This window comes from Stegodyphus dumicola, chromosome 3 (assembly GCF_044657685.1).
Source record: "Stegodyphus dumicola isolate Sdum_Otavi_A_Nest chromosome 3, ASM4465768v1".
Classification (NCBI taxonomy): Eukaryota; Metazoa; Arthropoda; class Arachnida; order Araneae; family Eresidae; genus Stegodyphus; species Stegodyphus dumicola.
In genome coordinates this window covers 225,350,350-225,596,974 of record NC_140770.1, presented here as the reverse complement: position 1 = coordinate 225,596,974, position 246,625 = coordinate 225,350,350, and the positions used below count along the sequence as shown (strand labels likewise).

General features: G+C 33.2%; 1 long non-coding RNA gene and 1 other non-coding gene across 2 annotated transcripts; both read left to right on the top strand.

The window, feature by feature from the left end:
- Nucleotides 1–29,505: 29,505 nt before the first annotated feature.
- Nucleotides 29,506–189,125, top strand: LOC146998279 (uncharacterized). Its single transcript, XR_015040413.1, has 3 exons — nucleotides 29,506–30,129; nucleotides 100,453–100,543; nucleotides 187,503–189,125. It is a non-coding gene; the product is annotated as an uncharacterized LOC146998279 (long non-coding RNA).
- On the top strand, nucleotides 132,585–132,657 carry TRNAM-CAU (transfer RNA methionine (anticodon CAU)). The gene has a single exon. It is a non-coding gene; the product is annotated as a tRNA-Met (tRNA).
- Nucleotides 189,126–246,625: the final 57,500 nt, after the last annotated feature.

The window sequence follows — 246,625 nt, the reverse complement described above, 5'->3', positions numbered from 1 at the left end:
TAAAACAGTTTTAAGGTAGGGTGACAATTAATTTCAAATTTTCGGGAGCAGCCTGGATTCCAGCTCTGTGTCCTGCATGCATACGTGTCTTGGAATTGATTTGTTTAAAAATTTTGTCAAAATTAATTTATTTTTCATAGTATTTCCTCGTATGCATCGTACTGTTTTTGGAATCTTGCATTGGCAGTATTGGGTATATAACCATATGCTACGTGAAGCATATTTTTATGTGTAGAGAGTGCCATTCACAATGGCATTGCCATCATGTCAATTTCCGTGGATGTGAGGACGGCATGGAACGTTTTCAACCACCAAACTGAGTAGGCGTGTGCTACCACCATGCATTAAGCAATAAACTATTGAGCTTGACCAACATCTTTTATTACACAGTTCCATATCTGGCAGCGTGATATTCAAGGTGATTCATAATGAATGTAGCGATTACAAACGGCTATAACTATTTAACTGAAAATAATTTGTGGATAAGAATTATGCAGAATGTGAAAGAAAGCTCAGAATTTTGTTTGCATTTTTTACAAATGTTCTATGTGACTTCTGTTGGTAATAAGGACAACATATACTTGGTATTCCATTTCACACCATACATTCTGAAGAATATCTGGATTCACCAGAACCAGAGCAATGTGCATTTTGAGTTCTAGAATTGTTTTTGGCAAAGGAAACAAACACAAAAACTAATCATCTGTTGAATAAGGTCCTTTAAATTTAATCCGCTGCATTTTCAGCCATGGGCACTTCGAGGAAAGATACTCCAATTAATTTTAACGTTTAATATATTAATTATATTTAATTTTGAAAGGAGACCAGAATCAAGATAAGCGAACTTTAACAAAATACATAGTACAATATGCAGAAAAATCGGTTTGTCTTAATAAATAAATGTAATAATTTTAGATAAATTATATAACACGGTATGTGGTAATGTAATCACATGCAATTAGGCAAAAATCAGCTAATTGTTTCCGTTTGGAAGGAAAGAAGGGGAACTGATTACCTCACTGTGAAATATTTTGTGTACCGATGCTTTATCCTTGACAGTATGCAATTTTTAACCCGCGAGCACACACGACGGGTATGTCATACCCATGTGGATTTTTCTTTTTGTATATTTTTCACCCATTCGTTCATAAAAGGACGAAACTTGGTGTAGCTGAGTTCAAGGTCACATACTTAAATGGGGGAAATTCCTGAGGTGTCGGGTGCAGCGTTTTTTTAGGAACAGCATTGTTCGGGCATGTCATACCCGTGCGCGTACTCGCGTTTCTCAGTGAGTCATTTCGCAGTTCTCGTTTTCAAGCTTTTAGTATAGGTTTTTTTTTTTTGAGTTGTAAGTATGGCGCTGTGTATTCCTTACGATGAAAAGATTGAGAAACCTTGAAACAGTTTCTTCTGATGGGGATTCATTTAGTGAAGATGTTGATGACGAAGAATATAATAGTAATCATGATTCATCCATAGAGATCATGATTCAGATACAGAAACAGAAAATGAAACTTTGGAATGTAGCACTGAGTTTTATGTTGAAAAAAATGGAACAAAAATGAATTCCGGATAATGTTAGAATTGGCGCCAAAAATATTATAACTAAACTCCCTAGAAATACGAAGTATTCTAAAGACGTCTCAACACCTTTAGATTCCTGGCCACTGCTTAGCGATGAAGATATGTTAAAACATGTAATCGACAATACAAATATTTATATTGATTCAGTATGTGGATATTTCACTTGTGAACGGGATGCGAAAGCAACAAATGAGTTGGAAATCAAAGCTTTAATTGGATTGCTGTATTTATGTGGAGTTTATAAATCATCCCATGTGAACGTAAGAGATTTGTGGGCAACAGGTGGAACGGGAATGGACATATTTCGGGAAACAATGTCAGTGAACCGATCCCTCTTTCTTTTACGATGCCTCCATTTTGATGACAGAGATCGTCTCAGTAGAAAAGACTAATAAATTAGCTGCGATAAGAGAATTTGTTGCAAATTTTGTCACAAATTGCCAAAAGGCTTATATTGTAGGAGAATATGTGACCATTGATGAGAAGTTGGAATCAGTCAGAGGTCGTTGTTCCTTCAAACAATAAATGCCCAACAAGCCCAGTATGGCATAAAAATATTTGCTCTTGTAGACGCAAGGGTATTTTATACCTGCAGTAAGGAAATTTATGCTGGTAAACAACCAGATGGGCCATTTCAAGTTGAAAATTGTGCAAGCGAAGTTGTCAAATGTTTAATAAGGCCCTTATACAACTCTGGTCGAAATTTAACAGTTGATCATTGGTATATGGGATATGAATTATCTCAAGATCTCCTGAAGAAGAAAATTACGATAGTAGGTACAATGCGTAAGAGAGAAATCCCACCTGAGTTTCTGGCAAAGAAAAGAGAAGTATATTCTTCAATTTTCGGTTTTCAGAAAAAAGCAACACTTGCATCTTATGTGCCGAAAAAAAATAAGAATGTGATCCTGTTATCCACAATGCATTCCGGCGATCAAATCGATGAATCTACTGGGGAATCTAAAAAGCCTGAAATCATTACATTCTATAACATGACAAAAGGAGCAGTCGATGTTGTAGATGAGATGGCAGCTGCGTATTCTACAGCAAGAGTAGCACGTCGATGGCCTATGGTGATTTTCTTTTCAGTGTTAAACGTGGCTGCCATTAATGCAAGAATAATTCTACTATCAAAGAAGGAACCACCAACGGAATACCGTACCAGGCGTACTTTTCTCAAAGCCTTAGGGATGCAGCTAATAGAAAGTGTTTAAAATGAACGACGACGAGCATCTGTAGTTCCTGATTCTAGGCAAACACTGACCACCGATGAACATGTTAACAATGAACCAATCCCCAAAAAACCTAAAATTACTTACAAGAGGTGTACAGAGTGCCCCAAGAAAAAAGATAGAAAGACTAGAATCCATTTGTGAAAATTGTAGCAAAAGTATATGTATGGAATATATGACCTCATTTTGTAAACAGTGTTCAAAAAATTGTAAGTAAATAATTTTACCTCTCCTTATTCTTTCATATTTTGTCTAAAATGAAGTATTAAGTTGGTTTTACATTTTAATTTCTTTTAAAAACCGATTAATTTTATTCGGCAAATTTTTAATTATAAACTTTTTATTCGGGTATGACATACCCGGCGCGTGCTCTCGTGTTCGTCGGATCGGTGCCTGTGCTCGCGGGTTAAGGGAAGGGAAAAAAAAAAAAAAATACCATAAATTTTCCTTCTGAAAGGAATTCATTGCGTCAAATCAGAATAAGCTCGAACCAGGTAACAGAATTCTGTTGCCTTTTCCCAGAATGTAGTAATCATAAAGTTGTTGTTTATTTATGGTTATGGTATTGCACGAGAGGTTTATTTGTAGTAAGAAAAAGGTTTGTGGAAGATGTTCCGAGGAAAATTGGCTTGTATTTTCGTTAGACATTGGGAAAACCACGAAAACGCTAGTGCAGTCAGTCCGCTTACCGAATTTTGAGCATGGATTGAACCATCAGCATTATCCACTCTGTCACCATCAGACTTCTGACTGAAAAGAATAAAGTAAATTTAAATATTTATTTCTTAATCTCCAGCTTTTGGCATGTCGTGGACTATTTCTATTCCGGAACCCTTGTTATGTAAATTGCGGGGCGGTGGGGAATAAATCATTTTGAATGAACCTAAATTTCGAAGTATCGAATAAGTTTAAAAAAAAAAGAGATATTAATAAATATATATCAAATTGAGGAGCTAAAATTTTGAGAGCTAATTTTTTTAAAATCTACTCGTGCGATTTTTGTAAAACTTTGCAGTTTGGCATAATTTGAGTCCTAGAATCGAAATATGGAAAAAAAAAAAACTGGCATGTCATTGAGAAGAAGTTCGATTTTTTTTTTGTCAAAATACCCTAACTAGAACAATTCTCTATATAAATCTAATACATAACCTAAGTCGCGCTTTCAAGACATTAAAAGCGCAATTTGAATTTTGTCAATCGGCCCAGTAGAACGAGAGATACAGAACTGTCCCATTTAAAAAAAAAAAAAAAAAAAAAAAAAAAAAAATTATTTTGCGTACCTTAAAGTATATTATCACGTTAAGGAACACTTTTGACAGCGTTGCTAAGTTTGAGGGAAAACACATTTTATATTAGGTTTCTACGAAAACATCCAGAAGCTCTCTGACCATGGTAAAAGATATGTAGAGTTAAAAGAAAGGTATATAGAAGATTAAAAATGTTGATAAAGTTGAAATCATGTATTTGTTTTATGAGTCCAGTCAGAAAATTTTGTAGAGGCACTGCTTGTATTGATGATTTTTGTTAACAAACATCGACTAAAGCTGTAAGAAGGGAACAAATTTAAAATCTTCGGCTGAAAAAAATGAGATTATATTAAATTCTTTTTTAAATCCATGAGTTAAGATGTTTGCAATAGATTGGTTTATTAAGATTATTATTAAGGCTAAACTAGCTTCAAATATCGCAGAAATTGCTATCTTAGAACATCAAGTCCCGTACTATATTAAAATTCGTACTCATCTTTCATTAATTTAAATGCTTTTCGCGTTACTTTTAACAATAACCAAAGTAATAAATGCGTAACGCTTTTTTTATGGCAAACTCTATTTTTCAGGCATGCGCAGTAACACTAAGAATCACATATTGTTTTCACGCAACTCTACTTCTTTAAGAAATTCGATATTTGTGGTTTCAAGGAATTTCGGATTCTTTTATGAAATAATCAAAAGAAGGCCGAAATTGCCTACCTTTTACAAATTTTGCAGAAGCTATCATTCATTACGTTATTTACTTATATATATTTCGCGAAAGGCAATGAAAGAGGTTCCAAATTTTTATAAATTTCAGTCAGCAGATTATTTTGATATAGATATATCTGTTTCTTTCATCTTTGCGCTTCCTATTTATCCTATTAAAATAAACATAAAAACTTATAACTTGAAATTAAGTTTCCTTTTTATAACCCCAAAATTTTTATTGAAATACCAGGAAGAATCCAGTGTTTGAATTCTTTTTAAAATTCCAATTCAAGAAAACGGAGGGAAAATATATTTTTCAAATAAGAAATTTATTTAAGCAGGTTTGTTAATATAAATAAATATGATTATTTTCAATCGTTGAATAGTTTAGTCAAGAGTTTTTAAGCCATTAAGACAACAAACTTAAAAGAATTTAGAGAACATCACATTTTTCTCCTAATTCTGAAAATGCTAACACATTTTTGTTGGTTTAATTTTTTTTTCCCTTGCCAACGAATGAAAAGTTGCTCAGCTTGCGAGCGTATAGCCGTATGTGTCTAGCCAACGGAAGGAGTTTGCATTAGTTCAAATTGAGTTCAGTCTACGAACAATCATTTAACGAAACTTTATTTTACTTTTGTGTTGCTGTCAGATGTTACATCAGATGCTAGTCTCAGTTTGCTTAGAGCTTTCATCTTTCTTAATAACTGTTCTGTGTAGTAAACAATAGGTAATGTTTTATTGTCGTAAAAAAAATCTTGGAATGTACGACCCGCGGTTTTCAGGACTTGTGATGACAACTCATGGTGACTCAGCAAGTAAATTGGTAAAGTGCAAGCTGGTCAATATTGCAGATTTATCTTACCTTTACTCTTTGCACCATCTTCTCAAGTTTTGGAATAATTTTATAGATGAATGTCGTGCACTCTAATTTTCTACCAAATTATATCAAAGGCCGCATGACTGTTTTCTAATACAATCGCTGTGGCTGTATAGTTGCTGGATGGACGTAGTACTCATTCAAGTTCTAAAAACTATAACCTTCTGGTGCTCTTGACTACTTCATTCGCTGTCTGCTCTTTTGAGTAACGAAACTTTTTCCAGGGATCTGCTTATTTTAAATAACTTAATATTTTCTTTACGCGTTTACTCTTTCTACAAAAAATACCAGTGGAATAAACGTGAGTAATACAAAGAGAAGAAATTGCAGTTTTAGTTTTTAGCAATACCTTGTTTGGATTTCTTAACATATACAAGCAGACTCATAAATGCAAGAAACCTCAGTTCACGAACTTAATTCTTTCATGAAAACCGTTCGTTAACCGAATTTTTTGTGGACCGAAGAACTTTCTAATAGGAATTCATGTAAAATTGGTTAATTCATTCCTGGACCACACGTTGATTGGTTATTTAAGCTTTACAGCAGCAGTTTGTGCCCAAGTTCCTGACCCCAAACCGTCGGAAATCATTAAATATGTAAAGTATTTTGTGTTAATTAATCAGCTGTTATAATTTAAGTCTTTACTATAACTTACTATAACTTCGTATTCCTCACCAGAATACAAATTAGATTTGTTTATATTTCAGCTTTTTGAATCTGAGGCTTTTAAATCTGGCTGAGGGTTCAGTAAACTTCTGGCAATCGAGTTTGTTGTCATAATATTTTCGTCAGCTGTGCTTAAAAGTGATATTCTAGTTTTAACATGCTCGCTAGTCGATGTTTTAACTTACGCGTCGGCAAAATATCCAAACCAGCTTATCCTACCTTATGCGTAGTCTTACACTACGTTATCAACGCTTGAATTTAATTATTTGTTATGTTAAGCTGAATAACCACAAGTGAAGGAGATTTCATCTGTAACACAAGCTATGTCTCCATGTTTAAGACTAAAATATAAAAGTTATTTAAATCTGCTACCGTATTTTGTGAGTTGTTTAAGAAGTAGCAATAAGTGGCTATCTGTTTAGTAAGAACTGCAGGACTTTTAACTCTAGTATGCAGTTACAATATCAACCCTGCAAATATATATAAATATAAACACAATATTAAACAGATAAAATACACGAAAACTTAATTTAATTTTGTGCTGTCACAAAAGAGGATATTCAGAGAAGACGGACGGCATAGTTGGAAAGTGATGAAGATGGTGTTAATCTTCGTATTCGAAATTTCCTTCTATAAAAACATCAGATAACTCTACTTAGTCATTTTCTTTTATCTTTTCCTTTGTCTCTAAGCACCATTCGACTCTGCTTGAGACTCACTGGGGCTCTGTCTCACTCAAAACTTTTCCAGTGTGATTTGTAGTTACCTAATTTTTAAAGTAAGACATTAGCATTATCATTAAAAATCCTCGATAATACACTTTGTTACTGATTTATCAGTAATATCGTTACGTGAAATTTTGTTTCTTAGCCCGTTTTGCACACATTTTGCGAATCGGAGAACTAGTAATTTTTTTTTTTTTTTGGTTCTTTTTCTGAAGACATTTCTTCCTTATGGAACACATGCCTTTTGTTGTGTCTGAAGTTGTAATTCTTTCTTATTGAAAAATTATTTCTTATTTTTATGGTCTTCTCCATGTCTTCATTGTTAATTTCCTAGTCCATGGTTTCGTCTCTATATCAGAGATAAAAAAGATAACATCAAAGATTAAAAAAATGTCCTAAGTAGCACAGTGTTCAACATCTTTGCCTACAATCCAATCTGGTCATAATTTCTTCCAGGCCGAAGTCATACCCTGTAAGTTTCTTGCTGTTAGACTTTGTTAATGATTTTTTTCCATGAATATTAATTCTGTTTCATAAGTTATCTCAAAGATAATTTTGAAAATCATACGCTGCCGACTTTTCGTAACTCGAGGCACTGTTCGTCATTCAAGATGTCTTTTAAACAGATTAATTTTTCGTGAACCCACTTGCTCATGATGTGAGGCGTTCGTGATCTAAGGCTCCACGGTATTATCACACGTTTCTGAGACAAGATGATTATTACTTAATGTCGATGAGAGATATTTTCTTTAATGAAGGCTGAAAAGAAAGTTTTAAACTAGGAATCTATTAATATTAGATTATAGCTGATTTCAGGTTGAAGACACTGTGTGTTTGATAAGAGAATCTGTGAAGGTATACCATCATCGAAAGCAGTGTTATGCCTTATGCGCTGCGTCTGCATCGCCATGAATAACAGTACGCAGTTATTATGTGTTGTGCAAATACACGGCTCAAGCGAGCCGTTACTTGCTCGGACAATAATGTCTTAAAGATAGGTAAATCTAGAAGCCAAGCAAGTGTATTCTTCTAATGAGGTAAAAACACGAGAACAATTGACATGTTTCACCAAACTTAGGAAACGAGGAAAACAACCAAAAATAAATTTGAGACGAGCTTTTAAATCACTTTTAAAAAGTCAGGATTAAAGTCTTAATTAAAGTTCACATGTTTTGGTCAAAGTGGAAAACTTGACAGAAACTCATGCACACACCTCCTCTATCCGTGCAGCCAGTTTCGACTTAACCGACCAAGCCAGTGGGGAATACTGCGTCATTGAGTGAACACGTGCAACTGTATTCTGCCGGAAAAATGCTTAATGTAAAAACCGAACAGCGAATCAACATCAAGTTTCTTGTGAAACTTAGGAAATCAGCCACGGAAGAAATATTTCAAATGTTAACCGAGGCTTATGGAGATGAAACTTTGTCTCATGCATGTGTGTTTGAATGACATAAGTGGTTATCAGGGAGAAAGGACAGTATGGAAGATGATGAACGTGCTGGGCGCCCTCTTGGGTGCCCAGCACGTTCATCATCGTTGAATGGGTGGTCAGAATGTTAATCAACACTACTACATTTAAGTATTAAAAAGACTTCGTGAAAAAATTAGGAAAAAAAAAATGCCGCAGTTGTGGAGCGATGGGTGGCTATTGCACCAGAACAATGCACCCGCTCACACCGCCCTATATGTCAAGCAATTTCTGACCAGGAAAAAAAAACATTCCTGTGATGGGGCATCCTCCGTATTCACCTGATTTGGCTCCACGCGATATTTTTTTTTTTTTTTTAATTTTCTAAAGTTAAATCTTGCTTAAAGGGAACACATTTTACCTCAGCTGAAGAGGTTCAGGCAGAAACGGAGAATCTCCTGAAGGGCCTTCCAAATACTTTGTTCCAGAACTGTTAACAGCAATGGCAGCATCGAATGCAGAAGTATGTGAATCCTGAAGGGAACTATTTTGAAGGTGATAGTGTCACGGAGAACTGATTCTGTAAGTACTATGATTTATTGGGCCAGTTTTTTTTTTGTCTCACAAATTGTTTATCAAATATTATTAATAATGAGGATCTAAAAATTTGAGAGCTAATTTTTAAAAAACTACTCATGCGATTTTTACAAAACTTGGCAGTTTGGCATAATTTGAGTCTTAGAATCGGAATATGGAAAAAAATTGCTATACCATTTCAGAAAAAGTCCGATTTTGTGTCAAAATACCTATATTAGAACAATGCTATATATAAATCTAATACACATCTTAAGTCCCTCTTTCGAGACATGAAATACGAATTTGAATTTCGTGAACCGGCCCAGTAGAATGGGGGATACAGCAATGTCCTTTTTTTCCCCTCAGTGTACAATAGAAACATAATTTTTTTAGAGTACGTATGTCTTTTTCAGTCAAAAACTTTGGCCTTAAGTAGGTTTCAGGTACCTAAATATAAATTCAAAGGTTCGATGAGATTTATCAACGTACCAACAGGAACTGCTTCCAACAGTTCTGATGTTGAAGTAGAGGCACCAGGAGAACTCGTTTTAAAGCATTAATGAAACACAGTAATTGTTAAATAATACATAGAATTCTATTGCAGAATAATAATTCAAATTTACAGAAATATGTGAAACACAGTAATTGGAAAAGATTAGAGGTGTTTTCCTTACAGGATCAGAATCATAATCAGGAAAATTGTTTAACAGGCAATTTTATAAGAAAAGGCCAAGAGGGCGGAAAAAAGTGTGTGTCGTGTGAACACACTCAGCTGATAAATGTTTATATTTACAGTGTCAAATGTTGTCATACTTTTTCGCTATAATATTTATATAGGGGATGTAAATTTATAAAGATATCCAGATGATGAAGATTGGATCAGATTGCTTCAGATATCTTCGCCTGTAGAACACGTTACTGCTTGCAGTTGTAAAAAAGGTTCAAAATGTCTGATTAATTTATTTGTTCTTCTGGCATGCTTATTTACAAAGTTTATATTAACTATTTACACAAAAAGTACCAATTAAGTATTTGAAAACACTTGAAAATACCAAAATGCGTAACTTAATTATTCTTTGTTTTGAAGCGGAGGACGGCAAGGACTTGTAAAGCAACTGAAAATGGAATCCTAAGTTTTAAGCCTTTAACTTGGAAAACAGGAAAGATGTTATTTTTAAACATTTAAAACTGAGAATTTTAAGATTCCAACAATACAATCAGTAGGATGTTATAAGCTTTGTTATTACGATACAAATTAGGATTTGCATCTGTTTGATCTGAAAAGACAGTTTGCAAACTGTTTTCATATATCAAATCTGTTGTCTATCAAAACAGTTTGCAAGCTAGGTTTAAGATATTACGAGATAAATGAGTTTTAATACCTGAGCTGCCTACTTCAGTTATTATTTACTGTTACTCTAGTTATTATTTCCTGCGTTAGCAAAAGCACAGTAAAAAAAAAAAAAAAAAAAAAAAAAAAAAAAAAAAAAAAAAAAATAAGTGACCGCTTCAAAAACATTAAGAAATTGCTGTAAGATTTATTATTAAAATGAAACAGTTATTTATAATATCAACCTTTATTATAACTTCTCCTTTCTGTTCCCTGATCAGAATGTTAATTGAGTTAGAGAGTATTTAAGCTGAAGTTTTGAATCTTAAGACAGAACGTATTTCTGGCTCTCGTAGACACATTGACACATCGTATAAATTTGTAATTATTCGGTTTTATGTTACTGCTGCCTACATTTGAGTTTGATACTCCAGTTATAGTTGAGTCAGCTTAGATTTAAATTTAATTGTGTAGTCTTTGAGATACTTAAGTTTTAAATCTGAATTTGACTGTTACTTTAGTTACGTCTCCACAAGTGGGGATTTATTCTGTTAGCATAAGATGTGCACTTATATCCAAAGTCCTGTTTTAATAAAATGGTTACTTAAATCTTTTCAAGTCTCTGTAGTTACTTCAGACACAGCGATAATTCTCTGTTAGGATTTGGACTATTTAGCTTTGCCAATTTAAAGAAAATCTTACATTGCAATAAAAACTTTTTAAATGTAAATTCCGTTGACAAAATTCCTCAGAAGACATAAATTTATTAAAAAAGTAAGCATCTTAATTTTTTATTAAAAACAGGGAAAAATTTAGGACGCTTATGAAAATTTATGGTGGTCAAGCAAAAAGGAGCCAAGTCAGAAATCGTTCGCAGTTAGTAAAGAAGTCAGTGGCAATGCTGTTAACGTATAAGCAATAATCTTAATATTAGGATTTTCAGATAGAAATAATGTTCAAAACAGCGGAATTAAGACAAAACATACAATGCAGTTGAAAATCTAAATAATGCCTCAGGGTATATATGGGAAAGAAACGTCTTAATTTTAAAAGCAGTTCATTGTATTAAAAATAAAAATAAGTCTTACCTTTTAGATGTTATCTTCTAAGTACAAGTATAGGGGTATTTCGGAAATTTAGTGTTAAAAGTTTGTAATGCATGTTGATCCAACGACTGTTAATAGGCGTAATTACATAAAAACCATAAATATGAATAACGTAATGACTCTTGAAAACATACTTGCAGATACACAAACAGTATATCCAAATGTAGATAAAAGGGTCGCATGTATTTTATTACAAATGAGCGAGCACAGTCTGATGTAACCACTATAATAACACTTCATTATCACAATATCAATATATATACAATATCTGTATGGGCTATAACAGAGAGAAGATAGCTAATAGAAAACACTATACTGCATAGAATAGCCGTAAAAACACAAAAGTTAGCCAAGTATTGATCTCACATTTAAGTAGTTGAATGTTACACAATAAAAGAACATTCGCTACAGTTAAACAACTTAATTAAAACAACCAAAAGTAGAGCATACTATGAAGACGTTTGATCTATTCGGAAACAGCATCTATCTCTAATAATTTTATTATTATTTTAATATTGTAAGATATTTTATGTTAATTAACCAATTTTTATGATTTGAACCTTTATTATAACATTTCCTTTCCTTTAGCCTTCACCAGGATGTAAATGAGTTTAAAGAATACTTAAGCCGAGGGTTTTGAATGTTTGACAAAATGGGCCAGCAGAAATGTTTTTGAAAGGGGCCAGATCATAAATATTTTAAGCTCAATGAGCCAACAACAACAAAATAGTTCCGAAACCTTTCTTAGGAAGTGATATTGTTACATAATGTTTATAGATTTGTACATATTTTGCTGATACTTGCAAAAAAGTAATAAAGTATTTCCATTGATTAAACAACATATTATAGAACAAGTTAAATTCTGTATTTATGTAATGAATGTAATTTTTTTTTCCGAGATAATATTTCATCATACTTAAATTTGTAGTTAGTACCTCTCACCATTAAAGTTGGTTGCAAATGTTCAACTGTTAATAATTATCGATATTGCGAATTCACATATTCGTTTTCGAAAATGTCCTTTCACACTGGTAAGTACTCCCAAATACAGATATACATCTTTATACATATGATTTTAATTGACCGTATTGTTATGAAATGTACAGGCGCGGTGAGATAGCTTCCACGCAAAGCAGTTTTAGGGTTGCCATAAAATAGCGAAGAAGACAGGGTTGCCACATTTGGCGGTAAATCGCCCGTTTGGCGACAAAATTGGCGATATGCCATGGACGGATGGAGAACTTTCTGGAACGAATTCTTACTGGTTTAGCCCAGAATGTTCTCGAACACAAGCCGAAAGCTATATAAACCCTGCTAGTCCGCAGTCAGTCAGTGTGTGTCTCTCATCGAGTGAGTGTGTCTCGTCTAGCGAGTCAATCTATGCGGAGTCGATCGAGTTGACAGCCGGGCAGCGAGGTGCACCGAAGGCGTCTGTTAGTGTAGCGCAGTTAATTCATCGTCGAGAGAGCGTGTTGAGCTCCGGGAACGACTGAACTGAAGAGTCGGGAGCTGTGCTCGTGTGTCGTCGAGTGTATCGCGAGTTGTAGCCTGTAGAGTCTCGAGAGTACGTGGAGTTCCGCGAAGGACCAAGCAGAGTCGGGAGCTGTACTCCGGAAAGCAGAGTCGGATGTTTTGCAGGAAGCTGTCTCTACCGTTATTGCTTGACAGTGTGAAGGCTGTGTCGCTGATTGTTCCAGCGTGTTTATAGTAGATGTTCGACGACTGCAAAAGTGGAGTTGTCCTGATTAATATTGATAAATAAAGTGTGTTTCGATATTTCATCCATTGTCGTCGTTATTCACTCCAAATCTACAAACCCCGTACGAACGTGAAAGAAGAAGATAACGTAACAACTGGTGTCAGAAGAAAGAAAAACGCAACAGTATGAATCTTCCGAAAGATATTTATGGAACAGCGTTAAATCAACTTCTTTAAACATTATTTTAAACTTATCATCACTTTTCAGATCAATCACTTCCACTTGAAGGACTGACTGACGGTTCTCAGCTGTGGAGTCAAATGGATTTTGAAATATGAACATATACTTTGCACTTGTTTCATGAATCGGAAAACACTATTGTAACTGTATTTTAAGCTCAGAAAATTTATCTGCCGCATATGTTTTGAGAAATCGGGAATTTACTAACATTTGAAGTTGTTCAACGCATGGGAAACGATTAACCTTTTTAATGCGATTTGAATTTCAACAATGCAAGTTTTTGACGATATGGCTTTGATATAGAATGGGTTTCACATAATAACACTGTTTTTCCCTGTAATTTTAAGTTAATTCGTTAAGGTACTTATTACAAGATATCTGCAGCAAATGATAATTTCCATAACCATTCACTTTTTCATAAAGTGGCTGTGAGAAAATTTTCTTATTTAGAAAAATTTCTATTACTTGTTTGAGTTCAATCAAATCTCAGCAAAACTTTAAATCGAACTGATAGCTGATAGGGAAATAAAAATACTTCGCTAAAATAAGATCACGAAACTGAAGATAGTTAAATCCACGAAAGCGAATAAATTTAATTAAAATTAGGCCGCTGGTCTAATAACACATTAGAGCTTCAGGTGTTTCGCTTACCACCTGATTGTGAATAATATAGTTAATTAAAAGAGGCTCTAAGTGTTTACCCAAGTAGCACGGCAACGTCGTAACGACGTTGCAAACTGATCGCGAGTTATGTTGCAAAAACGTTGTAATATGTCGTCCTTAAGACGCCCAGATGTCCGTGAAACTCCACTGTTTTGGAACCGTTGCAAAGACGTTTTTATTACGTCTTTGCAGATGAGATTTTTGTCGCATAGACATCGTTATTGCGTCTTTCGCAGGTGATATTTTGGTTGTGTAAGCACCGTATCACGACGTCTTAACGACGGCTAAATGTTCGCAAAATTCCACATTTTTGCAATAGTTGTGAAAATGTCGTTATTATGTCCTTGCGTTACATATTGATTTATGCAGAAAAATTAGCTTAACATATTTTTCTTCTTTTTTTAAAATTTTGTATTCCTTGTATTTTTCTAAAGTTTAAATATTTTATCATTTCTTGAAAAAACCAGAAGATAATACAATTTTTTATCCTTAGACTAAATATGCATAATTAATAATAGCCTTAATTATTTTCAGTACTTTAAACTATAGTTTTTAAATTTAACTATTCAACATTTGTAAATGGTTTCTCTTTCGTCTAATAAATGAGCTTTTCGTAAGCTGATTTTAATTACTGATTGATTAATATTTTTTACTTGTACGAAAAAAACTTGCACTGCGATGAAGCATTCAGGTTTAAGCTTTCCAGTTTTAGCGATCGTTCATTTTCTGGAAATTTTTAATACAGTATTGCGTGCTTGTGTTGGTTAGAATGACATGTTTTGTACTCTTATTGCATAGTTATTATGTCATTGCATTATAAATATGATACAGGTTGGCCTAAGATAAAACGAACCAGCATGAACAGTAAGGCCATATTATATAGACAGTCATTAGTATTTCTTTTAATCAGGAAATTGAAGAAATGTGCAATGCTCTCGCCGGGACTCGAACCTGGACCTCTCGAATACGCTCCGAGTTTGCTAACCATTACACCACGAAGGCATGCAGATAGGAGGAAGAAGACACATTATATACTCCCCCTTTTAAAGGGCGAATACAAATTAGACATCACAAATTAGTAGTTAAATTGTCATAAAGATATTATAAACTCGACAATCAAGTTCCAAGAAAGCATAGCCATGTTGATTCGGCGTGATCAAAGAGAGATAGGATTCAGCGACATACAAAAGAGAAAGATGAAAAATTTCGAAAAGGAAAAGTACTATTCTGGAAGACATTAGCACAATATATCAGGTATAAGATGAGGAATAAAATAGAAACCTTGAAACTGAGAAACTCATGAAAAGAACTGCAGGAAAATGAAAGGAATTTTGCAAGAGGACTTAAACAACATTCTAGTTGAAATAGAGCAAATAACAAAAGAGAATACGATAAAGAAATAATATATAGACTTTATAAAAATAAAGAGAAATTACAAGAGAAAGAAATTCATTAGAGAAAATTCTCCAACCAAAATTTGTGTAATAAGTGGTGTTAATAATGTGAATACAATTATTGTATAGACTTTATTCGTAAATCAACCACAATATGGCCACTTACAAATTCAAGAATGATTAAATAAATACTAGACAAAGGCGGACGTGGGCAGAACCGATTAACTGTAATGATAGAGGGACGGTGCCCGCGTCCTCCGTTACTACTACTACTACGGATTAGGGGACCCAATCGCCAAATCCTGCTGGTGACGAATTATTTTACACCACCTTTTAGTTCGGGCGCCACTGTAGAGTCATTTGGTTATTTTGGACCAAATGGAACCAGGTGACATTATAAATGTGCAATGCCCTCGCCGGGACTCGAATCTGGTTCTTTCAAATACGCGTCGAGTGTGCTACCGTTACACCAATTAGGCATGCAGAAAGGAGTGAGAAAATTCCTTATAATATAATAAACCAAATCAAACATTGGTTGACTTTATTTGTTTGGTCACGGTTTATTTTGGTCCACCCGGTACTTTGCCATGTCATTCTGAGACAAAGTGCTCATACTCCAATCTGTTCTAAAATTGCAACATTCGACATGAGAACGCTGAATAATAATAAATAAAATGAAAAGAACAGAGCGTCGATAGACTGTGAGAGTTGATAAACGTAACAGACAATAAATGCTACGAGCGCTGCTAAAGCAAAACAGGCAGAATTTGCAGTGTTTGTTCTGCGATAAGGGAAGACATCAAAATGCGAATATGGGACCCATTAGTACGACATGACGTCATTATACATAATTTTTCAATTCTGCTATTGGTAGTTGCTTAAGAGCCAGTAATCTGATTTACTCAAGATGGTTTTCATGTTAAAAAACAATATTAAGATTCTTGCCGGATTAAAATAGGCGGAGGGCCGAATTTGGCCCTGGGACTGTAGTTTACTGACATGTGTTTTAGAAAATAGAACTTTTGGCAGCGGCGCTTGCAGGTTTATTTTCTGATGCTCAGCGCTGCATGTTAATAGACTGGCATTAGCTATTTTGTTAGACGACATTAAAACTCGCCATTAAAGATTTAAGTCACATTATTTAGGCTGAATTTGTATGCGTCCTTTGATCTTTCTTAGACTGTAAATTTAATGCTATGTTGTTTCAAATACCTAGACGTTGTGGAGTTTTGAATGTATGTAAAAGTTGTGCTTTTTGTTCGAATGACGCTTAAACAGAAAAGTTGTTAACCTGCGTAAAGCATTTTGGTATTTACTTAGACGGAGCGATAACTTGCTTGTCAGTCTAATACTGTTTGAAGGTATTTGAATTAATATTACACAATTAGTACCCAACAATCGGTGCCCAGCTGCATAGAACTATTCCCGGAGACGGCACAATTATCCCGCCCCTTCCTTGCCCTACGTTCCAGGTTTCTGCAGCACCGGCAAGTCCTATGGAAGATACATTTTGGATGTCATGTGAGAGTCGATGAAACCATTCAGTAGTTTCGAGGCAGAAATTAGTTGTTACCCTCACTGAAAGTTTAGAAAGCTGGTTTCTGTTATAAACTGATTAGTGAAATCCAAAATATCGCTGAGCAACCACCACACTGAGAGATGTAGTATAAAATCGGTATAAAGTTATTGGAAAGTGACCCAGGAGGTGAGAATTACAAATTCGATGCATTAAAAGTTGTACAATTAAAAGCATTCCTGGAGGCGAAAGACATGGTGAAACTAGAATCAGAGCTGTATGGTAAATCAGACAAAATTGGGATGAGAAACGTCTGGGTTATAAAACTTCCGATGCTGAAATCATTGACATTATATTTGCCAGGTTTTGCCGTGTATGCAAAACTTCGCCGAGATGAGACACCCAGGTACGGTAGAACAATTGAAATTTAAATTTGAAAGTCGGCGTATTTAAGCAAATCTGCGTAGGTGAGTATTTTGTATTTGTATTTTGTATGGGCGCAGCCCGGCCCCCCCAGCCGATTTAAATCGGCCACATGGCCAAAATGGGACAGGCCCGGAAAATAATAAAATCCACAAAGTTAGTAATAACATGAAACCAAGACAAAACAACACAGAACCATTCATACAAAACATAAAAAGAACTTCTTGTAAAATCTTGATCAGCCTTCGAATGAGCACAAAATTATTGAATAGGTCAGAAGATCTTAACTCTCAATTCCGATCTTTTCATTATTGCCATTAATAATTTTCATTATTTCTTGAGCAAAATCTTTAAATCTGTTACTATTTACGATCATTTCTTCAATCTTCTTGTCTCCATACTTAAGCCTCACACCCCGGGTAAGAATACACGACTCGACGAAGTGATCTGCGTCACCGATCTTATCACAAATGAGGCATTTATCGTTGCCCTGGAGATGGAATCTATGTAAATAGAAGGGAAATCTTCCATGATTGGTTATAATCTGGTTGGCATCAATATTCATATAACATTTCATTCTGTTTGAAACTTCAATAGAATTCAAGAACCTATTTCTTTTAATAGAGGTAGACCAAACCTGCTTCCATTTATCATAGTAAAAATTCTTCATAATTGAGATCATCTTTCTTCTAGCCGGTCTTACATCAAAATAATCCATACCATCCCCCAGGGCAGCCTCCTTTGACAGTGCGTCCGCCCTCTCATTGCCAGGATGTCTAATATGTGCCTTAATCCAGTGAACATGGATAACATGATATCCTAATGCTCTTTTAAACAGATCTTTAATGTCTTCCAAAATTTCATTTTTAGGCTCTGGCCGGGAGAGAGCCGTTAGCACAGATAGGGCATCTGAGTATATATGTATACAGTGTCTCTTAGTAAGTTCTCTTAATATCCAGTTAAGAGTTTCCCTCAAAGCAGCCATCTCAGCCTGATAAACTAAATTATGTTCAGACATTTTAAATTTCTCTACATGTATCTCAAGTCCATAAAAATAGACAACAAAGGCTGAACCGACTCCCCCTCGAAGCCAGAGCCATCCGTATAAATTTCAATTTCCTGTAGGTCCAATTTATTGCAATCTAAACTAATGCTACAATAGTCCATAGGAGAAACACTCTCTGGATTAAAATATTTAATAAAATTGGCACAAACTTTAAAATCATTATAATTAAAAGAGTCTCTCAATCCATTACTTAGTAAAAATTTTTCAAAATAAAACTGGTAAAAAATCGAGAGAGGGGGCACACCGGCAAGTATGCACAGAACCTCCGTCGAGACCGTCCTAAAAGCTCTGGTAACAGCCAAGAGCCAGCCTCTCTGCAAAGAGTCTAATTTAGTTCTTAAACGGAGGAGCTCTCCTGCCCGGACACCCCATGCGCCAATGCCATATATGATCTTGGGAAGAATAACGCTGATATAAATTTCTCTCAGGGTGGCATCTTTCTGAGCCAGAGTACTTGGATTAAAATTATAAACATAAAAAGTTAAAACCTTCTCTATCTTTCGTTGTATATCTTTAAAATGGGAAATAAAATTCAATTTCTGGTCTAAAATAACACCCAAATATTTTATCTCATCCTTAAAGCGTAGATTTTTTCCGTTAAATTTCAACTTAGGCGGTCTAGTATGAAAGCCACCCTTTGGAAAGAAAATAGCATTTGTTTTATCCAAATTAAAGCGAATAAATTGTTTATGGCTCCATCTATTAAATAAATGATCTATCTGGGAAAACCTCTGTTCCAACTTTTCCAAAGAAAAATCATACACCAAGACCAGAATATCATCGGCAAAGCAGTTAAATTCAATATTTGGTAAATCGATAAGTATTTCATTAATTATAAGGCTCCAGAACAGGGGAGCGCTGCAAGAGCCCTGCGGGCATCCTTTCGTGATCTCATATTTCAGGTTAACACCATCACTATTACCTTGAAAGAACACTTGTCTATTTCTTAGATAATCTTCAATTAAGTAGTATAATCTTCCAATAACACCTAATTTCCTAAGGGCAGAAAGGAGTAAAGGCCAGGCAATAGAGTCAAAGGCACCATGTATGTCAAATGAGACAAGTGCAACATGAAAGTCCTTCTTCTTTTCCCTAATCAACTGTATAGTGTGATAAAGTGCAAGTTCAGTAGAACGCCCTCTTCTAAATCCATATTGTCTAGGGCTAATAAAATCTTTCTTGTATAGAATGAAATTAAGACGATTTGTGATAAGTTTATCTAAAACCTTACCAAAAACTTTCAGAAGACAGATTGGACGATAACGACCTTCACTTTTCGGAACAAGAACAATTTTTCCAATTTTCCAACAGTCAGGGAAAACAGATAAAATTAAACATCGATTATATAAAATTATAAAAAAGGAAGGATATTCACAAAACAATTTTTTAATAATAGTAGCACCTATCCCATCCAAACCAGGAGCAGATCTTGTTCTTAATCTTGAAATCACACAATAAATTTCTTCGTACGTAAAAGGGGAATCATAAACTTCTCTATAATCTTGACTATTTTCTTCATGTCCTATATCTTCTTCATAAGAGTCTCTCATCACAGAGTCCTCCACTCCACCGGAATGGCCCTCAATCAATTTCAAAGCACTGCGGATAATACAGTCATAGTACTGTTCGACTGAATCATTATTCTTATCTTCCCTATCCAAAATAATATGTTGTCTTCTTTTATTTGTAGCAATCCTGTAATACTTATCATAATAATATTTACTATTCAAAAATATTTCTTCTCTATATTGTCTTTTAGTAAACTTAATCTTTTTCTTATAAAATGCAAGGTTTCTTTTATAATCCACTTTCCTTTTAATACGCAACTCATCAGGAATGTTTTTAACTTGGTAGCTTTTCCTAGAGGCTCTTAATTTCCTTCTAAGACTGTCCAATTCATTAGTCCACCATACGGTATAGTTCTTATGTTGCAAGGTCTTTGTTGTAAAGAGAGAAGTAGAGGGCGCTGCTTGGCAGTAGCGTAATGCATGTAAGTAGAAACGAAATGTCGTTTGATTAGGCAACATGATTTCTGTGAAGGTAGTCCACCTAACAATAGGACAGTTGTAAATATGTAAATATAACGAATAATAAATAGCATTAGAAAACTGAACCATCGGATGTTTTGTGATTGCTCTACGGGCCGCCATGGATAAAATGCAGGTTCGTCACAGTCTTCTTAATCAATAGATATCTATTCATATTACTAATCAACAGTCTCTCCATTTCACTAATACAATTATTCAACTCTAAAGCGTTGGAGGAACAACTAACTTTGTCTTCAATATCAAAAATATCCCTGCGACTCTTCTTCACCATTATTTCAATTCTTTTAATGTTTCTAGAGTACTTCTTTCTAATGTCACTATTGACTTTAATATCATTCAAATTAATCAAAATATATCTGTGGTCGCTAAGGGTATCCAAATCTAGAACTTCATATTTAACATTACTGATATCCATACCAGATGAACAAAGTGCAAGGTCAGTCCAGCCACTCCCCACAGAGGAAAAAAAGGTTGGAGTAAAATCTTGAATATTTAAAAGCTTCAAATTATATTGTACAATAAAATCATAAGTTAAAACTCCTCTTTGATCCATTTCCCTAGCTCCCCAATTAAAATTCTTGGAATTAAAATCACCAACAACTATAAAATTATAATTATAGAGTTTAAAAACATTTTCAAGTTGAAATAAATGCATCTCCAAATCCTCTGCAGGTGAAAAATAAACTGAAATAAGAGCTAATTTAACTTGATCCAGGAAAACAGTGATTGCGACAATACTATCCTGAAGTACATCTACTGTAAACTCTAATTTGCTATCCGCAACAATAATACCAGTCCTGCCATTATCAATTCCTACAACTCTCCAATTTCCAAGTAGATGAGCAATCTTACCCTTAATAGTATAGGGCTCTTGCAGCGTAATCACATTCAAAGGCTCTTTAATGATATTATTAATTGCAGAGAGCTGGCAAGAAGCGGCCGCACAATGATTTAAATTAATATTTAAAATATTCATGTATAACAAAATAAAAACAATCCACATTAAAAGCAATATTTTAAAATCAATATGTACAAATAAAAACGGTATTAAAATCAATCAATTAAAATCCAGTAAAAGTCTTGGTAAAAGTTCAATTGACATAAATAAATAAAATCAACACCAGAAGGTTCAAAGTCTTTATTAAAACCAGAGCAGCTTACCAGGGGTGAGGGCAAAATCTTCTTCTTCTTCTTCTTCTTTACTGGCTTCCAAAATAAAATACTTACCCAAAGGCCAATCAATAATAACAGAAAAAAGTAAAACAAGATAAACAATATCACACTCCTTTTTAGTATTGAATTAAAAAATAAACAAACAAAAAGTCCCCGCCGACACCTAATCTCTCAATAAAATCTAGATGTCCAAATGATCCTTTATAAATTTCATTTCCTCTAAGTATACGGAACAATCCTTAGAAAAAGCATGATGGTGTACATCAAAATCTGTGTGAAACTTCTTATTGAATTCCACACAGTTAATGCAAATAAACTCTTCACTTTCACAATCTTCCTTTCCATGCTCCTTAGAGCAGGCGGCACATATTTTGACATTCTCACAAAATCTTTTTGAATGTCCAAAGGCCAAACAGTTAGTACAACGTTTAGGTCTTAAAAAGATCTTAGTACTATAGGCCTTCCAATCAATCCTTAATCGTTGATCTTCAATAGTGTCACCCTGGCATTCTCTAGTAATCTGATACACACGATGTGACACGAACTGCTCTGAGGCCCTCATTCTAAATAACGGCTTGACACAATTCCCCTCACAACAGCAATTTCTTTTCAGTGCTTGCGTAATCTTATCGTCTGATACTTCTTCTGAAAGGTTATAAATAACAATCTTTGGTCTAATAAATTTCCTTCTTCTTGGTCTTACTAAAGAACATATTTTATCATTATTCTTAATTACTTCCTCTAATCTCTTGCATTCATTCCGATTTTCAAGTTTTACCACCATATCACCATTCTTGCGGCAAAAGGAACTAACTATTCCAATTCCTATCTTTTGTGGGTCTACATTGGATTTAACTTCTTCATAAACATCAACTCCATCCTTCATCGGGCGTAAGATGACCTCATTTTCTCTTAAATTATCTTCTCTATTCATTTCTCTCTTCCTCCCATTTCTTTTTGATCTAATTTCAATCCATGGTTCTTCTCGAGTAGTTTCATTGGTCATCTTCTCCTTAATTTCATAGACCTCTTTTTCAATCGCATCCAATTTACTCACTATCAATCTTTCATTATCATTTACATTATTTGTCTCTCTTTTAGCAATCCAGTCTGTTATAAAATTTAGACCATTACTTAAATTCGCAATAAGAATCTTCGGGACTCTCTTTTCCCTCAACGTGTCAACGATCTTATTCATATTACACATAACCGTCAGAATATCATATTCATTACTTGCAAAATCTAAGATGGTATCAGTAACCGAAAGTACGTTTTGACTCATCTTTGGATCAGAAATTATATTATGTCGGCTTGGGGACAAACAAATCAAATTACCTCATAAAAATCAATGCATATAGATAAATCCTAATATAATAAAACTCCAAAAACCCTAAAAGTTAAAAGTTAATACATCTATAGTGTTAAAACTTCTTAAAAAAGATAGAAATCAATTTCCAATACAGCAAATTCTCTTCAAAAATTCATAAAAGTTCTAAAACTCAGTAAAGTATCCATGAAATGCTAAAATCAATATCTGCAATGCGTGAAATAATTTTTACAATAAAAACGAGAGTTCTAGCATAAAAAACTGAGCAAATCGACCAACGTGCTAAAAGATGTCGAACATGGTGCACCAAAATATGTCAGACCTGTTCTTCCATCGTGCAAAAAGACTTACTTATATGGTACACCAAATGATTATTCCTTCCAATAACATAAATCTTCTAATATAAACAAATGTCAGCCTCGTTAGGCCTAGCTCACTCACAGTTTCAAACAATTTCAAATTCAAATATATTTAAAACCATGAAAGATAGAACTGTGCTTTTAAATATACAACTAGATAGAACATGTAAGAGTCTAAAACAGCTGACAAATTAAAATTGCAGAAATAATTCGTCATATAATCAATGTAAAACCTACTCGTCCATGCAAGATGGGCGTTCCGGTGTAGACAGAATTTAAATTCCTCATATCTTGAAAGAAAACCAATTTCAGAACTTGCACAATACCTTTTTCGAAAGCGGAACACTTAATTAAAAATAATTATACACTTTCACAATCCACAATCAACTTTTACACAGGAAAATAGCAACTTTAAGCGGGAGCACATAAACAATCATCCAATATCCTGCGTAGGTGAGTATATGATAAAGTACTTAGTGGGAGCTTTAGAAAGCCTGTAGCAGAAACAGGTGAAATATTTCACGGGAGAGAAAGTTGTAGTGGCCGGTAATGTGTTTCGTCCGCTAATAATGACTGCCTAGAAAGATAAAATAAGATTCAATATGAGGTAAGCAGCTGTTGATAAGGAGAAATATTTAAATTAAAGGATGCTGAGGTCTATAGGAGACATTCACCCCAGAATAAAGGAAAAAAAAAATCTCAAATTCAAGTAAATGTGGTTTTGATTAAACAGTAAAGTTGTCGAATATGTACCAATGTGGGATCCAGTCAGCGACTTTGCTTGGTACAATCGCGCAGAGTAGCTTTTGCCGTATAATTTTTTAAAAAAAATCGAAATTACAGGTTGTTTAACGTTACAAGAACAAAGGTAGTAATTACGCAAAGAAAACAGTATGAAGAGACCGTTTAACGTGGAAAAACAGCATGAACAGTATGAATGAACAGGGCGTTGGAATGTGTAGATTAGAAATGAACAGAATAAGGTAGTAATTTCGAGGTTAGAAATTTGCAGGTATGCGCGATTTTTGGACTCGACGTTTTGAAAACAGCTGGCGTGAGAATTGATTTTCGTCAAGAGTTGGTGCAGTTGGACATGTTGAAGGTGACGGAGAAAGAGGTAGAGTCGCCAGCTTTGGAGCTGAAGAAATTGCCTTTGAAGGAGGAGGTAACAGTTGGTAAGAAAATTTTCAGATTTATTTGATGAGACCGCAGAATTAACGCATGTGGTGAGTCATGCGATCGAAACGGGAGACAAGCCCTGTGTAGAGAGAAACTTTAATGCTACGACAAAGTTAAAGAGGATACCAATGAAAAACATATTTCTCAAATGATAAACAATAAATAAATCTTCATGAGTAGTCCCTACGCTAGCCTTGCAGAGTTATGTAGAAAGAAAAATAAATTACATACCACCGGTTTTAAGGCTTTGCTATTCACTTTCGATTACAGAAAATTAAGTACTATAATACAAAAAATTTCTTCCTTACCAATAATTAAAGAAATAATTAGAAAAATTAAATCCACAAAGTATAAGACCACTCTGCATCTCCTGCACGGATATTTCCAGGTGTGTGTGATATTCGAGGATTTGTCAGAAGCGGTATTTATTACTAAACCAGGAATATATACGTTTCTCAAAATGCCGTTCGGCCTATGTATAATTTAATAGAGTGTGGAATAGAAATAGAAGGTTAAAAAATTTTAGCGATTAAAAAGTAATCGCCACCTAATAGAAAAAATTGACCATCATTTTTTGATTTGTGTTTCTATCATAAAAAATTCATTAAAAGTTTTGCTCACATGGAAGTATTTATTAAAAATTAAAATGAAAAAAATAGATTCATTTGATCGACGAAAAGCGGGAGGTAGTAATTTTCGTGGCGAGTGAATACGGCTTTTGTACAAAATTAAGGAGGCATTAATTGAAGCACCAATCTTGAAATTCACTGAAGCAAAGAGCACCGTAGATGCATTTGATTTTGAAGTAGGAGCTGCGCCTGTGCAAGACTGACAGCCAGTGGCATATTTTACGAAACACTTAAACTAGATCAGAGAAATTATACTGCTGCCGAGAGAAAAACATTTGCGGTTTTATTGGCTGCTCAGGAATTTTATGAGCAGCCAATAAGACCGCTATTAAGCCAATAAGTTCGTAAGCCTATTTTAGCAAGAAGCCTGTTATCGTATACACGGATTAAACAACAATATTACGTTTATATTCCTGGAAGAAATTTTCGCCAAAACTCATAAGTTGGACTCTTGAATTTTAAGGATTTAATTGAAAAATTAAACATACCCCGGGAAAAAGAAAATGCTGTGATAGATGTTCTGTGAAGAATTGAGCTAGATGATGAAGGGAAAGAAATAAAATGTGTTATGCTGAGTTTCACAAGAAGCAGTTATTTCAGAACTACAAGCTGGCACATAATTTAAAAATATTCATGCTTATTTGAAAGATTTCTATCACTCTGAATAACATGGCATAACGGGAATCAGCAATAGAGCCGTCAACCGTGAAATCATAGATAAACTTCGCTTTTATTTGAAAATAAAACAGATTAATAAAACTTGTTTTATTTAAAAATAAAAACAATGAACTATGACCCATTATCTCAGCGAGTTTCAGACCGAGTATTTTGCAAGAACTACATGATGCGCCACTGTCAACCATCTTGAAATTAGAAAAACAGTTCGGAGAGTAAGGAAAGCTATTTATTTTGCACAGTTACAAAGATTTGTAACTGAATATGTAAAGTCCTGTAGCATTTACCAATTAATTAACATCATTAATTATCCGACCAGATGCATAAATAGCATAAACGCCCATTCCCTAGCGAAATTGTAGGAATTGACTTTTTTTGTCCTTACCCTCATAGTGAAAATAATAAAAACATACATTTGCTTGTGATTGTTTATCATTTACCAAAGTGTGCAGAAATAATTCCTCTCAGAAGGACAATCTCGAAAATTGTTGCGGATTGTTGCTCTATATTTTAATATAAATAAGTTTATATCAAAATATAGAGCCACAATAAATGTACTTTCTGGCAATGGTCTGCATTTCGCAAGTCAAAATTTTGAGGAAGTATGCACTGATCTCGACATAAAACATTTCAGAAGAGTCCTTTTTCGACTATAGTAAACCATTGCAGAGAGGTAAATAAAAATAAATTTAAAACTATCCGAATTTATATAAGAAATTTCGGTCAAAGTTGGATAGCTGTGTTAATGAGCTCGATTAGTTTCCGCTAAACAGGGTACTACCGGTAAAACTCCCATTTAATTATTTCTGGAAAAAAAGTTGATTACGCTCCTCGATACACTATTTGTTTTTATTTGAAAAAACGCTCGGGAGAATTTAAGATGGCAGACGCTCAGAAACTGGTGGATGAGGCTACGTGTAATTTAGGTAAGGCCAGTGAAAAGCAAAAGTTTTAGTATGATAAGAAAAGGCTTGAGAAAGATTTTAAGGTGGGGGGAAAGGATTTGAATATTAAGCATTCGCTTTCTTGTGCAGCAGAAGTAAAAGTAGAAAAATTTTGTAATAAATTAGGAGATGAGTATATAATGGAGGGAATTAGACAAATGGTGTTGTATTTAATAGGGAAAAAAAAAAGGTAAATGGTTGAAAAAAATGCGGATAAAGTTAAAAGATATTATAAGAGGGCTGACGTGCCGCTTGTAAGGGTTGTGTCAGAGGAAAACCCTGACATGAGCAGTGTGCAATCCTGTTGGAAAGGTAGGTTGTTGCGGCTATCCGAATGAGAGACAAAAGCAGCTTGATAAACGGCTAAAGGATATAATTCCTTGCGGACAACTTCATAAAGAAGCACGCTACGACAGGGGAGCGACATCCCAATTACGACAAAATATCTACGCTTGAAAAGGCCAATGCCGTCTGAGGATGAACTGTCACTGCAGAAATTTAAAAGACGTGACAACAAGAAAACGAAGTAGGACGGCAATCGGAAGGGTACAAACTATCAACCCTATTACAACGTACTGACGAAGAGCTCCGAATAGCAAGAATACGATGATGGTCAAAGGAAATCAACCATGATCAAGGATTTAGTGGAAAAGCAGATAAGACTAACCACCAGCCTCGTAGAACAAGAGTTAGCAGAATTGGCTACTGTCATGAAGAGAAATTTGTGATAAAGAAGATGACTGACTATCACCACAACAACAAAAGATAAGTGGTATATTTGTTCAGGTTACTTGTGAAATCCTAGTATACTTTCGTTTTACCTCAAGTGAGGATATTTAAGCTGTTAAGTACAGCTAAGAAGTTTCTTTTTATAAATGAGCTGATCTATTTTGTAAGAATTTATATTCGTATGTTAACGTAGTCGGAAAGACTACAAATAGTGAGGAAGTTTGCGGTCAATTCAGGTCAATATAATATCAACTAGTGTACGCATTTGTGCATTTTCTATGTTAAAGTTTAAACTAAGTGGATGTCATGCTTTGAAGTTTAGTGTCTTGAAAGAATTGCACATGCATAATATATGTTAAGAATCAAATGAAATGAATGAATAGCTTTGAGTATTGTAAATGAAATTATTTAGAAGGTAAGCTCTCCATTCAATATTTTTAAAGTTTAAATTAGATTTAAGTGTAGAACTTTATAGATTTTGATAAAGAATGTGGCTGAAGTCTGATGTGTCAAAATATTTTAAAATTATTGTAACCATGTAAGAATTCGGTTAGGAGGTAGAAACTGCTGTAATACTACCATTTTTACACACTTGTTTATTCAACAGAAAGCTGCAGAGCAAGGTCTAAAAGAACTTAAGAGAATAAAAAGTGAACTGTAAAAGTTGATTTAAAACCTTAACAATAAAAGGTTATTCTTGAACTTACATATTATATGATTCAATGTGCATTCCTATTAAAATGGTTTTTCTTCCAGTAAAAAGAAAATGTGAGTCTTAAGTATCTTAAGAGAAATTTTGTTTCATGAATAACATTATTAAACTTCTTAAGATTGTTTCAAAATTAGCTGAAATAGTTAGGTTAAGTATTTAACTTTTTACAATGAAAATATTAGTAGTTTAAATTCTAGTAGGTGTAAGTGTAAGATATTTTATGTCAATTAACCAATTTTTATGACTTGAATTCTTATTATAATTTACATTTTCATTAGCCCTCACAAAGATACAAATGAGAATAATGAGTATTTAAGGCCAGAGTTTTGAATATTTTAAAACATAGAGCTTTTAGCAACGGCCCTTATAGTTATATTTTCGAACGACCAGCTCTACCTTTTCTGGCATTAGCGATTTTGCTTGCCTACAATAAAACGCACCATTTAAGTTTTGATCCAGTAGTTAGGTTCAGTTTGCTGTCTACGATCTTTTCAACTTGTAAATGTAAAATTGTCTTATTTTAAATATCCGCAAGTGGCAGAGTCGTACCGCACAAGTTGTGGTTTCCGTTCAATTTAAAGTTAAATAAAAAGGTTTAAAACATTTATAAGACTTTGGCGTATTCACTTGGACGGAGCGATAACCCATTTATCAATCAAAAAAAGCCTGAAGGACATTTGATTAATATTACCTAATTAGGACATTTTTTTCCTTAACTTCAACTTCAGTGTTTATATATTTACTATATTTTTTGCCTACATTTTATACGATATGCTGCCGTAAAATCTGTACAATTTAAATGTGGTGTGTGCAACAAAAGATCAAGGTTTATTCTACAGAATTCTAGTTATTAAGATCATTCAATGTTGATAGTCTGATCTGAATTCCAACCCAGGCAAATGGGCTGGACGCAAGGTAGGTTTTTGAGGATTTCTCCATGTGTAATGTTGTATATAAAGGATTTCTCTTAGAATATCTTCCACAAAATACCCCTTCTCTTTATTCAGATAACCCTTGCATGTTTTGCCAGATCATATAACCTAACCTAACAGCATATAAACCTGTGGTACAGAGACAAGTAAATTCTCATTTGTATTCACTGAGTGTAATGCAGTAGGATGGATGCTGCAAGAATTTTACATATGTGTGAGAACACAGAATTCTCACAGTGAACACTGGGGCAGCATCGATTCTAGTATCGTTATCGTACGCTGCCACGTGCGTCGAAGGGTATAAAAACTGGAAGGACTGGTTTGTCTTCCTCTTTTTCTTTCCCCTCTTGCTGCCTGACGTTGTGTTAACGAGTGTGTGGGCCTTCGAGCCACACACACTCAGCAGTCGCCATCGTTCCTGCATATTTTGCACGTGGAATGTCGTCGTATTTTTGTATAGAAAGAAGCTGAATGAAAAAATCCAATATCTGAAGTAAAGTGCTTGGTTTGAGACTCACTAAGTCCTACTGCCGTGAATAACATGAAAGAAACGCTCAAGCAGAATAACAATAGGTGTTCGGCTTCAAGATGTGCTTGACCAGCGATGGGTCACCACGTGATGATAAGTGTGTTAAAAAAATGTGAATGTAAAAAAAGAAGAGCTTGCACATGTTTAAGAAGACTGCGCGATAATACGAAAATGTATAGGAGAAAAATTAGACTGCATATAATTTTGATGAAACAGGATTGCAGTTTATCTACGAGTCGTCTCGTTTCGATATCCATCGAATATTCCATTTTTAGTTCTCGCATTGTGTGTATCTAAGTTATGATATTTTAATATTTTATAAGTGTGTGATAAATGTGCCTTACTTAATCCAGAAAATGTGTTTGATAAAATAAATGTGAGATTGGAAAAAGAGAGATTCGGCTCATGCATGCATTATTGAGTAAGTCATTTTATTCTATTTAGTAAAGATCATGCAATGTACTAACCACTAAATTTTAGTTTAACGTATTTTACGCGGAATTAATTTGTATTTGATATTCATAGTATCGTCACTTTTGGCGGTCACGCCAACAACACCATATTAATGGTGCAGTAACACAACATTAAATGGTGCCGTGACAAAAAAAATTGATTTAAGTTTTAACTTTTGGTCCTGTTTGATTTCAGATAGAGAACCATTTTATGCTATGCCTAAAAATATAGCTACACATGTGATTCCAGTATGAATACTATTGATAATTGCTGAAATATTTTGAATTTTGTGATTATGTCTGATATCAAATAGGTGAATATTATTGATGATTGGATAAAATTTTAAATTTTGTGATTATCTGATATGAATCATTAAGAAAGATTAAGTTGAAAATTGCATATGTATAAAAAAAAATAGAATTTCATAAGACTATGTTTTCTGCTAATGTGAAATAATTTAATGAAAAAAAATAGATGTGTGAAAATGGTAATATAAGTTCAAAATTGGTCAGTATTTAAGAAAGTATTCCTGAGCGTATATCATATTGTGTGATAATGAGTATGTAATAACTTGTATCCATGTGAAACATTTCGATAAAAAGTACAATAGTGTAGTTATGAATGTACTATGTATTAGGAGTAATAATAATAGTAATTTATAATGGAACTAAAGGATAAGAAATTAATTTAGAATGGCTAAGAAAAATAATGTAATGAACATGAGTCTGGCTACTGCTCTGCCTACTTTTTCAGGAGAGCATGACGAAAATATAACATTTTTTTCTAGATCAGTTATGCCAAATGGCAAGTTTAGAGAACTGGAATGAGAACAGAAAAAGTCTGGTGTTAAAAATTCAGTTGAGGGGTAAATCATTAAAATTTGTAATTGATAATGAATCGTGTAAAGATATGTCATTTGATGATTTAAAAGCATTACTAAGTAACAAATTTGCAAAATCTCAGTCATTTGACACGATTCAAAATAACTTTGCCTCAATTAGACAGACCCCAAATCAGTCAGTCGAGGACTTAGCGGATAAAGTGAATACTTATGCTACAAAATATTTTGGGTGCTATCCTAGTTCGAGTGAAGAGGTACATAACCTCACTCAAAAAGCAGTGCTTTCTAAATTCTTAGAAGTTCTTAGACCAGATTTAAGACTGGAAGTTAAAAAACGAGGACCTGTTGATTTTGCTACTGCTGTTAAACAGGCAAAGAACATAGAAAAAGCATTGGAGGATTCTGGTAATAGCTCAGAGACACATGGTTTTTCACCTGAATTAAATACATTAATTTTGCAACAAATGCAAAATAATAGAGCCATTGAGGATTTGTCAAAAAATTTAATGAAATTTTACCTAATGGTAATGTAAACAATGTAAGTAGACTAGACAATAATGCTACACAAAGTAGTAATAATAGAGAGTCTTGTCATATTTGCCAACAGAATCATTGGACTACAGAGTGTCCTTATTTTCCTTCAAACAATAATTTTCAATATTATACACAGGCTAGAAACAACCACAGAGGAAATTTCTATAGGAGTAACTTTATTAATAGAAGGAATAGATATAATAGTCAGTATGCTTACTCGAGGTAATAGACTACAGAACAGTAGTAGAAATAGGCCACAATACAGGAGATATACAATACCATAAGACTATGTTTTCTGCTAATGTGAAATAAGTTCTTGTAGAAATAATTTAAACTAATGAAGGCTACTTGCAGATCTCCCAGATACACAAAGTATTACTCAAGTGCCCATAAAAGAATTTGGGGGAAACAAGAGAAAATTAAGAAAATAAGGAACTCAAATAGGCCAAATACACATGAGATTCCGAAACAAAATTAAAGAAAGTAATGAACAAAAATTGGTAGCTTCTTTCCAGACTGATAAGATCACAGAATTACCATTAATAGAAATCAAATTTGGCAACTTTGTGGTAGAAGCATTACTCGATACAGGTGCAAATTTAAGCTTAATACAGCCAGACACCTTGCAGGTAATAAAAAATTATACAAAGATTCATTACTTAAGCAGATCTGTAAGAATACATACGCTAAATAATGCTACTATCCCATATTTATCTGCTGTAAACTTAAAATTTCGTTTAGGAAATAAATGGCTTACCAACCAATTTTTTGTTACACAACATAAATGGAACACAAATTATCAAATGATTTTAGGGTATGATTTCATTCAAAAAAATAAGATACTTATAGATGCAAATAAAAGTCAGTTAATCATTGATAACACATATTTTGATCTCCTAGACAAAAGAAAAAATTGTACTAACATTAATGCAAAAAAGGTAGACAAGAATAGTAGACCAGAGGAGTCGGGTATTGTAAGAGTAGTATTAAATACCAGCATTTCGCCAAATACAGCAGAAATAGTAAAGTTACGAATTCCAATTAATATGCAGAAAGAAAAGCAAATAATGTTCTCACCAGATAGGCGAAAGATAGGTATGACTGATTCAATTCATGAGATAAGTGACAGGCAATATATATTCACCATAATTGAAAACAATTCCAATTCCACAATTATTTTAAGAAAGGGTGAAAAGATGGGTCAGGTATATAAAAACGAAGAAAAACAATTTGAAAAACCTAGAGAGCAACAACATTTGCAGATTAACCATATAACTTTAAAAGAAATTAAAAATTAAGAAAGGAGGAATTAAGCCCAGATGATTTTGATTTAAGTCATTTAGAAACAGAACAAAAACGTAAGATGATTGAAATGCTGATGAAAAATTCAGCTGTGTTTTCAAAATCTTACACCACTCTGGGTGAGACTGATGCTGTCGTGCCACAATTTAATTTGTTACATAACTTTCCGATTCAAACTAGACCATACACTATTCCTCGCATTGCTAAAAAATATGCCCAAGAGGAGATAGCCAAATTGTTAGAAGCAGGTATTATAGAGCCATCGACATCGAGTTACAGTTTTCCAGTAATTTTTGTCAAAAAGAAAGCACCACCTAATACTGATCCTAGCAAATTAAAATTTAGAATGGCAGTAGATTATAGATTGCTAAATTGCATAACTGAATCTCATCAATTATGTCCACCTAAGATTTCAGATATTTTGCATAATATAGCAGGTAAAAGTTATTATTGTGTGCTAGATCTTAAGTCAGCATTTTTTCAAATAAAATTAGATCAGAAGGATAAAGAAAAACTAGCCTTTTGCACGGAACTTGGCAATTTTCAACCAACTCGGTTACCTTTTGGTGCAAAAAATTCATCTGCTTATTTCCATGCTCTAATATCAAAGTGTTTAGGTGAATTGTAGGGTCCAAATTTACAATATTTTCTAAATGACATAATTGTTGCAGCTAACAGTATAAATGAACTCGTAATTATGTTACAAAAGGTGTTTGACAAGTTAAAAAAATTTAATTTAACGTTAGACCCAACCAAATTGCAGTTATGTAAACAAGAGATTATGTATTTAGGTTTTTCGGTTAATAAGAATGGTTTTGCTCCTTCAGAGGAGAATATTCAGAAAGTAGCCAAATTTCCTAGGCCAAGAAATGTGAAAGAGGTTCAAACATTCATAGGCATGGTAAATTATTTTCGACATTTAATTTTTAATTATGCAGAAATTGTCAAGCCAATAGTAAATTTAACAAGAAAGAATATACTATTCGTGTGGAACGAGAGATGCCAAAATGCATTAAATAAAATACAAGAATTAATTTTAGAAAAACCCACAATAAAAAACAAAGAAAATGATAAACCTTTGTATTTAGTAACCGATGCTTCTAGATCAGCCATTTGTGGTATATTAATGCAAAAAAATGATAAGTTTTTCCCAGTCCAATTTTACTCAAAAATTTTAACACCTGCTGAGACTAGATATCCTTCAATTAGGAGAGAATTAATCTTCAGATCAGTAAAAAAATTTCACGAACATCTGTATAGAAAAAAATTTATAATATTAACGGATGCTAAACCTCTGACTTTCCATATTAGTCTTGACAAACAGCCAGATATTGTAGCACGCTGGTTGTTATATCTACAGGAATTTCAATACACGATGGAGCACATTCCTGGTTTAAAAAACCCAGCAGATTACTTGTCAAGAGTTTCAGAGGATGTAGTGGTAAACAATGTAAATATATTTAGGAGTAATGATAATTTGTCTATTCAAAACATAATTAGTAAACAGCAAAGTGATCCAGACATAAAATCAATTATAAAAAATTTACAGGATAATCACAAAGAAAGTGTAGAACAATATTTTATTGATAGTCATACAAATGTAGTAATGATAAAATTAAAACCGGTAAATGCTAGAAAAAAGACAGAAGTATCCAGAATAAAATTCTAATTCCTAAGGCATTAATTAAAGATGTATTACATACAGTTCATGCGCCTCACTTTGGTATTCAAAAGACATATGAGTTTGTAAAGGCAAAGTATTATTGGAAAGGTATGTACAGCGATACTAAAAGTTTTGTAGAAAATTGTTCAGATTGCTTACAAAATAAGTCTAGAGCTCACAACACTCTGCCACGTCTAATTCCTAAGAAAGATCTTGCTCCTGGAGAGATGATAGCTATAGACATAGTTGGTAAACTACCAAGATCCATAGATAATAAGTTTTATGTATTCACTATCATTGATCATTATTCCAGATATTTGGAAACAGTTCCGTTAAACAACTGCACTTCTCAATCCATCATAAAATCTTTAAATGATTATTTTGACAGATTTGGCATTCCAAAAAATTTTGTTATCAGACAACGGTTCCTATTTTCGTTCCACAGAATTTAATCAATTTTTAAAATCGCTTAAAATAGAACATAGAAAAAGTTCAATTTATTATCCACAGTCCAATGGGTTGATTGAAAGAGTTCACGGGGTAATGAAGGAATCAATTGCAGCAATATCAAACAAAATATTTGAATGGCCACAAAAAGTACTGATGTTTAAACTGTATTATAATAACGCTAAACATTCTGTAACTCAATTTTCACCAGCAGAACTATTTTTTGGTAGAACATTAAATACTCCCATAGATAGCAATGATCCTCTTAAATTAGCAGAAGATTTCCAGGAATATTCCAAAAGACTAAAGGAACAATTGAGTAGAGATAAGCAACAAGTAAAATTAAATGAGGATGAATACTTTAATTGTGCAAAAAATATTTGAAAGGGAGAAAAATTTTAGAATTGAAATCAGGGGATAAAGTTTTTATGCAGGAATTTACTGATAGAAGGGTGTTACATCCAAAATACAAGGGGCCATATGAGATCATTAAAAAGCTACGAAATGATAATTATATAATACAATTAGATAATAAAACCACTAAAGTTCACGTACCGATAGTTTGTTATGCTGCTCCTGCTTGGAACACGGTCACTCAAACTCAACTGAATCAATTACAAGTAGCGCAAAACAAATTTCTGTGCATTATTACTGATTCACACTATCTTATCCGCAATAAACTTTTACACAGAGACTTGAAACTTGAGACGTTTCCAGATTACATCAGAAGATCTAATGAAAAATTCTTCAACAAAGCTGTGCAATGTGACTTTGTTAATTACTCCCAAGTCTTTAATTATGAAATTCTCTTCGAAGATAGAAGCGTCAAAACACTTGCAGCTCACACCTTCATGGGAGGAGACGACAACTTTTTTACTTAGATTCTCAATTGGTAGCTGTTTATACTTCCAATGCATCTGATTTTGATTGAAGTTCTTCTGTAGCTTGAATATTATTCTTGGAGATTGATAATACTAATGCTGTGAGATTTTTCGCATTGTGATGATATAATGGTGTTGTAAATAGGTTGCTTAGGTTGTTGTTGAATTGCTGTAGTGTATTGCGTTGAATAGTAGTATTTAAATTGTGTTGTATAGTTGTTTTGTATTCTGTTGTATTTAGAACTACTGATTGAGGTTGTTTAATTGTATTTGAATTTGTCATTGGAACTATTGCTGTAGTGTATCTTCTCATATTGTTGTAATTGATTTACATTGTCTTGGGTCCTCCTTGAAAGTTACGATCGCTCGTCACGTTTTGCGAACTTGTCCGATTGAATTGTCTTGCTCCTTTTGGTACTTCTCTTCTTCCCCTTATATCCGTTTTCTCATCTGAGGTTTTCTCCAGGTCCTGATTTCTTTATGTCAAGTGCCCTTGGGCTTTAAATCTGGAACCGGCAACATTGCTCTTCGCAATAGCTCGGTCAATTATAAAGTCCTCTTTCCCCTCTTGCTGCCTGACGTTGTGTTAATGAGTGTGTGGGCCTTCGGGCCACACACACTCAGCAGTCGCCATCGTTCCTGCATATTTTGCACGTGGAATGTCGTATTTTTGCATAGAAAAAAGCTGAATGAAAAAATCCAATATCTGAAGTAAAGTGCTTGGTTTGAGACTCACTAAGTCCTGCTGCCGTGAATAACATGAAATAAACGCTCAAGCAGAATATCAATAGATATTCTGCTTGAGATGTTCGGCTTCAAGATGTGCTTGACCAGCGATGGGTCACCAGGTGATGATAAGTGTGTTAAAAAAATGTGAATGTAAAAAAAGAAGAGCTTGCACATGTTTAAGAAGACTGCGCGATAATACGAAAATTAGACTGCATATAATTTTGATGAAACAGTATTGCAGTTTATCTACGAGTCGTCTCGTTTCGATATCCATTGAATATTCCATTTTTATTTATCGCATTGTGTGTATCTAAGTTATATTTTAATATTTTATATGTGTGTGATAAATGTGCCTTACTCAATCCAGAAAATGTGTTTGATAAAATAAATTTGAGATTGGAAAAAGAGAGATTCGGCTCATGCATGCATTATTGGGTACGTCATTTTATTCTATTTAGTAAAGATCATGCAATGTACTAACTACTAAATTTTAGTTTAAGGTATTTACGCGGAATTCATTTGTATTTGATATTCATAGTATCGTCACTTTTGGCGGTCACGCCAACAACACCACATTAATGGTGCAGTAACACAACAATATGCTGCTATTGCACTAAAACAACAACAGCATAGAAGTAATAAAAACAACAACAGCATAAAAGTAATAAAAAAAGATTTGGAATGAAATCGAAACTTTCCATGTAATTATTAGAATATAATACGTGTTGTATGAATGGGCAATATTTTTTAATATATCCATATCTAATATGTCATAATTAAATGTTTATAAGAGCTTTAATTTAATACGCAGATAAATTTCTTTATTAATTAGAAACATAATAATAACGTAACACAATAAATTAAGTAAAGCACAGGAAGATTTTTCTAAACTGCAAGAGATGAAAAATATTTATAATTAGGAAAGAGAAAACTAGAATACTTTTCAACAGATTAAAATTATAATCTTATGAGAAAATGAAATGCGCTTTCAATTTAAGAACTATGTCCTCTAGTGTCATTATGCTATACTATTTCGCAACTAAAATTTTTAAAATATGAAATTCATGACACTTCTCCTAAAGCATCATTCAAGATGATGACTACACAGAATGTTTCAAAAATTTTTGCTAACTTCTGCGTAATTAATAAGTTTGTGTCAAACTCGGGGGAAGTTGAGAAGTTGAATGGTAAGAAGAAGAGCATCTTTCCAACATGTTAGTAGCGGCAGCAATTAGTATTAATAAATAGAAAAAATGAAATAAAGGCTGAATGCGAGAAACTCTGCTAATTAGTTCATTTGTAACGGCAGGGTGTCTAGCTTTTAGATTAGAATTTGGTATCTTGCTATTTGGTAATCAATCATCTATGAAGTAGGCATGGACGTGTTGAGTTTTCTCGTAACTTATTTTTGAAAACGAAAGTTTTTCATTAACTTAATCAGATTTCCCATCTTAACTGCATTTAAAATAAAAAGGACTTCAACGTATTTAAAATTTTGTTATTGTTAACTTAGAGCTATTATTCAGCAAGGACTGAAAATGCCTTTTGTAAAGCTCTACTGGATTATTTAAACATTTTTATAAATTTGACTATACAACTCATTCAGTTTCAGGCATTAGCTAATTTATACATATTTGTCTTAAACAGAGGCTTGAATTGAAGATTAACATTTTAAGTGATTAGAAATTAAAACTATGAAAACATAATTTAGTATGTAACATCGAAAAGAAACCGATTTAAAGTATTTAGGAATGATAATTCCTCCCTAATAAGAAATTTTAAAAAATATGATGTGCACATCACATGACTTCCTTGTATGGAATGTTAAATTATACGCATTTTTTGCTGCATTTCATTTTGACTTATTTCCTCGAATTTCATTAGATATATATTTCTCTTTCAATGAATTCAGTTCTGACTTGAGGCAAAGCAAAAATACATAACACTTCAAAATATCTTCATTAAAAATTTAAAAATATAAAACACCAAATAAAGTTAAAACAATTAAAAAACAATTTAAAAAAGTAAATTTAGAGTTTCTATACAAAAAACGCAATTCGGCCAGCGGGCTGGAAGGCAGATGTTTCGGTGCGCAAAACTAAAAGTTTACTTTTGGTCCAATTAAGCAAAAAGACGCTAAAGGGGCAGAAACTAACTCAATTCATTATTCTTCTGAGTTTCAAATGTAAACAAATATGGCTGCTATGGTAAAAAAATTAGGCTTAGCCGTACTTAAAGAAATTTTAAATTGTTCACAATTCTACAAATATTGCATGCAGATTAACTAAAGGAATAAAAACCTTAATCGGAAGATAAGAATAGCATAATTCAATCATTTTTAAAGAAAAAAATGCACAATTTACCAACATATAAGAATTAAAAAAAAGCTGAGTTCACGAAGCCGAGTATCAGAGTGGGTATATATATATATATATATATATATATATATGTATATTTTTGGTGTAACCAATTGCAACCAAAAAGGGACTTTCTGAAGCTACTCTCTTTTGGAGTTATGCGTACATACGTACGTATGTACACATTACACACACACACACACACACACACACACAAAAAAAAAAAAAAAAAAAAAAAAAAAAAGGACATTTCTATAATTTTCTGATCTATTGGACTGATTGCCGAAATTTAATTTGCGTTTTCCATGTCTCGAAAGCGCAATTTAGGATACATATTAGATTTATATATAACATTATTCTAACACAGCTATTTTGACGCAAAATCGAAACACAAATCGGACGTTTCTGAAATAACATAACAATTTTTTCCATATTTCGATTCTACGACTCATTATGTCAGAGTGCCAAATTTTGTCAGAATCGCACGAAATTATTTTTAGAACATCAGCTCTCAAAATTTTAGCTGCTGCATGCTAATTGAAGTTGGTATATATTTATTAATCTCTCTTTTTTATTAAACTTATTTGATTTTTCCTTTCACATTTCGAAATTTAGGTTAATTACAAATAAAATTCGCTCATTTTTTATGATTTATTTTTAAAATTTGTATTTTTATATAATTCTCATAAATTTTTCCAAAAATATTTTGAATTATAATCTATAAAATTTTTACCGTCATCTTAAAGTAGATGTATTTCTGATCATATCTGAAAGAGCATTAGAGTTTTCTATTCAAAATTTCCTAAGATATACATGAATTTACAATTTGAAATTTAACATATTTGTTATAAGCTATAATAACATCCAATGAGGTTTACTTATTTTGTTAAAATTATTTGAAAGTATAAATGATGACTTTTTTTTCCTTTCGTGTACAATGAAAAATAGGAAAGGAAAACAAGTTGCTATAAATTAAGAAGTTCGACAAATGAAGTAGCTAGAAGAAAGCTATAATGTAAATCTAATATATATGCTAAGTCGCGCTTTCGCGACATGGAAAACGCAAGTTAAGTTTCGACAATCGGTCCAGCAAGAACGGGTGAATCTAGGTCCCTTTTTGGTCAAGGTGTACGCACGTACATATGTAAAGAAAGTGCGACAAAAATCTCTACTGAATCCATTTTAAATCCTTTTTGAAACCCGTTTTGGGAAAAAGAGTCCTTTACTCTGTCCTTACGTACTAATTTGTCCTTACGTAACTAATTTGTCAAAGCGCAGTATGCAGAAAAAAAAAATTACATTACTTTTATGTAAAACTAATTAGATATGAAAGTAAATACAAGATGTGCCACTCTGGGTATCATTTAACTGAAATCGAAAACCAGGAAAACTGCGGTATTCTCACCATGCTTATTACATTTGGGAAATAACTTTTTATAATACTCCAGTTGCATTTCTTTTCGTTAAGGTAGGTTTATATGCACAGCCATGTTATGCTTTGATTTCAACAAAAAGGGGAAAATAGGATGACTTTTGCAACGGAAAAAATTAAGGCAAACATATTAGAAATCTTAAAAAGTAACATCCTTAAATTTTAGGTAAGATAGCAAGCTGAATCCTACTCTTACCAAGATTGCACATCAAATAACAGATAATATGTCAATTGCATTAAATATAACGAAATAATAGGCCTTTCTATTTCCTTGAATTAGGGCACGGATTAAAGAACACGTTCGCTTGCAAATCCTTTGTACACAACTACCTGATGAAATCCATCAGGTACTTAAGAGTGAATCACAACTGAACTCATGTGACGAATGAATCGCAGCTGAACATCTTACAAGCAAATATGCAATGAGCAACTAAGTAGAGACATGAACTGAAACTTGAGTAAATTTGAAAGACAATAGATAAGTTTAAATAGAAACTTTCATTTGATTTTCAGGACTGAAAATGAAGAAATAAAGAGCAAGATGACCTTAGATCTAATTTTTAAAGTTGCTAAAGTATTTTTTCAAAGCGGAATTATTCACAGAAATACCTAATGGAAAAATTATTCACAGAAATACCTAATGGAAAAGAACATAAATGCGATTTAAAATTATATGAGAATTCGATATCTGTATGAATATTATGATTTCTAAAAATAGCTGTACATGTTTTTTATTCACAAAAACTATATAAAAAATAAAAACTCAAGAATATTGCAATTTCTTTTACGTAAGGCGCGAAAAACATGTAAAACAACAACAACAACAACAACAACAACAAAAAAAAAAAAATGAAGAGTTTAAAATAGTAACAAAAATTTTTAAACCGTTTTTTTCCAGCAGTTTTATATTATTATTTAAAGATGGAATGCGTAGTTAAGACTTATTGTAGTGAAACAGTATATTAATTTTCCTTGGTAAAGAAGCGTGTTCCCATGTCAGCTTTAATGAAAAATTCACTCACAGATTTTTTTCCCTCCTTTTTCGAGAAAGAATATCTGTTAAATCTGCAGTTATCAAGTGCAGTTTATAAAGCAATAAAATATCAAAACCTTCGAATAATACAGCAGCAACATTTATGGCGGAGAGAATGTGTAAAACGTGGACACGTAATGCCTGGAATCACGCATCTAATGCTTTTGCACTTGGCTCTTTCTGGAGCGAAATGACAAAATGGCATAAGGAATTCACAGCAGGTGTTTCGGAGAATATAGATTTAAAGGTAAATAAAAATTCAATCACGACATCAAGGTCTTTCGTGTTTGGTAAATTCCGACAAATCCGGACGCCATCTGTAGTTCAAATAAAAAATAAAATTGCGGGAGTATTCAGGAGAGCGAAAACGAAATCTTGATGGAAAAAGAAAGAATAAAAGAACCTTTTTCTTTCATGGTCGTTCTTTGGCCAGAGTTCAGAATTGTATAACAATAAGAAATGTTTATATATATATCTATATGCATCTTTCTGAAAAAGTTTTTGGAGTCAGAATTGAGCGTTCCAGAATACGAAAGAGTATTTGATGCGTAAATATGGACATTTGAATGAAAATATCAATACAAAGTAGTATGTGTGCTCATGTGTAAATGTGAACTCTTGATTTAGAAGTTTTTTTGGTAAAACAGCCTAGAAAGTTTCACAAAAATACCGCTCTATTTGCCTTTCAAATAATCTTTGTTATTTTTAATACCCTTAAAGCATGCTGTCAAGAATCAAATTGATTTATGTCCGCAAAGCACATAGATCACAATTCTTTAACTATAATTTTTATTTTAAGAATGCTTTATGCATTGAATTATTGTGGTTGTAGTTTAAAGTTTGAGTTTATAAAGTGAAAAAAAACTTTCTAAGGTCTAATTCAGAACAATCCATAAATATACACAGCTGTGAACATTTCATACGATCCTACTGTAATTTAAGTAACACAAAAAAAGCTTTTGATGTGTGCATTGTGCATTTAGAACTAAAATGCTGCTTGGCCTAAGATAGGATAACCTATTGATAAACCTACCTTAAGCAAGAATATCATAAAGATCATTAATTTAGAATACATAGCCTTTCATAATGCTTTCAGAAGGTACTGTTGGCTGCGGTACATCGAGATATCATTTAACGCGAAGCTTATTTTTTAATAACTGGTAGGCAGCTTATGTATGCTTGCGCTATTGAATTAAACTTTAGAAAATGGAATTAACTAGAATGGGAATTATTTATAGAAATCAATGATTTATTATATGTAGCATCAAAAATTACTTCTTGGAAATACATAATAAAAATTAACTTAATAAAGCCTAATTTTACGAACGCTTAGCTGAATCAAAGAAAATATGTTTCAAGAAAATCATTAGAAGAGCTCTTTTTAAAGTAATTCCTAATATTATGTTAATTAGCCAGTTATTATGATTTTGGTCTTTAATTTTTCATTTTCGTATTTCTCACAAGAATGCAAATTAGTTGCTCGATTACTTAAGCTGAGGTGTTTTTTGATTTAAACAGAGAGAATTTTCTGGCCTTGCGCGCAGCGTTGTTATATTCTGCCAAACTTTAGTTCGATGTAATTATTCGGGTTTGAGTTTCTCTCGCCGCCGATATTTCAAAGCTGAAGCACTGGTAAATTCATTAAGATATCTTAGTATTTAAGTGTGTAGCATTAGATCACTGCTCAACGTCTGAGCTTATAGACTGTTCTCATTTTAATTTGCATTTCTATAAGCTGTGGCAATTTATAATACAGAGTTGTGCTTTTATTTTCAATGTTCTGTTTAAATAAATAAAAAAAAAATCTGAAATGTTTCAGATTTTAAATTACGTCCAAAGGGGCGTTTTTTAACATTTTGTGTGTTACCTTTCTTTATTAAATATCATGTTCCTCGCACTTAAACCATAAGATCCAGTGCAACAGCAATATCGCAAAATAGTTTTAAAACGAGCATATCTTTAGAATTTCCGATACAGAGACTCACGCGCTGGAGATAAAAATGTTTTTTCTGCACAACGTTGCCATTGCTCGCTTTGAAATCCTTGAGTTTGTTAATCAAAAATTCGTCAAAGTTTTAAAAAATAGGAAATCGATCATAAAACAAATTTCAAATTTTAAATTTGGTCTTCCACATGCTCATATTCGTTGGAGGATTACGTTATTCAAAATTCGATGACTCTATGTACCGTTATTTTATGACAATGTGAGAAATATACATACATTTACGCAGATTTTCATTATTTAATTTCTTCAAATATAATGCAGGACTCTAACATTTTGTGGCAACAGTTTGAAAAGTGAACCGACATTTATGGGTCCGACGCAAAATGCCAAAACGAAAGTAATAGTCCTTCGGGACTCAAGTCCTTTTGGACTAATTATGCTTAAATCTTTAGTAAAACTTTGTCGTTTAACTCAGACACAACGATAACTAGCTTTACCTCTGTTAGGGCTAAGGTAGCATTACCAGATCAAATGTAACCCTATAAGTGGCACCCGATAAATTACGGACTATGTCGCAAAAACAAAGTAACATTTAAACTGGCCGCTGTAGGACTGCAAGATGCACGGCACCAGGAAGTCCAGCGGAAAGTTTGGGTTCATCTTAGACATCATGAAACCAACCATTATTTTCTATAGTAGAACCTCCATAAAAACCTTTTCGGAATAATTATTATCTCATATTTTACTTTACCCAGTTGAATAAGAAGTACAGAATCATGTAAGATTAACCAGGATTAAGAATTACCAGAATTACAGAAGGTCGCCACAGGAAACTTTGAGCTTGGAAGACAGGTACCTTAGCTGGTACAAAAGCATCGGTAAATTTTTGTTGGGTGAACCAGGCAGTGTGAGTTATAAATCTGAAGTGTTTAAAACCGCCTTTATGAAAGTCTGTGATAAAACGGGAAAGCGAAACGGAACGTTTTGGTATTTAGCAAACTAAAACTGAAGAGTTGACTGAGTTTATTTTGAAAAAAATCAAGTCTTGAACTTATTATACGGGAAGAAATCCAGTTCGGATGTCCAAATGATATTGCCTAGATTATTGCCTCAAATTCAGGATTTTGTTGAGTTACGAAACCCGGAAAACCCGGGAGTGTCAATGAATACACGCACAAGCGGGTTATGAGCAGTGGTTGAACGGGTATTTTTTGAGATTTGAGAGAGGTAAATCTGCAGCGGAAAGAAGCCCTAAGTTTGACAACAGGAGACGATTTTGAAAGCCGAAAAAAATTTTCACCCGCAAATGGCGATCGCCAAAATAAATTTTAAAAGAGGAAACTTGACTTAAGGAAGATAGAAAGTTTTTAAACGAGGCAGGGATGCTGAAATTGATTGGAATGATAAAAAATAAACTATAATCCCCATAAGGGGTTGTACGTATCCAAATGATCAGAAGGTTATTGATGCGTGTTCCTTCATCTATTGCACCAAGATATTTTACTGTACATTTATTTACAATTTATTTACAAGTCGTATGCCACCTGGCATATTTACAAGCGTTATGCCTCCTGGCATGTACATGATAGACATATTCTGCCACCTGGCATGTGAATTGATACATCATACTAGTTTTCTGCCACCTGACAGATACGATGCAATTACCTCAATTAGCGGTAATACGCCCGACATTTTGGCGTGTCCGCTTCCCTTACGTTCTGTAACGCAACTAACTTTTTGTGCGGTGCGCCCTCTGGGCACAAATCACCGCAATCACCGAGGAGGCCAAAACATCCTCCCCCCCCCGATGAATTACATTCATCTTAATACAATCTTCAATATATGCAAACAAGTAAATGAAAAATATAGAAACTGAAAACATACAAAAATCTTCAAAAAGTATAAAATTACATGTTACACTTACCAATCTTCTAGCAAAACATCTTATATCTTACTATATTGAAACGTTAACTATGAGGGTTAAACTAGAACAAACAAATAAAATTATTAGTACAAGAAGAAATAAAAAAAATAATAAAACATATATTAACCAAACACTTAAGTTAATGTTCTTCAACTGGTAAAAGACACAGTTTGGTTATAGGACGTTTAATGTCCCCGTGCACAGTTTTTAGTCTAACCACTCGGACATTATTGTCTCTTCCAGGAAACACTTCTATTACTCGCCCGAGTTTCCAACGTAATGAAGGCATATTATCTTCTTTAATGAGAACCAAGTCATTTAGGCGAATATTTATGCTAGGCTGTCTCCATTTGCTACGCTGCTGTAGTTGGCACAGGTACTCTTTAGACCACCGCTTCCAAAACCCTTGGAACATCTGCTGTGTTAGTTGCCATCTTTGCAATGGAGACACTCGTACTTCGGTTAAATCTCCGTACAGTTCAAGATTTAGTAACGGTTCTGTAGATTCCACAAGTGTTTTCAAAGTAACACATTTTCGTTCTTCACTAACGTTTTGCAAGTCAGCTTCGGTATTCATTTCGTTTATGTGATGTCGAATATCTACTTTTGAAAGCCAGGGTGGCCCAGAAAACCAATCACTATCATTAATTAGAACTTCAGCATCCATGCCCCTAGTAAGTTTATCAGCAGGGTTTGTCTTCCTACTGCAAAAGTACCAGTTGTTTAAAATAGTTTTCTCTTTGATTTCTACCACACGATTTCTAACAAATTGTTTCCACTCGTTGGCAGATCCCTTGATCCAGTGAATGCAAATTTGGGAATCAGTCCAGTAAAATATATTTCCCTTATCCAACTGCGGAAATATCGATTGCAAATACGAACCTAATCTTGCAGAAATTAATGTTCCCAAAAGTTCAAGCCTAGGGAGTGTTACCCTTTTTAATGGAGCCAAACGGGATTTCGACACTATGAAACTTGTTTTACATTTATTTTTCTTCTTAAATCTAAAATATGCTACGGCAACATAACACTTGGGACTGGCATCAGAAAATATGTGAACTTCTATAAACTTCCAACACATATCACTGAAGTACTGTCTGGGAATTTCGAAAAACTTTATTTTTTCAACTTCTTTTAACCATTCCTGAAATATGAATTCTGTATCAACGGGAACACTTTCGTCCCATTGAATACCCTTTTCCCACATAGTTTGCATTAAGAGTTTAATTCGAACAGTAAATGGATTCATAATTCCTAAGGGATCAAAGAGCATACCACATGCTGCTAAAATGATGCGTTTAGTTACTTTGAGATTTTGTAACTTCTCAAACTGAGATACATCTATTTTCAAATTATCATTGACATTGTCCCAGATAAGACCTAAAACTTTCAACGGTACCAAAGAGTTTTCAGATGTTTCACGAGAGTCAATTCCATTAAGTTTCCATAGTTCATTCAGCTCAGGTGAGTTTGAAACCCATCTACGTAAATTCATACTGGCCTCGCTAAGAATGAAAATCATGTCCTTGCTTAAATGTAAGGCCTTTGCTACATTAACTGTCCCAGAAATTAAATCATCTACGTAAAGCTCTTTTAACATACTGCATGCCTCTTCGTAGGCATCTTCATACTTTTTTAAATGCAGTCTTACTGTAGCTGTTAATAAATAAGGTGAGCACTTGACCCCGAAAGGAACTCGATTGTGTTGAAGAACTTGTAAGTTGGAATTACTGTGATCGAGATTTGACCCTTCTTCATTTATCCACAAAAACTTTAAAAAATCCCTATCTTCTTTAGCTAAGCCTACCTCTAAAAATGCACGCTGAATGTCGGCACAAAACGCAATTGAATGTACCCTGAATTTAATGATAATCTTTAGCAAATCAGGATTTAAATTAGGTCCGCTTTCCAAACAATCATTAAGTGATAAATTTCCCTTACTTTTAGAAGAAGCGTCAAAAACTATTCGAACCTTTGTAGAATCCTTCTGCTCGCGCACTACCGCGTGATGAGGCATGTAATACCCCGTTTTCAAACTACTATTTAAATACGTATCTACCCGTTCCACTATACCATCTCTCAAGTGTTCATTAATTATCTCATTATATTTTAAATATAGCTCGCTATTTTTCTGAAACTTATTATTTAAAAATTGTAAACGCTGTTTCGCGATTTCATAATTCAACACCCTCTTTCCACAATAATCGAGTTTCATACCTTTTATTATTGTAAGTTGTATTTCGTTCAAATGACTCTAAAATTTCTTTATCTGATAGAGATATTTCTTTATCCGAACTTATCCCAATTGCTTCTAATTCTCATAATTTTTTAACTCTTTCATAATCTAAGTCCTCATTTACAACGGTTATATGATTAACTCTTGCGTCCTTACACTTTGATCCTTCGTCCTTGTCTTGAATCACAAAACCGAAAGTGCTTTCTGTTGCGACTAATTTTTTACAAATCTTCACGTTTCGTTCTCCTAAAATTTCCCAAATATAATCCGAACCTATTAATACTTGAATTTCGTCACTCGTACCAGCATCTGCTAATTCTATTCCCTTCTCAAACGCCATCTTTCGTATCCACCGAGAAGGAACTTTTACTTGCCCTAGTGTTATAGAATCAATGACTATTGCGTTAATTTTTATCTTTTTACTGGGATGGCTTACATTTTGCAATACGATTTCTATGATATCATACAAGCGCTCTTTTGCATCTTTGCATCCAAATGTGAAAATAATAAGCGCTTCTTTATTAATAATTTTCAACCCCAGTGAATCAACCACTTCTCGTAAGATGAATGACTTTGTTGACCCTGAATCTAGCATACAACGTAATACCTTTTCGTTCCCCCCTTTACACCTAACTGCTGCCGAAAACGTCTGTAAAAGAACGGAAGTCGGTGGTTTAATTTTGTTATTATTTTCATTACATAAGAGCGAAAGAGAAGCTTCAGGGATTGGCGTTTGTTTTGTCTGATTGGAAGTATCCGTCTCTAAACCTTTCGATGCGGCGTCACATATTAACGAATTATGTAAATCTTGGACATTGCACAGTCTGCATTTTTCATCTTTATGAGCACAGAAACGCCTTGGATGCCCTTTCGAAAAGCAAATAAAACATAAACCTCGATCCATTAATGCCTTTCGGCGAGCCTTTAAATCAAGTGCGCAATCATGATTCATATGACAAGCAGATGAATCAAAATTTCTGCATATTTTGTTTTCTTTCTTAGGCGGGGTAGAGAACTTTCGATTTGGATTAAAATGTGATTTTTGAAAGTATTTAGAGGGAGTTTCGCTTTGACTAGTTAATACCGAAGCACCTTGCTTATTCGTACTGTAATCATTTCTTTTAGAATGCATGATAGATTTATTTTGATAACCTTGATGGGAACTTTTGTTTCGTATTGATGTTTCATTTACATCAAAATTCTTAGAACGCGCTAACATCATTGATGTTTCCCTACATTCCACTTCCGTTTTCAAGAACGTTAGTAGTTCATTAACATCGAAATTTTGTTTATCACTTCTTTTCCTAGTGAATTCTAGAGTTAAATTCTCGGGTATTAACTTTAACAAAATAGGGGATAATAAATGTCCATAAGAACCACTAGTAACATTTAAAGAATTTAAATTCCTTATTTGTATTTCTATATCGTCATAAAGCTTCCTCAAAGAAGCCGTATTTCCGGAATATTTTACAGGTTCTAAACTCAACAATTTATTCATATGCGCATTAATTAGCAGGTCATCTCTGCCGAAACGGTTTTTTAGTATATCAACAGCCACCGTATAGTTTTCACTAGTTAATCCACTATTAGCATTTAAAGCTAAACCTCCCAAAAGCGATTTTAAATAACAAAACTTGTCAACCGAACTGAGACTTTTAATTAAATAACATAGAAAAATATCCAGTCTATCTCTTACCAATAATTGATTAAATTAGAAAGTCAAATCAGCAAAATAAGTGACGATGCTAGACCTCACATTTTTATATTTTCAGATACATGTAAAACCAGAAAATGCGTCAAAAACCGTATTTAATACAAATTAGGAACTTATGCCTTTCTTAAAATGCCATTTAGCCTATGCACATAACCTACAAGTTTCAAAGAGCCACAGGTATTATACCAAAACCTGTCTTCAGAAAATCTCCTTTTATTTACTTAGACGATATAACAGCCACTAGCTATACATTTAATGAATATATTCGGGATTTACGTGAATTTATGTTTCGCATTTAGAAGAAGCAAATTTAAATGTGAATGCAACTAAATGTAAATTCTTGGCGAAAGAACTTCAACAGATGAGATATAAGATGTCTCGAATGGAAATTGAAATGGAAAATTCTGAAATTGTAGAGAGAAAAAATTATCCACCATTTAAGTCGTCAAAAAGTTGGTCTCATTTTTGGGATTGTGCTTTTATTATAAGAATTTCATCAAATATATTCCGGAGAGGAATTTAGCGCCCGGAAATTCGACGACCTAAGGGATTCCACGCATGCTCAGTCGGATTCAAATTAGTTGAGTATGGTGGCCAATCCATTCGAGTGGTACCTTCTGTTTGTAAGTATCCTGATACCATATATCCTCGATGAGGCCGACATTGTCATCCATTAGCAAAAGCTCTGGTCCAACTGCACCGCTAAATAGTCTAACCTAGGGTTAAAATAACTCCTTCACATATCTCCGAGCAGTTACAGAACCTCCTTGAAAGATATGCAACTCGAAGCGGCCATTTGTCATGATTTCTTCCCAAACCATTAAAACAAAGTGTTGATTATGTCTTTTGGCACCGCTTGTCACTCTTCTAAAAGTTCCCTTTTCAGCTTATAGAGGGTCAGGAAAGGAATTTGGCGTGCTCAGATTGGACGCCATAAGGGATCTCATTCATGGTCAATCGGGTTCAAATCAGGTGAGTATAGTGGCCAATCCATTCGAGTGTTATCTTCTGTTTGCAAGTATTCTGACACCACATATGCTCGACGAGGCCGACATTGTCATTCATTAGCGAAAGCTCAGGTCCAACAACACCCCTTAACAGTCCAAGTTGGGGTTCCAATAACTCATCCACATAGCTCCGAGCAGTTACAGAACCTCTTTGAAAGATATTCAGCTCAGAGCGGCCATTGGTCATGATTCCTTCTCAAAGCTTTAAATCGCGGTCGCGAAAATGGGATATGTCACGGACAAGGAAAGGCAAGTTGACTATCTTTCCTCTTTCCAAATCAAAACAGATCTAGAATCACTGTTTAGAATTTGAACTTTTCAGTAAGAAATACTCAGGCCTAGGAGTCTTGGCTGAATTGAACATGAAGACGGCACCAGATTAAACAGGCCCGTCTGGAAGCTGGGGTGAGTGCGACAAAAACCATTGGTATTCTCGCATACAGTGCAAACCCGGTAAGCATTTGTGCAGCAGTCGAATGACTAATTGGAGGTCCTGTGGTAGCCTGAAGGCCTAAAACCAAATATCTTGCAATCGCTTCGCAATTTCTTCGAGCCGACAACGACAGAAATGATCTTCTGATGCATGTGTCGCTCTTGGTCGTCCTTGACCAGGTTGTCTATCAACTGACCTAGTGATTGAAAAACGGCTCCAAACTCTTGATATGACACATTGAGGGATAATCAAATCTTGGGCGACCGCCATTTGTGTTTCATTTCCTTCGATTCTACCAATTACTCTCCATTTTGACCTTCACTTAAATTATGCCTTTGAGCCATAACTACTGAATACTGGTGACTCTCAATAACTGCATTCACTTAAAACAACACTACAGACTCCAATATGCGTTCATTGCACACCACATTGTCAATCACCAAATTTGCATATTATGCGTGCGTTACCGCTAATCTACCAAATTTGCATATTATACGCGCGAGTGCAATTTTGTGTTCAATTGTACTTAATTAACATAAATATTTACAGCATTGGGCATTGGTTGCAACATTCACTTAGCATATTTCTTCTCATTATCCTTTTATTTTCATGACCAGTGTGTTCAAGTGAATGCATAATTTATAAACTGGTAATTTTACTGCATGCAGATAATCAAAAATGTTAGATTTCACATTTACAGAATTCTTTCACTCACGGAGTTGAAATTTCATATTACCTGCTTTATTTTGAGAAACTTAGCCATTGGAAGAGGTCTGGAGCATGTACGCGACCGCACTGGAAATATTTTATTTTGCGAAACTTTGCACTTGGATCAATATATAGGGAAATAAAGAATATAAACTGTTTTATTGAATAACCTGTATACAGTTCTAAATGTTAATACTCCTGTCTAAGAATTTTCATAAGTACCTTAATATATCTCTAATCCGTCTTGTTCCCTATTTTCTTTGAATTTTTAGCTGTTCAAAGAAAAATATTTTCAGATTTTTTTTGGCTTTATCAAGCAGCTCATAGTAATCCTGGTAAATTGTTAATTCTTTTTCTCGAAAGTCTACTAATCGATTCATGAAATATAGTTCCATCTTCCGTCTTATCGGTATCGTGGCTAGCTTTATTACTTGCCGTATCGTCGGGTCTGAGTTCGATTCCGAGAGAAAGTTTGGATTTTGTTAGTGATTTGGGTAATGCTTGCCATTTAAAACACACGACGAGTCGAAAGTTCTCTTAAATGGCTTGGTGGCAGGCAAAGAGGAATAGGAGACATTTGGACCCGATCCTTAGGAGATTCTCCTTCAAAACCGGAGCAAATAAGCCCATGTCATTGGCATGGAGTTTGGACACATCAGAAGTCACCTGCGATGTGCCCAAGCGTCATGCCAACGACAGGAGCAATCCTTCACTTCTTGCCATGATACAATTCATGAACTCCCTCTGATGTTACTGTCAGACAAGTGAGATAAATCACAACATGAACTTGCTGCGACGAAATATTTTATCTTTTCAGCTGCTAGTATCAATTTTATATAACATGTTATGGAGTTGCCACTTTTTAGTAAATGGTAATTTCAATATAATTTTACAGAAGAATTTCCTTGTACTTTATTTAAATGACCAAATATTCGGAGCAAATGCACATTTCAGGCATAAAAAATGATTTGCTAATATTGCTATGGGGTTTATTTAACGGAAAGACTTCTAGTAATTATATACGTAACTTTATAGTAATTAGAGATCAGGTTTCCTTGTCTTGGTCCACCCCATGGGGTAGTACACACTCACTTAGTTCCCCAGTATGGCAATAACATTCTGGGGAAAATAATTTTGAGCCTGGCAATTCCAGAATCTCGAAGGAAGACCGTTTTATACAGTTTTATCGAGGGAACTCGATGACTCGAACCTGTGAGGAGAGAGGTAATAACTCTGTACTCTGCCGGGCGGTTGGCCCACTAGAGGTTAGGTGGAGCCTCTGGTTAAGAGAGAAGTATAGTTGGTCCATAGAGGATGGGTCCTAAACCACTTAGTACTGGCGGGAGCATTTTGAAGACCAGTCAGATCTCCAGGTTACCATCGTTCCCACCACTGTGGTCTCTGAGCGCCGGGAGTGGTGACCTTAGTTGTCCAGTGTAACAGTAGACCAGAAAAGTATTTTTTTAAGTCTGCCATCCTGGGATTGGAACCCCCTGGATAGTAGCATGATTGGCCCACTTCATACCTCTCTTCAGGGACTTTGACTGACAGCCCAATTCTCGCCCAATACGGCGGTTATCAGCTGGGCTACTGTTCGTATTGAGATTGGAATACCCTTGGCCCAAAGTTAGGGAAGCTGTTGACGTTTTAACGAGTAATATGCTAGCATTTGAATAGTAAGCAATTATATTTTCCTTTAACTACTGAAGGTAAGGCGCACGAGCACGAATTAAGTAGTAAGAATTGTTAATTGTTTAAATAAATGTAGTTATTTCTATAAGATATTTTAATTTCCAACGTAAAAATCAATCAGTTTTACAAACTTTCAGCCCAAGTCTAGAAGCTTGAAACGAAGATATTACATACATAATAAAAGCAGCGTGTTACTAACTTCATTTTATGTCAGGACCTTTAATTAATACATTGATGCAATGTAATATGTAATTTTTAATTATGAAATAAAAAATAAGCCTGCTTTTCTTGGCCTATTCATAAAATTTAAAAACAAATACATATTTTATATTATGCTGCACAATTAGATGAAGATCTTTGGTATCATTTATATGTAAACAATATAGTGCATAAAAGTCCCCCCCCCCCGAAAAAAAAGAGGAGGAAAAGAAATCGTTTGCTTTATACTTTAAAAAGATCAATAAAATGATTACGAAATGCATGTACATTATCTCATTTTTATTCTTATTATAAGGATTATTTCGATACGCTAGCTTCTGAGACCAAAAAATCAATTTCAGTACTTAGATATGATACATATTAAGTAAGCTGTTTTTATTTACCGTTAGTAAATTGTAATTATACTTATGAATCTGCCGAAGAACATTTTCAAAGAATTCCTTGGATGTTGTAACTGACAAAAGACATTGTCTGGATGATAGCAATAGTCTAGCTCAAATATGGGCGATCAAGAGATCATATTGTTCATCTTTATGTACTATATGTTTCTACTGTCTAGACCAACGATGGCAGTTTAATAACATACGAGGACAAATAATTCGGGGTATCAGAAATTTCTCTTAAACTTTTATATTTGATTTTACTTATGAAATTTATTGTGGAACTATGATGAAATTTGTTCAATTGATAGCTTTATTCTTTAAAATTATGAAGGGAACTTTATATAAATTTTATGTTGTATATTTATTTCAATTTGTATTTAACTGCACTGACCAACAGTTATTTGTATTTGAAACACATGCAACTTATTTTATTTTTGATAAGCTAAACATGATTAGGGTAGTTAAAATTGTTCATTATTTCAAGTTTTGAAAATCTACAAAGTGTACTGAGTCAGAGAAGGATATTGGGACCTATGCCATGTCCATAAGAATTGACATAGGGCCCCCAAACTCTCTTATAGTTGCTCATAATCTATTTTTCTTTTATAAAGGAGAGAAAAGTGGGTTCTGAAAGCAGTAGAAAAAGAGCTGTTTATAGGGTCCGCCGCTGGTTTACTCAAGCACTGGTCGGCTTAATCAGGCACTTGTGGCCTCGCATTGCAAAGAGTTTGTTCTCCAGAAATTTGGGCGCAACCTATGACTGATCGGAAACAAAAACAACTGCAAGCCATACAACGTCAATTCCTTCTCCGGATCACAAAATATTATAAAACAACATCAAATGCTGCCTTATGCGTACTTTCAGGAATAGCACCTCTTCATACATTAGTGCAAACTGAACATACAAAAACCACAGTTCTCAGATTAAAAAAATCCTGCATATTACATGATGAAATATTTAATCCAAACAATTTTGAAACTTCAGTCAACCCCTACAGAAGACATCCTGCCTCTAATCCTAAAATATATAGCACAATAAAACCTCCAACCAGTCATATATCTCCACCAATAATATATACAGATGGATCGAAAATGGACTTAGGAGTTGGCTGTGCATGTATAATACAAATAGATCAAACCCAGAAAATAACTCTCCAAAATCGACTCGCCAAGGAAAATAGTATCTTATAATCAGAACTACACGCAATTCGAATGGCAATAGATTACTCGATCGATAACAATTTACAAATATTTTCTTAGATAGTCAATCAGCAATACTAGCTTTACAAAATCCCAAACATACATCTGAAATAATTCAAGATATTTTTAATAAAATTATCCAATATCCTCAAATATCACCAAACATTTATTGGATAAAGGCTCACGTCGGAGTTCTTGGTAACGAAGAAGCCGATTCAGCAGCCAAATCAGCTACTACCAACAATAACATCGCTTCAAGAAAAATCTCCTGCCCGAAATCATACCCTAAGAAATATCTACATAAAATCAGCCTCCAAATGTGGGAAGAAGATGGACAACAATAAATACAGGAAGACCATTACATAAAATAGCACCTCATGTAAATGATACATGTACAATGGTCAATCGTTACGTAAACTGCTTTTTAACTGGACATGGACCATTTCCCACATACTTCTTCTTCAAACTCTGAGCAATGTGTATATGGGAATAAAGGTGATCTAATCCATTATATTACTCAATGTCCATTAACAAAGTCAACTCATATTAACTCTGAGCAATGTGTATATGGGAATAAAGGTGATCAAAGTCAACTCATATTAAATTGCCTAATTCAAATACCAACAATGCCTTACTTCGTTATGCAATTAACAACAAACATTTAAAAAATAAAATAGAAAATACAATCAAATATCTATCTTCAATAGGCAAAAACTTATGTGAGCACTAACGTAATTAATGTCAAAATTCATTTTTGAAGCTGCAATTCATCTAAAATTAAATAATTATCTTAAAAACAAATCCATGCAATATTAATGCTATAGTAAAAATTGGAAAAGAGAAAGAAGGTACGAATTCATATAATAAACTTCATCTCAAGGAGCTATTATAAATTATGACTGTTGGCCTACTATTATTATATCTATTATAACTACTATAATTATATCTAATATATATATAAAATTAATCATAATGTCAATATACTATTATGTACTATTTTAAATACTAACTTACCGAATAAAATAAACCGAAGTGTAGTGGGACTATACCTACATTACTTATAGTAAACATTGGGTATCTCACTACACTTCCATCTGAACCTTTGTTCCTGTAATAAATATGAGTTTCTTTGTAATTCCTGTCGTAATTAATATAGATATATCATATATTATCACTGTCACTTATTTATTTCCAAATTTTACGAGAAAATGATTTTGCAGCGTGTTAATATATTTATTAGATAACAAGTTGGTTTGGTTTGTTTGATTATGGCAAAGCAATAGAGGACTGTCTGCCTAGGGAAAGGTATGCCTTCGTGGATGACTTTCTAAGGAAAAATGGCTGGTATACACATTACACATGGGGAAAAACACGGTAACGCCCATGCCCGTTCGAGGGATTCGAACCTCGGTGTTCACAACTAGTAATGTTCAGCGACTTTCCCTCTTGACTGCTGGTGAACATATTGAAAGATACACTGAAGTGACAAAAGTCATGGGATAGCAATATGCAAATATATATATGGCAGTAACATCGCGTAGAAAGTGTATAAATGCGAAGTGCTTTGGCAGGGCTTTCATTTGTGTTCAAGTTATTCATGAGAAGAGGCTTTGACGTGATTATGGCCGCACGACGAGAATCAGCAGACTTTGAACGCGGAATGGTAGTTGGAGCTAGATGCATGGGTCATTCCATTTCGGATATCGTTAGGGAATTCAACATTCCGAGATCCACAGTGTCAAGAGTGTGCCGAGAGTATCTAATTTCAGGCATAACATCCCACCATGGACAGCCCAGTGGCCGACCACATGCATTTAACGACCGAGACCAGCGACGTCTGCGTAGAGTTGTCAAAGTTCACAGACAAGCAACACTGCGTCAAATAACCGCAGAAATCAGTGTGGGACGTACGAGGGACGTGTCCGATAGGACTGTGCGGCGAAATTTGTCTTCCTTGGGCTATGCCAGCAGAAGACAGACTCGAGTGCCTTTACTGACAGCATGACATCGCTTGCAGCGACTCTCGTGGGGTCGTGAGCATATCGGTTGGTCCCTAAACGAATGGAAAACCGTGGCTTGGTCAGATGAGTCACGATTTCAGTTGGTAAGAGCTGATGGTAGGGTTCGAGTGTGGCGCAGACCCCACGAAGCCATGGACCCAAGTTGTCAACAAGGCACTGTTCAAGCTGGTGGTGGTTCCATAATGGCCTGCGCTGTTTTTGGACATGGACTAGGTCCTCTGGTGCAACTGAACTGATCATTGACTGGAAATGGATACCTTCAGCTACTTGGAGATCACTTACAGCCATTCATGGACTTCACGTACTCAAACAACAACGGGATATTTATGGATGACAATGCGCCATGTCACCGGGCCACAATTGTTCGCGATTGGTTAGAAGAACATTCTGGACAATTCCAGCGAATGATCTGGCCACCTAGATCGCCCGACATGAATCCCATCGAAGATTTATGGGACCTCATCGAGAGGTCAGTTCGTGCCCAAAACCCTGCAACGTCAACACTTTCACAATTATGGACGTCTATAGAGGCAGCATGGCTCAATATTCCTGCAGGGGACTTCCAACGACTTGCTGAGTCCCTGCCATGTCGAGTTGCTGCACTTCGCCGGGCAGAAGGAGGACCGACAAAATATTAGGAGGTATCCCATGACTTTTGTCACTTCAGTGTAGATATTCGCTGAGTCGGAAACTGCTTAAGAGTATTACTTACTTTGTCAACAACTTTGCGGCAGAATTTAAGGGAAAATGGGGTTAAGGTTGGGTTAAGGTTTTCAGGCTTACCACAGTAACAAAATTGTAATTTTTAATTAGCTTGAGAACTGTAGCAAACTTTAATTTCAATTTGGTTTCAGTCTGCAGGACAACTTAAATAAAGACTCACCCCCTCTTCCCCACCAAACCCTCGAGAGGACTTTCGGCTAGCTGCATATTTAGAGTGCCCCCGTACCACAAAGATATTACACATTTACAAACATCCATGCCTTCTCCGGGATTGGAACTCGGGCCCTTTGGTACCGCAGTAGGCTCCCCTAACCATTATACTTTCTGGGAGGCAGAAAAATAAAGTATTATGAGAAATAGAATTTTGTCACATATATAAACTACAATATTTTAAATGTATGATCATACTATGAGATACATCTTAAGAGCTAAAAGAAAAAGCTTAACTATTAAAGAAACTATAAAAATATGGTAATAAATAATTAAATTAGGTCTCAATATGAATTTTTGCATTTATGCCAAATGGTCTAAACTGAAATTGCATTTAAAGTCTCCATAAAAAGTTTTTCTCTGTACCAAGCACGTCTTAAATTGAAAACTAAGAAAATATTTTTTTTAGAACTCCAAAATAATTCAATAAGCCATGTGAATTTGGCCTTTTTATTTATTGGTTGGCGAATCAGAGTAAAGTCTGGCCAAGTCTCTTTGTTTATCTATGTTATTATTTTAAGAGGATTATTTACCCTCTTACTACTTTGAGAATTGTAGTGATTCCTGACTTTCGTTCTTTACACAATATTTCGTTATACACCAGTGAATATCTCCTCTTTCGTTCAGATTTATTCTTGCGTGTTTGTCTTCTGAATATTGGACACATGGCCATCATGCTTTCTATACCCAGGGCGAGCAGAACGTTCTTTAAACCGTTGTTCAGTCAAGCGCTGAGCTATTGAGTGAGTACTAAACCAGCTCTCACATGAATACAATCTTTTGAATATAAGAACTTATTCTTTTCCTCTCTGCGTTTAGGGGAAAGGGAACATGCTGAATAGACGATCTACTATTATGATCACAGGAATTCATATTTCATTGCAGTAGGGAAGAAGACACAGTATATAATAGCTGCATGAAATAAAAAATAGGTACAAGGTTTTTATTCTCAACATTTTGGAAATATAATAAAGGATATATTTTTAGTGAAAAATAGTACGAAAAGAAAAAAAGTATTATGAGAATAAACGAACACAACTGAAACTATGGGAAAAATTGAGCAAAAGGTTTTCAATCCTTTTTTATAAAATGAATCTCAAAACAACAGTGTCAAATACAATTAATGTTTGAAGTTTTGAACAAAGTTTGGGTACTTACATATTATCCCGTCGAACTCGAAATTTAGCTACGGTTGAATCAATAAAATTGGCGAAGATTCAGCTAAAGATCTGTCAGTCCTTTCCTGTGGATTTCTGAACAGCACTTCATCTGCATTTCTTATTATTTAACATTTGTCAATCTCTCTAGATAATTCACCAAATAACTTTTGCTGCAAAAGTTTTCGACCTGCTTTATTAAGGAGCTTTGTAAGAGGACGTTTTCTACTATATTTTAGGCTTTCGGATTTTACCGGGAGCTCTGTTTAGAACGCCGTGAAAGCAAACCTCTTGCAGGTGATTGTTCCAACCTGTTAATATTTTGTCGGTCATCTGTTTTTTCTCCCATTCAATATATGTTAATTTTCTAGATAAGCTGTAAATGAACCGGACGGCAGTTACAAATATGATTCTAAACCCTCGGATTCATGTTATTTAAAATGCAAGAAAAAACACAGTAATAGCAGTAAATTTATATCCTTATTCATAAAAACAAAAGCTTTCTTTTCCAGAATCAATCTGGTTTTATCGAACAAAAGCGCTAATGTTATGATTGCGTATATCACACTTATCCATAATTGGCGTTAAACCACGCTGCTTGGCAACAGTTTCATGGTACATGGGGCAATACGTAAGTATTAAAGACTGTGATACCTATAGCGGTTAAGTTATAGCTCTGTAACTTCTTTAACCGAAAAATTACATTAAATGTTTTCAGTTGGAGGCCTAATATCAATTAGCTAGATTTCTTGTTTTGCAAGTTATCACCTGCGAAATCCTTTAACCGAAATGCCAAAGCAGGCGCAAAAGTATAACGGAGTCGAATAAAATCATTTCAGCACTAAAAATTCCTACAAGAAGTTAGCAGATAGTTTTTGGTGAGTTAGCTTTTCATATTTTAGTATCAGTCCGCTAAAACATTTTTTTTTTGTTTTGGATATGTAATTTAGAATAAATTTTAAAATGAATTAGATTGAATTAAAAGTGTACGTTGTATTTATTGAATACATTATATTAACTTTACGAAACTGTGCATAGATAATAATTAGGACAGTATATCTCATACTTAGTATTGCCTTGTATTCACACAGGTCATTTCCCGTCCTCAACTAGACCCTTCTCGAGAGGAATTCGTGTACACTAAGTAAAAAAAAAAAAAGGGGAGGGGGACATTTTTATATCTCCGTTCAATTTGAGCCATTGCCGAAATTCAACCTGCTTTTTACATTTCCCGAAAGCGGGACTTACGATGTTTATTAGATCTATATACATCATTTTCTAATATACGTATCATGACATACAATCGGATTTTTCCTAAATGACATGCCTATCTTTTTCCATATATCGAATCTATCATTGAAATTATTACATAATTTTCTCTTTTAAGGCAATTTTATATTCTCAGAGAATATATTTCAGTTATGTATTCGTTGCAAAAATTCCAAAAAATTTAATTATTTGAAGTCGGAGTTAACATTATTTTCATTACGGTTAAAAATAAACGTGAATAACGCACCAGAATATCTATAAATTGAGCAAATTAACTCATTAATTAATTAGAAATGTTGTAGAAGTTTTAGTCAAAGATCTGAAGGTAGAGATTTGATTAAATTTTATTTGTATTGTCAAAAAAAAAAAAAAAAAAAAAAAAAAAAGTTCACTCAGTTGTGAATCTGTGCGCTAAGAATAATTGCTTTGTTTGGAGAAACATTTATATGTGAACAGCGTTTTTTCAGAATTGAAAATTTGTAAGAAAAGAATCCGTTTGACTGATGAGCATCTACAATATTTGATGAAGATAACTTCTACTAAATTTTCTTCAGGGCATGAACATTATACAAATTTTGCTATTGCATAAAATTTATGATTATTTACATACGAATAGATGAATTTTAATTTATCTGTTGAAGAAAAATTTAAAAAATGAAGGAAAAAGAACTAACTAGTTTATCATTATTTATTTTCAAGTTTTGTCCTACTTAAAACATTTTTTTCTGAATTTTCAATATTTGCTTATTTTTAATTTAAATTAAATTAACTTAATGATTAATTAAATATATTAGAGTTATTTGAAAAGAAAGTCAGTTTAAAATATTAATATTTAGCTGTCAATATGTTTAAATTACAAAGTATAGCAACAAAAACATTTTTGCAGGTACCAAACCTTAGATTTCAGATCGAAAATAAATGTAAGTTTGACGTTGTCTCTGTGTTATTATTATCAATGTTCATGTATTTTTTGATAAGTACTTAGTACGCAAAATTTGAAATTTAGTTAAAATATCTTTTTGTTTTGTTGATAAAATTTTTCATCTTGTAAAAGATATTCTGTCCCGTCAGCTGTTTTCCTTTCGTGCATTCGGCCTCATGTAATTTGAGTTTGAGATCACTGCCTTAAAGTACTATTAATACGTCTTTCAATGACTGTTCAGAAAAGTTATATAAATGAAAAAATTGTATAATGGACATTTTAATTGAAAATGATAAGCATATACTCAAAATTTTCCACTGCTTTACACAGTGTTATCATTGTGCTGTTGTTTTATACCATTTTTTGTCATCCTATTTTTAGGCTGCTAAGTTTTTATTCATATTTCAGATTAATTATAATTTTTTCATTTTTTAAATCGTAAAATTTAAATAGAATAATATTGTAGTGTTCTAGCTGAATTAAAATTATATGACTGCTAGTATCTGCTAGAACTGTAAAGCGACCATTCTCTAAGTTCTACTGGGTCATTTATAGCAATAAAAGAAGAGAAAAAGTACCCTTTCATTTTAACTCAGATATATTCACAGATGGCCCCCCTTGTGGGTACAAATAGTCAGCACTTATGGTTTTAAATTAAAAGTAGAAGAAATAAAACTAAACTAACTCTAAGTTGAATATTTGGCCGAAGCTGCACAGAGAGATTCAACGCGTAGTTGGCACTTTGGCTAATATCCCCGGCATAGATTAACATGTAGTTAATATGCACGGCTATAAAATATCAAGCTTTAACTAATATTCACAACGTGGCCAAAAAGCAGAACACACTGTGAAGTAGCTCATACCTCAGCTTAAAAATAGTTTCTACCCACTTTGCATAAAGCGTGAAACTAAAACTCATTCTGGCAAAAAGGCGTGGGTAGTAAAGTGGGCGCGTAAAAAAAAGGCTGTTTCCTAAAAATAAGATTAACTGTTATAAAAATAAAATAAAACTTCACAATACACAAAAAGTTAAATTTTATGAGAAAATATTTTTTCTCCTAAGTATTATCTTTCGTTTTATCAACATTAGCATTTCATCAATTTCATTTCAACAACACTATTGAAGAGGAAAGTAGTAAAGCGATTTGGTCAATAATACTTTACAGGCATCAGACATTACAGTCTTCTTACGAACTTGTTAATATGAGGCAACCAATTTTCCTTTCCCTTTCATTATGCCGGAGAGGAAAAAAGGCACCTCATTCTTACCTTTTTACATCGTGCATGAGCGGAAAAAAGTCACATCGTTTCTACTTCCAAATAATTTTAGCAAAGTGTCTAAATGATGTTTTATCGCTTTCAACAAATATGCCAAATTTCAAAACGCACGAATATATAAATTCGCGTATATCTTCGGAAATTTTGAATAAAAAAACTGTAATGTTTTGCATGTATGCATAGAAACACGTCTACTTTAAGATGATGGTAAAAATTTTATAGATTATAATTCAAAAATCTTTTGAAAAATTTATAAAAATTATTTAAAAATACAAATTTTAAAAATAAATCATAAAAAATGGGTGAATTTTATTTGGAATGAACCTACATTTCGAAATGTGACAGGAAGAATCAAATAAGTTTAATAAAAAAAAGAGAGATTAAGAAATATATACCAAACTTAATTAACATTGAGAAGCTAAAATTTGGAGAGCTAATTTTTTTAAAAACTACTCGTGCGACTTTTACAAAACTTGGTAGTTTGGCGTAATCTGAGTCGTAGAATCGAAATATGGAAAAAAATTGGTATGTTATTTCAGAAAAAGTCCTATTTTGTGTCAAAACGCCAATATTAGAACAATGCTATATATAAATCTAATACATATCCTAAGTCGCGCTTTCGAGACATAAAAAACGCAAGTTGAATTTCGTCAATCGGCCGAGTAGAACGGGAGATATAAAACTGTCCCCCCTTTTTTTTTTTTTTTTTTTTTTTTGCGCGGTGTACATCTATTTTAAGTTGATGGTAAAAATTTCATACGTTATAACGCAAAACATATTTCTAAAAATTTATAAAAATTATCTAAAAATATAAATTTAAAAAATAAATATGAAAAAAATGCATGAAATTCATTTGGGTTTAACATAAATTTCGAATTATGAAAGAAGAAATCAAGTAATTTAAAAAACGATATTATTAAACATATACCAAATCAAAAAAAGTATTGCAGGGGGGTAAAGTTTGGATGGCTAATTTTATGAAAACTGCTGCGACGAATTTTACAAAACTTAACACTTTGGTATAATTCAGAAAGTAGAACCGAAATATGGAAAAAAAATCGTCATGTCGTTTCAGATAAAGTCCGATTTTGTGTCAAAATACTTAAGTTAGAACATCGCTATGTATAAACTTAATATACACTCTTAAACAAACAAACAACAACAACAAAAAAAAAAAAAAAAAAAAAAAAAGACGCACCGAGAAGATATAAAGCAAACTGGACACAAATGGATATGCATACAGGTTTCGACGGAAAATGCAAAATTTTACATTTTAGCTGCCAATGAATGAACGGTTGCTACTACAGCGCATCTGATCTGCGCAACTGGCAGGATATTTAAGAGGAGAAATTACGATTCCAGGTTATAAATTCTTCACGAATTTCATTCCTTGTACTCTGGTAGACAGTAACTATGCCTCGCATGGTGCGCGAACGATATGCGCAGATGTCAGAATTTGGGAGAGGTCGTGTAGTTGGGTTAAAGAAGTCGGTTGGTCTTATCGGCGAATAGCTCGACATTTGAGCAAGAGCGGTAGGCTTAGAGAAACGACAGAACGTGAAGACGGAGCAATCGTCAGAGCGGCACTCATAGCCCCAGATGCATCATTATCATCGAATGTACGTGCAACTAGTACTTCAGTGACCGCAAGGACCATTCATAGACGGCTCACAGAAAGGGGGTTGAGATCACCCCTTGGCGCCCCTTGCGCCGACTACCATAGACCTCTGCACAACCTTAAGCCCGTTTGCAGTGCTGTCGGCCTCATTCGCACTGGAATGTCACTGACTGGAGTAGAATAGTCTTCAGTGATGAGTCCCGCTTTGAACTGAGCCCCGATGACCAGCGAAGGCGAGTCTGGAGACGCCCCGGACAGCGGTATGATACCAACCTGACTGTCTTCCGTCAGACAGCTGACAACCAGGACTGATGGTCTGGGGTGCCATTTCATCTCATATAGAACCCGTTTGGTTGTCATCCGTCGCAACCTTACAGCACAGCGGTACGTCGACGAAGTTCTAAGGCCCGTTGTGTTGCCCTTCATGTCACGCCACCCTGGGCTTACAATTCAGCAAGATAATGCCCACCCCCACACTGCACATGTTTCTACTGCTTGTCTTAGTGCTTACCGAACATTACCTTGGCCATCAAGGTCGCCGGATCTCTCTCCTATTGAGTACGTTTGGAGCATTATGGGCAGGGCCCTATAACCAGCTCTGGATGTTGACGATCTAACTCTCCAGTTGGACAGAATTTGGCCCAATATCCCTCAGGAGGACATCCGCAACCTCTATCAATCGATGCCAAGCCGAATAACTGCTTGCATGAGTGCCAGAGGTGGACGAACGCGTTACTGATTTTTTTTCACTTTGTGAAGCTCTATAATAAATCATCCAATTTTTTTCAAACTGTAATCATTTGTTTTTCTGTACATGTACATCCCTTCTACCGATTTTCGTCCCATTCAGATAACTCCTCCTTGGTGCGTCGTTTTTTTTTTGTCTAAGAATGTAGTATATACTAAGCCGCATTTTCAAGGCATGGAAAACGCAGATTGAATTTCGTTCATTGGCCGAATAGAACGGGAGATATAGAACTCTCTCCCCTTTTTTTTTCTCAGGTGTATTTTTCAAAGGGAACAGAAATGCAAGGAATAATGTTCTGGAACGGTTCTTTAGAAAATACAAGCGTTTAAGCTTTGGGGAGGAAAAAAATTGACTGTTCACTTTATTGTCTTGGCTATGGTAAAAAGGATAAAAGATTACTTAAAGGCTTTTTTTTTCAAATTACAAACAACATGGCCATAATAATGGCTAGTTCAGTTCTAAAGGATTAATAGAAATAAGGTTGGAAAATATAAATGAAATATTTATTATTATTTTTATGATAATTTCTATATTCTTTGGACTTTATATAAGCTACGCAGTTCCTCTGTTCCTTTGTCAAATGATAGAAGGCAGATATAAGAAAAAATCATTACATCCAAAAATAACGCCTGAAACAAACATCAGTACTACTAGGAAAGTTTACTACCATCAACAGTTTAACATTTATAACCCTCTTTCGCTACCCATTAAGCTGCGACTTAAAATAAATTTGTTAAAGCAATGGGAGCAATTAATTAGGATTCATATAGCTAAAAATTAAATTTTGCAACTTAAGTCAGATAGGTAAAGAATGCATTTTTGGGACACTATAAAATCAAGAAATTCTGGAAGAGAAATTTAATTAGAGTTGGATTTGTTAAGAAGTAGAAAGTCTTTCAAGAATGTTCATAAAAGTTAACTGAGGGCATTTTGAATGAGGATGTTTTTTTTCAAAAAGTGAATATCTTAAAGTCAGCACACTTGCATGCATATGCAAGCATTCGGTTAGTAGAAATAAGTTCGCATCATTTTAAAATTTGCTTCTTTGTGACTTTTAATTTTGGGTGAGGAAAACGAAATAAATTCCCTGAAGCTAAAGACAATCGATTATGATTTGCGGATACTCACCAACGGCTGGCGCCGAACTGTTTTAGGTTGTCAAAACACAACCAGCTTGATGTTAAGGAGAGAAAAATGAGTTCCATTCGTTCGCATATGGTCATGACACGTGAATTACTCGTCTAGAAGCTTTGAAATGTGCTTTTTCGTTACGAAAATGACAGGCTCCAAAATGAGGTTTTCGGCCATTATTTACAATTCAAAAGTGTCTTTTATTCCATTGTGAGCCGATAAATATTTTTCGGGAAAAAAGAGTAATAATTAATTTGAAAATTACTGCTTTTGAATGCCATTGGAAGTAACACTAAACATTGCTGATGGAATGCTTTGAGCGAGGAATTTTCATGTCATTTATATTTTGTTAAGAAAATTAGAGAATGAAATATATTAGGAAATAGTTTAAACTAAGACTTTATAAGTCTAGGGAAAGGAATAAGAAGCAAGAACGCTTTATTTACTAACAACTGTCATTTCTCGTTTGTTGCTTATTTGGCATAATAAGTGTTTAAATACGCCTTAATATTTAACATTTTATATGCTCGTTCAAATTTAACAGATATATTGAGTTAATAATAAAATTGTCTGAATATGTCTTTTAAATATGAATTATGATGAAACAAAAATCTGAAATGTAAAAACTAAATGCCAATTATAATATTCTGTTTGCTTCGTATATAGATTATATACTTTTACTCTGAGATGATGATTCTAGTGAATGGGCTAATGTGGCGATTCCAAGTAGGGATTGGTAACCAGCTGATTTGAATTTGGTTAGGTTGCATATTACTTACTCCACATAGAACTAAACATATTTATTACAAACCTACGAAAATTCTATAAACAATAAAACAACGGCCATTGAGAATTAATACTGAATGCCTAAGATAAAATTAAGATCGAATGTATAGGTCCTCATCATATGAGGATCTCGCTAACTGTAAGAGTATCTCTATTCCAGAACGTTCTGGTTTCTCTCTCTCTCTCTGAAACAGTTTGTAGATTGAGTTAACTATTCCTTTTAATTTTTCAACTGGGTTTTATGTTGTCTGATTCGTTGTAGTTGAAGACGGCAACAGAGGAGATAACAGAGGAAGACGGTAACAGAGGACAGAGGAGAGTCATTCGTTCTTCGGCCTCTCCATTAGACAGACCCTTCATGACAGACACAGTGAGAATCCCCAAAACTTTCTTGATGCTGGTCGTGAAATCATGACTCTTGTAATGCCAACTGGAGACGTTATTACACAAGTTATTGCTCCTGCAATGTCATAGCATGTCTTCTTACATGTCGTAACAACTTAATCGCCTGCGCACGTAAATTTCTTATCTTTGTGTGGACCGTTGCAACTCCTTTATTGCTGTTTTATTTCAGATTCATTGAATAAACAATGTGCTTTCAAAACTTAAATGAAGCAGTCTCACATGGCATTAAGCTCCTTGATATTTAACTTAGTAAATCTATTAAAGTCTAGTAAATATATTAAGTCTGAAAAGTAGGCAATTCAGAAAGTATCTCCGAAGTCTGAGTTAGAGAATAATGTCATAATCAGCTTTAATTTTAATAATTTTTCTAAATTCTGAAAATCTAGATAGTTATATAGATTCATCACATTTCGTTGAATATCATCATGGAGATTTTAATAAACAGTCTAAATTTTCTGTAACATGTGTCCATTATTATGTATTTAATGAACATGCAAAAGAAACCACAACAACATGAAGATGCACATTTGAATTTGCGTAATATAAACCAAGAAACTGCTGAAACGTATGGAACCATTGTAAAGTTGGGCAAAGATTACAAATCTAATATGCGCTTTACAAATGTCTCTTCCAAACAATTCATGAAAGATAATGTGCATTGTGTTCTTGGAATATCTATAGAATTTCAGAGCCAAAGTGAAGATATAAGGCTAATCTTGATCAAATGTAATTAAATAAATGAAATGACCATCAAATTTTTTATATTTTTAATAATGAATGTTCTAGTGGTAAGCAAAATCTCATAAGAAGTATCTGTAAATAAATGAAAATTAAAAATATGAATACATTTAATTATTTTTATTTCATGAAATATTTGATTATATATATGAGCTAATCATAACATTTTTAAGAAACCCTAAGTACCCTAAATTCATACCTTAAGTTTTTAAGAAAACCTAAGTACACACTCCTGCTTAAAAAATAAGCAACAAAGGAAAACAAAGAATAAAACAAAAACTATTAAATGGAAATATAATAAAATTGATCCAAGAGTTTGGTGTGGCATTATTAGACCACATAGCAAAAATAAAGTAAACACATACAAAAACACATGTATTGCGAAAAATCAAATGGGTCGAAAGAATGTGCAGTAGAAACATCACGCTAAAACGGGTGTGACACCCTATAGCTGAGATGCGTGGTTGACAACGGCGAAGCAAGCTGGAAATAATCGTTGATAGCTTGTTGTGACATCAGCGTCCATTCCTGTAATAATTAATGTTGGAACTCGTGGAGGGTGCCTGGCGGTACATTGCAACCTGCTATCTGTCATCCCAATATGTCTCACACATGGTGTATGTGATTCAGGTCTAGTGTGCAACTGCGAAGCTCATGTGGCAAATTCAACCGTGTTTTGGCATGCGATGGGGAGAAAGGAACACAAACCAAAGGTCGTCGGCGTACGATCCACCTTCACCTAGTCGACATGGCACAGTTTGGTGGAATACAGGCTGTTCTGCAGCAGCGGAGAGATGCGACGCCATCCACGGCGTCTTACACATAGCAACAGGAAGTAACTGTCTGCCGTTGTCATGGACCTTGGACCTTATAAGGTCCATGGCCGTTGTGGTAATCCTGCGGGGTCCAGAACCACGTTTTCTATGGGTTGCTTATTTTTTTGAGCTCAAGTGTATTTACAAATATTATCAGAAGCCTGAAAAATTGGCAAAAATGCAATATAAAAGTATAGTTTTAAAACTTTAGAAAAAAATTTAAGATAATTTTATTCATAAATGACAGAATCTATATGCATTTATCAAACAAATATTGAATGATTGTTTGCAAGTAATCCCTCAATTTTGACCAATGCTAAAAATTAATGAGACTAAATTACGCGTTTAATGAAAAAAATACTGTCTCGGATTTTTCTTTCCTAATTATGCAACAAACTTCGGATTGACTATAATGCTGTTGCAATTTTGTTATGCAAAGACACTGAAAAACTGAAATTTTGCAATTTTGTGTGTAAAACAAGAAATTGAAAGGATTTTGTTTGTAAAAATGCTTATAATTCAAACTTTTATGAAATCATATTTTTGCAAAAATTGTTTACATTTTTATAAATACTTCCATATCAACGCTACCACCTTACAAATGAAAAGGTAAAAGTTACTTATTGGGTGCAAGATGCTAGTTTTTTCAACTTTTTTTAGAAAGATTCCCAAACTGTCGATATTTATCGTAAGTCGGATAACATTATTAATATATGTTAACCGACTTACGATAAATATCGACATAGCATATGAAAAGAAAGCATGTGAAAAGAAACATACTTTTACAATTTTGAATTATTTAATAAAGATTATGTAATGCATTAAAAATTAAACTACATTATTCTCCTTGAAATCTTTCAGTACTTTTTTTCCTCTGTACTTCTCCCGAAATACACAGTAAATCTGTTTTCGCTTAAAAAAGCATCAGACAATTATTGTGGAGAACATCAGACAAAATTGCGGAGACTCGGTTTCGTGCAATTGTCGGCTGCAGCGGCTGCCATTTCCTCGTATATCCCTATAGAAAATTTTCAGCAAAATTCTGTACTCTGCAGAAATTTTACTGCAGTTTCTTCCCCTGCTGGCAAATTTACAAGATTGTATTTTAGGTCAAAAAAGTTTTTTTTTTTTTTTTTTTTTTTATAAAAAACGTTGGAATTTGGAATACAACAAAAAAGTTATATATGAAATTGAAGACACTCCTTGACCGAAGGAATGTTATGAGCATAGTTGCCAGAGTTTAGCACATTCTGAAAATTTGACTACTTCTACCATGATGTATTTCGTTTTTATTTCAGACAGAAACTAAACAAACCCTCTTTTGCGTTGAATCCAAGATACGCTGAATTGATTTCCTTCTACTGTTTCTTTGTCGAAGGTAAATAGAGTATAAAGATATAAAACTAAGAATTATGTTTGTTGGGTACACAGTTTCTGTATTTCTTGGATAGAATTTCGTTAATACATAAGTACCTTATAAAGTTTAATAAAATCTTAAAAGGGGGATGAAAGTCATAAATCAACTTACGACATAATTTAAATACTCTAATGATGTCTGAAATAAAAATCGTTAAGCCACATAATGAATAGAATGTTTAAATTATACAACAGTAATCGAAGTTAGGGAAAGACGTGCGAATATATGCATAGATAATATTACTTTTTCATTTAAGAACATTCTAAGTAAATATTTCTGAAAGAGCTATCATTAAAATATGAATTTTTCAAATCTTCTAAACTGAAAAATTTATTTTCAGTATCATAAATTCAAAAAATGTTTTTCGAAGTTCATGCATATTATTCACAAACGTTATATTGCGCGTTTCTAATGTAAAAATTAATCATATATAATTTACCATGTTTCTGAAAAGATATATTTCCGACTAATATCTAATTAGAAAAGGTTGTCGCAAACAGTTTTTTCAAAGATTTCTGGTTTTATAAAAATGAATCGGATTAATATTATGGGAAATATTCTCTACTATTAAAAAGAGATGCGGATTTAAATTGTTTCTCTTGTATAGAAAAACAGGAAAGAAATGTATTATTAGCGAATGAAGTGAAATTAGCACGTTCTCTGAAAACTCATGAAAACAGAAATTGATACCTTCTTCTTAGATTCTTATGAATACATAACAGACAATTTCAGATTTAGGTTTTTGAGAATAGTAATCAGGTAATGGATAAAAGAAAACTTGATATGTTATGAGGAAACAAAAAGACTAAAAATGATGTATTTCGTTTTTATTTCAGACAGAAACTAAACAAACCCTCTTTTGCGTTGAATTGATTTCCTTCTACTGTTTCTTTGTCGAAGGTAAATAGAGTATAAAGATATAAAACTAAGAATTATGTTTGTTGGGTACACAGTTTCTGTATTTCTTGGATAGAATTTTATTTCTAATTATCTTTTGTATCTTAAAATTCCTTAACCGAAATACGTAATACTCTATTTTCTAATTTAAAATTTCAAAATCATATTTTGAGAAACGTAACTTATATTTTAAATATTTTTATTACAAATATTTTAAAAATTAATTTTTACCACGAGCTAAAACATTCAAAATTCTAAGAACTAACATAGCATTAATAATTGATAAAACTGGATTTTTATTTTGCATTGATTTAAAATGAAATGTCCATATGCATCTTGAAAGACCTAAAGTTGCAGTCTCTTGTTCTTAGAAACATAATATTCTTCACAGGCGAATCAAATCAGGCGCATTAAATGTGCAGTTATATGACATTAATTATCCTTTGTACACATTCATGCATGGTTCTTCGTAAAAGGTTGTGATGAGACCATGGCTCGTAAAGTAAAAAAAATGGTTTATTTTACTTCTCATTTACTCACGTACAAATTTAAATCCTCGTGGAAGTGTTAACTAACGGTCACACTGATAAGACTGCTCAATACTATTCGTTAAACCATGGTTCAAATCCCATCAAAAGCTACATCAGATTTTCTGCGGTTTATCTCATGTGCATGAGCTTGTTTCCTTAATCGGTACCGCTACGCAATCATATATCGTTTGCGTTCTTTTCTTTAATCATACAGAACTCATGAAAATAAGAATAGTTTATTTTAAGAAGAAAATTTAATTAATTCCCCAAGTCTTGTTATAACTGTTTTAAGTCATGAGTTACAGGGTGTCCCGTAAATTTGGGCACATTTTAAAAGTCATGTAAAATCAACAAGGAGGCATTTACAGCTAAAAAAGGTAATCACAGAAGTGGAATTGGGTTTATCTGTAACATATTTTATTTCCAATTTTCGCCGAAAGATAGTTCTGTAATGATAATGTCGTAAATATGTGCAAACCTAAATTCAAACAACATTTACAGTTAAGAGCTCATGATACACTGCTGCATTATTAGGAGCTGTTATAATAGATGGTGTGTTGAATTAAAGGATTAGCAAATGTAAATCAAATGAATTGCCTACTTAGTAAATCGCGTTGTGTAGCAATAACCCATAAATACTTACTCACGTGCAGATCAAAATGTGTGATCTAGAAGGAAATAGGAAATCAAAGCACTTACCCCAAAGTATGACAACTGTATGTTACCAAATCAATTATATTTTACTCTTCTTCTTTGATATTGAATTAAGCATTAATATAAATAAAATTATCAACCAGACAGACGAATAAATTTGAACATCAAGCACGAGTGATACGCATCACCAAAATTAACGTTGCACTCAGAATAAAGTCAATCTTTCTTGATCCACTAGAAACAAAGTCTTGGTGTAAAAGGAACAGTCAAATTTTGATGGCAGTCATTAAGCATACTTAATCAATCCTGGTATTTCTGCATTTTCTTCTTTAAATCAGGAAGTTTCAGATCTCACAAACACGTGCGCGCGAAGAATTCTCGAAAGGAGGAAGAAGCTGAACAAAAATTATTTTCTGCAATGATGTACTGGAAACAGGAGTAATTATTTTCTTGAATCTTCATGTAAAAATCTCCCCAAAAAGGATTTTCATGTATGGCAGACAGCATCGAAGGAACAGCAAAAAGAGAAGCAGGAAAAATGGCACATCGCATCGGCCAGGGAGAGGACAGACCGAAGCCCACACCCTCGCACGCCAGCAGCAGAAGAGCGAGAAACCGGCTGTTGCAATCTTTTTCGTTGTTGTCCTTGAGCGGTTGCGGATAGCACACCTGACGCTGAATAATGTGGAGGCTTGCCTACACAGTAGCATTGTAATACTTTCGCAAATGGAAAGTAATAAATGCCGTATAATAATTTTGCTCATTTCATTTTGTGTAGTGTGATATTAACAGCTTCATTTGTTGATGAAAATTTGAACTAAATTGTATCAGCCACGCTCGAAAATTACATCTTTGTGATAAGTCCTGGGATGGAAGTACTGCTCTGATAAATTGCTGGCTTTACATGATTTTTTTTTTTTAATGTGCGCTAATCTGCGGTATACTCTGTATATTTAATGTGATTGTTTTCACACAGTTGTTTGTTCCTGATGAAGTGAGAATACGTTGCTTATGTATCAAAATTCTGCAAGCATGTTTATTTGAAATTAGTTGAAAATAAATGCCGAATTTTGCCAATACTAAGCTCGGATGGCATGCACCTCTTTCATCAAACATTAAAGTTGTTTTTAAGAACGAATTAAAATGTATAGTTTGAACCAGTCAAAATTTCCTTGTATAAGGAAATATGTAATTGAAGTTTCTATATATTAACAAGTGTTAAAAGGTGATTAAGTATTTAATTCAGGCTTGTTAAGACTGCTTAGTTTAAAAATCAAGGAGAGGATATAATTCCTAATTAAAAGACAAAGTACAGAATTTTATACAATTGAGCTTTATAAATATCAAGCTCTAGTTGTTTTAAAATTTATTTAATTTTCACCATAGTTTTATTAATTTTACTTTTGATAAATTTCTTTTTTCATTTTACTGAGATGCTATAGAGCAAGGAGTTGAGATTATTGTATTTTAAATAAAACTTCAACGTATATTGATTTTAATGGGAAATGAAACGCAGGTTATTTAATTTCGGGAAAGGGGTTAATTCATTAAACTTTCTTGCCACTTTAATGATTGAAATAAAAGATAACGCTAATGTTTTTATAAGCAATAAAATTTAAAAAAATGTCCCCAATAAAGAAAGATATTTAATTTGAAATTGGTAACAATTAAACGCATTTTCTTACGATCCTACAAACATTAATAAACAGAAACTAAATAACTCCTTCCTTAATGTATAGTATTTCCTTTTAACCGGTGAAAATTAAGGGAAAATGCAGCGAAAGACAAGTGTATTCAATTTTAAAGAACCTTTTAGTACAATGAGCTACTTTAAGCATTGATTCAGAAAAATAACTTAATTCGAGGAACAAAGGGAAAGAATACACTCAAAGTTTGGTTTCTGTTAAACACAATTTTTTAATTGGAGTTTCAGATATCAAATGTATTTAATATACCACATAAACTTAGTGATATACGGAAGAAATTTGCTGGGAATTCTAACTTATGAAGTTTGCTTATTTGAGTTTTACTTAGTGAAGTTTACTTTTTCAGAGCTCTTTTGTTTTCGATTTGAAATTTATTGAGGACACTTACAAAGCCATATGATAATGGAACTACCTAACATAACGTTTTTCGTTTCAGTGATGTAAGCATTGTAATTCTATGGATGTATAAATTTTGAATTATTATTAAGAAAACCATGTATACGCTAGAATGCATCCAGAAAGACACTTTCTAGAAAACAGTCAGTCATTTGCAATCGAAATTGCACGAAATAATTCTTAAGTACTTAAAATAATTCAAATTTTAAACTATAAAGCAAAAACAGCGTAAATAATTGATTAAGAACTACCTTTGCAGACATATACCAAATCAAAATCGCTATTTTATTGTCCACTACAATTTGCCTCACAGAACACAACGCAGAATAACAGTAAAAGGAAATATGTATCGAATTTTAACGCACGCCGAATTTTCTCAAACAGTCGGCTAATTAAAATGAGCTTTCATCAACATGGCCCTACTAATAGTAAATTAAAATAACTTAATGCTACAAGAGAAGTACCAACCCTGGCCATTGGCTACCTATTATATTCTCGATCAAAAATAAAAGTCGTGGAGCTATCAAGGACAGTGTAGTGGTTAGCGAAGGCTGACTGCTAACCGGAAACTATGGGTATGAGTTTGACTCCCTCGTAAGGTTTAGCTTTAGTTGGCCTGTCTTCTTCGAGAGTTAATATCATTCACCTTCTATGGCGCATCTCGGGCTGCATCCTGGGGAGATGAGACGGTTATCCAATGGGTTTAGTCATTTTGATCAACACTAGTGATGAAACATTGGATAATCTGTCAAACTTCATGTTCATAGGCAGGATTGATGGAGAATACATTATAGAGACATTAGGTTATTTATGAAGCCAAGGACATGACAAATGAGCAATGGCCTTACCGGGACTCAACCCTAGAACTCTCGAATACGCATCGAGTGTGTTATCGTTACACCACGAAGGCATGCAGAAAGGAGGGAGAAAATACTTTATAATATGAGCAAAGAACAGAAAAACTTGAAATAAATCTGGTTGCCTTTACACTTAGTATAATTGATTCCAGAATAATTAAACATTACATAACTTAATATTACTTTCATTCAAATGCATAAAATAATGTAAATTGTAAAAATTCTTTCAAAACCTGGATTTAAAATGACTGCAATTAGTTTTTTTTTGCTTTTATTTTTTTTTGTGATTGTTCAAGAGATTTCAGAGCGAATGATCTCAGCTTAATAAAGTGCGATTATTATTGCGTAAGTTGCTAAGTAAAAACAGTGATTTTTCTCTTAATTGCAGTTTTTAGAATATATTTATATAAATATTCTTCCCAAATTGTTTCAGAGAATTGCCGGAAAAATCCAGACACTCCTTAACAGTATTCGAATGTCTTGTCCAATCTTTTTTAACGAGAGCAAAAAGGAAGATCTGCTGCGAATTAAAAAAAGGATGTTTTCACTCGAAACGGGAAGATGAAATAATATAAGAATTACTGTTTATGAATATTCTCTCAATTTAAACACAGAAGCCATTTTTTATATCGCTGCATGGGAATATTCCAATTTTTTAACGGGCTTAAGGTGGTGGAATCGTTTTAGAGAATGACGTTGAGGTGTTTTTCACCTGCTTCTTCCCGTTGCATTTAATACCCAGCGCATTTATATGCGGGGAAAAGAAGATTTAACTAAATCGAGCGAGCGTCTCATTATCTATAACTTTCCTGGAATTCAAATTGCATTTTTACTAGAGATGGCGTCTGTTTTATTATTAATATTTGCTTCAAACAAATAAAAGTGGCATCCAGTATTTTATAGCATTGTGAGTAAAATGATAAGGACTTTAGGATTTAAATACTGAATTTTAATTTCACATGAGAAAAAGAAACAAGATGAATGTTATCATGTGAATAAAATATATTTCCAGACTGCTGTTTTTCTTAATGACGTGCTTTTTTTCGTGACATCGAACATATCAGATTATAACTTCTTTCAGTACAACTGCTATTTCCACAAAGTCAGGATTGATAGGATGAAAGATTCTTGTTAAGCAGCTAATTGCTTACTAAGTTTTACAAAATAGAAAGTTTCTGAAGAAAGAGACTTATGTTTGTCCGCTCAAGAAATCAATTGAGTTTTATTTTACATTAATTTAACTTTGATACTAATTCAGAAGTCAAACAACAAAAATCAGCGTTATATTTACAAAATTTTCACAGGACTAGTTAACTAACTAAACTAATTTGAAATTCAGCTTTAGCATGTTATCTTTAACTTTGTTAACTAACTAAACTAATTTGAAATTCAGCTTTAGCATGTTATCTTTCTCGCTAGATTTGAATATTTCGTGTAAGCTCGTAATGCATGGTTACAATTTCGGAAAATAAAAGAAATCAGAGATTATATATATTTTAGAAATAGCAAATAATTACTTTAGCAGAAAAAGCCCCTATTTGATTTTTTACTAATGCTCGGTATGTTCTCGGTATTTTACTTATTCTCGACTAATGACTCGGTATATTATATTTTATATGTAAACATTCACATGCTGAAGCTACTATTAGTTCCGTATAAATTTTGTTCCTGTAATATAAGCGAACATATGCCCCTGTACTTGCGTAAAAGTGAAATGTTCGTATGTTTGTTATTGATTCAGACAAACAACAGCAGATGGATGGACTAGAAATTGGTCACATAGGTAAGCATTGATTAGTTCAAGGCATAAATTATCATTCGACTCGAACTTCGATCATATTCTTGACAAACATCGAAAAATCGGGCATACAGATCAACTTAACACATCAATGAAATTTTTGTGAAATAGAAGTCTCGTCTTTTTCCTGTTTAGAACAACATCTTTTCGCATTTATTGCTTTGCAGTGCAGATGTGTAACAGCAGAAATTTTATGAATGAAAATAAGTTGAATGGAAAAAGTTTATTGTATATTGTAGTTTTTAGTTTAAAGAGAGTTTAAAAGAAATCTAACATTAGAAGAGAAAAAAAAAAAAAAAAAAAAAAAAAATTAAAACATTAATTTAAAAAGCAACAGCTTTTACTGCTCTTCATAAGGCTATAGTATTATAAGTAGTATTCTAACTGTGGAATGATTTTATATAGTACTAGTTGGGGTTCCAGAAATATGGTTTAATATAATGTTATTTCCATTGTCTTTGCGTTTACCATTGTTAACGGAATTGGGGAGTGATCAGCTCAGTGAAGAGCCGCTCAAACGCGTATTTTTATTAAAGGATTTCTCGGCACCTTTTAGCCATCTAACTTCAATCTACATACCAACAGTAAGCTGGTACCTTCCGCTTGCTTCCGGTACAAGTCTCAAGTCTGTAGTGTGGTAGTGAGTGCTTTTTGTATGTTTTTATAAAGTGTCTCTACAAGTGCCATTTTCATGGTTTAATTTTTTAATATCTCTTCTTCTACTGAGAGTGTTGCAGCGTTTTAACAGTAAAAAGGTACGCCACTCTATTATCTACATTTTGATGTGCATCTTAAATTTTTGGCTACAATAGTTCTAATTTTATTAACTGATTTCTACGTTTTTACGCATCTGCATTTAATTTTTCCCCTTGCCGACTCCCTTCTTCGTCCTTGAGGAAGAAACGGCGCAGGGCAAGTCCACGTGATCAACCCCCCGCTACAATAACAACCAAAGAATCTCTAAGGAGAAGAATGAAAGCTTCCATAGACGCAATGTAAACCTGTTTCGCCTCTGCGCCGCTGTATCGAAGAGCCACGGCTATGCAGTGAAACACCAGCGCAGGGTGAAATTTAAACAGCGCAGTTCGAGGAGATAGTAAATTTTTTACTTTGAAATATATCAAAATGTTTTATTTTCATACATTTCTGGAGTTTTATGAGCAAAAGGATGTTAGTTGGAATTTTGGGGCGAATTATAGAAATCCTGTCCAATTTTTACTTTCAATTTAAACAGCAAGCCGTACGAAGACAAAATTTAAATGAAATAAATTTCTTAATTCTTTTCTTCTGTAAACTTAAAAAGGGGCAAAACACATGCCCTACAAAACGTAATAAATTTTTATGGATCCATAGTTAAAATTTTACAGTGAAATTTTAAAAGCAAAATTTGCAATAACTAACTGAAACAGAAAAAAAAATATTTAAAGACAATTAAAGGCACCCCTAAATAAATTGAAAACACTGAAATACATTATAATTATCCGACAACAACTTTAAAAACAAATTACCATGGAAACGTTTAGACAATTATTTGGAATGACCATTGTGAAAACCAAGAGCAAAGTTTTCACCCAATAGCCAAAACCATTTCACTTACAGCATTACATTTAAAAAGTCTTTAAAAGAATTTCACATAGCTAAAACCAAGTACCTCTGACTACAACAACAAAGAACGTTTTCGAACAACGTGGTAAAAGATTGCTAACATGGCCGACGGCATGCTGCATTCTTTGATGCTGCTTTGTTGCCTCCTGATGTTATTTCGCACATGCGCAGTGAGGTACGGAGGGTGGATAGCTTTGGAATGGTTTGCCCCTTTAAAGTAAGTTTCAGGGATATACATAATGTGTCTCTTCGGTCTGACGGAGCCACATTTGCCCCGGGGAACCTTTACTTCTTACATTTTGATGTGCATCTTAAATTTTTGGCTACAATAGTTCTAATTTTATTAACTGATTTCTACGTTTTTACGCATCTGCATTTAATTTTTCCCCTTGCCGACTCCCTTCTTCGTCCTTGAGGAAGAAACGGCGCAGGGCAAGTCCCGCTACAATAACAACCTAGCCTTCAAAGGTCATCTCAGAGTAAAGTCAACTTTGGGATTGCGCTAGTACAACTTCCCACGTGCTACTGTTTATTTACAGAACTTAGAACTTTTTTAATGTAGCACGTCATGGCTATTTTCTGAATACAGTTTTTTGCTTCATCAATAAGCACTTTTCCTGTAGCACATTCACTGTAAATCTTTGGACTGTTTATTTATTTAACTATTATCAGTGGCGTAATTAGAACTCTTGGGCCCCTATGCAAAAAAATTTTCCTGGGCCCCTTTCCCAATAAATTTAATGTGTTTAAAAATAAATAAATAAATGAATAAATAAAAAACGCGAATATTAAAAAAAATCAAAGATTCCAGGAGCCAATGTTTTCATGATGATTTTTATCACATCTGGATTAATTGTTAAAAAATAAAAGCACGTTCTTAGGGAACCAGTTGAAAGATACTTAACGTGAAGAAAGAATAAAAAGGAAAATAATTTCCCTTGACCAACTGGTGAAATGAAAATTTGCTTTAGTCTGGTTATTTGACGTCAGATGATTTTAATTCAGTTACTTAAGACTTTTTGTGTGAGTGCGAGAGACAAATTTTTCTCTCCTTTCATTGAGATGCATACTGATAATAAATGAATAAGTCTATATAAAATGAATAAGTTTATATAAAAAAAGGAACATGTCGACGTATAGCATTAAGAGAAAGAAGAAAATATGTCTACTGATTATTCGATTATAATGCGAATTATACAGAAACAAATTAATACATAAAATAAGCACTTTATAATAAATAGTTGCAATTAATTTCCACTTCCACCGCTTTTTGATTTGGGATTGCAAAAGGAGAAACCTTTCCTTTAGGGGGTCGCCTTTAATAATTTTCACGTTTGAGACTAAAGAATACAAAGAAACTTTTCCTATTTTCCGCTCACTGCTATCCCTAAACTGGGGTAGGTCATGAAGTTATTATTTCATAGTCGAATGCTGGAATTTTAACTTTTGCAAACACTTGAATTTAGCTGTTTCAGGTGCTTCCAAGGGCCTCCTATCTGCGTCATACAGAGAATTGTGTTACTGCACCATATAGGTAGGGGGCCTTAAAAACTTAAAAGAAAACGAATTCTATTATCTACATATACTTAAGGATTCTAAAGCGAAAAGTAAATTGGAGTCAAATCAAGGCTATTCCTCAACTATATTAATATTAACAATCGTGTAAAAGGGGTTTAACACAAAATCCAAACTTATCAAAATTAAAATAAGAATTTATAGTAGTACAAATTCTAAAAATAAAAATGAAAAGCTAAAGGGAAAAAAATACAAGATAAAAAATGTAAAAATAATAAATAATCTTCTTTTATTGAAATTCTAATTTCGAACTCATCAAGGTAAAATGAATTAAAGCTTCTTTATATATGTAATGGAATCCGTCTTTTAAGTTTAAACATGTAAATGTAGTTCAGCAGGACATTTTAGGGCCCCTATGCGACGGCATTCCTTGCATACCCTTATTTACGCCACTGATTATTATTATTATTATTATTATTTCCCTTTTTTATTTTTTAAACTCAATTCTTGTTTTTACGATCTCTGTTTCTTTTTTTTTTCTTTCTTTTTTTTTTTTTTTTAAGCATAGTGCATAGGTATTTTGTTTTTGCAACCTAATATTGCACAATTTTGTTTTTCAATTTAACTTGATGATAGTTAATACCAACATATTAGAAGTGTAATCATCACTTATTATTGTGTGTCTATTTACTTTTGTTTCTTATATAACTTTAGTGTATTCTGTATCCATGTAAAGTAACTTAAATTATGTGTATTATGTGCAATTCGGATAACAGCGCTCTGTTATTTTCGCTGGTCTTGTGATACTTTCGTAGCACAAGCACATTTCAGCACGCATTATTAAATATTTTGGTACCTAGTTTCATAGCATTTAGTGTATTAATTTATTTTTACCCCTTTATTTGACGTATGTATGTATTTAAGCATTTCATTTACTGTTGTTAGTTTCTCAGAATTTAACTTACTGTAGTAATAAGCTCTTACAATAGTTGTTTTGTTCCTATAATTGCTGCTTTCGGCTCTCACCAAAGCTCTCCATATCAGTAGTACCAGTACTTACCTGCAGCCATATTTGGCCACAGCACCTAATACATTCAGGTTTCTTTGATTAGGGAGTTTCGTTTTCGCTACAATTGTGTACTAAGCAGTGCACTTTCCCATTTTTAATGGGGGCAGTCGATACCTCTTCTACTTCAGGCAAAGATATTACTACCTTGATTACTCCCGACAATCCATCGTCTAAGGCCTCAAGACTGGAGAAAATTAACGCAATTACGGAGGATATTAGGGAGCACCTTACAGTGTGCAGGGTCAGATCGAGGCTTAAGATCACGAGAAATTACAGGATTTTATATGTGAGATTCTGAATTTAGCCTCACAACAAGAGATCTTTATAGCTAACCAAGAGGGGCAAATTCTGGAACTAACAAAACATTTAAATTTGTAACGACAGTCCTCAGCATCTGTAGCAGCAACCGCAGAAGTAGCAGCAACTTCACCAGCACAGGAAGTAGAGGACAGGCAGCAGCAGGAAGAAGCAGCAGCAAAAGAAGGCTTTGCCATTGTGGTTTATAGACGCAGAAGACTAAAAGAATTTTCTCAAGCCACAAAGCTTCCTGACCACGTACTCCTTATTAAGAGTAAAGACATGAGTCGCACTACTGAAAGTGTTCAGAAACAGCTAATGAGTAGCATTAAGTCTAATAAAGTGGGGATTAACGTCGTCCAAGTAAGGCCTACGCGCTCGCAGGAACTACTCATCAGGTGTAGAGAGAAGACAGACCTGGACAAACTCAGGACCGCCATCAGTGAAATTCCGGAATTAGATCACTCATTAAGTGTAAGAGTACCCAGATCACCTAGGCGTACCATAAGAGTCTTTGGAGTGCCACAGGACAGTACAGCTACAGATATCACAGAGGCCTTCTCTAACTTGTTCCCAAGTAACACGAAAGAGTTTATATTCCCTATTCGTTCCTACCCAAAGGAGGATAACACATGCCATTGGCTAGTGGGTGTTGCAAGGGAACAAGCCGAAGAGTTATTAGAAAAGAAAAGAATCTACATTGGACTTTGCGCCTGCAATTTGCGCCTGCAAAGGTCATCTGTTAGAAAAGTGTGACTCAGTTATCATCAACTGTGTCAACTGCAGCCTCGCGAACGAGAAGACAGGTAGCACCTTCGACACACAACATCCAGCAAGTGCATTGAAATGTCCATGTTACAGACAAGAATTGGCGAGAATGAGCTCAGCCAGGGAGTCCACTCAATAACAGAGAAAGTTTACAACATAGATCGGTCTAACATCAAAATTTTACAGTGCCATCTCCAAAGGGCAAGAGCAGCCACACTCAATTTCATGGAGGTGATGTTCTCCAGTATAGCAGACCTGGCACTCTTACAAGAACCTTACTTGAGGGACGGCAAACTTCTTGGCCAACCTTCAACAAGTAAATCCTACGTCTCCAGTACGGGAGTGGCAGCCATCTTGTATAACGGCCCTCTAAGTCCATTGCTTCTGTATACGACAGATTACACAGTAACAATCTTGATTGAATCCTCCAGCATGAAAATAACAATCACTTGCGTTGACTTCCTCCCAAGCATGCAAATTGAATGCCTGCTACAGGAATTAAACCCAGCCTTACTGCGAACGTTCCTCTGAGTGACCATCGTATAATTCAATATGAGATCAATAGTAGACTCACGTACCTAACAAAAAGACGTTTCAAGACCTGCTACGGAGGGCACAATATTTTAAAGTTTTACTTCAGGCCATGGGTGAGTGAAATCTTGGAACAACTGGATAACTGCGACTTCCCCTAGGAGCTGGATACTACATATGACTTCATCATAACTAAATTAACTCAGGCAGCAAGAGCTTCCTACAAACTTAAAGCTATTAAGCCGAAAACATTTACATTGTAGTGGAGCAACCACCTCAAGCAAAGAAAAAGCAAAATACGAGGCCTTAGAAGACAGGTGCAAGCGGAGAATGATGAAGAACAGAAAATATTACAAGTTGGTACGCTACAGGAAGGAGCTAGTTCAATACAAAAAGCAAATCAATGCAGCGAAACAAGAGTCATGGCGTAAGCACTGCAATAACGTGCAAGCAACCTATGGTACCTTACAGAAAATAGCCACAGATAAGGTTTTTCAACCCCTACAACTTACCGCTAAAGTAAAACAAGATGCAAAAAGCAAAACAGAAGCTCTAAACACTATCCTAGAAACAATCTTTGTTAAAGACCAGATGGAATTTGATTTAGTAAATCACAGAGAAATAAGGCAGAAGTTTAATAGGAAAAGCTGGAAAAGCAGCAACAGAGATATTACTATTCCTACAGACCACGAAGTTCATAATATCATCAAAGCCTTAGCAGACAAAAGGCCACCAGGTCCCGATGGCATAGATAATATCATTGTTAAAGAATTTCACAAAGAATTCCCAGGTTTGTTTCCAAAAATATGCAGAGCCTGCTGGCGACTCGGCCACTTCCCTAGAAGCGTGAAACTAGCCAAAATTGCACTCCTTCACAAGCAGGGCAAAGATCCGTCAGACCCGGCATCTTATAGGCCTATAAGCTTACTGCCTTCAATCAGTAAGATTTTAGAAAAAGTAATTCTACAACGCCTTAATTTCCACATGTGCAGGAACAAGTCTATAAACGAAAAACAATATGGCTTCTGCGCAGGAAAGTCCACAGACAATGCCTTTAAACAACTGCTAGATAACATAGAGCAGAACAAAGACAACAATTTGGACACACTGATTATTTCGTTGGACATCAAAGGGGCATTCGACTCGTTGTGGTGGCCAGACGTAGTCGAATGCCTAGACATCATCAAATGCCCAAAGGAAATCCTGAATCTTATACGCAGCTACTTGCAGGATCGTTGGATACAGGTTACAACGGACAATGATGTACTCAAAGTCAAGTTGGAAAGAGGCTGTCCCCAGGGCTCCTGCTTGGGACCTACACTTTGGAATTTTGTAGGGAACACAGCCTTTGCGCTCTATGACCAACAGCAAGGAGTGGGTATCCAGGCGTACGCAGACGACTTTTTATTGGTCATTTCTGGCAGCACGGACATTAGGTTAAACCCAATCAATACTTTTGCAAGCTGGGCAAATCAGCACAAATTAAATATCTCAGCAGATAAAACTAAACAACTGTTTATATGCAGGCATGGAGCGCGAAATAGGATTCCCAACATTAAGCTAAATGGAGTCTCTATAAAAAAGGTCACTGACCTTAAATATCTAGGTATTATATTTAAGAATAGGCTTTCCTGGGTACCACATATTAAAGAGCTTAAGCAGAAAATAATTCTACTTAGTAATTCCATGGTTAGAACATCAGGACCTTATTGGGGCACTCCAATCACTATGCTCAAAAGCTGGTACAATCTCAGAAAAGATCATATTATATGGGGCTGCCATATAGGGAAGGAAGCTTACTGCCTATATGAGAAGGCAGCTTCTCACCATACAAACAATGCAACTTTTGATCATATGCAAAGGTTATAGAACATCCCCAACTGCGGCACTGCAAGTGCAGGCGGGTATCCCTCCACTGGACCTTCTAGTGGAGAGAGAATCACTATTAGTAAGGACATTGCGCCTAGAAAATAACGTCTCTCTGTGGCAAAAGACATTCTACCATACAAACTATGAGAAGCGCAAGCCGATCATGCTTGGACACCCTGCAGATACTGATTTATCATACACAATATACATGCAATACACTCCGCCAAATGAGAAGGCATTTGCTGTTTATACAGATGGCTCAAAGACGGAGAAAGGCACAGGCTGCGCCTACTGTGTACTCCAAGAAGGAGAAGTGGTTAAAACTTGAGAAAGACGACTGGCAGACAAAAATACCGTCTTTCAGGCAGAGCTTCTTGCATTAAAAGCAGCCATCAATTTGGAAAAATATCAATTAGGATTAAAGGTCAACGTATATAGCGACTCTGCCTCAAGTTTGGAGTCCATCCGAGGGCACAAGAGAAGGAGTCCTTTGGTGCAAAATATTCAGAAAATTCTTCTAAGTATCCCACTAGATGACAGATCTATCCTGATCTGGGTTCCAGCTCATGTGGGTATTACTGGCAACGAAGCGGCGGACCTGTTTGCGAAATCTGCTGCCAATGACCCCAGTAGATTGGAAAACGCAGTGTGTAACGCGAAGTGTTCCGCAATCCTATTTAAAAAAACCACGCTCAATAGCCTTTTACAAGAATGGCAGAAAAGGTGGGAAAGGGAAAGCACAGAGAGGAGAACCTACGAGTTCTTTCCGAAAGTCACGTGCTCAGTTAATACATACAGCGGAGCACAAACTCAATTCTACACTGGCCATGGTCCCTTCCCACAGTATTTTAAGAGATTCGGCATACGAGCATCAGAATTGTATGAATGTTGTGCGGTAGGTGATGCAGATCACTTCCTCTTCAACTGCCCACAAACCCGATAAACTGCATTTAAAAATGCCAAGCAGTGAATACAAGGTCGCAATGGGCAGCGAATACCTGCGGTAACAAACAGACGAAACTAAAATAGAGGAGATAATCAGGCTATGCTCAGCAAGGTACTAAGAAATTCTCCCCCTCCCTTGAGAATTAATTGTATCTTCGCAGCATAATTTTAATAGCAATTCAAAATACTACAACAACTGAATATCAACACTAGAAAAATAGCTCACCCCATAGAATAATAACAGGACTGTAAGAGCAAAACTATTGTAATGTAAGCATCTTACTATCCAGTTTGCATGTACTTGATAAAAATAATATTGTAAAGCAGTTTAAATGATATTGAAAATCCAGTCAATGTGTAAATGAATTACAAGTTTAATTTGATTATCTCAGTAAAAGTATTGTAAATATGAATTCATATAATATTTAAATGTACACATAGCTGTCATGATTTTATGTATGTATAATATGTAACTTGTACAAGACAATGATTGTAATCAACATATCTATGCTTATACACAGGCCTTGTATACACATGTAATATTTATATGTATATTTTTACACGGAGGAAATTTTCCCTTCTGCCAGGATGACTATTAACACTGTAAGACTTTTACAACAAAGTCAGGTCAGTGGTTATCTCAGGCGGCGCTCAGTACTAGTTGGGGTACCTGGCTTCGCTTAGGGAGTTGACATGAGATTATGTGGTAGTTGGAATAAAAAGATAAACTTTAAAATTTAAGAGGTAAATTTTTTTATTGAAAATATATTCTAACTACTTACAATACTTGTTAATAACAACATTTTTCATTTTAATGTCCGGGGTATATTATGTACAAATTTTTCGAATCTCCTACTCGAGAGCAAGTTACGTATAGCTGACCGTGAGAAAAGCAGGAGTCTTTGAGGTTGATGCGGCAATGCTTTGAAGTTTGTAGTTGCGCTTTGTTAATTGTAAAACTGCAGTCTAATTTGATTGGAAATTGCAGTCTGTGAAATTGGAATGGCAGTTCAGTAGATATCAGTGGTATCCTGGGGATAAATACTGTGTGTCCTATGTCCTTTCCTTTAAGTTTGGCTTCGATGCTGTTATTCAATAGCTGTTTGACGACCATCCTTGTTCTATTACATAGTTTAGGTGAGTTGAGATTTCTAAATAGTACTGTCGGAGACGCATTTTTCTGTCGAAAACAATGTAATGGCATTCCTGATACTTGCAAAGAGTTTGAAAATTATGTAGGGAAGTTAACACTTCCTTCAACGTTTACCATCAGTTTCACATTAAAATGATACTATATGTTCTCTTCGTGTAGAGATATTAATGGATATTAGAGGGAATCATATGAACGGTGTGTTTCTGCAAGGAGATGTATTCTTTTTCTTCTTCGTTGTACAAATATGACACGACTTGTGTTTTGATTGCCCAAAATTACGATGGCGACTTAATCTCTATGAGGTGCATTAAATGTATGTTCTTGTTCTCTAGGTGGTCTCTTGTTGACTCGAATTGTAACTTTATAGTCATCAGAAATCATTAGGTATAGTGCTGTTTTGAATATGTGAATAAGTTAATTGTATTTGTGTAAGAGCCTCCTGACATCCTGGATTATTTCTCGTCTCACTCCACTGATATTTGTGCATCGTTGTTTAATTTCTCGTTCTTAATTTGCGATGAAATATACTTGCAGAAATTTATAGTCTTCGTCGGGAAGCGGTAGTAATGATCCCATTTTGTTATAGATTTGTCCTTGGATGAAAAAAACATGATCGATTTTATTTCTGTTAGTGTTGATCTAAGTGACACCGAAAGAAGCAATTTGGAAGCAAGCGTTGTACTTTTTTATATTTTGAAGAATGATTTTTGATTCAGAAGTTTCCCTTGTAATGTAATGTAGAAATTCCTGCGGAGGTGCTTCCAGTGGTGGTAATCGAATTTGTCCATTCATGCAACAGATTCCTGGTGTTTCTCTGCTGAATTTTTTCGCGTTACAAAATTGGCAGATGTTATCCATTTTTACGATTGCGACGTTGTTTTTGTTTGTTATATTCATTCGTCGGGTCGTAGTGGAATGATTCATTTTTTAGGTTGCACTGCTTAGTCCTCGTCCGCACTTCTCGTAGGGTAATGTTTTCATGTGGGTAGCTTACGTTCGCAGTCTTTTACTATAAGATTGTGTCACAATTCTTGATTCTTCAGTTCACTCATTTCGTTGTTTTTTGGTTTATCTGCTTCTCACGGTGCTCAATCTCCTTCGTTGGGAACGTAAACGTGCTTTCCGCTGTTCGACTGTTTCGCTGTTCCTTTTACCTTTCGCCGTTTTGCTTCAAAACTGGCAAGATCTCCTCCTCTTTTTTTGCGTTTAAAATATAAATCAAATAAACTTTTTATTAAGAAATACACTTTACACACTTTATTTTAGATTTATATTCAATCACTGTATCACTTTGATTACTCACACTTCACTGTTTGTTTTTATTCACTCGCTGCACTTCACGGATAACAAACTGACGTTCGAACCCACGACGAATCTTTCTTTATATATCCCTACCAATGGTTAGCCTCACCCACACAAAAAAGGCTTCGAATGGTCCACAATGTTCCAGAAGATTCGAGAGTGTTCTGGAACGTTCCACAATGATCTCGGATGTTCTGGGATGTAGCCGAACGTTACAGACTATTCCCGAACATTGCACAACATTCCAGAATGTTCCGGGATATTCTGGAATGTTGTGGAATGCTCTCGAATGTTCTGGACTGTTCTAGAAATTTTTAGAGGACGAAAATTCCAGCCCTTATATCTTCAAAAGCACGCCCTTCAGTTAGAAATGCGAATCTTCTTCATGAATGGGGCACAGAGGTTTACCACACCATATAACTCCCTTGGTCGTACCGGGACTCGTTTCTGAATTTTAGCGGCACGCACATTGTACAGTTATTTTTATAATATATATTGATTATGTATTTGTATCGTATTATGTAAACTACTTCTAAAAGTCAGATATACCATTTATACACACACCAGATCTCTAATCTAAAGAATATTAGTTAACTTTATAGTATGTCAGTGAAACTTAAAAGTGACTTGTATCAAAGTCTGCTATAAATTCGAGAGATAAAAATTGTTATAGAAATGTTAGCATTAGATGTGTCAGTATAACTTTAAGAAGCATCTGCCTTATTATTTAACCGTAATTTTAACTTTGCTGGCAATGAAGGACGAAACCGGAGGGAACAAGATAAGACAACTAGGGGGCTTATAAGATTTGTTTACATTTAGACTGAACAAATATAAAATATTGTAATTCATTTCACTACAAAAATTTCAAATTCAAGTGTGTTCATATGTACAGATATATTATTATAATATGTAATATTTTTACCCGAAAGGGGCATTGGACCAGAAGGGCTATTAGTCTCAAAAAATAGTATTTTGCATCATTTCACTATAAATGGTCGTTTCAGTTTATAAGGTATTTCTCCCGCTTTCCTAGCGTGCCTTCGTGGTGTAGTGGTTCTGCACGCTGGGCCGGTATTCCAGAGGTCCGTGGTTCGATTCCCGGCGAAGGCGTTTGCTATTTTTCATCTTGCCTCTTTCTAAAAAAATATCCTAATGTCTCTACAGTGGCGCCCGAACTAAAAGGCTGTTGGATGAGGATTTTCCACACCCAGGATTTTGCGATTGGGTCCCCTAAAAAACCCCAGTCGCCCTTTAAAAAGGGGAGTATATAAGGTATTTCTCCCGCTTTCCTAGCGTGCCTTCATGGTGTAGTGGTTCTGCACGCTGGGCCGGTATTCCAGAGGTCCGTGGTTCGATTCCCGGCGAAGGCATTTGCTATTTTTCATCTTTCCTGCTTCCAAAAATATACCTAATGTCTCTACAAGTTTTCAAATTGTTGCCATATATTATTATTATCCCCCAGTATTATATTAAAAAAAATTAAGAAATGAAGAATCTGCATGAATGTATGTATGCTTCTCGCACTGTGAAAAATTAACGGTACCTAGAGTTATCAAAATCTAAATAATGTAGTTATCCACCCGCATATGGGCGTCTGGAAGCCCGAATTTGGAATTTGTTTTATTGTCTATTTCATATTTTGCAAAAATTTAACGAATTTTTGATTAACAAACTCAATATATTTCAAAACGAGCAATGGCAACACTGCACGAAAAATCCTTTTTATCTCTAGCGTACAAGACTGTCTATCGGAAATTTTAAAGATATGCTGTTTTTAAATATTTTTAGCCCAAAGGCATATTAGCGCAAATGGTCTCGGAACGTGTATGTTGTGTAAATGAAAAAAAAGTCTCTTTGAACGTAATATAAAATCTGAAAGCTTTCAGTAATTTTTAAGGATTTATTTGTGCCCTTTGTACCACGAATATAAAAATATCGTAAAAGAAAGAAAATGTATTTTGAAGAGATCATTTTGTGCAATAGACTGTGCAAAAAAAAACAAAAGTCTCTTGCAAAAATTGAAATCAAGACTTCAAGCTGCTGAATTACTTGAAAAATTGGAAACCAGTAGGGTAGATTCCTCTACGAATGCTACTGAGGAAACTTTTCTGAGAATTCCTTTCGCGGATCATCGATAAGTGAATAGAATTTCTCCCTTTCCCTCTCTGCAGAAATATTTCTTCTTATTGCTTTCCTAACTCAAGTGTACGCCTATGGAATTTGCCTATATGGAAGTTACTAAAGCCTGATGATGTCTACCCTCTTTCCAATTTCTTTTCTCTGTTTTAGCCTCTGAGAAATTCTCATTCGCCTCGACTGGACCATATTATCAGTATATATTTTTAAGATATTATTTCATAAAGCCAGACATGTCTCGATTGGACGATATTCGTGGCATACATGCCAAGCAAAGTTTATAAGAAATATGACAAGTTTTAAAAGCAAAATGTTATATAAAGTTGGATTTGTGTGATGAGGTTTTTGGATATATGCAAGAACAAATAAGCCTTATTACAATAAAAAACACAATTAACGTGAAAGTTGGTTGTTCAGTAAGAGAGGAATCTTAAAAACAAATTGATTTTCTTGATAAAAACGCATTACATTCTCTGTGGCCACTCCCACCTTTTTTTCTTTTTTATCATATTATGTGCATTAAATTAATATTAAATAACCCAACTTAGTTTATAGTTACGTTGATTAAATGGTAACAGACCTAAAACTTTTCATATAATTCTTGGTATTATCTAAATGCTATTCTTTCTACCCAAACAAGCAAGAATATTAAGCCCAAAGTAGAAACAAATAAATTTTTGAAACATTTTGAATTAAATAATTCCTATGAATATCATTAAGAATGAAGGAAGTTCTCATGGCTAATTTCGTTTCATGGCCTACCTGCGTCCGAATGATTTCAACAACTTAACCCAGGCAGTTTCATCCAAATTCGATGAAAAGGCTAGTTGCGTAATTGGCCTCATACATCTCATAAATGTGAATCGGTTTCCTTTAAAAAGTCCTTTGCAAAGCTCATGCACAAGACTCATTATTCTCTTGCTCTTTGCTTTAATTAAACATTCCAGCCTAACACAATACTCTGTTTAGGAATAGTAGTTACTAGTTCATTAGTCTCCTATATTAAATCTCCTCTTAATCAGGTACTCTTTCCAAAATTTTAATTATTAAAAATAGGATTACCACTGAAAAATACATAAAATGTGGTATTCCAATATTCACAACCATTACTATGAATTAAAATTGCTGCAAAATTTGAGTTTTGGATTCTTATTATATTAATAGATCCGTCTCTTTTTTAAAGCTGATAAGTATTAAGCACATACTATATCTAATACAATTATACAATTCATCCTTACAAATTGATGTTTATTCATCACCGTCGATGGTTATCCTGAAATCAAACATTAAACTAATATAGTTACTGATAGAAAAACCTTTTTGTCATGTTACCTTTGAGATACCTTTGAGAGTTTACCTCATACCTTTGAGAGTTTATTGTAGTGCCTCTTTCCAGGAAGTCCACCAAAATTACACCTTTTCTGCCCCAAAAAACAGTCGCCATCATCTTCCTTGCCGACATTGTTTGCATGCATTTCTTGGGTTTTTGGGGAGAACTTGTGTGCCCCCACTGCATTGATTGCAATTTCGTTTCACAGTTCACATGTTTCACCCATGTTTCGTCACCAGTAACGATGCGATCGAGTAAAGAGTCACCATCCTTATGGTAAGCGTCCAAAAAGTTCAACGCTGCAGCCATTCGCTGATTTTTGTGGTCCTCTGTCAAGATTTTTGGAATCCATCTTGCACAAAACTTGTGGTAACCAAGCTTTTCGCTGATGATTTCGTGCAACAAACTTCGCGAAATTTGTGGAAAACTCAAAGAAAGTTCCGTTATTGTGAAATTTCGATTTTCACGGACTTTAGCATCGACTTTTTCGAGAAGTTCGGCGGTCACTATGCTGGGTCTCCCACTTCGATCTTCGTCGTGAACATTGGTTCGGCCATTTTGAAATCTTATGACCCACTGACGCACTCCACCTTCAGTGATAATGTTGTCCCCATACACTTCACGAAGCTGCCGATAGATTTCTATCGGTTTACAGTTTTTTGCAGTCAGAAACCTTATTACTGAGCGCACCTCGCAGCTCGCGGGATTTTCAATTAACGCAGACATTTCAAACCGTCACAGCATCTGAACGGAGCACAGCACGAACCTCTCACTAGCACGGCTAGATGCAGACTGAGCTGCGCAACGCTCTGACCCCAAGATGGCCGCGCTAGCCCCGCCCCTAGCGGACACAGACGGAAACGTAATCTACTTCCTGGATGGCCCTCGTATAACGTGAAAAACTGAAAAGAGTAATGAATAATTTACTATTTATTTCTAGTTATGGTTAATTCAACAGAAGCTAATAATCTTGTAGAGGCATTAGTTTTTCGAAGCAGGAAACATGAAAATTTGCAATGCCTGTTTGAGTAAGACCAGCTACAACTCAACTCTGTTTAAGTTTATGTTTTGAAAATAATTTCTATCCTTTCTGTAAGAATAACTGCTTCTAAAGTTTTCGGAAATATCTGCAATTAAAGTGTTTTTTCGTATTAAATCCATAGTTATTTTCGAATCCTTTAAAATACTGGCGCCCAACGTGGGGCAGGACTATGGATAATTTAAAACGGGAAAGAACACAATTACGGCGATATTTCACAATTTCTTTGAAAGAAGTGGACACTGTTCTAAAAGATGAAGCAGTAAGTAACATGGATTTGATATCTGTATTTAACATATTTAATAATAAAGCTGACAGATTGTTTCAGTTAGATGAAAAAGTTAAAGTAAAATGGCTAGAAATGGAAAATTTTAATGAAGATGAATTTTCTAATGATATGGACTTAACGGAAAGCTATCGAAATCAGTGGATTGCTATGAAAACAAAAGTGGATGTAATGTTATCAACCACTGAAAGAAAGGGCGATATTTCCAGTGTAGCAAATGAAACCAAGCGAAATTTCCGTCTTCCTAAGTTAGAATTGAAACGTTTTGATGGTAATATTAAAAACTGGCTAGGATTCTGGGGAAAATTTAAAAAGATTCATGATGATGATAGAATTGATGCAGATGATAAATTTCAGTATCTTTTACAAGCAACTGAAGAAGGTTCATCGGCTAGAGATTTAGTTGCAAGTTTTCCATCATTTGGCGAAAACTATTACAATGCTACAGAACAGCTGAAATCTCGTTTTGCTAAAGATGAACTATTAATTCAAATTTATGTTCGTGAACTTTTAAATCTAGTTTTAACGCAAGCGAAAAGTGGCGAAAATTTTACTTTGCGGATTCTATATGATAAATTAGAGACTCAGCTGCGAGCATTAGAGACTTTAAGGGTAACGTCTGAAAAATATGAAGCAATGTTATATCCTTTAGTAGAATCAGCTCTGCCAGAAGCTCTTATCAAGGAGTGGGAACGCACACACAACCGTGTAGAGAATAAAGACAAGATGAACATGTTAGGAAATTTATTAGAATTTCTTCGTTTGGAAGTCGAAAGTGAAGAGCGATTACAACTTGCTCGATCAGGGTTTGCGAATGATCAATTTGAAAAATTTAAAACGAAAGAAAAAATTCTTACTGCAGCTTGTATTGTATCTAATAAAAAGCAAAGAGCTGAGAAAAATAACAAACATTGTTTATTTTGTAATAAGTCATTTCATAATACCTCAGAATGTTTTAAGGCTGCCGAGATGTCATTGGAGGCGAAAAGGGAAACATTGAAGAAAAGGGAAGCTTGCTTTTGTTTCGTCTATTTGAAACCAGGACACAATTCTAAGATCTGCAAAGCTTATTTAAAGTGTATTATATGCAAGAAAAAACACCATAGCATTATGTGTCCAAATATAAATCAATCAAAACAAGACAAACAATCTGAATCGGATGCACAGGTTCTTTTGTCACCAAAAAAATCTCCAACTTTATTGTTACTTGTATTGGTGAAAATCATCAATGGTGACAAGTCCGGAGTCGTTCGTGGATTATTTGATACTGGTGCTCAGAGATCTTTCACACGAAAAGATATTGCGGAGAAACTGGGATTGAAACCTGTAGATCAAAAAATGATGAGTCATGGACTTTTGGGGGGCAGTGAAACTAAACAAGAGTCTCATAATGTCTACAATATTACATTACAAAGCTTGTGTTCAAATTTCAAGTACACTATTTCAGTTTTGGACGAAAAGCAGATATGTGGTGCGATTCCACGTGTAGAGGATCCTGATATTTATCCAATTTTGAAAAAGAAAAATATATAAGTGATACAGGAGAATATGTGCCTGAAATAGGCTTATTAATAGGAGCTGATTATCTTGGCGCATTATTGACTGGGAGAATTGAGCCCATTGATAATAATTTGGTAGCTATTAAAACAAAACTTGGATGGACGCTTCAAGGTAAACAAAGAAACTACTCAAAATCTTTGGAGAGTATTGTATATGCTAATAATTTAGATTTGACGGAAGAGCCTAGATGTCATCGGTATAAGATGTCCTGCAGAAGTAAAGTCAAGGCAGGTAACCGATGAAGAAACGGTAGATTTTTTCCGTAAAACTATTAAAAGAAACGAAGACAAAAGATATGAAGTATGTTTGCCATGGGAAAGTGGACGTCTAGAATTAGAAACGAATAAGGAATTAGCCACTAAACGGTTAATGTAAACTACCAAAAATCTCATACGATCTGGACATTTAAGAGAATACGATGATGTATTTAATGAGAGGGTTCGGGATGGAATTATTGAAATTGTAGATAAAGACGAGAAAAGGGGACATTATTTACCACACCACCCTGTGATAAAAACTGGTGCAACAACAACAAATATTCGTCCAGTTTTTTGATGCGTCGACGAAAGATTCCAAAGGAAATTCCTTGAATAATTGTTTAGAAAAGGGGCTAAATTTATTAGAACTGGTAGCCAAATTGATAATGCAGTTTCGAAAAAACGCAATTGGCGTAACGTCAGACATCAAAAAAGCATTTTTACAAATCAGTTTGAATCGAAGGGATGAAAGTGTTACGCTCTACAGCTAATGCGTCAGATTCCAGTGAAGATGATGATTCATCACCCAAAATCCCAGATTTTGTTACTAGAGCTAGTCGACGTGTTAAAATTCCCAATAGACTTGATTTATAACTTTTGTTGCAATTTGTAGGTATCTTACAAATTGCAAGGTGGGAGGTTGTTTGAGTAAGACAAGCTACAACTCAACTCTGTTTAAGTTTATGTTTTGAAAATAAGTTCTATCGTTTCTGTAAGAATAACTGCTTCTAAAATTTTTGGAAATATCTGAAATTAAAGTGTTTTTTCATATTAAATCCATAGTTATTTTCGAATCCTTTAAAAATGCCCTCGCCAGGATTCGAACTCCGGACATTCCCACTGCTAGCCGGACGTGCTTTCCAATTACATGCTCCAGTTACAAAGGCAAGTTGTAAGGAAGTAGAAAACATTTTACAACTCTATCAATCTCTATATGGAGTTTGGACTTGGTTTATGCTACCGAGAGTTTACCTACATAAACTTATTTTACCTATAAAACTTAGTTTACCTATATTAATCTATACAGAGTTTGGTTTTCTTCAGTAGCATAAACCAAGTCCAAACTATATGCAGATATAAAGCGAATTGTCGTTGTGTCTAAAATTAACTGCAAAGTCTTAAAAAGATTTAACAAACCTTTTTATTAAATCAGAATTTGAACTTAAAACGCGCATCTCCGGCTTATAGGTCAATCACCACTTGTGGCGAGGTAACTTAAAGTAACAGTCAATTTCAAATTTAAAAATTATGACTAGTAACGAAGCACTACTGAATTGGTTTAATGTCAAATTGCCTCAAAACGTCTCCCCAGCGTAACAATTGAAATGTCAGCAACAAAAACGCAAATAGAGGCTTAAATGAGTTACTTAGCAACGTAGCCTCGAGAGGCAGAAACATTGTCTGTTTTACAATCCGAAAAACCTCAGCCGAAATACTCTTAATATGATTTGCATTCTGGTTGGGAAAAGGAAAGGAGAAGTGACAGTAAAGACCTAAATCATAAAATGATTGGTGAAGTTAACGTAAAAGAACTTTATATCTTTAGTTATTATTAGAATGTTAGCTATGTATACACGGACAAATACATAGCAGGACTTCGATCTTTAACGCCCGTAATATTCGTTTTACGTTATGTATCCTTCGACATTGTTCGTCTCAAAAGAAGCGTTTTATGTTGTGATTGTAACCTAATCGAACAAGCCCACGAATTTTATCATGTCAAGGAGCACAAGACTGAGTCTTTGGTTTTGAGCACTATATATGTAGCAGCAATACTTTGCTCAGCTGTATAAGTATTATAGAAATAATATTACACTTTTTCTTAAACATCGTTTCCCAATCTATCGTTTTACCGCATTAATCACTTGTAAATCACGTTCCCGACTCACCATTTCCGGCATGGATTGTTTGGGGGGAAGAGGGGGAATGAATCGAAGTACATGTTTAATATTGTGTTACTTTCTCAGTGGACTATTTTTGCAACGTAGTAAGGCAGTAAAGCTTCGTACACAGCCCTCCGCTCCAAATTCACGTTACTAGCTTCATTCCCGAATGTTATTTCCTCGCAAGTTGTAATAAGTTTATCATTTTTATTTTTAATTTTTTGTTCCTGTTGAGTTTCTAGGATTTTTGGATTATTTTTTCAGTTTGTGATCTATAAGATACATGGAGGAAGAAGATAAAATGCGCAAGAGATGGCTCTAGGAATGATTGAGACTTACGAAACTTTACAAAAATGTTAGGCGGTTGGTTCTCTGTGAGTGAAGTGGAAATGACGCAGTGTGAAAAACATTTCGGTCACAAAAGTCGTGTTTTCAAGTTATTCGAATTTTCGACGAGAAGCAAAGAAAATGTATAACTTTCTGTTTTTAAAAGTTAGATCTTGAATGTAATGTATTCATATTGTAAATAATAGATATTATTATATACTTATAATACGTTAGTTGAGTGGCTATATACTGTTTTAAAATGTCAAACTAACAGAATGGTAACGACAGTGAGACGACTTATTGTCTCATCTTAATTTCTAACTACAGTAATGAAAACTCAAAGTGAAGTTTTAAAATAAACTTATTTGTTAATACATGAACTAGATAGTTACATAAAAGTATAACAGAAATCAGCTCCGTTCTTTGAGAGAAATTCAGAACAGATCAAATAAATAAGAAATAAAAAATAATATTACGCACGTAACGAAGCCTTGTTTCGGGTAAAAGTATTTACAAAGCAACCACAGCTTGATGAAGCCAATTACTTAATTTAAGCAGCAAGGAAGTGTAAAAGAGTTATGATCAGAATAGTCGCCAAAAGCACTCTCACGCTGCTCTTATTTGTATTTTAACTACTTCGAATTCTGAGGAGAGATAACAGAAGGTGTGAGTGTGTGATTATGGTTAAACTTCGACGGCTATCTGCCTAAGGTGGGGGATACCTTCGTGAAGGACTTTCTAAGGGAAACTGGCTAATATACACGTTACACATGGGGAAAACCACGAAAACGCCCATGCAGCCAGCCCGTTCGTGGGATTCGAACCTCGGACCGAACTACCAGTGTTCAGCGACTTTACCGCTCGGCCGCTGGTGGGCGATAATAGAAGGAGAAGTAAAAGTACAAGTAATACAAAAAACTCAGTTAACTATATAATTACTCGCAATGTATAACAGTTTCTCGGATTTTTTATTTTCCCGCATTTATTATTATTTCCCTCAGTTCTGCTGGAAAATGATAGATTGAGTTTCTGTTGATTTATGAAGGTATTCATAACTGACAACCTAAGCACCTGAATTTCATATTAAACAAATAGACCTCATGGAAATTAAAGTTCCGAAAAAAGAGGAAAAAATGTAAGTATTTATCAAAAATTCTCTTTTAAAATGGAGATAATGTTTCATTTTATTCTGTTATTATTTCTAGTCTTTAGCACCATTTTAATGTTCACAACATCACATGTTATTATTTCTACTCTTTAACACCATTTTAATGTTCAACCATTTTAATGTTCACAACATAGTAGCTATTGAGATTTAAGTATATATTACAAGGTCAAACTCGCGATCAGCTTAAATAACAACAGACTGATACAAATAAACTGCTGCATGGACGGTTTTGAGTATTTTATCTCTTCTCATAACGTTAATGGGTTCTATTTGGCATAGGTTTAAGTGTTTGCATTCATCTTTACAACAAAGAGTGTTTTAACCTTGCTACCTTTTATCTTTGTCGGTTAAGAATACAAATACTTTATATTCCGTAGTATAGTTTCCAACTATTTACGCTAAGCTTAATTTAAAATGCTTTTGATGTACATCATCGAGGTTGTTGTTCATCTACTGTTAACGAAAAATTATACAGGAACTTTAATGCGTGCGTTTATTTAGGAAAGCATTTCGAAAAGTACAAATCATGATTGCACTGAAATAACTCTGACGCAAATGGAGTGTTGCCGCCATTTGGTAACAAGAAATCACATCCTTCAAAAGAGCTCATTTCCTTGGACGAATTTTTGAGTATTAGTATTTTCTGAAAGACACGTGAATATTTTACATTTAAAATATCATAGAAAAGCCAAGGAAAGAAACTTACACTGATCTGAGGTTCATAATTCGCTGCAGCCCGAATCTGAAAAATTACGCATGTGTTACGCATAGAATGACTTCGCTTTTGCATGTAAAGAACTGCAAAGAAGAAAGAAATTGATTTAAATTTTATCATCAACTTGGATAGAGCAATCATGTAAAAGGAAAGTAAAGATGAAAGTTCACATTTATTCCAGAGTATGCAAAATTGAAAGTTCACATTATCCTAAAATGCGAATTCATACATCCCAATGCACGAATTTTTGGAGTATTTTTCAAAGTAACGTTCTATAGTATGAATTATATCCTTTAGAAAAAATAAGGTTGAGCATTTGAAAATGTTATATTTCCAGCAAGACTGCTATCATAATTTTAATCGATGCAAACTATCATCTCTAAGTAAATAATAATCTAGATCCGGCATGTTAATCTCACGACCCTTAACTCATTTTTTTTTTTTTTTTTTTTTTTTTGCGGCCCACTTCGAGCCCACCAGCGGCCGAGCGGTTAAGTCGCTGAACACTGGTAGTTCGGTCCGAGGTTCGAATCCCGGGAACGGGCTGGCTGCATTGGCGTTTTCATGGTTTTCCCCATGTGTAACGTGTATAGCAGCCAGTTCCCTTAGAATGTCTTCCACGAAGACCTCCCTCCCCTTAGGCAGATAGCCCTCGAGGCTTTGCCATAATCACACACACACACATTCTGCGGCTCACTTCGAGAAAAAACAAAAATGTATATAATTGTAATATATTAATAAAAACAGAAATTCCACCTTAGAATAGAGTCGTATATAAAAGCACTGGTGCTGAAAAGGATTTTTGGGATGGTATCTTTATAAAAATACTTTTTCAACGGACGTTGAGAAAGTACTACTCCATTAAAAGATGGAAATAACATAAATTCAATCGAACTCAGCTCTAAAGCAAAAATTCAGTAAATCAAATAGGCGAAAATATTTCTGGCATTCCCGGATATTGAAAATGTCTGCCTGCTTGTTTTACCAAAACCCGTGAATTTGTATTGCACTTTATTTTCATATTCAGTAGTATGTAGTATTTGTATGAACAACACTTAATGTCACTTATGAAAAGGAACACATTGAAACAAGATTCACATTAACAAACATTCATCTGACAATCATAATGCAAGCATCATGGCCTCCCGAATGAGTTTCACCTCTCAAATACGCGCCGAGTGTGCTACCGTTACACCACGAAGGCATGCAGAAAGGAGGGTGAAAATACCTTATATACTCCCCCTTTTAAAATATGACTACGGATTAGGAGACCCAGTCTTCAAATCCTGGTAGTAACATTCCCTACCTTATTAGTTCAGGCGCTACTGTTGAGTCATTAGGAGTTTTGAAGTAGGAAACACGAAAAATGAGCAATGCCATCTCCGGGACTCGAACCTGTACCTCTTGAATACACGCTGAGTGTGCTGCTGTTACACCATGAAGGCATGTAGAAAGGAGGGAGAACATACCTTATAACAAGACACATAGATATTATAGGTAAACAGGTACTGCCATTCTATAACTGTCACTTGAACTAAAAGCATTCTCACTTATCTAAAAATTTGTTTAGAATTTTGTACTACATTGGTGTTTAATATTCTTTACTTAATCTCATTAATGTCGTTATGCTTTAGATAAGATTATACTTTGTTATAGGTGTCAGATATTTTAATCACTATTATGTTACCCAATTATTTTTGTTTCCGGACAACTCAACTTTTAAAATTAAGTTTTTATGTCTCTCATTTTATTTCACTTACGTCCTTTCTCATTTCAGAAATGACAACCATAATGTTTCGATATTGACAAAGACAACTTTGATCACCAATTAGATGAAAAAGGAGAGCTTCAAAAAAAGTGAATATGTAGTGAGTATAAGAAGGCTTCATTTCTTCTTTCATAGCATTTTCTAAAGACTATACGACAGAATTCGCGGGGCATATGAAGAGAGAATGCATGACAGCAGCACACGGGCACTTGGACTATGCTATATAATTTGTAGGGTTTTTATTATTTTAATTAACCAGTTATTAGATTTAGACCTTTACCGTCACTTCTTCTTTCCCTTTCCACGCCAGAATGCAAATTAGACCTCGTGTATTTAGAATGAGGTTTTTTAGATTGTAAGACCGAACGTGTTCTGTCTCTCTAGGCCACGTTACTAGGTTGCTAGTTGAGATAAGATTTGTAGTCTTCGGCATTGCATTATAATTGCTGATAAGTTTTGAGACAACTTCATGTTAAATTGATTCGTGTAGACTTCGGTTACCAGCTTATTTAAATTAAAATTTTAGATTTGAACTTATTGTAATTTTATGTTATCTCACCGTAAGTGCTGGCTGAGTTGTAAGCCGCAACTGTGCCTTCTGTTCTTCTTTAGTTTTAATGAAATGTCTTTTAGACCCTTTTTCAAGGCTCAGTTTTTGTTATAGACTTAACTATAATTCACTGCCAGTCTATATACAGTTTAGTTCCAGTTCATGATTGCAAAGAAGATACCAAACTTTGCAAACCATAGCCTTAAGCTCTTAACTATCAGATAAAGTCTGATTCATAATTAAACGATGGACAGTAACCAATGTTTTCGTACTCATTTTTCCTAATCAACCTAGAAAATATTTATTAGCAGATTTTAGGCGCCCCTACACATCACAAGTTCAAACCATGTGTAAGATTCTAGTCCAGGGTTATCGGCATGCGAGCTGCCTCCGTTGACTGTTACATGGATCTAACGAACTATGCCAAAATAAAATTAAACGCTTTGATAATCGACACTAGAGAAAATCGACTACTGGTTAAATAACATGACATTTGATTGATTTCTATTTCTTCACAGCATCTACTTGACTCAATCATGAATACTGGCAATTCAACCCCTTTTGTTCCCCAGGCAAAGCTGTTGAACGTATGGTTGGTTTTTCTCATATGTAACGTGAATACGAGCCACTTTCCGTTAGAAAGTCCTTCACAAGATTATCCTTTTGTTTAGGCAGATAACCTTCGTAAGCTTTGCTATAATCAATTAATTTTATCTCTGATGCAAGGGAGAATTCTGGAACAGAATTTTAGGTATAGGAAATTAAAAGATTTCACAATGTTAATATATTAATATATACCTAAAGACGTTGTAGGAGATTTGTACAATGTACAATTTGTAAAATTTGTAGAAATGACCTATAAAAATAACGTCGTCAGAATTCGAATGCTTATCAAACCCATAAACTAATGATGATATTTTAAACTGGTTACGGTTATTTAACTATTACTATATACCATTTTATCTTATTCTTGCAATTAATATAAGTATCAAATATAAAACGTAAAATATAAATAAGATAAAAATATCTTGTAACAAGTTAAATAATATTACATCTGATGATCCCCAGGTGCATCAATCTTGTGGGGATCAGGATATTTCCGAAACAAAATAATATCATGGAATATTTTTTTGTAATTCCGTTGAGGAAATGGAGAATTATCAGGCGGGAAGATATTTCATTTGACCTACACGTAGAGAGATATTAGGAATAAAGAACTATTTATTGTTTTGCGTTTGCTCGAGAGATATACTGGCAATTCCTGGAAGAAATACCTTAATTTTATTGGCCGTTAGGTTTGGCATTTTATTGAAACATGTGTTGAAACGCACTGTTGGGCGCTACAAATACTTTCTGAAACATCTGAAATGTTACAGTAATAAAGTCAGCAACTCGGATTTAGAACCTAAAGCGGGAGAAATTGGGAAACGGTTTTGGAGAAAAACACAATAACACATAAATAAATAAATGCTTGCCTAAAAGTAGAAAATATATTAAAAATAATAAATTTTGTAGGTATCTTATGCTATTGAGGATTTGTTGCACAAATATGAAAGCAATTTTATTATTTGCATCATTTAATTTTCATAATTTCTGATTTTAATGTTATGAGCCTGATAAAACCATTCTTAAAATTACGCTGATTCGTTTTGCCTTAACATATCCAATAACCATTCAGAGGAGCTTTTAAAGTTTATTTTAGCTCACACAATAATTCTTCGGTCATCCGTTATCAGATTGCAAATTAGGTGGAATTTAAACAGCAAGTAAATTTGTAGTTTCAGAGAGTGTTGTGGCAACCAGACAATGTAGAGGCTTATCCTGAGACAACTGCTTAGTCGACCTGTGTATTAAGTAAGTTAATTTTGTATTTGGTAGCGAGCAAGGCTAGAATCCACGCTAGCTGGAGTCGTGTTACTTAGTCGTTAAGAGTTAGTTTGTGTACTGCACTTACTTAAGTATTTGATTATCAATTATCGGTAGCTAAAATTTGCTGATTTTTAGTTCTACTATAAAACACAGATATTAGTAAACCACTTACTTAAGTTTTACCTTTTATTTATGTTACTGAAGTTTAGTTAAACTTTTATTTAATGCGAAGATGGAATTTCATAAGAAAAAGGAAAGATTAATTAATTATTTAAAGATTAGTTAATTATGTAGTTAATAAGGTTTAATCATTCAAACTGAGGTCATATAAATGCAATGTTACAGAAAAAGAAAAAAATTTTTTTTTACAAAATTTTTTAGAAGTGCTTAAGAATATGCTTGAGTTGTCGACTTCTGCACAACTACTGAATATGTTTTATATGCGACCATATCCCCTCTTAAAGATTCTCAGTGCTCCTGATATTAGGTTCTTATATTCAGACCATTTTTGTCATCAGACTCTTATTTCTGTGGTCAATACAAAAATTCCAGAATAATTTTCTTCAAAATATGAACCTCTATTTAATTCTGTTACTCCGCTGTTATGAACTTTTTAAACGTTCTATCAATTGTTTAAAAAGTATGACCAATGAAATTTCCTTCTTCCTTTAAATCATATTCTGTAAATATATGCACCACTTCCTCAATGAAGTTATGCAAATACTTACTCAGCTGGTATGTTGAAAATGCAAATCAAAGACTTTCTAGAGTCATTAGTTTATTTTGGAACAGGAGACGTGAAAATGTGCAGTACCTTCACCGGTGCTCGAACCCTGGACTTCTTGAATATGCATCGAGTATACATCCGATTAAAACACAAAGGCACACGGAAAATAAGGAGAAAATACATTATAACATGAATGACACCTTTTGTTGTGGACAGTTTCAGGTTGAGGGCAACTCGTTTATCTTGGAATAATTTGAGAAAATAAGTTCCTTTTACGAAGTAAAGGAAGTATCGTAATTTCGAAAAATTTTGGTCATGAGATTTCAACGATTATATATATTTTAACTATTTTTTGGATGATATCTGTATGTTCTGACAGAATAAAGGACTGCTTATTCCAAAACGGATTGCAAAACGAATTTTTTCGTGATATCTCTACATAGGTACATATCTCGCATAAATAAAACACGATTAGTCGTAGAACATTGAAATTTTGTATATGGGTCTGCTGTAACATCTAGTTGTGCACCTCTCTTTTGTATTGCAATTGGCAATACGAAAAGTATACACATATATACCCATCAATTTACTCAGTTTAAAAGTCCTTACTCGGCCTTTATTTTCACAAACTGGTCGTAGCATAATTCCAATTACAGAAGTGTTTTAAATGACGAAAATATTCATGTTTTGCCAATGTCAAATTAAAGTTTTTTTAGACAAATAACGAAATCTAACTTCTAATGGGCTGTGTCATTTCTATTTATATTTGGGAATGTCTTATTATGAAAAAATAAATGCGTAAGAAGTTGACTTTCGTACGACAAAAATTACTGGGATGTTTAATTTTAAAATTTGCTACTTCTGATGTCATTTTCAAGTTGCTTTGCGGAATCGATTGATTAAGTTGGAATAATTTGAGAAAATAAGTTTAATTCAAATGCAGCAAAAAATGTGTATAATTTGATAGGCCGTACAAGAAAGCTATGTGGTGTCCACATCAGATTTTTTAATTTGTGCTATTACATTTAAAAATTATACTTTTATTTTATTGTATTTGGGACATCATATGACACAGCAATATAAAAATATTTTAGTTTTAAAATTGACTCGATTTCTAGTATTTTCGAGGCTCTTCTTGTCATTTAAACGATTTTAAAACTGCTATTCATTCAGAGGCTTATTTTTATGACATTATTTCTAAATAAAAAAATTAAAAAGAAGCTATTATTTTTATTTCGTAAAATGTCTAAATCTTAGCAGTTTTCATCTGATAGGCCGCAATTTTTGAATCTAGGAGACCCTTTATACACTTGACTTATTCAAAATATAAGGTTTAAAGGCTTGTGAAAGAACAACAAGATTTGTATCTGGAGTGTTTCTTAAAAATAAGCAAAAATTCGAACAACATTTTATTCTTCGTAGTTGCGTCTCACAAAATGGCAGGAAACCGCGAGTAAATACGTACGCAAGTCAACATCAAGGACAAACTGCTCTACTCGGGTTGATGCCACTTAGAGAACAAGCGCAAAGCGCAAGAAATTCTAAACTAATAAGTTTAGCAATACATATCCATATTTACGGAAATGATCGTTTAACAGTTACCATTCCAGTTACCATACTCTACGTGTATTAAAATAAATTTATTGCTAGTAAAAATGTTGGTACTATTAATGTAATGATGCCTTGATGCTTGCTAATACACAAAAATCTCTGTAACTACATCGACCTGTCAGCATTTAGAAAATATCTTTAATTTCAGAGTTATCGTTTACTTGATGCGGAAATGTGGTCCAGGATGGAATTCCAGTATGAAGTTTTATGTTTTTATTATTAGATTTTGAAGTTATTTGATAGATTTTACACAAAACCCTTTCATTGACTGGCAGAATTTCTACACTCAGTACCTAAAAGTAATTAAAAAGAAATTCTCTTAATTTTATTATCGATTATTTTACCTCTTTTTTTAAGATATAATTGAATTTTTAGTAGTCGAAGGCAAATATTTTATGATCACCTACATATTAGGTCATATTTTTACAGTTAGCAGAATAACTGAAAAAATGTAAAGCAACAATTTTGGATAAAGCATTATTACTTTTGAAAAAACTAATTCTATAATATCATAGCCAAATCTGAAAATGAAATAAACTTATGAGGTAAAATAGGTGACAGACTTCACTAAAACGTAGCACGATCTTTAGACTGCAACGCTGATGACACGAAAAAGTTTTTATGAATATCGTAAAAATTTCAAATTGGCAACAAATTTAGTTTACTTGAACTTACTAAAAGTCATACTCGGCTCTGACTTGAAGAGTCGAAAATCATACCCCGTCATCAAACTGGATTCGCAGATTTTGAGTGGTTTAATGAACTAGTGTTAAAGACATTTCCTTAAAAAGTTTCCACTTATTAAACGACTGGATGTTAGACTGCGTAATTTTGTATGTTATTTTCTCCCTTCTTACAGCCTGCCTTTGTGACGTAATTGGAAGCATGTCCGGCTAAGATTGAGAGGTCCGGAATTTGAACCTTGGTTAGGGTATTCCACACTTTTTATCTTATATGCTTCAACAAACCTCATAACTGTACAATAGCGCCCAACTAAAGTATCGTCACTCTCAGGACTAAAACATCGTCACTATCAGGATTAAAATATCTTCACTATCAGAACTAAAATATCATCACTATCAGGACTAAAATATCGTCACTATAACTCGCCACTATCCGGATTTGTCGATTGTGTCCCTGGCTCCGCAGTCAGCTTTTAAGTGGTGGATAATTTAAGATTAATATAAGGTCTTTTCTCTTTACCTTGTGTCTTCATGGCGTAATTCAAAACATGTTCGGCTACAAATCGGGAGGTCTGAAGTTTGAATCCTGGCGAAGGCACTGCACATTTTTCCTCTTTTGACAATTCTAATGTTCTGACTCCCGATTTGACCGTTATTTAGCACTGAAGTGAATGCTTGATTTTACATACTTTTGTGGCAACTCTGTTGCATTCTGTTCTTGGAGAACTGTTTCAAGAACCGACTGAGTTGATAATAATGATTTTGAACTCTCGTTTTGTTAGTAATTTAAAAGAGCTGATGTTGTAAATAAATTTGTAAATAGTTTTAGTTCGTGTGATGATTTATTCACATATTGAAATGACTTTATTGGACCTTTTTTTTTTACGGTAAGAATTTCCAGACTAACCTGACTGAAAGTGCAAAATGGTGCTTCACCTAATGACTCTAATTTTTGTAGCTTGCAGATGTGAATTGTTTTTTTGTTTTCATAGATCTGAGACAGCTGATTTCAGAATTGCAGATTTTCTGCCATCGCCTGTTGAGGACTATTGTTTTTTAATTAGTTAGATTATGTTTCGAGACTGATTCATAGTTAAAAACAAACGAGTTTAAAGTACACTAATAAGCCTGTGAGGAGGTGGGAAAAATACTGTTATCTTAAGAAAAATCAAAAGTTATGGAAACTTTTGATTTTTCAGGTATGAATATTTTTCCTGAATCCCGCATTACAAGTTTTGTCTTGGAAATTTCGAATTCGATGAAATGTAATCTGAAAATGAGTTTAATTTGAGGTGAAAAATACTTGTCCGTATTTGCTTAAAACCAAATATTAATAAGCAAACGAAGGAAAATATTTGCTTTATTGAATAATGTGTACGAGTTCCATTTATTTTAAACATACAGAATTTGTATAATACAAAGATGTACACTGCATTCAGAAAACAGCTTCAAATTTCCTTCACAAAATTCTTTTGAAACCATAATACGCGCTTCATTAATATAGAGATCTAGAACATGTTTTCGAATTTCCGTTAACACATTGAAGGTAAACAAAAGATATTTTTACGCTATTGTCTTACTTACTGCAAGCTAGAGTAACTGGATTTTGGAAGCAACAATTATAAGTTCTTCTTTAAGACAGAATAAATAAACCTCTCTTTAGAATGAACCTCTCCAGATTCGGTTTGGTAATACTGGTTTAATTAAAAAGGAACCAGTCCATCGCAAACAATCTTTATAAATATTCTATTAGTCTCTCCAACTCAAAGAGATTCAATGAAATAATTCTATCTCAACAAGAAAAGAAATTACCTTAGAGCCTTAGGCGATCAATTCAGTAACCGAATCTCAATGAGTTTTGTAAAAAGACGTTGGAGGAAAGGGCCTACTACATCCTCAAAATCATAACGAATAGCTCCTTTCTGATAAACTCTCATCGACTTCCTTACTCTTGAGTCCTTAAGGAATTGAACGCCATTTTGCAGTAATCAATAAATTAATGGACAAAATAAAAAAATAGTATTAAATCCCAACGGAAAAGTTTTAGTTTCACAGTTCTTATACTCTTAAATTACTACTTTGAAAGAGATTTACAAGTACATTTTTACCCTTCTAAATACCTTTCCATAATCATTCAGTCATTGCAGATATCACACACTTAGTTACTTATTAACAATATCTAATGCTCGTATGGAGTTGAATTCCTAAGAATTTATCTGTCTTTCATATGTATTTCTAGAACTTTTAAAGTGTTCTACACCAAAAAAAAGAGTGTATTAATGTAGTAAGTTAAATAAACTACTAAATATTTAAATATTTGTGGTGTTTAATTACTTTGAAAATAAATTCTACTAGTAGTTTGTTTTTTCATTCCGAATTTTACTATCATGTTTTTCCAAATTTTGACTTTTTGCGATTTTTGTAAATAACTTTGGCTGCTTTTATAGCAGAGTACATTTTTTCTTCTTTCATTTAAGCACTGTAAAACTTTTATGCTTTTATACGCAAAGTTTACATAGGTATGTTGATATTTTTATCTTTTTGTAAATTGTGTTATGGTTATGTATGTGTTAACTGGTAGATTATGTTGAATGATTTTATCATATATTCCTTTATCCTTCTCTCACTTATATGAGTTCTAAGTTTCTTATGTGTTTAGTCAAAACGTTAAAGTAAAACAATCCATTTTTATAAGCAGAAACTTAGGACATGTTGATAGTATGAAGATTATCCCATAGGGTGGAGCAAAGCCTGTTTGAGGTACTGAACAATTCTCAGGTTTTTAAAAATTTTATTGCTTCTAGATTATTAAATTTTCACTAACTAAAAATATTAATCTATAGCCTTAAATTCAGTCAATAAAAATAATGAGATTATGTCAAATAATGTTACATATACAAAGGCGTTATACGGTGCAGCTTTCAATTAAAAATGTGAACAGTTTCCTAACTTATTGATTAAATTGCAATTATTTTCTTCGTTATTTTAATTTGCTGTATTTTTATCATTTTATCTAGTTAATTTCTCTGTTAGTTAAATGGTTATTTTTCTGGACGATATCATTAATCAATTTTTAATCAAACCGATTTTCTTGAAATATTGCACGCATATACACTTATGATGATAATACAATACTTCGAATATATATTTCTAAACATTAGATTCTGACTATGGTTTTTCAAAATGTAATATATATTTTAAAATTTTAATCTCAAATCAATATTTTACGGTTACTTTCTTCCTCCTTCCAGCATGTCTTCGTGGTGTAACGATACGGTAGCACATTCGGCGCGTATTCGAGAGGTATAGGTTTGAGTCCCGGCAAGAGCTTTTTCATGTCCCCTGCTTTAAAATAACCTAATGTCTCCATAAACGCGCTCAAACTAAACAGGTGGTGGACAATAATTTGTCACCACCATTATTTGGCGACTGAGTTCCTTAATTCTCAGTCGTCCTTTAAAAGGCGGAGTATATAAGTTACTTTCTTCCTCGGTTGCGCATGATTTTGCGGTAAATTGGAAGCATACCCAACACGTATTCGAGAGATCCAAGATTCGAATCCCAGCGAGCATATTTCGTAAGTGCACATCTGTATCGCCACCGAGGGAGTGACTTGGCACCAATGGGCTTGAGAGTGGACCAATGGGCTTCCAGTAATATTTCTGTTATTTATATAACGTTTGTGCGCTTGAAGCAAGGTGATTTAATTGTTTTGCTACGAAATTCTTGTACAAAATAATTAAAGCATCATGGATCTCTTGTGAAAATTTTCAGTGTGAAGTTACATCAAGTATAAGCATAATTATATATATTGATAGAAGAAATCTTAGCATTGTATATGAAAAGGATGTAGCGTAGCGGTATCTTAAATTTAAATTAATAAACATAAGAATACATCAATGCGAGTGGACTGTAGTTTAACTTTTATTCAGCGATTTCAACTTTAGAACACAACACAGCAAAAAGGCAAAGCATGAAAGTTACAGTTAGCATTTGCAAGAATGCAAAAACAAAATACGAGCTGCGCATGCAAACTGCGCGTTGCGGAATAAGATCTCACAGACAGGCAGACGACTCTGGTGGCCAAAACATTCCACTCGGCGCTGAAACATCTTTTCAAATCTAAATACCTTTTGCAAAATAAAATTGTCATAACAATATTAAATTATGCAAAAAAGTGTCATTAAAATATTCACAAGAAAACATAATATGAAATTATGAAATGAAACTAAATTACTCTCAAAACAGATGCACTTGATAAATATTGATAAATATTGATACAATTCAGGAACTTAATTATATTTAAAGCAAATTACAAAGTTGTAATGCTTTAGGAAAAAAAAGAAAAACTTATGCACTGATAGGCAAAACACTAAGTTTGGGAACAGGCCTTTCGAAAACTCCATTAGCAGTTTTGAGCTTCACGATAAACACAATATTATCTGAGCTAAGAAAAACTTCCATTGGTTTTTCCTCTTCGAGATACAAAGCGCTTCAAAGCGACACTAAATTATTCTGATGTTAGATTACCTACCAATTCAATATGTATAGCTCTTGTAGTAAAACACACGAATACACTAATGTAGCATTTCATTGGTTTTACTCCTCGACCTCGGAGTTCACTTAGAATGGCCCGGCATAGTCAATTCCAACCTTGGAGAAAACCTTTGACGGAACGACTCTAGATGATGGTAAGTCAGACAATATCTGGGTAGATGTTTTAGCTCGTACACGATAACATTTCTCACATTTCAAAATCTGTTGTCTTATAACTGACCTAGCGTGGATTATCCAATATTCTCTTATTAATATTGCCGATAGCAATAGCAGGGGGCCAGCATGAAGATGGGATTCATGGAAATGATTCACTATAATCTGGGTTATGTGATGTTTCTTGGGTAACAAAATAGATCATTTGTACATCATTTATGCAATTGAAAGCCATTTTTTTTTTGTAAAAGTTCACTTAGTTGTGAAATTAATTCTACTGCGTTCTTTACTGTGTTTGAACCAAATAGGACATCATCAATATAAGAATTATGCAATATTATCTCAGCTGCGTTTGGGAATTTAGCTCCTTCATCAATTGTTAGTTGTTTGAGTACGCGAGTAGCCAGGTATGAAGCCGAATAGTGCCGTACGTAAATGTGCACAACCTATAAGTTTTCATCGGCTTCAATGGATCATCTCTCCGCAATATTTTTTGGTAATCGCGATCTTCATCATGAATTTGAACTTGTCGATACATTTTCAATAAGTCGCTAGTAATGGCTATGGGATAGAATCTAAACCTCAAAAGAATAGTAAATAAGTCGTCTTGTACTTTGGGACCATTCATTAGCATGTCATTAAGCGATATACCTGATGTAGTTTTGGCACTAGCAATTGAAAACGACAACGACGCGCAGTTTTGTGGTAAGACTCGATTCCTTTAACACGTGATAATGAGGTATGTAATAATGCTCATTTACTTTATCTAGATTATCATCGGATAATTCTTCCATGTGTCCATGTCATAAATATTCGGACAGGAAGGCTTTATATTGTTGATATACTTCAGGAGTTTTTATTAGCTTTTGTTACAGACTAAAAGAGTTGCGCAAGGCTGATGGTCTGGAATTACCTAATTCATTTCTTTTAGGTTTGAATGCCAATTTTACTGAGTAACGACCATTTTCACTACGGACGTGATTTTCCACGAAATGGTTTTCTCATCTTTCCTCTTTAGTTAAAGGTTTCGATGTGGGAATTTGTTCCAAATCCTAAAATGATTTAACTAATTCCTCAGTATTTACGTTTAGCTTATTGACTGAAACTTGCTCATTGTTTCGGAATTCAAAATGTGTAGTTCCAGCAATTACCCATCCTAACTAAAAGCAAAATGCAAATGGAAGATTTTTGCCCCTTTTTATTACCTCTTTATTGATTAAAGAAAGGAATACGTTAACTGCCAGCAAAATATCAATTTCTCCCGATTCATGAAATGTAGTATCTGCTAAAGTTAAATCTTGGAAGCTTTTATATAAATTCAAAGGTAATGTTACACTTGGAATGTTTCCTGTAATTTTGTCTATTACGTAACGGACGTAGAAATTCTGTAACTAGTATTAAAATGTGATGTAAACAACAAGTTAACTTCTCCAGTAGTAGTTGTATTGAAAGTACCTAAGCATGACACTAATATCTTCGAATCCTTTATGCTCAGTATCCTAAATTGATAGCTGTTTCTCGAAGAATGAATGATTTTTCACTACCTGAATCTAGTAAACATCTACAATTTATGAATTCATTTGAGTTTTGAACTTTAATTAAAGCAGTACACAAAAGTACATGACTACGTTTACCCTCAGCATGAGCTACAAAATGGTGATTTTCATAGTTGTTTGCACAAACAGTTGGAGAAACCTTACTTAAGTTGTTTTCTGTTTTAATTTCGATTTCGGAACGAACACTTGTGCTTCCGGTGGAGTGAAATTAGATGCAATTTTTGGTTTGAAATTATTTTCTAAATGCAAAATGCTATGATGATGCTTAAAACAATGTTTACAAGTATTTGCACTCTTACGCATTCTAACTTTATGGACATTAGACAAGCAATTAAAACAAAGTTTATTAGTCTTAAAAAACTCTATTCGTTTTTGCACTGGTAAGTTTAAAAAAATTAGAACACTTGTGTAAAAAATGATCTTCTTTACAAAATAAGCAAGTAGAATTAGTAATCAGAGAAGTAACCCTATTGTACACTGGTTTATCTGATTTATACGTTTTGCTAATTAAAGGTTTACTGTTCTGTAATGTTCTAGCGTAATTCTTCAAAAATTCTATCAAGTCATTCAAATTTGGTATTTCGTCTTTTTTTAATTGACGCTCCCACCACATATTTGTCGAAACATCAAGTTTTTGCAAAATAATATACATAAAAAAAGTATCACTAATATTATCTATCCTTTGATTTAATATTTCCAATGAGCCAGTTATTTCGTTTACATTATCTAATAAATTTAATATCGAGGATGCAGATTCCGTTTGTATTTGTGAAAAGTTAAGAATTCTTTTAATAAAAGCAAATATTTGTTCTCTTTTATTAGAAAATCTCGCTTCTAGTAAACTTCAAGCAATACTGAAATTTTGATCAGCTATGGGGATTGACTGAATAATGCGATAAGCATCATGTTTCAAAGAACTCTTTAAATATTGTAATTTTTGAGCTCCAGAAAGATTTGGATTGTTACGAACACTAGTGTTAAATAAATCTTTAAATGTTACTCATTCTGTTAAATTTCCGCTAAATGTGGGTAAAGATAATTTTGCTAACTTTAAACTTCCAGAGATTGATTCAGGTACGTCAGGTTTGTCGCCATTTGCGTTTACGACCTTGTAAATCTTTAACTTACGAATAATTTTTAAGTGAACCTCCTCAATTTTCTCTAAGATCAACCGTTCTTCCTCAACGAAAGTGTCTATATTATCATCATCACAATTTGTATAAATTTCGCTAAACAGAGATTTGAAATCTTCTTAAAGATTTAAAATTTTTCTAAGATTAATTCAGCTTCAGCATTATCTAAGTTATCATAACCTATTTTCTCGATGAATTTCGTTAACTGTGTTTTCAAAACTCTCTTTCGTTTTTTTTCTGTATCTGAAATTTTGAAAAGATTCTGAATTCTAGATTTTACTAATACTTTAATCACAATAAAGCAGCAATAAAGAAATGTCAAATGCACTTAAAATGCGTTAGCGTTTTTCACTCACCTCGTACACTGTATCCATTGGGTACCTTGAGAATTCTAAACCGAAAGTGTATTGTCAACATCATCATGAAGACGTAGAATTCTTTTTCACATGCGCGTCTTTTTCTCGAATCTTCGGCTCAACGGAACAAAATAATATAGCATAGCGGTATCTTAAATTTAAATTAATAAACATAAGAATACACCAATGCGAGTGGACTGTAGTTCAACTTTTATTCAGCGATTTCAACTTTAAAACACAACACGGCAAAAAGGCAAAGCGTGAAAATTACAGTTAGCGTCTTCAAGAACACAAAAACGAAATGCGAGCTGCGCGTTGCGAAATAAGATCTCACAAACAGGCAGACGACTCTGGTGGATGTTATATGATAATAGCCGAACTAGTTTTATTCAAAGTGAACTTTCCTAATTTACATTCCTACATAAATAGTGTGTTAAATTTCGCATTAATAACATTTTCCTCTTAAATGTGTTTCCTGTACAAGAAATATACTCTTTAAACAGAATGAATGTACCACATTCAAGAGGAATATATTTAATTTATTTATGCATAACTTTTAATATTAACAATAGGTATAATCAGATCATTCAAAAATCTATTTTGAATCTTACACTTTGAAAATCAAAGGAATGCAGGCATTGGGATAAGAAAATACTAGATCCATTTTAACATTTCCAGTTATTCTCAGCTCAATAAAAAAATTATACATTTGAATTCATTTAATCCATAGGCGATAGTAAATGCATAATATTTGAAGCTAATTTATGCACAATTTCAAAGATTCAGAGTCACAAAAACAATAAAAGCTCATTGGTCCATTTTTGAAACCCCTCTCTCAGTGGCGATACTGATGTGCACTTATGAATTATGCTCCCGGCAAGCATATTGAACATTTTCACGTCTTCTGCTTCAAAACAACCTTATGACTCTACAATAGGGGCCCGAAATAAAAGGTGGTAGACAATAATTCGTCACCACCAGGATTTGGCGACTGAGTCCCCTAATCCCTAGTAAGCTTTTAAAGGGAGGAGCATATATAAGGTATTTTCTTCCTCCTTCCAGCATGCCTTCGCGGTGTAATGGTAGAACATTCTGAGCGTATTCGGGAGGTGCAGGTTCGAGTCTCAGTGAGGGCATTGTTCATTTTCCTGTCTCCTGTTTTAAATGAACCTAATGACTCTACGATTTCAAAGAGCTTTCCTTAAAGATTAAGCTAATAATCGTAGAACCACAAATTTTGCCCAGTCGTATTATATATTGAGAAATAATGTTTAAAAAACATTCGTTTGTAATCTTAAGGCATATTTTCCAAAGCTGATAAGTTTACTACTATGAATAGTGGCTACTAAAATTAGTGCCGGTAAAATGTTTAGCTGCTAAAATGATACTAAAATATTAAATAAAAACTTTAAAACAGAAATTTAAATAAAATTAATATAATCTCAATCATGTAGATCGGAAGATATTGGAAGGAAAGTGGAGTGACATATTCGCTTATTACCTAGAATTCTACATTCAGAGGCAATGATTCTCCTCCGTCATTACTTTATACCTTTTATACTATGTCGTACAAAATATGGGTAAATATTCGGACGATATAATATACGTATTTTAAATATTCAATATATTTCTTATTCATATTCATTCATTATATTTATAATACTATATATATTTGAAATTTATTTTGAATTGCATGACTTTGATTAAATGTGCAAAACAATTTTTTAAAATTTGTCACAACATTTTTGTTCATAATTAATTAAACACAAAAATATGGAAGTTCTTTAAAAGTATTGCATCTAGGCGTTAACAGAACCTCAAGAAAGAAGAAAAATGATTACACCGATGTAACAAATTTAAGAATGATTATATTCATTTTGTTAAAATTTTGAATTAGTCATTTTCAGTAACCCATGATTTTAGTTTAAGTTACGGGCGATCAAACGTTTTGGAACAGGTGAAAGTTAATTTTTTTATTTTTTGTGTATTTAACCGAAATTGAATTATTATTGAAATTACAATTATTTAACTGGGCAAGAGGCATCTGCATTAAGCATTACGTAAGATCGCATGATTTATTTGAATGACGCAGTTTAAACTTATAGCGCTATTTTTAAGATAGATAGAGGAAGTCCCCAAATTAAATAAAAAATGAAAGAGGTTATAGCCAATTAAAATTCGAAGTTTGCTTTCATATTTTTTATCTTACACACACACACACACATATATATATATATATATTGAGCTTTCGGTTTTAATTTCAACATCACTACATCATATTATCATGCAATCTGTAAATTATTACCATATAAATTATTATTTCGATTCTAATTGTGTTGACGTTTTGTTTTAAATGAAGGGAACGCGGAATGTTTGCTTAACATTTACACGAACAATCCATTTTTGTTTTACACCAACTATCCTTTTTTTACTTATTTAAAGATCCTTTCATGTTGATTTCCGAAAATTTAATTCCCCTTATCAAGTAAATATATTTAAACACATAATTTTTTCGAAAATATTCTTAAAAAGAATCATGTGAAGGTTAAAAAGAGAAGTAAGTACTGGCTAAATAATAGTTCTGTAAAGATAGCTAATTCGCTAATGGAGGAGGAAGAAATATTCAAAATGATTTTTGATGTTGAAATAAATAAAATCTTAGATCTATACATTTTTTCTTGGTGATCGAACATTATTCTGATTAATAGGAGTATTTTCGTTTTGTGTAAGCTTCTAATAACGGAAAACGCAATTTGATATCAAAGAATGAAAATGTATATCGCTTTAGAGAATGTTTGCCCTCCGAAATAATAAAAGAGAAATGTCCATGAATCTAACAAAAATAGCAGATTTTTTTTTAAATCTAAAAATTGAATTTGAAAAATATCATAGCTTCACAGTAAGTAATAAATAATACCGATAGCCGTATTTTAACCTGAGTACTTTATAACCCAGCATTGAAATCTCTATGCCTTCGATTAAATAGCATTCTTTTGAATTTCTTAGGTATAATGAGGTTTTTTATTCTGCTATAAAGATAATTTTAGATGTATTGCTTGCGCAGAGCAGCATTTTTCTTGAAGATGAGAAACTATGTCAGGCGTTACGGTGTAAAGGAAACGATACTGAGGGAAAAGAAAACAAAACAAGCAAATAAAACCGCTCTGTCTAGTGGTATGTTCCACCAAATTCCTACAGATTCTTGATGCGTATCATTTTCCTTTTTCTTTGCTGTTGTGTATATCTCTAGGTTCTCTTTTGTTTCTCGACATTGTAATAGAGAATTCTTGTGGGACGATTTGATCATGCACCACTGACACCAATACTGTCCATCAGACACAGTCCTAGTAATATTCCCCGTTGAGAAATAAGCGCTGCTCATTCAAAGACAGGAGATCAAATTTCGTTTAGTTCTTTTTTCATAAATTATCTATCAGGTCTATATGCTGTGCCAAATAGATCATATATCTATATTTCTGAATGAGCTTCATTCTTCCGAAATATTGTATTCAGTGTTTTTGAGAAATATGTGGTGTTACGAATTTTGTATTTAGTTGGCTACTTTTAGTACAATTGTCTTCAAAATTGTTTTATATCCCCGTGCAATGCAGCACGAGACTAATTTTAAGAGAAAACTAAGACGAAAAAGTAAAAATACAGGAGCACGCGCATTTAACATTTAATAAATAGATATCTCGTAATTTATATTTAAATTGAATAAATGCAATTGTGTGTTAGCTGTAACTGTACTTCTACATTTTTGCTTTTCAGAAATCTCGAGAAAATAAAAATTACCAGAATGTTCTCGTGCACGATTAACAAACTTTAAAAAGCCGGAGAGAAACATCTCAGTTCATTTGTTTACTAAGTTGTTGTTGCTTACTTAGCTGCTGTAATTTTGAGATCGGATTAGCTTTCTCTGCGTTTTGAATGGTGTTCTATTTAACGTTTAAGTAGTTTAAAATATAACGACTGTGGGATATTGTACGAATATATGTGAGGAAACATTTTAGCGTTTTGTTTATTTCTTGTGATAAGAATAAATTAACTATTCATCAGACTTGTGCATTCAATCAATTGCGAACCCGTACGCACACAACACTATTAATTATTTAGAAAAAGAGAACGACGTATTTAAGAAATTTTTTGGACAATATTTAAATAGAAACACGTTTAGAAGAGGATAAAAACAGCACATTTAATTATAATGTTTGTGGTATTGGGTAGCCCCAACTTGCCCGTAACAGGAGTAATGACTGCTATGAACTGGAAATTACACAAACTCTTAAGAAGGGTTTAACTCCCTTTTTATTCCACTTTAGAAGTTACAGATGCGTTCACTTGACGCTCACAAACTACGCCGACCCGGCGGTTAAATAAAAATAAAAAAGTACAACTAAAAATAAATAACAGGATGAATAAATAACAAGTCACTACCTACGAGGCTCTATAAACGTGACTAACTTAACCGCGTTCTAAGATACAGCTGAGATTTCAGCAAACTTTCAGAATAAGAAGTTTAAAGATTCAACTAACTGCCGAAGTAGGCACACAGGCCAAAACGCGCGGTTCTTAAACTTCTACCAAGCAACCTTCACGCTCGTGAATCAAGAAAGCACACTTACAAACTCGTTTCTCTTCTATTTAACTCAAAATTACTTCTGATAAAAATTTGAATACTCTGCGCGTTCTACTAAAATTTACATACTCTGGCATTGGCAATTCCAGGGGAAAGTAAAGGCTTAACAGGAAAGATAGCTTAAACTTAAAATAAATGTTAGTTAAAATAAATATAAACCCTACATGTTGATCAACGGAAAATGCTGATACGTGCAAGTAACTCCTGATTAACCGATTCTTTCTAAAATAAGCTACAATAGTTTACTGCAGAAGGATTTTTGCTTTTAGTATTCCAAAACTTTAGGGTGAAACAAAACTGTCTAAGGAAAATGTAAATTAAAAAAATAATAAATTTAAAATAAAGGAAAAGTAACATTTGTGAGATAACAACAGTGGCAGCCGATAATGCCATAGTACTTGGAAGCTGTCGTTTGGTACAATAGGATCTAGTTTAACTCTACATAATAGAGAATAAATAAAATTTGATTATTAGAAATTTTAACTGTCATTTTTACGTGAGTTTTGAACTCAGTGACATAGTGTTTAAATGGTCTTGTAAATGTTGTTCATTAATACCATTTATAACTTAATTTTTCTCAAATGTAGTAAGGTGTTTATTTTCCCAGTATTCACAGGTGTTATTTTAGTTTTGAATACAATTTAATTTACATAACCAAGGGAATTTGTTCTTCGGATTAAACTGATTGAAGATACAGGTAAATTGTTAATAGTCGTTCTCAGTTATTTAAAATAGAGTATATGATCTTTCATGTGTTTAGTTACCATTGTATTAACTATGGAAATCCTACATTTGATTTAACCATGGGCATCACTCCCACCATCATGTCGGTAAATCGGAAGCTATAGATCAACTTCAATTTAAAATGGAAAATCATCTGTATTTAACAAAACTTTTCTTCATAAAATAAACATTTTTTTAAAACTTTTAAAGTATTTTATGTTAATGAACAAATTACTATGATCTAAATTTTTAATGTAAATTCTCCTTTCCGTAGGTCTTATCAGGATGCAAATTAAGTTGTAAGAATATTCAAGTCTAGGGTTTTGAATGTTTTAGTCTTAGAGATTTTGTTGCGACGCCTGCAGTTTACCTTCTATCGCTTCAGCTCTGCCACTGAATATTTCGGCTTTAGGAACTTTGCTAGCAGACGTTAAATCGCGCCATTAAAATATTGATTACAATATCTCTAAACTGAATTTTAAACGTCATCAAATACCGTTTAAAAATGAATACAATCAAAATACTTTTATGTGCAGGTTGACGGTATTTTGATTGTAAGCACGAGTTGTGCCTTTTGTTCAAGGTCAAGAGTATTTAAAAATATTATTTAGAACCTTCTCAACACTTTGCCATAATATTTTAGAAGGAGTGATAATTCGCTTGCCGGTCTTATAGTGCTAGTAGAACTTTGATATAATATTTCACAATATGGATTATATGACTTTCTTGGGATCTACGATGCTTTAGAATTTCAGATGTGCTCTTTAAACCTTTGCATGTTTCTTGAAATTAAGTGTTGTAGAAAGAAAAATTAAGAAAAAAAAAAAAAAAAAAAAAACCTCTCACATTCTAAAGGATAAAAATTAAATTATAACTGTTATTTTGATATTTAGTACAATAGATATAACACCAAATATCTCATTTTAATGAAGCATTTTATCTGAAAGTAAACTCTAACTATTGCATTAGTATGTATATGCTGGTTAAATTCAGTAATTTCAGTTCAAATTTATAACTACCTGTCACAGAAAAATGAAGGCTATAACTTCCTTTTATTATTGCTGTAAATTTTCTTGTTTCACTAGATAGTCTGAAAACCGTTTAATAGTTCCTTTCACTTCATCATGTGCAATAACTTTGTTCAAAAGAGGAGCGAATGAAATGTTTACATAAATCATATGGATTACCGGGAACGCAAATAAGTATTATTTACCATGGTACTTAGCATATGGCTCTAGAGACATATTACATACATGAAACATACATAGTGCAAACGTTTGTACAACTTAATAGTTCAGTATATTATAAATCGCAAACTACGCATTATTAAGAAACACGTGCAGTATTATCAATTTGATTAGTTAGTTAAGCAGTTATAGTTTTAATTTAAAATATGAACTGAACGGTAACATCTCTCAATCATCTTTATACTACTCAAATGCCTGCACGCTTTAGCAGCACTGTGCGAGAATACATCTACAGGACATATCCTGATCGCTGGATTGGCAGAGGCGGACCAGTCGCATGCCAAACGCGATCCTCCGACCTGATTCCCCTGAATTTCTACCTGTGGGGATAAATGGAATCCATGGTGTACGAGACGAAAGGAACATTGGACATGGATCTCATCACCATACGGTGGCACGTATTCGTGACACACCCTCCCATTTTCAACGGGTCCGTGAATCCATATGTGGACGTTGTGAAGAATGCATTGTGACGAATGGAAGGAATTTTGAACATCTTCTGTGATTTAGTCATGTTCATTAATAAAAGTATATTAACACCTCTTCCCACATCTTTTCTTCCCCCTCTATGCTTGCGAACACTGCCTCCTAGCGGACACCATTCGCATTTTCGAACACAAGTTTCTATGTAAATCTTGGTTATGGTATGACAGACTAACATGTTAAGTTTGGCAACGACCTTTTGAGACACCTTGTATATATATATATATAGATGAAAATTGGTACGTAAATATTGAAAATTCCAAGGCACTTATACTACTCATATGCCTTCGGTTTTCAAAATGTTTCCCCCTTTTAAATAATTATATGATTTATTTTAATTTTTATTTTTGAATTTATTTTGAATTATTAAAAAACAATAGGGTTTTTCAATTCTCGTGACGTCGGCTTATTGATAATTATTTTGCCTGCTCGTTGAAAAAGACCATAAGTATTAACCATCTGTTATTTTACTAAAATTTGTATTAACGCTTTATTTGGCTTTGTTGCTCAGAAGCAATACATATTTTCCCAGTTGCTAAGTAAAGGGTTAAACTGCCCCTAATTATTTATTTATTTACTGCCAGAACCAATAACCTGGGTTTTATTTCATGATATTTTCTCTTTAGTTTTATGATATATAGTTTTTCTTTTCGATTAGACAGATATTCAGTGTCAAAAGAGCCAAATTCACATTTAATGTGAATTGGTGAATGTGGATTTGAAAGTATGAATATGGATATGGAATAAAGATACATCATATCCCTTGTACACATATATACATATATGCAATATTAATTCAGAAGATCTCTTGATGCTTCTTTATCGCACAGATTGATAAGGTACTTAACGGAAAAGAAAAGCTTTCAGAAATGGTCGTTGATTTCAGTTTATTATTTTATTTCTTAATTGAGCAAGCCTTGATACGCGTAAACAGATTCACACATCATCATTTGTCGTGCGCTACTCACCTCAGTTTATAGTCATAGATTTACAGTTATAGAAGTGTTTTTAAATGACGAAATTATTCATGTTTGGGCAATGTTAAATTTAAAGAAATTGAGTGTTACTTTTTAAGTAGCATCTACTAAGATTAAAAGATCCTTTTATTAAGAATTCCAAATATTTGAACAGAAGGCACTGTTTGTGCTTACAAGCCAGCCAGCATCTCAAAAAAGAAGGACTTTAAATTTAGACTAAATCATAAATTAACCAAAAACTACTCAGAAATAATTAACACGCAAGTTGACTCAAATCTACACCAGCGTGACAAGCACTATTGGCAAGAATAAAAAGAAAATCCGAAGATAGGCTGCTATCGTAGATATTCAACTAGTAACGTAGCCTTTAGCAGGCAAAACACTCTCTTTCTACCTCATTTAAATACGCGTGAAGTAAAATTTGCATTCTGGCTGGAAAACGGAAAGGGTGAAATAACAGTAAAGCTACGTATCATAAAATAACCTGCTAATTTAAATAAATACCTTACAAACGAAATCTAACTACATACATTATAGTGTATTTCTCCCGCCTTCGTGATGTAGTGGCCAACACGCTCGGCGCGTATTCGGGAGGCCCGTGGTTCGAGTCCCGGTGAGGGTATTGCTCATTTTTCATCTCTTCTGCTTCCGAAATAACCTAATGTCTCTACAGTGGCGCCCGAACTAAAAAAAAGGTGGTGGATGATGATTCTCCACTACCAGGATTTGGCGATTGGGTCCTCTAATCTCCAGTCGCCTTTTAAAAGGGGGAGTATGTAAGATATTTCTTCGGCCTTCGTAGCATGTCTTCGTGGTGTAGTGGTCAGCACGCTCGACGCGAATTCGAGAGGTCCGTGCTTTGAGTACCGGCGAGGGCATTGTTCATTTTTCATCTCTCCTGCTTTCGAAATGACTTAATGTCTGAACAACATAATAACAGTTTATATATGTAGTCAGTCTAAGAATAAATATCTAACCCTATTTAATGTCAGTTTATTGTTGTAAATATCTAACAATATTTAATATCAGTTTATTGTTGTTCTAAAAAGAGTGTTTTATAGTCCTTATGAGGAGGTTAGGTGGTCTCCACAGCATGTATTTTATTTTTGATATAACCTCTTTTTAATTTAAATTATACATAAATAATAAAAATTTCCTTACATCTAGTACAAATAACTTCTTAACTAAAATATACTGTAAACTTAAACAAAGAAATATTGGACACACGAGACTGACGAATAGTGAGACGAATAGTGTGAAATAAAAATTTTATAAAGGGAGAAGCTATGAATAAAAGTATTTAAAATCAATGATGTTGGCAGGTGATGTTTAGGAAATAATTTCGTAAGAAAATTTGCAGGTTAAAATTGCATTACTAACAACAATAGCAAGGGAAAGCGTACTTTATCCAAATACGCTCAAAGTGCTTACGTTGCTACTCAATTTACTTTTCTCCTCAACTGAACAAAGGAGTTCTCAAGAGGATTCTCTTGATCCGATGGCAGTTCAAGCGTTTCGAATGTACTTAGGAAACGGAATTTCAGAGAATAGCGTTAAAGTTTAACTTAAATAACGCTACTCATTATTTTGTTTCGATTTCGGATCTCTGGCACCGAAAACAGATATCCTAGGATGTACCTAAGGCTTAGCATCTTAAAAGGCCCAAGGAAAATAGCGCAGAGGAAGGAGAAAATATAAAATTTCCTAAGGGAGAAGGAAACACACAAAGCGTTTTATTTTCGTTTAAAAAATAAAACGGAAACCAATATTTGTTGCACATAAAAATCTGTGATTTTAGTTTCTTTTTTAGAGAGTAATTTGAATTGGTTAGAATAGTGATTTTTGATTCTTTTTAACAGAGGCACATGACGTAAAGCTTACATTTTATTTATATGTTTAGTGAGTATTATTTTTAAAACAATGATGAAAAGTTTGTAAGAATTATTTAATTTTCTAATAGTTATTCTTAATTTTGAAACCCTTTTCTTTAAATTCTTATTTCCCACTTACAACTCTTTATCAGAATAAATTTTTAGCATCGTGTTACATGTAAATGAGTAGAAAGAGTATATAAAAGAAGTATCGCTTACCTCAGGAGGGGGGAAGAACTTAGGAGTGCTTAGGGCGCGTATTCGCCATCAGGCTGCTTCGTTTCTTAAAGCTAACTATTCTCGGCCGTATTGAAAATGCCTGCTGATATTCGCCGGTTAATTTAATTAAGGGCCAAATTACTAAACTTATTAATTTTGTACAGCTTCGGCTAAGTTCAGTTCAGTTTAGCGTTAGATTAGTTTCTTATCTTGAATTCAAGCCCAAGTGGAGGCTTTTTTGTAAGCCCGAGAAAGGGACCAACTGCACTTTTAGTTTGAGATAATAAAGGGTGAGTTTAAACCTTCTCTGGATCTTGTCGTTTACACACTTGGACTCAGAAATAAGTCTCTACATAATTCAACTAGGTTTAAGTCAAGCATACTTCCAGTAGTTAGAAACATTGTAAGTTTACCAAACAAAGATTTTTAATTATAACTGAATCATGAAATGCATTATTTACTTTTAAATTAAATGCCGCGTTCACATGCGCGGAAATAGAGCAGCAGCGGTTTGATATTTATGTAATTTTGGTTATCATTTAATTGAAAAGCACTTTAATTTGCAATTACTTCATTTTATCTTAATAAATATTTTTTTTCTCGTTTGATTAAATTATTATTAGTGTAATAATGGATACTAGAATCTGAAAGGAAGTAACTGTCTGTCGGGATGAACGAACGATATTACCATAACCCTCTTGAGAAGCTTAAATGAATAAAATGAGTCCAAAAAAACGGTTACATGTCTAATTTCTAAGCTCTGTAACAAACCTTTGAATTTACAAACACCTTGTATGTATCGTCTTTTACGTACTGATATTTCTTGTGAAAGATGCATGTCGAACTGAAATGGTATAATACATACTAGCAGGTACGATTTTGTACATTCTTTCTACAAAGTTCAGAACAGTGTCTGCAAATTTTTCAAGCTGTTCTGCGTTTCAGTTTGAAGTATTTGTATATAGTTCTCTTAAATTTAAGATTGCTGATTTTTATTACTTGAGAAATAATTTAATTTATTATTACTATCGCTACTTGGAATGATTCTCAAATTTATATGTGTTAGCACTTCTGGAAAATTCACACATCTGGAATTTCCTAGATATATCCAAGCTTCTAAGAATCACGGTATAAATTGTATTGGAAAATAGTTCCAGTTGCATTAAGAAATGTTTACTTGCATTGGTGTTTTAAACCAACTCTTCTTCTAGACATGTATTTTACCAATTTATCACGGAATTCTGTTATTGATATTTACAAAATAATTTCGACTTTTTCGCACCTTATTTATTCGAATGTAATTTCGTCAGCATTTTCTATAAAAGAGTTCAACTGAAACCCTTCAGTAGTGTGTGGCAGCTTGGCGCGATTAAATAACTAATTAGATGCGAAGCGAGCATGGCCTTTTTCATGAATTTTAATGAAATACGAAAGCCTCTCTTCTGACAGCTTAAACTATTCCGCTTTCCTTTCAAAAACTTCCAGGGGATTTTTGTTTACTTATTTTTTCCCAAATTTGGATTGTTCGCCTCAGCATACCAACGTAATTTGTTATGCTGCCTGCTCTCGTTTCCGAGTGCTTTGAAGCAAGCAAAACACGGCAGCTGTGGATCTTCTTCTCATATCATTCCAAGGAAATTTGAATTTGAAGAAATTTGAATCATGTGTTCTCAAAGCGCTTTTCTCATTTGATGCCTGCACGTACGTACGTTTAAGTTTGCTCGCTAAAGATTTCAATAGGTTTTATTTAATTGCCTGTTTTACAACTTTTCCTACTTCTTTTTTTCAATTACGGCGTTCGAGCCTTTCATCGTCAGCCACTTTACCAGTCATTTATTCATGATGATAAAGAAAGGAAAAAAAAATAAAAGATTTACAATAGCGATCCTGGAATATTTATTGATCTACAAAAATAACAGAACAAACAAATGATATACGAAATGAAAAAACGTGTATCTAGAGGTAAAACTAATGCTTCATTTCTGTTGTGGGTGATATTAGTCTACCATCAACAGCTTATTCAGTTCTCAAGCTCTCTGGTAGATAATTTTACAATTAGCTCATTTGTTAGTCCAAAGGGGCAATTTGCCTTTGAAGGACTATTAATTTCGTTTTGCCATTTTCCGCCGAAAACTTTAAAAGACTGTATTACTCTTAAAATCGTTGTCACCATATATTAACGCTCTGTCTTATATTTAAAGAAATTAAATAATGAAGAATCTGCATAAATGTATGCATGTTTTTCGTATTATGATAAAACAACGGTATCTAGAGCCATCAAAATTCAAAAAACGTAATCTTTCATAGAATATGGGCATGTGGAAACCCTATTTTGAATTTAAATTTTGTTTTATTGTCTATTTTAGATTTTGTAACACTTCAACGAATTTTTTATTAAAAACCTAAACGATTTCAAAGCGAGCAATGGCAATACTGTATTACGTAGAACATGATATTTAATAAATAAAGGTAACACGGAAAATGTTAAAAAACGTCCCTTTGCGCGTAATATAAAATCTGAAAGCTTTCAGGTTTTTATTTTTTTAAACTAATAAAATTATTGTAAATTAAATGACTACTTCATTTTGTGTGAGAAGGAGAGAGAAATATAGAAGTGAAGTAAAGCATCTTCCTAACAGAAAAAAAAAAAAAAAAAAAAAAAAAGAAAAAAAAAAAAGGCCAACAGGTTCAGTACATTTCTAACAGCGGGTTGCATTATGGTCCAAGACAACTTCAAAAAACTCAGGGAAAAGCTGCGAATTTTCAACTATCTCATAAACAACGTAATCATTGTTGAAGATTATTCTCAGAACGAAAACTTTCAGGAAAAAAAGATTAACAATTTGGTAGGATATCTGAAGATAACGAAGTATGCAGCTGATTTTCACATCGTAATTAGTTAATCTCCTTCGTGAAAATACGGTTGAGAGTTTGCTTAAAACAGTAAAACACAATACGTCTTGATTAAAGGTAGCGTATGAACAGTTTCTCATACATTTTTCAATAAAAGATATCTTCAGCTTATGTTCTTTTATAACGCTCTGACCATATCTCCGAAATGAATGATGAGTGAGGCTAGAAAATACTTATATTAACCGCTAATTAGTTTGGGTGTAGTATTAATTTTTGCGTTTTGTTTATGTTTGGTTTCCATCCATGAACCAAACAGTTGGGATTATTTATAATGCAGGATAATTCTACAGAAACATTTAAAATGTGTCATTAGAACTCCTTTATGAGATTTGTTAAAATTATATTTACATTTTATTATAATGAATTTTGCGTTAATCTATTAACAATGCACTAGCGTTCGTGTCACCTTCTTTACCATTTAGCGCAAGTCAAACTGAAGGGTTTTCATTTCGAGAGAACCGGAATCATCTCAAGAGCCCTCACCTTGCGAAGTGGTTCTTTCTAGCTCTTCTCTGTCTAAATCCTGTACTTATGTTGTTGGCTGACTCAAACGAGAATGGCTGACTCATAATGCTCAGTCTTAGGTATTGCACATGTCTTCATGAAACACTTCAGCATCAGCTAGCTCTCTGTTGACGGTGATCGGAGTAACGCTCAAGTATCGGCTTCGAACATAAAGCATGTATATCCTGGAGAATAAGCGATGGCTTATTCAACGGGTTTCGAAAATTATCAGTAATAACACAACGCAAAGTATAAATTCTGATCAAAAGAAAATATTCAGAAAGTTTAAATTTGTTTCTGAATAAAAGAGAAAATAACTGCAAAGATTTCTGAAATGCCCATTTTTGGCCGAAATACCTACGGAAATAGGGCAATTAGATGCAGTAAGGTCCGTCAACACTAGGCATTGCTCGGTTTCTTATGCGATGCATGGAGCGAACCACATCTTTCCCCTCTCTCTCACTACGTATCAAATACTCACTACGAATCTCACTACGTATCAAAATAATGGCAGGACATATTTTCAGTACTGATTGAATCATCGAGTGAATTACATTCTTCTCTTCTTTTACTGTTGTGACATTTCTATCAGTTTCAGTATGAAGTTTTGTTTTAAATTAGGTTTTGTTCTTTTAGTGTTGTTAAATATAAAATGTTGTTTGCATAAAAATTGATAAGTTGTTAAAATTTAGATCTTCGAATAGAACTGAAGCTATCATGGATAGCTTCGATTTGGCATTTTCGTTAAGCACTTCCAAGGAATCAAAGGATCTACTATTAAATTGAGAGTGGCGCAGTAGTAATAAGAAAAGTCCAAATAGCGTCTTTTTCAGAAGACGACAATGGAATTTCATTCGCAGGAGATGCTGGCAACCGTAATCCTCTTTGTGTAGTATGTGGAGAGGATTTTTTTTCAAAAGGAAACCTAGTACAAATAAAATGTTATACACGCTTTTCTGCGACTAGCTAAAAATTCTAATTTATAGCTAATGTATGGCAGACATATTATTCAACTAACGTATGGCAGACAATGAAAACACAATTTAAACATAGTACAAACAAATTATCGTATCTCTAAAAGTGGCAAAAACCACATAATTGTTGAAAATGTTCATAACTCCTTACGTAAAGATATTGTTCAGTGTATATGTTTCCTCTTTGGAGCTTGTTACGGACTTAAACATCACACAGTAACTGTTATTAGTTTTAGATTTCTACCTTGTGGATATTTGTAAACGGAACTAGTTAGTTGAGCAAATAAACGATGGATTTAACTGAAATGTCTGCCCGCTTGTTTCCATTAACCTCTACATCATCAGTACAGAAATTGATATCCACACCTCTACAAGTTTAATTTCGGATTTAAAACTTCAGCATTTACAGGATAGAGGGTGATGCATGGGAGGAAGTCCAGTCCTACTAGTAAGTTCCCTTGCCCCATGATCATACGGTGTTGAGGGTGTCGGAAAATGTTTCTAAAGCCTTCAGCGTACTATATATGACTATAAAAATTCTCCAGCATAGCTTAGCTATGAACAAAATATATAGCAGTGCATAATATATAGCTATAAGCTAGAAGGTCAGGACTACAAAAGCGCTCTGCAAACGTCTATTCTCCAAATATAAATGTTTAGTCTCCAATTATAAATGCTGTTCTAGCATGACCAGATGCTTTTGATCCATCTGTATATATGAGAATGTAACTGTTATATTTATGTTTGTACTGACAAATAAATTATTCATATAAGATCTCATTAGTGCATCAGATGTCATAATGGTAGAAAGCATCAAGCAATACGATTTAGGCATATTCTCAAGGTAGGAAGGACTCACACTTCAGACATGGAGTGTTTTGCGATAAATAAACGAGCCCTTAAAAGTAGGCACAAGATGGTCATACTTCTAACAAAAGGTCATATCATCAAGAGAGTGTCACAAGATCACACATGTCATAAAGAAAAAGAAATTACTAGAACGGTTTGGGTGGGATAATATATATAAGTAATGATGACGAGGAAACTGCCTATGTCTTTACTGGAGAGAAGATTCTTAAGAATCAACAAATAGATTCTGGATGGGAGACGTTCCCGGCTTCAGAACAATTACGAACAGCCTGGTGATGAGCCGGATCTAGTTTCAACAGGTGACAGGTGGTGGAGAACGGGAGCATCTAGTGTCTACCAGAGGTAAGCAGGTCTATGCCCTTCGTCCTCCACTGTCCAGCTCATGCTGAAGAATTTATTGATTTAGGTAAGAAACATGTCCTTACAGGAGCTTGGTGGCTGAACAATGGCTACAGATTTGGTAACAGCGGGTGAAGACCGTGTTAATTCATAAACAGGTAAGCTATAGCTTAGTCTAGAGCTCTGTAAATGTCAAGATAAGAGCCGAGCTCCATGCCCGCATTCTTATATTAAATCAAAATTTTCATTAAGAAATAAGATTAAAAATTTGGTACTTTATAATCAAAATGTGTAATGTAATTATTAAGAAATTTCAAAGTTTTTTATTTTGTAACTGTACACATACTTTCACCTGCACAACAAATCAAGAGAATGCGGTGTGCTCCTCTGTATAAGTAATTGCACACAGTGACTTGGCTTTTCAATTTTCCCCGTCTTGGTCTTCTATATAGCAAGTGCACTTGTCGGTTTACCACGACAGGACATCTTTGAATGGCCGAAACGCGGGCATTGAAAGTATTGTAAGGTGTTTGGTATGTAAAGTCTTTCAGGATAGAGAAAGCATACAGGTTTAATTTATTTCGACAGATCCGGCGAACGGAAGATGAAGATTACGTATTTAGTGTTTTAACTGACTTTCTCTGCACATCGTGAACTGTATAGCATGCTAGACTTTCTGGCTGAACAACTCTTAAGACAGTTTCCTCTGCTGATGCAAAGAGGAGGTTGATCTCGGAAATGAAACAAAGGCTGTAATCTAATGATGTGTTCTGACACACTGACGCCGACTTGCCTAATTTAAGATGGGTAACGAATTGATTTGCAGCAGTTGTTTTAGTACGATCATCAGAACGCAGCCGTTTGATGATCTTTAGTTCATCTAAATGAGATTGTATAAACTAGTAAATGTAATAAAACAGGTGGCATATTTCTGTGCGTATTATATAATAGGAAAAGATTAACTTTTTAATAAATCGCTTGAAAAGGTGTTAATAATCAGAAATCGCCGTGGAGTTTTACCTTCATTGGCATTGATGCATATTTATACTTTTATTTTTTATGACACATTATCGCTAGAAAATTGTTCATATTAATTATCCATATGATTAGAACAAAATTAATTCGGACCCAGTGACCACACTAATTTTGGTGTCAACCAAAGAAGTGAAGATTCCTGCGCCAGAACAGGACCTGCACATTCACTGTAGCCTCACATAAAGCTCTTCCGTATGCATAAAATCTTGATCGCTTATCAACAAGCCACTTACCCTGAAAACAAGAGACTACGCGATTGACACCAGGGGAAATGGACTAAGTACCTCCCGTTTCAATATGGAGCAGACGCCAAAGCAATTTGTTAGGGAAAGTATCTGGCCACTCAGCTATCAAGAACCTCTTTCAGCCTTACGGTTCTCCCTGCCTGACAGATAACTAAGAGGTTTTCTCTCGATGAGAAGCTATGAACGCTCGGAAAACAGGTTATTTTTTTAAATGAAAAATGTCGTCAGCTGCTTTTGAATTTATTCTTCTTCAGAAATTTCGCATGTAAACAAGGTGTAGATTGAAGGATGTGTTTTCGAAGAGAAATATTTCTCTTCCATAACTCAAGAAATGTTAGAAAATGCATGCTGCTAAAATTTCGAAGTGCAAAATAAACAATTATATTAATTATAAGGAGGAAATCCTTCAATCATTACTTCTACATGGAAAGAAGACTCCTAACTAATACTCGATAAAGGCACTTCTTGTTTTATTGTTCCTACAAGTAAATCGTTGGTAACAAAAAGAAATATGCAGAAATCAATTGCAGAATCTTTAAATGCATCTGTAGCAATGATAAATAAAATAATAAACCAATATTTGCAATTTAAAACTTCAGAAAAACATAATGTTCCCCAGCTTTTGCTGAAGCATGCTGCTCAATGTATAACAATTTGAAGAACCCTGTATGAAAATTATTTAGAAAAAGATAAATGGAAATACATTATGTAGATGAATGGATGAAGAATGGATTTACCTAAAAGATGGAACCAAAAAAAAAATGTCCTTTATTATTAAAAACGATAAAAAACTGTACAGACCTAGTTTCGCCAATAGAAAGAAAGTTTCAGTAAGCTCTTTATGATCATCCCAAGATTCTCTTACAGTGGGAAATTAAAAATAAGAAGAGTAAAAAAAAATTTGAAACAACTCAGCGTACTATCACGAGAAAGTTTTACGTCCGATATTTACTTTATCCCAATGTGTTAATGAATTTTCATCTTTTCAAACAACAAGCAAGAAGTGTTACTTCAGAAAGTACCACTGCATTCCTTGAGAAAATGAAGACTGATACATGTATTGCATATATAATCTTTCAACGTATTCCTCCGAAGTCCTCTGACCTTTCTTTCATCTGTAGGCTATTGTGGCGTTGTTTCTCGAAAAGAGAAATTTCTAAGCGCACACCCAGCATGATTCATGGTCTCTGGAAAGTAGTGGAAGAAGAACGGGATTCAATAGTCCAGGCAATTTTACGAAAAGCTCTTCTATCATGGAAAATCACGATGCAGATTTATAGTCCAGAAAAATGGTATCAGATGGAATATTTAATACAAAACAGTCTTTACGTTTTGAACATTAATTAAACGGTTACGACATCGTTCTAAAGTTACGATGCGCTCTCCGTAATAATCGTTTTAAATATCAATCTTTGCTTAGGAGGACGTCTATTCTTTTATAATCTGTTCAAAGGAATTCAAAATATTTCAAATTAGCTTAAAATATGTAGGAGAATTTTAAACTATGCTTATTATAGACACTTTCATTATGTCGTAGGTTAAACATTTGAAAGACTTCAGAAGCATTTATCTTATACCTTTTTCTTTCTACATCATTCACCGATAAAATTTTTTATGTCATCAATTTATAAGGAATTTCTTCCGCCTTCTTAGCATGCCTTCGTAGCCTAGTGGTCAGCACGCTCGGTGCGTATTCGAGATGTCCGTGGTTCAATTTCCGGCGAGGGCATTGCTCAGTTTTCATCTCTCCTGCTCCGAAATAACCTAATATCTCCACATTGGCGCCCGAAATAAAAGGCTGGTGGATGATAATTCTCCCCACCGGGATTTGGCGATTGGATCCCCTAATCCCAACCTGCCTTTTAAAAGGGGAAGTATATAAGGTATTTCTTCCGCCTTCTTAGCATGCCTTCGTAGTATAGTAGTCAACACGCTCGACTCATATTCGAGAGGCCCGTGGTTCGAGTCCCGGCGAAGGCGTTGCTCATTTTTCATCTGTCCTTCTTTCAAAAAATCTTTATGTCTTTAAAATTAAAACTGTTTTTCAAAGAAAATCAAAATTTTAATAATAATTCAGGTCTGCTTTCTACCCTCTTTGGAGTTTTGAAAGGAGTACTCATTCGGAAACGTGGTATAATAATTTTAAATGTTGACAGAAGAAGTAATAGAGAGGAGTATATATCAAGGAAATGCGCTTTTAAGTTTTATAAAACTGTTTAAGGTGAAATTTTAATCTTTGTCAATCGCCAGATTGAATTGCTTCCCTGGCCGGCTCGCTCTCCGGATCTTTCACCGCCACACCAGATCAACTTTGGCAACGTGTGGAACCTGCTTGGTCTGCTGCACCCCAAGAACACGTCCAAACTCTCTTTGAATCAATGTTGAGGCGTGTGTCAGCGGTGATCTCTAACAATGGCGGCTACTCTGGCTACTGATTCTGGAAGGAACCACACTTCACAGAAGTCTATAAATTTAATCATTTGATACTTGGTCAACATGTTATCGACTAAATAAATTTTGTTGTGATATCTCTTGTCTTTCTTAGTGTTGCAATTTGGGTGGCCAGCGGTGTTGTTTTATTTACTTCCAAACTGATCATTAATTTACAGCAGCTGGTTTAAACTAGCATATGGTGTCTAGACAATTTTAGTGTCTAGATAGCAAAACATGATAGTTCAATAATTATCATTCATTTCTTCTCAATCAATCAATCACACTCCTACTACTTAACTTTTTATTATTTTATATACTTTGCTTTAGTTTCTTTATATTTTTAATGTCTCACAAAAAAATTTTAAATAATCGCAGAAATTGCTCACAGGAAAGAATACAAGCAGTAGAACTGACAGTTAAATTTGTCCGTAAAAGCCAAACTACAAAGTTAAAGAGATAACAGCAGATATCACGGAATAAACATCAGATTTCAAGATTATCTGTTTGCAGGCAATAATGTTTGGGGACCTGCGATACATAAAATGTAGACAGCACTTACTAGGGCTTTAAAGGGGAAACACTCGGAACTAAAATCACCAAAATATTAAGTCTCAAAGCTGAAAATCCAAGAACTGGTTGTGTGAGGTAATTCCGTCTCACTGATCATTATTGCCCTTTTCATGCCAACGCAAATGCTTGTACTTACATGAAGCCTCCAATTGCAACACACCATCCTGACTGTTGATTATCAGCTCTAGAACTTGCAAGCACGCGTGTAGATCTAGACAGTCCTCTTTCAATAATAGTTCTTTAAACACTCTTTACAGCTCTGACGTAACTGCATATTCTATAATTTTAGGTTTATTCTTTGTTATACTATTGTTAATTGCAAGATTGCCAGGTTATCTAATTGCTGTTAGGTTCCAGAGGAGTAATGGTTAGGTAAACACTACTTATTCTTTCTACATGATTTAAGAAAGAAAATGATGAGACAAATTAGTTGTTTTGATGAGCTAAGTCTTTGGATTTTAAATTATTGAGCGATTACAAGAACTTCTAAAACGCTAATTAAGAACACTATATCATCTTCTTCATCAGTCATGTATCTAAATGGTAGCTTGACAAAAGTGTGGGAGAAAACCTAATGTTAATATATGTTACCTTTCCATGTATTTCACCTCATAACATCGTGGCTTTGAACGCTCGTCATTTCTAGCTTATCATTCCTTTTTATTCGATAGTTACAGCATGTGATTATTTCGTAACATGAAAATATTAGGCACATTACATTGTATAGCATTTGCGTGCTATGAGAAAACAGGAGACAAAGTTAAAATGCTGTAAACGTGAAAGAAAAAACATTGAACAGCTCAAAATCGAAAATGTTTTCTTTTAGCGCTGCAGTGTTAAACTACCCTGCAGCACAATCTTTTCTTATGATGCTATAATGATTATTATTCATTTTCTGAGGATTTCGTAGTTTTGTTTAAGTATTTTCGATTGAACTGTGTGATTGCTTAAAATGTACTATCGTGTAAATTAAAAATGAAACAGAATCGTGTTCAGCCATCAAACGAAGATACGAAGATAGCCTCTTTGTATAAAATTCTTATATGTTTCATCATGATTTAAATCAGTTAATTAAGACGGAAGTGTAGAATTATATTTCCTTTTATTTCAGTTAAATTTAATATTATACTAGTTTGGATAGTTGAGAATAGTGAGAATATATAAGATGCATATTTTACTTTAACTAAAGTACTTTAAGAATCTCTCATCTTACCGACTAGGTTTGATCATACCTAATCCACTGCAATCACTATCTATGTAGAGGGAAGCTAATCAAAGAGCCAATTCCATTTGACTGGCAGGGTAATGCGGAAGAGCCGCAAGCCATCGGCAGATGGATGTCATCCAAAAGGGGTTCGGGAACGTAAGCCAATGAGCTGCCAGATCCCTTTTGATTGATAAGTCAAAACAGCATCGACAAGCGGGACACAAACTCAAAGCCGACCGAAATGGATTTACATCTTCACCCCTCTAAATTCCGAGTTCTGTGTAAATTATGTGGCCTCAGGGAACAAAAGTCTGCTTGACGTCTTGAGACTAAACTACTTGATCGTCACTCAAAGGTATATGATTTTGGAACGCCAATAAATTAAAAAATAGGCTATCAAGATACAGAAATTGTTTCATATTTTATACTTTATGGAAGTGCAGTAAAATTGAATAATCTTGTATATGCATACTTTTATTTTTCTTAATATGAAACCAAGTCAAATAGATGTAAAATTATTAAATAAATAATCAGTTATCATCAGACTGTATTAGGCCGTTAGCAACGGAGCTTCATATCGTATACTACATATTTAAATTTAAATCGAGCTTAATTTTTACCTTATTAACGGACTATCAGTATTTATAGAATTTGAGGATTTAATTTACAAAATTATTGCAATTTATAATTCCTCTTCTATCATGAAAGCTTAAATTAGAAAACTTAATGATCCACTGGGATATTAATTTTAGGAAGGAATAATTATATCAAGATTAAATTCTTGGATACGAAAAGGAACGAGCTGCACTCGTAATAAGAACACTTAAACAAGAGATTAGTCGATAATCTCTTGCTTAAATATCTCTTGCTTAAAAAGCCGTTAAAACATCTTATCGTTTAATCGATATTTAAGTAAGACAAGAAAACTACAGCCCTCCTTTATACGCCAAGTTGTCTTATTCCAAAATTAAGCAACAAAACGAAAACAAATAGAAAATTATTTTTTTGAATTATTTGAAACTTTCACAAATCGAAGAGTATAAAAAAGGCATAAGGAAAATTATCAATAAATAGATAAACAAAAGTAGATAAAAAGAAGGATTTTGGGTGACAAAGCTGTTCATTGATGAAGATCTATCAATATAAAATTGGATGACATTTGCTATAAACACATGCTTGACAACGTCAATTCAAACCAAGAACAAGATTATCTATCGCGATATGAAGTACCTCTTGCCAATAACACAGAACAGATATTCCTATCTTGTAAAAATTTTGGAGAGAGTCATGGATAGAAACTGAACTGGCATGAGAGCACTGGAGTTTTAGAACTAGCTAGCAGCTGTGGTTCCAAATGCATATTTGGTATAACTCTGTCAAATTTGTATTTTTATAAAATATAGTGCATAGGTACTAAGAAAGGCATAACAAGCTTCTTCATAAAGCATTTGCATAATATTTCTAGTAGCACCTACAATGCCTATTTGCATTTCAACTGGTTTGAAATATATGTTCCTCACTGATTGATAACAATACCCACTTGTACCAGTCCTAAATTTATGTTTAGTATCAATTAATATTTTTTATCCTCCTTTTCGCATGCCTCTGTTGTGTAATTGGACGCATACTCGACGCGTATTCGAGAAGACCAGGTTGGAGTCCCGGCGAGGGCATTGCTCATTTTTGACGTTTTCTGCTTCAAGAAAACCTAATGTCTCTACAATCTGCATAATAATATGTTTTGTTTATATGCCTGTAACGGTATTAACTATTATCATCTACCTGAATAATGCGCATTGTTTAGTTGCTTGTAACAGTACCCAATGAATGTATTGGGACGGAAGAAGTTTGGATGTACTAGCCCAGTAAAAAATAATTACAATATAGACATACAGTATATATGCATATATACTGAGCAAGGTCCTACAGTCTCGTTATTAATCATAAATAATGTAACACGCAAGAGATTTATTATCAGCTTGCATTTCAACTGGTTTCAAATATTGTTCCTACTACTAATTGAAAAAAAAAAGTCTTGTAAACTCACTCACAACAGTCCTAAATTTATGTATTATATCTGTTAGTCTTTATCATTTATTTGGGATAATAATATATTTTATTTATTTGTTTGTAACTGTATTAAATATATGTATCGTTTCAGCTAATATTTATAATTTTTCTGCATAATAATAAGTATAGTTTATTTGCATGTACAGTATTAAATGTTTGAATTGGGTTGGTAGGAGTTTTGATGTATATGATCAATAAATTGTAAATGTTATTTAGTTATACAGTATATATATATACATGTTCTGAACAAGGCATTTCAATTTTCTTTATAATCGTAAATATTGAACAGTATTTATAGTAATATTTATTTCATCAACTTGCATTTCAACTGGCTTCAAACATTGCTCTTACTAATAACTGAAAACAAGTCGTGCTTACTGACATGCAACAGTACTAAATTTATGCATTGTTTCAGCTGGTCTTTATAATTTGTACATGTAATAACATGTTTTATTGATTTGCTTGAAATAGTGCTAATGTACGTATAGTATCAGTTAACCTTTTCGTTCATGTGCATAATAGTAAATACTGTTTATTTGCTTGTACAGTATATTACATACGTTTTTTTTTCTTTTCAGGATTTTCTTGTTTTGTTTTGTTATGTTTTCTCTCTATTCTTTTTTTTAGTCTAAAGGGGCTAGCCATCGAATTTTGAATGACATAATCCTCCTACGAATATGGGTATGTGGAAGACCAAATTTGAAATTTGAAATTTGTTTTATTATCAATTTCATATTTTGTAAAACTTTAATTTAAAACTGTTATGCGATATTGCTCTTGAACTGAATTTTATGGTTTAAGTGCAAAGAACGTGATTTTTAATAAACAAAGGTAACAGACAAAATGTTAAAAAAAACGCCCCTTTGGACGTAATTTAAAATCTAAAAACCTTTCAGATTTTCTTTTTTTTATTATAGTATTTTGTTGTCTTATTATTTTATAATATTCCCCCTCCCTCTTCCAAATGCCAAATGTCGAAATGCGCTAAACATAGACAAAGCAAAGAAATAGGACGTTATTTTTGCTTGTTTCACGGTTTTCATGGGTTTCTGACTGTAAGAAGGTGAAGTTAAATTGCTTTGTATACTCAGAAAACAACGGATAGTACACATTATGAATGCGCATCGTTCTATTTTAATTTTGACCCTCAGCAAGAAGCAGGTGAAGAGGCTGGCAATAATTCTACAAAATTCTGGCTAAACAAGAACTATGTCACAATCGTATAGATCTTATGTGTAAATAAAAAGAAGCAGTCTAGACTTTACAGTGTTTAAAGGAAATTTTTAACGGTCTAGACTTTATGATCTTTAACGGAAATCTGTATCGATATAGTCTTCAAAATTAAAGGATCAGATAACGCAAGTTCAAACTGGAAAAGCAGAAAAGAGATCTGCTTTTAGAGGAAGTATTTTATAACATTGTATCTTTGAGAAACGAAAATTTTTATTATGTACGATGCAAAAAACTAAGAGTTTCAGACATCTCGTACAACAGTTTGCGTTAATGGCCAAATTTCTACTTACCATAAGTTTACCCATTTATACTACTTGTTATGAGATTATTTTTTGTAGTTGCTTGTTTTTGGACTTAAATTAAGTTAATGCAAAATATAGCACTTCTTTCCTTTCTTTTACACAAGCCTTCAGTCACTGTTTGTACGAATATTTGATGAACCAATATTCAGAATTCTAGTTACGCTGTTTAATTTACCTCAAATTTATTTTAGTGATTTTCATCTTTGAAAACAATCAATCGCAGCAATGTGGTCTCTAGAAAAGGTAAAGGGAATTAAACGTGTGTTTTAAGTCATTGAGCAAAACTCTTGAAGAAGTAATATCTTTTAAATAAAAAGGTTAACTATTTAAATCTAGAAAAGTTCTTTCAGTCTTTTTCTCTTTCAGTTAGTTTCATCTCCAGCTTATCCGAAGCATCAGTGATGCTGATTTTAAACGGATTTTAAAATAACTAATTTTACCCTAAATTTCAAAATCTTTTTTATAAGTTTATGACTCTGCTTTTCACTTGTTTAGAGCACTTCCGTGATTCTGTGTTAAATGCTTGCGTGTTGAATGCGTTAACAAGATAAAAAAATATCATTTGTTTTCGAAATTGTCTTAACTTCTGCACGATAACGGAATTTTTTGTTGCAGTTATTCAGTCACTTATGCTTCGTCAAGATTCTCAATGCATTTCCATTTATCTCCTGCTAAATAGTTCTCATACAGGGCTCTACGAATAGTTTTGCTTTGAGTAAAAACATATTCTTTAAATCAGAGCATTTTTACGAGCGACGTTTTGAAAGAAGAATAAATTTAAAAGCAGCAAAGGATATTTCTAATTTCTGATAATAAGTTGTTGGCAGAAATTGTTATACCATTACATTTCTTTTTTTTTAAATTCGTTATTGAAATCTTTCTCAAAAAGCATAAACACCTTCTGCACAGGTGAGAAAACAAAAGAATTCAGTAGGTTGCATGAGCTCATTATTGTATTTATAAGAAATTGCATCCGAGCTTTAAACATACATCATTGATGAACTCAGTTAAATATGCCTTTGTGGCAAAAGTCTCTTGTATGTTAAATGTGAAATTCCAGAGTAATTCTTTGTCTCATTTTCAACCAATATTAGGTAGAGACGTTTCCGGAGGCCCAAAGATGGCGAAACCTCATCTAGAGGGATTAATGTGTAAGATCAGAGGCTTGCCATTAAAAGGCATCTAATTTCTATTCAGAAACCTTCTTTGAATGTCAAGGCTCTTACCATATATCGAATTATTCGAACTACGACTAGGAACTAGAAAGCTATCTGTCCAAGAGGAGAAATACCTCCTTGATGGACTTTCTGATAAAATCTTCTTGTATTCGCATTTGATGCAAAAGAACAATCTTAACATATGGATGTTTGCCTTACATGCATGTCGCTACAATAATCTACAATACTGTTGTTCAATATTCATCACTCATGCCACAGACGTGTCCTCGAAAGAACTTAAGCCAACTTCCCAACTATTATTTGAAAATTTTAGAAAACCTCCGTGATTTAATAAGCAAAGTAAAACTCGTACAAAATTAAATCTGAAGAAATAAAGAGTGGGCATGATGGACGATACTTTTCCGTATTCAAGGAGAACCAGATATTTGACAATTTCCCAGAAGAGCCATGAAATGTTTATTAAATGCTTATATGCCAAATATAAGAAAGGTATATAAATGTAGAAAGCTGACTTTTGTATCGCATTATGCCTTAAATTCAACATCTTCTTAAGAAGAAATCCTATCTTTATATGGAAAAGAGGGAAAAAAACTGAGAGTTTCAATCTAACCATGATGTCTGTATTTACAGGTGGTAAGCTGCGGATTATCAGCTTTCACGACGAGATCTAAATAAAATTATTCCTTTAGTTATTTATTAAAAATACATATTTTAATACGCCACATATACTGGCATATTTTAATACACCAAGAAAGCACTACAATTTTAGAATAACATAGTTACAAAAGATAATGTTCTACGAAGCATGCAGATAAATATGGCTACCTTATATCTCGTAGCAGAAGTAGTCGCGAATATTTTCTGAAAGCTTAACCTTTTGTGCATCGATCTTTCTATTAAAGCAAAGTTCCAACACTTTTTAAGATCAGTTATTTTAAATCCAAGGAATTGACCGAAAGATATATATCGCTGTCAGCTACAGAATATGTAGTAGATTATTTAGGAGTATTTAATCATTATTTCATGTCTTGACAAACAACAGTAATAACGAAAAGACATGTCTAGACACCAGACAGCTGCGACAAAAATAAATAATTTGTGAAATAGTTGTGAAAATTCTCTAGTTACAAAAAATTAATTTTGCTAGATTTCCTGCTTAACACTCGATGAGAGTAAAAGGAAAGGAATTATACAGCACTAGCAGAAATCTAACCACATCGGACGCATTTTATGTCTACTAAAATGCACCTCAGCTAGAAAATATATTTCTAATTAACTGAAACATGGCTTAAAGTGAATGTTTTTAATGTATCGGATATTCTGGAGAAGACTTATGTAAAACTAAAATAGAAGCAACTCAGTTGTTACAGGTAAAGGCCATGAATTTTCCAGTTTAATGGTACCCATTGTTTATTAATGCCATCTCTTATCACTACATCAGTCACAAAGAGGTAAGCAGGTCATCATGGCATTTTCTGAAGGCATTACTTTGTAACGTACTTCATATTTATTAACCAGTTATTACGATTCTGATATTTATTATGACTTGTCCCGTCTAGCTCACCAGAATGCAAATTTGCTTGTAGTGTATATAAGCTGAATGTTTCTTAATCTTATATATATATATATATATATATACAGGGTGGGGCAAATAAAAGTGGCTCGGAGAGCAGAGTTCCAGGTTACAAAGAAACACAACAAAGGAAAGTAAATAAAAGTGGCTCGGAGGGAGTGGATATGATTGGACGTGAATTTATGCATATAACCACACCAAACGTACGCACAACTCGATATACAAACCAGTTCAGAGCTTGGTGGGGGCAGTGTCAGAGTGAGTTTGAACAGTGCAAAGGTGAAGATGGTACTCACAGAGCACCAGAGGGTTTACGTTATGAAAAGTTACATTGCGACAAATTCGTGGAAACAGTGTGGTCAGTGTTTTGCTAATAAGTTTAATGGTGTCAAAGTGCAAGCAAAGAGTGCCATGCAACGCTTAGTCAGTTGATGGCATAAAACAGGATTTGTTTTGAAAAAGTCCGAAAACATTCCCAAACGTGTCCGAACACCAGAAAGTGTGGCTGCAGTTCAGCAGAAAACACTCCAGAGTCCTACCAAATCAACCCGATGCTTGTCGCAAGAGACTGACATATCACGTCAATCATGAAGTTGAATATTCCACCCGGACCTGAAAATGCATCCCTACAGAGTGTTGTCCGTTGTTAATGCATTAGAACCAGCAGATGATCCTCAGTGCATCCAGTTTTGTGAGTGGCTGTTCACTGAGATAAACAATGAATGGCCTCGGACATGAATCTTTTCTATTTTTCTGATAAAGCCTAGTTTCACCGGAGCGGTTATGTCAATTCACAGAATGACAGGGTTTGGGCAGCGGAGAGCTAGCACACTTTCCACCAAACACCATTACATGATCAGAAGGTTGAGGTTAGATGTGCAGTGTCCGCACGCTGCATTATTGGTCCCATCTTCTTTCATCACAAACTGAATTTGAGCATTACGTTTCCACTATTTTTAATCCATTTGTGGCAGCATTAACTAAGGAGGAAAAGACCTACAGTTACATCTAACAGAACGGAGTAACTGCCCATACAGCCAGCCATACCTTCGATTACTTTTACATAATCTTCACGCCTGACAAAGTTGCTAGCAGAGGTCAGTCTGGTTTCTGGCCACCCAGGTCAACTGATGTGTTAGTGTGCGATTACTTTCTGTGCGGAACCCTCAAGCCTAGGTGTTATAGCAACAACCTTCATAGTCTTCGAGAACAGCAGCAGACCACTTCGGTTGAGATTGCAGCTATTCCTACAGTCTAGCCCTTTCGCCGTCCTCTCCTGTCCGCGAAAATTTCTCCCCAGCGGCCCTTTGTTTTCGCAGCGTGTAATGTTGTGTTCTTTTTACATACATAACTTTCGTAGTGGATGAATGTAAATGAATATTAAGTAAAATTATAACGAAATAAAGTATAATGGAAAAGTAATAATATTTCTGCTTCTTTCTAACAGCAGTATCAGGCGGTCCACTCCTCCCATTTTGTTGTTGTAATCTTTTACAATTATTGTTTTTTTTTTTTACAGTTCTCTTCCGTGTTTCAACATCAATCATAGAGTTAATCAAACGTATATCCTTCTTGTCTTTCCAATTTACAACCTCATTTTTTCTCTTTTTCTGCTGAGTAGACAATGAAGATCTCTCATCGCCTTGTCTCTTATGCGAAATGGTGCGAATATTCATAAAACCCGGGGGGGGGGTGGATTAAATTAGAAATATAATGCCTGATTAGTACTGCACTTTAGGAACAAACAAAAATAAAAACTCAAACAAGTAAACATTTAGAAAGTATTTTAAACGTTTAAAAGTTTTAAAATGTAGAAGAGCGTTTGAAGCGCGTTACGGCCGCCCTGCAGAAATTCCACTTGAATGCGCTAGAAGAGTTACGGACGACGAAGAGGCTAGCTGTGGTGATCCACGGTTTGAAAATGGATTCTGAATCAGTCGAGATTCGTGCATTAACCTAGTGCTTCGCATTAGAGAGTAAAGAACATCCATGTTACAAAAATATACTTTTATTTACATAGCGAAAGCGCGCAGCAACATTCTTCTATACCATAGATTTTCCTACACTCAGGTTGCGCATGCGCATTGACAATTACCAAAGGAGCTTGGCAGATACAGCCATTTGTTGGATAAATTATTTGCTACACTAGCTTCGATCTGCTTTCAGCAACTTTCTTATCAGGGTCCAAAAGTGCCAAGAGATGAATGGTAGGCAATTTCAACATCTGCTATAGTTAGGTTAGTACTGCATATCCTTTTTCTTTGCTATGTTTCTTTTTAACCTGGAACTCTGTTCTCCGAGTTACCTTTATTTGCCCTACCCTGTAGTTTCTGGCACTCGCGGTGCGCTGTTAAAATTTCGCTAGCTCTATTTAATCGCTATTATCCCGGATTTTGCATTCGCATACAGTATTTTAAGCTTACGTTCCTGTAAAATTAAAATGAACCAGGACTATGTAGCCTCAGACTATTTTATCAACGTTTAAATTTATTTGACTGTAATTTTTTAATATACATCGCTACGAGTAATTTTTCTTGTCTGTAGCGCAATTCGGGCCTTTTATGATAAGTTCAAGATTTAAAGAAAAAGATTATTTCAACCCTTCTCAGCACTTTCTCATACTGTTTCAGAAGAAGTAATAACTCGCTAACTTATGTAATAGGGTTGTGGGACTTAATTTCAGTTTACAGAAAGCTGCAACCTTACAAAATTTAGAAAGTTGTTTAGTCATAGAGAGTTTAAAGCTTTTCTTACACTCGTCTATAATACGGTTATACAATACAATACGATTATACAATTGAAAGTCAATAATACGGTTACAATAAATTTATATAACCGTATTATTGACTCAAGAGGTTATTAAAGTGAATAAGTTTTCAGTCATTGCTCAGTAAAATAAAAATCTCTCTTGAGACAAAAGGAAGACTTGCAAGCTTTATGAATGAAAATAAATGCTGATACTTTTAAATACCTAATTGTAAAAAATAGTAGATAATTCTAAGCATACTTTAGATTTAAATATTTAATTATGAGGAGCAGAGTTTCTTGATAAACATGATAATTTGTAGAGCTTTGTAGAGCCTGTATGGGAACTATTTGGCAGGAGATAAATGGAAATGCAATGTGAAGCTTGATCCTTTGCAAGTTCATCTGCCTTCTCATTACCAAAAATATTTACATGAGCCGGTATCCATTGTAAGATGCAGAATCTTTGGGCAGCAATGATTTTGTTTGTGAGCTCAGTGATCTGATGACTGAATTGACATAATTCTCGGGGAAGCCTGTAACCCCTAGAGAGCGCGTCCCCAGGTGACGGATCGGGGAATGCCTCCATAGGTTTATCCTTTGGTGGTAGGAGGGAAATAAAATACCTCCCGCGGACCAACAGGCAGAAGTCTAACCTCTTCGATGCTCTGGCAGCTTCTTTTTCTATGAATTGTGCAGGATTCCGTTACAGTGAGAAATTAAAAATAAGAACAGTGGAAAATTACGTTAAAATCAACTCAACGTACTCTCATCAGATTACATTTTACGTTCGATATTTACAAAATATATTCCACTTCTTTATTCCAAATAGTGAAACTTTATCAAGACAAATTAACAAGTCATACTTCAAAAGTTTCCACTGCATTCCTTGAAAAATAAAGATTGATACATGTATTACAAAGAGATCTTTCTAATCTGAAACCCACCATGATTGATGAAATCTGTAAAGTAGAAAAAGAGGAATGGAAATCAGTACCCCTGAAAATTTTATGAAAGCCTTTTGTTATGGAAATCACGACGCAGACTTACAGTCCGGTATAAAGGTTATCAAAATCGAACGCCTAAAAATGCTGTTTACATGTTAAACATTAATTAAATTATTGAAATGTGTAAACACCGTCTGTATTTAGACAAAGGCTTCTCAAAAGCTTGAGCTGAAGTATTTAATATCGGTATTGAAATACTTAAATATATGGAAATTTTGAAGTTTAAATAAAAATAAATAATGGCGTTTTATGTGCATATACAAAGGTGCAATATTATCTCTTGTTCATCTCTAGTATTGAGTATTGAATTCCAGTGAGTTCAATTTCCTGAATAAAGGCGGTTTGAAAACTTCGTTCTGCATTTTACATAACTTCAAATATGATAAGAATTTCGAAATATACTCAAGTAATATTGTTTGTTTTACAATTTTAATACAGAAACGTAAAATAATCAGCAGATTAAAATAACGATAAGTTATTTTGTTAATTAAGTATGCCTTTTTCTTTATTTTTTGCCTTTAATTTAGTACATTTGTTTATTATTATCTATCGTTTAGAAAAAATGTTTACATGATTATAGAACCTCAAATTGTACCTCTGTGTTCTCTCATCTAAATATATCATGTGTAATGACACGCAAAATAATAATAATAATAATAATAATAAATACTACTACTACTACTACTACTTTCTGGGATTATTTGCGAGAAATTTATTTACAGAAATATAATCGCCAGTGAAAATATATGTGAATTGCATAACAAAAATGTGAATAAAACAGAAGCTTAAAATACAAGAATTAAAATTAAAAAATGGTAATATTTAAATCAAGAAAAAAAATATTATAAGTGTGGAAGACAAAGAATTTTAGGAACTTTTCATTCAAATTCAAACGCGGAAAGCCATTAGTCAAAGTAATACCATTTTATGAGTGGAACGTTAAGTATCTAAACTGAGAAACATCAATGACTGCATATTATTATCCTGTTAAAGCAATTTATTACATTAAAAACGGAATTACATATGCAAAAGTTAAGCTTGAAAAGGTCATAAAACTTTAATTGGCAAATTTAATCCTTCCTTTTAAGGAAACTAAATTAAGTAAACTTTATATAAGAATAATCTTGCGGAAATTAAGAATCACATTAATGATTTTGGCTAATTGATTTCTACTTTCTACTTGAAGGCCTTTTATTTACAGCCGATTTACTTTCAAATAAGCTTTTAACGAATACCTTATTGTAATATTCATACAATTAATCTTGTTAGTTCAAGGAATTTGCCATTTATTTTGAGATTAAATATGATTAAGTCATCCGAATAAATAGGATGGGTGTTTATTCGGAGTTGCTTATTTTTTTGAAAAAACTGGTACTCTCCGAAACTCTTTCTAATTCACGTAACGTAAAATCTTTCATTTATTTCCTAGATTTATAAAAGGATTTTGATTATAGGCGCACAAAGCTTAAAAATTTAAATGCGACACTTTGTTTCCATAAACCTTAAAGTTCTTTCGAAGTCAATAAAATTATTAGCTCAAATGGCGTCAGCCAAGAAGGCCCTATATTAAAGAAATTAAATAATACAGAATCTGCAAGAACGTCTGTATGTATGTTTCTCGCATTGTGAAAAATCAACGTACCTAGAACCATCAAATTTTAAATAACTTAGTCCTCCGGCCGAATTTGAGCACCTGAACGCCCGAATGTAGAATTTATTTTATTATCTATTTCATATTTTGTAAAATGTTGATTAAAATACTTGATGATTTCAAAGCGAGCAGTGACAACACGGTAAGGAATAAAACATTTTTATCTCCAGCGCACGAGAGTATCTATCGGAAATTTGAAAGATATACTGTTTTTGAATATTTTCAGGCCCAAGTGAGGTTAGCTCAAGTGCTCTCGAAACGTGTATGTGTCTGTAAATGAAAGAAACTCTCGTTTGGTCGTAATGTAAAATCTAAAACTTTCAGTATTTGTTTTTACTATAATATTTATATTTGAGGTACTTTTCCGTTTTGCCAGCGCAAGCAATAAAGTCGCCAGTAATGGTACAACCGATGCCAAACGAAATATCCTCGCTGGTAATCTTTTACTTTAACATTTACATTTTCAAAACAAGTCGCAACCATTTCTTACCAGATTGATTGTTTCTTTCTATACTGGCATACAATTACAAAGAAGTTTTACCCGATAGTTCAATTTTATGCCGTAAGGCTATTCGTGGCGGTAATTAAGTCAAGGATGTAATCACACCGCTCACCCGATGGCGAAAATATAGAAAAGGCAAAGTCAAGAGTTAAATTCATCAATTCTAATTAGAATGCGCTAGCGAAGTAAAATACTGCGGTTTTACAAAATTTCTGAGTAAGCTATTCGTACGAATTGAAATAATTCTGGAATTTAAACTTGTATTCCAAATTAAGATTTAACTTGAAATTAATGTAGATAATTACTGAGAGAATGAGATTTTTGTAGCGTAGTTTACGTGAGCTGAGATCACTTGGAATCACGTGATATGAACCGGCGAATCAGGATGTTGAACGATGAAAGGATAGTAAATTCTTAAAATAATGTCTTTGTACAAATTTATTGTCTTTATTTATTGGCTTTTTTCCAAAATTTTAAACGACATTAAAATGTTTATACCGTCAAAATAAAAAATTCTTAGAACTAACATTTGTCAACATTTTTTATGTGTATACTATGTCAGTAAAGTCTGCTTGGCGAGATTTGCGCCAATAAAGTCTGCTTGGCGAGATTTGTGCCGGCGAAACGGAAAAGTACCATTTTTTATTTAACATATATTCGTTATAAAGGTTTTATTATTTTTTTCGATGAGAATGCTAATGTTTTATTAGCATTTATACAATTAATATAGCAAATAAAAGACGTTTTAAACCTTTATCCTGGCCAATATCTAATGCACAACCTCTTACATCAAAATTAAAACATATAAAGAATGAAACTGAAAATCTTAGCCGATATAACACTTCAAATTCCACGGCAAAGTTTGTACTGACTAACAAACCTGGAGAATTTAGCATTGCAGCAACATCAGCAGAGTAGAAAATTTTAATTTTCAATTATGTTAAAATAATTCATGTAAAACATTAAGAATTACAGGACATGAATAAAGAATATTATTGAAATTTAAGGAAGTATGTGTTGTTTGTGCTTATCCGTTTGGTGTATCTGTCAGCAATCATTTTTATGTATTGAGAGCCACATTCCCAGTGTCAGATCTCTTGGCCTACAAAATGTGAAAAATTTCGTTTAATTCGAGTAATTTTCGAGGTAAATGGAACTTACTATGTCACAGTTAAAAGAATTGCAATCGGAAAATGTAAAACAGCGACTACTCATTTACAGCAGAAAATATATTTATAAGCTTATATATTTCTGCAAAAAGGACTTGTCGGTGTCTTCATGGGCTAGTATTCATGATCTATATTCACAACTACAGCAAAGTAGTTTCTTTTTTGATTCTTTATCTTAGTTCATCTGTTGGAAAAATAATCAGAGAGAAGAAATACAAGATAATTCAAAACAAATTATACTAAAAAGATACGTGATTACTTCAGGCAAAATCTTAAATAACGCTGGATTGGGCATGCAGTTTGGAAAGATGTGGTACTGATGTTCTGGCCCCCTTCAGGTCACGATGCCTAACACCTTGAAATATTTATTTGGGAATATAAGAAGATTACTATTCGTATTCATAATCTACTTTCGTAGAACTCACAGTAGTTAAAGCAGGTACAGGTAAAAGTCGGGAGGACGATAGCATTTCACTATTGGACGTACAGGATATAGCCTTAGAATATAGCTAATATCTTCCACCAGAAGTGGATTACTAATATTAAATACAAGAAGCTTATTTAGTTGTTATTTTTATATTGTTTATTAGGTTGTTATTTTCTTAATATTAGTACGGAAATGTAAAACCTACATTTCTAAGTTTGTAAGTACACCTAAATGTATACTGAAACAGTATTACATAACAAATCATCAGAGTTTTAATTGAGGAAACTAAAAGTAAGGAGTCAATGATTTCATGTAATTTCAAATTTAATTAAAGTTTTAAAAGTTTTTATGCCAGCAGTGCAATAATTAGCGATTTTATTCAGATATAGAGAGTATAACAATCAATCAAAGTTTCTATTCTGTTCCTTTCAAAGAAATTATAGATGCAAGCAGAAAAGTCATAGTTTTAGAAAATTTTAATTGGTAAGCAAAATTACCTTGAAGTTCTATAAATATGTTATTTTCTTAAAGTTAATAAATGTGTAGATAAATAGGCTAGTAAGCTAACTTTTCAATCATGTGTAAGTATAATATTTGTATCAAAGTGTATGCAAGGTCATTTTATATAATTCAAGGGGGGGTTTAAATAAAGGGTGATTCTAAATTGTTTTCACAAATTAAGAGAGATGATAGTACTCATCCAAATGAGCAATAATTACTATAGAGCATAGGGTCGCATTCCCCTCTGAGAGGCAGAAAAGAGGAATATTATAATTCCAACCTGAACTTACAACAGTGTTGGGATAGCAAATGAACGAGACCAAAAGTTTCACAATAAGTTTAGTGAAAAACTCACAGAGTGTCTAAAAACTGGATAAAACTAAAAACGTGGTGTTGGAGAGTTAATTCGGGCTCAGAATTTGATGACAAACACTCAAATTCTCATCTTTGGTTGGCAAGGTCTTAACCTCACAAACGATTGCAACAAGTAATCCAGGGCTGAATATTATTAACTAACTCCAAATTCCGCTGTATGCTGAGATTAGCATGGAAAATTCATGCTGTGTTCCGGCTGTCAGAACTTCGTGTCCCATAGAAGGGCACTTCAAGTAGAATGGGCGCAGCAGAGTAAGTCCAAGAGGACAGGATAGAAGATGGCGAAGGGGAAAAACTGTCACCTTGATATTTGATATCAAAGTAACAGTTTTTCTACCCTAATAATTTTGATGATTAACTTGTTGCAATCATTTGGGAGGTTGAGACCTTGTCAACCAAAGAAGTGAATTTGAGTGTTTGCCATCAAATTCTGAGGTTGAATTAACACCCGAACGCCAAGTTTTCAGTTTTATTCGTTTTGTGGACTCTTTGTGAGTTTTTCACTAAACTGATTGTGCAACGTTTGGTCTAGTTCCTTCCCTCTCCCAACACTGTTGTAAGTTCAGGTTGGAATTCTAATATTTCTCTTTGTTGCCTCTCAGAGTGGAATGACCCTCAGTTCAATGGTATTTATTTCTCATCTGGATGAATGCTATCACCCTTCTTAATTTGTAAAAAGCAATTTAGAATCACCCTGTATAACGCATTTGCTTAAATGCATATATAAGGAAATAGAACCTTCTGGCTTATTGAATAGAAAAAAGCATGGAACTATTTTGCCATCGTAACTTTAATTCCAGGGTAAATTTTACATGGGATTGATTTTTAAATGCTTGTAAGGAATTAAAAAGCATTTGAGTTTTTTAAACGTATTTAAAGACACCTGATATCTTAATGCTACAGGCTTAGATTACCTATTTAAGGATTTACAGTAGCAGCCATCAATAACAATCAAATGCAATGTGTAGTTCAGACTCATCTTTCAGATTCTCTGAAAATAAGTTTGTTGCAGCAATTGTTTTACGAGAAATATTGATGGACATTCACATCCAATAATTCCAAATTTATGAAAGGTTATGTGACACATACCTGCTTGTAAAGACATTCAAAGTTCCAATGAAGCTTTTAAAGTAAAATGAGGAATGCATTATAATGCACTGAATTCCAATAAAATCGTTTTCGTAAATTGTAGTTCTAACAAAACTTGTTTAAAAGAAGTTAAGATAAAATTTTAAATGAAAGGTTCATATTCTGAAACCACAAGAAAGTTCATGGAATTCTTCCAGTAAAAGTTTACTTTAAGTACTATTTAAAATATTTATTAGAATATTTAGAAAGTCTGAAAATTTTTTTATGTAAATGTTATGAAATAAGCAAAAATTTTAAGAGAAACTTATCTTATTTGAGAGAATGCTTTGAAAATTAGCTGTTTTTATGCTGCTTTAAAGCAATGTATTTAAGAATAAAAATAAATGGAATATCTGTTTCACAGTTCTTTAAAACTGTCTGACTTTCCTTGCAGAAATGCATAAAATAGAATTTTTTTGGGTACTATACGCAAATATATGGAAGAGTAAATCCATAAATATAAAAAATATTTCACATTTTGTTTTCGCTTAGTCCATTCAATGTTTAGCTGTTGAAAGTTAATACCCGTACTTGTTTCGTTTTCCAATAAAAGGAGAGATTCTTTACTAATTCAGAAGTCAAACAACAAAAATCAGCGTTAATTTACAAAATTTTCACAGGACTAGTTTCGATGGTTTTACCGAACCATCATCTTCAGCTGCAAAACCGCAAATGAACAAGATAGGAAATAATGTTTAGATAAGATAAGAAAGCCTGGACAAGAATAAGCAAGTGGCGCCATCTGTTGGCGAAACCAGAACTAAAACATAATTTCTCTAAAAGCCGAAGGCAAATTTGGATTGGAATTAGGACGTTAACTAGAACAGAAAGATTTTTATGAATGTGAAATGCCTCTAGAAAGTGAAATGCCTCTAGAGATTCTTTATCAACGCTTATAAAGAGGAGAAAAGCTATATGAATATAATTTGCATTAAATGTTTTTCTTCAATATTTATTAATGCAGTTGAACATTACAAAACTTATGTATGAACAGACCATAATTTCATGCTATATATATAAAAATTCAGCATAAATTTTGGAACAGATAGACTAGAAAATGTCTAGCATTAATTTCTGAAACATCTTTTGGAAGAACTAGTTTCGTTTAAGAGTATAAAAATACTTCTAAGTGCCTTAAGTCAAAGAACGTTTTACGCATTTCTGTAGTTTTTGCTGTGTTTTGTGTATTTTATATAAACAAAAATGTGAAAGACTTTCAAAATAAGATGGTTTATGTTAAAACATTTTTTATACTTTCTTACATGAAAGCAGACAATCTTGATGGAAGGGAATATATGGTGTTATTTCTTCAGTGTCATGCTATTACTGATCACATTTCGAACTCGTAGCAGTATTCCGTAGTCTAGTATTCACAAAATATATAGTAAGAATTACGTTTGGAAATAAAGTTTATCATTTTTTGCCAAGCTAGAACAGCACTTACAATACTGGTAAAACAAAATATTTGAATCATATTGAGGAGTTAAAAGGGCAAAAAAAGCAAAGTTTCTTACTGCATGAGAGTAAATCATAGTTTGCTATCATATCTAAAAAATAAAAGTGTTCATCAAAATGCAATGCTTAAAACTACAATAATTGTGGAATATACGTATGATTGTGGAATTCAACTTGGAACAACTGATTATTCTAATAAAAACAGCTATCTGTAACTTCAACAGCAAAGATGCTTTATTAATTAACGTAAGTTTCATTTTAGCGTAATTATTTTTCTGTTGATGAATTTCCTTAATTTTTCTTTCTTTGGGCAGCATCAGCCAGAGTGAGAATTAAGGTGAGTTTAAACAACGAGCGATTGTGTAATTTAGACAGACAGCTTTGGCCACAACCCAGGTAAGCAGCTTATTTCCTTAGTCAATCTTAAATACATTGCTTGCCTGTTTGCCTAGCTGCTTTAAGTAACCAGTTTTATTCATTTACTAAGGCCTAGAAACCGCTAGAAGTTGATTAACAGTTTGAAGTTACTGGTAAGTGGCACATATTGGAATACTGGTATTCCTGTTTCGCCGCGAGAAGCGAAGGTAAAATTTTGTTTCGATTTACTACAGTAGTAGTTTTGTATACACTGACTGTAGTTTTTAGTATACAGTTAATTAAGTTTTACATATCGTGAGTGCGCTTGGCATTTTGGATTTCTTGTTGTAATTATAGGGCTTTGCGTCGTTGCCTACACTTTGACGCCCCGGTTAGAATTACTGAAACTGCTTCGAGTATATTTAAATTGTGTAGTCATTATGTATTTAAATTGTATGACTACTATTTTCCGTCTTAACGTGAATTTCACTGTTCCTTTAGTTGCATAATCACGAGCTGTGGTTGGTTTTGTTACCACAAGAAAGAAAATTTACCAAACATACATCTCTTTTAACTACCAGGCTTAGAAAATCGTTACCTGCGTTTAACGTATGATCTTCCTGCAGGCGCAATGGTACTAAATTTGAATGATAATGAACTTCTAAGAATCGTCTCATTGATTAAGCTACTCCGCCATTTGCGAATGATAGTCGAATATAACCAGAGATTCGGTTATGGAAATTTTGAGGAAATTGCAAACTAATTAACAATAATAGAGAAGTTAATAAATACTATAAATTTGAATATATTTCATTTGCGATATTAGTATCATTCTTTGTGTGTGTTTCGATAAATATTTAGTAAGCAGAATTTAAAATTTGTTTAAAATATATTTTATTCTCTTACTAAAAAATTTTGCATTTTGTTTAAAAAAATCTGGCTCGTCGTCAGCTGTTTTCAGGTCATGTCATTGGCCCGCTTGTAATTTGAATTTCAGACAACTGGCTTTACTTCTCTTTACAAGGCTTGACAACAAGAAGTTTACAGGATCATGAAAGGATCTGAAGGAAATTATGTCCAGATTATTTTGTAACAAAACTCTGAAGCGAAAAATGATATTAATAATTTTTCGCTTTCTATGATCTATGCGCTTCTGTGCAAAATTATGGGCTTTAACAATGGCAGTAAAGACATGGAGGCATTACTAGAGTACAGCAAAAATGAGCTCAGCTTTGAAGAACTTCAGAAGCAGCAATGAAAGTGGGTCGTGAAGGAAATGCTTCCGGAAGAAGAGATAGATAGCATCGAGTAACATTTCATGGAAAGCTATCAGACGGTATTATACCGCAGATCAAGCAGTTTTAGTGTATACTTATCTCCCTTTACTCATTTTTTAAAACTCACACAAAAGCAAGTCACATTGAACAATTTTTAATAAGACTTACGTCCAGCGTAACTCAAGTCGAGTTGGCCCTAAGAGACAAAAACGAAGGTCTACAAAGACAGTTACTTGATGTTTTTATGGAAGTTTCTCGGACTTCCCATCATAAAAATAACATTTCATCTCTTCAGACTTCTCTCACTTTCCGTTTTGTGCCATTAGTTCTTCTTTGTACAGATAAGGCAAAATAAAATTAGTTCCCGTTTACTTCATTAGGATTATGTTTATCTTATTCATTAGGATTATGATTTGCTCTAACCGTGTGAGCAGCAAGCTTTGATAGCTAATTTTGGTATCAGAAAACCACTTTTGTTGGTTACTCTTTGTAATTCAAATATTGAACAGTTAAATATTAAATTTTTATACTAATAAATAATTTTAGCTTATTTATTTCATCATTAAATACTGTAGTAAAGAAATTTGAAATGAAAAGATATTCCTATGCATTTTAAAATTGCTTTTCTAATATAGTTTTACTTCCACAGCTTAAAAATGGCCGTATAAAATTAATACCTATTACCTTATACATGTCCCGATACAACTGGCATATATGCTCGCTCTTTCACCTGCAAATCAGTGCCAGAGCACCTGACATTACATTAACAATCACAGTCTCCATTTCAAACGCAGATAGTAGTACTCTCTTGACATTGATGGACACTGCCATCATTCATTCAATCCTAGAAATGCTTTGTGCAGATGTCCGAGTCCTGTCTATAGTTTCAGTAGATATAGCTGAATATCTGAGAATATAGCAGGCAAGTATGTTTGAGTTTCATCAGGGTGCTTTCGAATAAGTTATTATCATTCATTGTGATTTATTCTAACTGAATTAGATTATACTTAGTAATTTAGAGACTTATTTGATCCAACACCATAAATTCAATCTTCATAATGTAAATATAAATTATAGGAAGTATCATTCTTTATGCATCCGATTTTGCTTGTTAGTCATTTGACACTTCATCATTACAGATTTCAGATAGGCAACTTATATTTGTTTGCAGCTTCAGAAATAAATATAAGTCAGCTATTTTAAAACATTAAATTTCTGAATTCATTTCTAAAGCTTTCCGTTTCTAATCCAGATAAAGTTTCTGAAACATCTCTGAATTCATTCTTAAGGTGATGATTTTTAATTTTTGATAAAACATTTCAAACTGAAGTGTCTTACCTAATTCCTGTCGCCATTAGAGGTATGGAAGTTTTATACTACATACAGAAACAAGACAAGCTAACAAGAACACAAGCTAATATTACAAGCAATGTGTTAACTATTACCACGATAAATACTCAAAGGGAAACTGAAAAGCTAAGCCAGCGCAAAATGAAACATAACTAAGCTTTGTCTGTCAGACCAAAGTATGTTTACTGGAAGAGTACACAGTAAGTAATTTACAGTAGCCAAACTGGAGTCTATTCTAGTTCAATAACTGAAGTTAACAGGCATCGGGATAAGTTGATCGCTAGTAAGTCGAGAACAACAGTTGTGAATAGGAGCTGTAGAGACATAATGCATTTTTTGGAAGCAAGAGTCATGAAAAATGAGCGATGCGCTTTCGCCGGTAATCTAGCCAAGGACCTCTGGAATACGCGCCCAGTATGCAGACCACTAAACCCCGAAGGTACGCTAAGAAGGCGAGAGAAATAGCTTATATTCTTCCCCTTTTAAAGGGCGACTGGGATTTTAGAGGACGCAATCGCTAAATCCTGGGTGTTGAGAATCATCATGCACCACCCTTTTAGTTCGAGCGCCACTGTAGCGACATTAGGTAATTTTTAGGAAGCAGGAATCATGAAAAATGAGCAATGCCTTCGACGTGAATCCAACCATGGACCTCTGGACTACGCTCCCAGCATGCAGACCACTACACCACGAAGACATGTTAAGAAGGCGGGAGAAATACCTTGTAGAGGAAATTATTTACAATCAGGAGTTTTTCGTCGATCTAATTTACATTTTGGTAAAGGTTTACAGTAAAAAATAGAAGAATAGGTCAGTATCAACATAAAAGTAACTATATATTTATATAACTATATAATATGTATATTTAACAAAAAGTTTATGAAGTTGTTCATTACTTTAAAAATGAATATAGATGTATATATGTGTTGCTATATAGAAAATAAACATTTTGTAATTTATACCTTTAGTTTAAATGAGTCACAAATATTTATTTCTAGCTTTAATTACCTCAAGCAGTTTATAGAGATTATCAAAAGCAACTTCGATCCCTTTAGCTTGGATAAACATTCTATTTCACGCTCTGAAATAATATCTTGATGTATAGCTGGTGTACTACGAAATTATTAAAAATACAAAATTTAAGGCATAAAATCGAAATTGGATACTTTACTTCCATCTTTCTAAACAATTAACAATTTCTAAATTTCCCAATTACATCAACTCAGATACCAGGAAGGATGATTCATTAAGAGAGAGGATGATATTCTCATGTTACTTCTTCCAGTTCATTGAAGCATCCATTTCGAGAGAATTACAACTCGAAATATTAGATGAAATTGGATTATCTATCGTTATTACAAAGTAATTACTTAGATTTCTGTAATGGGAAATCGTAGGTATTAGGGAACCACTTCCTAAAGTCTAGTGTCAGATTTACGTATAATGGACAGGACTTCTAATAAAGTGAAGACTTATTCGTATTCCAGATAAATTAAAGTACTTCGCATTACTGAATCAAAGAGTGATTTTCTAAGTTGCTTTGAAAGGATTCAAGTTAAATCAAATGACACGATTGAGTGAGATATTTATTAAACGGGCATGTAATTCCTTGGAGTAATTCTTCGATGTATGTAAAAATGCTTCATGCTTTACCATGTTTATGCTAAAACTTTGATTTATAAAGGGCTCATTTGTGACATTTCGTGTTTGAGCATAATTTTTATATAAATAATTTTGGCAAATATTTTGAAGAAAGGTTCTCGTACATTTTTCTTTTATTTATTGTATGCAAAAGTCTCTATATATTATACATATTACTGCAATTTATGACATTCAGTTACTGTAAACATCGAGGCTATTAAAGCTATGAAATAAAATTTTGTATACAGCTTCTAGAAACATGTTTCGAAAAGTTAAACGAAAAATGTCCATATTTTTAAATGCAAATGTGGAAATAAATGTAATAAATGGTACCATGAGATAAGGTATAAAGCTAGTAAGTAGAGGTAATTTATTCAATATGAAGCGATTAATTGGTAAAACAATCAAACTTTCTTTTGCAGTTTCTCTCTAAACCACTTCTAAATTTCGAAGAAAATTCTAATCGAAATTATTCAGCGAAATTAATCTAACAAAATGGGGTTTAAGACAGAAATTCCTTTTTGAGTATCATAGGGAATTCGGCACGCAGAAGTGTTGAATTTGTTTTATTTATTAAAGCAAAAGGAAAATTTTATTAATTAGGATATTTGTTCTATGAGTCCATTAATTCGATGAATTGAATTAGAAGTTAGGATTTTATCCTGCCTGGAGAGTGACACTCCTGATGCATGGCTGTGGACTATGAAATTATTAAACATAGAAAATTTAATAGCATCAAATAGAAATTGAATGCATTACTTCCATCTTTCTAAACACACTTGGGACTAAACTTTCTAAACATACTACACTAGTAACACTTGGGACTGATTTAAAAGTGGACACATAAAAGACGAAGCTTTCAAAGTGGAATTAGAAAAAGGTTTAAATTAATTTTTGAGATTATCTTGCTAAACGCAAAATTTAACCTAAAAACAGAAAATATATTTTTATCACTTATATATCGCTTTTAGTTTACTTACAGTTACAAGATAACTGTCATTTTTGTTTTAATTCCGTACATAATTTCAAGGTTTCCGGCAGTTGGAGAACTGCAAACATTTGCTTATTTTATTCTTCAAGTTAAATGTTTTCGATTCATCGAAACTGCACATACTAATTATTTTCCTATTTTATATTTTATCTTAATTTAATGATCTATCTTTAGTAGCAAGGGTAGTACTTAAAGCGGCCCTTGATATGCGATTTGCCTTGGCAAAAACGTTTCTATTAATGATTAATATTCATATAGTTATATTTTAACATACTTAAAATTTTTATTCTTGTAGTAACGAAAAATCTAAGTAGAAATAAAATAATAATAATAAAAAAAATAAAAAATAAAAAATCACAAAATTTAGAAATGTAACTGAATTTGTCTACTTTTTCCCAAATCAGACTCTCAATCTAAAAAAAAAAAAAAAAAAAAAAAAAAAAGGCAAAAGAAATTGTACAATTTATTTTTAAACTGATAATAAACGCAACGCAAAATCTGTTTCTGAATGATTTCATTGTAAGACTTAAATTGAAACAGCGAAAAATAGGACAGTCTAGCGTCCCCGGTTAAACAAGACTAGAAGAAGAAGCAATTACTTCAAAGAGTGATATAGATTTTTTTCTTTAAAATACAAATTTCTTAAAGTCCTGCTGGGCGAACTCCCACATCTCTTCCCGCATTTTTTTCTATCTGAATGGAGTGTACCAACAGGCCATCTGCGCCTGTTACAAAACCGAATGGTCACCATTTTAGTATGAGAAACATTCCACTGAATCATTGTTCCAATGGCTACCGAGAAGCCTAGATTTTAATACCAATGAGCACCTTTGGGATACTCGAAAAATGTTTGCAAGCATTTAATCTACCATCAGCGTCCTTAAGTACACCTTAAGGACAGCAGCAGATGAACTACTGCTAATTGTGAAACATAATATTTAACATGAATCGCAGATGAATTGAAGATTTGTTTTGAAAAATAACCATTGCACCTAGATTCACAGTATTTTCAATAGTTGGGTATGGCTTGGTTATGAATAAAAAAATTTTACATTGACTTGAAATCAATTACAGTAGTTTAATAAGTGTTCTTATCAAGTCCTAGTAATTCAAGTTTCGAATTAGGCTATTACTTGCTTAAATTTAACACTGTCTGCAAAAGTTTAATGTCAACTTAACTTAATTGTGCATATGAACATTAACTTAATTGTGAACATAACTTTTCAGTTAGTTAAATTTACAAAAGTTAATTAAGCATTAATTTGAAAAAAGGAACATTCAATATTAATTTTTTGTTACATGAAATTTTGCCGGAAAAAACTTTTTATTTAATGCATCTTCTTATTTGTAGTTCATATAAATAATTGCCTTTACATTTATGTGATACGAAAATTTTGAGGCTGCATCTTAAGCTGTTTCATAAATATCATGCTCACATATCTGAAAAATAATGTTTTGAGAAAAAGCCATTTAAAATTAAAATTTCACTTTTAAATTATAAGTTAATGATAACTTGAAAGAATGTTGTTTTAGTTTGATAACAGGCAATAGCATCTGATTGAGGGAGATAAATGTACACTAATTTGTAAAATGACGTAAAATATACTACCAGACTACAAAAATCATTAAATGGAAGCGTAAGATATCTAGTACTTAGCATAGAGTAGTAATAGCAGTAACAAAATTCACGCACTATATTGAAAAATTTAGTTGTACGTAATAATTTCGACAAGATTCTAAAATAAAGTGTTAAAATGTTATATGATATAAGAGATATTTCTTGGCCAACCCCATTTTTTGATAATATGGCCAGTTTGTGCAGGCTAGGAGGAATGATAATGATATAAGAGATATATTTATATAAAACTTTCATAAAAGCTTATCTAAATTTTGTAACAATTTCAATTTTTCCACTTTCATATAGAACTTCTTTCTAGTCTTTGATTATTTCTAATTTTGAAGTATTATGTAAATAGTTGCTTGTTTGAATAGCCGAATTAAATTCTACAGCAATTTTCCAACCTCGATTATTCGCTGTAATTCACATTACTTTGCCGCTTCTAAAAGAATTCTGTCTTACCCGAAAAAAAAAAAAAAAAAAAGTTTTCATAGTTTGTGGTCTTTTCTTTCTTAGATGGTATGAATGCTTCATTTCACAGCTGTATCAGCAATTACCCTGCTGAAGCTACTTGTTTTAGAGCAAAACTTCCGCACTTTAAAATTCAAAAGTTACTTAGGATTCTGTGTTCAACCACCAAGGCGAGGTTTACGTAAATTGGTTCTGACATACTTTTTAATTTTTTTAAAATTAGAGTAAAAATATAAATACTAGATTAAGAAACTAAATCTTTGGGCATAACACAAAAAATATGATGAATACGACGTGATTTCAAAGCGTAAACAAATTGTCATGGCAGCTGACTTAGGCTATTTATATCAAAGATCATAATTTGACGCTGATTATTTTCTTTCATACTTGATATATAGGGTAGGAGAAATAAAAGAATGATATCAATTTATTCAAAATAATATGCTCTATTCAAAAACATAAAATTATAAAAATAGACTTTTTTACAATTTTAAAGGAGTACTGGATTAGTGGAAACTCTGAAAGACGTTCTGGAAGGCCGTAAATTATGGGACACTTCCCATTTGTTATGCGACATAACATCATGTTCTTCAGTGCTGTAAAAAGTGTTTTTTACATGGTAATGGTTTAACATTTTTTAGCATTTGTTTGTTTGGATCATAGTTTGAAAATAGTTTTGGCTTCCTTCTAGAGAAACAATGTTTTTGAAATTTCACACATTTACTTATTAGCGATTAAATGTTTGGTTTGGTTTAGGTTTATTTAATTATGGCAAAGCACACTAGGGCTATCTGCCTAAGGGGAGGGATGCCTTCGTGGAGGACTTTCTAAGGGGAACTGGCTCGTATACACGTTACACATGTGGAAAACCACGAAAACGCCCATGCAGCTAACCCGTTCGCGGGATTCGAACCTCGGACCGAACTACCAGTGTTCAGCGACTTTACCGCTCGCCCGAAGGTGGGCCTGCGATTAAATGTAGTACGGCACAGAGGTTTAAAATGCTATTTTCTTTAATGTTTTTATAATTCAACGCAATTTAAAATTAATATTGAACTTTTCTCGGATAAACTTTAGGTATCAAGCTATTGCCAGTAAAATTTGACATTTAACCATCCGATAGACTGAAAACTTATCTTCCAAATGACATGTATTCTGAATTTCTAATTTAAGAGAGCTCAGTACCTTTAAAATTTTATTTTTGTTACAGTACTTTGTTTTACTTTTTATTAACATTGTTAAAAGTATTAAAAGTTTTTATTAGAAAAATGGATTAAAAAAAATCACGGGAAATTTTAAAATTTTAAATTGAACAAAATTAAAAGTTCAAATGTTTATTTTTTCTTAAAATTTCAACATTTTTAGCCCTAATATGTTTATTAGAATATCCGCGATAATTTTAGGTATCAGTTTTGTAAGAAATGAAATAGATTTTAAGAAAATGAAAAAAAAAAAAAAAAAAAAAAAAAACCCTTTTTTGCTCAAACATTCTGGGAGAAAATATTATTTGTACTGCATTGTCATTTTAAATATTTTTCAATATATTGAGAAATCCATCCGGAATTCTTCTGAGTTGGCCGTAATAGATAAATAAAAGTCGAAACATTTGGATGTATTTGTGAAACAAATTAGCGCTTTGTGAAAAAGGATTTATCGAAGAGATTTAGCAAATTAAGAAAACGGTTTGAAGAAAATAAACTCTAAATTATGGAAATTTAGAACATTTACTTACGTTTTATTTTATTTCAATGTATGTATCACTAAAATTACATTTTTTCCCGTTGAGTTGGAGATCATTATAGCAATCCTAAACTTTTGTTTAATAATTATTTGACCAGATATGTTGCGAGAAAATTATAAAATACAAATTGTAAGGATTATGTTAATTTTATTAACAGTTAAATTTTGAGTTAAACTTCCTTTCCTATCGCTTCTTAATTTCAACTTACCACTTCCGGCCAGAACGTAGTTTTAGAATCACGTCAGGATGCTAATGAGAAAGAGCGGTATTTAACCGCGAAGTTCTACTGTCTTAGTGAGAGAGATACCAGATATTTTGGCAAGCACGCGTCCGCCATTTTAGGCTACTCTCTCTTGAGCTATCATTACGCTCGGCCGTAATTTAGGCCCTTCATAGCTTCACAGTCAATTAGCATTAAGGTGCCAACTCCGTTAGAATTTTGATAGCTTCGGCTATATCTTTTTAGTTAAGATTAGTTTAGTTTATTTCTTAGTTTCTTAAGTTGAAGCCCGAGTGTCGGCTTTATTGTATAACTCGAAGACGGAGTTTTCGTAAACTTTATTTGGAATAATAAAGGGTTACTTCACCCTTCTCACTTGTTGTTTTCTACCTCACGACCTCAAGCGATTGTTCGCTTACTAGTTCTTAAGATTCTTCACATTTAACTGTAACTTAGAAGAAACACAGTGGCAAATCCTACAAAATACTAATTTTCTTTATCTGTCTCTGTTTTGTAAAGCATATTCAGAATAGTTATTAGTGTAATTAAATAAATTATTAAGATATTAACATTAAGACACTTTTGACCAGTATTTTGAACAGTGTGGCTTGAAAACTGAACAAATATTTAAACTTTTTATTCAAATTAATACTTTCAAACTGTCATACAGAATACACAAAGTTCATATTCACATATGACTAAGTATAAATTCACTAGGCGTAACTATAAGAATTATAGAGGAACATTAGAAAAAGTGCAAGAAGCTATAGAAGCGAAATACAGAATAAGGCTGTAGAGACGTTAGGTAAATTTTGGAAGCAGGAGTCATGAAAAATAAGCAACGCCTTCTCTGGAAATCGTACCATGGACCTCTGGAATACGCGCCCAGCGTGCAAACCACTACACGACGAAGGCACGCTAAGTAAGCGGAAAAAATAAAGCTTTGATGAGTTCATTTAAAATTTTCTATGATAATTTTAATTTAAAATGAAATAGTGGCGAATTTCGTAGTTTTGAGGGAGAATGCAGTTAGCATTTTATTTACCCGTTAAGTAGTTATTATTTTATGAACAATTAAAACTACGTTTTTCAAGTATTGATATTTATCGTCATTTCTGCACTCGTTTAATTTATAAAATGCATTTAAAAATAGTCAACAGTTATATAAGTGTATATGTATTTTTTAATTTCGGAAAGAAAAGGGGCAATGATGGTATAGTAATGATGAAAAGGATTCATGGGATAAAAAAGGTTGAGAACCACTGCTTTTAAAGGATTCTTGACATTTTTCTCATAAAAGAAATTCCTGGATTATTTCTAAAGATGAGTCGATTTCTTATAATATTTCTTAAAAATATTTAGTATAAATTTGTCATTTAAATTTCTTCCATACATATGCATAAATTCGTTTTTGTTTATTTATTGAGAAACCGTTTTGTAAACTTTTTGCAATAGGCAAAATGATTTAACATCATTTTAATGTTAAATCGACTGTTACTAAGAGAAAAAGAGAGTCATTAATTTATTATTAGCTAGGTATGCGTATCCACAAACAGATGACCACAGTTTGTCAATGAAAAGCGTAGCACAATATGAGGGATTCAAATTCCCCATTCCCCCAAAGAGGAAAGCAGATCTATTTACTATAATTTTGCTACATATTCTGAAATCTATAAAAATAAAATTCAGCTGTAATATAAACGACGTATATTTTCTCACAGATTGCTAAAGTTTTGAGCATATTAAAGGTTGGGCTATAAAATTCTGTAATAGTTATCAAATGGGTCCCTTTTTTATGTTAGTAGCATATTTGCTAGAAACCAAGCATTGGATTTTTAAACGGTTTTTCAGAAACTTAATTATAAACTTTTTAAAGTTTATCCTCGCAAAAAATTGCAGGTCGACGAATCATCTAATAAAAAGAAGAAGTAGAAATACTTAATCTTGAACGCTGCTGCTTTGAGTTAAGAGAATAAACTCTCTTTCTCTTAGACAGCTTTTGTTTTCTCATCACTCATAGTTGATGAGCTGGCTCAAAGCCAAGCAACGAATTTTGAGTAGTAACTGATGAATAATTCAAATTTATAGTTTTAAAAACTGGATTAATATAGGTACTTCTTTTCTGCTTTATCAATTATTTCTTCTACTCCGACGTTGATTGCTGTTTTAGTTTTATTAGACTGTAATATTTTGATAAAGTAAAGCGTAGTGTCGACGTTTAGTTCTCTTCTCTTTCATTTGGACACAGGTTTTCCCAAATGAATATGAAATGGACTTATGGAGAAATGAATGAGGAATATCCACGTAATAAAAGTAATATTTACAAAGAGGATTTTCTAAGGGAAAATAGCTCATGCAGACAGGTATATGCGATTCATGCAATTAGTTTCATTCTAGTTTCTTAGTTTCATTCAGGGGGAAAAAGTGGGAAGAACTACTATCTTTTCGTGGCTTTAGATATTCGGTCTCTATTTGATACAAGTTCCAGAATGTTGGTGATGTTTAAAAGGTAAAATGAACTCCTGTGCTAAAATAGATCTGAATATTATCTATACTATTAAAGTCTGTGCACATCTGTCTGTTTATTTGTTTGTGGTATTATTCCTCTAGAATGGGGGGGAATTGAATTTCAAAAGAGGTACTTCTGATTCCAAAAATTCATGGTCTATTCATGGTCATCCAAAAGCTATTTCGATCATCCTTCATCTTCGTACTACTTTAATTAGCTAAGCTATTAATTAAAAACTCTGAAACCTCTAATTTTCGCCTTCATTTTTCCGAGTGACAATAGTCTCGCACGCAGGAGATAAAAATCTGCTTTATTTCGAAAAGTGTTGCCACTGCTCGCTGTCAAATCATTCAAATCGTAGAGCTTGTTAATAAAAAATTTGTAAGTTTAACAAAATATGAAATAAAAATAGCATTGCCAAACATTAAATATATTATTCCAAATTCCACAAATTCGCGGAAATCGATTGGAATTTGATGTGGCAAATTTTTCGTTAATGTCAGCATTTTAAATAAATAGCTGCTGTTGGCAACTTCTTTGTTCAGGTTAGGATAATTGACACAATATGGTTTTGCCGCGCTAATTCTTTTATTGATATTGTGAAACATTTGCTATATTACATTAAAGTTAATAATGACGTCACACATATACGTATTAATCTAAAGTCTCTAAAGTTTTTGTTTCCTGTTTTGGCAAGAAAAAAAAAGTATTTACGAATATGTTGTTTCCCGGAAAGACTGAAATTTTTTCACACATTTTCAGGCATACATAAAACATATAAATTTTGCTTTGGCCGCAGCCCGCTAGTATCGATTTAAGAAATGATTCGTGAGAGTAACAGTCCTGATTGAATATATATATATATATAAAAAGAATTAATATGCTTAACATAAGGGGTGTAGCAAATACAGACGAAAACAGAACTATAATGGACATAAATTATAAGTAAAACAGAAATGTCAAATCAATTGAAGAAAAATCAAATATACGTAGATGAGAAAAATTTGCTTTGTTGAAAATTTCTTTTATTCTAGCAGAAAATCTTAGCTAATGAAAAAGTAAAACTGATTTTCTTGAGTTCCCGTAATAGAATAAACTAATTATTTAGTATTTGGAACAAACAACGGATACTTGGAATTAATTAAAATTCCTTTTTATTCAGACTATAACAAAGGAAGAACTCTCATTTGCCTCGCTGAGAAACGTTTTTGTGAAAATGTTGGTATGTGACAGACAACGATGAATTTAAGCATAAAACGTATCTGCCCCTTATCATTAACAACGAATTTATTTTGCAGTTTTTCAATATAATTTAATTTCAACTATTTACAAACTTAGTAGAAGTTACAGAATATATGGAAAATGAAAAACAAAGCCCTTTTAAAATAATTCCAATTGCGTTCATTTACTTTTAATATTATTCCTTCAGAAAACATATTTTGTTAGTTTGAAGAGTTTAGTAACAAAGATTCAGATTTTTTATGAAATATTACATAAAATACCTTAAAAATGTTACACATGTGTTTTTTAAGTAAATAAGATGAAAAGTAAGATTGAAAAAATGTGTGCTCCAAGGAAAAGTATTTCAAGAATTTTCATAATTAGCTCACGTGAGAAATCTTTGTATGAACTTTCAGCTAGCTAAATTCTTTTTTCTTCAAGTACCTAAAGAAAAAAATTAGATTTCTTTAGCAAAAGCAATTCTTCGGAAGTTTTGAAAGTTGTTTAGATAAAAGTATTTTTCATAATTGTTAAAAGAAAATTTGACCAGAAAACTGACGTTTTCCCAATTGAATCTTTTTATTTAAACTTCCAAAAGAAGAATATTTATTTTTCGAGTAATAAGAACGCAGACATAGATTAAAATTTCGAACTTTTTAAATTATTGTTCCTAGTCTTGCCAATCAGTCTTATAATTTTATGGAACGGATTTCGCTGAAGGGACAAATCTCTCCATAATTAATGAGAAAAAAATAATTTTTTTGAAACAAAAATACGAGAATATTTTTCTCATATTTTAACAACAAAGGCTGTTAAATAAGAGTGGTAATACGGTTAAAATAATTACGAAGTGAATTCTTTGCAGTAATGTTTAGGAATAATAAATTCTTCATTGCAGAGATAAGGCATGGAATTGGTGCTAGTTTTTAGTTTATCATTCGCAGTAAAGAATTTCAAGAAATTAGATTTGGTAACATTTGCTACTGCTCAGTTTAAACATATGAATGAGGGAACCATTTCCATAGCTAGATTTAACATTCACATACAGCTGAAGTTGGTAAGTTCTACTTACCCAACCACTTTAGAATTTGCAATTGAAAAAGTAAACCAATTTAGATTGTTCTATAGTTCTTAAGACACTGACTGAAAATAAATATGCCAATTATTTCGTAGTCGTTTATAGCACTTAACAAAATATTTTGATACAGTTGAAATTAGTACATAACAAAATATTTTGATTAGAATTCAAATTAAATTTCTTAGACCTGGGAAGATAATATTAGAATTTAATCGTTATGCACATTTCCAAATTTAAAACTTTAATAATTTAGAATGACTGATTTTTATTACGTAGCTGTAAACAGTTTTGTTAAATAGTTTATTTAATATACCTTGGGTTTAGGAAGCCTCAATATCTTCATTTGAAATATATACAGTGAAATACATTTGCAAGCTGTAGCATTTTAATTGTAAAATATTAAGCCAATGTTCTTCAAACAAGTGAGTTATCGCTGTTGTCTGAATTAATATGACAAAATTCCTGAGAATGTTATAATAAACTTTTCATTAAATCTTTAAATTAAATAGAATGCACCACTTGTGCGTACAAATAGCCTTCACCATTTGCAGGTATTTAATGTAACATAATTTGAAATTCGGATTCAAGTAATATATATACTCGGAGGCTTCACAAAATGATCTACTTAAGCTGGTTAAAAAGGCCCGTTTTAACGTCTACTAGCGAAAGCGGCTGAAGCCGGAATAATCTGCGGCAGAGCTGGCGATGGGCTGTAAACTGCAGGCGATGTTGCCTAAAGCTATAAATCTAAACAGTCCAATTCCTCGACATAAATACCCATGCAACTAATTTGCATTCTGATGAAGACTGGAGAAAGGAAACTGTTATGCTTAAGGTTTAAATCATAATAATTAAATAAGTAAAAATACCTCGTAAGCTTTGAGCTACATTCAACTATGTTTGATCATTGCCAAGTACCAATATCTACCACCTGTTGAAGTAAGTTTGTGGATTCTGAAAACGTTCTTTTAGTTATATTATAGTCAAATGTTTATTCTCATATTAGCATCCCAAATGCATTAACGCTCAAAGAATATATTTTGTTCTTGGAGCAAGGAGTAGCTTTACTTCATTGAATAAAGTAAGCATAAACCATTCTTACGATGATTGGAGAGGATGACATCGCAGCAACGTTTTGGACTCTGCACTTTTCGAAGAACCTGAATATGGACCTTTTAAACAATTAAACAACTGAGTTCATTATATATCACATTAAGTTTGAAGGTTCTATATATGGTATGGTTCTATATATGGTATGGAGTTGAGGCATACATGTAAAGGCATGAGGTATGAAAATTATGAAGGTACTATGTATATAAAGGTATGAGGACTTTACAGGCGCCCTATGAATAAATTTTGTGGCGTAGATACATAATGTACAAAGTTTAAAGTTTTATTTATTCGTGAAATTAATTGTGGAATTTTCTTCGTAAACGCTTAACATTATTATCATTTACAGATTAGTCTTTGATGAAAAAATGAAAAATAAGATTAACAAAGTTCTTAGATTCATATTCGCTGCAAAGTATTCCATTAATAATTCTCTTTTCTGTAATATTTATAAATGTACTGAAGCTGAAATATAAACTGATAAATATAAAAAACAATATTTCCAAACGTTTTTAGTATTTTCAAATCGTTATGTGAAAAATGCAAGGAAGCAAATAATATTTTTGGGAAACCATCTCTGAATAGAGTGTTGGGCCCATCATATTTCACTAAAAAGAAAACTGATTTCACCTAAATGTAAATATCCCAAGTATCCATCTCTGAAAATATATTAAAACGCTCTAACTGCCATAAACGTGAAGAAAGTCCGTTCCATCCGAGCGATGATGAAAGCATTAATTCTGTTTTCGATTTTCATCATCGGATGTTTTAGCCTTCCGATGATGAAAATAGTCTGTGTGCAGCTCTCTCCTAGTTTTCATATATAGTAATACATACATACACACACACGCGCACGCGCGCATATATATATATATATATATATATATGCGCGCGTGCGCGTGCCATACACACACACACACACACACACACACACACACATATATATATATATATATGCGTGTGTGTGTGTGTGTATGGCAATTTATTACGATTTACGATTAATTAATATATTTACTTCAGTCTTTGATATATACACATATATATTTATAAGATCTTGCCATTTCTCTTAGGAATTGTTCCGTGACTATAACGGGATAATTGCATTATCACATCTTAACAAAGAGGCAGACTAGGAGAAATTTTTCCGAGAAACGAATTTCTACTTTTCCTACCATTGAAAGGTTCCTAGCCGAAACAGTTTCGTTGGAACCGATGTCCCGCTAGCTACGTGGGATATAAATTTTCTATCTCTTATAAATATAAGCAACATATAAATAAATGTAACTATATGTATTTTTACTAAGGCTCCACTCAAACAATAGTTTGAATTTGGGCTAAATTATATTATTGCGAAACTGGAGGGAGGTGAGAAAATTTTAATCTACAAAGTGGGCGGTAGATATAAAAAGGTTGACTAACCTGGTCCACATGGAATACATGCTTATCAGTTTGTAAGGCTTATGTTAATTTTATTAACAGTTAAATTTTAAGTTGAAGTTCCTTTCCTGTCAAATTCTTAACTTCAACTTACTACTTCCGGCCAGAACGTAGTTTTGGAATCATTCTGAATGCTTAATGAGGAGGAGCGGTATTTAAACCGCGAAGTCTACTTGCAGAGTAAGAAAGAATCAGGGTTTCTGATTTACGCGGGTCTGGCCTTTTCGGCTACTCTCTCTCTCAAAGCTGTTATTACACTCGGCCGTACTCAGGCCCTTGATAAGCTTCGTAGTCAAATAGAGTAAAGGGGCCAACTATTCGGCTATATTTCTTTATTACAAAAATTAAACTAAAACTAAGATTAACTAAAGAAATATAGCCGAAGATATCAAGAATCTAATCGAGTTTCATTTTCTCGCACTCTAGGTGAAGCACGCAAACTGACTGCGGACCAGCAGGGCTTATACAGTCAAAAGTCGTTAATCCGGACTCGTCGGGACTTCGGCGATTCCGGATTATCGATTTTTCTGGATTATAGATCATCAGTTTAAATCTCGTAAGATGGCATGCAGAAATTCTAAAATTAAAAATAGGAAACCGTAATTTATGAAATAAAGAACAATTATGATCTAAAGGGTATCAAAATTTGCAAAAAGAAAAAGCTTAATATTTATTTGTTTACTTTATTAAACATTTCTTTCAATGTAAGTTGTTTAAGTTTTGCTTCGTTTCATGTGATAATACTTTCTCTTTAATTCTATTAAACAGACATAATTTCTTGTTCAGTTACAAAGTTCCACCGTTCAAGTCCTATAATTGCTGTGTCAAGAACACCGACTAATTTGTCAATCGAAATTTTTTTGTTTTCAATAACCTCTGTCACTTTTCTTCGCTATCGGAAGCGAATTATAATGACGAGGAACTTGTTTTAAATCATATCAAAGACGAAGCATATCGAGATGAAATACTACATTTGGTAAGGAATTATAAGCCAAATAAAATAAAAACATCTGCGCTGAAGATAAGGATAGTGCTGACAAATCAACTTCCAATTCATTACGCGCCCGCCGCCGAGCAGCGTGAAATTGATAAACAGATTTCAGATTTCAAAACATACTTTCGCTTTAGATCCTTTACATATTAACAAATATATATCGGAAATTCTATTTGATATAATCGAAAGTTTAAGCTTACTTTTATAAAATTGCTCTTACAGTCTGCAAAAAATAATAAGCCAGATGCAATTCGAAAATTAAGGAACAACGCAATCATCAACATTAACTGAAATAGATAATTATTTAGCTTATACGTCCATTATACATAAAATGTGCACGCGAAAACGTATTCTGCACTTGCGCACACTCATATGCGCAGTCGTAAAAGGTCTTACGCGCACGCGTGAACGCCTCTGCGCATGTGTCAACGCGGCGCATGCGCAGAAAGTTTTTAGTTTTGATGTCCGGATTATAGATCATTCCGAATTATGGGTGTCCGAATTAACGACTTTTGACTGTATAGGTTTCGGCTGGTGTTCGAAAACAATCTGGGCTAAACCGGTAAGAATTCGATCCAGAAGGTTTTCCATCCGTCCATGGCATATCGCCAATTTTATCGCCAAATGTGCGATTTCTCGCCAAATGGGGCAACCCTGCCTTCCTTGCTATTTTATGGCAACCCCAAAACTGCTTTGCGGGGAAGCCATTTTACAGCGCCTGGACATTTCGTAACAATAGGATATGTTTTTGCGCTTTATGAAAGGAAATATTCCTATTCCACAATTCAAAAACGATGTGAAATGCATTATATTAAAATTTTAACAACAACATTATTAATCGGAAAGAGAAAAGACGTCAATTATTAATTTTCATAGAAAAAGGCTCCAAACAAATACACGATAAAGACTTGTACTATTTCTAATATTTCTAAAATTAAATAGTTAATAACAAGAGAAAATTCGCTGACGCAGAAATCAATTGAAAAGGTACTAATTCAGAAGTCAAACAACAAAAATCAGCGTTAATTTACAAAATTTTCACAGGACTAGTTTCGATGGTTTTACCGAACCATCATCTTCAGCTGCAAAACCGCAAATGAACAAGATAGGAAATAATTAAGACACAATAACACGCCGAATAAATACTAATTCAGAAGTCAAACAACAAAAATCAGCGTTAATTTACAAAATTTTCACAGGACTAGTTTCGATGGTTTTACCGAACCATCATCTTCAGCTGCAAAACCGCAAATGAACAAGATAGGAAATAATGTTTAGATAAGATAAGAAAGCCTGGACAAGAATAAGCAAGTGGCGCCATCTGTTGGCGAAACCAGAACTAAAACATAATTTCTCTAAAAGCCGAAGGCAAATTTGGATTGGAATTAGGATCGTTAACTAGAACAGAAAGATTTTTATGAATGTGAAATGCCTCTAGAAAATCCAGTTCTCCAATAGAAGATGTTTTTTGAATAATTTTGGCAGCAGAAAAATTGAAAGTGTGATTTTCGGACCAACAATGTTGAGCAACAGAAGACGTCTGTGTTTCCTTTTTTCTAACATATGCCTCATGTTCTTTAACGCGAAATTTTAAGGCTCTCTTAGTTTGGCCAATGTAAATTAAACCGCACTGGCAAGGAATCCTATAAATACCCCAGGAATTCATATCCGGAATGGGGTCCTTGAGTATAGAAGTTGGAATTTTATTGATGGGAGAGTAAACAACCCGAAAGTTAAATTTCTGCAAAATATGTGCAACTTTATAGCTAATTGATGGAAAGAAGGGAATGACAACAGAATTTTTATAATCTCCTAAAATAAGAGAGTGGCTTTAAGTGTGTTGAGATGAGAATTTTTTAACTGCTTGATTAATAATGTTGGGTGAAAAGCCCCTGTCAATAGCTATTGCTTTTAAATAATTTAGTTCTTCATCAAGGGCTAGTTTGGAGGAGCAAACTTGAAGAGCACGGAAAACATAGGAATAAAATGAAGCTAACTTTTGTTTAGTCGGATGACATGATTTAAAGTGTGGTGGAAGGCAAACCGATGAAGGTTTACGGTAAACTGTAGTACTGAAGTTGGATGTGTTACGTGTGACCAGAATGTCGAGAAACGGAAGAGAATTGCAAGTCTCAAGTTCAAAAGTGAACTGAATAGCAGGATCAATAGAATTCATTGTTGAAAGAACTCTATTTAAAACATCTTTATTACCTTCAAACAGGGTAAAGTATCGTCTACGTAGCGGAACCATGCCAGGAAGTTTAAAGTTTCAAACAATTTTGATTCATAATAATGCATGTAGATATCAGCCAGGATGGGACTGAGGGGGCTTCCCATGGCTAATCCCTCAGTTTGCTTGTAATATTTATTTTGGAAAACAAAATGTGTTTGTTTCAAACAGAGTTGAGTGAGAGAAATTAGCTCATCAATTTCGATGCAAGAGAAATGAAATTCGCGAAGTCTGGTTTCTAGACATCTTAATGCACCCTCCACTGGGACATTGGTGAATAAGGATTTTACATCAAAATTGTGCCAGATTATATGCTCTTCCCAAAATTCATAAAAGTGGTATTCCTTTCCGCCCTATTGTATCAAATTTAGGTACTGCCTCGTATCCATTAGCTAAATATTTAGTTTCTAGATTTTCCACTCTATTAGACAATAACATTTACACCATAAAAAATTCAATAGAGTTTGTAAAAAAGGTTAAAAACATTTCTCCTCGTAATTTACTCATGGTTTCTTTTGATGTAAAATCATTATTCACCAATGTCTCAGTGGAGGGTGCATTAAGATGTCTAGAAACCAGACTTCGCGAATTTCATTTCTCTTGCATCGAAATTGATGAGCTAATTTCTCTCACTCAACTCTGTTTGAAACAAATACATTTTGTTTTCCAAAATAAATATTACAAGCAAACTGAGGGATTAGCCATGGGAAGCCCCCTCAGTCCCATCCTGGCTGATATCTACATGCATTATTATGAATCAAAATTGTTTGAAACTTTAAACTTCCCGGCATGGTTCCGCTACGTAGACGATACTTTTACCCTGTTTGAAGGTAATAAAGATGATTTAAATAGAGTTCTTTCAACAATGAATTCTAATGATCCTGCTATTCAGTTCACTTTTGAACTTGAGACTTGCAATTCTCTTCCGTTTCTCGACATTCTGGTCACACGTAACACATCCAACTTCAGTACTACAGTTTACCGTAAACCTTCATCGGTTTGCCTTCCACCACACTTTAAATCATGTCATCCGACTAAACATAAGTTAGCTTCATTTTATTCCTATGTTTTCCGTGCTCTTCAAGTTTGCTCCTCCAAACTAGCCCTTGATGAAGAACTAAATTATTTAAAAGCAATAGCTATTGACAGGGGCTTTTCACCCAACATTATTAATCAAGCAGTTAAAAACTTCTCATCTCAACACACTAAAAGCCACACTCTTATTTTAGGAGATTAAAAATTCTGTTGTCATTCCCTTCTTTCCATCAATTAGCTATAAAGTTGCACATATTTTGCAGAAATTTAACTTTCGGGTTGTTTACTCTCCCATCAATAAAATTCCAAATTCTATACTCAAGGACCCCATTCCGGATATGAATTCCTGGGGTATTTATAGGATTCCTTGCCAGTGCGGTTTAATTTACATTGGCCAAACTAAGAGAGCCTTAAAATTTCGCGTCAAAGAACATGAGGCATATGTCAGAAAAAAGGAAACACAGAAGTCTTCTGTTGCTCAACATTGTTGGTCCGAAAATCACACTTTCAATTTTTCTGCTGCCAAAATTATTCAAAAAACATCTTCCATTGGAGAACTGGATTTTCTAGAGGCATTTCACATTCATAAAAATCTTTCTGTTCTAGTTAACGATCCTAATTCCAATCCAAATTTGCCTTCGGCTTTTAGAGAAATTATGTTTTAGTTCTGGTTTCGCCAACAGATGGCGCCACTTGCTTATTCTTGTCCAGGCTTTCTTATCTTATCTAAACATTATTTCCTATCTTGTTCATTTGCGGTTTTGCAGCTGAAGATGATGGTTCGGTAAAACCATCGAAACTAGTCCTGTGAAAATTTTGTAGATTAACGCTGATTTTTGTTGTTTGACTTCTGAATTAGTATTTATTCGGCGTGTTATTGTGCCTTAATTAATTGAAAAGGTTTTAAATACATCTGTAGAAACAGAAAACAAAATGGTAAACCAAGATTTACAACTTAAAAAAGCTAAAATTCCTAATGTTAAATTGCTTTTGCTGAAGTATGTGGCTTAACGTGTTGCTCAACGTATTCCTGCCTATTCCCCTAATGTTTCACTTACAGACTATTGTGCTTTTAACGTCTTGAAAAGAGATCTTTCTAAGCTCAAACCCACCACAATTGATGGATTCTGAAAAGTAGCGGAACAGGAATGAAAAGTAATACCTATAGGAATTTAATGTAAGTCCCTTCTATCATGTAAATCATGATGCAGATTTATAGTAAAAAAATCTATCAGATTGAACATTCAAAAAATGCTCTTCACGTTTTAAACATTAATTAAAGGTCCTCGAAATAGCTCTAAAAGTGTGTGAATACTCTCTGTACTACAAGAGAAACGAAGGGTGGAATCCAACTAAAACATTCAATGCACTAAACTGAAGATATCTCGATATCCTCGACAGATGCTCAAGAGAAAGGGATATTGTGCAGAGCTGAAGTGTTCGTGTATGTTCTTTATGGGATGATGCAAGAACTACTTATTCAGCTACAGTCCGATACCATTTTCAGCATCTGTGAGGATAGCCCTTGTTTGGAAGCTGCGGTTTTTGTGAAGAAATTTGGACTGCCTGTGCACACGCTGCACGCTGTCCAGGATGTGGTCATGAGTATATAGAGTGAACATAAACGCGAATAAAATGAAGAAAACATTATTTGGAAAATGCAACAACAGGGAGTGTTTAAGATTTACTGAATTTCGTAAAGATTTTAATCTTGAAACTTGATTAGGAAACTATTTCATTTTCCTAAGACGTATTTCACATTGAAAATTTGCAATCTAAATTAAAAAAAAAATAATAAGATTTAAAAAATTTAAAAGGATTTAATTTTTTTTACGTTGTATTTCACATCCTGATATTATTATTCGGTTTCAGGATTTTTACATTTTTTTTCTTTAAAATTTCTCTTCTGTAGACTAATGACTGGTGCAGAAGATACAAATTTCAGTTTAATTTCAGAGATCTAAATCCGATTTTTATTATAATGACTTTTCTCTTGAAGTTAACCTTATTTCATATAACATCATTTTGTTATTTCTGAAAATATTTAATGTGTCAACATCGATTGGCGGTTGCTTGGAGAAAGTAATTAGTTTAATATATTTCTAACCATAGCATATTGCTCCTTGACACTGCACGTTAAAATATATTAATTAAAATTTTTCATTTACCAATCGAATTATTTGCCTTCCTATATATACATATATACAGCGTGAAGCTGATGAAAAGTATTTTACAAAGGAAGCATTTTAGGAAAAACTATCATAGATAAATTGACTTTATTTTGGATCATGGTTTCAAGATCATCTGGATGTCTATTTAGATATTTAAAAGTTCTTTAAATTTTTATTTGTTATAACTATCATCGCGCAAAAATAAACAACTTTTATGGAAAAAGAGTTTTCAATTCAGAACTTTCACAGATATTTGTGAACAACTTTGAAACCAGAAAAAATATTTCTTAGTTTACGGTTAAAAATTTGCTATTAGAAAAACAAAAGGAATTAAGCGTGTATGAATATGAAACATTAATTTTAAGAAATATGTATGCGCAATACGTAGAATTATTGCAGCAGTTAAAGAAAGACATAAGATGTAAAATTAGTATATGTGATTTATTGAAAGAAATTTATTGATGTAGATACATGCCGTTAGTGTGGAATTTCTATAAATTGAGGTGGTGCACATTTTATGACCAATACATTTTCAACTTCTGTTTTAAATCTAGTAGATTTCAGACATTTATTCTTAATGTTAGTATTACTGTCACTGCATGCACATAGTTTAAACAGCCTTACATATCATTCATTATGTCATGAGTGAGTTAAAAATGGTGTTCACCTATGCAGGAAAGAGAAAAAATGGTTCTTATTTTTATGTGGAAGCCCAGAGAATGTGCAGTGGGCGATTCTTCTGTACACGAACAGTTCCCTAATAGGAGAATTACATTGAAACAATTTTTTAAATCATAGTAAAACTAATTTCTAAAGAAGGAAGTTTTCAATAACAGAAAAGAAATTGAAAATGTTGAAAGAAAAGTCAATAACGAAGTTCATGACATTGCGGTGTTAAGTGAATGGCGATTTCGAAGTAAATTCTCAAGCTATGAAATTCTTAGCTATGAACGCATTAATTTCTAAAACGTTCTTTCATGTGTGCTTAGAACGTTTGAAAAAGAGGAAATTACATTAGTAGACTTGTGTCGTTTGTACATCGAGAACGATACGGTGACGATTTTGTGAACAGAGTAAAATTAAGACAGGGCTCTTAACAATAACGTTTTTTTCCGTATTACATTCCACCGAATGTGATTACAAATCGTGGTGCAGCAATACAAGTTTCCTTTAATCTTTTAGTCTTCAGACTTAATCGGCTGTTCTATCCTATTTTACCATTAACTTTACTATGGTATTTCCCGCTTATGATTGTGTTATAATCAAATGATTTTGATTTACAGTGATTACTTTTATCCTCTTGAAAATGCAGTTATTACTTTTAATGCCAGTTGAATAATTCTCACTAAAATGAATTGGAAGTATACTTGTATGTTGAGATTTTCCGTTGTATTATCATATTTTATAGGTAGTAGCTAAGATACGTTAGCTGCGTCTATCTCAAGTATATCGAAATTTTCTGAAATAAATGTCATTTTCAAGTGCAAGGCATATGGATTTAAAGCAAAAAGTTATTGGAAAATTTCTTAATATACTTTAGTGCTTCATTTTGAAAAGAAAAGATTAAAAAAGATAGCGTTATAATAGCTAATCAAATAACTACTCTCTCTCTCTTTCTATATATACATATATAGATAGATAGATATAGGTATGCATGCCTACATATATGCATATAGTATTATGTAGATGTGCAAAAGCAAAATAAAAAATAGCAAGCATCACTATAAGCTACAAACTAATTAAACAGATAAGAGATAGATTGAGAGATAAGAGTAAACAATAAATTATAACTTTCTTCAGGACCAGGAGAAGATTAAATATTCATTAAAATGTGTTCATCCTCCGATTCACATCCTCATATTTCAACGTTTGTATCTGTTCTTTTAAATTACTTGTCTGTCGAGCTAAAAAAGGATAATAATATGAAAAAAAAGGAAAAAAAAAGGATGTTCATTTTCTCAATGACAGAAAATTAAAAGAAACTTTTATTGTGAATAAAATGAAATAAAACAAAATAAAGGAAAAATATTTAATGGAAAAAAGACTTGGATAAGAGAAATTAAAGAAAGCATTTTAATGTATTTTTTTATCAAGAAAGAAAAGAAACACGCCAAAATATAGCATAAAATTAGTAAAGCAACAACCTTGCGTTTGGAATAGATTTTAACCATAAGTTTATAGATTTCGAGGGTGAAATGGTTCAAGTCCTTCTTCATCAGGAGCAAAGAAATCTGCTATTTCCAGATTTCTTTAATCCTGATGAAGAAATTGTTTCTTTGATAATTTTATAAACTTTTGGTCGTTAACGGGGAGTGGACGCAAGCAATTAGAATGAGGCACTTTTCCGATTCGAAACAGTAAATGTTTTTTTAATAATTAATTTTTGCAATAAAATTAAATTACCAATAAAAATTAAGTAAATGCATTTATAAGTTTTTAAAATTCGTGATCATTAGATGGCAAAAGGAGAAAAATGGGGACATATTTGAAGCCAACCGGATAAACGTCGCATTTGCTGGCCATTTACTTTAAACTGCAAGGAAAAGCATGACAAATGCGAAAATTGCAAGAATCATGATGAACCAAATTTCATAAAAGCAAATATCTATACTACAGTATAAAGATAAAATACAAGCATAAATTGCAAGAGAACTCATATATCTAGTATAACCCGAAAAATCTCGGCAAAAACATATATGCGTGTTTTTAAAAAATTGATGAAATAACTTACAGTCGTCACAGATGACGAGACTACAAGATTAATCATAAAATAATCATCAAAGTTCATTAAGAAAAGAAGTAAAAGCAGTACTAAAGAAACGAGAAGGGGCTCAGAACATCCCCACTCTGTATAGTTCAGGTGTTTGCAAAATTAAGGGAATTCAACTGCTTCCAAATTTCAATGACGTAAAACAACATTGCAAATGAGAAGTATGATGCTACTTGCCGCGCAGTAAAACAAGTTAAGATGCGTGAAATAAATCATGATTTTCTAGTGTAAATTAAGAATGTAATTTTATTAAAAAATAATCGGTATAAAATTGTAAGCAGGTAGAAAATATAGTAAAGTATTAAATATTATCAAAATATTCTACCGATAAATTTTTTTGCTTCTGGATAAAAAATTTTATTACATGTTAAATTAATATATTGCTACCTTATAAATGAAGGGGTGTCTAAAAATTATTTAATATTTTTTAAAAAGTAACGTCAAATAAGTTTAGTTAAATGGCTGCAAGGAATTAAGACTGCAACAAGTTAAGAATAAGTTTAGTTAAATGGCTGCAAGAAATTAAGACTGCAACAAGTTAAGAATCACAACAGTGTACTGAGTCGGCATCTTCAGTATATCGGATTATAGTATAAAAACATGAAATAACAAACTGCACCATTTGTAAATAAAAGGGACAGCGGAAATGGAGTGTTTAAGTTAATTGAAACATACATTAGAAAGAGTAAACATATTTTAACAACTTTTAAGCGAATCCTTTCAATTTGTAATATTAAGATTTTAAAATTTAATGTGCGAGTCTTTGAGCTTTCTATTAATCAACATTCTTAGAATTCAATTATTGATGTGTGCTTCAATAAGTACAGACGACTAATTCCTTTTGAAAATTGTTAATATTTACACAAATACTATTCTAATTACCTAATTGATAATGGTATTGGAAGTAATGTTTCTTGATATATTAGAATGCCAACAGATTAATAAAACAGTTTTCACTTTAAAGCTGAATAATCTTCTTTTGTGAAACAATTTGAACGCATTATAATGGCTAAGTGTGATGTCAAATAATCATCTACACTGGTAATATCACAGCATTGTTGAGCTTAAGACATTGAGTGTAAATACCATTATAATATATTAGATCGCATTTATTGATGGAAATAAAGCTTTTGCTATAACGTAGGTAAATAGAACTTATTAAAATATTGCATAAAAGTGTGTTATTTCACAAAAGGAACGAAGTAACAAATGACTGTACCCAAAGGTTAGAACAATGAATCTACTACAATGACATGTTTTCATTGAATTTAATGAAGTTATTAAAGAGTGAAAAGTTGATATATGTGTTCCATTTAACTACAGGGTTATCCAAATTAAACTTCCCCAACTCAGAGGCCTGTGGAGAGTGTTGTATGGGTCATAATGTGATGAAATTTTAAAAACAGACACTTCATAGCATGCGCTCGAGATTTATTACACAAAAACAATTAGTACAAGAAATTGCCGATAGGTGGCGCTGTAACACTAGTAATGTGCATATTGCAGCAACGTGATTTGCAGAAATAAAGCTTCTGCGCAACATATCCAAAAGACGAGCCCTACAAAAGTGGAAGACAGGCCTTGCACAGGCAGTTGTTTCCAGCTCTCTGATGCACAGTGGCGACTTTGAAAGACAAAGCTCTGTTAGTGAAACTTTTCTACTAGAATGACGAGAATTCCTGTGCTGCGATAAGAGCATTCCGTCGGCTGAATATCTTACGCCGAGGACCAATGACACCACGTGCTCTACGAGACATGATGAAGAAGTTCGAAAGAACGGGACAGCTGGGAATTTTACCAGGTAGAGGACGACAGGTTGTGGAATCTGCACGCGTAGAAGACGTTGCTTTGGCGGTCGTGGACCCCACTAGCCAATCGCCATATGGTGTTGTCAGTGTGGCAACTGTTTCTCGTGCTGTTGATATGCCCTCTTCGACCGTATGGCGTGTGATGCGTCGAATCCCCGGTTATTTTCCTTACAAAATCCATAGTCGTCATCAGCTGTCCGACGGGGATTCTGTAGTTCGGGAAACATTTGCGTTGCAATTCCTTGCCAGAATGGAAGTCGATGCTGCTTGGCCGTGGAACATCCTTTGGACGGATGAGGCCCATTTTCACCTGAATGGTCAAGTGAATACGCACAACTGCCGCATTTGGGAAGTGAAAACACTTGCGCAATCCATCAAGTGCCCTTGAACCCTCCAAAGGTTACCGTATGGTGCGGTTCCACTGCAACATTCGTCATTGGGCCTTATTTTTTTTTTTGAAGAGGTGACTCCAACAGGGTTCAAAACCTGCTCTGTCACAGATAAACGGTATCAGGACATGTTGACAACGTTTGTCATCCCTGAACTGCAACAACGTGGCCGCCTCCAGGACACGATATTTATGCAGGATGGTGCACCTCCCCATATTCTTCGTGGCGTTCAACAGGTGTTACGGGCAACTTTTACCGATGCAAGTGTGATCAGCCTCTGTTTCCCTACAGCTTGGCCTTCCCGCTCGCCCGGTCTCACGCCATGCGACTTTTGGTTATGCGGATTCTTAAAGGATCGGGTCTACCGAGAACACCTAGCAACCTTGGCACATCTGAAAGACGCAATTATTCGACATGTTCGTGGAATTAATGTAGACTTACTGCGTTCCGCTGTGGAACACACTGCTTTGCGAATGGAAAGAGTTGCGGAGAACCACGGCACACATATATTGTCAACACATATATTGTTGATCTGCAGCGCCACCTATCGACAACTTCTTGTACTAACTTTTTTTTTAATAAATCTCGAGCGCATGATCTGAAGTGTCTGTTTTTAAAATTTCATCACATTATGACCCATACAACACTCTGCACAGGCCTCTGAGTCGGGGAAGTTTAATTTGGATAACCCTGTACATTAATTCTATTTATTAATCTATGAAAATATTTTTGTAGGAAATTACGCTGATGAATATTTCATAAAGTGCAAGTGAATTTCAAAGATTTTCGAAATTCCTCATTTTCTAGGACTCCATCTTGAAAAAAAATCTAATGACTCGACAGTGGCGCTCGAATTAAAAGATGGTGAAAAATAATTCGCCGCTACCAGGATTTGGAACTGGGTCTCCTCATCCCTTGTCTCCTTTTATATGGCGGCTTATATAAGGTATTTTCTCCCTTTTTCCAGCATGTTTTCGTGGAGCAACGGTAGCATACTCGGCCTGTATTCGAGAGGTCCAGTACTAAGCCCAGCGAGAGCGTTGCTCATTTTTCACGTCTCCTGCATAAAAAAAATCCAAATGACTCTACAACTTCTTAATTTTTTACAACAATTTTCATCTACAATACTTTCAGCTGCTACACACGTGGCATTTCGATTTTGAAAAATTTTGTAATATTGAAAAAAAAAAAATACTGAAAACGTTTTTATCACGAATTGTAGATGCTCATCGGTTTAGTTTATAGATTTATTAATGCTGAACTGCGGACAAAAGCTATTCTAAAATAAATGCATTCCCAAAGCAATTATTCTCATTGCGAAAGTTCGTAACTGAGGGGATTAGGATTTATCTTTTGACGAGTAGGCAAGAAAGTTTAATCAAATCTATACCTTTAAATGTTTGAATAAGTTTTTGCTTATGAGGTATAATATCTAGAATTTCGATGGGAATATTTTTAAAACTATATTGGGATGGCGCTTCAGTGTAGTACTTTAAATCGTATCTAAGATTAACTTACATTTATATTTGGTAAGTATGGTATGACTGTTAACTGTTAATGAAATGCAATGAGTGTTTGTTTGACCATTGTAATCAAGGTTTTAAGTCTTTCAAGTGATTAAATAGGTTTAAATTAAAACTCGTTATTAGAGCTGCTAATAAGAAATTACTATTAACTTAAAAAATTCAGAAACAACAGGAATATACATGCGAAACAACATAAAAGTCCACTACTAAAGACGTACATATTTTCCTTTCATCATTATGTATATCCTTGTATTTTCAACTTTTATTTTTAAGAGATAAGAATTCTGAAATTATTTCTCCTTTCTCTCTTTCAACTTTTTGAATATTCTTTTGCTTTTTAATTTCATACTTTACACTATTAATTTGTTAAGTTTGTAACATTTAATCAATTTTATATCTTGCTTGCAGAAATAATTACTACTAACGGACATATTAAGCAACTATAAATTCTATTGAACAAAATTGGGAGAATTATGGTACTACTGCATCTTACTTAGTTATTTGGTTCTTTGACGTCCTGTATTATCTATGTGTTTTATTCCCATACTTATTTTAAATATTGTTTATATTTTTGAATATAAGCAGATTGTAATTGTCAATCTCTCTAAAAGGCGAACATATTGTTGTGTTAATTTTCTGACACCAGACGTTTAAGGAGTTCGTGTGCTTTAGAATGAATGATGACGACACTTGATGAAGTATCGAAACACACTTTATTTAGCCAATATTAATCAGGACAGCTCCAAAGTCACGTTTCACAGTCGTCGAAGATCTACTATACACTCCCTGGAACAATCAGCGACACAGCCTTCAGGTTATCAGGCTATAACGGTGGAGACACCTTCACTGCAAAGCACCAGAGTGCAGCTCCCGACTCTGCTTGGTCGTTCTGGGAACACCACGTACTCTCGAGACTCTCCACGCTACAACTCGCGATGGACTCGACGATACACAGAGCACAGCTCCCTACTCTTCGGTTCTGTCATTCCCGGAGCTCAACACACTCTCTCGACGATGCACTAACCGCGATACACTAAGAGACTCTTTCGATGCACTCGAGGACCCACTCGGCACTCGCTGACCGACTGTCAACTCAATCGACGCCGCACGAACTATCTAACTCGAGACTAACTATCTCGCACTCGCTGACCGACTGTCAACTCGATCGACTCCGCACTGACTGACTAACTATCTCGCACTGACTCTCCGCGGTGTACCAGCAAGGTTTATATAGTTTTCGGCTTGTGTTCGAGAACATTCTGGGCTAAACCGGTAAGAATTCGTTCCAGAAAGTTCTCCATCCGTCCATGGCATATCGCCAATTTTGACGCCAAATGTCGCCAAATGAGCGATTTTTCATCAAATGTGGCAACCTTACTTTCTTTTGCCATTTTTATGGCAACCCTAAAACTCCTCTGCGGTGAAGCTATCTTGCAGCGTCTGTACATTCCGTAACAATACTTATTCTGTAATACATTTATATATTTAGTTTTAGAAGTATTGTCTAAACACAGTTCAACTAAGACTCATACGTATCGATAAGATATATTCGCTTTGAAAGTTATAAAGCCATATGGCCCCAGAAATGTCACATTACACCATTACCTTGCTACCTGCATTCCTTTTCTTGGAATATAATACCTTACTAGCAATTACAGTATAATTTTATACTCCACTTAGTAATTATTTACACCATTTACTTAATAACTATTTATATCGCATTTTATAATTAATGTCAGCTTCCGTAAACACGTAGTACTGCTTCGAGAAAAGTAACAAAAAGGAACTCTACAGCTTATACATATTCATGAAGAAAACAAGTATGGTAAGACCATAAAACAAATTATGTTGCATATTCATATAACAGACAAAGAGATCCCAAACGTAAAATAAACAGATTTAATAAACATTATCATTCTTTTCGAGAATTTCGATGCTGATCCAGTAATGCAATATTTACAACCAAGGTTTGCATGCCATGTATAGAGAAAGAAAACAGCATACAGTGAAGAAACTATGACGCAGTTTTTAATATGTTCTCTTCAAGATCAAAAAAAAATTACAAAAATACAGTAGAATAAATTTGTGTGCATATAAGAGTACTTAAAATTTCAGAATTCGAGAATTCTAAATCTCAAATCCGTATTATTTAAAACAGAGATTCTCACCCCTATTCTTGAATCGATCTCTTGTTAAATGATGATATTCTTAAATGACCCCCTGCATCTTTCTATGTTTCACGACTTACTAAATAATTATAATACAAATAATTGCACATAAAAAGCTTAAGGTAACAGTTAGACTAAAAATATCAAAAACAATTTTGAAAAAAAAAAAAAAAAAAAAAAAGCTAATTAGGTTTATGTTTTTTTAATGTATTGTCATTTTTAATTACTTCTTTGTACGAAGTAAAAGAAGTGAGGTTATCGCGAAAAATTTCGGCTATCATATTTCACTGGAAATATCCATTTTGACCGTTCTCGAGTCCACTTGGCCGATTTTTTTTGAACGATATCTGTATGTATGGACACTTTGTTTTTCCCGAAAGTGCTTGTAAAATGGATCGAGAAGAGACTTTTTCTTGATGTCTGTAAAAATGTGAGTACGTTGTATCTCGCGTAACTTAAAAGCAATTAGTTGTAGAGCGTCGGACTGCTATAACATATAGCTGTGCACCTCTCTTCTTTATTGCAATCGGCAGTACCAAACGTATACCCACTCCCTTACTCGGCTTAAAATTCCTACTCGGCCTCTATTTTCTCAGGCGTTGATCGTAATTATATGCTTACAGTTACAGAAATGTTTTAAATTAAGAAGATATACATGTTTTGGCAATGTCAAATTAAAAAAAAAAACATTTTCGACGAATAACGAAATCTAACTTTTGATGTGGTCTTCCAGTTCCTATTAATTTATTTAGGAAAGTTTTATAGACATTTATTCAAGAAAGTTTTATACTATTATTTAGGAAAGTTTTTTATTTTATGAAAAAATAAAAGTAAGAAGTTGAACTTTACGACAAAAATTAACGGGATATTTAATTTAAAAAAATTGCCATTTTCGATGTCATTTTAAACTTGCTTTGAGGAATCGGTTAATTAAGTGCGAATAATTCGAGGAAATAATTTTAAATGAAATGCAGAAAAAATATGTATAATTTAATAAGTGGCACAAGTCACAAGTGACGTGGGCACTACAAGTCATGTAGTGCCCACGTCAGATTGTTTTACAAACAGAAACAAGTTTACAGAAATAAAATCGCTCATTCTAAGTGCACAAAAGTTCGATTTTAATGAATTTTATGGCTGCATGTATTGATGTAATATCTTTAATGTTTATCTTAAAATTGCTTAACGTAGTTCTTAAATGATCTCGTTAAAAATATTCAATTCGTTTCTTGTTTTCCATGGCATTTATTGACCTGATAAAAGACAGCATCTGCTAGGCAAGAAGAGGAAAAAGTCTATGTTCTCTTCAACGATTTTTAAATTCAAAAACATAAAGTGTTCATATGTTTTGAAGAAGAATTGAATTAATGTGATACAGATTTATATTAAAATTAAATCTGAATTGACTTCATAAAATACAGATTCATATGATAAAATAAAATAAAGTTTGACATTATAGGATACAGATTTATGTAAAAACTGAATAAAACCTGACTTTATGTGATGCAGATTTATATAAAAAACAATTCTATACCAATTTTATTCACAATAGTTTTTATAAGTAGTGGTATCTTAATGATGCTGATGAGTTGTCGGTACATGTTTAACTATAGACCCCTACCGACGTCCTAATCATCGTTGACGCCCTTTAATTTTCTTCTATAACAGGGGGTAATACCATTCCCGTTTGGAACCGCTGGTTTAAAACCTCAAAAGTTGACGGATCGATATGTCATACTCATAATTGTGCATTATTAATATACATATAGACATAGTAATTTGCTTATTTAAAAACTAGGGCCAGTATACGGTCTTCGGACTGGTATGCACAACTCCTCAAACCAAAGCATGCCAGACCGAAGGCATGTAATATATAATAAAAAATGAATGTTATCGCTATCAAAATAAAAGATACGTAACAAGTGTTTTTACTCGCTGAGAGAAACAACAGACTTCATTTAAAACTAATTTGTTTTGTATTTCAGATTTTTATATATTGCAATTATCAAATTTTAATCTCTCGGGTTCGAACAAAATTCGTAAAAAATATAAAATGTAAAGAAATTGAAATACGAAGTTCAAAGACAGAGTAGACTAAGTTTGAGGTGCACATTCTCGGATACACGCCTGTGTGATGTAAATCTGGTTGCCGTAGATGCCACAATACTTTCCACAGTTCGACAGAAAACATACAGATACTTCATGTTTTTAATCATAGAGATTGCAATGAAAGATATTTCATATAAGTTGCACTATTTATTACTGTCAAACGTAAGAGTAACATTAAGTATCAGGTACATAGATAAATTATTAACTAAGGGAGGGTATGGTATCCCGCCTCCTCAAAGACAGCAGTGTTTCTTCATAACTTACTACTTCACTTTTTTATTCGTTTCAGATGCTCATATTTGTTTCAGATGCATTATCGATCTTCATCATGACTTTAGTGAAGGGTTTCAAGGAGGAGCCTTTTCCTCATTGAGCTTCGCCAAGAGAGAAATAGAGCATTAGCTCATCGGTTTGTAAGAGGGCCTGGCGTTGGCAAGTGAGATCACTTCACAAAAAAAGTACCACTGAATGAGCAGAAATAGTGTTATTTCTGAGGGTAATTTTCAATGAGTGATACAAGAGCAATATTATATATATCTGTCTGGATAGTTCGTGCAGAGTGGTAATCGTTCATTGTTCTGTACTGTTATGCTGTTAGTCAAAACTTAAATCACTTTATTCTTTTTGACCTTATAAGTAAGTCTTTTTTAACGTTTGTTATATAGTATCTTATCACAGTCTGCAGAACTGAAGAAGGAAAACTCTTGCATTTTGGTTTCCTTTATTGCTTCCTTAATTGGCTAAAAATTGGTTTTCCCTAAAATATTATTTTAGTGACATGTAGTTCAATGACATATTATTAGTTTTCACTAAAATGTCATTTTAGTGATGTTTTATAATAAGGGTAATTTGTAATTTCTTATTTATTTAAATTTTTTAGTTGGAAGAACTAAAAAAATTTAATTCAACTTTTTATATAAATTTATAAAGCAAATAATAGTTATATTAATGGCTTAGAGTTTAAATAAGTTTACAAATCTAAGGTACTATTTTATGGAAAACAAGAAAAGAACATAAAATTAAAAAGAAAGTTGACGAATTAAAAAGAATGATTTTAAATGTTTTCTTTTTTTTGTAGATGTCAGATATATGGTTCCCATCTAATGAACAGAGAATCTTCGAGAACAAATAGTGGTTTGCATTTTATGATAGGGAAAGGTTTCCTTTTTGGAACGTGGCTATAAACTGAACTCATGGCTATATTTGGACATGACGCAGGATACAATAATGAATAAAATTAGATGGCTACGTTTCAACGGAAAAGAGGACAGACTGGATTGTCATATTCTATATTGCAGTGGGCGGAGAAAGACAAAAAGTGCGTTTGAATCTCTTTCGAAGCTCTCATGGTTCAGCCGAGAGAGGAGGACATCTGAGACTAGCAAAGAGGAAACCGCAACCGCGTAGAAGACAGGAGAAGCAACCAAAGGTATTCCACGAGACTTACAGGTGTAAGAAAATAACACATAATACAAGGAGATACAAGTCAACAATAAAAACATAATATCTAGGTCTGGAGAAAGAAACGAAAAAATAATTAAACTATGTTAATACTCTTATAAAAGAAAATAAACCAACTTAATAATAATACAATAATAAAAAATGAAATAACAGTTCAACATAATATTGATACAAAGGAAAACTTATACATCAGCAATAAAATACATCATTACATAACGTAATAATACAAAGACAATACTCAAAGTAATACAATGACACATAAAAGATTAAAATCCAATCATATAAAATAATAATACTAAAAGTTTAAACAGCAAATAAAATCGCGAAAGACTGCCAAAGGTAGTAAGCTGCGCAAGACTCCTAAGACTTACGTCGCGCAAGACGCCAGCAAATAACTAAATTCACTTTAAATGCACTTCTGGCATTCGAATGCAACTTACAATGTAGCAATATCTTCCCCAGCATTCCCGCAAGCACAGAGTCCACTAGTAAAAATAAGTAAATCCAAAAATTCCCATGACCAGTCAAAAATCTGAGTAAGTTCATAACCCGGTTGAAAATGCCTGAAGGAGCCTTTTTTCATATCGGAATGCAAGTAGGGAAGCAATAACAGGACTGAGACCTCTTGTGGCGAACTCCTAGCTGAGAGCTTCCGAAGCTTAGTCCGGGGATAATTTACCAAGCCTACGATCAACCAACTACTTTCTGAGCGAACGACAGGAAAGTTCTGAAAGAATGGAAATTTTCTCGAGCGTCCTCATCAATGATCATTACGCTCTTCAATACTGAGAAATAATTCCAAGGTTAGTGTTAGTACAAAAGCTTCCATCTCTGCATCAGGAATAGGATCAACGTATATCCCTTATATTCCGTGTAGTGAACTGTGTTTCAGTCCTTTTCCATGAGGACTATGCTCATGAACTTTCTTTCAGACGTTCCCACCACTATTAAAATATGACCTTAAGGTCTCTGTGACTTTGCATATTTTGCACCTGAGAATTTATGTTTATGCTTTTCTTTAAAATAACTTTGTTTGTTTGATAAGTAACACTAGATATCGTTAAAATTTAATATTTTTTACTGGGATGTTGGAAGCCAAAATTCTTCAAAAAATGGTAATTTCAGATTTTTGCATTTTCAAATTCTTTACACTTTTAACTTTCTAAATACCATTCTTTAATCTTTATGAAAATTAGAACTGTAAAAAATCTAGTTTTAATTTGTCATCGAGCGCTTTGATAAATGAGGATTTTTACATAAAAACGCGTTTTTTTCCAAACGTGATTTTTTTTTATACTCGATATATCTTTTCTCATGAACTACTTCTCACAGGTATCTAAAATGTTTATGGCTTTCTTATTATGTGTCTTAATATTTACTGAAATGATATTTTTGTGATAAACTAAGGGAAAAAAATTTTAAAAAAATTGTGAGAAAAGTGCTAAATTTTACTATGCCTAACAAAATATTCTGTAAATTACTTTAAAATTCAAAATATTTCAAAAGCTTATTTCAGTATAATAGGTATACTTTAAGCACAAAAAAAAAAAATTCCAAGTGTGTATCTACAGCAGAGTTTGAGAAAAATTACATAAAAAATTATCAATTTAACATTGTCGGTATAGGGGTTTCTAGCACCTCTTAAGAGATAAACTAAATGAGAGTTAAGCCATTTAAGTACTATATTTCTTTTTAGAAACCTACTGATGTGTTGCTCGGTTGCTCGGCTATACTTTAGATTAAGTTCACTTTTATTTGTATGTTTGTATAAACCATTATACGACACTTCATTATCATTACCATTGTTTAAAGGAATTAAAATTTTGCTATAAGTTTAAAGTGGAACTGAACTCGACATATTTCTATATTATATATTGTTATATATATACCTAAGAGAAAATTTTGTAGTTTTAGATTTAGAAATTTATACAGTAAATCAAAGACGTTTCTTTCTATTTTTGGTAATACAATTCTTTTCGATAAGACGGACAAAGCTCAACGGAAAAAATAATTTCGTTTTCCGTTTTCACATATATACATATATATACATGCATTATTACATATTGCATACGCATTAACATGTTTATAGCTATAAAGGAAGAAATATGCATTTAATATCGCATTCGGTTCAGCTATGAATAAAGCACACTTAATTCAAGGACACTTAGTTATTAGGCCTTGTTCCTTTTAATTTAATCGTAGTTATAAGTAACAAAGATACAGCAATTACATTGAATTTATTTCTGAAAGAAAGGAAACGGGATAGAACAAATAGTTCAAAATAAAAAAGCAATAGAAGTTGTAACCCAAGCAAAAGAATAAATAAAGGAACTAGTAGCATCGTATGAGAATAAAGTATTAAATTGATTCCATTTATCGAAGCAGCAAACAAACGTTTTTACTGTTTATTTCGAAAGCACACCACAGAAGGTTTTATTGTATTAAACCTTTGTAGCAAGCTGCGTAAACAATTAATGTTTTTCCAAATTTGAATGAATTGGAATAATTCACTGAGAAATTTGAATTCCTATGAGAACGAACTAAAAAAGCTTTGAGAATAATAAATTTGCTTCTTTGTCTTTTAGTTCAGTTTGCTTAAAATGTTACAATTTACAAACAGCTACTATTTTTATGTAAATAAAGTTATTTTAAAATGCATATGTTTTCCTTACTATTTATAAAAATCTACAACGAGAGTTCAAATTGAAAACTTTAACTACTGTAACAATTTTGATTCGACGCATAATTAAATGAGAAAATGCAATTGCATTCATCCTGACAAAACGAATTAACAGGTATTTTGTTAAGGCATATAAAACGTAATTAAAGCGTGTGTCCTTATAAGCCTTTTTTAAGTAAATAATACAATATTTTAAAAGTAAATGTACAATTTAAAGTTTATCTGTTACAAATAAACGAAGAATCAAATAATATATGAAGAACAGGGGAAATATTAAAAATACTGTTATTATCCGCATCATGTATGGGTTGTATATCTGAAAATTTCTAAAGAACGAATGTATTTTTCTATTTAAAATATTACTAAATTCTTTAATTAAAAGCAAAATGAGCTGTTATAACTGATATTTTCTTTTATTAGATTGCAGGCAAATATTCATGTACAATATATCTGCAGTAAAAATTTCTTTTCCTTATCATCTACGTCCCGAAATATAATTAAGTATTTTTATTTGTTATTGATGAATATTATATAAAATTGCATAACACGTTTTTTGTGTTTTAATAAAGGAACGACAGATTTAATACTTAAAAGGATTCATTTATTTAACGCATATGGTGTTTTCGCACGCCTGTTATAAGCTTATTTTATTGTACGTAGCATGACGGAATAAACTTTTCAAAATGAATAGAATGGTTTTCAGGCAAGACGTTTGCTGAGTAATTTATTATTATTATCATTATTACTACTACTAAAGTTCTGTTTAGCGCAGAAGTATTAGCATCTTCTTTAAATACCAAATCTGTATTGCTTGGAAAACCTGCGCACTGTCTTCATAAAACGGATATTCAAGACGTTAATTATAATATGCTTAGGAGTAATATGATACAATGAAACTAGTAGTAAATAAAATAACGCAATTATACAGCGTTTAGACTTTGATATCATCTTTATCAAGTCAAATACAGAAAAGCATGCATGAGTTATTTATTTAAACGGAGGTAAGTCTTTCTGGAGGATTTTCAAACATAAACTGACTTGCTTTCACTCCAGTATACAGGAATCCTCCTAAAAACTCATGTCAAGAGCACCGTTTGCTGAGATTTGAACTCCCGTCGAACTATCAACGTTCAGTTTTGCTGAGCAGAAGGGTGGGCCGAAAGAACATTTCTCTCATTTTTCTATCGTTGCCTATCGCGGAGTTATGCAAAATGAAATAAAAAGTTTTCATACAAAAACATACTTTTCGTCCGCGCATCGCACTGAAAGTTTTGAAAAATGGCGAAATTTTGTTGTTTTCATTGAATTTTTTATAAGTACTAAACTCACTAGTATCGAAAAGCAGTTTTCCTAATGTGAACTGGGGGGCTCGTGTAACACAAAATAGTTTAAGACCCTGTAATTTCACAATATTTATTGTTTGTGCAAAAGGATCAAAAGCACAAGTTTTCTGTAAAAATAATAGTACTTCGCAATTTCTGATAATTTTACATTTTCATTTTTTTGTACTTCTGTGAATATATCTATCATTCTATTCTGTTATTCAAAAGAGAGCACCTTAAATTTAGTTTTTTAGAGAAAATTCTGATTAATACATCCTGATAGGAGGGTTGTCCTGATCAACCCATCTCTCGTGTCAGCACAATACACCCTTTTAGATGTTTACGTCATACGTTTGACACACCGCTGTTACAACCTGGGTGTGACAAAGGAAACTTTGAAAACGGTTCCAGCTATGTGCCAGTCTTTAATAGATTTTTGATGTCCTCATCGGTAATGTTTCTTAATAGTAGAGCAAGAGGAGAGATTTGAAACTATCCAACCAAATCTATAGTCTGTCTCGATAGTCTTTTGCTCCGAAGTGCAGTTTTGGTGTGGTGAAGTTTCGAATAAAGACCTAGGAAAGTGATACAGCTTTTAACAATCGAGGTAGTCTTAGTTTTCTAATACGTCTTCTCTCATCCAAAAGTATTGCAAGGACCAAATTTTCAGGGTGAGTAAATAAGGAATAAATTACTGTGAAAGAAAGAACGAATTCTTTGAATTACTGAGTTGATGACTTGCAGTAAATATTGAGTTATTTATCGTGATATTCTGATGGTCTTAAAAACTGTCTGATATGAGTACATGTCTAATATCTTAATGGTTTTAAAATTTTGTGAAATTCTTGGAAATTTTCATTTTGAACCATAGAAATATGCAACAGTTCAAAATAAAATATATTAACTGCCTAACTTCTTCAGTATGTTTCTCTAAGATCACATAAAGTTTGCAAAGTAGATTTGCTGTCGTTTTGAGCGTGAAAGGAGACCAGGATTATGATCTTCAAAATCTTCTAAAATTGTACCTGACCTTATAATAGCAGAAATATCAAGTTAGTAAAATTGATACTTTCTGAACACTTTTCTGTCATCTTGGCGACAGAAAGTTAACAAGTTCAAAGCGAACTAGTAAAAGCTTTTCACAAGCGGCGAGTTCTTTTTCGATGGCTCATCTGAACACCATCCAAATGATAAAATAGGTGACGGAAATGCAGTCCATTGAAGTATAGAAGACATATAGCCCACTGCATTCAACGTGCAATTCAATCAGGTGGATAAAACCATTTTTTAAACCAGTATACATTTCACAAAATTTGACCATTTTTTAAAAGTCTGAGTGCGATGCGTCAATGGAAGATGGAATTTGATTTGATTTTTTTATTTTGCTTAGCTAGGCGATAAGCAACTAATCTAGGGTGTGGATACAGAAAAAATGTGTAATTTTGGCTCAGTATATTGATCAGGTTTGATATCTGGATTAAGTAATACAAGATTTAAAAATAAATATTGTTATTAAAAACTAAAATTGATTTTATGCTACAGCTGTGACATTAATTATGTAAAATCTAATAAAAATGTTTAAAAAATGTAAATGTTTCTTTAAATTTGAATTATAAACAAAAGGTTCAAGCAAAAAAGGCATGAAGTAAGTCAAATCTTAGTTATTTTAAAATGCGTTAGCGGGAAGGCGAAAAATATATTTTGATGAATTTTTATTTTATTTTATTAGTTGTACCCATTTGAAATCTAATATAAATGCATTACTTTGAGAGCTGAAGTTTAACCATTTTCTAAAATACTAAGCCTCTTTAAGTGTGAGATGTTTAATTTGAAAATATTCAAATATAACTATTCTTATGAATCAATAAATTGCTCCGTTTCAATGTCAAAATGCTATAGTTCCGTAGATGAGGTACATAACAAATGTGCTAAGAACGCTTACTATTAATTACATTAAGGCGCTGCCCAACCGGGATAGTCAGGAAAGCTGACTGCAGTACCGAAAAGTCCGGGTTCGAATTCGGGAGAAGGTATGGATGTTTGTAAACGTATAGTGTCTGTGTAGCATGGGGGGTATTCTAAATACGCGGTAAGCTGAAAGTCCTGTTGAGAGGTTGAAGGTACGGGAAGAGGGGTGGGAAACCCTCGTACTCGTCTCATTGGAGTGCTCTCCATCAAAACGTGGGGCGGAACTGAGTAAAGTCGTATTGTCACCTATATGGTGCTCAAGGCTCTTGCCAATAAATGACAGGCACAAATCTTGCACTCACTGCCCCAATGAATTTCGTGGGTTATGATGTTACTGTCAGACAAACTAGATAAGTCACAAATACAACAACATAAGTGGTGTAAGTAGTTATAATTTTGGGTCAATTACATTATTATAATGCTGATTAAGCATGATAAAATTACCTGATTACTACTATATTTGGAGCTAAAGGCCATCAACCGTATAGCTAAAAGCCTATAGTTATCACTATAAGTCTAGTAAGGTCTGCAAGACCCTACTACACTAATAGCGTGTTATCGTTAAGTCTCATCAACTCACAAGTTAAGGAGAATGTTTAAAATATTGTTTTTTTTTTTTTTTTTTTTTTTTTAATTTTAGTCAAAAATTGGATAAAAAGGCCATAATATGTACTACAGATAAACGTGCCAGTTGTAGCTGTTCAAATAAAACATTAACAGGGAAATAAATTCAAATGCGGGTAACGTAACCTAAGACTACAAATTCATTAGAATAATCTGGTTCAGTTGTTTTATGGGTAAACATCGATTAGCAAGAATGGCACAACTGAAATATCAATTTTAAATAAGAGCTGACGAAAATATTACAGCAAATGCGAGTGCCAAAAGCTTTCTTCTTCTAAGATTCGAAATTCTGAGCTTAAATGCTGTCAAAGCTAATTTGTATTCTGGTGAGGAATACGAAAAAAAAAAAGAAGATACAGTACAGAACAAATTCATAATAACTGGTTAGTCAACATAAGATATGTTACAAACTTTATATTGATTTTTATCAAATTTTTTCGCTTATATATATTTCGAAAACATTTTCGCTTATTTAACAAAGAATGACTTAATTATTCATATTGTAGTTGTGCATTTTGTTCATTGGAGAATTTAAGCATTAGGCTTTGAACAAATACTTCCTAGTAGTGAAACGAGAGCAATTTCTCTTTTGTCAGGACACAAAATTACTTAATGAAAAAAAAAATAACGCCTCTCTCCGGGGTGTTGAAAACTATCTAAATTTATTAAAGAGAACGAAAAGGAACTGATTGTAGTTACACCCTGTACAGAAAGATGAAAATTCGTAGATTCGTTCGTTGCCTAGATTGTGCAATTCGTAGATTTTTTTTAAAGTTTAAACAGGATGCTGTGTACATGGTATTCTTTGAAATTTATTGTTGTTATGTTAATTTATTAAAGCGAGGTGTGCGTAGTTCTTAGATTCGTTCGTTGCTTAGATTGTGCAATTTGTAGATAATTTTTTAAAGTTAAAACATATCGCTGTTTACATGGATTCTTGTCAAATACTTTTGGTCAGAAACTTTACGTTTTTGCCATCTGAATTTTTTGTTTTTGTTTCAGATTTTTAGCTTAAATTATTTGTTCAAAGCGTGGTTTTTGCATTTGCGGAAACCGAGTTTTTGGAGACATTTTAGGCTTAAAGTTCGAAATGTAGCCAAAAAATTTAGATAGTAATATGGCTGGGTGAAGTTTCTCGCGAAAAATGTTTGGCGAGAAATTTGTCGGCGCATTTGGTGACATGAGGGCGCATATAAGAATAGTTCCTTTTTTCTATTAATAAGTTCTATATTTGGCAAGAATTATGTGATGATATGTTACTGGCAGGTGATGGTATGTTCATGTCATGTTCCTGAATTAAATCACACAACCAAATTATTGGTTTACCACAAACTAATTTTTTGGTTGAATACATTGCTTTTAAACTATTTGTATGTTATACCAACATCGACAACAAAATTATTGGTTTACCATAAACTAATTTTTTTTGGTTGAATACACTGCTTTTAAACTATTTGTATGTTATACCAACAACTACAACAAAATTTTTGGTTTACCACAAACTAATTTTTTTAATTTAATACACTGCTTTTAAACTATTTGTATGTTATACCAACAATCAAACTAAATATTTAACACGCAGAGAATGGCAATTTAGAGCTGGAAGCTTACAAATCATCATATCATGATAACGTAAAGCCAAATAACACGACATGAACTGAAAAATGAAGAGACCATAGAAGTTGCTAACGCCAACAATTGTTATAGGTAATTCAAAGAAACATAAAGCGGATAAAATATTTTACAATTTCCTTATTTTAAACGCAGTTAAAAAGATCTGTATACCATTCTGTATTTCCAATAACGCATTTTGAGATATAAGTTGCTCTTAGTCAATTACTTTTACTGTCTAATCTTTCTTTTAGGTGGCTCTTGCTACTGATTTTTATTTAATTACTGTTCAATATTCTTAGTTTTTTTTATCAGCAAAGAATGCTGAACAGTAATTAAATAAACATCAGCTCCCCGGCAGAGAATCAATTAATTTTGCTGAGTTCCTCATCATATTCTCTATTTTTCAGAGAAAAAAGCGATTAAGAATGACATAACGATTAATCGTTTTTCGGAGTATAAATTACAATACGGAATGAGAAAGAAAGGCAAATGTTAAGGAACGGACTGCTAAGATTTAGTATAACACTCTAAAAATAATTATTGCGTGTAATGATACTCTAATAACTGCATCGTTAAAGAAATGTGTATTGAACATAAGGATTGATCTGATCAACGATGCGCATTATATATTTAAATATATGTTGTTATAATAGTCTATTTTACAGTTCAAAATAATGTGTCATTAAGTAGCAAAATAAATAACGAGAATTATTCTCTCAGTGGGGATGCATTCGAAATCTTCATATTAGAATAAAGTTTGCCGAATAACACCAGGCTTTGACGTACACTGACCAACATATCCCATTTTCTGTATCCATGATTATTTGTTATTTTTTAACGGAGTATACAGCGATTAAAATGAAAACGATAAAACCCAAAAGGTTAATTTCTTATGTATATATTAAATTTATTTACTCTTTCCAGCCTAGTTACTGTACAAGGTAGTCTCCCGCCTTCTTCGCATGTCTTCGAGGTGTGATAGTCTGCACGTTGGGCACGTATTGCAGAGGTCCGTGGTTCGATTCCCGGCAAAAGGGTTCCTAATTTTTCATCTCTCAAGCCTCAAAATTATCTAATGTCTCTACAACTGAAGAGGCTAAAACGATTGATTCATCTGTAAGCGATTCTGTTTCGTCCAAACTGGTAGACCTTCATCAAGCAGAATTTCACATCTAAATAGTGCATATATTCTCCTTTTCTGGGCCTAGGGTTTGCCAGAAAGTGGCAGGGAAAGGCAGCGTTGCTAGATTTGGCGCGAAATCTCACATTTGCCAATATTTGAAGACAAAATTGGCGATATGTAATAGACGGATAAGATATGAGAGGACACTCCACGAAGTGGCCGTATGAAAAAAATGTCATAGACGGAGAGAGAAAATTCTAGAATGCACTTTTTGCGGTTTTCTCGGGAATATTCTTGAAGGTAGGTTAAAGCTATATATACTCAACCTGTACGGAGAGCAAGTAATGTCTTGAGTTCAGAGATAGACCGAGTCGGAAGCTGTACATTAGCGCTTTGCCGTGAAGCTGTTTTCACCGTTACACTGAAAGCTGTGTTGCAGATTGCTTCAGTGTGTTTGTCGTAGGTTTTCGACTAATGTAAACGTGTCTTTGGAATTGTCCCGTGTAATAGCACTTACTGTGTTACTTAATAAATTGTGCTTTGATTCTTTACGAAGTGTTATCATCAATTTCTCCAAATCCACAAACCCGTAGAAAGCGGCAGCTAAATGTACATGAATCTTTCAAATTTCTCCTGGGAGGTCAACGTTCCGTAAGTACGCAGTAAATGTTAGTATTTTTATACATTGCAATATTAATTAATTTTTATGTCTATTTCATTTAATCAGTTTATGACAAAAATAAATGAAAATATTTACGTCTAAAATAGCAGCAATAAGCTTCAGTTTGCTCTAAAATGGAATAATTCCCATATCATGTATAGATTATTAGACATGATAATGGACACGAATTATATAAATATAGTCAAATATATTAAAATGTTCTTAAAACATAATTAGGTAAAATAGCTGCATATAATGCGAGTAAGAGACTTGCATCTGGTACCTGGAATATGTATGTACCATTGAGCCCCAAAGCATTAAAATTAATGCATTTGTAATATGCTTCAATGACACTGCAATAAAGTTGCAATATAATATGATAATAGATATTATTGCCTCAAAAATTATTGGATACTATTGCCTCAGAATGCATCCAAGTCATTAGATGTTATCTAATGCCTGACAGATTAGTGCAATGAGTATTTTTAATTTAGAGTGGTTATATATGTTATGATATATAATCATAACATATTGCGAAAACGATTTACCTTGCTATTAATCAATACATAAAAAGAAATTAGAATTGACGACATGTATTTTAATTATTTGCCAGAAAAAATACGCTAAACTTAATATTCGCAATGGACTGTTTGACAGGGGGGTTGCACGAGGATTAGTTTTGATTAATTATAATGCCATACATCTTCAGAAATTGTATTAATAAGTAATTTCAGTTATCACATTCGTGTTCAGTTTATCATAGTTAGTAAATGATATTATTTTTACTTCGGAAACTAATGTATTATTTTTCAGTATATCGATAGAGCATAAATAGATTTCGAATTTTTGACAGAATTTAGAAGCTTCTCGGTTTATCATATAAAAGAATATCCTGCTGAGGATTGAGCGGTAATAAGACAGCTCGTTTTTTTTTGCTGGACATGTTTTTGGTACCGTCGATTTCTATCCTTTCCCATGGTGAAAGGCTTCCGCCTTTAGATGTCAGCGCATCTTTGTAAATACTTTTCTTCCTTTTCATATGGCAGCAACATAGAAAAAGATGTTGATTTTTTGTCCCGATATTCGATCTTTTTTCATTGAGAAACATGATTCTGAAAGAAAGATGCTACGGCTGTTGAAAAGAGCAACAGAATGAGAAAAATATTGATTATGGTCTATTTCTTATGGAAGATATTGCGCGAGTTAGTCACTGACGGTACATATGTATAAGTTAGTAATTAGGGGATTGAAAAGCATTTATTCTTTTCTTTGCATAATATTTATAATTTTCAAAAAAATTTCATAAAAATTTCCTTTTTATTTTAACCTTTGTTTATTGAATATGTAGGTTGACATATTTTAGGGAAAAAAGCAATTACCTTCTAAACTCAAATAATATTCCGATACTGATATATTTGTATTTATTTAAAATATGCTTCTAAAATGCTATGTTTAAAATCTTTCAAAAGTATGTTAGTAAACTGCAAAAAAGCAGCAGAAGAATTAAAAAAAAAATTAAAGTTTTTGTCAGAACATCGGAACTCTTCTATTAAAAATTTAAATATGTTTATAATGTTGCTTTCTAAACGAAAGAGTGAAACAAATGATTTACTTCGAGATATGTTTGTTTTTCGTTTTGTTTATGGGTTATCCCACCTAATCAATAGTAACATCAGAGCAAGCCCACGAAATTCATCGTGGCAAGGGAAGAAGATTGCGCCTGTCGTTGGCAAGAGCCTTGAACATCATATAGGTGACAGTACAATTTTGTTCAGTTCCGTCTTCCAATTTTGAGAGAGTACTCCGAGGAGACGGGTTCGAAGGTCTTCCTCACTTCTTTTCCTACCACCAAAATCTCGAGAGGACTTCTGGCTCGCCGCATCTTTAGAGTACCCCCATGCCGCACAGACGCCATACATTTACAAACATCCATGCCTTCTCTGGAATCCGAACTCGGGTCCTTCGATACGGCAGTTAGCGTCACTAACGACTACCCCGACTGAGCGACTAAATGTAGTATTGTAACAATCTTTCCCACAGTTTCTGGATATTTGCTTTTCGACGAGAATCTATAGTATTAAAATCTATGCGCGTTTGTTTCTTTGTCTATGTGATCATCTCCTCCGGACGGCAGGACACTTTTTTTCCTCCTCGTTGTTTCTAATATAAGGTTATATATTTTCGTTTCCAATATAATGTTTGTGTTACCTTACGTTGTTAATTAATAATTTTTCTTTATAATATTTTTCATTAAAATATAACATAATATACATCATCATAAAGTATCCTTTTAGAATTTTGATACTGTTAACCCTTTGCGGCTCAGTGTTCCACTACATGGAACACCCAAATTGAATCGCTTCTGAAACCTCTAAAAATTCAACGGTAAATAGATAAAAATGCCTTTATAATATACTTTGAACTTTTCTTTTTAAACAGTAGATAGCAGCATATCACAAGGAGACACAAAATTTTCATTTATTATGTGTTATTAAAATGCACTTTTTTTCAAGTAATTTTCTCTATTTTTTTAATGATATAAACATTTTTATTTAGAAAAAAAAATAGGCATAATTTTGCTGGCTGTACTCCAAATTATTTGTTCTATATTTTTTTAATCTTTCATACAAAAACCATGCGCAGAATCATTGACTAAAACCGGGTGTTCCATTAGCGGGAACACTGCGCCTTTAGCGATCTCATGCTGTTACGAATCAGAACATTGTGCTTAGGAGAGAACATCCGTTGTTCACGTTTTCTGTTTCCGTTGTTTTGGGGGGGGGGATGAATTCAAACAAAGCAGTATTGAGGAGTGATGTGTGTTTTGTGTAATGAAAGCCCTAATATTGGCATCTCGAATTTTATGGGAGTAGTTTTTAGGCGGGAATTTTATTAGTAGCTTGACTCACCTTTACTTAGACCTGCGCGAATTTTTTGCTGTCGCATTTTAGTCTCATTCCCGTTTATTTTCAATAATTGTGTAGATATTTTTCGTGTATGTATATGTTATAGGCTTATTTTTCTTTATTGTTAATATTAATCGTAGTTAATTTTTTTTATTATTAATTTTCCTTAAATGGCGCGGAAAGGTCTAACTCTTCCCGAAAATTTGTAAATATTTTTGTATATAGGACTTGTGTATATAGATATTTATCTCATTTATCCGTATATATTCAAGAATATTGTGTACATCCAAGAAACCATGTATACAGCCATAATACAGAGTTTTTTCATTCTTATAAAAACGCTTCTACTCATTTTCGTGCTTCACTTCAATGCTCGCTTAGTCGTACTTTTAAAAGCTTTGGCGGCGCAGTGTTCCACCTCGTGGAACACCCACAGAATTAAAACGGTAAGTGAAATTTTTACAAAATTTTACCTATATACTCCTTTAGGACTAAATAGACTGCATACAACGTTTTTTGTTGAAATTCCTACGCTAACGTATAGTGCGTCGCAAAGGGTTAAAATAATATGGATTTCGAAAATAATTAATAATTACATCACTTATTTCCTAAATCCAGATTATTAATTCAAACTGAGTCAGGAATATTATCTCATACTGTGATAATAATATAATGGTTACAGGAAATGAGATAGTATTAATAAGAAATCAATTCTTGAACAAACTAAAGAAGTGTAAGGTTGTCAGGACTACTGTTCCTCCTAACTGCATTTGGAAACATAACTGGAGTCCTGAGTAGGGACACGAAGCGTTAAATCTACCCTTTATTTCTCAATGCGTACAGCCGTTCCCGCACTTAGGGATATAAATACAAGCGCTTATGGTCTAAAACGTAGAAAATAAGAAGTAAAACTAACTTGACTAAATAAGAACTAAACTTAGATATCTTACAGAGACTGGTAACGCGAAGATTGGTCTTTTAACACTACGTATGTAGTGAACGAAATGCATAAGACTACAATACGTCTTCAAATATCAGCGAAACCTAAGTTCTGGCCTTCTGACTGAAAAGCATGCCCGTAGTAAGGCAGTGAGAGGTCTCTCTCTCTCTCTTTCTTTTGGCTAAAAGCCATATCTTAAATACTTACACAGTTTGCAACCTCATTAACATAAACAATTCTTTTGCGCTTATTATGGCCGGGAATGGAAAATAAGAGAAGATAGCAAAGTTTTAAAATACAATAAACGTTAGTAAAACTTAAAATCCTTACAAGTTTCCTTCATGTTAATTAACCAGTTAGTTTGTGTTCTGGATCTTTGCTGTCAGTTTTTTTTTTTCTGGTTTCCCTCCAGCTTGCATATTAGTTCGCGTGCATTTAAGGTGAGATTTTTCGATTGTAACACAGAGCTTGTTCTGCCTCTTGAAGGCTCTTTACTAAATAAGGTAAGATACCTAAACTTTGAACTTGCATTATATTTGCTGATAGTGAATCTATACGCCGGTTAAATTTTGACTCAACTTCGCGTTAGTTGCTCCGTATAGCCTTTGGCTATAAGCTTATTTAAATTAAATTTTACATTTGGTTTACTTTAAATTATCTCGCCATAAGTGGTTGGCTGAGTTGTAAGCACCAAGTGTGTCTTCTGTTCTTATTTACCTTTAAATAAAGGGTCTTTTACACCCTAGTGAAATTTCAACTTATACTTTATATTTAGCGATAATTCGCTGACGTTCTATCTGGTTTCACTTTATGATACCAAAGAAAATTACCAAACTTTATAAACAATAAAATTATGTTTTGCAATGAAACATAAAATGCTTTATAATATGTTTCTTTATTCCACGCTTTTTCGGAACATAATTAAAATTAGCCATCATATCAAAGAAATTACCCGATGAGCTCCGATATCCACTATAGCTAACTGTACGATTATTCTGTAGCAATTAAATATTAAAATCCTTGGACTGGAAAGGTTAGTATAATAAAGTGAGAAGATTAATTATTTTAATATAGTAAAAGAGTAATACGTTCATTTGTTTATTGTTAAAATTCTCAACAGCTACTTTTATGAATTATACTAACTGTACCTAATGAAATTACAATAATTAAAATCACTACAATGATTTATTTTTAATCATAATTATTTAATATTGCTGAATATGCAAGCGTGTAGTCTCTATGAAAGCAAAGGCTTAGCATGAGTAAACTATTGTGTTTTGACCAGCATGACTTTAGGAAAGTAAGAACATATAGTCTGCTTAGTGTCATGCTATTTCATGAGATTGGTAGCAACTGCGAATTGCTCAGCTGCGTTGAAAGAGTATTGCAATGATTGTTGTCGCCGAGCCGAGGTTTGAATTTTTCTGCAGAAACTCCTGCCCATTCTGCAGAAACTCCTGCCAAGTCTTTGTAGCTGCTACTGAGAAAGCTTCCTTTGCTAATTATTCAGTTACAAGAACTCGGACAATGACATGTGAATTGCGTTTTCTCTGGTCTACGGTGAAAACAGTTTTGAGGCCTATTTTTCTCTGGTATTCCGCAAAATACACAACGTAGAAAAGCTGAACCACAAGATGTTCAAAAGCGTTCAATAATTGCTAGCAATTTCTAGCCACAATGCATGATGACGAAATGACTGTAGAACAATCGATGCCCATCTTATTAAAAAAAAAAAAAAAAAAAAAAAAAAAAAAAAAAAAAAAAAACAGTAAATTAACCACTAAAATGTCGAGAATTACCGCATCTGGGACGCCTCGCATGCCCGTTTGGTGCATGAAAAAATTTTGCATTACGATTATGTGAGTGTGTGTTGCAGATTTCGAACCATATTTGTCCTGAATCCTTATTTCTTTAAGGAGGTAACATCTAAGCATCCTAGAATGTGGTGTACGTTTCTCTCAATTATGAAACTTTCACAGCATTCGATTTTTGTCTTGAAGAAACGAGGGAATGAAGACGTCATATGTCAAGCAAGATGAAGTTGTGCCTCTTACATGACAAATAAAAACGAATCACTTTACCTTTAGTGATAATCCTATGATTTCAATTAGTTTCCTAGAAACTTCTAGCGGTTTCGACTTAAACCCACATGGTGCGTGGATTCCTAAAACATGGTTTTTTTTTAGTCCAAAGGGGCTTTGAGGGACTATTCTTTCCGTTTTGCGATTTTGCGTCAAGTCACTCTGAATGTCCGTTTCACTTTTCAAGCTCTTGCCACCAACTATTATCGTCCTGTATTATATTTCAAGAAATTAAATAATGAAGAATCTGCATAAATGTATGCATTTTTCTTCCATTGTGATAAAGCAACAGTACCTAGGGTCATCAATTTTTGAATGGCGTAATCCTACTGCGAATATGGGCCTCTGGAAGACCAAATTTGAAATTTGGGAATTTGTTTTACTATCGATTTCAGATTTTGTAAAATTGTAATGAATTTTTCAATTTCAAAGCGAGTAATCGCAACATTGTACAGAAAAAACATTTTAATTTCCAGTGCGTGAGACTGTATATCGGAAGTTCTAAAGATATGCTCAATTTAAAATTATTTTGCTATTATTCAATTGAGCTGATTTTATGTGCGAAGAACATGATATTTAATAAACAAAGGTAGCCCCCCCCCCAAAAAAAAAAAAAAAACTGAAATGTTTCAGATTTTAAATTACGTCCAAAGGGGCGTTTTTTAACATTTTGTGTGTTACCTTTCTTTATTGAATATCATGTTCCTCGCACTTAAACCATAAGATCCAGTGCAACAGCAATATCGCAAAATAGTTTTAAAACGAGCATATCTTTAGAATTTCCGATACAGAGACTCACGCGCTGGAGATAAAAATGTTTTTTCTGCAGAACGTTGCCATTGCTCGCTTTGAAATCCTTGAGTTTGTTAAACAAAAATTCGTCAAAGTTTTAAAAAATAGGAAATCGATCATAAAACAAATTTCAAATTTCAAATTTCAAAATTCGATGACTCTATGTACCGTTGTTTTATGACAATGTGAGAAATATACATACTGTTACGAATTTGGTATTTAAAAAGCTAATGTTAGTTCAATTATAAATTAAATGGTTTTATTTCTCGCGCAGTGCAGCGCGTGACGAATATTAAAAGAAAGCTAAGCCGGAAAAATTAAAAATACAAGAGCGCGTGCGTTAAATAAATAAATATCTCTTTTTGATTTCGAGAAAGTGCTGGAAAATTCTAGCGCGTGATTTTAAAATCTTATAAAAGGAGGAAAACATCTCAGTTTGTAGTAGTTGCTGCTTAGTTTGTTGTTGTTTAGAAAACTGCCGTTGTTGATTATAGCGAATTCGCGGATTAGCGTTCTTTAGCTGTTTTCAATTACGTTCTATTGTACATTTAAGTAGTTAAAAGGTAACTACTGTGAGATATTGTGATACTGCATGATAATTTGAGAAAATTTAAGCATTTCTGTTGTGATAATAATAAATTTTTGTTCATTTTTCATCGGACTTGTGCATTCATTTCATAACGAACCCCACCGGTCGCAAGACAAATTACAACATCAACATCGGCTGATCGAGAACCGTGGAGTGATGATGAAGTCAGGAAAGACCAGCTGGAAGACCGCGACATTAAACCCATAATTGATTTAATGGAGTCATCAAACAGAAAACCTACCTGGCAGGACATTTCTATCTGTAGTCCTACAACCAAACAATATTGGGCACTCTGGGATTCACTTCACATTCGAAACGGCGTCTTATACCGGAAATTCGAATCGGATGATGGGAAGATGTTCCGATGGCAACTTATGCTTCCAAGATCCCGCATTCCTGATGTCCTTAAAGAGTTACATAGCACCTCTACTGGAGGTCACTTTGGAATAATGAAGACCTTGCAGAGAGTTCGTGAGCGCTTTTACTGGAATAATGCAAAGGATGACGTGCAAAAGGGGTCCCGATCTTGCGATGCCTGTGCAGGTCGGAAAGGACCGAGGAGACGCAGCCGAGGCAATCTGCAACGTTACAACGTAGGGGCGCCTTTTGAACGTATTGCCTTTGACATCCTGGGACCTCTGCCACGAACTGCTGATGGCAACAAATACATACTCGTTGTCATTGATTACTTCACCAAGTGGCCTGAAGCTTATCCTATTCCTGATCAAGAGGCTGTCACAGTAACTGAGGTAATGATACAGCACTGGATTTCCAGGTTCGGAGTGCCTCTTCAATTACATTCCGATCAGGGAAGGAATTTTGCATCGGCAGTAATCAAAGAACTATGCAAACTACTCGGCATTGACAAAACTCAAACGACGCCATTGCATCCCCAGTCGGACGGCATGGTAGAGAGGTTCAATCAAACCATCCTTAATAACCTCTCATTAGTGGTTTCCAGAAACCAACAGGACTGGGACAAGAAATTACCACTCTTTTTACTGGCTTACCGCAGTGCTGTCCACGAGACTACCGGCTATTCTCCATCACAGATGCTCTTCGGTCGTGACCTTCGTCTGCCTTGTGATCTATTGTTTGGCCGCCCTCCGGATGCTCCTTCATCGTCTGAGGAATATATTCAAGATCTCCAGGCCCGGTTTGAAGTGATGCACAACTTTGCACGAGAGCGAGTCAACTTGGCGACGGAGAAGATGAAGACCCGCTACGACACAAGAGCTACTGAACATCAGTTCCACGAAGGAGACAAGGTGTGGTTGTGGAATCCGACTCGACGGAAAGGACTTTGTCCGAAATTACAGTCACCTTGGGATGGCCCGTATACAGTCCTAAAAAGGCTGAATGACGTCGTGGTTCGGATTCGTAAGTCTTCGAACTCTAAACCTAAAGTCGTTCATTACGACAGGTTAGCTCATTACTATGGCCATAGTACGTAATGTAAATAATTGTAAATAGTATCAGACCATGGTCCTTTTTGTTTATAAATGTGTATTTAGTATTTGATTTGTATTTAGTATTTGATTTGCATTTAGTATTTTATTTGTGTTTAGTATTTGATTTGCATTTAGTATTTGATTTGTATTTAGTATTTGATTTGCATTTAGTATTTGATTTGTGTTTAGTATTTGATTTGCATTTAGTATTTGATTTGTATTTAGTATTTGATAGCATTTGATTTGTTTAAGTTAGTTATTGCATTTATTGTTTATATGGTTTGATATTGTAATGTAATGTTTATGCCTCAGTTGCATTTATGCCACAGTTGTAAGTTTAGCTTCCTGTCCAGGGATTGTACTGCCCGGGACGTGCAGTCCTTGGGAAGGGGGCAGTGTTACGAATTTGGTATTTAAAAAGCTAATGTTAGTTCAATTATAAATTAAATGGTTTTATTTCTCGCGCAGTGCAGCGCGTGACGAATATTAAAAGAAAGCTAAGCCGGAAAAATTAAAAATACAAGAGCGCGTGCGTTAAATAAATAAATATCTCTTTTTGATTTCGAGAAAGCACTGGAAAATTCTAGCGCGTGATTTTAAAATCTTATAAAAGGAGGAAAACATCTCAGTTTGTAGTAGTTGCTGCTTAGTTTGTTGTTGTTTAGAAAACTGCCGTTGTTGATTATAGCGAATTCGCGGATTAGCGTTCTTTAGCTGTTTTGAATTACGTTCTGTTGTACATTTAAGTAGTTAAAAGATAACTACTATGAGATATTGTGATACTGCATGATAATTTGAGAAAACTTAAGCATTTCTGTTGTGATAATAATAAATTTTTGTTCATTTTTCATCGGACTTGTGCATTCATTTCATAACGAACCCGTACGCACGCAACAATACATTTACGCAGATTTTCATTATTTAATTTCTTCAAATATAATGCAGGACTCTAACATTTTATGGCAACAGTTTGAAAAGTGAACCGACATTTATCCGTCCGACGCAAAATGCCAAAACGAAACTAATAGTCCTTCGGGATTCAAATCCCTTTGGACTAAAAATAAAAAAAATAAGCTCCCCTTTTGCCGTAATTTAAAATCTAAAAGCTTTCAGATTTTTTTTCTTTTTATAAACTACATGATGAAACCATAGTATTGCGACTCAAAAGTCTTACATGTATGGCCAATCACGTTTAATTCATAGTTAAGCTGCATGCACAAAAAATGGGACGTTTTCTCTGAAATACCTAAAACATGGTATACATTAAAGAAGCATTTGGGACTCTGCCTCAACTTAAAGTCAGAAAAAAGTGTCCTTTCACTGTATTGCTCTGAAATTTCTTCGCGCGACAATTGGTCCCGCAGTCCTACACTTCCAACATGTCATAGATGAATAAGGAGTACATACTAAATTTGTACTGTAACCCAATTCGAATTCATTTCGTCATAGGATTCCCAATTTCTCACTAAAATATAGTAGTTGCAATTTTGAATAAACGTTTGTTAAAAAGTGTTACGTCATGGCTTAAATTTGAACTAGTTTTATTTTTTCGTATTTTTCTTTTTTGTGTTCAAAGTAAGTTTTATTAAATATTCCAAGTTTCCTTACCCAAGTATCACACCGACATTCCAAACACGTTGCAAAGTGGTCGTGGTAACTTTTACGACGTCTTTACAACGTTGCGAAGACGCAAAATATTTGCCGTTGCATCTTGGCAATTTGTCGACCTCGTTGAAAAGTCATTGATATGACCGCTTTCAGACGTGGTCGTTTTAGTATCTCATCAGCGTTAGTTCATCAGCGTTACTTTTAGAATGAAAAGAGAACTAAATCTGCCCTTTCAAGAATCTGAAGTCCACATAAGATTTATTTTGCTATATTTCATTACATTATTTCATATAAATGTATATTAATCTAAGGTAGATTTATCTAATGAAATATAAATTTAATATATATACTTCAATTATTAAATTTATTTAGTACTAAAAATACGTGCTAAGGTATTGTTTAAAATTTTGAAAAATAATTAATACTTAAACTATTTTTTATAAATATTATAGCAAAATATTTAAAAATGAAACTAATCTATAAAGTAAGTTGCATTTTATGTTCTATAAGTAGTTATTCATTTTATATATTTAAAAAAATTATATTTCCGAAATAAATGCAAAATGTTAGCAATTATTTCACTGCTAAAATATGACTTTATTTATTATTTTTGAAGTAAGCACGAATTTATTTGAATTAATATGCTGACATAATATGAAAGATTTTACCGAATACAGAGCAAAAAGTACAATTTTCGCGAAGATATAGCACATTATAGCACAAGGACATAATAACGACATTTTCACAACTGTTGCGAAAAGGTTGAATTTTGCGAAAATTTAGGCTTTATTAAGATGTTGTGATACTATGCTTTCACAACCTGCGATCACCTGCGAAAGACGCAATAACGACGTCTATGCGACAAAAACCTCATCTGCAAAGACGTAATAAAGACTGTAGGTTTTTTCTTATTTTGCATAACAAATTTATTTTAAGTTTTCCTGTTCTCAACTTCTCAAACTTCCCCTCACATTCTCTCGCCAGGAGGTAAATTTTAAAGTTAAGTGAAGTGCTATTTAAAGGTGTGATTATCTCAGTTTATTCAGAGCGTGTTTCCCTAGCCTAGCGCACGTTTTGTTGTTATTTCGCGGTCACTCGAGTAAGCCTTTTGACCTTATCAGTTTAGTATCACGCCGCTTAGATCTCTGCGAGTCCATCTCTTATAGGTAATTTTGAAGTGCGTTCTTGCACTCGTTTTATTTTTCAGATTTGATTTTGTATACTCGTCTACGTTTAGTTATCTCAGCAAGTGAACGGTGTTTTTGTAACGCACGAAGTCCGTGCTGTCTGTTATTTTAGTTTGAGTTAATAAAGGGTTATTTTGCACCCTTCTTTTGTGCTAGGATTTATTTCACGCCTGTGCGAGAATTCGCCAGGTTCATTGTCGGATCTAAGTCAGTGCTTGTGGAAAAATAGAGATAGATCTTACAAGACGTCTTTGCAACGGTTGCAAAACAGTGAATGCTCGTGGACATCTGGGCGTCTTAAAGACGACATATTGCTACGTTTTTGCAACGACATCCGCGACGAGTTTGCAACGTCGTTACGACGTTGCTGTGCTACTTGGGTATTGTACTACCCTTAGAACGGGTTGCAAAGAACACGAAATAGGTAAACATTAATTATGACCATCACATAGTATGTTGTTAAGATTTAATTCAAGTTACAATGCATAAATAATTTCCAAAGAACATAACGGTATTACTGATAGACATTTGAAGTGACATTTTATTATTTAATTAAAATAGTGATGAAGGGAAAGGTCTTTTTAGTAATGCTTTTATAACTTAAGGAGCTTAAGTTTTTAAGCTAAATAGTCAATTTATTAAGTACCACATTGCAGTCACAAATAACTAAAATGATAAAACCTGTTTCTAAATACGAGAATTGGTAAATAAAGTCAATCATGTAACACATTTTTTCATACACATTTGACATGGTACACTCTTGCAGAAGTAGAATCAATTATAAATTTAGTTTTATCATTATTCTCAGAAAAAAATTAAATTAAATGGGGGGACAGAGCCGCAGTTTCTTATTATAGTTTAACAACACAAAAATATATTCTTACGAGCACCGCTATCTCTTGAACATTAACAGCATGTCTAATTTACTTGAATTTCTTAAAGTGAACGTGGGAGATAAACCACGCTTTAAATAGCTTTTCACATTTAATTTAAAAGTCTTTTAATCAAGTTTCTTGGAAAGTGTTGGGAAGCACTGTACAGCCGCCAGGAGCAGAATGTTTCGTTATCTGAATTCCCATGCAGAATATAATGTAGCATCGTTAATTAAAGAAGCGGCAGAACTATTTAAAATTTGCACTTGAAATTTTTAAAGGAATTTGCAAGATGTATACTCTAAAAATAAAATATTACGTTTCTTAAAGTTCAGATCTGTTCGGCGAGCGTATTTTAAAGCTAATGAATTCGCATCTTATGACAACAAGCGTAATTGGTGCAAATTAGAAGAAAGCAATATTTTACGTAAAGAATTTCAAAGAATGCTTAAAATTTCTTCAACAAATTATTTTAAAAGTATTTAATTAGCATTTACAGTTTCCAAGAAATTTCGTTCATTTAAGGCGAGTATCTCATACTGAAAAACCGTCCGGTGCATAGAATGTTTAATATAATGTATTGCAAAAAGAAGTACAAAAGTGAATAATTTTATAGGTACCAATATTAAAGTTTTATCAAGTAGAATCTTACACAACCGCAGAAAAAAAAACTTTTTTACTAAATTATTTTATGTGAATCGAACAAACAAGCTAAATAGGCACCCATTCATTCATATTCAGAACGTGCACAGCAATTTTGCTTATCAAGTGTTAGAGTCTTTTATAGGAAAAGAACAACATTGCAGTTCTGAAATTTTTATTTTTATTATCGAAGAAGGAGAATTGATGTACTGAAGTTAGATTTATTCTACTTTCAAGACGCTAAATTGTTGCTAAAGATTCAGGACAGACAATGATATAAGTACTGTTACGAATTTTGTACGTAGATTGATGATTTTAGTGCAATTATATGTGAAATTGTTGTACTTTTCTGCGCAATATAACATAAGAAAAATCTAAAAGAGATAAACTATCCCGGAAAAGTAAGAATACAGGGGCACGTCCATTTAACATTGAGTAAATGGATATATAATTTAATATATATTAAATTATAATCTCGATAATTTGGCTAGATGACGCCAAGCTGACAATAGTTTTAGCGACTTACTTTATCACTAAATTTGGCGAGAAATCTCCAAAAGTCGTCAAACTTGGCGACCATTTGGTGACATTTTAACCCGGTCCCCGTAATCACTGTAGTAGGTATTGTAATTGAATAAATGTAATTCACCACTATGTTAGCTGTAACCGTAATTCGATCCTCATACTATCCAAATTAAAATTTTCTTACATAGTCTGGATTAGTGGGATCCGCTGATAAAGGGATATAAATATGCTCCGAGATTTCTTAAGTATGGTTTCAGTTAGTAAGCAAGAAACGTATTAACAAGAGATTTTCGGCAGCAGTGTGAAATCATCCAGTTAAAGTAAAACACATGCAGATTTGACAGCAGGTATCTTTAAGTGCTGAAGAGTTGCTAGGTTTAGTTAGTAAAACACAGTGTGATCTTACGGATGTGGAAAACCGGTAATGAGCTTCAGTTCATTGAACTCAATAATAATAAATAAAGAAATTGTGAATAGGATATTAATTTATCAATTTTATTGAAAGCAGGGAAAGTAAAATTAAAACACTGTGAAATTTTGCGACATAAAATTTAATTTAAAATTTTCGCAGCTGAGAATTTACAGATTATAAAGTTGTTTCCTACATACTAAAAATATGCGTCAAACTATAGATTTTGTTAATCGCATTTATAAACGAAATTCGTTTGGATGTAATACATTGTGAAGCAAAGATTTTCATCAATGCAGTGTTTATTTTTGTTCACATAAAGGGTTCTCTTTTTGTACTGTTTACATATTTAAAGTATTAAGTTTTATTCAAGTGGCTTATTCTCAAAATTTAGCACTAGTGGATACAAGCACTAACGCTATCAAATTTAGCACTAGCGAACACTAGCGGATAAATTCACCAGATAGATGAGCGGGCTGAGGCCAAAGCATAATTTACACCTGAAAAATAAAACATATAAAAACATTTCAGTATGAATGAAATAACTGCAGCACGCCGAATGTTATATAGCAACATTCTTAAGTTACTTATGAGTGCCATAAATCAAGTATATATACAATTCAAGAACACAGCTAGAGTTTACTATGTGAAAGCAATAATGCACTGAACAAGGTGGGAGGTGTAGACACATATATCCGTAAAAATAAAGTAACTCAGTTTAACAGAACTTAAGTATTCATTATCTTAATAATGCGTTGTGATATAAGAAAAACCCACTATATTATTTATAGTTGGTTCAGTGTTCAAAAGTAATTAAAGTTAAAACAAACAAGTATTTAAAAGAATAACTTCTAACGTTTATTGTTAGTGACAAATTTGTGGTACATAGTTACATTGTGAGCTAAACAGGGGGGGGCGTATGAACTAGAACATACCTTTAACATGTGAACAGTGAGCTGGAGAAAAAAGCAAAATAACATACCTTTAGCAATTATTAAATTTCACATATGCGAGAATGTGGCCCACCTCATATTAATTTTGACTTATCGTTCATATGGCTCTTGTTACAAAACTTAACAGAATTTTCACGGGGAATTTGACAAAACCTCCCGCTAGGAAATAAACCTCTAAGAACAAAAAAAGGGTAAGAGGTTAAATTAGACTAAAGTATTGGTGTTTGAGGTCAAGCTCTCCATCTTTCTGTCGCATTCCATCCGGCAGGGTCCACGTTTCCTTGATTTCACTGGCCATTTTCCTCTGTTGAGATATACGTCAAAGTTAAAACAGGACTACCAAATGCCTTCTCCGCTTCCCGTCGACTAGCCGTCTCGGTGCGAACCAGAGATTCTCCGGGGGATAGGTCTTCGCTGGCTTCCAGAAGTTGGCAGACATCTTTCGTTTTCAACGCTACCTCTTCAAGGCTAAAGCGAGAGGTAAAAAAAAACCCTCCACTGAATTGCGATGTAAACATTAGTCTGTTCCAGGATCCAAATTCCAACATAGGGAGATGCCTAACGGCCACAAGTTTCATCCCCATTAGTAATCCTTCGTAGAACAAATACATGTAAAAGTTCTTGCCGATAAGTGCAGAAAATGCAAAGTAGCACATGTGGTGCTTGGCTTGGCAAAGGAATTTAGGGACGCTGCAGGCCCGAGATAAGAAATTTATGAGAAACGAGAATTCCTTTCCAACAAATTTTGTCGGAAAATAAATCTATTATATAATTTTCGTCATAATTAAACAATTTATAGGTACTAAATTTTAAGCATTAATACTTGACAAGTTCACAATGTTACTGGCTGAGATATATTTTAATGTTAAGTTTATTACAGATTCATTTCCTTTATTATTTCGCTTAAATACACTGCTGGCCATCCAAAATGTAATATGAAGAAGGACAAGAGATATTAAAATTTATTTCAGAGACTACAGGACAGGACAGGAAAACGTACAGGGGGCACCACGCCATCGCCATTGACAAAAATGGTATAGCCCCCATGCACTACCTCTCTAGCGTACCACCCCTACCACAGGGGACCTGATTACGGTATACATAGGACATAGTACTAACAACAAATAAGACATAGCACATCATAGTGTTACAACATACTTCGACACATAGGACATAGCATTCGGAGACTACAAGACTACTCATAGTATCAATATTAATTGATTTGGAATACACCTTCCTTTCAGGTGAGGAAAAGGAGAAATCCAGTAATGAGTATTGGCTACACGCCATTGTGCGAAATAGGCTTTAGATGTGTTGTTGTGGAATGGCAGTAGATGCTGCCTCCCCACGTAGATAAACTTCATCTGGCGTAACTTCGAGTGCGTATGCTGGGCTAGGCATTCTCCAGTCATTGACCAGACACGTTCGATGGCGACAGATGCGGAGAACAAGCAGGCCAGAGTAACAATGCAATATCGTGGGCTAAGGATAGCTGAATATTGAAAATGAAAGCTTGATATTGCATGTGAAATGTGTTCGCAGGCAAGCTCTGAAGGTAAGGAAGAAGAACAGGTTGCAAAACCTCAGAGATATAGCTTTGGCTGGTGAATATACTGATAAGGAGTGTCAGGGAGTGCGGGAGTGGAATCCAATACCACTCCATACCATAACACTGAGTATAATGCACACACCATAACGCTGGATCAGTATGACGATGCATAACACAGCAGTCGAGCAGCCTCAATACATGGTGTCTCCGAACTCTAATCTGATCACCGTGGTACTGCAGCAGAAGCGTGATTCGTCCAAAAACACAGTGTCATTCCATTCTTACGCCCATTTCCTTCGTTCAGTGCACCATTGCAAAAGCAATCGCTTGTGGTTTAAAGATAAGCGAAGGCAATGGACACCCAGCGAACTGTCAGTTGTAATGTAATGCCTTCGTTGTGATATGGTTGAGGGTGTGGCAGTGCGCTAAATCAGAGTCATACGCATAATATACCTATCTTACCGTGAAGTGGTGCTACCGGGGGGTTTCAGTTACTCCTGTCTGTTAGCTGATCCCTTCTGTATCCACCCATTCCATATTCGCGTGGCTGTTACTTGGCTACGTTCGACAGGATGACCGATTCCTCTGAAGGATAATCCGCAGTTTCTGTATGTAACGATTTTGCTTTGGTCGAGCTTAAAAACGACATCTTATGATGCTCACGTTTTTCTATCAGGCATACTGAAGCTGCACACAAAAGAAATCTCACGAGAGAACAATTCACATTATTAAAAACGTCAATCTTGTTTTTCGTTATATATGGCTTGTAAGGAGCGCTGCAGTCGCCCATGATGGGAGCTTGCGCCAAATCGAAATCATTTGTATATTCCACAGCGTTATAAACATGGTTCAAGTTTTATGCTCTTTAGATGATTCCTTCATGGTGTTGCATTTTGAATAGCCAATACTTTATTATCATCTGCAGTAATGGTTTGAACTTTTGTGCTTTTTCTTTTGAGTGGCAACAGTAATCTTTTTAAAACATTTTTGATTCACCATGATGTATGCTTATTTGTAATTCTGTTTAGAAATAAATAGTTTTATTTCACATAACGATGCATTATTTTCACTTCAAAGCTGTAAATGTTTAACGTCGATTATATATTACGATACTTTACGTTTAATGCAGATGGAGCTTTGTAGTTCGTGAATATGATTTCGGGTCGTAATAAATGAGAATGAATGCACGGAAACCACTAATATCCTGAGTTTCTGTCGAGAGGATGTAGATCCAAACGACCTTCAACTAAGAAATCCATGTGGTGGCAAGGACTGTCTTGGTTCGAAACAGAAGTAGCCTAAGTCAATATTGAGTATCAGTGGGAAGGAAAAGGAAATGGAGAAATAACACACTGTTTCTTATCTGCTAATTTCTCAATGGTAGAGTCCATTTTAAAACAGATAGCAAGAAAATTTTCAAAATTCTTAAAACTGATCCAGTTATAGCTTGCGCACAACTTTTCGACCAAAGTCTAAAGATCTAAGAAAATGAATTGATTTAGCACTGCTGAACTCACAAAATGTACTTTTCCGTTCTCCGCAAGAAGATTATTTCGGTGATGAAGAAATGCAAAGGAATATGATAAATCTTCATGATTATGAAGATAAAAAAGAGTTTTACCTCCGAAGTCCAGTTTAAGAAATGAAGATAGATTATATAATCTGTCTCCCTTGTTCCAAATAAACTAGAATAGACCCTATAATGACCTGATGAATTCTCGCACAGGCGAGAATAAAAACTACTGACACAGACGAAGGGTAAAAATAACCCTTTATTAATTCAAATTAGTTAAGAGAAAGGCACGGACTTCGTGCGTCAACTTGCGGTCGCAACTAAAACGTAGAATATAATACAAGTCAAATCTGAAATAAATAGTGAAAGATCGCACTTAAGTTACGCCTAAGAGGTGGACTCACAGGAATCTAAACGGCGTGATACTAATCTGATAAGGCCAAGAACCTTACTAGCGTGACCGCGAAGTAACAACGAAACGCGCTTGGCTAGCGAAACACGTTCTGAAATAAACTGAGATATTCACACGTTTAAATAAGTACTTTAGTAAACTTTAAATTTATATCCTGGCGAGAGAATGTGAGGGGAAGTTCAGAAGTCTAGAACGGGCATCAAACTTAAAATAAATTTGTTATGCAAAATAGGAAAAACCCTACAAGATACACTTCTCCAGTAACTCTACTTTATAAACATATGATACCAAGATCTATTGAGCAAGAATGTATTGCGAACATGCTGACATAGAGGGTCATATCCACTCTCTTAACCATTTGGCATGAAAGAATTTAAAAGGAAAAGAAGCATTCATAGTGTGATCAGCGAATACCTCACTTGTAAGAAACAAAGAGTAAAAAACCGTGAGGTACCTTTATCAAATTTACCGAAAGGCCGAACAAGAATAACAGCTATATTACAGGTATCTGATGTTGACTTAGAGGACCCGAAAGAAAAGATTTTGATTGTCGGTTTTTCTGTGCGGTATTCAGAAAAAAAATGTAAAGCTGATACCTTTTCTAATACAAGTGCCATGAGCCAGGCTGTGTGAAGATTTGTCACAAGGAGGGTGCGAATATCAGAACTGTATTCAGGTAATGGATTTAATTTTACTAGATTAATAACCGCTTTGAAGGAAATGGATAGGAAGAATATTCAAAACTTAGTTTGAAACGAACGAAATACGCTGAAAATTCAGTTTGTCTTCCTCTGCATGTGGGGAGGGTTCTGGAAATGCTTGCAAGAAATTTAAAAATATCTCCTCAAAAAGAACCCTGGATGTTCTTCTCTGAATGTTAATCTGTAAAGTGAATGTGAATCCATGACGAAAGACAGAGTTTTGACATGTGTGTCCGAAGAACCTATTTTTAAACTCTGACAGCTTGTATATTTCTTCAAGACATTTGTATGAATGAGGTTCCTGATTTGGACAAAATCGAAAAGATTAGTATTGTTAAAACAGATAAATATCATACGAGTCATTCGAAACAAAGACTTTGATGAGAATGTTTAGGTTTTCTACGTTCTTAAAATTCTCAAAGCTATGACAAAATTAATATAGGCGACATCCTATTATTTGTTACAGATAGCAAAAAATATTATATTGGTTTCTCAGAACAGTGTTGGAACTTTGTCCTGGTAATGTTTGACCGTCAGACTTGTGAAATTACTAACTTCTAAAGGAAGTGTATTGAGACCAGTACAACGACTTTACCCTCTAGAGGTTATATATGACTGTGAACTAGTTCCTAATGCAGAAAATAGAGAAAATTCTGAAAAGAAAAATGAATTTAATGAACTTGATCCTGTCCTGACGAGATCTAGTCAAATTGCAAAACCTGTTTAAAGATTCATGTTCTAAGAAAAAAAAATGTTACTTTAAATAGCTTGAACTTTATTAAGCATTTGCATTTAGAAATTGGAACTCTGAAATTAAGATTAAATTTACATATTTTTAAACTTCTTAAAATTATTTAATTTGTATTGTATAGGAATTTAAAATTATTTTGTATTTTTGTAATGCTTATCATTTTGATTTTTCTCCCAAAACCTCACGGCGAAGAGAATGGTGCACAGTTACACACTCTGTTTATTTAAAAAGGAGAAAGAGGCGAGTAATGTCTTTTTAGTTGCGAAGGGGAGGGCGGTAATGTACCTGCTGTTCGAAAGACTGTAAAATGAATGCTTTGATTCAAACGAATGGATATAAAAATGGTGTGAAAGAATGCACGGGAAGTGTTAATATTATGTTGAAGAAAGTTAAAATATATTTAAAATGAAGAAGATCTTTCAGCTAGTCACATTTTCAGGAAGCCGCACCTGTATTTGATTGCATACACGACAATAATTTCGTTAGCTTTCCTTGTTGAAATTAACGCAGTTGACGACAGAGATGAGCAATCAATACTAGCCATTCAACTATAGGAAGTACTGGAAATCACACAAAATTAACTGCATTTCTCAGCTTGCTGCGTACGAACTGGAATCGGGAATGGCAGTCCAAGTTTCAAATTTCGTGTTTGGAGTTTTGAATAGTATTAATTTGCAGTACATGTTTCGTGTTAATTTAATCGAAAGCAGCATTAAAATTACTAAAGTATGAAAATTGCCAAATAACCGTGACAGAAATAATATAGGAAAGGGAACAAGAAACGTGAAAATCTTGAATTAATGTGTTGAGGCAAACTTCCTTATATTCACGAAATCTCTGTAAATGTCCTAAAATTCAGTGAAATCGCGGAAGTTCATGCCATAGTCAAGTTTCTATTCTAATTATGAATATAAGATAATCGCTTAAAATCATGTTTACATTTATCTGTACACAATTTAACTGTGATTAACTATTTTATAATATTTATCTTATTCGTAAATTTATTTATTAGCCTAAAGGGCGTTAGACCACAAGGGCTATTAATTTCCTTTTGGCATTTTGCGTTGAATCTAGTGAAACGGCGTATCACTTTTCAAATTTTTCCCACAATATTATTATCGCCCTGTATTATATTTAAAGAAATTAAATAATGAAGAATGCATAAATGTATCTATGTTTCTCGCATTGTGATAAAAGCACAGTATCAAGAGCCATCAAATTTTGAATAATGTAATCCTCCACCGATTTTGGGCATCTGGAAACCCTATTTTGAAATTTGTTTATTATCGATTTCATATTTTGTAACACTTTAACGCATTTCTGATTAACAAACTCAGCGATTTCAAAGCGAGCAATGACATGTACTGTACGGAAAAAAGAACATTTATATCTCCAGTGCGCGAGACTGTGTATCGGAAATTCTTAAGATATGCTCATTTAAAAATTATTTTGCAGTATTGCTGTTGAATTGAATTTTATATTTTAAGTGCGAAGAACATCATATTTAATAAATAAAAGTAACACACAAAACGTTAAAACGCCTTTTTGGGCGTAATGTAAAATCTGAAAGCTCTAAGAGTTTTTTATATTTTTTAATTTATATTTTTCTCATACCCTGTTACTTGACAATTATATTGCTTTTTATCAGTAATAAATATATTGAGTGAGATTCCTGCAATGTTATTCAAAATCAGTGGATAAGTATAAATGGGTCAGAGAATTTTGTATTCCAGTAATTTGTGAAACTTTTGTAATTGGTTTTCCAAACTTGCTTATAGCAACACGTTTGGAAATGAAAAAAAAAACCCTACTTTCCCTGATAAAATATTAAAGGCATTTTATGTATAAAATTATATCAAGCTACATGTTTGGTTACAGCCAAATAATTGTTAAACTTCAGTTAAGGACAAATTGAATCTTGAGTCGACACTAGCTTTAAAGAAAACGTCTACATATATTAAGCAGATGGACTAGGAGTGATTTTAAATGCATAGAATATATTTTTTCAAACTGACGTAAACCAAGGCTGAATTTTGCATTTTGAGGAGAAAAGCACTATTTTTAATTGAAAGGCCAAGGTTTTTAATACCACGTAACTTTAATACTGCTTCGCCATGCATCTTTATTTTTGTTATCTTTAATATTGTTAAACTTTAATTTAGTTATAAGTCCTTTTCATTTCGAAAAAAATAAAATATACGAAAAAATTACTGAATGCAAAATAATTTATTGCTGTTTAATGAAAAGGAAAAAAAGCATCTGAAAGCTTTAAGATTTTATATTACGCCCAAAGGGACGTTTTTTAAACGTCTTGTATGTTATTTTCATTGAATAAATATCATGTTCTTCGCACTCAAAACACATAAAACTCAATTCAACATTAATTTTGCAAAATACTTCAAACAGCATATCTTCAGAATTTCCGATAGACAATCTCCCGTGCTGGAGATAAAAATGGTTTTTTCCGTGCAATGTTACCATTGCCCGCTTTGAAATCATTGTGTTAATAAAACATTCACTTAAGTTTTACAAAATAAGAAATAGATAATCAACCAAATTCGAAATTCAAAACTCCTTTCCTATAACATTCCGTTTCCTCACCAGAAATGTAAATGAGTTTGAGAGTATTTTAGCTGAGGGTTTTAAATGTAAGACAAAATATGTTTTCGCCATTGTGTTCACGTTACAGAGTACATTGCAAACAATGAGACATTTGTCTACAGGTGTAAATGTTTAATTTTTTAGAGCAAATGCATCAAGTAAAAATATCGGTACTGTTCTGTTACGGGGAACAGAGTAGTGGCCAAATGCTTTGCTAAACTCAACTCGCCAAAAGATTGGTTTACATGCAGTCGCCAATGTTTATTTTTAAAATCGTTACAATACATACTCTTTTTTTAAAAAAAGTAAAAGAATGCTCCTTCAAAAGTGGCAAAGAGAACATACATTCTAAAGGTGTCACGGTCACTTGTGTTTTTATAATTATTGTATTTACCGTGGATATGAAAATTTGGGACGCAGTTGATGATGAAATATCTTTCATACAATTTTTTCAGAAACGAGGAATTATTTCTTCTCAATGAAAGTACACGAAAAACCATAAACTGCGGCTTTGCTTCTATTCCAAGGATGCACAAAAATGGAGATGTCAAGATATGAGAAGCCGATTGAAAAAAAAATTGGATGACGCTCTCAAAATTGGTTTGAAGGACCGAGAATCAGTTTCTTAATGTTAATTAGTTTCATTTATGCATGGTGTTTTGAATTAACTTCCAATGAATTTCGTCAGTACCAAACTGATGTGAATCATTGCACTGCTATTGATTAGAACAGATGTATAAAAGAACTCTGTGATCATACATTAATGTCTAGACCACCAGTTAAAAGAGTTGTACGGTTTATTTTAATTTTAGAACAGTTATTTTTTAAATTTGAAACCTTTTCCTCTATAGAGGAAAAGGTTTCAAATTTAAAATTTCGAATTTAGAGTGGAAACCTTTTCCTCTATAGAGGAAAAGGTTTCCACTCTAAATGGAAAGTGGAAACCTTTTCCTCTATAGAGGAAAAGGTTTCCACTCTAAATTCGAAAGAGTCCTATCTGACTCTAAAGGAGTGATATCCCACCTCCCTCTAATGCCAAAATGGCACCAACCTCGAAGGAGCGATATTTCACTCTAGTAAAAAGCGGTCCCTTTTCACACAAAAACAGGAGTGACTCTTTTTTCGTTCGCTCTTCTTCGATAGTCAGATATCGCCCGATATTCGGGTGAAACCACACACATTACAAGGAGTTATAATAATAGTCTGCTCACTCCTTGATGGTGCGATTTTTATATAATTATTTTATAGGCAAACTGAAAATTGGTATTTGCTATGTAAACTTTATAGCTGATGTATTGTTTTAGATATCTGGTTAATATTATCTCTTGAAAAGAATATTTTACACTACTTTTTAACATGCTATTGTGATTTTAATTATCTGATATATACATCTGTTTTAGATTTGCTACCTATATACTTACTTAAACATTTATTGGTGTTGAGATTTCTTTCCAGATCTAACGAAATATACATATAAAAAAATTACATCCATATTAAAATATTGGAAATTCGGTGTAGTTAACATTCTGAAATACTTAACACTATCACTTTCTCACAGAATATATTTTATTTTACAGAAACATGGCTTTTGCCTTTATGTGTAGTAAGCAATAAAAATAAGAACGTCAATGCAACTTATATATAAAAACTGAATTATGAATCAAAGTAGACCATCACTGAAATAAAAAAACACAGTTTAAAGACAATTGTATCTTCATTGTTTAGACATATAGTTTTTCTTTCCAAATCTAACGAAATATACATATAAAATAATTACATCCATATTAAAATATTAGAAATTCGGTGTAGTTAACATTCTGAAATACTTAACACTATCACTTCCTCACAGTACTTCTGATGCGAAATTACTTTGAACTCACAGAATATATTTTATTTTACAGAAACATGGCTTTTACCTTTATGTGTAGTAAGCAATAAAAATAAGAACGTCAATGCAACTTATATATAAAAACTGGAATAGCAAGATATTCGCAATGAAAAACTTAGTTTTTGAATAAAAAATAAGGTTTTTCAGGTACTTAAAACTTTGAATAAATATTTCAGATATTTTCAAAATTTGAGAAATCAAAAAATGCTTAGTTTCATAAAAGAAATTTAAAAAAATCATTTTAGATGAATCATATATATATATATATATAGTGATATACATTCTAAATTTTGTATACATATTTTAATTTAAAAAAGCAAATTATGCTTATTCACAAGATTTGGGCACGTAATCATGTAAATTGTAAGCTAAATTTTCCATTAAATAATCATACTAGTTGGAAAAGTAATTTATTAAAAATAGTTCTTGACAAATTTTATAATGAAAATTTGAATGTGTTAGAACAGCTGATCATATATATATGTGTCAGTAAACCTGTATCATAATCTGATAGATTTAACTTCTTAAAATGCTACTTATAAGTGAATATATTAATACAATTTGTGAATTGATGTTACTAGTAGTTTGTCTACTTGAGTATAATATGCATAAAAAATCGAATAATAAATTTTAATATACATTGAAGTAAGAAACAAATGCGAATTTAATTTCCCTTACATGAAATTATTCAGCTTTATTTTCAATGTATGAGATTCAGAAAATAAGTAACCATAAAATACTCTCATGCTATTGTTTTTAGCTTCATATATTGCACAAAATATTGCAAAAGAAATGTTTCTATTTCTTATTACATAATTATGAAGAGCTTAAAATTAATTATTACCCCAAATTATGAATAAAGTCTAAAATCTTAAGTTAGCTTGTTACGCTTTCTATTTTTGAGAAGTTATATGCATACAAATTCCTATACATTAATCATTACAGGTGAATAAATGCTTACATATACTTTTAGACTATAATTTATTTTTATATATGCCAATTCCAAGTCTCATTTGGGAAAAATAAAGTAAATTTTAAAGTGAAATAATATGGATTATAGCTCACATGTGTAAGCTAAAAATTCATTTTTCATAATTCTGCTGAAAATTATGTATTTCATTTATTGATTAAATCCGAATAGGAATCATTACCATAACTGCAGAATTATAATAATTTCAATGAACGAAGTATTTTAAATATAAGTGAAAACAAGCAATGCATGAAAAACTCTTTATTAGGAAATATATGTACATATATAAAAATGGAAAATATGACAATAAAATGACATTAAAAACATGAAATGTAATGCATGTACAAAATGCAATAAATTCACACTCAAACATGTATTTAAAGAGTCCACACAAGCTCTAGGAGTGCTGACATTATACAAAAGGCTTGCAACAAAATTATAAAAATTTGTTGATGTATGTGCATATTGAACGCTAAATACAAAATTAGTTTTAAATAGAATGTCAAATGCCTTCATGGCATGATTTGGGCATGCTATTAAGTGATTTACTGCTTTAATACAGAATGAACTTGTAATACACACTATAATGAGCTGTTTATTCTGAGCTGGTCCAAGAGATTCCATGTCTTCTATTCCCTGAAAATAAATTTCTTTATTAAGAATACATCCATTACCTATCTATTAGGACAAGTCAAATACCAATGAGCCATACTAGAAAGTTTATCTTTCCAATTAAAAAATATCGCCAGAAAATTTTTCTTCTTTCAAAAATAAGTGATTCCTAGTAATTTTATTCACATAGAGGTCTTTTGCTTTTAGTTTCTGTAAAAATGCAGTATAAATACATATAGGAATATGTAAATATTATATTGATGCAAATATAGAATAGGATAGTCTATTTGTGCGTTGCTTCTTAATGAAAAATGTAATAAATAATGTACATAAAAATGTAAAAAGAACAAACTATATGGAGAATTAGTCTGTCTTTTCCTTATGAAAACAAGTATCATCCTTTCATAATAAACTATTGTTGTTCATAATAAACTATTGTTATTGTAAAGATGTTTGTTCTTGATTTCATGATCGCTATAGTCTGGCTGGAAGTGTATATTTTGAATTTCACCTTGAAGCAATTTTTCCATCACTTTACAAGTTAAAAAAAAAAAAATCTATGTTCACTGTATATACATGCATATATATGATTAGTGTCATGCTTTAGATTTAGATCATATAAAGGCATCACACATATTACAAACCATCTTATTCTCTCGAAATATTTGCTAGTATGTAGGTGACATTCAAATCAATGCAATTCCAATTCTACAGAAATTAGCTAAATGACCATGCATCATCTGTGGGTACAATAGTCGAAAGCAGCCTGAGAAGATGAATTTTAGCCACATGAGGCCAAATACATTCACTGTTGTAAAATGGATCATTTTAATATAATCTGCCCTCTTAAAATGAAAGTTAGTGCAAAGCATATCAAAATTCCTCAATACTTACATTTAGCAAATATTAGAAGTGCAGAATTTGGATTTTTTTTTTTTTTTCAAATAACAGCTTGATGCTAAAATACTTGCTTTGCCTTTACCCTACAAAAATAAAAATAAAAGTATATATAAAAGACATATACTGGATAAAAATTGCATGTGAAATGTAATAATTAATTGAAACTATATAAATATCACACACGAACCTTTCAAGATAGAATATGTAGCAAATTTCAAAGGATATGCAGCTCAGCTCACTTACATATAGTATCAATAGCTTATTTACATATACATACACTGCAAACTAAAAATATTATCCTATGAAAAGAATTTTATAGCTAAGCATATGAAATTATTTTTTATGCATAGACTTATGCCAAATATTTACTCATTAATAATGAATAAAACCTTTGTCTCTCTTTCTTTCCAATAATTTTAGCTGAGCAAAAGTTCTGTGAGCAAAACTAATGCTTTTAGGTCATCTATATATATATATGTATATCTATATAAATACACATGTTTATTACATAATGATTACAAAAATATCATTAAAAAGGCCTTTGGCACTAGAGGCACATGCATTTACAGCTTACCTTTACGAGCCAGAAGAAAAAAACTATAAGCCATTTAAGAATAAAGACCAATGTGAGTAATAGATGCAAAATTACTTTACTCTAGGTAATTAAAAAGTAAACAAAGAAAAGTTTTAAAGTATTCTATCATTTATAATCCTAATTAAATTCTATCATTTATAATCCTAGTTAAATTTTTAAAGATTTTTACCACTGAAATCAGCAATACTTGGTACCAGAAGATCAGGGCGTTTTGTTTCCACATATTTCAAAATTCTTGGGACATAAAAAGATGAAAACTGTTTTTTAAATGTCTATCATTAGAAATTGTTTCACTTTCGATATAATTTCTTACATGGCTATTAGACAAAACCATTTCAATTGTTTTTATGACTGAAACATACTGAAATGTTTCTTTTACAATTTTGGTTTCAAATTGACCTGTTTTTGTATTCAGAGCTTGAACCAATCTACTGCCAAGCATAATTTCGACAGGTTCGATAAAATTCTGACAGCTTTTCAAAGCCTTTATTTGTCCTTTAGTTGCTGACATGCCATCAAAAATCTGCCTAATGGGAAGGATGCCTCCGTGGAGGTCTTTGTAAGGCAAACTGGTTCGTATACACGTTACACATGGAGAAAACCACAAAAAAGTCCATGCAGCCAGCTCCTTCATGCGATTCAAACTCTGGACCGAACTACCAGTGCTCAGCGACTTTGCCGCTGGTGGGTAATATTTAGGGAATGTGCATTAATGTTCGGAGAAAAAGCATGATATTAAGCATTTGTAAGTAAACAGCCTGTTAAACATGGTATTTAGGGCATATAAATTAAAATGAGCGCAGGGGCGTAGCTAGAGGGGGGCAAGGGGCATCTGTCCCCGGGCGCAGGATCCAAGGGGCGCGAAACTGATGTTACGGCATTTTAGAATTAAATGTTTTCCATCCTTGACAAGCAGTAGGGGGCGCGAAATCTTGAGTTTTCCCTGGGCGCTGAAAACCCAGCTACGACTCGGAATGAGCAGCAAGAAATATAATATTAAGCATACGTAAGTAAAATTTACATAAAGTAAATATTAGTTACTGAAATCAATTTGGCCTTCCCCCATTTTCTCAAAATTGTCCCAAAAACTGTTCCGTTAAGAAAATTTTCGGCAACATATTATCTTAGAAGGAAACATTCTTTAAACGCAATTTAATATTTCCTTGACTGTATCTCAACCATTATGCTTAATTCCATGCCGAGACAAGTACTCGAGTATGCAGTTTTGTAAATTTTCTTTGCAAACACTTTAAAATCACTTTTAGAAAACATAGCACGAAAATCAGACAAAATAATAATAAATTGAAAAAAAATGACACATGCAAATAAATTTTGAACAGCAGCGAAAGAAAGCGAGAAGGCCGCAAGAGAATTCTATCAGCTTTGTGCTTTTGCAGCGTTTACATTTACGGGATTCTTTGCGGTAGTGTTTTCGAAGGCAGGTGAAAGGATGGTAACTTTGAACTTCTGCAGTTCAGAATGCAGTTCCAAATACTGATATACATCTGTAAATTTTTTTCATGACTGTTGCGAGAAGAATTTTGCAAAGTACAAATGGATTAAAAAACACCTAAAGACTGAGAAATTGTACCATACTGTCTACAAATCAGCTGATAGAGTAGTAAATCAAACTTTTAGAATACTATTAATGATTTTGTGTATAAGGAAAACAAACAAAATAGTACTTTACGATATTAGAATTAATGTTTTATTTCAAAAATAAACCCAGATATTTTGTTTTTATATATATCATTTTGACATTTTATAGACTTTTTATTGTGTACTGAGCAAGGCAGCAAGAACTCTGGCTACGCCTCTAACAGTGTTCACATAACTTAGTTATTGAAAATGTAAACAAGCTGTGTTACCTGGGTCTTTAAATCCTATCTAAACCAGAAAATGAATTCATATGAGTTTATTAAAATCAGATTACTTACATTTCTTTCCTACTTTAAAGGACTGTGCATAAGAAAAGGTTTATAAGACTTGTTTGATACAACAATAGCTTTTGCTAATGTAAACAATTATATAATTTTGAACATTACTTCATCAGATCCTCTCACTCATTTTAATATCACTAGGAGAAGATATAATAACTAATTGAAATGAAAAGGCAATAATCTTGAAAAGTAATAAGTAAATGTCATTAGTTTAACTTTCTAACTATTGAGTTGATGTATATGAATTAATCTATGAATCATTTTAGAATTATCATGTTTAAATTAGTATATATTTCGACAATTTTGAAAGTATGCCTGACAAGTTTTCTTAGGGGGAAATAAATAAATAAAAATAACCCGTCGAATTAGGTTTTCTCCCGCAATAGAAGGGAGGAGAAGCTGTTTTTTAATTGTGCATTTTATTATCTGTTAATAAAATAAGTTAATTTTTTAAATATGATAGGCGCTGCCACAAATATAAGGCAATATTGCTTAATTTTCATATTATAAAATAAAAATGCATCAAACATTTAGGTTTTATGGCTTACATATAAAAAAGTCGTTTTGTTACAGTTGAAATAAAAATGTTTAGACATGTACGAATTTTACTATTTAATTAAGTTTGAAAAAAACATGCCTTACATTTTTTAAAAATAAATACTGTTTTTTTAATTTTCTTATTCGCATTAAAAGAAATAAACATTTGGTGTACATATTATATATTGGCATATACGTATATTTGTCAGTAAATACATATTTAGCATAAAATAAATACATGTATATAGCATAAGTCAACTGAATATCTGGAATTTTCAAAAATCCGGACTAGGTATAGTTTTTAATTTAAAACAGAGTAGAAAATAAAATTACCTTTTAGGACATTAACAGCATCTTCGGAAATTTCTTGCAGTTATAAAAATCTGATAATTTTGAACTATCATGTAATCCCTCCTGAAAAAAAAAATATTTTATTGTGCTACAGTTTAAAAAAAAGATAAGAGGCAAATAAGTTTGACAATTTGCTGTGGCACAAGTATTAGGAATATAGAACCTACGTAAATGGACAAGGTATTAAAATTTTATGCTTGGTCTTTGACTGAAAATGAATTCTCATTAAATAGTTATCTGCATGAATTACCTGGAATATTTAATAATACAATAGTTTTCAGTTTGTCATCAGAAAATCAAAACTTACTATTTTTTTTAGTCCAAAAGGGCAATTCTCCCAGAAGGACTGTTAATTTCGTTTTGGCATTTTGCATCGATTCCCGATATGTTTCATTTCAAATTGCTGCCACCAAACATTATATTTAAAGAAATTAAATAATGAAGAATCTGCAGGAATGTATGTATGTTTCTCGCATTGTAATAAAACAACGGTACCTAGAGCCAACAAAATTTGAATAAGGTAATCTTCCATAGAATATGGGCATGTGGAAGCCCTAATTTGAATTTGAAATTGGTTTTATTATTTGCTTTATTATTTAATATTTTGTAATACGTCAACGAATTTTTGATTAACAAAGTAAACGATTTCAAAGCGAGCAATGGCAATACTGTACGAGGAAAAAAAAAATATATATATATATATATATCCAGCTCGCGAGACTCTGTATTGGGAATTCTAAAGATATGTTCATTTTAAAATTATTTTGCGATATTGCTGTTGAATGTTTTTATGGTTTAATTTTGAATGTTTTTATGGTTTAATTAATGTTTTTATTTAAGTGCGAAGAACATGATATTTAATAAATAAAGGTAACACACAAAATGTTAAAAAAACGCCCCTTTGGACGTAATTTAAAATCTGAAGCTTTCAGTCTTTTTTAAAGAATGCAAGATTTTTTTTAAATCGTAAACGGAAAGCCGTCTTAGCAGCTTTATTGGCCTCCCGGACTTTTGAATGTTCAATAGGCCTTAGCTACACCTACACTCTCGAGAATAACAACATATTTGCAAAAATATAAGTTTTAGAATGCTGATATGACCCAGGTAGTGCTAGTATTTATATTTTGGAAAAATTCAGCTTTGTAACAGTAAGTGAATTTTATTGTCACAAACTATAAGCAGAATTTATAAAAAAATGAAAGTTAAAAATCTATTAAAAACTACTAGAAGCTGAAAACGATATGACTTCAATAGGAAATTCAGTAAAGTATACGGTTTTTATTTCTTCCAATACTACCAAATAATTTACACACTTGTGTTATAAAAGAAATCAAAACTTTAGTATGCATTTTTTTTCCACCGCTGTTCTTCCTATTTGAAATAGGAATGCATGCAAAACTAAATTTAAATAATTAAATTCGATAGCTTTGCGTAAATTGTTCAAAAATAAAAATAATGTTAAGAATTATTTACAAAAAGTACCATCCATACGTACAGCTTTCATTGTGTTAGCAATACATAATAAATAAAACTACGTTACAGCATTACACTCTTAAAGCAAATTTACAGACACCTAAAAAAAAAGAGGAAACTAAAACTACTTTTTATTACATACTTAAATTTTGACACATAAATCTAACTATAATTTATAATAATTAAGATATTTATATTAAGAAATAATTGTATATATATTTTAAAAGCGAACTTACTTTTGGCAAAGGAGCTGTATCCATTATTACGACTGTCCTCGCTTGAAATGACGCTTAGCCAAAGAACGTTCTTTGGCTTAGCAAACTTGTTTGGTCAGTCTGGGCGGACAATGGCAAGACAGGGGGTCGTCCTGCTCCTTCAATTTACTCCCTTCCCCAAGGTTATTATTGCAAGTGGGAAACATGTTCTACTACCAAGACAGTAAATTTGCGTTGTTTGACACGAAATGGAGCGAAAACTGCTGTCACCCTCCAAATCCCACTCTGCGAGATTTAGAATGTAAGTTCTTCTTTCACACTTACAACTCCCTACCAGAATGAGATTTTAGTATCTAGTTGCATGTAAATGAGGTAGACTGAATATTTAAAGAAGATTCAGCTTACTTCATTAGGAGAGCTTAGGAGTCCTTAGTGGCGCGTGTTTACCTTCAGGCTATTTCGTTATTAAGCCATCTATAAGCGGCCCTATTTTACGTGCCTGTTGGTAATCGCCGGGTAATTTAATTAAGGGCCAACTACCTTAGATAATTGTGTCTAGCTTCAGCTCAGTTTAGTTCTTATCTTGATTTAAAGCCCGAATGGAGACTTTCCTGTAAGCCTGTGAAGGGCCAACTCTTATTATTATTTCTTTGAGTAATAAAAGAGTATTTTAATCATTCTCTGGACTTTCTAGTTACACACTTGAACTCAGCGATAAGGAGCTACACAGTTCAATAGGTTCGTCTACGTTCAGCGTAGACGAAGTAGTTAGGAGCATTATATAGTGATAGGTAATAACATTGTTGAAGTTGAAAGTGTTTTCGCATCGGAAAACCGACGATGATTGCATCCTTCCGCCCAAGTGGATATGCTGCGGAATTTGTTGAAAAATTAAAAGAATGTTTTTTAGTTGCTGTGCCTAACCGCTCTTCCAAACTTAACCGCTCGTCTTTTGCTTAAGGTTATTGTTTATGTGAGTATCGTTTGCTTCATTTTATTGTTGCAAACAGCATAAATTTCTTTTGTTTTTCTTCCTTTAGTTTTGAACTTTATGTGTGGCAACAAGATAATTGATTGATAGAATTGTGTTTGTGACAGCCATGTAGAATGGTTCGCTTATTTTGTATCAATTATTTCGCATCGCTGACATCTTATTTATAATTAGTGTAATCAAATAAAAGTGAAGGAATACAGTCCATGTGTTAAGTGATTATTGTTTTGTGAAACATATTAAGTAAAGATCAGTTACTAACGGCACTTTAAGGGGTGTTGAAACTCCAAAATCTTCAAAAAATTGTGATTTCGGATTTTTGCATTTTCAAATTCTCTACACTTTTATCTTTCTAAAAATACTATTCTTTAATCTCTATGAAAATTAGAACTGTAAAAAAATCTAGTTTTAATTTGTCATCTACTGTTTTGATCAATGAGGATTTTTACAAAAAAACGCGTTTTTCTCCAAACGTGATTTTTTTATACTCGATGTACCTTTTCTCAGGAACTACTGTTCACAGGTATCTAAACTTTTTATGGCTTATTTATTAGGTTCCCTAATATTTAATGAAATGAGCTTTTTGTAATAAACTTAGAAAAAATTTAAAAAAAAATTTTTTTTTTGTGTGAGAAAAGTGCTAAATTTTACTAAGCCTAACAAAATATTCTGTAATTTACTCTAAAATTCAAAATGCTTCAAAAGCTCATTTCAGTATAATCAGATAGGTATACTTTAACTACAGAAAAAAATTCAAGCTTGTACCTACAGCAGAATTTGAGAAAAGGTACATCGAAAATGGCCAATTTAACATTGTCGTTATAAGGGTTTCTGATACCCCTTAATAAACTCAAACTACAGGAAAGGGTTATAACATTTAAGAAGAAAAAGAAGCCGAATTTGAACATTTCTGCTTTAAAAACAAACATAATTTTATCAGTTCCTATACTGGTTGTTCTAGAAAAACTATTGAAAGGTTATGGAGCAGTGCGAAAAGGCGAAATAAACTATCGTTTTTATTTTGACTGAGCTCAATTGTCTTGTCCTGATGAGTAACATCAGTACAAGCCCTCGAAATTCATCCTGGCAAGGAGTGCATGACTGCGCCTGTCGTTGAGTTACAACGCCTGTATGGTACCTTGAGCACCATATAGGTGACAATAAGACTTTGCTCAGTTGTGTTCCCAATTGGAGGGCAGCTTGGGGGAACCACACCTGTTCCCCAACCACCAATTTCATGGGAGGATATTCGGCTCGCCGTATATATAGAGTGCTCCCATGCCGCAAATACGCTATACATTTACAAACAACCCTGCCTTATCCGGGATTCGAACCCAGGTACTTCGGCACAGCAGTCAGCATCGCTAACCACTATCCTGGTTGGGTGGCCGAAATAAACTTCAACGCGGTACAGACTGTAACCAGTTAGATTCTTATTCAATTGAGCTTATGTTGCGGCAGTAAAGTCCTAATGTAAATGTCTTAAAAGTAAATGTTTTCAAACATTTTAAAGGATATCCGTAGTTGCATACATCCGCTTTCACTAACCTTTTTTTATTTCGTTGGCAACATATTTAATTTACATTTAAGCATTTCTAATTTTACGAATATCTGTTGTGATATTCTTCTCCTTTGGGGTTTTTCTTCAACTTTACAGTATGGTAAATACTTTGGCGATTATTTTTATGTTTCAAATTTTTTGCCAGATCATCAATTTTTAGCGGTCCCGATAACAGCACACTGCCAAAACATTTGATGTGACCTCCCGCCCAAAGTTGTCACGAAGCACTTGATCTCCCAACAATTCCGTATTAAAATGTAGGGAATTGGCTGAATATCCACAAGCTTTGAATAGGCTATTACTTCCATTTGGTCATTTGTAAATAAAATCTAATTTTTCTTATAAAACTTGTAAGCTCATTGTTAATTATAAACACTGCTAATTTCTATTATTCTATTCTCTCATGCAATGGACAGCAATAGCTATATGTTATATTGATTAATAGCTTGAATTATCAACATAAAATATATGTTCTCATGTACAAATCCGGTACCAAGCTTTGATTTAAAAATATCACATCGATTATCTGATCATATAGTGTTTCGGATTCATAACGAGATTCAGAACGTGATTCATAATGAGAGCTCGTGTTCATAATGAGCTTATTCTGGTTACATTTAATGATTATCAATGTTGCTCTAATCACATTCCTATTTTAAATACCAAATCCGAGATGAATTGGAATATCCCAAAATATATATATTTTTTTATAAAAGTCTGTTCAGAGTTTCAAGTAAAGTATTATTCTCTGCTCATTAATTTTTGCCAAAATCAAACATGTCGTTCTATTCATGGAAGTCTCGAATACTAAAATTGAAAAAATTTTCATTATATTTTAATATAGAGTTTATTAACCCTTTCTCTGTCCTCGCCCGTCCGCGAAAATTTCTCCCCAGCGGCCCTTTGTTTTTTGCAGCGTGTAATGTAGTTTTCTCTGTACATACGTAACTTTCCATACATAACTTTCGTAGTGGATGAATGTCAATGAATATTAAGTAAAATTATAAGGAAATAAAGCATAATGGAAAAGTAATAATATCTCTGCTTTTTTCTAACAAGCAGGATTAATTTGATAAGATCTGATCCAGGCGGTCCACTCCTCCCATTTTGTTGTAATCTTTTACAGTTATTGGTTTACAGTTCTTTTCCGTGTTTCAATATCAATAATAGAGTTATTACGGACTGTACTCATCAAACGTATATCCTTCTTGTCTTTCCAATTAACAACCTCATTTTCCTCTTTTTCTGCTGAGTAGACTTTGAAGATCTCTCACTGTCTTGTATTTTGTGTAAAATGGCGCGAATATTTATAAAACCCGGGGGGGGGGAACTTAATTAGAAATAGAATGCCTGATTAGTACTGCTTTCTAGGAGGTATTAGAACAAGCAAAAATAAAAACTCAAACAAGTAAACATTTAGAAAGCGTTTTAAACGTTTAACAGTTTTAAAGTGTAGAAGAACGCTTGAAGCGCGTTACGGCCGCCCTGCAGAAGTTCCACTTGAACGCACTAGACGCGTTACGGGCGACGAAGAAGTTCATTAAAAGCTGCCATGAGCTTCAAGTAAAGTACACCTTCTGGTTGTTCATTAAAGACTTATGGGTGTCCTCTGAAGTGCCACTTCCGATTGTCTACTTCTATCCAAAATCTAACTAACTCTTTATATGAATGTAGAAAGCTTATACGGGAAATAAAAAGCTTGGAAGTTTCATATAAGTTATCGTAGACGAAAATATCGTTACACACATACAGACTATCACTCTAAAAGCAGTGAAAATGTGTCATAGAGACCGTAATGTAAAATTTGAGTCATGGCAGCAAATGTTAATGAAATTTCAGAGACGGTACCAAACTGATAGTGAATTGTATAGAGATAGCTATTTTATTTATTTTTCTGCGCTGCTGTCGTAATAGTCCAGAAGGAAGAGAATATTTAGATTTAATTTTAGTGTGTTTTAATAGTCTAAAACTGGATAAAAAATAAATATCGACTTACCCGTCTATAGTACCAAAAAAAAGAGCATGTCATATCTTTACTTGTGGAACGCGTATTTATTCTTAACATCAATGTTGCATTGAAAATTTAGGCATGTATTTGGTCTCATAAAACCTAGATAACACCAGTCATATAATGACGTTCGCGAGTTCGTCATAGAAGAACAAAACATCGAAGGAAGTAAAATCTTGAAACACCGTAAAAGTGATTAATTAAATTTCGATATCAGCACTATAGAACTTAGCAGGAACGAAAAATGTCCAGCTACCTTTTAACAAAATTCTTTGCTTGGTCGATCTCACCCACAGATATAAAAATAAGCTATTAGATGAAGAAGCACGGGGTTTGCTCAAGAAAATTGTATCACCGAATCGGCGTGGGCAAAAACTCACCAGACGTGGTTTGCAGCATTCATTTACGCGTGCAAAGAGAAGAGAGAGAAACTTCGAAACCGGTCATTTTATAGTCTTTTTAACTAACGTCCGTTGCCACAGTAGAGATGAATGCAGAGTAAATATGTGAGAGCTTGCCTTCACACCTAATTCGTCCTTATTCATTATTAACTAATTATCGGATTTTTGGACCGAAAACATTACCTCCGTTACTTATGCATATAGGTTGGTGAGTGGTAATAAAATGATCTGTGTTTATTATATGAAAGAATACTGGTCTGTAAAAATGTGTATTTTTCAACTATCTTCCTCCATGGTTGGATTATCTAAATTTAAATTTGCTTTTCGCTAAAAAAGTTTCCTTAAATTAAACACATAATCAAAAATTGAATCCTCAAATATTTCAATAAATTATGAAAAATTTCAGTAAATCCTGGATGAAAATTTGCCATTCTCTGAAGAAATTTGATTCACAGAGAGTTCGTATTTTACTTCGCTGATACTGCATTACCTCTCATGGTGTCAATATTCCAGAAGAGTATTTCTGAATTTTGAAACTTACGTTTATTATGAAATATTATGTAGTTTCATGTTTTTTAATAATTGAGTGTTTTTGTAAGCATTCATGCATTTAAACTACATTGGTAATATTACCATCTTGCTATTTTTAAACTTCATTCTTGAATGATAATCACAGTAAATGTTAGTATTTAACTATTTGTGATAACTTAGGTATTTTATTTCTAATACAGTTTATTAAAAAAAATCAAAGAGAAACTCTGAATTTTATTTTATACAAAATGTATTTAAAAACAACATTACTGTCGATGTATGCAAAAATGAATTTTTTCTATTTTTTTAATTAAAAAATACCCGAGCTTCGGAAAAAGTTATTCTGAAAAAAATGTTTTCCGAAATGCATAAATTACATACTTCAAGTGTGATTTACAAAATTAAACCCATTAGACTATTATGAAGATTCTCAGCAAAGCATGAGTTTAAATTTCAGCCACTTGCTTAGATTATGTGTACTTGAAAATTCTTAAGCTCTACTTTAAATACTTTAAATATTTTAAAGGAATTATAGCTTTCTCCCGTGCGTGCCGTGGTAGTGTAACTGTTATCACATCTAGCTAACAACTGGGAAATCCACAGTTTGAATTCCTGTGAGGGCATTGTTGAATTTTCTTATTCCTGCTAGTAGTTAACCAAATATCTCTGTAATCTTAACTAACAATAATTAGTAAAGTACCTGGTTAGTTAAGTTAAAAAATTATGAATAAATTCTGAACGAAACGTGTAATTGTAAAATTTATTGTGGTGTAAATTTTGTTGAATTATTATCTGCGGTTTAATTGGAACATATAGTTTGTCAAAATATAACGAAAAGATAAAACCCAATAGGAGTTGTGTTTAAAATTAGGTCTTAATTTCAAGCCCAGTGTTCAAAATTCATTTTTAAAAAATGCGTCTGAGTGCTTCTTAAAGAGCTTTTATACATATTGTTTGGTCTAGCGCAGCAAAATATGAACACTCTGTTTATTATTTCCATAACTGAGGAAGTACTGAGATACGCTACTTTTGACTTTAATGTCACCAAGCTAACAGTTTTTCATTTTACTTAATTTGATTTTTTGCTTTAATTTCCCGAAACGAATGTTTTTAATTTTCCTGCAAGATTTCATGCTATCTTAATTAAAAAAGCTGGTGAACTTAAAAAATTAGTTATTAATTGGTCAGTGGAAAAAGCAAAAATATGCAACGCAATTGCAAAGCTTAATTGGGTAAGAAATTTCCTCCTATCTCTTTTCTATCTTTCTTTCGAAAGGGAATAAGCAGGAAAAAATCTCTTTTCTTCATGGTTAATTGCCTTTCTTCTTATCTCTAAGCCAATTCAAGACAGAAACTTAATCCTAAGCCAGCCAATTGATAGATCACTGTATAGAATTATGTCACGCAACGTATCATTAGACGCAATTCAACACAAGACTTCTCGTTATACTTCGAACAACGACAGCGCTTCTTACTCCGCATTAGAAACTTGGCTATTCCAAGTAGCTTGCAGATAATTTTCAGTGTTCTGTCTTTTTACAATGGACAGTATCGAGTAAATTTACTGCTCCTTAAATGTAGGCTGGATTTTCAGCTGAATAATAGAAAGGCACTTGCAATTAAATAATCATATTTATTACAGAAAGAAATTAAAAATGACTGAACTTCCACTCGATCGTAATATTCATGATATTCGTTTTTTGCAAATGCAGCCTTTTAATTTGCAAATATAATTTAATGCGGTGGTTTTAATACTTTTCGGAAGCAACATCCCATTGAATCTGAAAATAAGGTCTCACACACCCTAGAAAAATGTGTTCCGAATTTTCACTTAGGAAGTTAGATTTACTGAAAGATAATCCACTTACTGAAAATTAAATAAATACATACATTTATATATACATACTAAGTAATCTATAAGTTTTTATTGACAATGCTATAGTTGGGTATTCAGAATAATACTTCTAGTGTGAGACTTCCTTTGTGAAAGAGTCACTCGTAAATAATCACTTGCATTTAAGTAATTTATGGATTTTGTTTTTACAGGAAAAATGATGGAAATCCTATTTAAAATAGATAGTTAATTCCAAAAAATACGTATGTCGTAAATGCTTTTAGTGCAGTTATTCAGATTTTATTTGAATGCGGACATTGGCTTGCATTTCAGCAAGATAATTGTTTGTTAAATATACATGTCATTCATCGAATTTGGTTCAAATAGAAACGCATCCGATATCATTCTCTGAATGTTGCTACCATTTTCCCATGTAAAGTATGCATGAAATGATTCTCTCAGTTGTTGGAGGTTGCAATGAAGGATTTAAAGATTATTTTTGATCGAACAACACACTTTCGTTACTCAACTTAAAAAAAAAAAAAAAAAAAAAAAAAAAAAAAAAAAAACATTTTCGGCGAATGTATTTTCATACGAGGATATTTTACGCGAGAGGTTTCTTTACATTTCTTACTGGGTATTATGCTAGAAGCTTAGCAACGCAAAATCAGTACAAAGCGTATTTCAATTTCATATATAACTAGCTATTACCGTGTTCTTGAATTCATAATATTTTTTAGTTTTTCCTTACTCGAAAACTTTCCAGTCTTGCTTTCCGTTGCTCATGTCGTTTAGAAGAACTGGCTTAAGCAGTATGTACTCGAAAGTTTTCCAGTCTTGCTTCTCAGTGCTCGATTATTTCTGAAGCTCGTAATGCCTTTTGATTTCTGCTTGAGATGTAGATCGACCATTGCAAATTTATTGCACCTATGGAGATTAAGATTAAGCGAGATTACGATTTTCTTATTTAAACCGTTTTAAACTTAAGCGTGTTTTGACGCTTTTAAGAGCCAGTTGTAAACTTGTAAAGAATATCAGCAATTTTTTTACATTATTTCAGGAAGTATCTCGAGAAGACTTTGATCGATTGGAGCATGGAAAGTGTAATACTGTACTTTATTATCCACTCATCTTTTAAAGTTTTAGTACTTCAAGATAACGTTCAAGCTTGAGCAATGCAGTTTTGAATTAGTTGGTTTCTTTTATACGCAACTAATATTTTGCTGTAAATATTTTATACATGTATTTTCGACAATGTGATAAGTGTTTGTGATAAGTTTGAATAGATCAAAGGCAAGTCATATGAGTTTAGAAATCAAGTCAACTGCATAAACTATATAATATAAAAGCAAAATCATTGTTGATATTTTGGACTAGGTGTCCAATGGCAGATGCATTATTTGAATTTCTTATGATGAGTTGAAACTTTTCAAAAGACCTGAAAATTTTCTGCAAAATACTTTAATATACTTATTCTTTTACGCCCCCTTTATTAAATCAAAAATATCCCTTTCCAAAATGTAGGCTGTAGAACCTTAGGAGATGGCTTGTTCTAATAGGAGATGGGGTATTTTAAAGAATCATTTCACAGACTACTTAAAAATAGTCCTATATAAGCAGGTTACTTACTGAACAATTATGTACCTCAGCAATTAAAGTAATTTTCATATGTAAAGAAATGAAGGGTTTTAAGATAACTCTTTCCATTTATTTTAAAAAGCAAAGTTTCAGTTTCCCTTCCATTTCATTATTTTTCAGAAGATCTTTTAAATTGATCAAACAACAGTTTTACTATGAAGTATGATTTTGAAAGTTAAAGATAAAACATCAAATGAACTAAAAGGAGGTTTAAATGTGAGTACGTAATGCTTAAGTTCCATTGACTAGAGTAAGAATTCAGAAACCTGAAAAATAAAGACTGTATACTAAACTATTTGCAGTTTAATTTTCTGAAATATTTATTTAATGAATGAGAGACTAAGGTTAGAAGAGAAGAAACAATACCAAGCACAATATCTCTTATATCATTTGCAAATGTACTGAGAAATTTGCAGATATGTGACAGCAGTATATTGTAATCTAGAAATAAGACATTAATTTACATTCGTTTCGATTCCTTTGAATTTTTTGCGTAATTCTTAAATAAAAAAAAAATGAATCTTACAAGCTTACTAATAATTACAAAAATCTGTAAACTTGGCCATTGTACAAAATTATTATTCATACATTAAGTGAGATATTTATGTCGTTTATTACACTGGGGAGTTGTGAGTACTACTAGGCTAGAAAATTGTGTATTAAATAAATATCTATTTAACATACAAGCTTACTTTTGTGTTTGTAAATAGGGAAAGCAACCAGTCAAATATCCAAAGCATGCCTAGCATTTGAAATATTAATAGTAGGTAAAGAACACTCTTATGTTAAAAACATTCGTGCAAAATTATTATAGGGTAATTATGTTTGAAATGTAAAAAATAATGCCTTATCATCTTCAAGATAACATCTTATCGAAGCACAAACACTTTCTCCAGTAATTCGGAATTTCCTGGCAGCATTGGTAGAATGTGTATTTATGTAACTGTTATCTCAAAATGCTGGAAAGCATTGATCCCATAGAGCCATGCTGAAAATAAAAACAGCAGAATCATAGGATGAGAAATCTGAAAAGTGATGCTCTTCTGATAGGATAAATTCATGCTCAAAGAAACTCATACTTCCTTGGTGATACTGTAGAGACATTAAATGTGTTTTGGAAGCAGACAAGATGAAAAAATGAGCAATCGCCTTCACCGGGAATCGAACCACGGACCTCTGGAATACCGGCCCAGCGTGCAGAACCACTACACCACGAAGGCACGCTAGGAAGGCGGGAGAAATACCTTATAATACGACACCATATGTAAGAGGGGCCCGAAGATACTTTATGTCCACTTCACCTTAATACGAGCTGCGATGTTTTTGATAGTGTCGCTTCATACATACCTTCATCTAGCTGCATTTAACAGCCAAATTCAATTATTGTAGTTTTCAAGCACGTGACATAACTTTCCCGTGGACATTTTGAAATTTGTATGTCTCTATTTGTAAATAAATTATATTTTCATAAAATAACTTGAATTATAGCTCTAAATTCGAAGTCTAGTTTACACAGAAAAAAATCAGTATTAAATACAAAATGTACGTTGCGGGGAAAAAAAGTTACAGTTCTGCATCTCCCGTTCTACTGGACCGATTGACGAAATTCAATTGAAATCGAATTGCGTTTTTCATGTCTTGAAAGCACGACTTAGGATATGTATTAGATTTATATATAGAATTGTTATAATATTAGTATTTTGGCACAAAATCGGACATTTTGCGGAGAAATTTAACAATTCATTTTGGCGCATTTTTTTTTAAGTTTGCGCCAAGAATAATTCATTTGGCGAACTTTCTAATTTATAGCAACTATTTCCCTTTCCTTTTTTTACTGTAAACGAGCGGAAGAAAGTTACTGTTCATTCTTTCAAATAATTTTAACATAGCGCGTAAACCACATTCGGCGTTATTATCAAAATAAATATGCCAAATTTCAAATTGCGCCTATATGTAAATTCACGTATATCTTAGGAAATATTGAATTAATTTTTTGTAGGTATGCTTAGAAATACATCTACGTTAAGATGATATTAGAAATTTTGTAGGTTATAATAAAAAATATTTTCGAAAACTTTATATAAAATACTTAAAAATACATAATTTAAAAATAAATCTTAAAAAATATGCGAATTATATCTGGATTAGGCCTGAATTACGAATTCTTCTGGAAGAATTCGTAATTCAGTCCTAATCCAAATAAGTATAATAAAAAAGGAATAACGCTGGAAGAAGAAATCAAATAAGTATAATAGAAAAAGAGATATTAATAAATATATATCAAGTTCAACTAACAATGAGGAGCTAAAATTTTGAGAGCGAATGTTCAAAAAACTACTTGCGCGATTTTTACAAAACTTGGTGGTTTGACGTAATTTGAGTCGTAAAATCGAAATGTGAAAAAAATTGGCATGTCATTTCAGAAAAAGTACGATTTTGTGTCAAAATACTTATATTAAAACAATGATATATATAAACCTAATACATATTCTAGGTTGCGCGGTTAAGACGTGAGACATGCAAGTTCATCAAAGGGCGCAGTAGAACAGGAGATATAAAACTGTCCGCCCTCTCTTTTTCGCAGTGTACCTGCACGATTATAGGTTTGATGGTTCAGACTTTCACTGAGTCAACCATATGCCTTTGTAATGTACCTGTAGGAGATGGTGTAACCATGTTATCTTGGACTAACGACGAACTTGTACTGTACAGTACGGTGGTTATGTGAGTTTTTATAACGGCACCTCTACAGCTAGACAGCTCGCAGAATGGTGAATGGTGGTAATTCGTATGTTTCTTTCCACTGATGTGTATGATCCACTGATGTGTATGATCCACTGATGTCTACATTCAGGGATGCACTGTACTGTTGCTCAGAGGGAAGCACCAACAAATAGAGACTATGCAGCTTTGCAATAAACTGTTATACGAGGGTTCTTTGAAATGTCTGGCTAGGTGGGGAGCTATAGAATACTGTCTTTTCTCAAGGGTTTCAGGGTTTCATAGGTCCAGGATAACCTGAAGACAGCGTCTGTGAATAAACTAATTATCTCTTGTGTATATCTATGATATAGGTAACGTGTAGGTATTTATATTGCCTAACAGTAAAAATAGTACTAATTCTATATATATCAGTATCTTATTAAATTGTATATATGCACTAGAATTATTGTTAAAGTTATTTGTATTTATACTAATTGCAGCATATGTAAAAAAATAGAAGAAATGCCGAAAGAGAGATTTTTGAATTTATTGTAATAATTTTGTTTATCCGTATACACAGTTTCATGACACCAAGACTGTATTTTATCGAATAGAACCTGAGATACGGCAATTGTGGTTAAGCAAGCTATGTTGCTTCTGCAAATAAGCAATTTTTAGCAAAGTTAGATTAAATTGGTTTATTATTGGAAAAATGAAATTCCTTTTTTTTTCAACGTTCGAAAAAATGATAATCCTTTTTTGGTGTCATTAGAATATGAAACGCCTTAAAAGAAAATTTGGATATAAAGTTGTAGGGATTTATATTTATTTTAACTAATAATTTAAAGTTTTATTTTAAACTTTCCTATAGGCCTTCATTCTCATAATTATCAGTGCCAGAATAGGTAAATGTTGTAGCGCGCGTGAGCGAATGCAAATTTTCTACTTTGCAGGAAGCAGTTAAAAGCCGAGTTTCGGTAGGAGAAAGGGAGAGTTAGGCTCTAGCCACCATCTCTACCGTAGGTACATTTGCTTATTGCTGGTTCAAGTGGCTTACTTGCATTTATCTGCTGCCACTAGCTTCGAAGGAGGTTTAAGTTACAAGACCTCATTGAGTCCTGTAGTCGAGTTCTATAGTTTGTTAATATCTTAAAATTTTTAGTTTAATTACGTAATTTTCAGTTACCGCCCAAGCAGAGGCGAAGTTTGTTAGCGTCGAGTTGACGCATTGTAAATTTTCAAAAGATTTAATAAAGGGTATTTTAACCCTTCTCTCGTGTAATTTCCTGCTACTTCAGTTTCAGATAGAAGTTCACCCACCTGTACTCTACAAAGTTTTAATTTTCAGTTACAAAATCTGAATATTATGACACTGGAGTCTTTAAAAATCAATCTAGGTAGGTTTTGCTATTAAAATATATTATAGTAAGTAACGAGAAACAGCAGAGCAAATAACCATTGAAGTTTAGTTATATTTTTCAATACACTACATGCACAATTATTTTATTATTTAGAAAATTGTTTTATAAACTAGAATTTTAACTTAAAAAAATTGGTTAGATTGAAGAACAATTTTAAATTACCATAATGGTATAAATCTAACTGAGAGGCATATGAATCCATTTTCGTAATACAGTTTGCTATTTAATTAAATTATGAGCAGTTTGTTTAAATTTATTAGTTAATAAAGTTAGGAATAATTTGCCTCAATTTATGTAGTTTCATGCTATACACATTTCCTCCTAAGCAAATAGCGCACTTAAGTGGGAATGAAACTATCCTTGGGCTTATAAATGACACTCTGTCTTTACAGCAACTCAAAAATCGCGTATTAGAATACAAAAATACTCTTTAACATATAAGTTCATTTACGTACATAGTTTTAGAGAACTGGTTTAGTGCTGAAATGAGGTGGATTGGTATAGTAAAAATTGCCTGTTTTAACGGATTAATTAAAAAGAATTTGAATTGCAAAGGCTTCTGTCATCAATGCTTACTAGATTACATATCTCCAAATTTTAGATAATCTTGCACACAGAATTCTCTTCTCCAGTTGGCCAAATACAGAATTTATATATAACTAGTCTTACTAAAGAGTATGTTAGACTATGCTATAGATTCTTGTATTTTATAAAGGCGAATTTTTAATTAGTTTTATAAAACGTATTTATCATTTTATGTGTTTTCATGCTTTTGGTACATCCTTTTTAAAATATGTAAGATGAGAAAAATTCCAAACACTTTTCTTAAAGGTTTGAAACCGTTTTAATTTTCTAATGTGAAACGAATAAACTAGATCATAAATAATAATAATATGTAGGGTAAATATGTTTGCAGTGTATGGAACACCTGAATAATATCCCAGTTGATGTAGAATTCAACTGAAACTTGTATGTATTTTAACTACAGACCTAATAATATCTAAGAAACCCAAACATTCAATGTTTCCGAAAATTCGTAATAAAAAATTATATGAATAAAGGAAAGTTTCTTTTGAGATAAACTGCTAGTTTCAAAGACTGTCTGGATAAAGTATAACAATTCAGCAATTAAATAATGTATTCAATCACACTCAATCACTGTCTTGGAGTAAGCTGTCCAAAACTTACCAAGAATATTTCGATGCTTGGAGTAGCTATTATCAATAAAGAGCAAAAGAAGCCAATTAAAAGATGTACTTAAATTTCGAGAATTCTCCAGAGTTCGATGGTCTGAACATAGCCAAACAATTATGAACTGAAATAAGACACATTCTATTAGTATTGCGGACATTTTGATCTTATAATCTAGCTTCACAAAATGCCGCTAATGAAATTAAATCAAATTTCTACTAATCATTGTTGTTACTGGTTGTTTAGGAGTTTTTAGACAATGGATTTGTGGACTATAAATTATTTTAAACATATAGCAATATATAACGGCAGGTTTTACTTTATCTAACATTTCTAAAACTTGTTTTGAAACAATGTATTTCTAAGCTTTAAAAATTAAATTTCCTGTCGCCATATCTATCATCATAAAGGGATAACGTCATAAAGGGATAAAAATAATGTAAATTAAACAATTAAATTACGAATATCACTGCTTTAAGAACATTTTAGTGATTTTGCAAAATATTCTTTCGAAAAAAAAAAAAAAAAAAACTTTCGAACTACTTTATTTGAATTTAATGCTTTACAAAATACAAATTTATAAAATGCAAATTTTGCAAAATATTCTTTAAAAAAAAAAAAAAAAAAAAAAAAAAAAAAAAAAAAAAACACCTTTCGAACCACTTTATTAGAATTTAATGCTTTGCAAAATACAAATTTACATTACAAGTGCATTTATAAAACACTTTCGCTTTTAAAATAATTTCCTACCTTAAATGGTTCAAGGAGCTGTAAGCCTTTGAACTAAGCCTTCACGGATTATACAGTGCTTCAAATCAGAACCCAAGAACGTACCATTATTCCTAGATTAGAAACCTGGATTTAGTGACTTATGTTTTTCCAGTATAGCGGATTTTGGATTTTAAATCTGTACATCCAAAAATGTGCTTGATGGGTTTATTTAGAAGAAGAGGGCTGCCAGGTTGTAGGTTTTGAACTCATGGAGAATATAACACACAATTGAAACTAGATTAAAGGCACATAGCCCTCATAGGTGTTGCCTTCACTGAAATGAAATTTGTTTCTTAGTGAATGTTAAGGAATGATGTTTCCTCTAAAAGAAATAACAATTGCCGAATAAATTTTAAATGAAATAAAACGAAAAACGTGTATTTTTTTTAACTACCAACCGCCACCTCATTTTTTAAAATAAAATTATTTTTCTATAACAATAGCACTGCTTGATAAATTAAATTGTTATTCATGAAAAAAGCAGTTAGACTGTGGTTTGTGGATCATGAACCAATTTTTTGTGTGTTGCAAAAAGGTTTGACTTTTGTAAAATTTTTTAATCAAAAGAAATTCAACATGCAAAAACAGAAAGAAAAAAAAAACAAGTATCAAGAACAAATCAAATGTCATGTATTTTTGGAAAATAAAAAAAGGAATTAAAACTAAATCTGCAAAAAAGATGCAGCTATCAAATTTCCTGCAATTGAAGATAACTAACTATGAAGGTGAAGCCAATGCTTTTCCGAGCAGAACCTCATTAGCATCTCATTAGTTTCAATTTGGGAAAGAAGTTTAGAAAAACTACTTATTACTATTTAAATTCCTGTTCACATATATATTTTTATTTCTTTTCGTATTTATAAAAATGTTTTGTATATAATTACTTTCTATGATCAATTAAAAATTATAATACATAATTAATGTTATTTCATTGTTATGTTGTTTTGTTTTAAGACTGTTATCTTTCTCTTTTTTTTTCTTTCACAGGAAATACGTGTATACAAATCACGATCAAAAATCGTTTTAGAAATTAAGTTCTGATACTAATAGACTTAGGATATTATGGGTTCAGTAGTAAGTCCTGACAGTACATTAAACTTTCACATTAAACTTCTGTGACATTAAACTTATGTGAAACTGTGTAAAACTTTAAACAATTTACTTTGTTTAATGCAACAAGTAAAGTAACATTCTGAGACATTCAAAACATTAACAAACATTTGTGTTTTATATTTGTTTTGAATTTTCAGAATCATTTTTTAGTAATAAATGCCGTTAAAATGTAAGAGATTACACGTGAATATAATAAATAGATATGTCCACATAAATTTTAAACAATTTTCTCGGAATGAGTTTCAGAGAGAAATTAAAACAAAATACAATCCAAATGTACGAATTTTGTATACTGTATTTATTTGCATGTGTTTGCATTGCTAGCTAATTCCTACATCAGCAAGAAACAAAAATACGAAAATATATCCATAATAAGTTCAATGCTTGCAATTATTTTTTTGATTGGTTTTAATTTAATTTCGAAAATTAATTAACTTTCGTATCAAAAACATGCATTTATTCCTTAAACAAATTTTGCCATCAGAAGTGTACTTTTATCTCCGAAACGTTAATTTCAGAAGCATAATTCATTAGGATAAATCTTATGGGAAATATTATTTTTCTCGTAATTTCCTGTCAGCTTTAATTAATAATATGAGAAAAAAACTGCTTTAGGCTTATA